This window comes from Tympanuchus pallidicinctus, unplaced genomic scaffold (genome assembly GCF_026119805.1).
Source record: "Tympanuchus pallidicinctus isolate F22 unplaced genomic scaffold, pur_lepc_1.0 scaffold5, whole genome shotgun sequence".
Lineage (NCBI taxonomy): Eukaryota > Metazoa > Chordata > Aves > Galliformes > Phasianidae > Tympanuchus > Tympanuchus pallidicinctus.
In genome coordinates this window covers 62,381,635-62,625,427 of record NW_026294769.1, presented here as the reverse complement: position 1 = coordinate 62,625,427, position 243,793 = coordinate 62,381,635, and the positions used below count along the sequence as shown (strand labels likewise).

General features: G+C 44.9%; 1 protein-coding gene across 1 annotated transcript; it reads left to right on the top strand.

Annotated features, from left to right (window-relative positions):
* Positions 1-15,299: 15,299 nt before the first annotated feature.
* Positions 15,300-176,498, top strand: EXT1 (exostosin glycosyltransferase 1). The gene is made up of 11 exons (XM_052703631.1): positions 15,300-16,470; positions 149,085-149,178; positions 153,208-153,315; positions 157,261-157,380; positions 162,220-162,352; positions 163,626-163,744; positions 164,437-164,532; positions 167,253-167,342; positions 172,401-172,561; positions 173,432-173,603; positions 176,023-176,498. Exons 1-11 carry the CDS (start codon positions 15,527-15,529, stop codon positions 176,206-176,208), a joined length of 2,223 nt encoding a protein of 740 aa, XP_052559591.1. The 5' UTR covers positions 15,300-15,526; the 3' UTR covers positions 176,209-176,498.
* The last annotated feature ends 67,295 nt before the right edge of the window (positions 176,499-243,793 follow it).

Sequence of the window (243,793 nt, the reverse complement as noted above, 5' to 3'; positions counted from 1 at the left end):
TGTTTCAATGCCTGTCCACTCTTTGAGAGAAGAAATTATTCCTAATATCCAACCTGAACCTCCTCTGGTGCAACCTGAGGCCATTCCCTCTCATCCTATTGTTGTTACCCAGAAAAGAGGCCGACTCCCACCTCACCACAATCTCTCTTCAGGTACTTGTAGAGTGCAATAAGGTCTCCCCTGAGTCTCCTCTTCTCCAGACTGAACAATCCCAGCCCCCTCAGCTGCTCCCAATACGGCTTGTGCTCCAGACCCCTCACAGCTTTGATGTCCTTCTCTGGACACGCTCCAGGGCCTCAGTGAAGAGCCCATAACTGAACAGAACATTGGAGGTGTGGATTCAACCACTGCCAGTACCAAACTCTTGGAACTAACAACATCATGGAAGCTCATTCTAGCATCACAGCGAGGATCATGCTTTGGAGCACCACCACGAGCAGGCTCTCCTTAGGTCTTTGCTGTGCACAAGCAGGGCATAAGGGCAAGCTGGAAGAGAGGTTTGAGACAGTGGGTGAATACAAATTAAAAAAAAAACAAACCAAACCAAAACCAACCAACCAACCAAACAAACAAAAAAAATGCAAGCAAAACAAACAAAACGTTTTGGGCCCTTACATAAGGCATTTCACTGCCAGCGATCCAAAGCCTCGAAAGCCTCAGCCCGCCCGGCAGAGGGGCAGGCTGGAGATGTGTGTGGCCATCTCCAGTGCCTGAAGACAGATCTGGAGAAACACTTTTCCTTCGCTGGGGAGTTTTAGCGCAGAGAAAGGAAGCGCCTCAGGGCACGCAGCAAGTCGCGGCTCGAGCTGCGCTCAGCGCTGCCAGGGAGCGCCCGGGGAGTGCGGTCCGTGCCCGACGCTCAGCCCTAGGGCTCCGCGGCTCTCCCCACTGCGGGATGGAAGGAGACAACGTGGGAGGCAGATTGTTTGGTGGAAAATGTTGGGAACCATTGTGCTAAGCTGATTAACTCATTTGAACAATTTCATTTAGCTGCAGAAGTTGCCCCGGATGAGAAGCGCAGCTGTAAGCGTTCACACAATGAAAATGCTCCCACACGCAGGAAGGCCAGATAAGCCTCTGCCTGTCATTGCTACAGCAAGAAATTGTAGCACTTGGGGGAAAACGCTGGGTTTTTCCACCTTTGTTTAAGCTGTAATGCAGAGCACGAAGGATAGAGCCGTGCTATGCGTGTTCATGCCCCTCAGCCCCAGCCTCAGGCCAGTGCTGGCAGGCTGTGGGAAGTACAACCTGGCCAGAGGGCTCAGCAGCTGGGACAGCCGGGGGCTCCTGATGCCCAGCTGCTGCTGGTGATAGCCACAGCTCCTCAGCGGCTCTGCTGCCCTCCCTCTGCTCCCCTGTGCGTTTGGTAGAGGAAATGAACATTTCTCCTCCTCTGCCATATTAGTCCATAACAGGCTGCCTCCTGCTCCCAAAATATGGAGTGTGCCGCCATTCACCAGCGGGATGAGACAGACAAGAGGAAAAACAAGATTACCCAAACGTGCTGGACCAAGGACCACCCTCAGCCTTCAGCATCTCTCGCGTCGCCACTCACAAAGCCATCCCCATCTGACTTAAATTAAAACCACCAGAAAAGCAGTATGGATTCAAGCAGTCAGCGGGGCGTTTCCATGGGATCTTTAGCCATGGTTTGGGACCCCCTGCGTATCGGATATTGTCACAAAATACTCTCTGAAAGCCATAGAGAGGCTGGTTATCCAACCACAAGAATAGTTGCTCTCTGCTCTGCTGTTGCTGTCAGCTATCTTTACCTTCTTTGTTTGCTCCAGAGCTCATGGCTCTGCTCCAGCTCTCCTTGCTTCCCATAGCAGGCTTCAGGAGGCAGCAGACCCCCATTGCAAAGTGGCACCCACCTGTGTCCCCTGCCCTGGGTACCACCCTGTGAAGAAGAACGTGCTCTTCCATCTCCACGGGAATAGAGCCTGGGGAGCGCCCAGGAGATCCCAGGGGCAACGCGCTGCTGCTGCTGGCTTTGTTTTGAGCAGTAGCACTGTGAAAAAATCAATGAGGCAGATTTTAAATGGATTAGAGGCAGTTAAACGACAGGTCTCAGAAGAGGTGTTGCAAATGAAGAGTGATCCCATGGGAGGTTTCATGAAGGGGATATTCAGGAAGCTCACACCAGCTGTTTGCTGTAGAGGTTCTGGTGGATAAGCAACTCAATGTGAGTTCCCCAAGTGCTGCTCTTGCTAAAGGGGTTAATATGACCCTAGGATGTGTAAATGGGAGTTTCAAGTGGTAAGGAAAATGTATCAGTGCTGTGTCTGACATTAATGAGACCAAAACAGTCCAGTTCAGCTGTCAACGCTTAAAAATCATGTTGAAAAACTCAGAAAGGTTGGGAGAAGGGCTATAAGGCTGATTGAAAGTGTATTTTCCGATGACCCAAAGGAGTGCAATCCATTTATGTTATCAAAGAGGAGCATAAGAGATGAATTGACCATGATCTGTAAGAATCTACATATGAAGGAGCAATGCAGTATCAGAGGATTACTTACTCCAGACAAAAGCATAGGAGCCAGGAAGACAGAAGCTAAAAAAAAAAAAAATCAGGTTGAAAATGAGGCATATTTTTCTCCTTAATAGCCTCGTAATTAACTGCTGGAGGAGCTGACATGGGATATGGCAGATTCTCCATCACCAAAAAAGGTCTTTAAATTAAGCGTGGATGTCTTTCTACATGATGTAGCTCATGTACTGGTGTGGGAATTGCTGGGCGAAGCTCCATGGTCTGCATTATGCAGGAGGGCAGAGGAAAGCTCTGCAGGGAGCCTGCTGGCCCTGGGATTTGTGGAGCCATCAAACGGCGATGCCCGCATCGCACCGAGCAGCACGTTGCCTGTTTATGCAGCACATGAGATGAAAAGACTCTTTTAGGGATATTTAAAGGGCTTTAAATGTTTTATTAGAGTTTTTTGATAGCCTCTGCCTGCAAAACCAGGTAGTTGAAGTAAACATTATTAAAAAAAAAATCTCCTGAAATAGATTTCCTACACCCCTAAATCCCAATATTAAAGGTCAGTGTCTCAAGATACTCAGAGCTTTCCAAGTGGTGCTCTAAGGACTCAGCCCTTCATCGTGGTTTAAAGCTCCTCTTTCATAGATTTATTGATGCTAAACTCAGAAGGGACTGCTGCGGTCTCCTAATCTGACCCTTTGCATGGGGCAGCCCTCAAGTACTCATAGGCTCAGTACACTCTGTACACCTACAACAGCTCCTGCAATGTGACTGCTTCGAGTCACTGCTTTGTGGCTCAGGGCTTAAAGGCAGGAAAAATATGGTGTAAAAGCCACTTGTTGGGAGGAGAGAGGGGAGCTAGGAGGGAAGCTTGAGGCAGATTGTCTTCCTGACACCTTGGTTTGGTTTTCTGACTGTCACAGAACTTATGAGAAATATGGTAATTCCTAAGGAAACCAAGCCATAGACGTGGTGATTGATCTGGTGGCCTTCTATGGAGTGATGACATCAACAAAGGACGAGCAACAGACATCATCTACCTCGTCTTCTGCAAGGCCTTTGACGTGGTTCCACACCACATTCTTATATATAAACTGGAAAGATATGGATATGAAGGGTAGACTATTCAGTGGACAAAGAATTGGTTGGATGGTTGTAGCCAGAAGGTTGTGGTCAATGGCTCCATGTCCAGGAAGGGGCTGGTGACCAGCAGTGTTCTCCAGAGGTCTGTCTTAGGATCAGTGCTCTTCAGAATCCTTATCAGTGATCTGAACAGTGGGATTGAGTTTGCAGAGGACACTGACCTGAGTGCAGTTGATACGACAGAAGGAGGGGATGGGATCTAGAGGGACCTGAACAAGCTTGAAAGATGGACAAATGTGAATATAACGATGTTCAACAAAGCCACATGAAAGGTGTTGCACCTGGGTTGGGGCAATCTCAGATATGTGTATGGACTGGGAGAAGAATCCACTGAGAGCAGCCCTGAGGAGAAGGACTTAGGGGTTCTGGTAGGTGAAAAGCTGGACACAAGCCACCAGCTCGTGCTTGCAGCCATCTGCCAAAGCTGCTGGAGCTGGTCCCTCACAGGGCAAAACAGAGCATTACAGGATGTCACAGCAGCCCTTGTCTCTGGGACAGCGCAGTTCACAGGACTGCAAGCACTTTTTTTAGCAATGAGCTGTAGCCCCCATGAACAACACCCCGTCACTTGTAGCTCATCCTGGTGCTGCATCATTTCTGCAGGAAGCCCCGGGGCAGCTTCGGCCTCACTGCTGCTGGTGGCCCCGAGTGCAGTGCAGTGACTGCCTGTGCTTGTGAGCCGTGAGCTGAAGCATGAGGAGGGGAAAACGGGAGAGAGGGGAACCAGTGATGTGCAGAGATAAATTCCTTTTAATTAACTGGTTATTTACATCTCACCATACAGATCAGAGCTAAGTATATCCATCCAAGCCGATATCTATGATTCACAAATTGTCAAATGGATATTCTGAAAGTGAGAAGTTACAGGAATAAAAGTCACGAATCATCAGCTGTTTTTTTTAATGATCATGGACAGCATATTTTATTAAATATAAATTCAATTTTTAACTGTTCCAAACAGGAAAAAAAAATAGCTGAAGCCAAGTTTGCATGGATAGAAAAGTGACATGGCTTTGAGAATAAGAGATTGCAAGCTGAAGGATGGGCTCTGCTGAGATGTGGTGGTGGATTCACCTGGACAGCAGTAACGTCTGCCCACGTCTCTGCTGGGGCAGCCTCCACCCCAGCCACACACAGCCAGCCCCAGTGCTCCCCTCCGCTGATGGTCACAGGAGGCCTGGGACTCCTCAAGTGCAGCCTGAGGCTGGCTGAAATGAGGTGTGGTGACTCTGCTTGCTGATGCTATTTGAAGCCCACGTGCTGTCAGAAGGCACACTGCAGGATTCCAAGCCAAAAGGAAGCAGGAGCCTGCTGCCATGCCAGGTCCCTGTGGGGACGACTCCATCCATACCAAGTTATCGAGTTTTCAGGAACCAGCTGTTCCCTGGAGCATGGCTGCAGAGGCACCCGACAAGTGACTGCAAAGTTGGCTGTGTGTAAATGTAAAGAAACAAATGGAAATACCAGTAGGTATCTGGGAACTCGTGTTTTCTCTTTTTATCTGAGACAGCACAATGAATGGAAAGCAACATTCAAGCACCAAAAGTTAGCAGACTAAAGATAAAAATATACCAGTTGCTAGGAGATGGCATTTAATCTAGAACTTCAGGCACTAAACAAAAATGAAGTTATAAGAAGAAATACTGCTTAGGATTCAGAGCAGCACCAAGCAAGTGGCCGTTTGTGAGAGGGACCAAAGCTGCCATGGGCTGGGGCAATAAGGAAGGCTGTCGGCAGGTGTGAAGCAGAACTCATGCCAGTGATGGGCACTGCAGGCAGAAGGCCGCCCTGGCTGCGGCCAGGAACGAATTCCATTCCTTTCACACCTCCCCAGGGTAACTTCCATCTCAGAGGTCCCGTTGACCAAGGCTGGTAAGCACCTCTGTAATATTTGGTCATATCGTATTAATTGGAAGGACTGAACTGTACTGGTCCCAAGGCCACGTGGAAATTCAAACCTTTCACAGATTTGATATTTCCAGAAATCCTGAACATGGACACATGATTTGTTTAAACTTGCTCAGGATGGTGCTTGTTGGAGTGATAAATAATTTCTTTGGGAAAGAGCCAAAGTGCAGAGTCCATGCTGACGCCAGCAATCTGCCAGAAGGCCTGGATATAGTCAACAGTTGATATAGTCAAGCTTGAATGACCACTGGTAGAGAGGATACTCAGAAGATCCAAAGGACCATCTCTGCTGGCCCAGCTTCTCTTCTGAAGGATAACTGCTGATTTCTACGGCCTCAGCAGACCCATGTGTGCTGGCAGCAGGCTGTAATGTGGGTACCATGTGCTGTTTATGCTGACGGCAGCACCTGGCATTTCCTCACTGTGCAGTGTGGCCAGCACAGACGTTCCCTCATACCTGGAACTGCTGTGCGCCAGATCTCCTGCAGGGATGGGGATCTGGTTGGGCTTCGTTCGGTTCATTTGCTCAATCCTGACGGCTGCGTGGGAGAACATCAGCTGGGAGTGCTGGTTGGCGTTTTTGTCCTTAGGTCTGGTTTAGAGCCCAGCCACCAAGGTACTGCCCACAGCTCTCATTTTGTTTGGGAGCAGTGGGCTGGGACCAGATGACCTCCCATCTCAGCCTCGCTGTGAGTTTTGCACCAGCAACAATTCCAAAAGGGCCTGGAGAAATCGGGACAGAAATGGGCTTCTCAAAGTCCTCCAGCAGCTGTTCCATGTTCAATTGATTTTTAAGTTCTATTCCGATCTGGGGGCAGGCTGAGTACCTTTGTCAGCAATACATCTCCTAAGAGGCCTGGAAATAAATGCCGCTTGTTCTGGTATCTGGGGCTAAAAATAAAGACCAGCTTGGTATGATAAGCACCCTCAAATTTTAGGGACCACAGATGTGGGCAGCAGAGCTTTCAAACATTAACAGCAATGTCATCTGCCATCTGGGCAGCTCATGTCCCACACACACAGGCTGCCAGTGCCCTCATCTCTGGTGCAATCTCTAGAACAATCAATGGTCAACAAAAGGCAGCCGAAGTTGGGTGCCTCACATAAGCTCCATAAAGCCAGAGGAAGCACTGCTAATTCAGCATTAATTGAAGAAGGAAAGACAACAGCAGGGGACTCACAGGGGACCGATGCCAGCCTGATGTGAGTTGCAAGGAATAGGAAAGGGAAGTAGAACCCATTTGTCTGTTAAGATTCAAGATAGGTGAGATGCACCCGCTGTGCCCAAAACTAAACAGGGGGGAGAAGGGGGGAACAGAGAACACCAAGTCTGCTCCTCACGTGAGGGAGAGGCAAAGGAATGATGCAAAACATTTCTGAGATCAGCCAACAGCAGTGGTGAAGGGGATTCTAAACACTGAGACACTCAGAGGTGCTGGCACCCACCACCATCTCTCCTACTACATGGGAGCTACAGGAGCCAGATATTCCCTGCCAGGTCTTCCCACCTGGCCAAGCCCAGCAATACAGTGGCAGTTCCAGGTGCAGCAGCACTGCTCGCACCTTGGGCAGCCCCAATTCCTGCCTGAGCTAGTGCTCCTCTTGCTCCCCTGAAGCAGGAGAGGGATGCAGCACAGCAGCAGCAGCCACTCAGGGCTGGTGATGTCCCCCTGCTCTTGCAGGTGGGAATGGGACTGGAGCCTGCTTGCCCCATGCAGCAGCAAGCTGGCACAGAGGAGCCAGGGCACTTTTATCTCTGTGATTGCATTTTACCTTTTGATGCCCTGGATGTTTATTCCTTTATCACATATTAATTATTGGCATTCTCTAGGCTTCCTTCTGTCTTAATCTGATTTAAGACAGACATTTGCATTTGAAAAGTAGCTAGCATGTATAGCAAATCCTTTCCCTTGGTTTCCTATTAAGGTGCCCAGCTTTGATGTATTATATTAATGCTGTTTGCCAGGGGTGAAATCAGCACACCGCCTATGGAGAGGCACTTTCTTGGCAACCTACTGCCTTCACCCAAGGGCAAAGCATCCACCTCCCCTGGCACTAATGCCAGTTCCTGGCCACAGCTGCTCCTCTTACCGTGGCCTCTGGAGACCGTGTCCTCTTCACAGCACAGGCTTAGGGGTAGGGTTAGGTCACCTAATAGTCTTCTCAAGGGTGTGAGCACAGAGGTTGGCATGCACCTGTCATGAGAGCCTCAAAGCTATAACCTTCCTCTTGCAGTTGGTCAGTTTGGGAATAAATGTGGCACTGAGGGATGTAGCTTGATAGATAGTTGTTCTTAGGGGTCTTTTCCCTTTAATGATGTTATGATTCTGTTCTATCACTCTAAATAAACCATTCCTTTGGTGACTTCAGCACCAGCATTCCTTCTCCCCCACTTCCATTTTTTTCTTGCACTGCATTGTTTACATAAGTTAGGTCTTTTATGAACTTGCCCTGAGCTCAATCGATCTGTTTAAAGGGGTACAAAGGGCCCACTGGGCCACGGGGGCAACTCACTGATGTTGACTTAACAGAGAGGATGAGCAGCGGCGCGGGGCTGGAGGACCAAAGGTGGGCTCACAGTTGCTGATCTCAGCACAACTGAGTGCAGGCAACCAGCTCCAAACCACCTGGGGTGCTCACTGCTTTTGGGCAGCTTTGCCAGGCTCGGCCGTGTCCCCAGGGCTGGTGAGGTGCCAATGTCCCTGAATGGCAGTGTTGGGGAAGTGACAGCCTTTGGAAGGAGCAGTGCTGGGGCAGAAGACCCAGCCCTCCTAAAACAGCACATCTGACCTCAGCCTTGGTCAAGGAGAATCAGCTCCAGGTGAACTCACTTCCTCTTAAATGCCCACATGGAGTTTTGCATCAGGCTGAGCTGTTGGCAGTGAAGTTAAATTGTTACAACCTCCACCCGTGGACCAGAGTTAGAGCAATTTCCAGAGCTCATTTACACAAGGGGATGGAAAAGTTATTTCGAGTCAACAGCCTACACTACTGTAGTAGTTATCTGAACAGGTGGGGACTGGGGGAAGGAGGGACATTAGCCAGATGGTGAATCATAAGCTAATCAGATTGCCACCCATGTTTGCACCAAAGGGAAAAAAAGTGGTGCACGAACACACCACACATTGCCAGCGTCAGAACTGACTCGGCAGTGGCCCAAACTTTTGTTGGGCTTTGTTGGGTTGCCTGGCTGTGCTCCTGTTGGGTACAGGGCTCTTTGAGAGCCACCAGAGATTCGCTGTGCTCTGATGACCCACCACTGTGCTGTGCTTCCTCTGCATTTCTGCTCTGTATGAGGAGTGGATGAGCCACAGCCCCCAACTCCTGTGAGACACTGGCAGCCCCCAGCTGGAGCCCTGGGCTGGAGGAAAGGAGGAAGCTTTGGTCACTGGGAATAGGTGGATCATGGAGCTGGTCCCTGCCTCTTCCAAATGCTGGGCAAAGAAAAGGAGATGGACTCTTTAGCGGGATCTTTGCAATAGGATGAGGGGAAATGGTTTCAATCCAAAAAAGAGGAGATTTAGATTGGATATAAGGAGAAGGTTTTTAACAGTAAGGGTGGTGAAGCTCTGGAGCAGGTTGTTCAGAGAAGTGGTGGACACTCCATCCCTGGAAATATGCAAGGTCAGGCTGGATGGGCTCTGTGCATTCTGCTCTAACTGCAGGTGTCCCTTCTTATTGCAGGGGAGTTGGACTTGATGGCCTTTAGGGATCCCTTCCAACTTACCAGATTCTGGATTCTATGAAGAACCATGCTGTAGCCCAGGGTTGGGCTGCACCACCCAGGCACCTCCTCACAGAATGCTGCCACTGGGCACTCCTTGGAAAAAACAAACAAACAAACAAATATAGAGACTTAAGTGGATTAAAAATAAAACCAAATTGCAGTGACACTGTTGAGACTCCGTTGATGTCGGTGGAATTCCTCACGCCTTACAGCAGCGAGAAGAAAATCAGACCTAACGTGCTGAGGCTGCTGGCAGCTGCTTGCCTGTTTGTGTGTGCAGTGGAGAAAAGTGCTTGTTTGGTGCTGATTGCAGACTACAGAATAAGAGCAATTTCTCATCCCACCTCCACAGAAGCTATTTAAATAGTTCTACACCCACTTCAAAAGATGCTCAGTTAGAAAGGGAGTAAATCTGGAAGTTATCACTCCTTGAAGGAAGGAGAACCAACAAACGGGCTCTGTGCAGGCTGCCAGCACTCTCGGAGAGCTCTTCCAATGAAGCCAGGCAGCTGCAGAGACAGTGCGTGCTCTTGCAAAGAGCTCTGAATGCCACTGCTGAGATGTTTGGTGCTGCTGGCTGACCTGAGGAGCTGTTGGCTGAGCCTGGCTGCATGCAGGAGGTCAGACATGGCTGGCACAACATATACTCTGGTGGTGCATGGGGTCAGGAACGAGTGGCACAACCCTAGGACAGCACAGGCAGACCTACCTGACTACACCAAGTTACATAGAATCACGGAATTGTTTGAGTTGGAAGGAACTCTTAAAGGCTGTCTAGTCCACCTCCCCTGCAATAGGCAGGGACACCTACAGATAGTGCAGGGTGCTCAGAGCCCCTACAGCCTGATCTGTTGTCAGCAAGAGGCAATGCAACACTGATCTTGCACGTCTCCAGGGATGGAGCGTCCAGCACCCCTCTGGGCAATATGTTCCAGTGCCTCACCACCCTTAATGTAAAATCTTCTCCCTTACATCTAGGCTAAATTTCCCCTCTTTTAGTTTGAAACCACTTCCTCTTGTCCAAACCCACATGTTGGTGGGCTCGAGGTGTTGCCAAATTTGGCTGCACCCAGAGACCTAACGCTGAAGGACGTATGCACTAAAACCACAGAACCTGCCCTGAGGAACCCCTGAAACGTTACCATCATGGCTAGCACAGCTACTTCACACAGCCATCCTGCTCCATCCCGAATCCTGCCTGACCCCACAGCGAGCTCAGGAAAGCTGGCTTTCCTCCAGCACAGCTCTGCTGTGAGATTAGTAACTCAGTGTCACAAAGCCTCTGGTTTTACTGTCTGCTTCATGTCACGGTAAGTCAGTGCCTGAATCTGTCCTCCCTCCACCCCACCTAAAATCCTCACCTCCTTAACAAAGGGCAGTTATGTTTTTCCTTAAAAATAAACTAATTATAAAACCAAAGTCAGTTTCTTACACTTAAATAGCCTCTGTAACAACCAATTATTTCTGAGGACATGAGAAACAGCTGTTGCAGTGCTGAAGCTCAAACAGTTACATCTCGGCTATTTATACGAGTAAGAGTTGATATTTTTATTCCCATGTGATATTACCAAGACATGATAAACAACCATAATGCTAGTATTAATTTGTGGAGCAAAGATCACTGTAATTTGCTCCAAGCTGAGAAATTATTTTAATGCATTATTATCACTGCACAAATTACTATTGCAAAGTGTGCCTTTTTTCCCTCATTTCCACTTCCCCCACTTTGTTCTCTTTTGATGAAGCAATACAACCCCAGGAAAAAGGCTGAGTTGAGGCAGAGTAAACCAACCTTCAACCTGCACAGAGCAGGGAGTGGGCATCAGAAAGGCCTTCCAAAGTTGAACCCGGCGCTACCAAGCACTGAGTGAGGCTACTTCCATTAGAAGGTAGGGAAATGTCAGCAAGGAGTCAGCACCTCTCCCACAGCTCTCAGGGGAGGTGTTTTCTACAGCTCCTGTGTGTACATCTAGAATCATAGAACATCCCAAATTGGAAGGGCCCCACGAGGATCACAGAGTCCAGTTCCTGGTTCCACATAGGACCACCCAAAATTCAAACCCTATGTCTGAGAGCGTTGCCCAAACATCTCTTGAACTCAGACAGCTGGGGGGCCATGCCCACCGGGCAGCCTATTCCAGCGCCCAGCTCACCTCACCCGAGGTGGGACCTGTGGGTGCTGAGCACCCATGAGAACCATGCTGCTTTCCTTCAAGCTCCTCATGCCATGACTCCAGGTCCTTGTAAGGTTTTCTCAGCTTTCTGGGAATCCTGGCTGCACTTGGTCATGACAAGCGCATCCATGCCACAAAGGCTGGCAGTCGGAGCTAATTAAGCCATGGGTGACACAATTTAACAGCATGCATGCCTATCACTGAGACTTTCCAAGTATCTCAGCTGCTCTGTGCTCTGAAGCTGCTTTTTCTTCCAAGGATCACAACACACTCGGCAGTAGCGATAAATCACTCACGGTGTCCTGTCAGCCGGGGAAGCACCATCAGCCCCTCTCAGAGGGAAACCCAAGGCCCACAGACGGCCTAATGGCACCATTAGCCCAGATGAGGCTCTGCACAGCCTCACCAAGCCAGAGATAGAGCTCAGCACTTCTCCAGGTGGAAAAAAAGAAGACAAAAAAAGGGGGTCAGACTGGTGAGAGCGGGGTACTTGAGCAAGTCTACAACCCCACAGAGAGTTAGATTTACTAAGAGGTGTAGGAACCAGGTGCTTCTCGTGGGGCAATAAGGCATGGAGGAGTAACGTGTAGATGCTCAGCTTGCCATGGCCAGGGGGAAGCATTGAAGCATCCTCCCTGAGGTGTGGGAGGATTTTCCTACCAGAGGCTCACTGTGGTGCCAACTGAATTAAGACCCCAGGCACATCCGTGGCACTGCGGGGAGCGTAACGGGTCCTGAAGCCAGGGCGTCAGCCTGAAGTGGCTCCTCCCATGTCAGCTTGGTGAAAAATGATGCATGCATTGATATGTGAACAAAAACGCAGGAAACAAGCAAATGTTCAAGTGATGAAGGTGCTTGAATCCTGCTTACAAGGAGCCAGAGCAAAGCAGTTTCAGTAAGGTGAACACACGGGGGTCACTTTTGGTGTCCTATGTAGGCAAACACTTTAAGCACAATTACTGGATTAAAAACTAAGGGGCTTAGTTAAAGATGGGAGCGTTCCAGCACTTCTTCTTACGTTTTATGTGGATTTCAAAGTATTTTCCAAGACCCAAGATTGAACCCTAGAGGCAAAGGAGATGGAGGAATGTCCATTGGGTGAGTCAGGGACATTACTCAGCAGGTACGAAGAAGGTGTATCCAAGTGTGCAAAGCAGTAAGGAATTTTTATGTAGGCAAGTTGGAAGATACTGTGGACTTCATAGTCAACAAGTCATGTGGTGGCTGAGCAGGAAACTCCGTGCAATTACAACTTGGAGGCATCAAAGCCTGCACCTGGTCACCAGAAGGAAGGCCCCCCAAAAAAGCCCTCTCTGATTAACCTCTTTAAATCTGGCTTGGGGTGACTAATGCAGATTGGACAGGTGGAAGGGCACAAAAGGTGAAGGACTGGGGTCAGAAGGGCCTGTAGCCCTTGTCAGGCCACAGCCAGGCCTCCTGGTTCTGTCAGCACCTGTGATGCCCACAACAATAACAAACAGCAGCTAATGGTAGGCTTGTAAAGGCAGTCTTCAGAAAGCAGTGATTACCACAGCTTAACAGCCCCATTAGGGGCACACACACACCTCCCCAGGTGCACCCAGTGCCATGCCATCCAGGCCCACTCACAGCAATCATATGGCACAGGTGGAGCAGCAGTGATCTGGAGAGTTTTATTTCACTGTGTTGTAAAACGATGTCATTTCAGCCTGTGTCCAGATCCAGACATTTTAAAACTTAAGTCTATATTATGAAGCTGGTAATGGCTTCAGCACCTCCAGTGTGGCACAACTCTGCAGCAAGTATCCTTCCTGTGGCAGTGCAGAGATCCTCCATGCCACGAAATCACCTGCACCCGATCCTCAAAATCAGATTGCAACAGTTCTTGGCACAGACAGCACAGCTTGCAGGCTGCTTTCTGTTTGAAACCGGTCCCCAGAGGCTTAATTTGCAGACAGTAATGGGATTCCATCTTCCTGCACTTGACAGAAGGTGCCTCTGCAAGCAGCCTGAGTTCACCTTTCAAGAAGCTGACCTCTTTTTCTTCAGCAGCATCCCACTTTTGGCATGTGTGCTGTGACAAATGTTGCAAGGAAGGCTTACAGGGTTAATACGCACATTAATATTTAATCCTGCTTCCTCACCATCACGTCTCAGGCCAAAACTTCTGCCCCCCAGACCCAAATCTCTGCTAGCTATCAATAACACTCCACTCCATGAACATGACATTTTCTTACCATTCTCACTCCTTTCTTCTGCTTCAAACCCTGGCCTCCTTCCTTCAGCAGTCCTTTCTACAGACGAATTACTGCAGAAGGGAACACTCTCCTCTCAGCTCCAGTTGCAGATCCAACCCCATTCACTGCCAGCAATGTGCCCTCCACAGCAGGCTGTCCCTCTCCTCACTGAAGAGGCACAGTGCCTCCACACACATAATTTCTTCTCAGCTCCACAGAAGCGGAGGGGGACAAGAAAACACAACAGAAGCCCCGGGGACATGAAAGAAAATGGGGTCCCCAGCACACTCCATCATGCTCGGTGGCTAAGCTCATATGACTGAGGCACTTACACCCACCGGGGGTGCAATTGCCCCTCACAGAGCAGCTCACGCATGGGTAAAGCTGCAGCAAGCTGGGCTGCTCACTATGCTCCTGTCCCATCCTACAGCCCTGCTCTGAGGTTTGTCACAGACGGATTTGCCCCCGTGAGCACAAGGCTTTCCCAGCGCACCGGGCTGCCAGTCACAGAACCAGGTGCCAAGGAGCAGAAGAGACAATGCACAACAACATCGCTAGAAGTCCGTTCAAGCATTTGGGTGATTACTTCCACTAAGCGGCGGCGGTAGCAGAGGGCAGGGCGGGCACTGAGTACAGCCCAGCACCGCTCACCCAACAGCCCTGGGACAGCCGCCCCCCAGCCACACTCGTTCTTCTTGGATTTATTGTTCTTTATTTTTTCGGGGTTTTTCGGTCTGCCCCGAGCGCCTGCTCCCAGCCCCGAGGCGACGCAGCACGACTGTGCCGGCTCGGCAGGGGGCGACAGCAACAGCGGGCCGGGCGGGGCTGAGTCAACCCCAGCCAGGCCCGAGCCGACCCCCGGAGCAACGCGAACCGCGCGGGGCTGCTGAAATCCCCCAGCCACAGGTACAGACGGGCCCAATCCCGCAGGACTCTCAGCCCGCAGGAGCGCAGCCAACCCCACCGCGGTACCCGGATGGGGACACCCGCTCCCGCCACCCCTCCACCCGTCCCCGCGGCGGCGGCACGGCGGCGCCCCCCGCCCGGCGGCGGCTTATGAATGGGTGCAGCGGAAGCCCCGCCCCCCCGGACGTGACGCCCCGCCAATGGGGGCGCGGGGCTGCGTGGCTGGATGAGGTCAGCGCGGCGGGGCCGGGGTGGGGGCGGCGCGCGGGGGGCCGGCTGAGGCGGGGGTCGCGGCCCGCGGGCGGGCGGGCGTGCAGGCAGGGCGCGGGGCTCGGCAGCCTCGGCAGCCTCGGCCCGGGGGAGGCGGGAGAAGGCGGGAGGGGCGGGGAAGAAAGAGGAGGAGGAGAAGGAGGCGGCAAGGATCGGGAGCCGCCGCCGCCGCATCCCGGGGGCCGCGCGGCGAGGAGCGAGCGGCGCCGGGGCCGGGCGGGGGGCGCTGGGCGATGCAGGGCTTCGTCAGGCTGCGGCGCGGCGCCCGCCGGCTGTGAGCGCTGGGGCCGCCCCGCCGGGCCGGCAGCCGGCGGCGGAGAGGGGAGGGAGGGCGGGCGGGAGGGAGGAGGGAGGGAGGCGGGAGCGTGGCGGAGGAGAGGGCCGGGAAGGCGGGAGCGGGGCTGCCCCGGTGCCCGCCCCGCGCGGGGGGCCGGCCCCTGAGTGCATGCGGGGCGCCCCGCCGGGCCGCCGCCGGCCCGCCGCCGCCCGCCGCCCCTGAGAGAGCGGCGGCGAAAAGTTCCGGCGGTCGCCCACATGCGCAGCCCCAGCCCGCGGCTTGGGGAAAGGCGCCGAGCGGAGGTGGGCGAAGAGAGTTTGAAGTGTTTGCCGGCGGGAAGATGGCGGACCGGAGCTGAGAGCGGCGCCCGGCGAACTCGGGCCGCCCCCGCCTTCCTCCGCAGCCCCCCGGACCCCCGCCGGACACATGCAGGCCAAAAAACGCTACTTGACGCTGCTCTCCGCCGGCACCTGTCTCGCCCTGCTGCTCTACCTCGGAGGCGTGCAGCTGCGGGCAGCCCGCGCCCCGCGCCGCGCTGCGCCGCCCGGTAGCAGCCGGCATGGCCCCGGCGCCGAGCGGCCCTGGCCCCGCTTCCCCGACGCGCTGCGGCCCTTCGCGCCCGGCCCCGAGGGCGGCGGCGCCCGCGTCTCCCCCCGGCAGCGGCGGGACGCCAGCGCCGGCCTCTACCGCGGGCGCCGCTGCCGCATGGAGTCCTGCTTCGACTTCGCCCTTTGCCAGAAAAACGGCTTCAAGGTCTACGTGTACCCGCAGCAGAAGGGGGAGAAGATCGCCGAGAGCTACCAGAACGTCCTGGCGGCCATCGAGGGCTCCCGCTTCTACACCTCCGACCCTAGCCAGGCGTGTCTCTTCGTGCTCAGCCTGGACACGCTGGACCGGGACCAGCTCTCCCCGCAGTACGTGCACAACCTCCGCTCCAAAGTGCAGAGCCTCCACTTGTGGAACAACGGGAGAAATCACTTGATTTTTAATTTATATTCCGGCACCTGGCCCGACTACACCGAGGACGTGGGCTTCGACATCGGGCAGGCCATGCTGGCCAAAGCCAGCATCAGCACCGAGAACTTCAGACCCAATTTTGATGTTTCTATTCCGCTCTTTTCTAAGGATCACCCTAGGACAGGAGGGGAGAAGGGATTTTTGAGGTTTAACACCATCCCTCCTCTCAGGAAGTACATGTTGGTATTCAAGGGGAAAAGGTACCTGACAGGGATAGGGTCAGACACCAGGAATGCCTTATATCACGTCCACAACGGGGAGGACGTTGTCCTCCTGACCACCTGCAAGCACGGCAAAGACTGGCAAAAGCACAAGGATTCGCGCTGCGATAGAGACAACACCGAATACGAGAAGTAAGTGAGCGCTGAAGCCGGGGTCCCGCGGGTGGGTTGGTGTGTCTGTGGCTGCTCCGCGCGGTGACGGCCAGCAGACCGTGCCCAGCAGAGTGTTCGTGGCCCTTGGGCGGCAGAGGTGCTGCTGGGGATGCCGTGCACCTGGCGCTCCCCGAGCAGTGCCCTCTCGCAGCCCTGCCTCGGAGCTGAAAGAGTTGGAGGCCAAGGGCTGGTGCTGCCACACCGGTCGCTGCCGGGTGTCACAGCCTCGCGGCTCTTGGCCGGAGCTGACATCGCCGGACAGAAAGGAGGGAAGGGAAACGCTGTGCTGATGCCCTGCGTGCGAGTGCCTACATCTGTGTGTGAGGATGTGTGAGCGCCGTGAGCGCGGTTTGTGTTTAGCGCTCCGTGTCCCGGCTGTCTCCTGTGCTGTGCCTGCAGTACCGTATCGCCGTGCCGTTACCTTCCTGAATGCTTTTCAGGTTTGTGTGTAGAGCTGCTGGGAAAATCGCTTCTGAGGGACTACCTCCAGCGCTGCCGTGCTGATTAAGCTGCGTGCAGTCGATCTAAATGCTGACCAGCACCACTGCCTGCAGAGTGAAGTTTTCCGTGAGAACGGTTTCCACGTTGAAGGAGGCAGACGCTGAATCGAGCGGAGCGGCGTTGTGCCGTGCAGCCAGCGGCGCGTGGTGGGGCTGCGGGAAGGGCTTTGCAACGCTCTGTGAGCGTGGGTGGAAACGCTCTTGGGGAGGAGTGGTGGAGGAGCTCCCATGGCATCGGCGCTGAGCAGAACTTCCCGTCGGCCGCTCGCTTCCCACCGAAAGCGGCCACGGGGGCTGGGAGGGTTTGGTTTGAGAACACCAAAATGTGGGTCCATCCTGGTAAATCTGCCCCGGAGTGGGGAGGCAGCAGCAAAATGCTGGGCGTTTAGTGCCACTTGCTGTTAGAAAGCTTTTAGTGGTTGGGGATGCAATGATGCATGCGTGGAAAAAACCCAGTGGGGATACAGAATGAAAAGCAGAAGCAGCGTGGAGATACTGAGCTGAATTTGCGCTGTTGGTGACAGGGGTCCCGTGGGTCTCCCTGCGGGCACTGGGACAGCAGAGCTGTGACCGTGGCCTTCAGGGCGTGCTGTTGTTTGGCAGAGGAGGAGCAATCTGAGCCAACTGTGAGATACGAAAGGTCTGCATTATTTACTGTGCTCCACGTTGTCTGGTTGTCACAAAAACAAACACCGGCCGTTGTTTGACATGAGTAAGAACTTTTTTTCCCCCCCAGCCGTAGCATTTAGTCGTAATACAAGATACAGCACTCCTCCTAAGCTTTGTGCTTTGCTGCCTATTTCTCAGGGCTGAGTGCACACACAGCCCCCAGAGGTGTGCCATGCTGCCTGCTGGCACACAGCCGTGCCGTGCTGGTGGTGGCTTCTGCATTCCCTCGCAGCGCCGCCGGGTAAGACAGGAAGTGAAAAAAGATTATTACCAGAAAATGAGATGATACAAAGAGCTGAGGCACACTGAGCTCCTGGCACTCAGACACCGTGCTGAGCGGTTACTGAAGCCCTTTGGCCTCGTGTCTGGTAAGAGCATCCCTCTGTGGTGCTGCTGCCCTGTGCTGCTCAGTGCCAGCCAGCAGCCACGTGTGCCATCTGCTGATGCTCCATTCTGCTTCACCATTAGGGCACTGACCCCACCTGGAGTTCTGTTGGCTCCATAAACCTAACAAGGTCACATCCCAAGGGCATGTAACTGCTCTGCTGGGCAAAAGGCTCAGGGACTCCGCTCAGACTATTCTGGCAGCTGACCATCAGTAGGACTGTGGTGCTTTAAAGTGTCTCTAAACTGGACCTTTGCTGGCCTGAGAAAACTCTGTGGGCCTTGAGAACAACACACACAATGCTTTTGTAGGGCTTGTTCAGCTCAGGTCCAACAATCTGTCTTTGAGGTTTTAATCGGGGAAAGGGTAAGCGCGTTCTCCAAGATGCACATAATTGCATGTCCATGTAGGACTGGGAGGGCCACACAGCATTCTACTGCTCCTATGCTGCAGCACTTTGCAGGGCTGAGGTGAGCATCGATGCCCTCTCCATGGAGAGCTGGCCTTGATGTGTTGGCTCGATGCGAGGGGCAGAGCTGACTGAGCTGGGTTGACCAGGTGGTCAGATTGTAAAACACAGTGATCTCATGTCAGTGAGGTGGGGCGTGTTCTGTTACCCTCAGCGCAGCACACCCTGTAAGTTACTCATTGTGGAGATCTATCTACTGCACAGTAGATTGAACAAGGTTTGTGTGTCTGCAGGTTGTATTCCTTCCTCTCTGGGAATATGACAGAGCTAAGAAAGGTGCCCTCCTTACCCATGGGAAATGTAAAAGCATCTTCTTTCACTGGGGGGAAGGTGAGGATAGCATGTGTGTGTTAGACTCCCTGAATTGTGCTGAAAGATCTGTCTGTATGTTACAGTTAATTAATCTGCATCCCAGTTACGCATCTCAGCAGATAAAGCAGACCAAAATGAATTGCATTGTTACGATTAGACTACTAGCAAGCAGAACTTAGAGGAAAACAAAGAAAACCTGGTTTCTCCACAGTGCCTTTGGCTCTGGCAGTCAGACTTTGCCACCAGTTCCCAAACTTGCTCAGAAGGACTTTAGCTTTGAACTTTCCCTTTCACAAAGGGTTAAGCAAGCAAGCAATGCTGCTGAAGTTTGAAGACAGCCTCTTATTTAATATTTAATGACAGTCTAAATATATACATATGTACAATGTGTTTTAAACAAAGGCAGAATTCATGTACAGGCTTAACTGGTTCCAAACAATTATTTTTTGGAAGGTAATATAAATAGCTATGGATACTGAAAGAAATCGTAGAATGTGATAATTTAATCAAGGCAGATGCATAGATTCACACAAGAATAGGGATTTTTCTAGGAGAGTAAATAGTGCTGTCTGTGGTGGTGTTGGCTGTGCAGCCCTGCCTTCAGAAAATGGGTGCGTAGTGCAGAGATACACAGAAATGTGAGGGCTCATTGTTCAGCACCTTTATTCTCGAATCTGTGCAGGATAGCTGTAGTTAATATCAGTAATGAAATGATGAGGGAAATAAAACAGAGCACATAATGAACAGAATCAAAGAGGGAAGGCAGGAGAAGAGAAGGTAAGCAAAATTTTTGGACAACCGTAAACTTCTTTGTGGTGGCGGAGACCTAGTGTAGCTAGGCATTCTTCATAGACTTAGTGCTTTTCAAGCAGTCAGCGCTCAAGAAGTGTGAATAGCACGAGACCAAGCAGAAAACTGTGGGACAGCGTGGCATGGGACTGGACTGGCAAGAGGAAGCTGAGGGCTTTTGGTAAGAAGTGGCTGCCCTTAGACCTGCTTGAGGCTGCCTAGATGCAGGCAGAAAGCGTGCTTAAATCTGGGACAGCCCTGCAGGGTGCACGGGGACCTTCAGCATGCTTGTGTGAGGTGTTACGGGGAAAACACCCAGCCAGATGCATGTGTGTTGCTTTCTGTAATCCCTAGTGCGCTGCAGGCTTACCTGGTGTGCACTCTACTGGTGGAACGTGTGTCAATCACCACTGCACCTCCTGCCATAAAAGCACCGTCCCGAGCAAAGGTTACAGGGATGTGCAGTGAGCACACAGTGGGAAGAAAAGCAATTTCAGTTTTGTTTCCTCCCCACCGGGGCTTATGTACACATGTGAAAATAAAGAAGTGCCGGGCACTAGGGCTGAGTGTGCTGCTCACAAGACTGGCATGGAAACATGCAGGAAGGCTCAGGCGTGCCTGCTGAGCGTGTGATGAGAATCTCGATGTTGTGCATGTATGTGCGTGTTTTGAACAAGTGCAGAATTCCTTTTTCAACACCTTGAGCTTCAGTGCATTGTTATTAGAATATGAAGGTACGTTACTGATGTGTTAGAGATCAGCTTTTATACAGCTGTTCAGGACAGGGCTGAGAAATATCCGTGCAGTCTGTCTGGAACGGGTCTGACCCTGAGAGCAGTGAGCTGAGCTGGGACAGAATGGGCCCAAGGATCCCAAATATCACCCGTATGTTTCTCGGGCTTGGGTGAAACTCAAGAACTGCTAAGAGACCTTGGGCGTTTTCCCAGAGTGTCTTGGCTCCTGCAGAGGCCTGTCCCCACCAGACCGCTTTTTTATTTTCATATCAATTTTCAAGAAACTGGAAGTTTGCCTGTTCTACAATGTATTTATTCCAAAGAGAAGTAAGCAGGTAAATAACAAAGTTCCCCTGCCTCAGCACATCTTGGTAAGGCACAACATTTGTTGCAACATGTTCCTCCCCCTGCTCAGTGCATGTCAGGGTGTCCTAACGTGTCTGTTAGAGCAGGTGGGAAAAGCTGTGAGTTCTTGAGAAAGGTGCAGTGCACGTGCCCCCAAAGACACCAAGGTAGGGATGGTAATTGTCACTGATGCATGCCATAAGGGGACATTGTGCTGGCACCCCACAGGTGTGTGCTGTTCATCCATCCCACATGCTCCAGTGTCTGATCATCCGTCCCACTTGCACAGGGTCACGCACTCTGCCTGTAGGTGCATCCAGCCTCCCTCCTAACTGAGTGATTAAACGTCCTTGTGGGGTGAGTTATTGTTATAATTGCTCGCTCCAGGCTTTTCTACATCACTCCTGTCAAGCGTCTAACCCAAGGCTGTGTGGTGACAAACCGTTACAGCAGGTGGCTGCTCTGGTCCTTTTTCTGTAGGCAGAAATGGAGGTGTTGCAGGATAATTTACTGATAAACAATTATCACTGTGTGGCAGTAGAACAGAACTCAAAAAAAAAAAAAGAAAGGTCCAAGCCATTGTTTCCACATTATGCAGAATTAAACCTGAAATGGGTCGTTGGCATTTTGTTGAACCCAAACCAACACTGAGCTGAAAGTCACGATTCTAGCCTGGATGAGACCAGCTGTGCCCTAGCAAGATGGCTGTAGCAAGGTTGCATATTAGAATCACAGAATCACAGAATCGCAAGGTTGGAAACGACCTGCAAGATCATCTAGTCCAACCACCCTCCCATTCCTGTTAGTACCACAAGCTACTAAACCATATCTTGTAGTTGGCTATTAGGAAAAATTTGCTCTCAGGAAGAGGGATGAGGTACTGAAACAAGATGCTGGGGGTTGTGGAGTCACTGTCCCTGAAGATGTTCAAGAACAGAGTAGATGTTGCATTGAGTGATGTGATTTAGTGGCATGGAAGTGATGAGTTGATGGCTGGACTAGATGATACTAGTGGTCTGTCCAGCCATAATGATTCTTTGATTTTAAGGATATGCTGCCCATGCCCTGCATCTGCCTCAAGAGAAGGATAAGTGCACATACAATATTGGGAAAGTTATTGCATCCAACTTAGTGTTGGAAGATCAAACTGAAACTTGGGTTTCAGTTTGACTCTGCTGGAAATAATCCAGCAATTTGGCCCATATACAGCCTTGGAACAGTCCACTGAAGAGGAAAACGGCAGCTGACTGTGAGAGGGAAGTAAATGAGACTGGTGGGCACAAAACACTTATTTACTCAACAGATGTGAGTCAAGAGAATGTGCTGTAATCTGATGATTTCTGGAGTATTATCTGTGATTGCTTTCCCTTTCTCACTGTGAGGTTTCTTTCAGCAAATCCACAGAGTTCCGTGGTCTTTGGTAAACACACTGCTGTAATACCCAGAGGAGAGCAGTTGGTGGGCATACAGATAACTGGAAGTGAAGCAATGGCCACATCCTGCTCTGGTGGCTTTCTTTTTCAAGGACTTGGCTGTAGCTGGCGGATGATGCAAGATGCGTATTCCTGTTCCGTGTTGTAGGGAGATGAGTTCAGCACACAGGAATGTGTAACTTTAGGTTATATTTAAGGCTCTGCAGCTTTCCAGGATGCTTAGTTTTTTGGGGCATATGGGTGTCCTGGCCAGCCTACGCTCACTGTTATGCTGGGGGGCTGCGAGTCCAAGGCAGAGCATGCTGGCGGTGGTACTTTCTTCTGGAGCAGATGCTGTTTGTGACAGCTTGAACTCCTGCACTGGGAGAGGCTGAGGAGGATGCTCCAAGCAGTCCTTGTCCTGGAATTGCAGTGGGAGGTGGCTTGCACACAGCTGGATGAGAGATGGGCATGCTGGGGCTGTAGAGGAACCTAGCTGGAGGAATGAATTCAAGATGAGAACAAAAGAGAGGAGATTTGTTTCACATGAGGAAAGAGAAGTAATGCTTTAAGAAATCCAGGCACTTGCTCAGCAGAATTTTGTGCCTAGCTGCTCTGCTGAGAAAGAACCTAAGCGAGCATATGCAGTTAGATGACTTTCAAATGTGATGTGACTTTCTAAAATAGTACTGTGAATGGGAATAAGGAAACATAACTTTGAGCCAGTTGTGGAGGTTGGGACTCCTCAGTCGTGAGAGGAAGGAGGTGCCATTTTCTCTAGACATCACACAAAAACTAATTTGTTGGTTTTTTTCAGGTTTCGTAGATCACGGTGCATGGTCAGTTTCAATATACGAACTCTTTGGTTCCCACTGCTTCTTTTGGACAGATCTAAGTGTCGTGCTCACCCAGGTGCTGAGGCACTGCCAGTCCTGGTGCCGTACAGAGAGCTGCACGGTGCTGCGAAGGAGTGCAGAGCTGCCTGTGCCGAAGTGGGCTTCCTTCCCCCTGGTTTCTATTGCAGAGATAGATGAAAACAAAATAATTCCTATGTTCCTAAGTGAATTTCCCGTTTGTTCACTTTTTTTTCTCTAATATACTCTTTGTGTCTGTGAATGAAGCAGAATTAGGGCTAATTTAGTTGATTGGCTGCAAAACAAAAGTATTCAGTGCTAAGAATGGGAAATGAGAAGGCCTTTCTGAAATGTTACTTTTTTGCATAATTGTAATAGGTTATAATTATACAGTTAGGCATTCGACGGCGTGTTGGCTGTAAACACGGTCAGGAGAAGCGTCTGGCTGCTCCCGTGTGATCCCGGCACGGTCCCATTGCTGCAGCACAGCACTTCGGCAGGACGCTGGGCTGCAGGCAGCGCAGCTCTGTTCCCCTCCCACCAGATTAGCGCTGCTCGATGCGGCTGTGTCAGCCCATGGACACAAATCAATGAGATCAATCGCTGCTCGGCTCCTGCTGGAGCGCGGCGCTGATGGCTGCACCCTGCCGGTGGGTCCTAAATGGAAAATGTGTGCTGGAATGTTTTAAAGTAGGTGTGGGGGACCTTGTCCTGTTAACGATCAGTTCTTTGATGCTGCAGAAGAGCGTGGATGTCCATCCATCCTGGATGTCCAGCCTTTTGTCTCGCTTGGGCTGCACTGAGAGAAGAGAAATTGTCCAGAGCTGCATCTGCGAAGGTTGGTCTGAAAGTAATGCCTTTTAATTATTTCCGTGGAAACTGCAACAGATACAAAGAGCACAGTAACACTATTTAATGGAGCAAAGTCTCAGCTACAAAACACTTTTTCAACACAGTCACCTCTATTAGCTATGCATTTTCATAGAGCCTGTGGAGGTGACTTGCTGTTGCCACTGCAGAAACGCAGCGCCTTGCTGTGCTCACATCCACCGTCTGGGCTCCATGAACAATCAGCAAATATTGATGAATGTCAATAGGTGCAAATTTTTCTGCATGGAGGAATTTGGTAACGCACCTTTGCTTCCTGTGTCAGACACTCTTCTGTCAGATTGCCCCTCTGCTGCCATCTGTTGCATGACAGCAGCAAGTCACGGGATATTGGTGGGAAGGGTCAGCCTCTGCTGCTGTACCAAAACCATCTGCCCCTGATGTCACAGGCCAACATAATGGAATAGGAGGCATTACTTTCAGAGCAGCCCTCATTAAATACGTAATAAAGTTAATGTATATAAGTAACAGAACTTATCATTATTTGGATTCCATTAAGATACACATTAAGAAGAGGGCAGTAAAACTAGTGGGCTATCTGTCCATGTTTTTGTGAAACTACAGTATCAGGCTGATGCATTGGCAGTGGCAATTGCAATTTACAGTGAGTTCTCAAGGTGTTCACCAGAGATTCTTGATGAGATATTACTCTTCTGCATTCATCCTTGGAAACAATTGATCACAAATGCATGTACAACCAAAAGCGATGCCATGATGGTTGTGACTGGGCCAGGCCCCTCTATGGGGCAGATGCAGAGCTGCTGCCATGATGGCATGGGGCATGACACAACCACAGTGCTGTCAGTGGGTCTCAAGTTGGATGTGTCGAGTGTACATGATTCCCTAAAACGTCACAGCTGTAGGACACAGAGGCTCCCAGCCTGGTGAGAGCGCTGCAGGATGAGTGTGGCCGCATCATGCTGGGTACAGGAATGTGGATGGGAGTGTGACTGCAAACCTGAAGAAGAAGAAGAAGCTGTGGAAATCCCTTGCTGCTGCAGAATGCCTCTCCTTGTGGGTTCCTGCGTTTACAGCTGGAAGTGTGCACAGGAAGCAGGTTAGCAGGGTTCCTCTGGCTGTAGTGCTGGGGCAGATGTGACCTGCTGGCCACAGGCTAAGCCAGCACCAAGCGCTTCCTTCATGCAGCTGCAGGGAGTTTAGTTACAAATCTTGCTTTCCTTTTATTCTCTTTATAAAGTCTTGACTTCTGGGCAGATCTTTCCCTGCAAACAAAGGCAGATGCCCGTCACAGCACCGAACTGCTGGTGCAGTTGGGTAGTTCTGTGGGTGACTGCCCAAGGCCCATGGAACCTCCCCCTGCTGAGTCTGCAGGAATGAAATCAGGGGCAACCTCTGGAAGTCAGAACCTTTGTCTTGAGGGGACGAGTCTTTGTTTTAATGGCTGGTTCTGTGTCTGAGAAGGTTGGAATGGGTGTGCCTGCTCAGGGACTCAATCAGCTGGAGCAGGAAGATAAACACATAAATGTTTCATCTCCTCGATTTGTCACCGACCGTTGTGCTGGGTGCTAGCAGGTTTTTTTAATTAAATATAATTTACCTAATCCCAGTGAGAAACATAATTACAGGATTTATTTTGTATCCTGCGATTTCAGAATTACTTTATAAAGAAGAATAACGTTTCCCCCCGAAGGGCTGTTTGTAAACGAACAAACAAAATGGAAAAACAAACTATGCTTCTCTAAAAGTAATAAATCACAGGCAGGAAGCAACAGCAACAACAAAAAAAGGCATCTAATATGTTGGAGCTGCAGTAATGCTGAAAATTAATAATTGCTAAGTTGGTGCCGAAAGAGAGTGAATGCATTACGGGTTTGAGGAAACACCTGTAGCTTACTGGGTGTCAGCACATTTTTGCATAAGCAGTACAGAGCCCTGATCAGAAAAAGTACAAGTGTACAATCTGCAGCCTGAAAATCCAGGGCCACAAAGGATGTGGGAACCATGTGTTTGAGTGAAACCTAAGGAGGTGCTTTGCAAGAGCAGGGGCTGAAACTGCGCGCTAAACTTCTTCAGTTTCTGGTCAGAGGGGTTTAAGAAATTCAGTAAGTCACGACTGTAGTCTCAGAGAGAGATTGACTGTGCTGTAAAACCTTCTCACGAGGAGGTATGTGTGGCTGCTTAAGGCAGTTGAAAACAAATAGCAGCCCTTCACCCTCCTGTTCTCTCTCGCCCTTTTTGTTCCCCCTAAAACCGAAAGGTAAGGCTGCTGCTTGAATGGTAATGGAATAATATATCAAGTGAGTGATCGCATCAGGCATGGACACTTACCAAATCACAGTGAGATAACTGTGAATAACTCTCCAGTTTCAACAATTTGCATGGCCATTAACAATTGATGGGTTTCCCTTAGAACCGCATTATCTATGGCAGCAGGATCTATTCCCAGGTACCGCTCCTGCATGTTAAGTGCGCAGAATTTCTCGCGAGTAAGAGTAATAAAAATCTGATAGCAGCAAGGTGACTGGAGCAGGTAGGGATTTTAAGGGGGAATTTCTGAAGGTGGGAAGTATTTCAGGGAAGTATTTCAGGCAATTGTTCATTTTCATTTCTCTCTCCTCATTTCCCGCTTGTATTTTTAAATACAGTTCTACAGATCTTAACACGGGCTGGTGTTCTCCTTCCCTTTACTACTTGGCATGTTCTCAGGCTGCACGGCTGGCTTTGGCACGTGGATCCATTTAAGAAAGGTTTAAAAACCATTTTGTTTTAGTTTTGACTTGGCCACGTGTCTCAAGGCGTCGTCGTGTATGAAATCTGAGCTAAATTCCATAGCCCTAGGTTGTTATCTGGCTCTTTTATGGGAGTGATGCTCAGGAGGTGTTAGAGATGAGTTTTTCTGATGAGAATCATGCCACCATTGCTGTCCGTGCACCACAGGTCCCATACATAGTGCTTTCATCTCTGGCTCGCAGTGTCAGCCAGATTCCTCTGTCAAATTGACTTTTTCAGTCCCAAATAATCCTTTTTTTGCTTCATTTTAGCACATTCTTCCCACTCCCCCCTTTCCTTTCATGGCACTGCTGTTGTGGCAAGATGAAAGTGACTGAATGAAGTGATGGAGGGAAGAGGTGAGCCATTGGAACACTTGAGCCTCTGGAGGAGATTGGTGATGCAGCAACACCCACGGGCTCAGTAGCCCAGCATACTCCCCTTGCATTGCTGGCAAACCAGCTGCCACAGGCACTGCAAGCTGAAATAGCAAATGTGGTGATTAGAATGCGTGTCCTTTGGCTTTGTGTGTAGAAACATCCCTGAATTTCCAACGAAAACAGCTTTTCTGCTTTTGTTCGGGTAGCTGCTTCTAGCAGCCTATAATAAACCTTTCTAGCAAAAAGGATTTTTAATGTTGTTTCATTTTAATGAAAAACCCTTCTGCCACAGGTCATAGTAAAATAATTAGCAGTGAAATCCATGTTGTGTCTGAAATGAGAACTACGGGCTTGGGGGTGGTGATATGGCCTCAGGTTGCCCTGGTAGTGCAGTTACTGCTTAGAACGTTGCTTCTTGTTGACTTCACCTTTATCCTCAGGATAACTGTGTTTCACAATAATCAATGCACTGATTGCTATAATTGTATTGAGTAGTACTGGGGTCTTACAGTTAGCTGACTGGACTAATAAAGTGTAGAATGCAGTGAATGTTTGTAAACAAATATAATGAGAAGACAGTTAAGGTTGAGGATAGGCACTGGTGGAGGGTGGGACAGGAGACCCTCTCAACAATTACAGTGTAGGGAAACCTGGAATTGAACAGCTAAACATGGAAACCATTCCACTGTTACGTGTTTGGCATTTGCTACTGCACTGTCTGTAAAATCTCTCTTTCACAAAGTCTTTCTAGAAGAAGATTCCCACTGGAGCACGATCCTGCCAACACAATTCCGGACTCTTTTGCAGAATGTTAGCCTTAAAGCAGTATCAGGCATGATGCTGAAAACTGGATTGACAATGCACAGCTAGTATTGGCCTTGAGAAAGAAGCATCTATTGTCCCTCTATGATTGGATCTTGATGCAATTAAAATGAAAAAGGAAACCACCAGTGCAAATAGGAAATGAATTTCCTAGTGATTCTTCTGTGGGGGTGGACCGCTGACATCTGGCTGTTGCTGAGAAGTTGGGCATGTTCTATTTTCCTTGAGGAGCTGTGTCCAATCCTTGCTTTTGTGCTTCTGTGTGCTTTGTGTGCCTCCCTCCAGTTGTCTTCTCCATGTTTCTAGTGCGTGTCCCTGGTCTCTGTTGTGGGGTTGGGTCCTGCATGCTTCTGGAGGACTGTTGTGTCAGCCTAGCAAGTGAAAGAATCCAGCTCATATTCAGATGTCAGTGCTGCTGCTTTGGTTGATTGCTTTATTTTAAAGTTGCTGGAAATCCTTTTGCATTTCTTTGCCTTCACCCTCATCTTCCATCATTTGAACCCATAGCTTCCTGTTTAAGCTGCGTGGCTGGCTTATTTATAACTCACAGGTTTTCCTTGTTAAGTCTGTGTGTCATTTCAGTAGCAGTAACGTTTGAGTTCCTCACCTCCTTTTTTTTTTAAGCTTTTGGTTATCTGCAGTGTTGGATATTAATTTTTAAGAAAAAATCACATCTCAGGAGCCTTACTCCCAGAGAACCAACTGGAGGCCCCAGGCACTTGCCATGGGAGCTTAGGGACAAGAGGCTCTTTTAGTGGCTACAATTTTACATTTGCTTCCTACCTGCTGGTTCCAAACAGCATTAATTTTTATGCATTTATTGTGTTTAATTAAAAGCAGTGCTGCTTACGGCAGTGCTTGAAGAGATTCATTCCCCACCCCCCTTCCCAATATGAAACAAATAGGCATCTGGTATTTGTTTTGTATAACACAATTCTCATAAAATGAAGAGTAATAAAACATAATTATCTGTAAAGGCCTGTTTTATAAGCCTGAGAATGAGTTCGTTTCTGCTTCGTTTTGTTCTGTTTGTAAGATAAAGGGTCTCTTTGTATGGCTCCAGCCCCTCTCCAAATTGGTAGAGCATCAATTACACAGGGTTTTAAGCTTCCTCTGGGAAGGGTGTGAGTCAATGTGAGCGCACACACAGAGGCACTGGGGCATCTTCAGGGATGGGGAGGATGTGTTTTATTTTTCTTTTAAAAAATTTCCCTCAAAACAATGGGTTTTTACTTGAAAGCTTTGGTAAAGTCTTAAGTGGGGAATCTGTAGACCATTCCGAAGAAGGTCAGTGTTTCTGTATGCCCTTTTGCTTTGCTCTGCCTGCCTGTAATCCCCCCTTTGCCACCAAATGTGAGCTGGCTCTGGGGAGCCAGCTTTCCTGAGCATCCTTCTGTGCGCCCTGGGGAGAAGGAGACGCCTGCAAGCGATGGCATCCTCCTTCAGGCCTGGGTGCAGGGAGAGGAGCAGCAGGTGGGCAGTGCTTCCTCATTCTCTGTTAGTGTGCTCCAGTGGTACTGCAGAACCCACTGTGCGATAGTGACCCGTTCCCAGGCGTTCTCTCCCTGGGAAAAAGTGAAGCTGGATCAATTAACCAATTAGATATTAAAGTGAGACGTGCTAATGGCTTATGACTGTTCTAAAGGTAAATTGGGGGGGGGGGAAAAGCCTTTAGCCTTTCTCTTTAGGAGAACTCCCAGTCTGAGCCTGTTGTTTGTTTATTTTTCTTGAAAATAGCAGTGAGCAGAATTTTGAGTGTTTGCGCTGAAAGCTAAAAGCTGCAGGACTGCAAGGCGCCTTGGAGTCGCGCTCTGCAGTACATTCACTTAGGCCCTGTTCTCATTTGCACAATTAATTAGAGTGATAGGAGAGGAAACAGCTTTTCAGCTTTTATGTGAGTTGTAACCTTCTCAAAAGCCACCACGACTTCGGTGCTGCTCTCTCTGTGAGCTGAGCCCTGTAATTCTGAACCGCAGTGCGCAGCTGCTTTTGTTCTTCCCACTCTTGGAAACAGCGGGGCTGGGAGCCTGCCTCAAAGCGCTCAGTGATGTGAGAGGGATGTGGATGCTCCAGAGGCTCAGCACTGCCTGCTGCTCCTAGAGAATGGCCCAGCAGAGCAGCATGAGGCTCTCCTAGGTGACACCAGCCCCGGCCTTGACCAGCTCCTCTCTCGCTGCCCCGCTTTGGCATCAATCCCTCAAAATGAATTTTGCTTGAAATGTCTTGAACCTGTCTGGTGACCCGACCTGGGGATGCTGTGTAATAGGCAGCTTGGTTGTCTCTAACAGCACTGTTGTGGCTGCTCTGGGTCTTTGAGCAGCTGATTGCCATTAGCAGCATTCAGGTGTTAGGAGGTAAGCTGAAGGTGAGCTGCTTTGTCTTCTGTGGCCAGAAGTTTTTCATCTGTTTAGGAAGAAGCCTCTGAAGAAGCAAAGAATGAGTGCCAGATTGGAGGCTGATGCATAAAGATGTCATTTGGCAGCAAAGGCTTGTTTGCATGAGCTAAGTGTGTGCCAGAGACTGCAGAATGCATTTCTGTTCACGAGTCAAGTGGTCTGAGGTGCTTGACCCTCTCCTCTACTGCATAATGCTCCACTTAGTTTTTGTGAAAGGTCTGGAATGCATATTTCTTTGTTATTTTCTTTTCAGGGGCATTGCTTCTCTAGAGAGTACAGATCTTTGTGCAGAATGCTCTGAGATCAGCCTTGCTTTGCAACAGTACAGTTGTGTTTTAAAGTTGGGGTATCCTCTGATGTAACCTCTCTGTATCTCCAGAGTAAATGGGTATTAGTTTCCCAGCATAATTGTGGAGGGACGAAGTGTCCCCTAACCCAAGCTGTTAGCTTTTGTTGTGCTATATGCGTGATGTGGGTTCTTTCAGTTTATTCTGTATATTCTTTCTCATTGCCTACAGGGTGGTAGCTTTGGGTACATTTTCTTTTAGATGTGACATAAGTGAAACTGTGCTATTTGCACATATTCACTTATCTTCAAAGTATCTAGGTAATCTCTATATAGATGACACTTATTAAATTATTTTGTTATGAATGTGGACCTGTGAAGAGCAGTGGGGTGGAGAATAAAGGTTTAGCTTGGACTAAGGTCGGACAGCTTAGGTCTCTTGTGATACTTGCTATAGGAAGTTCAGACCATTAAAGAGCTGTGCTCCCATCTACATTAGCAGAAGAAACAAACCCAACAGTTTTATTTATTTGCTTTCTAGTTGTTTATGATGTTTATTATTATTTCCAGCCCTGCTGCAGCTTCCTCTGGCGCCCAGCTGTGCCGGGTCAGCAGCAGGCTGGGAAGCCCAGAAGCAGCCATGCCACGAGCGCTGTGTTTTGGGAAGCTGCAGCCGAGTCAGCTCACCTGGCTGCCCAGGAAGGCTGGGCAGCAAAGCTCACATTTCTCATGGAGTTGCCTTCCCTGCCTTTACGTTGCAATTCTCCTTTTTGTCAACAGCTGAGTTTGGATGTTTAGCAGCAGCAGAGTGGTGGTGGTAGCTGACTCTTACCAAGCAGTGAAAAGGAAAGGATACTTAGGCAAATATTTAAAATGTGGGGAGGAAAAAAACAATCTTTTCCAGTTAGCTGTGTGTGGATGCATTGTGGTGTAAAGGAAAGCATTCTATCATAAGGCAAGACAGCTGCGTTTATAGCCAAAGGTGTCTGGATATTTTTTTGCTGTGCTTAGCAGTATGATTCCTCGTGAGACTGGTGGGGGTAGTGGGGAGGAATTGCATGCACTGAAATGGAAAACACACTGTAATTTGATGCAGTGCATGGTGTTGCTAGTAATGTACATGTAAACAGAGACTCCAGCACTTGGCTCTTCAGTGGAAGACAGGTCTTCTATATTTATCTGTTTCTGCTATTTTTGCAACACGCCCTCTTACATTGTTGTTAAAGAAAATCCATATTGGTTCCAAAGTGTTATTGTTTCCTAGTTCTGGGATCAATTGTACCAGACCTTTCTCTTCTACTCTGTCCTCATTGCATTTAGGTAGCTGGAAATTACAAGTATTTCTTGTCTGTGGGAGTGATTCCATCTCTGGTTTTGCTCATCGTCTCCTGTTCTATAGGATCTCTTTCCTCAGCCTGGAGGAGGTTCTCCACTCCTGCTGAAGCCAATGGGAGCAGCTGCTGTTATGGATTCCCAATAGGGTCGGGCTGGAGCCCGCGGTGGCTTGTTAACAGGGACAGCTCGCGCCTGCCCTGTGCAGCTGGATTGATTCCCGTGAAGCTGGCAGGGTCAATTAGCACGATAAAGAAGTCTAAAGGAAAGGAGTATGTACTTTCCAAAATACAATCTTTTAAAATAGCATCTCTGGTAAAAATGTGGAAAGAGTTTTTGCTGTTTTTTTGACATAGCATACACACACAAAAAAAGAAAAACCTATACAGTGCCATGCAGAGCTGTGGCTTTTGTTTTCTGCAGCTCTGTTTGGATTGAGTAATTTTGCTGTTTCTTTGTCTGCAAAATAGGGATACTGAATTTTTAGAAGTGCTTTTTGAGCCTCAGGTAGCAGATGCCACATGTAGCTACCTGCCTTGCTTAGTGCAGGGTGCACATTAGGGTTTGGTGCTCTTTTCCTTGTGCGGAAATCTCCCTCCCTGTAGGGGCAGGCAGAGCACTGGGAGCAGATCAGTGCTTTGGGCTGGGGCACCAGGCTGTCCCTGCTGCCATGGGGCAGCATGAATCTCCAAGGGAATCTTCAGGGAACATTGTGTCTTTCTGTGGCTACATCCATAGCCATTCACAACTAGCTTTTGTGGTTATTTAGGATGGAAGTCTAGATTTCTTCTGGGCTTTACTTTTCTGGGCAGACTGGTTATATCAAGTGATGGAAGGTAAGTAACAGTAACAAAGAAGAGTGGTGAGAAAGAAGGGTGGTAACTTGATGATCCAGGGCTTGGATGAATAGGGCTCGGGGCAGTCTGACCTGGCAGGAAGTCCCTGCCCATGGCAGTGATTGGAAATGGACAAGGTTTAAGAGCTCCTTCCAACCCAGACTGCTCTATGGTTCTGCTGTGGGTTCCAAGTCCTGCTGTTGATAGGTCGGTCATATTGATAATGTTCATTTCTCTTCTACAAAAAGCTAAAAGCAAAACAAAACAGACCCAAACCCACCAGCTTGGACACCTCACCTCATGATTAATGACAGATTTGCCCATGATGAGGATGCTGCTGGTAAGTACTCCTGTGCAGTGGTATTTCTTTGAGTGCTTTGGTCATGAAAGCTGAGATGAATACTGACTACTCTAGCCTTGACTATATGCTTGATTACAGAACTGTGAGAGGCAAATGGATAAAATTTCGGGTAGTTGGTGTGAATGTAGTGCCATGGTAAACTGAGCCCTGGTAGTTCATTTGGGACAGTGCAGCGGATTGTTGCCACATTATAGTGAAGGAAGCTGCCGAGTAAATACTACTATACAATTAAATGGGGCTGTTAACAGCATGACTGAGCCAATTCATTAATGACAATAGCTTATTCTTATATCTGCTTTCCCTTACAACTCCTGGTTGAGGATACTCATTAGAAAAAAAGACAAATGGGAATGAGGGGGAGGGAAAGAGGCTTTCAAGACCTGGGCAGCTGCAGTGACTTTCTTTAAGCCCTTGTTTCTGCAATTACCTGAACAGTGGTCATCTCCTGAGTGGTTTGTGGGAATGGTAAGCCAAAGTGAAGAAGCTGTGGACGTAATATTTCCTTCACTATAGACACAGCTTTTGTGAGCCTTTTTTTTTTTTATGCCTATCAACTTCTTCATTAGGAGATAAAGTTTGTTGCTGGACCTTTTGATTTTTGAAGCTTTGGGAAGATAACAAAGAAGACTCTGAAAGTTATTAGAAAATATAAGTGGTTAAAAAAACATACACATTTTGTTTTAAACACTAAAATAAGCCCCTGTCGCTACAAGAAACCTGAGAGCTTGGCAGTGCTCTTTGGGTGCTGGGTCTGCAGGTGGACACCAGGAGCTGATCCCAGAGACCACCACGGTCCCGAGGAGGGCAGCACATTGAGACTAAATAAACTGCGGTGCTGCAGAACCGCCTGAACTTTGGTTGCTGGGTTTGCTTCCTTTGAAGGGCTTTAGGAGATTTAGGGCTACTCTGTGTCATATGTTGGCCCAGATCCTGGATTATGTTATAATGATGGTTCTTCCCTGTGTAAGGCTCCTGGATTAAAAGATAAACAATGTGTGTGAAAGCCTGAGGATGGAAGGAGGGAGAGAATTAAGAATTTGCAAAGCAGCACTCTCAGTGCAACTGCTTTTTGTTCCCTCTCGGCTCTGTTTCTTCCCATGTGTGTTTGGTAGAATTAGGGTTACACTGCTTGGGTTTGGGCAGTGAGGAGGCACCTCCAGCCAACAACGAGATGAGCTGAGTTCTGGAGCTTCTGTTGGTGGACAGTGCAGTATGGGTATGGGATGCAAAGATCAGCTCTCATGTGAGCTCATGTGAGCTCATTGATTCACGTTTCATTAAACAAACAAATATCAGAAGTGTGATGATGTGACAGTGTGAATACGTCTGGTAGTTTGTGCTCCACCAAGTGCCCATCATACCTGAGCATGCTGAGGTGCAGGGCTGCACACTGCTGTGTGAAGCAAACCCAATGGTGGTTGACAGTTCACCATAAATGATATCTTCAGTGGAAGGTTTAAAAGATGAGGCATTTCCTGCTTTGGATCTTTGTATAAGAGCAAATTAGGCGAGCAGCCTGACCTCTGAACTTCCTGAGCCAGGAACTTCAAAAGGGTTTTATCTCCTCTAGAATTAAGCAGCAATGCTTGAAAGTGTCTCACAACACCCATCTGTTAAATGCCTCACTGGAGGACACTGGGAAGTGCTGAGGTGACGCACGGATGTGTGTTTGTGTAATGGAGCACATATTGGATGAGATTAAAAATATATTTTTTTCTCCTATATGGGAACATTTTGTATGTTTAGATGATCAGTTTGACAAGGAGTGATTTCTTCTCTTCCTAATGACAAGTACTATCTGTGATCTTACTCCAGTTGTTGTTTTTTTTTTTGTTTTGTTTTTTGTTATCATAGAATCTTAGAATCATTAAAGTTGGAAAAGACCTCCACAATCAATTCTGTAGTCCAGCTATCCACCTACCACCAATATTACCCACTAAACCATGTTCCTCAGTGCCACGTCTACACATTTCTTGAACACCTCCCTGGGCAGCTACTGCTCCAGTAGCTCTCCACTCTTTCTGAGAAGAAATTATTCCTAAAATCCAACCTGAACCTCCCCTGGTGCAACCTGAGGCCATTCTTGTCCAATTGCTGTTACATGGGAGCAGAGGTGGACGCTGACCTCACCACAGCCTCCCTTCAGGTAGTTATAGAGAGCGATAAAGTGTCTTCTCCAGACTAAACAGTTCCAGCTTCCTTAGCTGCTCCCCTTAAGACTTATGCTTCAGACCCCTCACAGCTTTGCTGCTTTTCTCTGGACATGCTCCAGGGCCTCAATGTCTTTCTTGCAGTGAGGGGCCCAAAGCTGAACACAGCACTCAAGTTGCGGCCTCACCAGAGCTGAGTACAGGGGGATGATCGCCTCCCTAGTCCTGCTGAGTACCTTATCTCTGATACAAGTCAGGATGCCCTTAGCTTTGTTGGCCACCCGGGCATACTGCTGGCTCATGTTTAGCAGAGCATCGACCAGCACCCCCAGATCCTTTTCCTCCACAAAGCTTTCCAGCCAACCTGCCCCAAACCTTTAGCACCGCATGGGGTTGTTGTGACTGAAATGCAGCACCCAGCACTTGGTTTTGTTATCTTCATCCCACTGGCCTCAGCCTAGTGATCCAGCCTGCATCACTCTGTAGGGCCTTCATACTCCCAGGCAGATTGACAGTTTCTCCCAGCTTAGTGTCATCTGGAGATTTACCGAGGGTGCATTCAATCCCCTCAGCAAGGTCATCAGTAAAGATACTGAACAGGACAGGCTCTAGCACTGATGCCTGGGGAACACCGTCTGAGTCTGTCATCAGCAGGATTTAACTCCATTTACCACCACTCTCTGGGCCTGGCCCTCCAGCCAGTTCTCTACCCAGCAAGAAGTGTACCTGTTCAAGACACGGGCTGCCAGCTTCTCCAGGAGACCACTGTGGGAGACAGTGTCAAAAGCTTTGCTGAAGTCAAGACAGACTTCGTCAGCAGCCTTTCTCTCATCCACCAGGTGGGTCACTCAGTCATAGAAGGAAATGAGGTTGATTAGGCAGACCAGTCATGCTGACTGGGCCTTATCACCCGGTTGTCCCACACGTGCCATGTGATTGCACTCAAGACAATCTGCTCCATAACCTTCCCTGGCACTGAGGTCAAGCTGACAGGCCTGTAGTTCCCTGGATCCTCCTCATGATCCTTCTTGTAGATGTGAGTCACGCCGGCAAGCCTCCAGCTCTCTGGGACCTCTCTGGTTGACCAGTACTACTGATAGATGATGGAAAGTGGCTTGGCAGTCGCCTCCGCCAATTCCCTCAGCACCTTATGGGTGAATTTCTCTGGCTTCATGGAGCTGTGACAGTCCAGGTGGTGTAGCAGGCCTCTAACTGTTTCCATCTGAATCACAGGGGGTTATTCTGACCCCCCTGTCCTTGTTGCATGAGCTGATCTGATATGCAGTGCATATTTTCATTGTTAAATTATGCCCTGAAAGTTTTGACCTGTAGCATTTAATAGGAGTGTGTACATTATGTATGGACATATTCTGTATTGTTACAGTGTGGACTCCGTCGAGGAGGAGCATCTGAGTTGCTCTGCTTGTGGAGCCTGGGGAGGTTTCCTTGTTCCTCGGCAGCACCATGCTGTTTTGCACTTGCTTATTGCACTGAAGATGACTTTCATCTGTGTGTGCAGAAAACCTGGATTTGCTCTTAGCCAGATGAAAATAATGGCTCACTTGAAAGAATATTGCCAAGTATTTATTGCTGCTCACCAGAGGATAATTTCAGTAGGAATTTATCATATCTGTTCAGCAGAAGACTAATAAATTCAGATTCGTTTAAACAAAGACTTGAGGAAAAAAATGCTAAATGCTTATGGTTATTTTCATTGCAGGCATAAGCTAGTCCATTTCACTCAATGTACTTGTACCTGCTTATGTCACCAATTAATTTGGCTCTTAATATCTTATTTTGGGCACTTTACTATCTTTCCTTTGGGCACTGCAAGTTATGTTTATCCTTGATGTAAGTCTATTGAGGATAATGGCATCTCGGATGCTTTCTGGCTTTGTATGGATTTAATTTATTGTTGTGGCAAAGTCTAGATAAATAAAAACACTATTTTGAGAAAGTGTGATCTAATATGCTGAACTTCATCGGGAAATGTTTTGAATATGAATTCTGTGCTGTGCTTGGGGCCCTGGTCTGTCAGTTTTCCCCTTATTTAATGACAGATATAAAGCTTAAGACATTAAAGGTGTATCTTTAGTATCTACACTGAAGGTATTGTGTAGGGAAAGCCTGTGCAAGGACATTAGTTAATTAGTTTGAGATTTTTACTGTAAAATTACTCTAAAAACAAAGAAACAGGGAAGGAAATTGTTGGCCAAATGGGACCTCATGTGGAATGGGTAAGGGACTGTCTGTTTTTGCCTGATCTGCCTATCTGAAGGTAGGTATTGCAGCCTGAAGAACAGAGAGGGTTAATGATGTTGAGGATGGAAAAGGGATGGTGACCTTTTCTATGTAAAATAAGGTAGTGGAATGCCATGCATGTTAACCTGAAAAGGCCAGTTGTTGACTTTCTAGGAAACGTTTGCATGTGTTGGTGGGTGGTTTCTTTTTCCATTTTTCTATGTCCTGGGAGTGAATCACAAGTTTTCTCCATTCTGTTTTGTAATTAAAAAATGAAAGAGGGCAAACCTCTTTATACAAACGATTGGGAAGCTGAGCAAGCCATAGGGCATAAATAACCCAGTGCAGATGAACAGAAGCAGGCAACTGAAGTGACAGATCCCGGTGTCTTCAAATCTTTCACAAAAAAACTAACCACTAACGTGACTAATATATTGGTTAATGCCATCTCCTCTGTATGTGGGTGCTGAGCTTTCTGAGATCCCCAGCAGAACAAAGTAACAGGTGCCTTGATTTGATCTTTGCTTTGGCAAAGTGTGGTTTTGCCAGCCGGCTGCCCAGAGTGGTGTTAATGAGCATGTATAACCCTCCTTGGTGCCTTCAGCTGGCTTGGTCTCACTGCAGTAAATGCACAGCTTTTTAGTGCTGTTTCAAAAAGGGACAAACTATTTTTGTTCGATGGCTCCCAATTTGCTCTGAGCGTGCTGTGACCTCTGCCAGTCTCTGTGCATTAACAAAGTTTTTTAAGGCTTTACGGACACTTTCCATTAGCTGTGCTGTAGCTGCTGCCATGAATATTTAATGCCAAGAGCAGTACTTTGTATTGTTGTTATTATTTTCTTTGATAGCTCTCCTTTGATAAAAGCAACCCCTTTCACCCTGAGCAGGCAGCGGCCACGTGTGCTGCTCACATCTTCTGCACCCCCTCCCATTTTGAGCTGTAGTTGTGAAAATTTTACCCTAATGCTGTTACGGTCTTGATATGTTCTTTTTTTTTCTCCTCCTTTTTTTCTGCAGTTTGCAAGGCCTAACTGCCTTCTCCTTTCCTGCTCCTTCCTTCACAGCCCCGATGAGCTCTGCACGGTGCCATTTTCAGATAGAATTTGGGGTTGAACTCCTTTGAGTGCTGCAGCTGCTTGCAGTGGCCAAAAGCCCACTAGGATGGTGCACAGATCCCTTTTTCCATGCTGCAGATGCAGAAGGATGTTGGATTTTTCCCTATTTTTAAGTTGCCATCTGCCAACAGGAAGAAGAATATGTCCCCACAGGTGAAGTTGTTTTAGGAGATTTTTTAGGTGCAACCTCTGTAAATAATAAAGTGGGAACTTATCAATACATTATCCGTGCTGAACACACCTCTCAATTGTATCTTGTTTTGCTTGGGCTTGTTTTACTTGATTTGTAGACGCGGATACACCCCCCTATAAATCACAGGGCCTCATTGTTTAGCATCTGTGCTATCTCGCTTTTGCACAGTCTGTAGCAGGGAGCGCTGGAAACACATCCAGAAGGCGAATCGGTGAGGTTGGATGGCAAAGCTGCCACTGTTGGTTTTGGCTCTTGGTGTAGGTTTCCCTTAATACAAGTCTGGAGCTAAAGCTTGAGAGTTTTATGTGAACTATGGTCACCAATTGACATTTCTACATGTGTGCATCGTGGTCAATGTGTAGGTGCTAACCCTACTTGGCCTTCTGCAGAAGTGGTTTCCCACTGTTGTCATGTTGCGTTTCTGTGCTTAGGAGCATGTCACATTAGGGTTGCTGAGGTTTGAGAGAAACTGGACTGCATGCTACCATTATTTCAGCTGTCATCTGGGGTGAGAATACAGATCTGATGATGATCTGCTTGGAGAAGTGCTGTACTGGTTAGAAGCACCTTCCTGCTAAGGTCTTTTTAAAAATTACTAATCCAGTTACAATTTAGCCTCCAAAGGCCAGACCAGCCTGTGCTAGTTTGGTGGCAGAGCAGACTTGAATGATTTAAGCAGATTTTGCTGATAGTAGGAGAAAGGCTTGGAGGGAAGAGGCTTTTCCCTTCAGCGTATTCCCGGTGACTGGAGCATCCGGGAGGCTTTATTCTCCAAATCCCATGGCAAGCCTTCATCCTTTGTGTCTCTTGCTCCATTTGATCCACAGAGAGTTTGAAAACCCTTGTTTTGCAAATTGGTTCCTGAAGCCTTCGATGGCAGCCCTGACATTACGGGTTTCCTTAACACTCGGATCTGCCCCATCTGCCAAACATCTCGAGCACGCTGCTGTGCTGGGATGTGAAAATTGAAATGCTCACTTCTAGGCTTGGAAGCTTGCAAAGGTGGTGAGACTGTGCTCTGCAAAGCCTACTTAGAATTTCACAATTTGCCCCACAGGTAAGTGATAGCTCTGAGGCAGCAAATAAATTTCTTCTGCCTCCTTCAGCTCCAAATTAACTCTCGTCTGCACAAACGCAGCAGGCCAGCAGCTGCTCGTCCCCGTGAGTACAGCCATGCAGTGAGGGGTGGAGGGAGCACTGCTGGTGTCCCTGTCACCCTGTGCCTCTGTGGGGAGGGAGAGAAGGATGTTTCTCCTTTGCAGCTTCAGGAGAGGAGAGCTGTCTGTGTCCTGAGGGTGTGAAGTGCAGTGAAGTGCAGGCCTCTTTAAGCTGTATTGCAGGTGAATGTTTAACTGTGATTTCAGGCTTTTCTTTCCAAAAATAAAAGCAAGAATATTTCTTGGGTAGAAAATTGTTAAGGAGAGTAATGCATTACTAGAAAGCAGGTGGTGGTCCTATCATGGAGCTAAAGGTTGCTTGCTTTGCCATGCAAACAGCCTTTGTCTCCTTATAGGGATCCCCCATCACCCATGGTGTGCTTCTATTTCAGATTGAACTGATTGGAGTCATTTTATTTCCCTTGGAATTAGATACTGAGAGCCTGTACTTATCTCTGTCTGTGTCGAGGCAGGGACAAGGTCTGAGTGCAGCTCACCTGAGGGAGCTGGGCTGCGCCTTGCAGTATTGCACTTTTAACCTACCTCCTCTGAGGTAGGTTTTGTTATTCAAAATAACAAAATAACAAAATACACGCTAACAAGCTCCTCTCTTTTTAATTACATTGATAGGACATGCACTGGAAACAGCGAGGCTTTCCCACTCTTCCCTGGCCCGTCCCTGGGTGAGAATGTCTCTGATTGCTTAAAGTTGGTTTTCCCTAAACGAGAGTTTCCTGACAATTGGGACACTTCCATCATTGTTCTAGCCTTTTATTCGAGATAATATTAAGAGACATCATAACATCACAGTGTCAGAGCAAACAAAGCGCTATGTAATTTTATCCCATATTAATGCAGAGTGTCGCAGATGGTGCTATCATTAGACAGCAATCTATAAAAATGGCCCATGAGACAAAGCCCTGGCACAATTATTTATTCTTCAATTATTTATTCAGCCCTTTAGGATGTGTAATACTGACAGACAGCACAGAATGTGCTGCCTACCAATTTGCAGATCTTGACTGACTGAGCCCTCCATCATCTATGGAATAAAACACTTGTGGGGGAGGGGGACATCTCATAGCCTTGGATTTTATTTTCTGCTTGTTTTCTTGCTAGCCAATGAGTTTTGTGGTTATTTCTCCAAGCAACCTCTCCCACCCCCATTTTCATCTTTTTTTTGTGGTTAATTGTGAGGAAGATGTCATGAGTTCAGCTCAAGGTTCCCAGTCTCTGGTGGGTTTGGGACCAGGGTTGTCTCCCTCGGGCTCACATCAGCTCATCGGCTGGAGCAGATTAATGTGCCTGTCTGGCCGGGGAGCTCTGCCCTCCCTGCTGATGGGTTCTGCAATGGATTCTGCGTGGAACTGGTGGGAAGCAGGCTGTGACCTTCTGATTGCCAGTCAGATTAATGCACGGAGATGCAGGCTCTTTGGGTTTAGGCTGTAAAGCCTGAGACGTTGTGTGCTCCTGACAGCTATTACTGTTGCAGCGGCATTTAGGGAGAGGAGTTTATCGCCTGCCAAATTTTTACTGTCACTTTACTGTCAAAATGATGTCACTGCCATCAAAAGGAACGTGTCTGCCTCCGACTGTACCTTGGCCTCCTTGTGATAACACAAATATTGCTATGGTTGCCCAGTGAACCAGAACTGGGACTTGATCTTGTTTGATGCTAACGATGTTGTTACCGATTTAGTTTTAGGCTTCGAGTAGCTGTGAAACTGCTGAAGTGTAATAGTCTAAAATGGCTTAGTTTCATCTGGAAAAATCCTCCTAAGCAGCTCTATTATATTATACTGTTTTAACAGGAACTTCAGTTCTGCAGCATTTTAGAGTCTCCACGAAATGCAAATGTATCTGCCAACAGTATCTCCTTTCTCTTCCCTGCACAGCGTGGTTGGGTTCATCCCTTTGGTGTATGAACAGCACAGCTCCTGCCCCTGCACACCTGAAACTGCTGTCCTAAAGGCATCCTTCTGCTTTGTTTAGCTTCATTTTGCTTTTTTGTTTTTCTTAGATAAATCTGTAACATTCTCTTGCCTTCCCCATAGCGCTTCTCCCCACACCTGTAATGACAATGAACAATGGCCTTTTCACCCTGAGACACAGTTTCAATTATTTATAGATGATGCTGTGTGTCTTTCAAGCTGTAAAATCCAACCCAGCCCTTTCATTTGATGGCAGGTCCTTCTGGCAAGTCCATTGAACGAGGCTATATTGTGGGCCAAAGGAAGTCACCTCCCCTTTGTTCATTTGCTGGTAAATCTATAACAAGTGGCTTGTAACAGACAAGATAAAGTCTCTAATTAGATTAGCTTGTAATTTCTAAAGTGCCTGGTTTAGAGAGCTAAGTTAGCTCATTTTGTTCCCGGTGAGATAGGATCTCGTGGTAGTTCTCTGTAATTTAAGTCATTTCTCAACTCAGCAAACAGCCGGGGCCTCAGGAGCACACCGGGATCGCGTGGCTGTTTGGCGGGCCGTTTAACGGTGGGAAACGAGCCGTGCTGCACGCCCAGCGCTGCCGAGATGGCTCTGCCTTCCGCGCCCCTCAGCGCCGCACGGCCCCTTGTGTCCCCGCGCTGGGAAGGGCAGGGTCTGCGCTGCTTTGTGCCCCGTTCGTGGCTGCTGGGAGGATGAAGGGGAAAGCACGCCCCTAGCAAAGGCGTGAGTGTGTGCGCTCGGTCCTCGTTAGATGCTCGTCTGGTGTTAAGAGGAACATATCTGAGCAACACCAGCAGCTTGACTTAAGCAAAGAAACTCAGGCGGCAGGCTGAAAATCTCTGCTGACACGCAGGCTTAAATTGAGGCGGTTGTGCCAGAAGAGCCAAAAAGGCTTAATGGCAGGAGATAATGCTGCCGTGTCAGCACACATTTTCAGCCCTAGCTGTGAATTTCCTGGCTTTTGTGTGTTCGAGTTAAACCCTGATGTTAGTATCCCATCACCCCCCTCCAGATGAGTATCCTCACACAAAGGGAGGATCAGATCCCGGCGTTGCTGCTTGGCTGGGGAGGCGGCGGGTGCCGACGTGCCTGCGGGCAGGGACCGAAACGCACTGCGGTGTGGATCAGCCTGGGCGTCCCTGCCCAGCTCTTCCCAGAAAATGAGGTTTGCTTTGTGGGTCGATAGCTGGAGCTAATGAGTCCCTGGGACTCAGGCTGGTAATCTTTGTGCCCTTGCTGATAGCAAAATATACACACGAACTAAAAATCTCTCTTGAAACTTGTTTGGTTGCACTTTTGTTAAACAAATGCAGACTGCAACCAGCCACGCTGATATTCACAGTGGCTGCCCCATGTAATTACTGTAGCATGTACCTGTTTCTGTGTGTATCTCACTGTTTATCCTTGCACCTGCAGGTTCCTAGGCAGGAGGGTGTGCTCCAGCAGCCCCTGTTAGGTTCCAGGAGATGGAAGTGCCATATAATGCTCCTAGAGCACAGTAACAATGCCAGCCGGTGCATCCGTGTGCTAAGAGAACACCTTCATTTTGACAGCACCGAAACATGAGGTATTGGGCAGAATAACAAAGATACCTAGCAACATTTCAGTGATAGTGGGATTTGGCTTTGAGGCTCTGATTCTGTGCTGGAATCCGTTCGGTCTGATCCCCAGGTGTCCTGCTGACTCAATCTCCTGTAACAAGAAACATTCAAGAGGAGGGAAAGGGAAATCTTCCACTTGAACTCAGAGTTGCAACTGGTGTGTGAGTGAATCCATCTAATCCAGCAAAACAGGGGCAGAAGGAAGGGTTTATCTTCTACCCCAGCACTTTCAGTGTTTGCAGTGAGAAAACAGGCACAAGCACTGCATTCTTGGTACTCCTCCCCATGCCTGTGCCTGTGCCCTGGGGCACACACACATTGTTTGGCAGCACCCTGGGGGGCATGGGCCTGCCCCATATGAAATGTGGGATGATGCTGGTTGGGGCCCCCTGCCATGTATGTGCAGTGGCAGTGCTATGACTGACACCATTTGAGGAATGGGCTGGATATGGGCTACACAGCCTGAATAAAGTGAAGCCACTAGATCACAGCAGCCGTATGTTACACAAGGTGTGTGAGTGTTGTAGGAGAGAAGTGAGTGCCCCAGGATGCAGTTCTCATCCTGACATGGCATTTAAAGATTGGTTAGGTGGCTCAGGACTCAAAGCTTGACCATGAGCTCTGCAGAAATCCTGCCTGTCTGGCTGGGATTGCAGGTGCTCAGTGAGGATAGGAGCTGTACCTGGATTGTATGCATCTAAATATGGGTTTGGGATTGTGTTTAAAGCCAGACTAGGCACAGCTGGTGCTTTCATGGAAGAACTAATATTTCTGTTTCCACTGCCTGTGGAAAAGGCACATACTGAGTTTGCCTGGAAAATGAGTGTCTTTCCGTGTTGCTTGTTTTGGATGGTGTACTGGGGCAAGGTTCAGTTCAGAGCTGCCAGCACTGCAGATTTCCTTCTCCCAATGGCTTTGCTGTGGTCCCATCCTCACATGAAGTTGGAGCATGCCCATGTGCATGTAGGCCACTTGGCCTCTCCATGGAATTGCCACTGTGTCCTTGCTATTAGGTGGCCTTGTGGCTATTGGCCTGTGGGCGTGAGAGCGGGTTATGCATCTACTGCAAGTCTCAGGCTCTGTGAGCATGTTGATTTATGGATCCCATCTCTAGAAGCTGCTGACCACAGTGGTTGTGTACTGCTTTCCATTAGGAGTGATGCTTGCAGTCTGGAGTTGTGAATACAGGACAGTACCCACTGAAATTAGAGGGTAGGAAGTTAATTTTTTTTTTTTTTTTTTTTTCAGTGAGATTTGAAAGGTGTACAGACGATCTGTGGTGCTGTGGTGACTAGAAACATGAGGGAGAGATCCTTCCGAACACCAATTGTCCTTCAAATAGCCTTGGTCTCCAATATCTTGAATGAATGGAGCCTATGGCCCCATCTTCCCAAGGGAGGCAGGAGTTCCCCCGTGCACATGGCTGCTGCGCATATGTACAGATCATATTTTCAGTAAAAGCATGTTATGTGAGACCCAGACTTCCCTTAGATCTCACGTATCTGCCCAAATACTTCGTAGGTGGATTAAAGCAGCATCTCAGCTTTGTGCTGACCCTGTGTGCTGGTGAGGATTTCCTTCCAGGGAAGCAAAGCCTGAGGGACCAGAAATGTTAGGAGCCTTCATTTCGCTTGGCCAGTTGCTCGACTTTCTGCAGCATCTTTATCAGGAAAACTGGGGGAAAAAAATGTATCACCAGCTGGTGCCCTGGTGTCTGGCCCCATGCAGAGCCCTTCTCCCTGCTGCAGGTGCTAAACCCTGGGGCAGGATGATTGTGAGCAGCTGAAGGCAGCTGGAGTAGCTGGTATCAGCTCTGCACAACATGGAGCCTGCAGCTTGTTACGTGCGCGGGCTTCTGCTGAGGATGGGACAGTGCAGCAGGCAGCAGCCAGTGCTGATGTGTGAGCATGGAGCAGCAACCCCAGGAATGCATCCTCCCTAACCTGGTGTCAGGAGAAAAGGCTTGAGGTGTTTCTCGCTCAAACTGGGGTCTGCAGGAATGATTTGAAATAAGTAATATGAGCTTTGGTTTGGGGGAAAGTCAGGGAATGAGTGGAAGGGAAGATATCACTGCACACGTGGAGCGTGGGGGGAAAGGGAAGCAGCAGTGCGAGGTGGGGATTGAGTGGGCTGTGAGTGGTGGGCTGCTGAGAGAGGATTAGAGCACTAAGGGCTTCGGTATCTCTGAAACAAGAAAAAAATCTGGTGTATTGTGCTCGTGTTCCTGAATGAAAATATTTTACAGTGGTTCTGCTAAAAGGTTTTAGCACCAGAGAGAGAATGGGAATGTTTCAATTCTCTTTACAAGGGTAGTCTATTTGTATTAATTCTTTTGTGTTGCATTGAAGGGAATTTCCTGGCAAAATGTCATTTGAAAGGATTATTTTAGAGTTTAAATGTGTCTTGCCAATCCCTTCTTTCTTTTCTTCATCTCTGAGAAGAGGAAAGGAATGTATGCTGAAATAAATTTTTGCTTCCTATCTATTCAGGGGCATGTGATTCAAAATTAATTCAAAAAAAACGAAGACTTACAGAATGGAAAACATTTACTTCTGCAGTTCATTGCAGTTCATTGCAGCTCAAGCAATGTGTTGTTTTTCCATTGCCATTCGTCATGTATGGTTTGAGGTTCTGGGACATTACAGCCAGGAAAAGGTAGAAGCTTGGACTGGATGCTGTCTTCATTAGCTGGTCTCATCTACCATCCTTGTGATGTCATGTTTATTGAGATTTGGGTATTCTGCAAACCAGTGATGAATTGTAAGTGAATAATAATTCTCATTTTGATTTTGTACAGAACTTGGACACACTGAAATTAGACTTTTATTGCATTCTATTTTTAATATGTTTTAAAAAGAAAGGAAAATAATATGTTACTCATTGAATTTCATAAATGGTTTCATAACTGTTAGTGGTTGTACAATGAAATAAGCTTGAGTGAGGAATAACAGATTCCATTGTATCACTTCTGGCAGATGACAAGCAGTACTGCAAGATGTACTTTTCACAGATGCTGCAGTCTGGCAAAACTTTTGTCATAGACTATCCCTCATTTCTTACGTACTTGAGACCATACTGTGGTCTTCTAGTAATTGCTTACAGAGAGATGAAACATTCAGGAATATGGCTGGGGCCCAGAGCCACCTAACCTGCTGGCTTTGGAACCTGAGGCTGTGGACAGGGAGCTGCAGCTTCACACCCTTCTATATTGACATTCTCCTCTGATAACTTCTGGCCCTGGAGTTGGAGCAGGGGCCAGCAGCAGTTCTGTTGAGGGGCAGCAACAGAGTTCTTGCTCTACAAGGTCCCAGTGTCCTTCAGATGTAGGTACAGCTCCTGCTCTACCAAAATAAGGTCACCTGGTAAGTAAGCATGCTGTTCTCTGCCGGGAAGATGAATTCACTATTGTGCATGTCCATGATTTCCTTGTGGGAAGCTGCCTAAGCTTCACATCGGGTCCTGTCATTCAGGTAGGGTGTCCTATGTGGCATGTCCAGAGCCTTCATTTACCATAATTGGTGACATTGGGACTTCATAGAATCATAGCATATACTGAGATGGAAAGGACCAATAAGGTTCATCAAATCCAGCTTCTGGCTCAGCACAAGACCACCCAAAAATGAGACCATATGACTGAGAGTGTTGTCCAGATGTTTCTTGAACTCTGGCAAGCTCAGCCACAGCCACTGCCCTGGGGAGCCTGTTCCAGAGCCTGACCATCATCTGGTGAAGAATATGTTCCTAATATCCAACCTGACCCTCCCCTGAGGACTTAAAGCCTGCAGACAAAAAAGTTATTTTGGATATTTTCTTCAAAAGGCCAGTTTTCCCAATATATCATCATTTCTCCCCACAGTAGGGCTGCAGACACAAAGATATGTTCTTTACTGGCACAGACATGGGACTATTGACTGATGTCCAGGAGATAGGGCGCTACCCATTTTGCTTGCGATTTTTAGGGAGTAATTCCTCAGCACTGGGAGAAAGAGTGAAAATATAGCCTGGAAAGTCTGAAATAGCCCAAGGCTTTACTGGTCCAGCGGCCACCCAAAGCACAAGGCAACATTCTTCTGCTCCAGGGTCAAGTCTGTGCCTTGTGCTGGAGTCCATAGATGATGGTTGTTAATAACAGTGTGGCTGAGAAATTCTGTTGGGCTTTCATTCTGCATTTATCAGAAAGAGCCATATAGAGCTGCATAAACCAAAAAAATACTTAATTTTAGGAGCAATTATTCAGAAAAAGAAAGAAAAACAAACCAAAGGAAACTGGAAAATACTTTTTTGTTTCCAAGGGAAACAGTAATGAGAAAGAGCTAGGTCATTGTGGGGAAAAGAAAACAACACATGGATAACCCTGTTTTAGCAAGGACGCAGAAACAGCTTATCTTTTTGGGCAGCTTTGCCTAATAGATAAAGCCCTGGATTGGAAGCGGGTTCAAATCCCAGCTCTGCTGGAGAATTTTTGTCAACTTAGACCTATCAGTTTGTGCCCTTGCAATTTCTTATTGCAAAGGGAAGATAACGCGTTGTCCTCCAAGAAGTGTTTGCAGTTGAGGTGTAATTGCTCACCCCTGCAGAGGCTGAAGGTTTGAGGGCTGTGCCCATGTGTGGCAGGTTGTCCTGCTCACTGCTGGGTCCCTCCTGATGTGCCGTGATACTTCTCACCCTCCTCTAAGGAGACAGTCCTTACCTGTACATGGCAGCGCTCCTCAAGATGCCGTATGTTGCAAAATGTGTCCCCTCCTCACCCTTAGCTTCTGGGAAACCCGATGACTGTATCGGTAACATCAATACTTTCGAGCCAAGAAGCAGATGCTGATTAATTAAGCCTCGTGGCAGGCTTTTGAAATGGCTAATCAGCTTTTTGGTTGGTGAATTAAGCATGGCTCAGCATTATGCAGACAAATACAGTTCGGAGCAGAGCCCCAGACGCGGTCTCCAGTACTCCTCATTCTGTCTGAGGACTTGAGATGTTTCTCACGCTGCCAGCCGCACGGGGTGGGCTGGGTCAGGGTTACAGTAAGGATTATCAGAGAGCTGGGGAACCGAAAGCGATACGGAGGCTTCCCTTTCTGAATCAGCTGTCTTCAAGACCACAGAAGATGAAATCCTGTGTGCTTGGTGTTATGAAAGCTGAGCCAAAGCTGAAATGATGACTAGCAGTGCTTGCTTTTCAGCTTTCGATATGATGCCACCACAGTCTTTATTTCTCCTTTTTCTGGTGTGCGTTGTTTTCTGTAAGCTGTGGAACAGCTCTGGTGTTACGGCTCAGTGACAGCAGAAATCTGTGTACTGACCACATTGTGGGTACGTGGGGGCTCATTTTAAAATGCCTGAAGTTCATGTTGATGTCGGGGAGGTCATGGAGAGCATCTGTTAGAAGTAGGTCAGGCACCCGCTGATGGACCAGCCTTATTGTAACAGCCAGAGAGAGAAAACAATAGAATGAGAGCATCCGAGCTTGTTTAAAGCCCATTTAAATTCAGCATCTAAAGAATTTCCACTAGGAGTAAGCCCAAAGGAATGCAACACCTCAAAGCCTTCAGCTAAAATGAAGATGTCTGTAAGACTCGTGTTGTAGTGTCCCACTGGAGGAAAACAGATTTTCTTCAGAAAATTTCTTTGGAGTGCTAAGGTAAATATTGACTGACATTGCTAGAAAAATAAACTTCCTTTCTGGGCATTTTAGGATAGCTGCTGGGTCTGCCAGCGTTTGTAGCATCAGAAGCACTTGTGCAGAGCTGTCTCTGCCCCTATAGCCCCACAGTCAGTCACCTGCACATCTGCTTCATGAGTTGGACACCCTGACTGGGGGTCCAAGTTGCTCCTGGACTTCTCACTGGTAAACCAAAGCCAAGCAGAGGCTCTGTGACTTCATAAGCATATTTCTGTTTTCAAATGATGGCCGCTGATTGTTGATAGTGACCTTTTGCTGATAGCATTGTGTTTCTTTTTTTTTTTTTTTTTTTTTTTTTTTTAAGCTTAATTACTGTTTGATTAGTTTTTCAGTGAAAGTTGTGGTTGAAATCAACCTGTTCTGAAGAGAAGAGAGTTAATATTGCTGGTGCATCTGTCAGTGACAAGTGACCAGAATGGCTGTAGTTCCATTTCAGAGGCTGTTTAGGCCTTGGTTAAGCAGCCCACTCTGAAACAAAGGCTGACCAAGGCATCGCTGTTGTATTGGCTGCTGCTTTTGGTATCATCCAAGTATAAGAAAAAATATTTCGTGCTGACCCTTTGCACAGAAGCCGCTGGTTAAGTTGGAGGCGACTTCAAAATGCAGTTACTCCCTACATAAAAAATGTACAGTGGAAAATAGCAGGTCAACCATGTGGAGAAATAAAGCCAGAAGAGACAGTATATTTTCAGTAGCAATTTAGTGCATGATTGATCTTACTGATAGTGTTAGTGTAGTGTTCATAGCTGAGTAAGCCCACTAGCAACAACTTGCTTGTAATATGTGTGCTGGAAGAAATGCAAAGAAAGTAAATTAAGTTTTAAGTAAAATTTACATTTGTATTAGAAAATCAACATGTTAGAGTTTAGCATGCTTAACGTTTTATGAGAGTTAATTCCCTTTACAAAATTGCTCTGTTTATGAGTTTGTTTTGCCCTTTCCTCCATTTCTGTTGAAATCTTCAGTATATTGTTGTTGTGTTGTTTTATTTTTAAGGTTAATACCTGAAAGGCAAAAACAGTTTTTTCAGATGCAGTTCACTCTGCCTGTGTGTTTGTTTTCTCATAAAACTCCCCATAAGGCTTCCTCCCTTCCCACCTACCTCTCTGATAGGAGCAGATAGTCACATGTCCTTTTGGCCTGGGGATGCCCCAGAGCAGATGTCCCCCTTCTTCAGGGCATGCAGCAGCACCTGCCTGGGACACATGGCCAAGAAGGCATAGCGTGGAACACCAGCTGTAACTCCAAAGACAGAATGTGGCTGGGGCTGGCTCCAAAGCAAGGAGATAGGGCAGCAGCCGTGCAACACTGGGGTCTGGTTGTCTCATCATGGTTTGTGGTTGAGCTCTGGTTTAGGTGTTTGCAACCCAGCTCTTCCTCCTTGGTGATGTGATGCATGGAAATTAAGTATGAAAGCTGCCAAAACCACCTGGCAGTGGGTGAGATTTCCCTCCTCACCCTGTCCTTTCTTTGACAGCAGCTGTGCCGTCGCACACACTTCTGAACAGCAGCCGTAACCCTAAGGACCACATTCAGAAGGGCTGCAACAGAGGTGACAGCCTCAGCTGGCATCTTCCGTTCTCCAGCCCTTCCCTGAGTGCTGCCCTTTGTAGTGGAGGTGCTCAGAGTAACCACCAGCCTTGAGCTTTGTGAAGTCATCGTCCCCATATCCAACTGTCTCTTTTCTACACACAGCTTCTTTTATTGTCCAAACCAAAACAGTGGCTCTTACTTTCTTTCCCCTGTTAAGAGAAAATGTAAAAACAGTTCCTGTAACAGCACTGATTCCAATATTGAGGTAACAGTGGGCAGCAATAAGAGGTTCTGTTCTCTCTGCCTGCAGACCTTCACAATTCAGGCCACTGAGCAACATTTCAGTTCCCAGCTGTTGGTATTCGTGTTCAGAAAAAGAAGCCAGAAAAAGACTGAGGTTGGTAGAGACCTCTAAGTCCAACCCTTGTTCAAGCTGTGGCACCCAGAACAGGGTGCCCAGTGCCATGTCCAGATAGCACTTTACCGTAGTGCTGGCAGGTTCATTTCTGCAAAAACTGTGTTCTCTATTGGCATACCAGTGATCCCATTTGGCTGAAGATCTGTTGACAGTTATTTTTTCCTCCCTCTTTGGGCTTGTATGAACCACTGAGATTTGGTACCTCTTTGCTGCAGTCTGTTAAGTTACTGTTGCTAACTGCTGGAAGACTGACTTGTAGAGCAGTTGGTGAACTCTTTGTGTGCTTCTGGGTTATTGTCCTAAATATTTAACCTGCTAGTAAAAGTAGGTTTATCCATAAATCCATACGGTAAGTTGGAGAGGTTAAAGTACAGTGTCCCTTTGCTTCTGCACGGAGTGTGTGTGTGTGCGTGTGTTCAGGTTTGGAGTTTGGCACCACCCTGAAGCTTCTAGGAGAGGTCCTGGTGCCTCATGAATCTTCATGGGATCAGGCAGAAGCGAGGCTGAGCATGCTGAAGCCTGTGTGAGAGCCCACATGGGCTGAGCTCCTTGTCAGCAGTGTGACTGGTTCAAACCTGATCTCCAGTGGGGGTACAGAAGGCAACAAGAACATAAAGCGTTCAGGTCACTGGCTGGAGGATATACTTGAGCCTGATCCTTGTTTGTAGGTACAACAAAAATTCAAAGGCCAAAATACTGATGACAGTATCTTGGAGCACAGAATGGACCTGGTGTCTAGACTAGATATAGACAGCCTTAACTTTGACATAACCTTTTGTGTTTTCCCCAGTGGGTTATATCCAGATATTGTTTATTTTACCAAACTGTTCTATACCAAGGCTGTTTCTTTGAATCCCGACAGTAGCTGAACTAGGATCTCTAGATAACACTGCTCCAGTGTTTGCATACGGGCCTTATGTATTTCTGTCTTACTTGGGCAGGTATGTAGTGTTTGAGTATGCATTAAAATATCATTATGGGTCATAAATTGTTGTTACAGGCTGTTCACATGGTGCCTTGGATTTGCGTGCCCTGGTCTGATACATAAAATGAGTGATTATGCACTGAGTAAATTTATCCTGCTGCTGTTCTTCTGTGAAAGGACAGACCTGATACTGCTCGCTGAATTTTGCATGTGGTATGTGCACCTAGTCTTGTTTCAGAATAACTTACTGTAGAGCCTTTTTATGGCAAGGTGTTGCCTTGTGGCCTCGTAACAGCAAGTTGGTGCAGCTTACTTAGCCCAGTGGCAGTAGTTCTAGACAGCATTCTCAGGTTGAAATTGACTGTTTACACAATAGGCTCTAGGCTGTGTTCAATTCTTTTTGTGTTGTTTCCTCTCCCATTCACTCATCAATAACTGCTCTATCATTTTTTCTCAGTGCAGAAGAAAGTGAGTTATTTCCTTTGGGAAGCATCTTCCTGCACATAAAGAAGTGAGTTTGAGTAGTTCTGTTTCCTGCTACTATGCTTCCATCACCAGATCAGCTCCTATTTTGCTTCTGTAGTCTCCCTTTTCAGATGTGCCAAACCTGGCATTGTTGAGCTGCTGAGAGTATTATAGGACAAATTCATTTATGCCTGTTCTAAAAAAAGTGTAAAGAGTAGATATAAGCCTGTTGCATCTGGTAACAGACCCAGGTAAGTGGCAGTTAAGTGCCACTGACATGTCATGAGAGTAGGATGCCCTGGGGAGTGTTACTTCCATTGATAATTTATTTTGGTGTCAGTATACAAGATGTGTACATGAGCATGTATAGCATCTCTGTATGAAATGTTGGAAATACCTGTCTTAAAGAAGAGTCTGACGCGCTCAGAGTTAGTCTTGTGAAGCGTGAACGTCAGGATGGGCGCTGACACTCTTGTTTTAGGCGGTGAGAAGAGGGAGAAGCTGCAGAGGCAGTGATGCTCTCCTCAGGCTGGGGTCCGTGTGGTTTACCCTCAGGACACTGTGGCCACGGTTTGATGGAATTAATTGGCTTTGGGGGAAGAACTTCCTTTGTAGCTGGCTTTCAGGTGGTGCCTGGCTTTCACATGGCTGAAATTCAGTGGCAGGAGTTTTATGGGTAGTGTCTCACTCCAGCAACAGTCCCTAATAAAGTTCAGTAATTTTATTTAGCAACTTGAATCTCATCAGGTAATTTGTATGTATGAACTGTGGATATTGTGACTGTAATCGTGTCTTGCCTTTACAATTTATTATTCTGAGACAACTTTTAAGTACACTTCTCTTGCCCAGCCTCCCTGCATCTATGTATGCTTGCTGTGTTTACTGGAGCTTTTCTTAGAGGAGAACATCTCCAATGTGTGGGACAGAAAATGAACAGAAGGATATTCCTAAAACGTCTGTTGCATAGGGAAAGAGAAGTATTTTCTGTGAAGAATGCAGCAAAAATTAACAGACCTACAGCAAATGGCCACGTGAAATGTGCCGCTTTTAAGAGGTTTCAAAAGACCAAAGGAGATCATGGAAAACAAATCATTCTGCTAATGTAGGGCGCAGTTTAGTCTATGAAAGTTATTAGTTTTTGGAAACTTTTTGTAAGCATGTAAGACTCTTTCCTAAATCATCTGGGACTTTTTTTTTCCCCTTTCTTGGCTTGCTTTGCATGTGTAGCCTTTTATTTGGCGTGAATAGCAAGGTGGCTGAAAGAAAGGACGTGTTCTGGAGAAGCAAAGGAGACCTTTTCCAAAGTTAAATGTAATGAAGAGAAACGGAAGGTAGAGTTTTGCCACACTTTAGGAAATTGCATAACCTTAAGGAGCTGATGTGGCAAGTGGAGAAAGAACAAGAGACAATCATGCTAAATCAGATGCAGGTGCAAGGAGATAGTTGAACTTTGCCCAGAGTCATTCCAATGAGTCATATGTATGTGTCTGCCTCCTAGCAGCCTGAACTAACGAACTTTAAAAACTATTATCTAATTAAGATAACAAGGCATTTGAGGAAGGATCTTTCCCATCTGGATGATTTTATTGGATCTGCTAAACTGTATGACTTGGTTAGCTGTAGCCTGCCTCAACTGAAAGCTACAGCTGGTGGAAAAAGATGGAAGAGGTGGCCTGGAGTGAACTCCAAATTGCGAAATTTAAATCCAGATCTCTTTCTCTTCCACTCTGAAAGAAGAAGAGTGTGGGCACATGCCTGGCTGGGGTGTTATTTGTTCAGTAACCATCTTACTTTAATGGTCAGGTTCTCTTCTGCAGTTGTCAAATGTAAGGGTAAAAATAATGGATGGGAAATTGTTCATTGTGTCCTGAGTTTCTATGGATCAAAGACGTGTGCATATGTGAGTGTGTGTGAACTTCGTTTTCTCCTGAGGAGAAGTCAGATTTCATGTCAGGCCCCTTGGGGTGGGGAAGAAGTACTGCTGGGAGATGAGAAACAGCACGCATCAATATGTCCAATCTGTATTGACAAAAGCATTCAGTATGCCAGTCAAAATACAGTCTTCTCCCAGAGACAGAGGACAGCTGTCTGCTGCTGACTCGAGAGGTGTTTATGAGCAAATAAATCTTTATCTTCTATCTATCTGCTAACATGGATGCTCTACATCAGTGGAAAGATGTAGGAGGAAGTCGTGGGGGTGTGCTGTCAATGGTTGTGTTTTGCTGAAGAAGTTAACTTCTTGCTTCTTCAAGAAGTCAACTTCAGTACTCTTTTGCTTACTGCTTGTGTAATATTATTAAAATACTCAGAAAGGGAAGACTCAGATTTCTGGATATTGAATCAAACCATGACCTCTCTGGAACATTTTTTTTTAAGTAATAATCTTTGGATGGTCACCAGTGGAGAAGCAAATGCACCAGGGAGTCTTCTGCCTCATACGTCCTGTGGTTTGTGGTCTGCTAATTAGATCAGCTGGTTTATTTCAACTGAACAGAGATTTGCATGCTTACAAAAGAAGGTATGGCAATTCTGAGTTAGGTATTGCTCTTTCCTGATGGTATCTTCACATGGTGAAATGATGCATCCTGGTTACTTCTTAAACGCCTCTGTTAAGTCTGATAAATACCACAGGTCAGGTGTAAAAGACTGAAATTAAAATACATATTTGCAGCCATTTATGAGTGGAATACAGATGATTGCTTCCAGTCAGAGAGAGACTGGCTATTGAATTGAGAGGAGATTATTGCAATTTAAATACTGCTTGTTTTGCTTTTCCTTTTGTGTTAGAATATGTGGGAAAAGAGAGAAGTTCTGTGTGCTGACTTGAGCACAAATAAATCTATTTTTTTTTCTTCTTCATAACTCCTTGCTGCTAATTATTGCTGGATCACCAATGTCTGCCACTGCTTGCATTAAGAATGTACCTGCGTTGTTCTGGAATGTTGTTTTTTTCCCCCTCAAGGTCTAAATAGGCCGTGGTTTCATCAGTCTCAATGCAAAAAGAAAAATGACAGTCATTAGCTAGGCCTCTTTCTAAGCTGGGGGGCCACAGTCTGGCTACATTCCCTCACTCCTTTTTGTATCCTTCCATCTAAAACAAAAACTATGGCATTCGTATGACAGGCAAATTTAATTCCCTGGCATTCCATGGGGCTCCTTCCTCCCACTGCTGGCTCTTCAGAAAGCAGCTCAGCATTTAGGACGTTCATATTATATGGTCCTTGGCTGTGTTACTGATTTCCCATAATCTCTGCAAAGGAGCAGTATTGTCTGATTTGGGATGCATTGCTCAGAACGTTAAGTTGCCATTTCCTCCAGAGCTGCACAAGAGGGAAAATGCTGTGCCCTGTGGCTGGGGTTTTTAGGATTGGTACTTTGCTGTCAGTGTAAAGTTCTGTAAGTTCCTTTTCTGCATTTACTCCGCTAATTTATTTTACTCTTGAATCCATCCATTCTTAAAGATACATGGAGAATTTCTTTTACACTAATTAAAAACATATTACATGGGTTTAGACAGCCAACCGATGCAAGCTTTTTTAAACTAAATTGATTCTCAGCTGCTTGTCAGAAACAAAATGGGTAAAAAGGAGCTACTCATCTTTCGGTGCTCTCCTTCACACACACTGATAAATCTGACTACATTGTTTTTTTCTTTTTAAAGAAAAAAGGTTTGGTTTGTCATTTTGTAAAAGATTTGTCAATTATTGTTCCCAGCCAGAAGTTTGTTATGAGATAATCTGTTGGGAGAAGCTGGAAAAGAAGTTGTCTTGTTTTATAGAATGTAAAGGCACCAGTGAAGGTGGTTTGGGGCTGAAATAGGTAATGTATCTCTTAACTTGTTTTCATCACCATTAATTTAACCCTAATTCTTCTGTTAAAGGTTTAAGATGGATTTAAATGTAATGTATGGATACATTAAAAGAAAATCACAATTTTTTTCAGTAATAGCAGTAAATCCGTAATTTAGAATAGAAATTCATATTGAATTTTTTGTTCTGTTGTTGCTGTGTTTTGGGGTTTCTTTTTATGACAGTGCCACCGAGTGCCAAGATTGGTGGAAGTTTAAAGCTCTTGTCACCCCTTAGAACTTGGTTGATCTGGATTATTCTCAAACTGTGCCTTACATCCTTGTTTCAAGTGAATTTGTGGAACAGAGGTTTCTTCTTGTCTGTCCACTGGGCCTCTTCCTGAGAGTTCAACCCCGAGTAAAGTGAACGTGACAAAATCCATCCTCTGGGGCCGGGAGTGGTAAGGAAAGAGCCTGGACTACTTGTGCAATGAAAGGGGATTCAGTAAGAGGTTCTGGGTTCTCTCCAAAGAGTTCTTTGTGTTTCACTAGGAAAGGCCAGATACTTGTTCCTAAAAACTATTAATTGGGTTTAGTATGCTTGCAATCACGGAATTGGTAACAAAGAACTGATGGAGTGGATGGACAGTGCCTTGTTCTGAGCTTCAGGAGAGAGAAATGACTGTCCCGTGCTCATTATGAACTGCTGGGGTGTTTCTCCATAGTTAAGGTTGGTACTAGTTTCCCAATGTATTTTGTTTCATCAGGTTGTTTTGTTGTATGAGAAAACTTGGAGTGCTAATTGAGGTCCATCAGTGGCTATATGATTTAATGGTCTTAATAGGAATCTATGAGCGCAAACAAAACGGAGCACTATAAATCACAGCATGTGCAGGGAAATGTAATTCTCTCTCTGTGGAGAGGTAAACAGCAAAATTACTGAGCTCTGCTATATTGCGTTCTCTGCAGGTCATCCAAAGAGCTGGGATTTCAAATCTATCCACTTTTGTGAAATATCATCATACAAACTGAGTCGTGTATAAATATCAGTGATTTCGTTGCTTCCTTTGTGTGGCCATAGCCAGTGCTGCTGCTGTTGGAGACCTGCAGCTGCTTACAGTGTTGCTGCAAGCTTGCACACAGGTGATGCAGCTGGTAATGGAGCTGAGCACTTTTTGTGGCAAATACTGTTTTAAAATCATTGAAGATAAGTTGTTTTTAAACTATCCACCTGCCTGTGATTCTGGTAACCAAGGTAACTTGCACATGGTATTACATGCAGATACCTTACTTTTACTGGGACAACCTACTTTTTATTTCATTGTCAAGCAGGTGGCTGTGCAGAAATTTTTACATGAAGACATTAAGAACTGCTGCACAATTACTAGTCTTGCTGGGCGTGTGAAATAAAGTTCTATTAATCTGTTTTTAAACGTTCTGTATTTTATTTATGAACTTACAAAATTTAATTGTCATCTCCTTCTACCAGTAACACAAGTTCAAGATTTAAATAAAGATACACAGCAAACACATTCACAGATGTATACCAGTAAGGGTCACAGCTGGATAGGTGTTACTTCCCATCTTTTCTCTTCTGACCTTGTAAGCTAGAAAATCTAGGATGTCATCTCAGACTAATTGTACTGCTGGAGTATATGCATTGTACCTAGCTGAGGGATGTCTTTTCATGTACCGAGAGATTTAACTATCAATACATCTCTTGACAGCATTTCAAGAGTGGTAGAGAACAGAATAAGTGTGCTATTTTTAAAGCTGTCATTGATATCTTCAGAGTCCATGGGATGTTGACAAAGCGTAATCTTACATAAAGTTCCAGGGTATGAGACTGAGAGCTACTATGACTGAATAAGGCAAAAAATTATTTGCAGAAGCAAGAAAAGAAGCTGTGAATGGCAAGTTATTCCTTCTTGGGATAATGTGTCAAGAGGTATGTGTTCTATTGCTGCCCTTTGCATCTTCCTGTTACCTTATACTTAGAACAACCTTCTGCGTCTCCTGTGCCACCCCTTTCTGAAGGGAAACCCACGCCTTGTGTGAGTGTCAGTTTCTGGAGCTGGTCAGCTGCTAACCCATGTTAGTCCACGTGCTGCTCTTTTCTCCACACTTGGAGATTTATGGAAGAGGAAGGCAGTCAGTTGCTCTAACGGGAGTGATACATAGGGTGTCCTTTCTGGGCTGGGTGCAGCCCAGTGACTGAAGAGCAGTTCTTGTTCTGGCTGCAGTCAGCACCAGAGGATGTAGAGGTGAGTCAGAGCTTCGTTTTTGGAAGAAGAGTTGCAAGTTGTTTCTTTGTTGTACTGTTTTTTGTTGTTGTTGTTTGTTTGTTTTAATTTGTGTTAGGAAGAAGTGAAATTTCTTATTAATGATGTTATAAATTAGTGTCTGGAATAATACTGGGGGAAGCTCAGGGAGATACAAGTTTAAAAATGGCCAACAAAATAAACTAGGACATTTCCAGTTACGGATGCAAAACCAGAAGCTAATGCTTGAAATCAAAGAATCACAGCTGCTTTCACTGAAGTGTGCTTAACCTTTCATACATTGTAACATCACATGTACAGTCCTTGAAACAAAATGCAATAAACTTTCTGCCACATTTCTTTTGCTCCAGTAACGTAACAAACTATTTAGGATTAACATTTGTAATGTAGTGCTGCTTACAGGATTGAAGTGTCACTGCCTAAAATGTGCACGTGTGTTTGCTGTCATTCCTCACTGTTTATATGGAAGTGACAGCCTTGAGTTGTTGGCACGCAGCTCTGACCTGCTCATGCTGCCTTGGTGTGGACGTAAAATTCCTCTGCTTCATTTGCACATATTTTAGTTTTAAACCACAAAAGCATAACCAATTTTTTTCAGTAAGATGCTTTGATATGGTAATGATCAAAATATGCTGTGATTCTAAATGAGGTATACAAACTTTCTTGTTCTTGGCATGAAAATATTACTCTCTGGAAACACCTTCTGTGTCAAATGATGGATATGTTCCTGTGATTTATGTAAGTGATTGTCAGGAGGTTTTGTGGCTCATCCAGTTTTAGCAGTCAAGCACTCTTTCCTTGTCACTTATGACACACTTGATGAATTTCCGTGATTAGCTAACGTGCTTCATAATTGTCAAAACTTTGCAATGGTATTCCTTAGAAATATTGAGAAGGGCGAAGTCTGTACTGCCTCTCATTTTTTTCTGTACAGACACTTTTTTTTTCCTTCTCCAATTGTCTTTTCAATACCCGGTACGTTTACCCTGTCTAGTAATCTTTGCAGACCTCTCAGTTTGCTTTCCTTGACGCTCCCTCACATACACGTTTCGTCCGTTTCTCAGGGAACAATTGTGCCATTCTTTACTCAGGCGCAGTAATACCTGGGTGCTGGAATTCTCCAGTTGTGTTTAATGGGACTATTTTGGTAGTAAGACACTGCTACTAAAAGTGCGACACTGAGATTTTCTCTTTGTTGCTTTATAACTTGGATTTTCTAGAGAAATGCCCACACCCAACATTTTCGTGCACCCTCGGCCTCCATTTGATGTCAGTGTGCACCTCAGCGCCGTGCTGCACACGCTGTCAGTGGAGGAGATGGATGGAGTACGTCCTTGCTGTCTCCACAAAGGTGGAGTTGTTTGTGCTGCCTTTCATAAATCTTCACGTTTACAATTCAGTGATTTCGGGTTTTGTGGCTCACATGGCCGTAATGGCCAACCTCTGCCCCAAGCAATGCGGCTCTATGAAGGACCCTGCTGTTATGGGCGCGAGGCCGGCTCCTTGCTGACACTTTCTCCCCCTTGTCACTTATCTATCTGCCATAGCTGGCGTTAATTATAGTGCAGGAAACTGGAAATGAAGGGAAAATGCAAAGGAGCTTCCGAGCCCTGTTCTCAGAGGAGACAGAGGGGCTCATGTGCTGGTGCTGGGCGGGGGGCATGTCTAAGGGCTGTGCTGGCTGAGGGAGCAGCGAGCAGAGCAAACAATTAACTCTCCTTGTTTCTGTTTATGGGGGCTTGGAAGCACAGCCATGTTTGCCTGGGGGCTGGGGAAGTAATAGGGAGATGGGGAAGGCTGCTGCGAGAAGTCAGTAAAGGTTTCGAATTAAAGGCATGGGACCAAACTGCTGTAAATCGAGGGCCCAAAATACTAGGGGATTTTTACAAAAAAGAGGAAGGAAAAAGGGAGAGTTCTCCTCCTCACAAGGAAGGCAAAAAGCTGGGATTCTGCAGACAGCTGGGTCCAAGACATGTCTGGGAAGGCAGGGCTCAGCTGGGGCTGCTGCTATGAGGGAAGTGCTGCCTGGTGCCCCTTCTATTTCAAACCTTTCTGTGAACTTACCTTTAATTTGCCTGAAGGAAATGTGAGTCCACTCTTCCTGTGTCTCATTATTGCCTCAATGTAGCAGCAGGAGCATTTTATCTTCTGGAGGCAGTGGCTGCAGTGCTGGGGGGAGGCTGCCATGTGGCACGGGCAGTGCGGCGTCCATCAGGAGTTCTGCAAATGTGAGGCAAACAGAAAACACGGCCATTGTAACATGGTTGACCTCGGTCCTTGTTTATGCCAGGGATGCCAGGAAGTTGCTACAAGAGTAACTGGTGCAGTGCTTCTTGTTGCTGAAATAGCTTTATGGGATTTTCATGTTTTTCGCTTTTCTTTTCCTGGGTGTAGTTTTGGAATTGAAACCTTTGTCCTTGGAAAGTCTGCACAAAAAAATAAAATCCCTCTGAGATGAGAAACCAGTAATGTGCTTTCTGAATTGCTTACATAAATAACTAGAAAACTCATTTTCTTGTCTCTTCAGAGCATCGCATCTCAGTATATCAGGGGCTGTGTGGTGTTCCAGGCCAACCCCCATGGCCATCCAAAGGTCGGTGTAAATACACCATTGGTTTGCAGGAAGGCTGTGATGGTGAGACTCATCAAAACATGCTGTGAATGAGCAAAAATACTTCTGCCGGTCTCTCCACTACCTCCACTACTTCTCTCTTTCTGCAAAGTCTGGCTTCCCTGTATATTCAGCAGAAGAGCACTGTATGTTTTCACTGGGAGATTGGCACCTGTGGAAATTGGCCCAGGAGTCACACAGTGTAGAGGAGGACACCAAAATGTGTTTAAGACACTGAATATTCACAATAAAAATTGAAAGTGAGTATTCATACTAAAAATTACTCATAGTTGCTAATTCCTAGATGGCTGCTGATCAAAGCCTTGGAAGTATGGTATTTATGGCAGAATTTATGGCAGAGCCAGTCCCTTCTAAAAATTCAATCCAGTGGTGGGTACCACATTGCAGGATGCATAAATGTAAAAGTGAGAGGGAGGGAAAGTATTTTAAAGCATGTAGAACAAACACTGATGAACAAACAGAGACCTTCTAAAACCCAGTAAATGAGGTTTGTTTTTGATGCACCTGACTGCAGATGTTATTTTAGCAAAGGAAGGAAACAAAGTCCCTGTAGGTGATTTCATGATCAAAATTGGTTTTGCAGGAACTTGAAATAAATGTCAAAGAGAAGTTCTCATTTTTCTGTGTAAAGGCTTGGCTGCACTAAGAGCTGTCTGACAGCTCTGCAGTACTGGTATGCGCCCGCTGAAATGTATCCGGTGCAGTGCATGAAAGCCTGCCTGTTGTGCCCTGGCAGGAGTGGCCGGGCGCCTGGACGCAGGCATCTGTCACCTTGGCATTTAGGCAGGTCACTCACTGCCCTGAAACTTCAGAGAAAGCTTTCTGGTTGCCTCTGCATTCCTTGATAATTCCCCAAAAGCCCACTCCCCTGGGCGATTGATCACAGGGCTGCTATCAAGCGAATTCCTAGATGACACATGGTGTCAGCTTTCTGCATACGCTTCCTCTCCACGCCAGCACGGAGGCAGGAGGCCGTGCCTATGCATGCAGGCCGCTTGGTTCTGCAAGCCAGGGCAGAGGGTGACCTGTGGCCATCCCACACTGCACCACCGAGCTGCCGGCTGGATTGCTGGTACGTGCCACACTGGGCAGCTGAGAGCTTTATGGCTGTGTTGAGCCGCTCCCAGGAGGCTGCCTGCTTGGTGCATTGCCACCTACTGCAACGCATCCAGCAGCACCTTTCTCATGCGCTGGTGCCTGTGTGCACACATGCATCAATGCACCCATTAATCTCCAAAGCCATAATTTCCAGTGGGGTCATGATCTCCAGTTTCCTTCGGCTGGCTGGTGAGTAGTTTTGAGGTGTTCTTCCAGCAGGTCACCTGCAGGGCAGACAGCTAGCATGAATTTTCTTAGTCCTGCTCTGCAGGTGACCTAAATCTTTTCACCTGACTGGGTTTTCCTGTGCAGCAGTGACACATCTGAGATCTTTTCCTGCTCAAGCCTGGGTTTCTCTCTTGAGCAAACATTACCAAATGTGTGTGGAACACTGGAATCTGTTTGGTGACCACCGTAGCTCCCTGGGGTCTGAGCTGGGCCCGGCACCACTGCCTTCAGCTATTGGCCTCCATCCACTGAGCACCATGATGGTGTTCAATCTACAACTGTTAATCCTCTCAGACTTCCCCATTCTTCTCACATTCCATATTAATTCAGTCATGCATTACATAAATTGCAATGTGTATTAAAATATCCAAGTACTCTAGGCTGGCAAACATTGTGTTACAGGCTGTGGTCATTTGGGAAGTTAGAAGTTTCCCTCCGTGTTCGTAGTAGTGACATTGGCCCTGGAAGGTGTTTTTGCCCATCGTGGCCACTCTGGTTCTGTGACAGTAATAGATAGCATTGGGAAGAGTTGGATAAGAATAGCTTTTTCCAAATACATGATAGAAAGTGAGGCAAAAGCTAATGAAATTTCTGGCCAGCACAAGAGAAACGGTGATCACAAGAAAGTCAGTGATCGGCTTTTAAGAATGATGTTCACTGCTGGAAAATCTGGATAAGCAAACCGGTTAGTACTTACGATAGAAATGAATTAGATTTTTGTATATGAAATTAAATTGATTTTTGTAATGCTTACAGAGTTTGCCTCTTAACTGATATTAATTATCATTGTCTTGGAGAAGCACTCATTTTCTCTGATACTTAAAACAGTTGGGACATGGGCTACAGCATGGTAGTCTATGTGTAGAGGACATAAGAGGTGGGATGTGCAGAAAGGTTGATCAGTGCTGTGCTCCTTTAGGCGAGATGTTATGTTCTTTGCTGGGAGCTGAGCATAGAGGGAGGAGGCACCTTCTGCTGAGAACACCTGTAAATAATACTAGGGCTTTATTGATAATTACTGTTATGTTAAAGCTGTCTTTCTTCCGAAGACTTTTCCCTGCCTTCAGAAGTTTTGAATTCTGACATTCTGTGTGATTTTCAGCACCTCTGCCTTGACCCTCACTCGCAAAACTCCTCCAGGCGAACCGGAAAACTCACCTGGAGCTGGCCCCGGGGATCTGTGCATGTGAAAGGCGCCTTGCTGGGCATGTTAGTGCTTTAGGACTCCTTAGATGGAGCAGCCAGGAACCTGATGGCAAATCAACCTCAGTCGGTTAAATCAAAGTACATAAATTAAAATGTGAATGGTTTCATCCAGGTGTGAAGTGGCCTTTAGAAGTTCTGGCAGGGAAGGAAGTGGTGGGAATTAGTTTTCACATTCTGGAGTGCTGTCAGTTTGTGCCTTACAGAAATCTCTGTTAACTCTTGTTTTACCCATAAGCTTAGTAAGTACCTATTTACTTCACCAGGTTAAATATATGAGCTGAAGAACATGCCTAAGAGAAGAATCTGAATAATGGCCAAAGAAGTCTTGGGTCTCTCTGCCAGTTATATAGTTGAGTCAGCTTGGATTCTCTTGATCAGGTACAGAGATGCTGAATTTGGGGTCCCCCAAATGGGTCCAGGCAGAGCCGGATGGTTGGGGCAGCTGGGTGCCCACCCTGCCGCAAGTTTACGGCCATCTGCTACAAGAAAGGCTCGAGAGGTGGTATCCAGAGTGACAGTTTACATTCAGGAAGTTCTCACCAATTAAGGGCTTTCTTTTTAATGAAAGTTTGCTTTTGCACAGTGAATGATTTATGGTGGGGTTTTAAATGTATTGCTTTGACTATGCCTACACACTTTGAACACCCTAAATAAAATCAGAAACCTTTGAAACAAACTCATAAATATTGTCTGAACATTCGGAATATATTGCCTTCTGGAGGATGTGTAATGTAGTTTATCACCAAGCAGTTACAGGAAGATATTTGAACTATGTAGATGTTGTTACTTAAACCTCCAGTAATATAATTACTCCATTAGTTACTGAATCCTGAAGTAACCTTCAGCCCCCGAGATCTGAAGTAGTTCATGCCAGGGGGCATGTGTTGTATTTTAGACAAAGTAAGCTATTTTAGACGAGGATTAGTTACTTGTCTTTTGTCTAAAGCTTTGCGGTTGTATATTTGGAGGAAAAACCAGATTAATATTTCCTGCCTGCTCATATAACGCAGTGAAATTTTCTGACTGGATTTTTGGAAGCATAAATGAAACACAGATGATGAGAAACTTCCCCTACCTTCCTGATGTGGCAGGAGCAGAGCCATCGGCAGATGCTGTGGGGTAGCAGAGCAGCACGGCTCACGCAGCTGCTGCACCGTGCACAGCAAGTCCCCAGGAGCGCCCGCACGGAGCAGACTTGTGCAGTACAGCAGATCACTGGGTTAGCCCTGCACGCTGCCACGCTTAGTTTTCAGAATGGAGAGGGACGTGGCACGTGGGGCCAGCTGCCTGCCACTGGGCCTGTGCTGGCCTCACGGTGACTGCAGGGCCACCAACTGAGTTGCGGGTCTGTTGGGCTGTATCTGCACGTGCTGCAGACGTGGATGCTTCCCTTCGGACTGGGCGAGCCGTGCCGCAGGCGGCCTGGGAGCAGCAGCTGGGTAATCTCCTTGGTTGCTTTGTGCCATGCTGTTTCCGTGCCAGTCCTTTCTGAAATGGTTTAAGCCATAGAATAGAAGCGAGGGGATAAACGTACCGGAGGACTTCATCAAAAGCTTGGGGGATGAACTGTTTTTGGACTTTTGTGTAATAGATACTCCTTATAGTGGGTAGTGACAAAATGGTATTCCACGTGGGAGTCCTTACAGAGTTCTGTCCTTTATCCCAAATTAATTATTGATGTGAGAGAAGGGGCAAGAGTAAAAGAGGGCTTATTTCATAAAGAATTATCTTCTTAAATATTCTCATTGCAGACTCTAATTTTCTTTCACTTTGAGCACTGTCTAAGTAACTTTATATCATTCATTGATCCTATTTTCTTGAAGCATTTGCATGGCCCATTGCTTTTGATTTGTTAAATAGCATATTTGAAGTCCTGTCAAGCACACCCATTCAGGAAAGCTGTGCCAGCCATTCATAATTTTACTTGATATTAAATTGTACAAGTTGCCTTTGAAAAAAGCAGCTTGTAGGGCTGCGTTCTCCATGATTCTTTTGAATCTCTTCCAGAATTGTAGTTGTAACACATTTCTGGTTCTACCTGAAATTTTATTTCTGTGACATTTGCATTCCTTTTTGAGAGGAGAGGGTCCATGTGCTGCTGGACATCCTGAGAGCAAGAGGTTAATAGTACAGCTCTGCTTCCCTCTCAAGAAATGCATCTTATGGTTTTTGGATGCATAGTGGGCATGGTGGGAGGTGGATGGTTGGGCTAGCTGGTCTTAGAGGTCTTTTCCAACCTTAGAGATTCTGATTCTAACCAGTTCTGACAAGAGATGGAAAAATTCCCAGTAGTCTTTGAGTTCTCTTCAGTAACTCAAATTTCTGGGTTACTGATCTTTTTTTTAACTTTTAAAGGCAAACAATCTGATAAGCAGAGTATAAACAAGTGCCCAGGTGGAAGACAGCTGTTTTCTTGTGTTCTTGCATTCTTCTTGGAGATTGAAAGCAAAATTCACGTGCCTTCTGTGTCAGGTATTGGAACATGTATGCACAAGATGCGTTGGAGGAGACAAACCAAATCAAGAGTGGGAACTGCTGCACTGCCAATTAATTCTTCCTTTGATTCTTTGCTGTCTCTCACTACGTAGACCGAGACATCGCTGAATTAAGATCCTGGAGATAAATGTTTCTTTGGCAAGTTTAGAGAAATTAATTTTAAACTTAGAACTGAAAACATTCCTATTAAACAAATTTCTCTTTCTTCTTATTCCATGCTGTGCTCTATGCCCATCTTTTGAACGCTACAATTTTTGTTTTTTAGTTAGTGCAGTTACTGCAGTGCAGTTTTGCATACAGCCATAATCTGACCCAGTGTTTCACACTGCGTGGCACTGATTTCCTTTCTACTGATCCAAACTCTGTAAGCACAAAGTTGCCACATTTTCAGTGCAGCTGGAATCCTTTTCTAAACTTCAAGCACTTGCGGGTGGAGGTTGTCTTTTATTCTAGACTTGTCTGGAGTTGTGGGGTTGTTGTTAAACACTTTCATTTCCTTTAGCTGTAGAGGACTAAACCAAGGCAGCACCACAGTCCAACAGGAATTCACAGACATTTTCCCAAAGAGCTTCTTATCTTAGTGTCAAAATTTAAAGCCTTTTTATTTCTTCTTTTTTTTTTTTTCAGTGAGAGGAATCGTTCCTTCCTTCCCCACCCCCCTCTATGCAGTGTCAACCTTGGCAAACTGTAGTTACAGTACACTCTCCTATCCTTGGTAATGTAGTTTTTTCTTTCTTTAGTGACATATTTCTGCCTCTTACAACAAAGCACAGCCTTTGTTGGTGCCAAGGAATCTGCGGTTGGTTTCTGCTGGGAAACTTCCATAGCCGAGAGTGAGCATATCATGTCTATTTTTTTTCTCCTTAAAATGGGATGGGAATTCTGATTCTGAGGCTTCGGAGCATCTGCCTGCGCGAGGGCACGGCTGCCTGTGCGGCTGACACGCTGTGTGTTAAGAATGAAGTGCTCCACTGAATGAGAACGCGGCATTTGGGATTGCTGGCTACCTGTTCCACTTTGTGCATTGTGTGGCTGTACTCAGCGTGGACTCTTAATCCTTGGTTTGAGAGGCAGTAATTATTGAGCAGATGCAGCATACGATGATAGTGAGGATTTTAAGCAGCTTAGTGATAGAGCAGTTTAAAGAATGTTTACTGGCTATAGTAACATTACTTCTGGTTGCCTGTCTTAATTCATTTCAGATTAATCTGTCTTATAGCGGGAAGGAAAATGAATCGAGTCAGTAACTTCAAGAGTTATGTAAAACTGTACAGCGCTAAATAATTGTGCGGTTTTATGTATGCTGCTGAAATTGGAATGTCATTTTGACACAAATTCGCCGAAACAGAATGCTAGATGATCTGATCTTTTCCTCAAATAAAAGCCTTGAAACTATTATTTATGTACTGCTCCAGAATTTAGCATCTCATTGTCTTCTTTCACAGCTTATTTTGGTCATGTTTGCTTTTCCATGTGGTAGTCATCTACATCTGTCCTCGTTCTTGTGTGTGAGTATGAGGGAGACATGGGGGTGCATTGTGGAGGTGTTGGTTGGAGGGGTTTGGGAGTGGGCACTTGCACGGTGAACCCCATTCGGTACGTTGAACAAATAGCAGAATGAATCAGATAAGGCTATGACAAAACAGAAACATAATTGTATCAAAAGCAAACGGACTGAAAGTGACTAAATATTTTGGCAAGGAGCCCTGCTGAGGAAACTAGATTAAGTCTATCTGTTACATTATGTGGGAAAGAAGAAGAGGTCTGGATACTCCTCAGCTCAAAAACTCTTAAGCCTAAAATATGATTCTCTTTGAATGTTTAGAGCTATGGAAAAATTGGGAAAAGGCAAGCCAAAATGGGATGAAGGATGCCAGTGCCAGCTGCTAGAATTTGGAGTCTGGAACCCCTGGCTAAATCCGTTTGCTTGTCAAGCTTTCTGTAGCTTGTGACTATTAGTTAATTGTTACTATTTATTTTAGAAATAGGCCAGTGGGAAAAGTCTGGGCTTCCCGCCCTCAACAAAATAAATTATGATTTCATCATGCTTTGGCCTTATCTCTCTTGTTCTGTATTCATCTTGGGAATTCAGATCTGTCCTGAGTTGATTCTGCTTTTTCACTACATCCAAGTTGAGCTTTGAAAACGTGGCAGAGAGCTTTTTTCAATGTATGTTATCAGCTGCTCTAGCAGACTTCAGTTTCCTTAGTCGCTTGGTTCCTCTTAAATGTCTGACTTCTTAAGTAACTTAAGAAATAATCCTTCTTTTTTGTTTTGTTTTGTTTTTTGGCCCTTTGATTTTTTCCCCACTTAGTGGTTGGTGTGAGAGGCCCAGAGCAATAAATGCAGACAATCTCAGCTCAGAGGTGTGGCAGTCCTTTGGGCCATCTGCAGACTTCGGGCTTTGTGCCTCTCACCACTCTGCTGAGTTTCCAGAGCTGTGGCCACTCAGAAGACAAAGGTTTGTGCTGAAAGTAAGGAAAGTTCCTGGATAAATTAATTCAGGTTTTGATATGCATGGCATTATGTTGGATGCAACTATGACCTCTTTTTTTTTTATTTGCACATTAGTTTCTTTAATGCTTTTTTGGAGGAGAATATATTTAGGCCTACATATCAGTCAGTCTTCACTGCTACAGCAAGCAAAAAGGCAATATTTGGTGCAGTACTTCCAATGCATTAAATAGCATCATCATCAAAGAGCAGAGGAGTGCTTTGTTGTTCATCTATTACCGGTGACACTTCACAAGAAAAATTCCTTTACCTCAAAGGCTAAGTATGTGACTTCATTCTGTCTGCCTGAGGATAGCATTTTTCTCTGGGTAACTGGATGCACAGACACTACTTCTGTCTCAAGGGCTGAATAATTCTGGTAAATGACGCCTATCATTGTGTTGCTCCGTTGTCTGGCGTGTCGCTGCTGCCTTGACCTTAGTTTGTAGCCTGAGATGGATGGCATGAGACACACAGTTGTCTCAGTCCCCAGAGGAGAGCGCTGCACCCGTCGCAACAGAGCCCACAGCAATGCAGAGCGGCTGCAGGAGACTCAGTCATCAGGTTTAGGGGTACGGAGAGAAAGGGGGGCAGCGGCAGGAAGAGAAAGGAGCTGATTGTAACACCGACCTTGGGTTGGGGAGGCCAGGGAGCGCAAAGAGGAAGCCTGCTCCTTTGGGAATCACAGCAAATGGTGCTGGCGTGTGAGCCTGCCGCACCAGCCGGCTCGGCCCCTCCTTGGTTTCTGATGCAATTTGCCGCTTGCACAGCTCCTGCTTCATGACCTTGACCTCCGCAGAGGTCTTTGTGGAGCAAAAGGAAATAGCCCTTGTGCCGGTTCGTGCCATAGCTGTGTATTTACTTGCAAAAGAAAATGCGACGAGTAACATGTGCCACCTGGAAAAGTCTCTCTGTAAATATGTGCTCGTGAACACAAATAACGTGTATTGCGATAATAATGCGTCACCCAGAAAGCAGCACTTCAGTACTTCTCAGTGTCTGCTAGGACATGAATCGAAATGAAGCGAAGATTGGGGGAAGCATCCTGTGGGAGGAGGATACACTGCTTTCTGCCTTTTCAACGGAGAACTGAGATTTACATTTGAAAACACCCGGTTCATCAGCTTTTGTGTCTCCATTTTGCCATTGAAAAAGTAGGTGAAATGGGATAGGTTGGCCGTGGAAAAGCAGAAATACAGAAACTGAGCCCAGCCAACATTTGTTTTTGGTTTGTTAAAACAGGCCACGCAGATGTACGCGCAAGAATGCCAGAAAAGTAACTCTCAGCAAAGTTGAAGGCTTTCAGACTTTCTGACAAACCCTAGCACTGATCTGATATTACCTTAGGACAGAAAATCCACTTTAATGAAGTACCAGAGCGATTTCCTGTAGCAGTTTGTAACTTTTTAAGAAGCCTTCAGTCTGGATGCATGACCTACCCCGAACTTGCAGAGCTTGAGACCTGATGAGGTTGGGTGCATGTGGGATGGGTGAGTGGGAGTGAGCAGTGCGGCGGGGACAGGGAGTGAGCCTTGGGCTTCTCTCATTTTTCAGCGATTAGGTCATGAAATAACTGTTATTGCTAATGGGAATTTGTGTGGATTAGTCTTCATCAACAGCATTAACGTGCACCTCACGATACTTGTTAATATATATGAACACTGGCTTTTAGCTAGCGTATCTGAGAGAGGAAAGATGGGGTTTTGGAGGTCATTATTACCACACATTCACATAAAATTTGTGTTGCACAACTCAAAACTCTCAAACAGATGGAGTTGGAATGGCTCCCAGCATCTGGTCAGGGCTCGCTTGGGAAAGGGGAGAAGTGCTGGAATCGTTCACACTAGCCCTCTGCTTCTGAGCAGCCCCGCCATGCCTCCTGTGTTAAGTGAGGGCTCTCTGTGTTACCTGGCACATTGAGTTTTGTCCTTCCTGGGGGATTTCAGGTGCACAGGACCATCTCTGAGCTGCTTGCGGGCTGGTGTTTGTGGCAAACCTGAGGTTTGGGGCAGTGGGGTGAACCGTCCAAGCTCTGTGCTTGTAGTCTTTCGTCATCTCCATCTGCCAGGGAGTGATGCTGGAGCGTAAAGAAACACAGGACTGAGTTCTGTGAATAGCAGAAAAGCAATGTGTTGGGCAGAGTTAGGGGTGGGAGAGTGTGGAAAGAATACAGTTTCAGTTGTGAATCTCAAATGCTGTCATTCCTTGCCTGACCCCCAGAGGAAAAGGGCTTTGAGGTAAGATGCTTGCACAGGAGCTCTTCAGCCTTTTTTCCTGACTTGAAAGATGTGCTAAGCACTGCAAGTGATGTGTAAACCACTGCTAGCCTGGGAAGTTGAGAGTTTCTGCCACAAGTTGATACCCAAGGAGCCAGGCTGATTTGGCTTCCCGCAAAGGACAGCAAGTTACATTTCTATGCAGCTCTTGCTTCTGCACTTTCTCCCTCGTGATACCCAGGCAGAGCTTTCATGTGGGAAACCCACAGTGTGAAAATAAAAACACTGGGAGGACTGTGCCCCTGGCATTTCTTAACTTTGTAACCTTTGTTTTACCTTACTTAAAATGTCTCTCTTGATCCCTGGAGATGCTCAAGGCCAGGTTGGATGGGGCCCTGGGTGGGGGGGCAGCCCTGCCCATGGCAGGGACTTAGAGCTCTATGGTCTTTGAGGTACCTTCCAACCTAAGCTGTTCTGTGATTCTATAATCTTGTGCTTTGACATACTTTTTAACTCCATCGTTGTCCCCTCTCACAGTGAAGGGCCACGGGCATTATCTGCTAAACCAGGAATTTTTGTAGTTCATTAACTACACGGTAAATTGTAACTTGACCATGTAAATAGAAAAAGGCCTGCTACCCATAATTAGCACTGTGTTTGAAGCCTGGGCTGCTTGCATATTGTTTAGGGAATTCAAGAGAAATGAATTTCATCTGCAAAGCTTCCTCTGTAAGTAAGGGGTAAACCAAAAGGAATTTCCTGGGATTCTTGCATGTGATAAATCTGAAGAGCATTTGGGTTGGTAACCTGTTTAAAATATTGTGAAAACTGAACTTGAGACACAAGAATTGAGGTCACTCAGATTTCTTTGTACAGGGAAATGACCACATATGTACCAAAGAACTGAATTTGTCTGGATATCTGCCACTGCCTCCTACATCACTCTTCATAGGAAGCATTTTCTTCCAAACATAGCATAATGGGAACTCATAGCTTAATAGAGCCTCGTGGTTTAGATTCCTTTGAAATCACCATGCAGACACAGGGAAAAAGATGTTTAAAATTCTTTGTTTTTGACCAAGATCCTGTTACATAACTTGGGGGCTCCTACAGAAAATGTGAAACAGTGCTTAAAAAAACCAGCAGCTGCTGTGTTATAATTTAGGAAGGAATGATGCTGTATTTGTGAGGGTGGGGGCTAGGGAAGGAACTTCAGGATTAAAACACATTTAATCATAATTTCTGACTGAATCTTTTTTCTTGGTAAGAGGAAGTCTCTCAGTTATGTGGAAGAGGATCCTGAACTAACCGTGTACTGCTCTTTGTGAACAAGGCTTGCTACACTGACAGAAATGAGACAGAAACTTCTCTTGTTGGAATGGCCCAGTGATCTTCTCACTTGTACGGTTTTAATGACATGAGAGAAACTGTGCAGTAGTAGCCTTGGGCTCTTGTTAGTTCTGATCTTTGGTATACCATAAAGTACACTTGCATGGGTTACAATTAGTGGAAAAATACTCACATGGCCTCTGCTTATAATCAGATCTATTGCTCAGCTAACCCCAGAGCTGTTGGTCTCTGCAACTCCTGGACTCCCAGGATGTGAGGACAGGACTACACAAATTGCTTGCTGTAGCCCATCCATGCCCAAGAAGATTAAGGGAAGTAAAAAGTCCTGAGTTGGCCAGTTTGGCAGTATAGATGTGGAAAGTGCCATCTGCAGAGCAGCTGCTGGTTCTCCTGCTTAGATAAATTTATCTCATACTGCGTAAGAGGCAGCATTTTTCCCCTTTGTGCAGGAAGGCAACCTTCTGGGTCCATCATTTTTCTCTGGCACATGAGGGTGTTTTTCCCCTCGTCTCCTCTCTAACAATCCCCATTTCACAGCATGCTTTAGGGTCCTTTTGCATCATTTTGCCAGCTCGACAGGTTCCTGCAGAATTGTCGTGAGCTCCTGCATATGCACTTATGGCTCTCTTCAGTGTTCTGATCACAGAATCATAGAGTGGCTTGGGTTGGAATGGACCTGAAGGATCATCAAGCTCCATCCCCCCCGCCACAGTCAGGGCCACCAACCTCCATAATCTCCATATCTAATACCAGACCAGGCTGCCTGGGGTTCCATCTAGTCTGGCCTTCAACACCCCCAGGGATGGGGCATCCACAACCTCTCTGGGCAGCCTATTCCAGCACCTCACCACTCTCATAAAGAACTTATCCAACCTAAATCTTTGCTCCTTCAAGTTAAAACCATTTCCCCTTGTCCTGCAGTTATCTACCCTTTCAAAGAGTTGATTCCCCTCCTGTTTGTAGGCTCCCTTTAGGTACTGAAAGGCTGCAATGAGGTCACCCCGCAGCCTTCTCTTATCCAAGCTGTTCAAGCCCAGCTCTCTCAGCCTGTCTTCATAGGGGAGGTGCATCCTCTCTAGCACTCCCTATCTTTCTTGTATTGGGGCCCCCTGTAGCCACTCTCCTTTCTCACCTCAGTCTCTGAGAGTTTGTTAAAGCCCTTTGATGTGTGAGAAGAGAGGGTCTGCCTGAGGCTGGTGTGAGAGATTTGTGACTGGGGGGGGAGCTACTGCTAGGTCTGGCCTGCAAGTACAGCTGGGCAGTCTCACTGCTTTCAGGCAGTCTTGTAGGCCAGTTCATCAGAACCCCACAGATTTTGTTCCCTAATCAGAAGAAAAGCCAAAAAAATCTCATTTGGACAGAATTACAGTGCAACATCTGTCTGAAAAGCAAACAGGGTTTGCAAACGCTGCTTATTGGTTATGAAACAGTTGCTTCTAAAAAAATACCAAACTCAGAACCAAACAAAAAACCCCACGATTTCTGTGAGCTTTCTCCATAGGTATAGTGTAGGGAAGAAGCTGGTCAACCTAGATGGTAAAGAATGCAGCTTGAAAGTAACCCACTTCTTCAGTTGAAGAATTCCTTCTCATTACTGTTGCCTAGCTGGAAATAGCTTTGAGGATTACGTTCACATGATCTACGCCAGCTTCATTCAAACTGCTTTTTCCTACCAGGTACTTCTTTTCCCTGGAAATGAAGTTTATCTTGCTGCCTTCTTGCAGCAGACAACCATTTTACACAGGCAGTATTTAACGAGTTTAAGGAAGAATGCTTTTGGCTTTCTTCCCTCCGGATATGAATGTCCCGTTTTCCTCCATCTTCCATTTTCCTGACAAGGGGAGGTATTACTTAAATTGCTTAAACTTTTATTGCACCTCAGAGCAGATTCTCCTTCACAGCCTGCTCCAAGGCTGCTTGGAAGGCAGAGACCCATGTTCCGAGTATGAGAAGCAGAAGGAAGATTAAGGATTAATTTTTTGGATCCTCCTGTATTTGCCAAATAATCATCACCATTTTTATCACATCCGAGCCCTCTGTCAGTCCTGATGAGTCGCATGGAAAAGCTGCATACTGTGTAGGGAGGTTATATTTCTGTTTTCTAGGGGCTTGCATTCATATGTTACAGGTATTTTTAGCTAGCTTTGAGAAGTGAAAAAACTTTGCTTTGGATCAGAAGAAAGATATGTATGCTGTCGTTTTGAATTCACACGGGAAATTACATTAAAGTAACATTTCCACGCAGAAAAAATAATCCATCAAAGTATTGATGGATTTTTCAAATGTGCTGAGTACTTGTAGATGCTGCTGCTGACTTGGATACTGCTCAAATACTCTGCAGTTTTGGAAATTAATCCCCTTCGTATTTTGCATTCAGCACTGATTGTGGGGGTTTTTCACTCATTTGCATAACTAACCTCATAGCAAATAGCCCTGCTCTCCTGCAGGGCACACCTCTGGGCCTGTGTGGTGGGGAGCCAGAACAGCAGGGGTGCATCTGAGCTGTGGCTCTAGGGTGCTTGTGCTGTGCCAGCAAACAGGGCAAGGGGAGCCTACAGAGGGATAAGGTCTTAGTGGGGCTGGAGACGGTGACTTGGTGCCAAAATGCACGGTGAGGAGTGGCTCTGATTGAATGCTAAATGCCCACATAACACATCTTGTTAGAGCAGGCTGACAGGCAGGCACCTTTTGTTGAGCCCCAGGATGAAGGTGACACTGGTTTGCTTTTTTTTCCTCTCGGAGGCTTCGGGAAGGGGCTGCATGTTTCTAATGGCCCAGCACAGGAGTCACAGTGCTCCTTTTCTCCCATCAGGGCAAGGGACAGGAGTCATGGAGCTTCTTTCATTGAGCTATTACTTTTGGGGGGAAAAACACAATCCGAAACTATTGTTTTGTAAAGGATAACAGTGATGGAGCTGAGCCCCAGATATTGACTCTCCCTCTGTAGCTCCAGTGAGCTGGCACTCTGTGGCTCACCTTCTGACACCAGGTAAAAGTAACCATAAAATGGGACAAAACTTCTTGGGACAAAACTTCTTGGATCCATACAGTGGTGTGGTGGGGAAACAATTACCGTGCCCGAGGCAAGTCTCATCCACTGGCCTGCAGCAAAGCAGTTGCGATGGCCGCATTAGCCCTAGAGAAGATGGAAGGTCCTCCCACCTGCAGCCTTCAGTTTAATCTGGGTATTTTAACCCACCTTATGCTCAGCAGTTTTGAGTTTAGAGCTTTTGATAGGGGAGTGAGGGAATAAAAATATCTTTGCATGCAGGTTGTGCTTGCAAAATCAGACACTTCATCTCCCACTCATTCTTGAACCAAACAGATCCCTCCCACAAAAACTGGTGGATCCTAGATCTGGTCCCAACCCTGATAAACTGTCAAACCAAAATAAAGGCTGCCAACGTGAGGGGTGACATGAAGGAGAGAAATGGATGTCAGCTTCCATTGGAGACCCAGTTTCTTGCCCCTGCTTTGATTATAGGTATCTGTGCCCTTGATTAAGGAAATTAATTTTCTAGCTGTTTTTTTTTTCTTTTCTTTCTTTCTTTTTTTTTTCTAATGCTGTTCTTAATATGAACTTAAATGCTTTGTTATTAAACAAAGATTTTATTGTCATGGAAAAAGACAACTAACAAAGAAACAAAGGGGATTTTTTGTCATTTTGTATGCTGTTCTAGAAAACAGAAGAGAAGGTAATTACTTCTTCATATAAACTGAGTCCAATTAGTCAACTGGTATGAAAGAATATTTCTGAATTGATATATTCAGTAAATGATTCTGGAAGTGTAGTTTTTAGGCGTAAAGTCATTGTTTCCTCTTTTCCTTTGACCAAGAAACCTATTGGAGAACATTTTAAGGAAAATTTAAGATACAATGTAATTGTGACTGTTTATTTTTCCCCAAGGTTTTGTATTTTGGGGGTCAAGGGAAGAGAGAAGCAAAGAGGAGAGGGGAAAACAAATGATGCCAAGAGGGATGAGTCAGGCATTACACGATTGCTGGGAGTTTGGGCTTTCCACATCAGCAGTCAGCTCTGTTCTGTTGGGAGAACAAGTCTGTTTTGAAGCCATCTCAGATGCCTGTTAGTCATGTTTTCCAGCAGTGGAGGAGAACTATCCCAGTCTCTACGTGCCTTTCTTCCCATCCTGGGACGATAGAAATCTGTGTGTATGGAGAGAGGAGGTGGGGAAGGTTCTGGCAGCGGCTTCAGCACCTATGAGGACGATGCTCCTTTCTGAGCCGGGCTGGAAGGAAATCGCATGTTTACAAAATGTTATCCAAAAGCAAAACAAATACTGGGGATTTGATCTAATGTGGGCCAGACAGCTTTAATATGCTTCAGATGGGAACAAGTTAATTAATGTAGAACTTAATTACTTGTATTGGGCAGCTGGCAAAAAAAAAACACAACACATGAATTTTTAAGAAATAAACAGGCTTTCTGAGTATCTGAGTGGTGGGGGGGGGGAAATGTGATTTGCAAGAAGAGATCTTCTCTGCAGTGCTACTGGCACAGTCCTGAGCTTTGTGTAGGTGCTTTTATTTGTTTTTTCCTTTCTGTATCTTCTGCCATGTAGCATATCTCTAGACAGCCTCTTTGTCTCACTGAGCCCTGCACAGAAACATTTAATTGAAAATGAATGTAGAAACATCTGATATTCAGTGGTGTTCAGATTTTGGATTCAGCCCGTCTGCTGAGCTCTGCGTTATGCCAGTGAAAAAATGCTGGCTGTGTTTCATCACATCTGACTGTTGACTAAGTTAGATGAATTCTGGCCGTTGCCAGATGCACAAGATACAGTGAAATGAGCATTTCCTGTAGCAAATTAAGACTTGTTGGCTCTGTGACGGTATTGGCTAAAACTGCTTGTTTGCACTGGGGATTTGGCCAGATTGTGCTGGTCAATACAGGCAATAAAGTGAGTTAGCAAAGGAGCTCTCATGATCCAGCTTGAATTCTTCTTATTTGTCTAATTAGTTAAGTTTGGGAGCTGTGGGCTTCACTTGTCACTACTGTCTGTGATATGGGTTCCAGATACACCCACCATCAAGCAAAGCCAAATGACTTAAGGCATTTCTCAGTCAGGCTGAACCTGAAGATAAGCCTCTCTGGTAGGGGGAGATGCTGGGGCGGTGGGGACCCTCCCCAGTGGTGCTGGCTGAAATGGCTGAAGGAGCCAAATCCCAAGCTGCGTGAACTGAGGGCCTGCAGAGTCAAGATGACATCCTATTACTTTGGCTCCTTGACCAGAGGCTCCTTGGTTTGCAGACAAACTGCCGGCATCAGTAGGCAGGCAGGAGATGGGTTCCCAGTTGCATCCTGTCCTAAGCTAGGGGTGCCTGCCAGGCTGCGTTGCCAGATCTTATGTCTGTCTGCTCACTGATTCCCAGAGCAGGAGCCTTGGTGCGTTGTTCTGCAGCTGCTGCCCAGTGTGCAGGGCAGCACAGGATCCTGCAGGGAGTTGGGGTTCGTTTTCCTATGTCCCTGCAAGTGCTCATCCAGGAGATGGTGCCTGTCCCAGCTGGCAGAGGAGCGGCTGCAGCAAAGATGAGAAATAAACAGGGAAAATTGCCAAAACCACTGATGGGAACAGCAAGCAATGATCATAGGGAGAGGAGTTGGGTAAAGGCAATTCTGTCCTTCCTTTTGGAGCTGACTGAGAATTTTCTGTTTTAAAAGCTTTTGATTGCTTTGATGAGCAGGCAAAACAACAACAACAATAACAATACAGCATTTACTGTGTGCAAGCTCAGGTTGTGGTTGAGTGTCTGTATTAGAGAGACCTTAGAAACTTGAGAGCAGTGATGCCATTGTAAATACCTGACATTTACTGAGTGTGAGGGGAGGGTGATCTGCGTTCAGCCTTACTTTCTGGAGCCACCCAGCTCCAAGAGCTGGAGCAACGGGACTTTTTTTTTGAGCTGGAGCTGCAGTTCAAACATCACAAAATGTTGCCGGCCCGGAAATGGTTTTAAAAGCACCCTGACCAGAGTGACAGCGAGTTTGGGCCAATCTCACTGCTATTTAGACATCCAGATGAAAATTATCCAAGGTAATGTCCATGAATCCAGTAACAGCAGTGCAGAAATACAGTGGTCTTTGAGCAGACTGTTAACCGTGCGGTTCGGACACCTGTTTTGAGATGGAGGAGCCCATAGGGCTGGACCTGTGAAACCCTGTGTGCTGGAAGATCTGACCAAGGATGAAGATTTTGCCATATATAAGAAAACAGCAAGGCTCCAGAGAGGTTTCTGTGTTAAGCATGAACCATAGTTAGCGCCTCAACTGAAACTCTGTTGTCCAAATCCTCTGTGCTTGCTGCTCTCCCTTGCTGAGGAACTGTGCAATTTCTCCCCTTCTTGTTCAGCTAACATTGTGTGCAGAAAAATAGCTGTATTGCTAAACTAAGTGCAATCCTAAATTGGATTTGTACCCATGAAGTTAACAGGGACTGATTCTGCCACTCCAATACAGCACTTGATGAAAGGTGGAGGTGCTGTAGATGTGAAATTTTCAGCTTTGTAGCATGACAGGAGAGACACCAAATCCTCCTTTTTCTCCCTGACAGTGTTGGCACTGTCTTGTGAAACGGGGGAATACCAGAAAGCTGAAATTCAGAGACTGGAGGTCTACAGCTGTCCCTCCTTGTGTCACTGGGCACCACATGGTAATGGCACTGCAGAAGCCAACAGCCCTGTGCCTTAGCCATCAGGCAGGAGGCACTATCTGCCCCGCACTGATTATCTTGTCATAAGACAAAGGGGGTACAAAGTAGGTGCGTGTGAAGTGCCTACAGTAGCTCTGCAGGGAACAGAGAGCTTGGAAAGCCTGGGGAGAAAATGCTGCACTAATAATGCATGAGGCACGTAAGCTGTGCCTTGTTTAAAAGAGATGCATGGGTCCCTGGGGAGTGGAGTAAGTGGGGCACAGGGAGGGCTCAGGCCAAGTTGTGGTAGTGCTGTATGTGCCTCGTTCAGAAGTGTTAACTGGTCTGAAGAAGGCAGCCCTTAGGGAACACCTTAAAAAAAAGAAAAATGTCTGCAGTTGTTTGCCATAATCGGATCTCTTCGCTATTCAAACCGAAGCTTAAGTTTTACAATAGTAAAACTAACCGTCTTACTTAAAAACAAAAAAAAATTTAAAAAAGAAAAAGTTGCGTGATGTAGGGCTGTTGGAGGGAGGGTATCTCTCACATTTGGTGAGCTGTGTTAACACAGTGTCAGGTAACACATTATCAGGAGCACTCAAAATTCACCCAAAGGGGACTTCTATCGACGTCTCACCCCAAAGCCCCAAATCCTCAGGACCAGCCTCGATCCCTTTTACCCCTGGAAATAATCCCATGCAAATCAATTTACTTTCATGAGTAGACTAAACAGGATTTGTCTGTAATTAGCATGAAGTGGAACAGATTGCAGGCATGCTTATCTCCTGATGTGGAGGTGCAGCCGGTGCGGGCCGTGCCGCTCCTGCAGCCCGAGCCCACCGGGCCGGCACGGCCCCACGGCACCGCACACAGCCTGCGGGTTTGGGCTGGGAGGGCACGCGCACACACACAGTAAAGTTCTTCTGACTGAAATACTAAAGCATGTTTCATCTTTATTATTTCTAATACGTTCTTCTTTAGCATTTGATTCCCCCTATTGGCTTCAAGTAGCTCCTTTCTAATACTTGAATGCCCCACGTGGTAACAGTTTACTTATTGGATAATTCTTCATCTGTGTTTCTTATACTGTCAGGATGAAGACAATTTCATTTTGCAGTTTGTGAAGGCAAGCCCTCTCTCAAAGTTATCTTTAGATGGAGCTGATCTGCCTGTTGGCAAACACGAGGCGATGCTGGCCCCACACATGTATCGTCACACCAAGTGGGTTTTATTTAACGTGCCGGCATATGCCAGCACAGGATGGTGCCCAGATAGGTTTCTGTTGTGTGTTGTACATGAAGTATATTTGGTTACACTACCTTGACATGGACAGGAGTTTCTGGTTCGTTAAGCATCTCCTAGTTTCAGGCTTGCTTTGGCAGGGATGGCAGCTGCTGTGTACAAAGAGGGATTTCTCTCTAACCTGATCCAGGTTAAAGGTGGGTTGTGGCCCTTTACACTGAAGGTAGTAAGAGTCTTTCATCATCTTCATTTACTTCAATTATAATGTTCTAATAAAGCCTGTTACGTGATGGATTCCAGCAGCTATTCTGGTGAGGATGTGCTGCTCTTGTCCACACAACTCATAGCTGTCAGAGCTGAGGTCACCTCTCAGGTATGGAATTCAGGAGAATTCCGGACAGTAGAACAGCATTAAATTTGCTCATAAAAGAAACAAAAGGAAAATGTAGCCTTTACAAAGGTTGGGTTTTGCTAGCAAATGCACAGGGAATAGATGGATAACAACAACATTTTATGGTGCTTTTCATTTTCAGTATTTGCTGAGAGCTGAAGTTTCAATATTTAAGTCTGGACATAAAAAGCCTTGGTCTTTTTCTTTCTCTGCATGAAATTAGTAGCAAAATAACACTGAATTTAGCAGAGTTAATTTTGGTCAGGGATGAATAAACATATATTTCCATTTCTAGTTTGGGAGCTTCTCTGAAGCTGAGGTTTTAAACAAATGGAATGGCAATGTTGTGAGATTTATTTAGGCTGTAATGCAGTGAGCTGTTAACTGAGTTGGTTGAAACCAAGAAAACAAAATTGGGTATGTTTGATATATTGGTATAAATAGAGGAAAACAAATCTGTTTGGTAAGCTGAGTATTGGTGTTTGCATCAACCACATGCATGCATATAGGGTCTGACAGCCTACAGCCTGTCTCTGAAAGGCTGAAGTACCCTTCTTGTTATAACATCAGTGCCCTCTGATAGTGAAAGAAAACCCAAACAGAGCTGATGTGATAACTTGTGTTTGGAGGAAGAGTTGTTAGAGAGGCAGGAAATGACCCAGCACTTAGTATCTGGGTCTGGCCTTGGGATTGGTTGCTGGTTTTTCAATTTTGGTGCTAATGAGCACTCAATATTCACAGCCAAACCTTCAAATAACAGAAAGGAAATTACGGACAGATTTCAAATCTGCGTGCAGAAATGAGCAAAACAAAATTTTCATGCCTCATACTGGATAACATAAATATTTTATTTAGCTGTAAGGACTAACCTTTGAAGTAAAAAGTGGCAGCTAGCTGAGAAATGGCCTGGAGCATGGAGCTGAAAGACTTCTATTTCAAGTAGATTTTTAGAGATTTTTTTCACGTGGGTCACTTCACATTTTCAAATACAAACACTGCTGGTTGTGTCTGTGGGCTCCCAGATATCCGTACATCTATCTATACAGTGCTGTGAGCAGCGCCTGCCAGCAGCGCAGCATTCAGCTCCTTTCAATAGTTCGGAAGTATCCAAGCAACAGGACAGGCATTGCCTCGCTTACGCCTTTCTCACCCCAAATCCCAAAGCATCCAGGAGGAGCTTTTCAGACTGGGGCTGGTGCAGCCCCTGCCTCCTCCTGCATCCATTACTCCTGGGGCTGCGCGGCCTCACAAAAGCTGATAAGAGCAGCGATAAAAGCGGTTTAAAGAAAAGCCCAGGACCACAATGGAGCCGTTTTGAAATGAATGCAAAACAGATGCCTCCCAATAGCGAGGAGGTTGTGCCACAGCCAGAAGCCAAGCAGCCTAGGCTGCAGACAATGCGGCTGATTCAGCCGGCATCCCTCTAGCCCTAAATTCATTGCGTTGCTGATGAAAAAGGGGGAAGCAGAGGAGTGCGAACTGAGTGGCCTCTCTGGCTTCTCTGGCCTGGCTCTTGGCTTTTTGTTAATAATAAATGAAGAGGAGGTTTGTGGAGAGTCATCGATGCGCCCAACTTTGCGCAAATGTTCTGCCATCGCTCAGGTGGGAAGAGCAGCCAGTGGGTAAGATGGGGCAGTGCAGAGTTCTGCTGTTCAGACGCCCATGGCTTTTGCCAGAGTCCCCTGCTCATGTGCTGGGATGGTTTTTAGGCAGATGGCGCCTTCCGAAGGGGCCTGCCACGTGAGAGGCACCCGGGAGCTGTGTCCATGAGGGGATTATAACCTGCCCCATCCTACATGAGCCACATGAGCACAGGGACATCAGCAAAACCTGCCGTTGTGGTCAGAGCCTCTCTGTTTGTAAGTAACAGCAATCTGTGCTGTTATCCCAATTATCCAAGTCTTCACTGCCATAAAAACCTCGGGATTGTTTCCCTTGTCAGTGGCTGGCAGACCTGCTGTAACGTTTGATCCGTGGATCGAGAAATGATGTTTGTGCTGATGCATGGTCTGGCACATCTGTCAGATCCAGATTAATTTTGTGAACGCTACTGCAGAGTTCAAAGCTGTTTCCTCTCTAATTACATTGGGACAGCCATAAACTTTGTGAAGACAGTCATAAAATTCTAAGACCAGCACCACTTAGCACAGGAATGAGTTAATTTATGTACTGATTTTATTTGTTTATAGACCGCTTGCGAAGCATTTGCCAAATTTCTCATGTTTTGCCCAAATCCAAAAGCAAGGACCAAATGGGAAGATGCTCACATCCACCATTCCGTCTCAGCCAGAGTCGGTGCAGCTGTACCACATGCTGGTGCTCCCCACAGCAAATTTTGGCATCGGGTTTACAAACCCTTGTACTGGGACATGAAAATGGAATTCCCAAACAGCCCCAGCCACGTCTGGGGCGGCTCTGCTGGAATAGGAAACTCGCAGACAACTGCTCCCGCTGCTGCTGTGCGGCGCCCTGCATGGGGCTGCCCTCACAGCAGGACCATGTGTCTGTGCAGGCTGTAATGAGACCGAGCTCTGCCTGGTTTTGTTTATGAGCGAAGGGCAGGGCTTGGAAAAAAAAGCCCACTTGCTAGCGGTGAGTAAAGCTGTGTTGTTTGACCAAAAAGGGAGATTAAGATTAAGGCATAAATTCACTCTGCTTTTCTTCTTTTTCTTTAAAAAAAAAAAAAAAAAGTTTTAATTAAAAAGAGGAAGGTCTGGCCTTTCAGTGCCAAGACAGCCTTTCAAATTAATTTAAAAAGCATTAGTGAGTTCTGCTGAGGTCTACAAGTAGATGACTCTTCTGTCACCACTGCTACTCATTCAGTTCCTGAGAAGCAAGAACGCCAAACTGATAAAATGCTGCCATCTGATACAGCTTTGCGACCCAGAATTTAACAGGACGTTTATTAGAGGGGCAAAAAAAAGGAAAAAAAATCACCTTCTTAAAACTGTAGGCTTAACAATTCGGAGTGTGGGTGCAGCTGTGGGTGGAGCAGAGGGACTGCAGTACAGGATAGGCTTCCACAGTGGTCCTCCAGCAATCCCTCTATAGAAGTGGAGGACCAGGAGCGTAATTCTGCCTGTGGTTTGTCTCATGTCCAGAAAGTGCATCTTGCCTGAGTGAAGGGTGAAGCAATTTTCATGCCGTGGGAGCAGCCCCAGCTCGCTCCTTCCTTCCAGCAGCTGGATAAAAATCATTTTATAGAGAGACCTTTTCTCTAATAAACAGTAAAGCAATCTCATAAAGAAAGTAGCATGCTTTTTAGACTCGGTAACCATATTGAATTAAATGTTAGGCACACCATAATTACATTTCCCTGTCAGTTGTATTAATGTGAATTTCTTTGATTAATTTTTCAAGTTAGTTGGCATTAAGTGGACAGGAAGCTGAAGATCCCCTCTGGACCTCCTGTGCCAGGCCATGCAAGGAGAGCAGCGGGCTCGGTATTGTGCCATTCACTCAGCCACGTCGATGTGAGACTCAGATCCCAGCCTTTGGGACATCTGCAGTCGCTGCATGCAGCTGAGGTCGGTCACTGCTTCACCAGCTTTCCCATTCCTTATGCTAACACCATCGAGGCCAAGTCCACCTTCTGAGGGGCAGAAATCCTATCTTGGCCACATGCAGGGTGCTGCTCAGACTGCAAGACAGCAGCTGCTGCACTGGCGATCTCACACTGCTGAGCATCGAACAGTGAAACCAGGTGATGTTGATATGGGAGCCTGACCTCCCTTCCTGTGTGAATCCAATGCTTAACAGCTCTTTTAGAAAGGAAGCCGCAGCAGCCCTCAGCATGAGAAGCTGTGCATTACAGCTGGGCTACCCTGTGCTCAGTGCCTGCAGACTGTGCTAAGTCTCCCTTCCCAGTTCATCCCTCAGACATCTGCGTTAGCTCGTGGAGCTCAGGGAGTCCTGTCCTGGAGCAAGTGTGAGGTAGGGACGGACTGAAGCAAGATCACTTACATAGAGACCCTTCTTCTTGTGTAAATCAGCCTGGATTACAGGGATCCAAATAAACAATTGTAGATGCATACATCCTGCAGCACTCTGTTTCTATTACACAGCTCTGGGGAGATGAAAAGAGTCTGCTTAGTATCTACTCAGAAGGAAGAAAAGGGAGCAGGGCTGTGGAAGAATTTTTCAAGATTGGAAGCCTGTTTCATGTTAGAGTGGCCTGCCAAATTTTGTACAAAATTTCTTAGATACCAGTTCCTGCATACAACCCACGAGCAGTTAACACCAGTGAAGCCATGGGATGCACTGAGCTTCTGTTCCTAACGCATGCAGCTTTTGCTCTCCCTTCCTAAAGATCAGCTTTTTAGGGCAGTATCAAAAAAGGTCAAAACCACAAACAAGAGCGAGCTGAGACGAATGGGCAGCACTGTGTAGGAAGTTGGAACATATACAAGCTTATCTGCCTTCTCTACTCTTGCCATCTTGCCCCCCTCCTGAATGCAGCAGGCTATGAAGCATGCACAGTGGCAAAGCAGATGTTGCAGGGGAAGCTCCAAGTACTCAGCTTGAGGACAGCATCAGTCCCTCTGTGCTTTTTGTCCTTCTTACATTGCTCAGTAGTGCAAGAAGGACATTGCACTGCTCATGGCCCAATGTTTAGTTCATTCTTAATTATATATATATATATATGAAACAAAAACTAACTGTGCATCTCTTTCACACTTCTAAACAGCCTAAATCTTCTTTGAATCAAATTCTGCCTTCTTAGGGAAGTAGAGAAATTGGCTCTGTTCCACTTTGAAGGGAAAGAAAGTTTTTGGGGGAAATCCACTTGCCTTAGGGGTCTAATGAGTTGAAACTACGTTGAAATACTTGTGATTTAGATCATAATGAATGCTAATGCTTGTAGTTAAAAGGTTCTCCAGTGTATCCAGCAGGTCTGGAGGCTGCTGGGTGGTGCAGGCAGCAGCAGGCTGTGCCTGGCTGACCCACGGAGCTGGAACACATTGCGTGAGAAGTGGCACTGGGAAATTTCTGGCATTTGTCAGCAGCCGTGCAGGGCTGGGTGCTCTTGCAGTCTGTGTTTTTCTATAGGTATCAGCTGGATAACATTCGTAACCTTCAGGTCAGATCCAGACCATATCCCTTGTATTTTCTCACAGTAAACAGAGACATGCTGCTAGAGGCAGCCCACTGTAGGAAAAGCTGAGTTATTTAGGCAGCAGTGTGCCTTAGGAAAAGAGCTGCAGCGTTTTCTTGGGGAAAGTCTGATTCATCACTTGTCTGCATGCCTGGACAAGAAGAGGGTCATATTTCTGCTAGGCACCAGTGCGGGGGGAGGGTGCTCTGAACTTGATTTATCAACTAGTGGAGATGAATTAGAACCCTCAGGGGAGGGAAAACTTCACAGAAACCGAAATATTTTTACATTGCAGATGATTGTGGCCTCCAGACTTTTTCTTGTATGGCATTTATGCAAGCACACATTCCAAAACAAAATTAAACAAACAGTCCCTTGAAGACTCCTAATTAGCCACTTTGCTCAATACTCAATTAGAATAACTGGGTAGGTAAAATATGACTGCAGTGCAGAGATTTTCATTTGAAGTTGCAGTCCGTCAGTAATGTTTAAGAACAAGTTAGAGTTCATCAATGAATGCGTTTCGCTCGGAGCAAACAGTCTGCAGAAGGGGAGGGCGAGGTGCTGCAAACCTGACGAGGGCTGGTAATTTAAAGCAGAGCCCAGAGTTCAGAAGATCTGGAAGGATCGTGCCTCTGCCAGAAACCTCGATGTGACCCCAGGCAAATCGCTTCACCTCTCTGTGCCTTATCTCAATAAATATCTCTGTTTCCTACCTGTGAAATGAAGATAATGCTCGTACGTGTCCTGAATCTTGAATGTTAATAAAGTACATAGAAATTACCAGGCTAGAAGTCCTCTAGAAGAACAGATCATGAGTCATGTATGTTTGTACAGCTTAGTAACTACTCAGTAACTACACGTTTCTTTTTTATTAGGCCACTTGCAAATACTTACGATGTTTAGACTTAATTTGCTTACCCTGCTGGTGACAAGGACACACCTGGACCAAGCGTTTGGATTCAGATCCTCTCAGTACTCATAGGAGGGAGAGCAGCTGGTTTCTCCATGCAGCTGGAGCTCTCTAAAGGGCTTGTGGTTGTCATCTGCACGGTGAAGATGCATCAGAGCCCAGCTCTGATGTGAGATTCTGTGGCCAAAACCCATTCCTATCAAAGCACGATAAAGAAGGACATTAAACAAATTCCACTACTTGGCAATTACCAGCTCTGTACGTCTGCTTTAGTTTTGTTTCCACGAAAGGGCACAACTCTCACAACTAGTAAATTGTGTAGTTTCTACTGATACCATCTGTACTCTGCTAGTAGCTGGTGGTTTTAGCTGACTGTTCAGTTTCTCACAGCACACAGAGAATTACCTAGAAGTGTTAACGAGTTAGGTTTGTCTTCTCCGCACCCCACAGCTCCAGCCCCTCCTGTGGTTACATTGAAGCATCTGCTTTGTGCTTCCTCCTGTTGTACTGTTAGGAAAACTGAAGCCTTCACCCAGGGATTCCTCCTGTTGTGTCCCAGGTGAGGTAAAGTGCCAAACTTTAAGAAAAGATTAGAGAGAAAGCCTGCACTCTTCTTGGAAATAGGTAGGCAAAGTTGGATGCGCTTCTAATAAGAAGTGTTAAAGCCCTGGCTTAGCTTTATATTAAAGAATTAATACCATCACATTAAAAGAACTAACACTGAAAGAAAGGTTTTGCCAAAAATAAATACAGAGTGTTGTCTTGATTTATTATAAAATCCAAAGTTTTAAAATGGCTTTTTTAAAAGCCTTGAGAAATTTTAAATCTAGCTCAGGTGCACACTTCAGCTGGGGGCAGTATCTTCTATCTGTATTCCACAGCAATAGTAATTAACAGGGCACCTTGAAGACTAAGATCTTCTTGAAAATAACTTGCAGTAAGGCTTCTGACTTCAGTGATGCATTTCTGCATGTGAACTGACCAACAGCTGAAGCCAGCAGATGCAGAAGGAATGAAGCCACAAAGACTGGAAATGCAGGTTTGCATGGGCTGCTTGTGCACTCGCGGATTTTTGCATTGTTTGCAGTGTAAGAACATTTGACAGGCCCTGCAGATGTTTTGCTTTCATTCAAAAGCAATATAATGAGTCTTGAAGGCTGCTCTGGAGCACTCTAAAAAGGTTGGGTGGACAGGAGTTGGGAAACTGTGTCACAGGGTCCTGGATTTGGGACAACCAAAAATAAATAAATAAATAAATGAAAAGTAATAATGAAGAAAGTGAAAATGTAGAATGGGAAAGGAGAAAATGCAGGATGCACTCTGTCCGTACTTCTCCTAGTCCTAAAACCTAAATCAGGTACTGTACCTGCAGAGAACTTCAAAGAGGTCATTAGGAACAACCCAGCAATTATGAATCCCTTTATTGTAAATTTTAATTTAAAATGCAATTGCATAACTTTTCAAATGTGTTGGAGCCTTTGTAAAACTTGCTTCAATCACTTTTTTTTTTTCCAAAAGAAGTCAGATGATGTGTCTTTTGTTATCTTCCTGATTAAATCTCTCCATGCTGGGGAGAATTATCATTTCCTTCCCAACCTCTCCTTGTCTTTTTAAAAGACCAGTAGGTAATTTTACTAACTTAGATAAGGAATTTCATTATTACTGAGAAGCCAATTATCTGTCAAGACATTACTGCAATGTTATTAAAAAACTGGATACTTAAGCAGCAGGTAGGGTTTTTTTTTTGTATTTTCTTCATAACTATCATACACTATGTTTTGATTAGTTCCTAATGATACCAAGAATGTTTTAAACAAGTACTCAGCCTGTGCAAATGGAAAACATTTTGCTTCTTCAGTTGCGCTTGTGCAGCAATGGTAATTAATACACCCTGGAATATTCAAACTATACCTGGTTAAATCAAAGTGCACCAAAGAGGGCTTTATAAGTGATCTTTCCAAGAACCCTGCTACGAGGCAACTAGGGAGGAAAAAGAAATGCGTGTTGGACAGCATCATTGTGACTGAAGATGTACGGGCAGTGAAGTTGCACCTTTTGATTCCCATGCCCATAACCCTGGTCCTACCTTGGACCATTCCTGGAGAGTGGCAGCAACTCAATTGTCCACAATTTCTGTGACTGAAACAGGCTTTGCAGCTGCAGGCCCAGCAAACTGGCCGAATCCTATTGAATGATCGTTTGCTTCTTTTACCCCACAGCCACGTCTTTTGTCCTGCAGTCTGTCTCAAAAACCAGCCCAACCACCAATGTGCCCATATCTCAGCTGTTTGTTCCTGGTATGACCCTCACAGGCAGGTACAGGTCCTGATCTCTGATACGTGTTTCTCTTACAGCCTTTGGCATAAAGGATGTACCAGTTGGCTTGGATTGAGCTGCTGTGAGGTGTTGTCTCTTGAGGACCATCATCCAAGCTTACTTGCAAGTAGCCTCTAGGATTAAAAAACATCACCTGGTCTCCACTACTTAGTATCGCCAATCTCAGTGATGTAATAATATTTGCAAGCCAGAAACAGAAGTTTAACTCAGTACCTAAACAAACATATTTTAACTTGGCCTGTGCCCCTTCTGGAGGCTGAGGTTAAGGTGCAGGTAAAGGAAGAGATGCAGCAGCAGAGCGGTGCCAACTCCGCAGCAGATGATGTTGTATGCGGACTGGTTTGTTCCTATTTTACAGGAATTTATTGCAACTGCATGAGTTCAGAGGAAAGAGATGGCTGTTTTTCAGCTGATGTCTTTCACGTTTGTCAGCCAGCTTCACTCTTCCCCCAGTGTCGTCAGCTTCCCCTCGTTGTTTGCATAGATCTTTCCTATACCTACAGGAAGCAGGTTCTTAAAAGTAGGAAAATGCGAAGTCAAAACAGAGAAAAGCTTGGCAAGGTAGCTAAGGGGCAGGAGATGGGGCAGGTTTCAGAGCAGCCCTTGTCTGTGTTTCTGTAGGGCTGTCCTTTGCTGCTCTCCATGTTGGCTGGCTGTTAGCAGGCATTAGCCTTGAACGCTTTGCAATTGCAAAATCTCATTTTCTGTGTGTGTTTGGGCATGTCAGCAGGCCTTTGAAGATTTATTAATAGCAGATTATACTCTTTTTAAGAGGTGCTTTCGGTTCCTGGATTGGGTGGGGAGCAGCCCGTTTGCACCACCCATACCTCACTGTCTCAACCAAATCACTCCAGCTCCTCTTATAACAAAACCACACCAGGCTGGCACCGTGTCCCCCCTCTGCGAGCAGTCATTGAGCAGAGCACATCTTGTGCTCCTCATGGGGCCAGGTTTCACGCGAGCTGCTGCTCACCACAGGACCTGCACACCTGCCTCGTGCTGCAGAGCTGCAGCTCTGCCGTGGGGAACAGCTTCGGGGTTTGGGAGGTCAACGCCCTGCTGTTTTGGTTTGCTGGTCTCCTGGTGTTCGGGCAGATTTCTTTCTGCTTTGAAAACCGAAGGGCAGGTTAGAGTAGGTCACCATCAGTCGGACCAGTACATCTGCCTGCAGATGGGAAAAGAAGGGCTTCCTTCAACTTAGTAGACTCAGTTGAGGTACAGTTTGCTGATTCATTGCTAATCAAATGCAATCAGCGCTCCTGCTATCTCCTCCTGCATGAAAAAAAGAAACGGCAGAGTGAAGGAAGGGTGCTCAAATACCAGCAAGTGCTGGGGAGCCAGACTGCCTTCTTCTCCTCCCAAGGTCTGCCTTCTCAAATCTGCTGCCACAGAACACACACACCTTGGCTCTTTCTGTGAAGTACTTGGGACCTCAGACTGATTTATTTTTTTTTTAATGCTATGGCCTGTGGCAATCTCAGCTTCATAGAAGGAATTTCACGGGGAGGTTTGGCCACAACTGGCATTTCTGTCCATCAGTGTAGTTCATTTACATTTCTCAGTATATTTTGATTGTGGTTAAATAGCTGGTAATCATGTGCAGGTGGTAGATTTTGAGTGTGATCTTCATTACTTCTGGCAGTGAAGGAAAAAGCTATCTTCATGAATAAATGCTCTTTCCCAAACTTACAAAGTGAGGTTCCATCTTTGTGGGAAAGAGAGTTTCTTTTCTCAGCCCGTGGCTCATATCTAAGACTTGTCCTTTTTAGGACACACATACTAAATACACTTCTAATCTCACAATATGCCCAGGTGTTCATTTTCTTCTTTTTTTTCCTCTCAGTTCTGAAGCTGTAAGTAATTCTGGACTCATTCCATCCACCTGGTTGAGTGCTTTTTTTTTTTTATTATTCTTGATTTCTATTTTTCTCCTCTTTCCCCATCTCCCCTGTGTTTCATTTCCTAAGCTTTCCTGCCAGAGCAGCTTTTTATTTCAATCACCTCCGGGAGCGGAGTGGACATAATGAGATGGGTTTTTTATTGGGCCCCAAGGGGGAATCAGGTGTGGCAGGCAGTGAGATGGGGGCAGTTTGGGCCCGGTGCCCGCGGGCACAAGGCAGCCAGAAGGTGGGAGCCTGGGACTTCTGCAGTCACGGCCTGCTAAGCAGGCAGGGACCCTCAGTGCCATTTCCCTGCAGTTTGGCTGGGGAGTTTTGTCAGGAACAGATAGATGTCTGCACCGCAGGCCTGCACTCTGCCATCCTGGCTAATCGAGATCACTGATGAAACATTTATTTGTCAGATTGGGATGTTTTGCTAAATATAGGAATGCATGTCTGCAGTGTAAAGACAAACATCAAGGATCTTGGCGTGGGATAATGTCAGCAATTGCCACGCAATAAAAGTCTTGTCAGACACAAACCATTACCCTGCCCGGATCCCAGGAGCTGCTGCTCAGGGTGATGTGGCTTTGTTTGTTGCTTTCTTTGTTCCGCCCTGGGATGTTGCTACCTGTATTGCCACTCTCGCCTTGGCTTCTCTGAAGAAGCAGGACTTCATTTCCATAAGAATCCCAAAGCAGCAGCACACATGTGCTAGAAATTATCTGGTTTCTGGCCCTGGGACAAGAAGAAGTCTTGCCTTGATCTCGTTTGTCTCAGCTGCTGTTGAAAACTTCCATGTAGTTCATATCGCTGCAGGTTCAGGAGGCCTGGTTCCTGTGTTTCTCAACCCTTAATATTGAGTTATTTTTCCCTCGGATCCCAAATAAAATGTGTTTTGTTGCAACTGGAGATGATTTTGTCCATCCCCCATTGGATATAGAAATCTTCAACTTAGAAATTTAGATTCAATTTCTATTTAAATCCTTTTCCATTTTGCAGTCCTCTCTTATTTTGGACGTTGTACATCTAATTCTATTATCCTTTCATCATCGGGTGAATTTACTGAATCTCTTGTGACTTCCATTCTTCCACTCAGGGGCTGGTCTGTTTTAGATCTGCCTGCTGTTGTACGTGTCTGCAAATGCCTTGCGTTAGCCCAACAGAGGAATGTGTCTGAGGAATTATCTCCCAGTTTTTAAGCACGCCGCTCCTTTTCCTAAAAATCAAGATTTTGTTTCATGGAACGGCGTTTCTTTGTTGACTCGTGTTTGTGTTGTGATTTGCCATGACCTCCAGATTCTCATTCCTTGTTTTGTGTTTGTGCGTCAGCGTTTGCTTCCAGAGTATGTTATTTAGTTTGTTAATTAGCTCTTCTGAGTGTACCAAGTTCTTTGGATTCAAGAGTAGCTCATATTTTCCCGTGTGAAGCTTTTTTTCCCTCTTTATCCCTGCTCTTTCTTCTGTTGCTATGTGAAAGACAACACGCAGAAAACAAAGAAACTGCCAGATATTCAGAAGAAACAGGGAAGCAGAGTATATACAAAATAAACAGGCTGAGCAAAGAGACAATTATTTGTCCTTTTTCAGCTCTGGTAATTTTATCTTCATTCTTCAGAATTGCAGGGGAAGCAGATATCAAACATTCCATTTTTAAAGAAATCAAGTGTAAATTGAGTGAGCACATTAAAAAAAAAAAAAAAAAGTCAAAAATGAGCCAGAAAAAGCTGGAAGGCGCTGTTAGATACATCGCTTGTATTTCTAGGGATGCTGGTGTGATTTAGGCAGCAAGAAATGGCCAGAGCTGCTTTTGTAAATGTGATGGATAGTAGAATAATTCATGGTTGACTTTCATTTTTCAATTCAAATATGTTTTCAGATGAATTACCGTTTGGCCTGGGTATATTAAAACATCATCTTCCTGGATAAATAGATCAATGCATTCAACGTTAATCATGTCTTCAAATTTATTTTAACTGGGAATCATGAAGCTGAAGCCTTCTAAACACACGTATTTCTCGTCAATTTTGGTTTTAAATTCTACCAGGAAATGCGGAGTTAAAGTCGATGGCTTATACAGTGTTATCAGAGAGAAACATTGGGATGGGATGAACTGATTCCAGTCCAAACATTCTGAAATTCCAGCCCGAGTGGACGGCAGCCTCAGCAAGCGCTGTGTGATACCGCAGCATCGCTGCTATCGGCCAATGTAAGCTCTTAAATGTCTCGCGAAGCAAATAAATTTTACTGGGAAAATTTTAGGAAAGAATAGCTTGGGCTTTCATGCCAAGGTAAATGTTTCACTTTGAGCTGAAATTTGTAACCGGGGTGTTTTTGCTTTCTCATGTGTCTGAGAGCTGCTCACAGAGCGCTGAGCTCACCTCTCAAAATGGAGCCCTTGTCTGGGAGTCGAACGCCAGCGCTGCATTTCAGGAAATCACCCCCAGAAAGGACAGGGCTTCACAGACCAGCACCCGGCCGCTGGAACTTTATCGAGTTTGGGCTTTTCCTTTTCTCAGCTCCGTTTTCGTTACCCGCCTGCTGTGGGGTGAGCCCCCGCGGAGGGATCAGCCGCGGGGTGTGCGTCCCTCGGTCCCGCTGTCCTCAGCCGGCCCACCCCTATTCCCACTGCTGGCCAGGAGCTTCCATGCAGAGCTGCTGGCGCTGTGACCCTGAGCTAGCATTGCCATTTACCCTTTTGTTCCTCTTCCTCCTTCAAACTGAGACAAGAATTTATGGATGCTCATGGGCTCCTACAGCAAGCATCAGGAGGAGAGGTCATTCAAAGTTTGGAGGGTTGCTAATTAGCTTTTTTCTTCATGAATTAGTCAAAGCTAATTAGTGCCTGTCTTTGCAGAAGTTCTGAAGCAAAAACAACGTGGGAGCAGTTAAGCCTGGGATGTTAAAGCACCCTTGAGAAATAGTGCCCCAAAAAAGCTCCGTATGTACGATAGCTTGTGCACTGAGAACGTGAAGAATATCTTGGGAACCACCAGCTGAGGAGAAGAGGGTGGAGAGGCACTGCACAGGCAGTGCATGCCCCATCCAGGCTGGACGGGGCTTTGAACAACCTGCCCTAGTGGGAGGCGTCCCTGCCTATAGCAAAGGGCTGGAACTAGGTGATCTTAAAGGTCCCTTCTAACGTAAACTACTCTGTGATTCTATCCCTGGAGGCCTTCAAAACCTGGCTGGATGGGGTCCTGGGCAGCCTGACCTACTGGGTGGCAACCAGTCCAGGGCAGTGGGTTGGAACCAGATGGTTTTTAAGGTCCCTTCAAACCCAAACCATTCTATGGTTCTGTGACCATAAGTAGGGCAAAGGACGGAGCTCACGCCCAGCTCCAATGTCTGCTTGGGCTTACCAGCCTGCTGCCAAGGCCATCCTCCTCCTTTGTTAGCACTGGGGTGTTGCGGCCCTTCCCCCTCTCCCAGCATTAGTTACTGATCACAAAAAGCTTTTTTACATGGGGAGCATTGTATAATCCATTACTCTCCTACAACATTCTCTTCTGTCTTACTCTTTGATTCTGGACTGCTGCTGTCACAGAGGTTGTCACATTGGGAAGACGGCCATCTACAGCTGTCAGCTGAGAAAGACCATTTTAATTGCATTCTTTCATTCCAGATCAAGTCACACTTTTCAACACGCTGAGATTTGCTGCTCTGTGTGTGGACTTTGAGGTTGCTTTGCTGAGTGCACTGGGAGCACTAACCTGGCGGTATGGGGCTGGCATGTTTGGGTCCCCACTAGGACTCAGTCATGTGAGAAATCTATATTATCGTTTGGGTACTAAAAATTATCTTTGAGTATTAAATACCTGATGCACCTGAAACATTCTAATATACTCTTTACTGTCTGCCGTTTATGATGCTTAAATTGTACTTATCTATGCAAGTTATTTTTGTTGAGGAAAGCTGATTTCTAATGAGCAGTAAATTTAAGAATTTTAACCACATAATCAGATTATCAAGAATACTGGCCTTTAAAGTTCCTCCACTGCTCTCACTGAGTACGTATGACAGTCCCTCAGAAACTTCCTTGAGGTCATTTAATTAATCAAATGGTGTAGTTTCATGTTGGACATCCAACCAAAAGGAGGGTTGAACTGGATTTGAAATATTCCTTGTGCTTAAAACTTATCAGAGATAGAAACGGCTCAGATAGATTCAGATGCAGCAGAGAGCAGACCTTGTGCAGAAAGATGGAGGGAAGCAGGAGTAGGGAGCTCTTTGTGGTACAGCGTGCGTGCACAGTCATGGGTCTGAGCCAGTTGGAGCGAGCTGTTCTTACAGACCAATACAGTTCTCCTTGACCTGTGTGCATCCCCTAGCACTGGGTCTTTCCAATTTCTGTTGTGTGTGTGTCTTTCACATACTCAGCTGGAGGTGAAAGGCCAGATGCTATTCTCTGAGCCTGCTGTCAGCCTGGAGCTCTGCTCCCTTTGAAGTCAGTAGTGTTTCCTCTGCATTTGTGTCTGTGCAACCGAGACCCAAATCCAGTACAAGGTGGCGGGAGCTTTTTTTTGCCCCTTTTTTGTGGTTTTAGTTACTGGAGTGCTGCTACTTGCAGAACACACTCGGTTTTGCTGGTACCTAAATCAACACAGATGTTCTGCTTGCGCAGAGTTTTCCATTATATGCAAAAGTTGACACAATTCCATAAGTCAGGTTTCTCTGAGTCATTTTGAGTTTTTGTCTTTACAAGGGACTCTTGTAAATTCATAAACACTCTCCAGCCACCCCTCCGAAAGGCTTTAATACGAATGCTTTGTAATGTGCTGCTGAGTTCCCTCTGCCCTCCTCCTCACCCACCACTTCCTACATCTTAAAAGAGCTCGAGAGCTCTTGATACCTATTGAAAAAGTTCCTGGTGAGATTTTATAGCAAGAGCTGCATTGTTTTGTTGTTTTTTTTTTTAATGTGTGTGCTTTTCCTCTATTTGCCCTGATGTCTTCTGGCTGCTCAGCCTGCTGTGCTGAACAGGGACAGGCATCTGGAGGAGAGCAGCTCTGGGCTGGCAGAGCCAGCAGTGCTGGGCTGCTTCCTGGCCACGGGTTTCACAAAGCTCATGCTAATAGCTGGTTAACTGGATGAGATCACTTCAGTACCTAATCCCAATAGCCTTATCTTACTGAGATCAGTTTGCAATTAGAACGAAACATGTTCCAATGCAGACGCAGTTAAGCACGTTAAACCACTCCTGCCCTCAGTGGGAATCCTGGTGGTGGCTGCAGGCCCTGCCCTCTGTTTGGGTGCTGGTGTCCCCCTGCCCCGACCTGCCCTGCCCTTTCACCAGGGAGAGCTGGTGGCTCGGGAGATTGCTGGGAGCATTTTGACCTCATGTAAATGAGCTGCTTCTGCACTCTGCTCAGCATTGGTGAGGCCGCACCTGGTGTGCCAGGTCCAGCTCTGGGGCTCCCAGTACAAGAGAAACCTCGACGTACTGGAGAGAGACCAGTGGAGGGCCATCAAGATGGTGAAGGGCCTGGAGCCCTCTGCTGTGAAGAGAAGCTGAGAGAGCTGGGACTGCTTAACCAGGAGAAGAGGCTCGGGAGGATCCCATCACCGTGCATAAATACTCAAAGGGAGATTGCAGAGCGGTGCCCAGTGCCAGGAAAAAGAGGCAGTGGGCACAAACTGGAACATAGGAGGCTCCCTCTGAACATCTGTTGTGCACATGGCCGAGCGCTGGCAAAGACTGCCCAGAGACCGCAGAGTGCCCTCCTTGGAGATCTCCAAAAGCTGTCTGGATGTGGCCCGGGGTCCCCTGCTGCGGGTGCCCTGCTGGAGCAGGAGCTGGGCCTGATGGACCCAGAGGTCTCTCCCTGCCTCTGCCATTCAGTGCTTCTGTGCGGTTCTATGTGGCACCCAGCTGCACGCACGGACTGCCTCCTTCCTGCTCTCAGTGCTCCGTTTGCCTTTCCCTGCACCCAGGAAGCCCTGCTGTGATTCCATCCCAAGTAAGCAGATCCAAGCACGGGAAAGGTTCCTGGGCCCCTCCCAGGGGTCTGTCTATGGGGCTTGTGGCCCTGTCAAGGTGCAGCACATCCCTTTCCCACCGGGAGTGTTTTGCTGCAGTGTGTGGCTTGGGCAGGAGAAGCTGATTAATCCCTCTGGATGCCTAAGTCTAGACAGAAGCAGAAACATTTTAGGCATGTTCTGTTTCGTTGTTGTTTTCTTTTAATCCCGAGGATTGCAAGATGAGACTGCATCCTGTGGTAGCACATTCCTGCTGTTGAAGTGGAGCAGCAGAGGATGCCCCCCACTCCTGGGTTTTGCAGAGACCTGGCAGAGCCTGGAATGGCCTTGCGGGCCTTGTGGCTGCCTGCCTGCGCACCTGACACCTCTCAGCTGTCCCCATACCATGGGTCCTGGGTCCATGGAAGTCCTTTGTGCCTTTTAGATTACCCCTCTTAACTGTTTCCTGTGCAGATCTCCTTTTTAAAACACTTTGTGTGTTTATTCGAAAGGCAAGTAAGGACCCAATAATGGAGGGCTGTTAGGAGAAAAAAAGAAAAAAAAAAAGGCTGATCATGTGTGCGTGAAAGAACTCCCATTGCAGCCTGCCTCACGCTGTTTATACAACCTGGTGTGAGAGCCAGATGCTAACCACGCAGTGCCAGTGCCCATACATGGGGAGGGCCAACGCACAGCTGTTTTATATGGGGAGGCTACAGCAGAGATCACTGAAGCGAGCCTCATAATCCTCGAAGATCTGAATGACTGACAGCTGTTTAAAGTGTTATTCCTATTCAGAATGCCCATGGTAGTGTGCTTGAAGTCGGTTGCTTTGTTTGGAGATAGCAGAAAATGTGTAAACAACCATGGGAGAAAACTGAGGAGCTGGTAGCTGGTCTGCTGGTGCCTCAGCACTGGACAGGTGTGCATTTCCTTCGTGGGGATGTCCATCCCTTGCATGGAGCTGGCAGTTGATTGACAGTGTTCTTAGTGCAGAGAGCATGCCATAAATGTCTTCAATCAGCCTTTTTCTTTCTCCGTAATAAAAAAGTCTTCATATTAGCCTCCTTCATCTCAGTTTCTAATGGGGAAACTGTGCTGAGCACAAGTTAGCCGAATTAAAAAATAAGCTTTCTTAAGAATGAGGAACTGATGGAGGACTCTATGCTTTTTTTGCTGGAGGTGATGTAAATCATGAGTAAGTTTATTGGAGTGGATTAAGTTATGGCAGCGTAAGGAAGCTACATAATGAGCTGTGAGTCAGGCCCAGAAAGTCCCATGCAGAGATGCCAAATGGCAGCAAGGGATCATCAGAATACCCCACTGAGCTACTTGAAAGTTAATTATTAGGGACATTTTCTCTTCTGGAGCAAACTCTGTTGTTTATTAAAACAGGTTATGAACCTGTGCAAATCCCGCCATGCTTGTTTGGCCAAGATCACACCATGCCATGGAAAGAGTGTTTTTCTTTATCCTGTTTGTCTTGTGTGCTATGCTGTATGCACTGTGTGTTTCCCTTGTGTTTCCCCATCTGGCAGCTTGTGCTCTGCATGTCTTCACATCTGAGGAAGGGGGAGGGGAAGAACGGCTGTCCGGGGGGCACAAGGCATGTCCTCAGGCACAGGGCATCGCCTGCATGCCCTGGGCTTGCGTGTGGATTGCGGCTTTGTCCTAGGCATCCTCAGAGCATGTAGTGCATTTGTGTGCTGCATGTGGGAAGAGGCTCTTTTGCATGCATGGGCACAGCAGTTCCCAGTAAGCGAAGAAGCTGATACTGTCTTATCTGGCTCCAGCAACAGCTTCAGCCCCGCATCAGAGAAAGATTTCCCATTATGGGACAGAGCAGGGAGGGATGTTACAGTTGAGCTTCACTGATACTGTTTCTATGCCTAAACTAATTACTAAGCAAAATTATACCCTAGAGCAACATTTGGGGCCGTTCTTCATAAATTCACACTTGTGAGTAAGAAATCATTGTGGTTAAAATTGATCAGAGGAAACTGTTACAAGTGCTGCAGGATGCTTGTGTGGTAGCATTTGTAGGTGTCCCTGGGTGTGTGAGTAATGCCAGGAAAACAGGAGGGGTAGAGAAAAGCCCACGAGGTCCAATGCTGTCCCAAGAGGGAGGCAGTGAAATCTGGAGCACCAACTGCTGTATGCAGGAGCGTGTTCAGGGCTTCCTGCAGAAGGCGTGTGGTCAGTGGCTGCTCCAAGGGTCACACTCACCGATGCTGGATGCTCTGCTTGCAGAACGTTGCCATGGAAATGCTCTGAGGCAGAGAAAACAAAAAGTTTGTTCAGGGTGGTGATGATCCAGTCCCAGATGTCTGGCCAGCTGGCCAGTCTGGGGGGCTTGGGATTTGGGGTGAGGATGTGAACCCGAGGGCAGGGAGGGTGGCGGTGCTGGGTGTCTCAGAGACCCAAAGAACAGGGAATGATGGATGGGGAAGGGGCCGCCTGGTAGAGCTGACCCCATTAGGATGAAGCAGAAGGGCACAGCCCCTGGGAGCCTGCTGGCGTCAGCTGAGCTGGCGTGGAACTGCTCTGCCCCATCTGCAGACTTTGGTGGCCGGAGGAGTGTGCTCCTTCCCCACACCACTGATGTCATTAGAAAACTTGTGAAGTTTTTTTTAAATCCTACTTGCTCCAGTGAAAATGCAGAATGTGAGCACCGTGTGGATGCAGGTGCCCAGCAGGACACTGAGCACCGCAGCTGTGGTACCCATGGAGCTGGCTGCAGGAGATGGCCGACCTCCAGAGCAGGGAAGGAGGTCACCATCTGAGTCACATTTAATGTTCCTCACCATAAAAAAGCCACCCGGTTCCCACAAACTTGCAAACGAGCTGCTCATAGTTTTGGCATTAGCTCTTTAGAAGCAGTCCCAGGGAGCTCTGGCCGAGGCTGCTGCCGTCCTTGAGTGCCTTCAGAGCTGTGAGTCAGAGCACGGCAGAGGCTTCCTGCGTGCTGAGCCATCCGCCAGCACGCGACCGGCGGGGTGTGCTGCACAGCCAGCCCTGCCTGATTTGAGGGGTTTCTTCACTTTGGTGCTTTCTTTTTCTGTTTACAAATTGCTTGGCTGGGCGCTTCGCCGCAGTGCACACCAAAGTGCATTGCATCTCAAGGTGCAGTCCTTTTTTCTGTTGTCTCAGCCGCTGCTACAGCAGGGGGAGGGCACGAGTTCCCCCAGCGCAGTGGGCAGACAAGGATGGAAGCTGAGGAGGGGACAAGGGGGGAGCGAGGGGTCGGGCGCCTTCAATCAGGGCCTCCTACTGAATCAGTCCCTGCCAGCTGAGTGCCATACATCATGCGTTGGGGCTGAGCTGATGTTTTAATGGCTCGATGAGTTTGGGAAGAATACTTTTATTGTGTGTCTTCAATTAACAGGAGTTAATGCATGAAGCTGTTAGGTTACAGGGAGCTTACATTGCCTTCCTGTGTGCGGTGCAGGCTGCGCTTCCCGGGCAGGATCCTACCAGTAAGCTGGTGGAATCCTCTTAAGTGAGGAGCTGTTAAATTAATAAAGCTGTTAATCACATGAAAAAAAGAGAGATAGAGCGGAGGAGAAAATCTTATGTAGAGAAGCCAAATTGTAGCAGGAAGGTTTTCCACTGGGAGGGTCCTGCAGGGCCGTGTGGAGCAGCTCCTCTGTTGCAGGCTGGCTTTTCTTACGGTGATCTTTACACATCCCCATTTTCCTACATATCCTACGTGTTGGAGTTTGAGCTGGCTCCTAATCAGACGTAACACTGAGCTCGCGCTGTGCTTCTTAAGCACTAATCCCAACAGAACCCCTTTATACTTGATAAAACCCTGTTATTATTATCCTCTGCATACAGGCAAAAATTGCAGGCAGAGAAGAGAAGGAAATTGGTGAAGCCTTTCTGCAGGGTTCCGTTGGAGGCATTTTGGGACTGACAGGCAGCCTGTGCGCAGAGTGTGGGACCTGCTGCCATGTTGAGCTTTGTTTTCGGACTGTTGTATTTATGTGGTACTACATTTAGGACTTTATTTTTGGTATATTTAGATAGAGCATGATTTGCAGAAGGGTCTTAAAAAGTCAATGGAATTGAAGTGGCACCTCAGACACAGAAATACTTCTGAATTTTTGTTTCCCATCCATTGCCCTTCAAAGTTGTGTGGAAGAAAAGGCACTGGAGTGAAGTATGATAGATAATTTCCATGCAAAATAATTGAAAATTGACTTTTTCTGTATGATTAGCTATACAGGGCCATTAGCCATGCCGATAATGAGCTGGTTCTGATTGCTCTTTATTTGCCAAGTGTGGCTGAAGCAGGGTTTGCAGCTGCAGTAAACGCGGGCACACATGTGTCTGATTGTTGGTATGCCTGAACAAACAGCGTCCTTGTCAGGCAGCTCCATGTAAGAGTGGTTTGCATCTTTGCTGCTTTTTTTCAGGGAGGAAGCGATTGCAATGCCTCAGCCTTTCAGCACAGGATGCCTGCCTCAAGTGCATATTTTGTTTTCAATGAGCTTGCTCATATCAGGAAGCAGACGTGATGGTTTGTGGTCTAGAAAGGTTCGTGCACATCAGATATCCAGCGGTCTAGGAAGGTTCTTGTACACCGTATGTCCAGCATATGCCGGTAAATGCAATGAGAATCATTTTAAAAGTATATCTTTTTTTTCATGGAGCACTGAAAGAATGGAACTGGTGAGCTGCAGTGTGGCGATGCAATGCTGACAGGCTGCCGGGGCCCTGGGAAAGGAGCAGTGCCTGTAGCAGGGAAACCTCCAGGCAGTTTGCCCAAACCTGCCAAGGTTTTTGCCTTTCTCTTTGAAGCTGATGGAGCTGTGCTCCCCTAACGTGACCTTTGCATCCTCCTCTAGATCTTATTGTATTGACTGGAGGCCAGCAGGCCACTTAACAAAGCTGCTGAAAAACAGTGCTATCTGTGGGTTGGGTTTTTTTATTGTTTTAAGACCCTTTCTGTGGCAAACATAGAGTGCCTGAAATTGCGGCGAGGGAAATGGAAACAACACTGCTGGAGTCCCACAGCAAGGGATGAACGTGGAGCTGGGGCTGACTGCCCATGTATGGGCTTTGTTGAGAGTTTACGTACTGCTCTGGGTGCGCTGTGCCACCAGCATGCTCCTGCAGGTTTCTGGGCGCTCACATCTGCTGATGTGGGCTGATGAACCTCGGCACTTGTCCTGCAGAAGGCTGGCAGCCCGATGTCGGGAGCTGGAGGGCTTTGGCATGAAGGGTGGAGGATTTGGCCTCATCTCCTTGGCTTTATTTCAGAGGGAGGCACTCAGAGCAGATCCGGTTGACTGAGAGAGTTGATTCTTGTTCAGACTGATCTGTGACAACGGGATGAGGTTTTTTGAGGAATGGAGACTCTCAGGACTGACTTCAGCTGTGTGTTTCGGTCCATTCCAATTTGTGTAAAATGCACCAGGATTAGGAAGGTCAGTGGAAGCACTGCCTTGGCAGGTGTGGGACCTGACAGTGACTTAAGGCTGTTGCCTCCTATTGGCTACTGGATGGGACCAGGCCATTTTCAGGTGTCTCCCTTTGCATGGAGCTGGCTCGCGTGCTGGCAGCCTCACAGTGTTTGCAAGCAGCCCGGAGCAAGCACTACATGCGCTCTTAAGTTGAGAGTCCCATCAACACTGAGACCCTGAAGCCATGTTGTGGGGGTGCCAAGGCAGAGGACTGTCAAGGCAAAGGACTGTGTCACTCTATGCTGGGCACAGCTGCAGACTCCCACACAGACAGTGAGATGCAGGGCCCTGTCTTCCAGGGGGTCTTCCTGACATTGCGTTTTCCAGCACGGGAGCACTTGAGCATCTCATCACCATCTGATGTTTGGCTTGTTTTGGATCCCAGCCAAAAGAAACCCAACCCTGCCACCGTCGATGCCAGGGACTTGTGTTATCTCCTGGTGCTGAAGGGGCCAAAAAGCCCTGAAGAGCCCTTAGCACGCCGCCGAAGGACACACTTTTACCACATGTAGTGAACTAAGGTAGAACAAGTGATGTTGACCTTGGCCCCCAGGCAGAAGCCATATCTGTAATCTCATGTTGTACAGGATCTGTAATCTCCCTTACATTACTATATCTCATTTGCACATATTTCCCTGTGTATGTACAGATAGGGGTTTTATTCAAATATTAATCAGCCTGACTGATGGTGGAGATTTGTGCATCTGACAGCTTGACATCCCTGCTGTGCGAGGCCTGCTGTGTGCGGGGTGGTGCGGATCGCCCTGAGCTGAGCCCCTCCTGCAAGTGCTGGGCTGTAGGACAGGTTGGGTTTTTTAGGTGTTTGCTTTCTAACATCTGTATACTAAAGAAAAGGAGAAGCGATGTGATTCTTTGATACACTGATACCTCTCTATGTTGACATCTCAAAATTCATTAGGTGCTCGTTGCGGTTTTATTTTACAATTTGTGTCAGATTGCCAAAAGCTGCTGAGATTGCCTTGGGGATAAGTGGCATTGCAGTCTGGACTCCTCTCCCTCTCCTTTCCTCTCTTCCCCTCTCTCTCATACAGGGCGTTATCTGCAGCAGTAAATTTATGAGCAGCCAAAACGGCCTGATTGATCATCCTGCAGGATGGGCGATAAATGACACCCTGTGCTGTTGTTGAGGAGATGCTGCCTTGCTGTTTCCGCTGGCGTGCAGATAATCTGCTTTCAGTTACGGAGCGAGGAAGATGACGTTGGGGTTGGTTGTTTGTTGAGATACCACTTCTTTCATTTATTTCTAAATCTGGAGCAGTGCCTGTAGTGGGATGAGCAGAGGGCCTCCAACTCAGCCCAGCGTCTGGAGGGCACAAGAGTGCTCGCAGCACAGTCTTTGTGGTTCTTGTTCTCCTTCCAGCCCCTTCTCCTCTACAGCTCTCACATCCTGGCCGTCAGCTGAAGAATTCCTTAAACTGTTCCCAGTATGTTCCGAGGAGTCTGCTCCAAGTGTAATCTACACTGTGCACCCGGGACCCCTCCGCTCCTCCCCTCTGTAGCAGAAAAATAAGCGTAATAGAGCTAAAAGCTGAACTACAATATCCACTGAACTATGAGAACTGACTGCGTAAGCCTTCTGTGTAAACAGAAAGCACCGATTTGTACAGCTCTGCAGTTAAATACTGCAGATTAATTTTTTCCAAATGTCAAATGTCTGTATTTAAATTTAATATACATGTTAAGCCTTTTCCCTCCTTCCACAGCCTTTCATTTCTAGTAGGAATCACTCCCATAGAGTCAGATAGAATTACTCCTTTCCAAAAAGGAAAAAAAAAAAAAGCAAACAACTATTTCTGAGAACTGCACTACGAATGAAAAAAGGTTTATTCCCCAAAATGGCATTTGTCCCCCCACCCTCCCACTGGTTGTCCTTGTGTCCAGGGGCTGTGGCCAGCATCAGCCCCCACCAAGAATGCTTCTTTCCTCCTTCCTGCCCTTCAGTTCCCCAGCTCTTTCGTCCACGTTACTTTTGAAGCAAGGAAAACCTTTTCCCCATCTCACTTTGCAAGGTCTGCTTGCACCAGTGCATAAGTATGCTTTCAAAACACAGTAAGTATGCTTTCTTAGCTGTAGATGCTGGCGTGTAACTATTTGAGATGCTGACACACGTGTCTGGCAATGCGGGCGGTTGCAGCACAGGTCACCAGCTTCGTCTTGCTGGACATGGCAGGGATGGGACCCAGCCACAGTGACTGCTCCAGTGGTGCCCTGGACAGTCTCAGCCCCCTTCCCTCCACTTCTCCCTATGTTTTTCTCTTTCATTCTCATCATATTTTGAATTAACGTGCCCTCTTAACTGAGTCAGATAATAACAATAAGAAATAAAAGATCATGTAGCATCGTGCTTTGTTAACAGTCTCAACAGTGCTTCTGCCACTGTATCTTTTATCATGTGTTTATTTTTTAAAGAGTATTGAACAGGATACATCATTTGCTATTTGCTCTTATCCTGTTTGCTGATACCTTTGTTCCTGTCTTTACATACTTGAATAATTGCCTTGAATCAGCATGATTGGCACGCACAAATATTTATGTGCACAGCCATCTGAGAGATCAGGTAATGGGTGGGAATTAACGCTGAAATTATGGCGATGTAGTTCAGGGAAAAGGTGGCAAGTTAGCAATGACCCTTTCACAAAAGCTCTGAAATGTAAAAATGGCCTGAGTTGCAGCATCTGAGTAACAGGGCTGTGCCAAAGAGAAATAAGACAGTGACATTGAACCCAGTTGTAAACACTTCACAGCTTTCCTTTGACATCGCAAACCCTCTGAGCACCCTTCTGGTTTATGTGCTGCCAGCTGGGCCCCACGATGTGTTTTACAGCCTTGTAATTCTCCCCAGCATATATTCATGGTATTACGTTGGTGTGCCATGACCCTGGTCCCCGGCTTGCTGAAGACAAATGCCCAATCAAAATCCAACCCGTCATCCATGCCCTGCTGTGTAGCAGTCTTGGGAAGGGTTCCCTCGTTTTTCTTGTTGGCTGTATTGCTGTAGCTCAGGAGAGCCAAGCCTGTGCATGGAGGTGCTTTGTTCTCATGAATGAACAACCAGAACAAAAGGTAGCATCTTGCCAGCACTCATTATTTATTTACTTGTGTGTTTGTCCTTGTCTTTTATGGAACAAGCAGAAGTGAGCTGGGTGATGTCTGAGAAAAGCCAGGCTTGGCTCTCCTGATGATCTCCTCAGTGTCTTCAGAGCTTCTCTTCCTCTTCAGTGCATCAGGCCCAGCAACACTGGCCTATCAAGAGAAGAGATTGTCCTCTGCTCTGTACTGGGCATGGGGATGGAAGCAGCAGCCATGTCCACGGGAAGACAGCTGGAGAGAGAGCATGGAGACAGCGCACCCTGAGCTGGGCTCCGTGGGCAACGCAGGAGGTCAGAAGGTGACCTTGGGAGATGCTGGTGTAGCTGTTGTCCTCCAAACCTGTGGCAATTTTGGTCAGCTAACAGGCATTGGCTTCTCAGACCTTAAGGTCTGACTCCAAGCGCAAGCATGCAGCTGAATGTGACAACTTGGAGTGCCATCAACTTTCAAGGCAGCAAGGTCGCAAATAGGGGCAGGCAATTTTTAGTAGGTCGTGAGAGGTGGTTATTGTTCTGTTGCTGAGTTATAACATCTTCATACAAGATATGCTTGTGGCAGCGGAGATTCAATTTAGGGGTGACTGATTTACGATGCATACCGGTGATGTATGCAGCAATCTGCGCACAGGCAGCTCAAAATGGATGCATGGGGAGCGCTTCTCTGGGTATAAATGCACTATATATTATAAATACGTAATGCCTATATAGACCGGTTTATGTCTTCCAGTCGTATGTGGAAGGAGCAGGAAGCAGAGAGATACCTGCCTGCACTCCAACATGGAGCATATTACTGGAGGTGGCAATATCTCAAGGATCAGAAGGGGCTTCTTAAGTGCATCCATTATGCATAAATCTTGCATGTGTGTACAAAGATATATATGTAAATGAGCGCCAGGAGATTGAGTTTTGTATTCTGTGTATGTAAATGCCTACTCATGCACTTAAAAGTGTGGCGTTAGCTGTAGGTTGCAAGTATAGCAAAACCATATGGCTTAAAAAATAGCTTCGGCTCTGTGCTGTGAAATGGATGAGAAATACAGTGTAATGTGCTTAGCTGCAGTCACTTCTTTTACCCCTGGGATTTTGACACATCCATTAACAAGGAGACCTTGGCAGGGCAGTTGTTTTCAATCACTGAGCCTTATGGAAAATTAAGGGAAAAAAATCCACAAATAACTGGTAAAAATTTTTAAGTGTAATACTGAAACACATTCATTTCATTTGAGATACGTATGCCCGCATACAAAATGTCTTTGTACGTGTATTATTGTCGTGCGTGTGACTAAACGTTCACATAGTGATTTTCATTCTGAGGTGTTAGGTTCTGTTTCCTAACATAAAACAACTTAAAATTTGGTTAAACTCTCATACAGTGTATTTGTATGCATTTTTTGTTTCTCTTCTCTTGTTACTACAACGACAGCACCTTCTAAGATGAAATTTGGGTAATGTAGTGTCCCACCTAACTGGTGACTTGAAGAGCGAGTAGGCATTACACTGAGAGCAGGGCTGGAGGTAACTGGAGACAAGAATTCGATGGAAAAGGCTTTTATTGGCTGTGAGAGTGTCTGGGAACATGAGTACACGTAATGACATATGCATAAGGAAAACTCGATCACAGATATGCAAAAATAATAAAAAGCTCGAAATAAGTAAGATAGAGATAAGTCTCAGCAGCAAAATCCAGATGTGGACTTTATACCAGATACTTTTTTAATGAAAAATTTTGGGAAATGTTTTCCCATCTTCCTTCCAGCTGGCTCTTGCTTGGGCCCCTCTCTAATATAAGCCACATAGGAGAAATGCCAGTCATAATCTAATATTGCACTTGGTGAATATGAAGTATTAAGAAACAATGGGGAAATGAGAAAAAAAGAGACTGCAGGAGAACTGGTCTCCAGCCCTGGCCTCTTTTTCATGGGTTTATCTGTTCTAGGAAAGAGAATATATAATATTTTTCAGTAACATTTTCCAGAGTGATTCATTTGCAGTTTAGCGTTTGCCTGGCTCTTGGATGTCTGATTTTTTTCTTCCTTCATATTTGCAATGTGAGTGTGATATCCACCATCATGGCCAATAACCCGATAACAAATTACCTTCATAAACCGGGTGAGTTACAGCCGTGCCTGTCCCTGGCCTCTGCTGCCATTAATGGCCTTTTTGTTCATGTCCCCAGACACTGCTCTTAAAAAATCCTTATGCCTAGACATGACTCACAGGATAGATGTTCAAGCATGAATGACAAATCGGTTTATCGCAACTATACGAAAGAGAAATGAGGTGCGGCGATCTCGAGGCTAGATGGGCTTCTGAAAAGCCAGCGCGGCCTTGTGCGCGTGTGCCGAGTCGCTAAATTTAACTGGTCGCAGCCTTGTTAAGAAACTGCTAATGCTTCTTGTCCAGGAGGAAATGGGCTTTTTGGTTCCCTGGGCACCTGACCTCTTTCGGTGCAAATATTGAATAGCTGGCGTGTCCTGACCCGCTTCTATTTACAACTGCTGCAGCTGATGCTGAGGAAATACCTGAGGGAGCAGGGGAGGGAGGAGGCTGCAGCCCAGACCGAGCTGCAGGAGCTGGGTAGAGAGGGCAGGAGGAAGCAGGGGAAAATGTGTTTTATCAACAGTGCTTCAGCCAACGGGTTTCCTAGAATTGGAGGAAAATGTTTTTACCCAGAGTGTTAATCCTGAAGAACGGTGAAGGCCGTTCTGGTAACCTGACTGAGGTGGAACCTGTTGTTGCCTGAGCAGTACACTCTGCTTCTCTTCCAGAGCACTGGGGCTGTCTTTGGTGGACCTTCATGTGTTGCTCTCAGCTGCAGGGCAGCCAAATGTAGTCCCCACTGGGCCAGCTGATCTCCATCTCATTCTCTTTGCCACTTTGGCACCACAAACCACCTCCTTCTTCACAGTTCTCTCATTCAAGGACTTTTCCAGCTCCCCCTGCATACAGTGTGGCCTCTCCTGGCCTTCTGCTGGGAGCTCGGTTGCCCTGCGTTTTTCCTGCACTGTATCACACTGTGCTCCATCAGCTGGGGCCATATGAGCTGTTGACACCAGTGGAAAGATGACTTAATGTGTCTTGCAGGCTGTGCTCCTGTGTGTGCCTTCCAGACTGCGGGGGAATTTGGGGATTTTCTCTCTCTCTTTTTTTTTGTTTGTTTGTTTCCCCAACAGTAGGGTATGTTTTGGCTTATGCTCAGTATATGATTCACTGCAGTCACCACGTCCTTTTTTCTGAAAATCTGTACTCTAATTAGTGGCTCTCCAGCCTTCATTGAGTGCAGTTACAACAGGGATCGCTCTCTTCAGAATCTTCCATAAACTGTGCTTTTGTCACATATGCATATCATAGAAAAATCTTGAAGAATGCTTTTTAGTTGTAAATCTCAGAGCTTTACGGAGGAGATCGGTGCCACTGTTACAGATGTGAAAACCAGTGTGTGAGAAGACAACTGACACAGCACCGTGCAGTTAGCCACAAAGGCAGGGCTAGAAAGGACCAGAGCAACCTGCAGCTCCTGCCTGTCCCATGCCTACACTGCTTCTGTGACATGCATGTCTTTATCTGACCCACTTCATGGTGTGATTTCCCTGTTAATTCTTGTCTCAAGCCTTTCAGTACTTTGGAATGGCAGTTCTGGTGTCTGCTACCATATGTGTATCTGAAGGATAAGCGTGAAGTCCCGCTATTCTCAAAGGCTTCCGTCAGTCAGTTACAATTTTCACTTTGGAGAGCCAGGGCTTTCAAGTAGTCACTGTCACGACAGCCACGGCAGGGTGTGAGTGAACAAAATAGGAAGATGTGTTGTTTACAGTTAGGCTACTGGTTAGAGGCGCTTGGTTCTTGAACAGCTAATCATCCATCTGCTTTGCATACACGATGTCCTGTGTTACATTACCTTCACGCATTTTTGTCCTCTTTGTATCTGCTCTAAAGCTATGGTGGTACCAATTATTGTGTTTCCATAAAATCGCTGGACAGCGCTGCAGCCACTCGGTCAGCTCTCCTGTTTATTCTACTTGTTTAGGCTTGCAGTGATAATTATTTTTTCTCTGAAGCATATGATATAACCCAGGAGGCCAACGTGAGGTTGCCATGAGCCATGCAACATAGCGATCACTGGCAAATGCTGATTACCTTTGTGCTTAGATGATTGGAGAGGATGTTACATGGAGGTGTAAATAGATAATTTTCTCTTAGCTTCTTGTTAGCAATGCAGCCAAAGGGATTCCCACTCATTTAGCGTGATTTCAGTTTGCTTTGCAGCAGCTTGCAAGCCAAGAAATGCCCCAGTGAACTCCTGGTCAGGTGTGGCTTTCTGAGTACTGCCAGGCTGGCTGTGGAAAATTACTCTTTTTTTTCTGATAAGCTTGCCTTGTAGGTAGCTGGCTTTACCATTTACACCATCACACAATTACAGCTCCAAGAAACAAAAAGGTGTAAAGTTATTTGCCAGATTTATTTTACGTTCATTCACACAAAATCAAAATTTATATGTCTTCCAATAGAGGGTTTTTTCTTTTTACTTCTCAGTTTCCCTGTCCTTTTTCTTTAAGGCAAGACTCCTGAATCTTGCAAGGAGGACGATAGCAGTATTGCTGCTGAAGCTTAGGAGTTCGGTGAGTGGCGACAAAATCTACTGCAGGTTTCTGTTTGCAAATGTAGTTGCAGACATTTATAAACACAGTATCTCCTTCAGCAGGACAGTCCTGCTGAGAATGAGGGAGCATTCTCATTTCTTAAGTGGATGTAAGGGACCTTATTAGTTGTCAGGGCAGCAGCAGAACATTTTTTGTTCTACCTGACTCTCTGTCTAAGAACACTGTGTAGATGCAGAGTGTTAGCAAGCCCAGGCTGGGTGCATGAAGCTGGTCTTTTGACTTCAAATGCACAACTGTGTTGCTGTTGTTCTTCAGCCAAGTTATTCTCTATGCTGAAGTCCAGCTGGAGAAGACTCAGCTCTTCAACTTACTGCTGGTGCTTGGTCCCAGTGCTTACCCATCAGGTATTTTAATTAAGGAAGTTTGAATTCCAGCTTAGCATAAATACAGGCTTTACACCGACTCCCATAACTTCAGCCGAGTTTGTAACCTTCACTGGGGGGTCAGTTCTCTGCCACGTTGGAAATTTTAGGCTCACAGAAATGTGTGCTGCTTTGAAAGTGAGATAAATATCTTTTTACTACCTCATAAACAGAAAGAAAAAAATCTGAAGGGCCAAGGTCACATTCTTAAAATCTCACGTTTGGATTGGAACCCAGTGTGGAAAGGAAAGCTGAAGCCTTTCGGCAAGAATGCTAGGAATGGTTTCTGCTGGAGCAGCATGCCACAGACCCTGCAAGACCCCAGGCTGCTGCTGCTTTGTTCAGTGCTGCCTGTGAGGCCCTTGGGAGGTTCCCCCTGAACAGCAGGAAGCACTTTTGTGCTGTGCAGGTGACAGAGCACTGGTGCAGGTTGCCCAGAGGCTGTGGAGATCTGCAGAAGCCTCCTGGATGTAACCCTGGGCCTCCTGCTCTGGATGTCACTGCTGGAGCAGATGGATCCAGAGGTCCCTGCCAACCTCAGCCATTCTGATCGCTTTTCTTGCCCCATGGTGCTTCCTTCCACCATGCATAGCTGCTACTCCTGTGGGGGGTCTCAGCTCTTCCAGTGGGAATGTGGGGATCATGACAGACCTAAAGCACATATTAAAAAAGTGCTTTGTTTTTCAAATGAAATGCAGAGTAGTGCTAACAAGGCCAGTGCTTGACGCATGTGTCAAGAAAGACCTCACTTCAGCATCATTTTAATTTCCACTTGAAGCTTGCAGCCTGTAGCCGAACCTCCTGTGGTTTAATTACTCCTGCAGTGGTGGTGTTTCCTCAAAGCCGTTGCCAGGCGAGGGCAGGCGCCCGCTGGTTGCTCTCAGGGCAGCAGCAGTGACCGGCTGGTGCACCCAGCCTGCTTGGCACCTATGGCAGGCTGCGAGGAATTATCACCCCCATTACCGCACAGGTGTCAAGGAAATGAAGCTTTTCCATTACAGGATCACAGTAAATCACAGGGCGGGGATGACAGCCTTGTTAGCAGGGGCGACGTTACTGTAATTTACGTATAAATTCCTTCTTTGTGTCAAGATAACTTGGCTTTCTTGAAGTGCCTTCTCTCAGCACAGAAGATACAATGCGTGCACTGTAGTTATCCATATGCTTGCAACAATTTCATAGTTATATATTAATTTTTTAACAGGTTTTGTGTGCACTTTTGTGTTTGCCTGTGCAGACCTTGCTGGTGACCTCATTGTGTGTGAGCTCCAGGAGGGCAGTGGGTGCCTTCGTTCCTTTCTCCTGGGTTTTTCCAGTCACACTCAGCTCACAGAGCCATCATTTCCCCTTTGCTGGGGCTTTGTTTGGTGAGCTCACCAGATACAGGGCAGATAATTCTCTGCTGCATTTTCTGTCCCGCAAGTAAATGTTCACACACAGCTCTTCCACTATCAGGTGCCTCACACTGTTGAAGGCAGCTGAAAGGAGCGGGCACAGGCCAGGGTCTGCCTTCAAATTCTGGCTGAGTCGGACCCCGTGCTTTGCCTGCTGTAGTCTCTCATGATTACAGGCTGTGCCATCATTTCCCATAGGTTCCCAAATAACTTCCTTTGGAAAGTTTTTTTTGCTTACAATCAAACTCGGCCTGAAGACTGGGAGCCATTCCACTGTTTCCCTTTGGCGATATTGTCCTCCTGCTGAGCAGTGGCACGGCTGTCAGGTTGCATTTTGGATCCACAGGAACTTGGGTAGATTTGCCTGCCTCCTGGTGGCTAATGCCAAATATCTGAAGGCACTTTGTGAGGGCAGCTCTGCTGTTTCCTGGGAATTTCTCTCTTCCCATGTGGTCTTTTCTCTTTTAGCAACAATTTTTTCACTCACTTCCCAAGCGTTTTGCAGGGAACTAAAAGCTTGGAGGTGGTGACTGTTTGGTCACATGAAAAGGAGAGAGTGGTGGTTTGGTTCAAGCACTGTGAGCATGTGAACACTGAGAGCAGAAAGAAAGGAGCCCAGGCCTTCTTTGCGCGCACTCAAACCAGGACAGTACTAAAACAGCTGAGCCAGCAGCCTGGGCCAGTCTGAAGCTTTTGTCTTGATGGACAAAAGGAGCTTTTTTCATTTTTGTTAAACTAATAGGGTTGAACTAACAGGATGGAAAACGCTGCCTTTGTTGCTGTCAAGACACGCTCCCGGCTGTGGCTGCCGTGATAGTGCTGGAACCCCTGGAGGACTGCAGGCAGCGTGTCCCTCACTGTGCCAGTAGGACTGAGCCAACAGCATGGGCTGCCATCCCTGGCTGAGGAGCAGTGACACTTTGATGATAATGTCTACTGTGCAAATTGGGCTGTTTTTCCAATTAAAATCACAGAATATCCTGAGCTGGGAGGGACCCACGATGAGTCTGGGTCACTGAGTCTGACTCCTGGCTCCATACAGGGTGACCGAAGAGTTGAAGCATCTATCTCAGAACACGGCCCAGATTCTTCCTTGGACTCTGGCAGCAGCTCCACAGCATGACCACTGCCCCGCACAGCCTGTTCGAGCGCCTGACCACCCTCTCTATGAAGAAACTCTTCCTAATGTCTGTTCAAAACTTCCTGTCACAAGTGGAAACCATTCCCTCCCCGTCAGCTTACTTTATGGGGGCAAGAAGCAGACCCTAAAGCAAAACGGCGGAGCAGGAGTGCATGGCGGGGCGCGAGGGTGCTGTGTGATGGGTGGCTGCAAGTGGCCTTGCACCAGGCAGTTTTAAGACCAGGACTCTGAACATGTGGGCTGGGAGCACTGGGATTTCATGCTCTCTCTTCGTGGCAGAGCACGATTCTCACCTTGTGAGAGGCTCTCCTCTTTCTTACTTTCAGAAACAGGATTTCTGCCTTAGATGTGAAACTCAGCAGAAATAATGATTCATCTGCTGTTCTCACACCTGAGAACGGTTGTTCACCAAGTGGTTTAATGTCTGAACCTTTTTAAAAAAATGGAATAATGGAGGCACTTTGTAGGCTCTTTCAGTGAACTGGAGACGGGACTTGAAGAGAAAAACATGTATGCAGTTAGTTTCAAGCCATGCTTGGCCTTCATGGGCCCAGATGCTGTGGGGTCACTGGGCCCTATGGACACCAGGAAGACATTGGTGTTGTCCTTCAGAAAATGCAGCTTTGCCCGGGCCTGAAATAACAGCGTTGTGCCCAAGCTGTAGAGTCTGTGAGGAGAATTCTCTGAATCACAGAATCAAAGAGCGGCTTGGGTTGGAATGGACCTTAAAGATCATCAAGCTCCAATCCTCTGCCACAGGAGTGCCACCCACCAGCTCAGGCTGCCCAGAGACGCATCCAGCCTGGCCTTGAGCACCTCCACCTCCAGTGGGGCGCCCACAGCCCTTCTGGGCAGCCTGTGCATTCAGGGCAGCCTTCCCCGGGCAGGCCTGAGACCCTCAGCAGAGCCCAGCCGCAGTCAGGGAGGCGTCAGGGCTGAAGAAAGCCTTCCTGAAGAAGAGCAATGGGAACAGTTTGGTTAATTTCCTTTTCTCCCCCCACATTCCTCCTTTTTTAATGGTAGGGACGCGTGGCCAAGATTCTTTTGTGAGCCTCACTGGAGCTGCTCTGGAAATGATGAAGCAAATGCAAAAAGTGAGTGTGGAGAGAATCACTTTGGTAGGAATGAATTAGTTAGAAGCTGTAGTGCTGCCGTGGGGAAAGAGGCGTGCTTGTAGGGGGTTAAAATACTCAGAGGGTCTTGAACAGCCCTGGAGATAGGGAGGAAAAATGAGTTTAAAATTGCCAGCTCACTGCCACGCTGCGTGAAGGCTGCTGCAGCAAGGCGTTGTTTAAAGGCTGTGCTTTCAGCGTCCTCCTGAAAATGTGTTCTCGAAAACAGGGATTTGTGTCTAAATTGGAATCCAGACATACAAAACACTTCATTTATTCATGTAAATGTCTGCATAAAAATGCAAATGTGGTACCTATGGCTATTGCCTCTGTATCAGGCTACAGTATACCATATAAAAGGCATACTAATGAGTTTTCAGCAAATTTTCTGAAAGTACTTGAACAGTCATGGGCTCTGATGTATAAAGTTACCTTTTAAAGTAATTTAAAGAAATAGATACTTGTTTTTGCATCCCAGTGGCTTGGCTTCTTCACGACTTTAAAAATACCTCCAATTTAAAAGAAATTTGAATCTAGAGATCAGCTTTATTTCTAATTCTGTTGCTCGTTAACTTCACTCTCGGATGTACTTCCAAGATACTTCCACCCTCAACTTATGCATTTATTTACTTAATTTGGAGTTTTGTAATTTTTTGAGAAGCATGTTTTGATCTTCAGGCAGGCTCAGCACAGCCAAATCCCAGACAGATTCTTTGCAGGGACGGCTGAGTGCCTGGTAGAACCGTGGTGGGCAGAAGTGCTGTGCTTTCCAAGGAGTCAGTTCACAGTCAGCAGTTCATTTTATTTTTAAGCTTTTCTTAATTTGATGGGACTCTGTTGGAACTGCACATAGAAATAAGCTGATGCTTAAATACTGGTGGTCCGGAATGATCTGGATATCGGTTAGTTTTGTGCAACCTCTGCTAGTGCTAACGCTGTGCTGCCAATACTTTAATCTGTTTTTAAGAGCAAGAGTTAAAATACTGCTCCCTCTGTGCTGTCATTCACACAGCACTGCTTTTGACAAGAACATGGAGGTTTATCTCAGGGTAAGGCCAGACCCTGTCTGAGCTGTCTTCCCAGGAGGACAAGAAATGAAAAATGAGAATTCAGGAACCTCAGCACAGCAGTGTGAGCGTGCTGCAGTGGCCGGCCTTGCACCGACCTGCAGCTTCCCCACTGCCAAGCAGCCCCCTTATCTGGGTGCTTCATTAGGAGTGCATGCATAGTTCATGAGCAGTTCTTGTGAAGAAGCCGTTTGATTTTTCTCAGTCAGGTCTGGAGATGCTCAGGTGACTTCCCAGGATTTCTGTGTAATGAGAATGGTTGAGTTTTCAGTGTTGAAGCTTTGTTTTGCAATAGAAAAAAAAAAGTTTAGTGACTCCCATCACTATGTATTTCAAGACTTGCCCATCCTATAGGGTTTGTTTTTGCAGTCTTAGATATTTTTAATCTTTAAATTGAAACTCTTTGCTCTGACATATCAGAGATAGTAGGGCTACATTTAAATATCTTGATCTGTAACATCCACTGCCATTTTCTTTTCTTCTCCCTCTGCTTGCTTCCCTAATGGCTCTCCAGTCTGCCTGCCCTCGCACCCTGCCAGCTGTGTTGAAGCCAGCCAGGCTGAAGCGAAAGGGCTTTGTGACAGGCTGGGATTGCAGGAGCAGTGTGAGACAATCCCAGCCATCGCCTTCATCCTATTTGTGAAACCCCTGCTGCTCAAACTTGCCTTGTACTTGCTCCTTGCTGGGAGAAGCTTCCCAGCCCTGCTGTAGCATCCCAGTCCTCCAGTGGCTGCCTGACTAGACAAGCCAAACCTCCCAAAGACACCCTAATGAGGGACAAGCCAGAGTCCTTTGTACTCTAATTAATAGAAAGTTAACCTCTCTTATCTCCATGTTTTCAGTGCTCTGAGCAGCACTTGTTTGGAGGGAGGCAGCTATCATTTTCTCTCTTCTAAACAGGTACGAGGGGAACACCCTTTGCCAAGAGGTTTTGGGAGGTTTCTTTGGAAAGTACATGTGTACACCCATATATGTCTCAGATTATCCCGGGGTCAGCATCAATATTTAATACAGGTTTTGAGGAGGACTTTTGTCTTTCCACTTTTTCTGTAGTCACACTGAGCTTGTAGGGAGGAGCTTTTTCTCATCAATAATGGTTCAATTGGGTGTTTTTTTTTTTGGAGGAGGATGCAACATGGCTGGGTGTCTATGAGAGAAGAAGCCTTCCCAGCCCTGTGTGCTCACCACAGCATGTGAACCAGTTGCTGCCTCAGCGTGGGAAGTCAGGTATCTGCTATAGATGCTCAGCCAGTGCCAATGCTTTGCCACCTTGGAGGAGTTCCCTGACCTGCCTACTTTGGTTTTTATGGCAATAAATCAACCGTTACTTCCATAACAGGGAAGGAATTCTTGTTCTGAATTTGTGGCAAAGGTTTAGGGTCTGACTGCTCAGCTCACTGCAGCGTTGCAGACAGTACAGCAATTAAATTGGTTGGGTTTGGAGTTCAGATCTCTGTTGTTCCACATTTATGGATATTAAAGGAGATAATTATTCAGGATCATGCAGGATACTGGGAGTCTGAATTTATGCAGTAGCAAGATAATATTGATACAGTATAGACCATTCTTTGGGAAGTTATGTCACCAGTGTTTCAGTGGTTAATGGATCTGTGCTAGCCAGGATTTGGCACCAAACTCCATCTTGGTCTGTTTTTGAATCATTTCCATGGTGTGTAGTTAGAATTCTGGAGGAAGGATACTGCATTGTGCCACAAGTGCTGGTTTTTTTGCTCTGTGTGTGCATGTGTGCATTACCTGATTAACACATTTTATAAAAATACCCCTTCTGTCCTTTCTCAATTTCGTTTCACTTTGACTGCTGATAGAGGTTTTATTTGACAAACAGCAAAATAACCTGGGGCCTTGGTCAGCCTTGATTTCTTGGCATGCTGGAGAAGGGCAGAGGAAAGGTTCAATTTATCATTTTGAGATGTCAGACCACCATGGGAAGAAGCAGGTGTGACCTTCTTCGCACAGAATTCCTCTCCCAGATTTCTGCTCACTAAATGGCTGATGGCGGCACAGCAGCACAGTTATCTTAAATTCCTTCTACCTGTGTTAGCTCACACAGCCTGGCCAAAGGGCGATGCTGCAGTGGTGCTGTGTCGGGGCCAAGAAACAGCCCCAGTGGTAGCATTGAGCACATCATACCTTCAGAATTGGGCCACCGCCACCAGGCACAACAGATTTCATCTCATCCCATAGCACTGCTGTCTTTTACTTTCCTGCCGCTTCCAAGTGGTGCAATACATCACATATCACCAGAAGTCAGCGTTTGTTCCTTGCTGAAGACAAGGGCAGAATTTCACACAGGCTGAAAAGAAAGGCTTGCTGTTCTGAAGTAACGAAGTTGGTGAGAGCGATCAGCCTTTTTTGCTAGTCAGGAGGAGGCTGTTCTTGTTCTTTAATTACTTTGATTTTTTTCCGCCTTGTGAGGAAAGGAGGAAAGAGCTTTATGGAATATTCATCAAGGTAAATCAAATCTGGCCAAGAAAGAGAGTTCGGGGAATCACTTTTTTAGAGCTGCAGGGAGCTCTTGGATGAGACGACTGCTGTAATCTTGCCTGATGTATATTTACACACACGTGCACAGAAGCAGATATCCTAGCTTTGTCTTTTTGTTTATTATTGTTGGTTTTGGCAGTGAAGTTACGTAGCTCTTAAAGCGACACAGGAGAATATCCTCAGTGCATTCAGAAATGAGAGGAATGGAGTAAAGCTATCTCACTGAACTGTGATGTTGACAGTGCAGCACACCACATTTCTACACTTCTGAAATCATTTCTAGCAAAAATAAAACAAGCAATTTAAAATGAAGCTGCTGTTTGCTTACTGGGCCTCTTCACTGTGATAGTAATCTCCCCAAATTATTCACGTCTGAATGTTTAATGCCTACAAGTGGCAAAAAATTATTCAAAATGAGAATGCTTTTAAGCAATGACTCTTAGCTTTTCATTTTCAGCAATGCATAATTAATGACATTTCTAGGAAAGGGTTGTAGCCTTAGCACAGGTAGCAGTGACACAGCAAACTCTGCACGTTTTACTTGCCTGAAGTTGCTCTTCTTGAACAAAGCCAAGGCTTGGGTCTGTCAGCGGAGCAGCAGTGCTCCCTGTCACTGCAAATAGGCTCTTCCCAGTGGTTAGTGACTGCTGGTTTGAGGCATGTTCAGTCTTTGAGGTCTCTGCTGATTGCTGCCAGCCAGGATAACAAGAACCGAGGCTGTCATGTTTGCGGTGCAGCAACATTCGGTCTCTGGAAGCCGGACTGAGCATACCAGACTCATTTCTCACAGGACACCGGAAAAGGTTCAGTGCAGACTGCAACCCAGCCAACGTGTTGACGTTTCAGAGCACAGACTAGGAAGGATTAATTTGTCCAATAACTCTCTTCCTGCGGTCAGGAATTTTGAGCTATAACAACCCATTTGGCAAATGACTTTGCTAACATCATCTGAAGAACCCAACTCAACTTGCTAAACATTTTTTATTGATGGGCACTGCTCTAACTATACCTCCCTTCATCTGAAATGTGGATGTGAGCTTTCACCTTGGAGGTGTGTGAGAAGGAGAAAGGAGCAGCTGCTCTGAGTTTGATTCTGCTTTGGAGCTCAGATTGTTGGAAGAGCAGAGATTGCTGTAATCATTTGATTTTGTTGCATTTGTTTGTTTGGTGGTTTGTTAGTGGATTTTTTTTCTTTGCCTTCTGTGTTAAGAGAAAACTGTGTTGTAGTGGATGTAAATCTTGGGAGCTCCTTTTCCTGCAACCTCATTAATTTCTTGCATGTGTGTTCCTAAGAACATGCACGCATTTCTAACGCAAAAGGGCAAGCCCACTCGTAAGAAACGTATTTTCTCCTGGGCTGAGACCTGCATAAATGAAAAAAGGGTGTTTTGTACATGCTGGTGTGCATATACATGCCTCTGGGTCAGAGACAAAGCTGAGTGCATGGTTCAGTGTATGAACCTCTCACTTTTAGGTTAAGTTCTGGATTGATACTTCTTTAATCTCACAGCCATCAACACCTTTCTTTAAAAATGGTAAGTCAAGCCCTTCGTGGATTTTCTAGCACAGTCAGTTCCAGGAGTAGCAAAGGCTATTTCAGAAAAGGCTTTCTGCAGTGTTTCTGAATGTGAACGTGGCTTCTGCAGTTGTTCTCCACAAAAAGCACTTTTTGACAATCTCAGAAAATGTAAATTTAATCTTGGTAAGTTGATAAGTGCTTTCCCTGAATGCAGCCTTTCCTCCGTAGTGGGAGAGTGCATATTACATCAACATAAATGTATTCAGATAGATCTGTGTACAGGCACGTGACCTTTTGTTGAAGAGATGTTTTAGGATTATTTTGAAGACCCTATTATCCATCACAAAGTTTTGTGCAGATTAGGGAAAACATAATAGAGTTGTAAGTTTGGGTGGCTTTTTTCCTTGTGTAACAAAGCAAATCAGGGCTTCTCCTGGAAATCATTTCCCACAGTGTCTTCTGAGCTGTCATTATCTTAGGGTCTACTAAGTGCTATTCATTCATTTCTTCTGCTCTCTTCTAACTCAGAGTTAGCAGGTAAATCAGAGCTTCCTGTTGTAAATAATCAGCTCGGTGAAATGGAGAAGCTGGAATCTTTATTTTCACTTGTTGCTTCTTTTTGCAGTGCCAAAGGAAATTAGAAGTTTTTGAACAGCATTTTCAAGAATCTTCACATTCTCCATTATCAGAGGAGTTACAGTGAAACATCAGTCAGATTGCAGTCGTTTCTCAGAGATGGTGTTGTGTAGAGGTACTACCTGGCTTTTAAACATGGAACAGTGGTGAGGTGTTAGACCCTAACCCTAACCCTAATCCCAAACAGATTTTTTTCTTCAAACATTGCATCCCAACATTAGTTTCCACAAATCTAACTGAAAGCAAAGATTTCTTGGAACCAGTGCTGTGTGAGTTGAGGGTAATGTGTGAGTCACAGCTGAGTTGTTTCCCTCCAGAAAGTCATGTCACAGGGTAAGCTGAGTTTCCCTGTTTCTGGAAGGTACTTTGTAGGCTCATCCAGCTGGTCTTGTTGTTGAGTGGAATGCACGGTGATGATAGTTCCCCTGAGTTCTCCCTTTGGGAGAAGCAGATGGAAGCCAGGCAGAAGGCCCCGGGGCATCTAAAGACAGGAGACAATACATTTGTGCATGTGAATTGCTTGGGTCAGCATCTGTCCTATAGCAAAGAAGTCATCTCGTCCACCTTTTCACAGTGCAGTGCCAGGATACGCTAGAATTGTCCTTCATAAGGGACGTGGGGTGGAAGGGCTGATGACTTCTGAACACTCCATTCACATCGGAGTGCCAGGCAGTCCTGTCAGATTGGGAGCAACCAGATCACCCAACAGGACTCATTTCTTCCAGGTCTGGCAGCTTCAGCTGATTGCATTTCTGTTCAATTAGCCAGAGCACAGGATATGGAGTATAAGCTGTGTTTCTGGTTTCATGCCGGCTTCTTACAGGACAACAGATGGCACCTGGTTTGACGTAAAGCCTCCTGGTATAAAGTTGGCCTCTTAGAAATTTTTTGAGCAAATTTGTATTGCCAAGGTGAGTCTGCAGTGGATGAGCCCTTAGTGGTGCATGGGCGTCGTGCACGGGGTGCTTGGAGGGAACATGAAAAACCTAGGTTTGGTCATACAGTATGGTTTTGCATTTTGCCCTCCAACTAACCTCAGTTTTCACTTGTATGTTATCTGAAAGGGCTTTCCCTCAAATTTCTTGTGCTAGCATCTAACAGTATGCTTGGACTATTTTAGTGACCCTAAATATCTTTCGTATTATTATTCAAATTGTTCTACATTCCTGTTGACTTCTTGGCAAATACTTGTCTTCCTTTTGAAGCTTCCTTCATGATTCTTTATTCTGTCCAGGCAGTGTCAGTGCCTCCATAGAAGGCACCCTTACTTTCTAATCTGGCTCTGAAAGAAGCTCCATTTCAAAATTTGAGGAAACCAACCCTTTAATCTGATGACTGCATGAGCATAAAGATCAGAACGTGGCAGAAGACAGAAAAATAAGAGGATTCTTCTTCTTTAGCTCAACACTTGGGAGATTTCAGCCCTGGCTGTGAATTCTATGGTGATTCATGCATCTGGATGTGTGGAGGAATTCCTGGGTAGAGTATGTGTGGGCATATAGATGTGCTGTAGTGAATGCTGTGGTTGACAGGGATTTGGGTGAATTGCAGGCTTCTATAGACAATAAGAACAAGAGGGTGAACTATGGCAAACGGGAGCACAATTAGCATTTCCAGCATGAAACCCCTCGGTCAGCAGGAAAGAGGAAAAGCAAAGCAGTTTGACACATGAGAACAAGACCATTTCTTATTGCCAGGGCTGTTCCCCGAGACTTTGAAATGCCCCTCTTTGTTGAGGAAGCATGCAAATGTTCTCATTATTTTTGGTAATTTGCATTATTAAAGAAAAGTTATTACCCAGACTCAAGCTTTCTTAGAGCCTTGAGTCAAAGATACTGTTTCACTTGCTGACACTGCATGCACAAATGAATCTAATAGCAAACTGTTGAGGAGCATTTTATTGTCAAGAACCTGTGCTGTGCTGTAAACAGTCTGAATTGTGGACAAACAGTCCTTTCCAGCTTTCTCATTAGATGAGGTTAAAGGCGCCGGCTCAGATTAGGAGTTAATTCTTAGTCTTAAACCAAGGTCCTTAATAAAAAAGCCCCTTTAGTAGTTTCTAATCCCAACTCTTAGCCCTGGGTGCTGCCAGAGCAGTCCCATCTTTGATTCTGAAATCCTGTCTCTGACTTTTCTGTAAGTCGGGCCTTGATTCCTCCTTGCTGCCCATGAAGGTGCTGGGGCTGTGTCTGGGTGCCACAGCCTTGACTGTGGGGCAGGACCCTGCACAGCCCAGCTGTGTTGGGGACCTCAGCTGCAGGGCTCCCCTCTGCTCGGGGGATGCTGGAAGATCCTCTCCTCTGGGGCAATCCTGGAGGAGCCATGTGTCCAGCAGGGCAGCAATGCTCCTGCTGCAGGAGGGAGCCCAGCCCTGCAGTGAGGGATTGAGTGATTGAAGCTGATGCCCAGAACTGCCAGCGTGGCCTTGGGCTTCAAAGATAACTCACTGAGAAGCTGCCGAGGGTTTTCCTATATGGTGCTCTTTCACAGGCTAAGCACAGTAAGAACAGTGTTGGTTCAGGGTGAGATGCAGTGGCAGCCCTCCAAAAGACTGTGCTGGTGCATAGTATGCTATCAGTTGGTCATGCCCTGTGGTCATATCTCAGTGGGTCTGGGCACTAGATGGGAGCTTTCTCAAGCTTTATCTCCTGCACATGGGCAGCAAATGCATGAATGCAGCGTGTGGTCTGTGGGCGTGCTCAAACTTGCTATGAGATGAGATGGGCTATCAGGTCTCTCTCTTGTGAGACTCAACCTGTGGTACTGTGTTCAGCTCTTGGGGCCCCCAGCACAAGCAGGACACGGAGCTGTTGGGGTGGATATAGTGGAGGCCAGGAGGATGGGCTGAAGCACCTTTCACTGGGCTGAAGCACCTTTCCTATGAGGACAGGCTGAGGGATTTGGGCTTGTTCAGCGTGGAGAAGAGAAGGCTCTGGACTTCCAGTACCTACAGGGCTTACAACAAGGAGGTGAAGGGACTTTATCAGGGAACGCAGTGATAGTAGGAGGGGGAATGGCTTTAAAGTAAAGCAAATTAAATTAGACGTGAGGAAGAAGTTTTCTACTCAGAGGGTTATGAGGCTCCAGAACAGATTGCCCAGAGGGTCTGTGGATTCCTCACCCCTGGAGGTGCTCAGGGCCAGACTGGATGGGATCCTGGGCAGCCTGGTCTAGTGCAAGGTGTGTCCCTGGTCATGGCAGAGTGATTGGAACGATCTTCAAGATCCTTTCCCTCTTGAACCATTCTGTGATTCAGTGAATAGGAAGACGGTGATTTCTCTAAGCTAGATTGGCCTCTGCTCTGCCTGCAGAATGCCTTGTTCACTCGTAAGCCCTCGCTCTTCTGTAAGCAGCACTGAAGAGCGAATCCATCAGCCTCCCTACCCAGCAGACATGACCTCTCATGCCCAGGCCCCTCAATAACGCAGGGACTAAGGGCTCCCCCCACAGCAGCCAGGCCAGGCTGCAGGGCTATGGGGCTGGATTCTCCCTGCTGCCGTGGTTGCATGAGCAGGAACCAGGACCAGTGTTCTCATTAGTAAGGGCAGCATGGCAACACGGAGCTATTAAAAGTTAGACACCAGCACATTTGTCACCTTGTGGAACGGGCAGGGATGGTGGTGCCTTTTACACTGAGTGATCCAGGAGTCCGTAGGAGTGTTTGAATATGTTGAATCAAGGGAGATGATTGCAATAGGGCCACTTCGTCTTCTTGACTTGGAGTATTTTCTTCTCAAGGGCATTTAAAACAATGGAGTACAGTCTTCAGCTTTGTAAGCTGCCACCTTATTATCCTATTAGTCAATTATGGCTGCTGAGGAGCAGGAGTAAGTGACAGCATGGCAGATTACAGCAATTTATTTGCAGTTCTCATAGTCTTGTACCGCATATCATCAGCCTGTTTAAATTTAATGATAGGGTTTTTGCATGTGTTTTAATGCAGTTAAAGTTGTAATCAAAATGTTTTAGGAAAACCCCCACTGACCTGCATAAATACTTCCATCTTCAGCATTGCTTTAATGCCCTGTTGTAATCTTTATTAGCAGTGCTGACTCACTAATTAGGGGAAGCAACCTGCCTTGGAAAAAATAGATGCAGGTTTTTTTTTTACTTCTTTACAAAGCTTTGTGAAACAGAAGTTGCTGTTATTCCGTGTCGTGGCTCTTGTTTCTGAGCTGTTCTCTCACCACCCACCCGAGTGAAATTAAAGCCTAGAAGCAGGTATGCACTCACTTATTTTCCATAAGCCTGGCACCATTTGTTCTAAGGGGGGAAAACTCACTGATGGAGCTGGAGAGATCAGGCATTGCTCTTGGGCAGGTGGCTGTGGGCCTTCAGCACAGCGTATTTGGTGTGCAGGCATTTCCCTTTAAAGAAATGGAGAAAATACCAGGACTGGTTTGTCTCGGGTGTTTCATTTGTAGCTGCTGCTGCTGGTTACAAGGTCTGAGAGCAGGCAGGAGTTGCTCAGCAGGCTCAGGTGCTTAAGCACCCAGCTTCTGGAACGTTTAGGAGATTTCTCTTCGGGATTTTGGGTTCTAACTGGAATATTCAATAGCGTCATTCCGCACTGACATGAATGGGTAATTGGCAAACCATGAGCACGTCAGTCGTGTTCAAACCCCGGGCAGGGAAGATGGATGAGGCTGCGGCTGACTGCCGCTGTGTGCTTTGATGTAAAACAGCGACCTAAATGAAACCGGAATACGTAGGATGAAATTTAGGCTGAAGTGTTTCATGACATAAAGGGAGCTGTAAGAATAGCGGCAGAGCACCCAGTCTGTAAGCTGTGTTGCTTATACAAAGTGGAAGGGTTGGGTGGCTGAGAGGCGGCCTGCTCTGAAATAGACATAAAAGAACGCATTTCTGCAGTAGTGCCCTAACGTAGTGCCTGGATCTCATCACAGCCCTTAAGCAGCAGAGACGTGAGTTTTCTGTCTCATTGTACCAAACCACCACCCACCTCCACCTAAAGGAGAATCTCCTCATCCCGCTGCCCTCAGTCAGTCCCTGTGCTGCACACGTCGGTCATCGCCTGCCCCCGTGCACTTGGAGAGGGGTCAGGGTAATCCGGCTTTGCTTTCCAGAGGGAACTTTATCCTCTGTGCAGAGGTGTGTCATCAGGTTGGGATTTAGACATTGCTAATTAGTGAGTGACGGCATGCCACGCTGAGCTACATTTCCAGGAATGTATGCTCGGGTTTATGATACAAGGGATGGCTTACAAAGGGTGTTACTGTCTGTGAGGGCAGGAACAATTAAATGGATTTTCTGTGAGCTGTTAACCAAGAGGCACAATACCATTTATTATCTTCATATTGGGAATATGTCACATAAAAATATAATTGATGAAAGTATTATCTTGCTTAATTGCGAAATCGAAAAAGCCACTTTCCCTTTATTTACAGATTATTAGCAGCAGTATCTCTCCTGTTTGGTCCATGGCGGTTTGCACACAAGTCACACTCTTTGCCCATTTATTCTGCATATAATTCTCTTACAGGACTCTGGCTTCTCCATTTCAGAAATCACAACTTGTTAAGGACACGTTCCATTGAACTCTTAGGATATTTTACGAAGAACGTGATGCAATTAACATCCTACATAACTGATGGATTAGAAAGATATAAAAAATATTTTTTCTGTTCATTTAGTTTTCTATCAGACCTCTTGAAAGGGAGGGAATTTCACCTTAAAAATGTGTGAGGATGCTTTGTGTAGTCAGGATAATCATTTCTCCAGGACTGTTGGCAGTAAGTTACTCTCATGATACTGAGTGTGTTCTTTCAACAAAAGAAACTCACTTCTACTGGAAAATATGATTGTGAAATATAGGAAGACTCTGAGGCAGAAATGAAATTCAAGTTGAAGAAAACAGGAAATAAAAGAAAGCCAATTGACCCCATTTTGGTTCTAAGCTCTTGCTTCTTTTTTTTAACTTCATTTTTTAAAAGTCTTTTTAAACAGAAATCCAGACTTTTTCCACCACTTAAAATACTAAAACCAAAGGCAACAAGAGTTTGACTTCTCACCAAAAGATGGTCAATTCAGTACTTTCACTAAAAACATTGATTTCAGTGCATCATCAGTGCCTGCTGAAAGTAAATAATCATTGAAGCTTTTCATAACCAACTTTAAGGAAGGCATTCTCAATTTAAGCAATTTTTCTTTGAACCATGGATTGTATTTTTAGAGGATGTGCAAGAACGCAGTTGGCACATCCAGACCTCTGATTTCAGACATGTGGGCCTCATCTTCATGTGATGAGTTCCATTCAGGATGTGTGTGCTGATTTTGAGATCGCAGCCACTCCTGTCCCCATCAACCTGGAGATTGTGGGTTCTGCAGACAAGTCCTGAGCACCTGGGAAGGCTGTGCAGGAGGATAGGAATAAGCTCTTGGACAGCTTTGTCCCATTAGTGAGCGTATCATGGGGACACCCACAGCGCCTGGCTGTGCTGCTGGCTGGAACTTTCCAGTCTCAGGGAGCCTGAGCACATGGATGCTGCGAAATGGAGGCTCTGGGGAAGGAGGCCAGGGAGGGCACGTTCTCAGGGTGCTTTGGCCTGTGACTAATTGTGTCACTGCTTGTGCTTGCCATGGATGGGTTTGGGTGCTTCTATGGTGTCTTAGGAGGTACTGCCAGGAGAAAGAAAAAAAGCTGAAAAAGCAGTTGGTTTTATTCCGTCAGTGTGAAAACAGATTTTAAAAGAACTTTCAAGCAGAAGCTCACTGTCTGAAACATATGGACATTTTTCAAGCAGAGTAATTTATTAACCTCTATTCGAGTAAGCAGAAGCCTACTGAGATGCTGTTTTCAAGCTTGATATAAAATGAGAGAGAAGCATATTTTTGAAAGAAAAATGGCTCATCTGAAGTCTCTGTTCTCTGTTTCACACTTTTGCCCATCTGAGCTGAGTGGTTCAGGTACAGCCATCACAAAAACAACCAGAAGGTCAGCAGGCCAGCTGGTCACTGACATCTGCTGGGGAGCTCCAGGCTGGCCTGAGGCACTGGTTGATGCTCAGGCCTTGCAGCGGTGTTTCATTGCACCTCAGTCATGTTCAGCTCCTGCCCCCTGCACTGCAAGAAGCGACTCCCAACATTGGTGCCACAGAGGAGCTTTGTAGCCTCAGTGCTGTGGATAACTTGGAGCTCAGCTGCTTCCCAGCAGGACCAGATGTGCAGCAGATACTCACCCCATAGGTACATGTCCCTGCTGTCCATTTCAGGACTTGGCAGAAAAGCCTGGCTTCTGTCAGCCCTTGCTCTTGGTGTTTTGCAGCACCTTGCTTGAAATGTAGGTTTATTTTCTAGCAGCATTTCTGAATCTGTGGCGTTATAAGTGGTAATGGGCAATGGGCTTGAAACACAGAAGATTTAAAAGATTAGTTCATCAATGTGACGAAGTAAAGCCAGGTCTCTGAATACACAGCAAACTGCCAAATAGCTTTTCAGAACATGGACAGCTTAAAAGATAGCTTCAGCCCATCAGACGTTTGTTATTCCCCTTCTTGAGCTGCAGGAGCCGCTGGTCCCCAGCGCGCCTGCAGTAAGCAGCAGAATGTGAGGCCCTCCTGCATGGTGACAGAGCAATAGCGCACCGGTGGTGAGCTGTGCACATGGGGTTTCCTCACATGCCCACAAACCCGCGCCTCGCCACAGCTGAGGTTAGAGAGGAAGGAGCCTCTGCTGAGTGGGAATTGAGCCGTGAGAGCATGAGCCAGATTTTTCAGCCACTGACCAAACCAGTTATCTCCAAAGTCCAAATAAAGCCTGTTACTTGCAGCGAACCATTTAAGTGTGAAATAAATTGCTGCTTTGGTGCATTTATCTGAACTACTTTGCTTGCACCCTTCTTTCTAACTCATGCAATCACATACTCTGGGCTCAGTGACCAATAGGGGAAAGCGGGAGGGCTGAGGCTGTACCACAAGCACACACTGTGACAGCTCAGCCTGGCTGAGTTCACAGAACCATAGAATGGCCTGGGTTGAAAAGGACCTCAGTGATCATCTAGTTTCAATCCCCCTGCTGTGTGCAGAATCACCAGCCACCAGACCAGGCTGCCTAGAGCCACATCCAGCCTGGCCTTGAATGCCTTCAGAGATGGGGCATCCACAGCCTCCTTGGGCAACCTGTTCCAGTGCGTCATCACCCTCTGTGTGAAAAACTTCCTCCTAATATCTAACCTAAACCTTACCTGTGTTTGTTGAAAACCATTCATCCTTGTCCTATCACTATCCACCCTTGTAAACAGCCGTTCCCCCCTCCTATTCATATACTTCCTTCAAGTATTGGAAAGCCACAATGAAGTCTTCCCAGAGCCTTCTCTTCTCCAAGCTAAACAATCCCGGTTCCCTCAACCTTTCCTCACAGGAGAGGTACTCCTCAGATCATCTTAGTGGCCCTCCTCTGGACCCGCTCCAAGAGCTCCACGTCCTTCCTGCACTGGATGCCCCAAGCCTGTACCCAGTACTGCAGATGGGGCCTCACAAGAGCTGAGCAGAGAGGAACAATCACCTCCCTCTCCCTGCTGGCCACCCCTTTTTTAATGCAGCCCAGAACACAGTTGGCCTTCTGGGCTGATGGTTGGCCTTTCGGGCTGAAGTTCTCGCTGGGAGAAGGGATCAAATGCCTTTAATGCTTTCTGTAGCACCAGGCTGGTATTCCAGAGCATGAACATGGGCAAACACTTGTTGCCAGGTCTGCAGGAGCATTGAGGTGCTGAATATTGGGCAGTATTCATGCTGTCCTTGGAGGGGAGACTGCGTGCGAGCCAGGCCCTCTCACAGCCAGGTTTTCATGGTGTTTCACAGCACCATTTCCAGGTAATCCCGGGGACTGGCCATCCCCAAGCTCTCACGCTCGGCACAAGGTGATGCCGTAGGGCTGAGCAGCAGAGCTACCTGTGGTGCCTCTCCTTGTGGCTAAATCTTTTCTCTCCAACCTTTTTAATTCTTCTTAATCAGTGCAGAGCGAAAAGTCAAGTTGTTGGTGTTGAGCCTTTCTGTGGCATTTTTTTTTTCTCTGAGAGCATGAAATGTCACAGGTCTCTGAACAGTCTCCCAGTTGAAATATGAGGTGCCATCATCTAGACACCAGTAAGCAGATCTTTATGAGGTGCTCCAGTCCCCAGCACAAGGCATGCTGCTGGGCAACAACCTGCCTCAGCTGCATTGGGCAAGCATAAGGGGAACCGAACTGAAGCCGTGCAAGGGCTGCTGGGCAGAAGTGTGTCCTTTGAGCCATGCTCCTGCATTGTAAGGTTGAACGTTAGGAAAAACTTCTCCAAAAGAGTAGTGGGGCAATGGCACGGGCTGCCAAGGGAGGTGGTGGAGTCACCATCCCTGGATATTTTAGGAACTGTGTAGGAACTTTAGGATATTGTAGGAACTGAGTGACATGTTTTAGTGGGCATGGTGGTGATGGGTTGATAGGTGACAGAGGCCTTTTCCAGCCTTTATGATTCTGTGTTTTTTCTTGCGGTCTTCTTACATCACTGTCATTTGTCACTTGGCATTTTCCAGCCAGTGACCAGGTGAAAGCTGATGGCAGAGTTGGGAGGATGGAGCTCCTAAAATTCCTGACCATGGGGAGTGCTGAAACATTCTGTACATTTTTCTGAAGGGGGTGGAAGGAGTTAGGACAAGATTTTCCCTGCGTGAAAGAAGAAGCATGTGGCAGATGATTCAGAAGCTGTTTCTGGTACAGACAGATCATTTCCTTCCCGAAATCGTGCGATGGGAGCGTAAGGGCAGATTCTCAAGGGATTCTCAAAACATTCCAGTGAAAACCAAAACCCCTGAGTTTTGGGCTTCAGCCTGAGAACGAAACCCAGTTTGCAGGGACTCCACTGGAAGATGATCCTGAAGTCTATTAAAAAATAAACAAAACAACAAACCAAAACAAAAAAGCAAACAAAACAAAAAACAATAGAGAAAGAAATCAAGCAGCTCCTACCAAGGGACTGATGTAGACATTCCTGGCTTCACAAAGTGATGGAGTGATTCCTACCCTGATGATAATCCCAAGGGCAAAAAGAACGGTCCTCATCTCTTTCTCTTCTAGAGAGCCAAAAGCTGTGAGACTCTATGTGAATTAAAATGGCCAGCAGTCCTGTAGGTAGTTTATTGTCCCCAAATACGGAGTCGCTATGCTGTGAGGATGGAGGAGTCATGCGTAGTTTCAGCCATGTCGTAGAGTTTCAGCCCCAGTGGTGTTCCTGAGTTTCTTCTGCTCTGTCACCACTCCTTTCAAGTGCGGTTCCTGTAAAAACTTCCCACTGAGAAATTTCAACACGAAGACTTCTGATCTCTTTGAAGGAAAATCTCAGAAATAGACGTAGGAGCAGTTTCCCGCTTCAAGAGCAAAATCCTGCAAAAATCTTCTCATGCAGATTTGAGACCTAGTTATTTTTTCTCATTTGTAGTTTTGCCACAGTGTGAACAACAAGTCCCTAAAACTCTGGCTTCATCCACTTGGTATTTTCTCCCTTGTTGGAGTTTTCCTGGAGCACCAGCTGTGGGACTGGGTGAGCCCCAGGGCCCCCAAGCAGAGCCCCTCGTTCATGTCCCAGCCTTTATCTGGCTGGGCAAGGACTTATTAGGGCAGTTTTGTATACAAGTACCATAGAAATACCCAAAGCATTAGACTGTGTGCTTGCTGGGAAAAGTGTTGTAAACATAATGTTTCTTTTATTCTGCAATGTCTGAAAAGCAGAGCCCTTTGCTGGCTTGTATGGCTACTGACATATTGTGGTGGTTCAGATGAACAGACTGTGTTAGCTCCTCTGTGATAAATGCGTTGGTGGCCTCAGCTTCCCTTCATACTTCTGTACAGACAGATGTCCCCGTCATTCCATGTGTGTTCATTCATCTGTCTGGGCTTGGGGGCTGCAGCAGACTCAGTGGTGTCCTCTGAGCCTAGGCTGCCATGCAGCCTCTTACATCCTCTATCTCAAGAGTGGAGATGGGTTTTGTCTTGTCAGCTTAGAACTTGGATCCACCCTTAGTGATGCTTTGTCACTGCTGTTTGCAGCCCAGCGATCCCTGTAAACATGAAAAGCTTTGTGCAAGTTCAAGTAGAAGCTGTGTTGGCTTACAGGAGGATGTTTAACTTTACCCGCAGCCCCAGGAGAAGGTGGGCATGGCAATGAAGGCTTGGGAAATGGCTCAGCTGAAGCTCTCATCTAGGGAGATTTCATAGAATCATGGCTTGCATTGGAAGGGACTTAAAAAACAAGACAGTTTCAACCCCCATCCCTTGAGCAGGGCTGTCACCCACCAGCTCAGGCTGCCCGGGGCCTCATACAATGTGGCCTTGAACAGGGATGGGGCACCCAGAGCTTCTGAGGGCATTCTTTGCCACTGCCTCACAACCCTCTGAGTAAAGAATTTCCCTCTAACAGCTAACCTTAATCTCTTCTTCATTCTTTTGCCTCCAGCTCAGGAGTCTCATGCAGGTGGGCCTGTCTTTCCCGCATCTTGCCAAGGCAATGACTTGCTTCCACTCTGCTGAAGCTGATGTAGGAGGCAGGACACATGCAGAAAGTTCCTCGATACCAGAGGTACACAGAGCATTAATGCCCCCCTCTTTGCTTGAATAAATGAAGACTTGCACTCTTTTGACACCCTTCTGCAGTATGTTTGAATTCAGTAAATAAACTGTAGGCAGTCCCAGACAATTCAATTATAGACTGTCGCTTAGCTTTAAATCATGGCTGCATGATTATAGGCAATGCCCTTTGGTGTTGTGACAATTTCAGACTTTTCCCCACCTTATTTTCCTCTCCCAGCAGCTGAAATGAAAATATTGAGCGAGTATTAAATAAGCTAAAGCTTGTCACGGAGATCTGAGAGCGCATACTGCCATTTGAGAGGCAAGCTAAAAACACTACGCATATGAAATGTAGTGTCAGTGGTAGACCCTGCTCGAGCAAGGTAGAAAGTGTCATCTGCTTTGTATGAAAAATGTAGAAGAAATTCTGCTCTCCTTCTGGGATCATCTGTATCAGGACGGTAATTTACTGTGGCTGACATTAAGGCAGATGATGCTGAATATATTTTCATAGCTTAAGCTATCGCTAAAACAGGGGCTGCCTTGGATCAACCTTTTTTAAGGTCCACAGTTTTTGCACATTCAGCCAGTGGTGGACACTTCAGCAGCACGCTAATGAGTAAACCAGAGAAGAGTCTAATTTTACAGTTTTAAAGTGGTACATTGTATGCAAATGCATAAATATGTGCAACTTACAGGACAAAAAGCCTCTAAGTAGGGAAAAACCCAACAATCTCTTGTTATTTGAGGGTTCGAAGGTCTTCAACCACAGAGGTTCAAGGCAAAGGCTAGAAATAACTGAGATCCTTTATGAGGACATTTCAGTGGTTTGTTTGTGAAGTCACGAGAGTTTCATTTTCAGTCCTGAGCGATTTGAGGCAGCTCTGCCTGTGACCAGCACAGAGAGCAAATAAACAGCTGCACAGCTTAATTCTTTGGTTTGGATATGAACAAAGATAAATAAATTTAAAAGCTTTTGGGAAGAGTAATTGGTCGTGTGGGACTGTGTGGACAGGTTCTGCTGACGTAACAAGCCATGATCAGAAACTCAAACAGTTCAGCTCTCTGCCAAAGCCAGCCCGTGTGCTGCTGACCTCAGAGCTGAGCATGTGCTTGCATGTTCCACATACAGCTCTACAGGAAAAAAAAAACTAAACAACTGGCAAAACATTAAATCTAGTTTCAGGTCCTGTGTCTGCTCTGCAGTCCTCTGACAACTTCTTTCATTCTCTTTGGAGTTGCTCTTCTCCTGGGTTTTATCTGTAAGGGAAGACCTGGGGAAAAAGGAGGCAGCAGTATCCAGTGTGGACAGCTGGAGAGCGTTCCCTTACCCACTGACATGCATTTGGATGTTAATATCCACAAGGAGTGACTACATAATTGTTCTCCACAGGGCTGGCTTCTTCTTTTCCTCTGGGTTCAGGTGCACCCTGGAAACACGGAGTTTGTGCATCCCTGGCTCTCTGTGTGTTGAATATAACAGAGCTGTGATACTCTCATTATCTACTGCTCATTCTTTCTCTGATCTCACAGAAGTTCCTGGCCTCAATTATATTTAGAGACAATTAGTTCCACAGCTTAATTATAAGCTGCAGCTTAAGAAAAATTAAAAAAGTTTTAGCACTTTAAATCCATCTTCTTTTTGTTGGCTGTTCTTATTGTTGCATTTTTTGCCTTTTTTGCATTGCTGGTTACTGTGCACTCCCCATCGGACTGGCTCTGGTGTTCTTGCCGAGCTTCAGCACTTACTGTGACACTGTTTTGATCGCTCTCCTTAGCTGCCGTTGGACCCAGATCAAATTCTGGTTGGGTGCATTTGAGGCTGCATGAGCACTGTCACTTGTTGCACTGCTAAGCTCTCATGGTCCTTCCCTACTCATTTATCTCACTCCTTTCATGTTATTCTTGCCTTCTTAATGCTGCTAGAGAAGCTTCTGTTGAGGCGAGTTAATGACTGGTCGTGGCTAATTACAAACATCATGCTGGGTTGGGGATGGTGTTGGGCATATCCCTTTGGGTGCATCTTGACAGCTGAGGGCTTGCAGTGTTGAGAGCCCAGACTGCTTTTAGCTCAGCCACTGACCTGTTCTGTGATGTGAGAGAAGTCCCTCATTTTCTGTCATGTTACAGATTTAACTCATCTCCCAGTATTGCACTGGCCTTACTTATGTATGTGTATGCCTGAACAGCAGTAACTTGGTCTTAATTGACTGTGGTGGAACTGTAGAGTAATAAACTGTAATAAAATACTAAGTTGCTCGTCAAGCAAAGAAAACAGCTGTTAGGTATTAATGTCTTCAAGAGGTAATTCTGGGCCCAGTGTTTTCAGAGTGTTTTTGTTTGTTCTGTATACTCAGATAGTTAGTAACTCAGGAGGGTGTTTGTGTTGTTGTTGGCTCTTTTTGCCAAGCACAGCAGCACATCCCCTGTACTTGCAAGAAGGTTGAGCGTGGCTGTGACTGATGCCATGCCACGGTGAGTGATACAATCACTCCAGTAGCCGGCAGAATTGGAACCAGCTGTTGTATTTGTACTCACACAACTGGAGTTGGGGGGGAAAAAAGCATTTCAGTGCAGCAATCCAGAACAATGTATTCGCTTTTCTTTTTTTCCCTTCAGACACATTCTGCACAAGTGTTGTCAATGATGACTTGAGATTTCCCAGCAAAGAGCTTCCTGCTGCAGGAGGCCAATCCACGCGGTGGCTCTACCCTCTCTGCAGGGAAGGAACCGGGGCATCCTTTGGGATGAGATGAGTTGTGCCAGCCCTGACTGTGGTTTATTTATGTACCGAAAGCCTCTCACAAGTTCAGCAGACATGGGGGCCTCCTGCAATATTCACGTTTCAGCACAAGGTGTGGTAGCTTGGTATCGCTAATGCATTAACCACAGGTTTACACCAAACATGCAAAAACAAATTAGAAATAGGGAAATACAAACACATTTTCTCATTAGAAGATATAAGTATGTGCTGACTGTAGTACAAATATAATTTTTATTCCATTTGTGTAACCTTTGGTATTTTAATGAAGTCCTGTTCCTGTGTGCAGCGTATGGTTCACTGTCAGATAATTTAACACTAAGAAAATCTGCCTTGAATAAATTAGAATATATTTGCAAATTAATTGGTTAATTAGATTTTAGACATCTCTTGAGGACAGGAGAGAAACAGATGTGTGCAAAAGCCACACAGATAGTTTGGGGATGAGTGTTTCTTGTAGAGTTTTATCACTCAGTTTTGTGAAAAACAGCCTTTCACTGGTGCCAAAGATTAAAACCCCTCTGCTTTAAATGCAGAACATTACCCTGTAATTTCTGTAGTGCTGCTGACCTTTTTTCTGGGACCCAGGCAGGGCCGTTAGGACCTGTTAGCTGAGTGGCTGTGCTCACAACAGGCATTGTGCCTCTTGAGTTTCTCTTTGCTTGCAACTGAAAGCATCTGCAAAGCCATGTGGAAACCCTCAGAGCCTGGCACTTGCCAAGCCAGCTGCTCAGGGAAGGCAGGAGCTCATGGGGAGAAGTGGATCCCAGGATTTAGAAGAGTGATCACTAAAGAAGGAAAACTGGGACAGGACAGGTTGTTTTCTCAGCTACATTGATGTAAATCCAGATCAACTCTGCTGAGATTCACACCAGAGTAACTGGGAGCAGCATCTGGCCACCACTGTCCACCTGACTTCAAAGCAGGGAATCAGCCCACTGGCCTTTCTCTCATAAGCTCTTCTCACCTCATTACCAGATATATGAACTCAGTTGCGCTCAACTTGGCGACTTGGAGCGATTGCATTGTAACAGCCAACAGACGATTAGTAAAAGTAATTAGAGATTCTGCAAGTGAAACTGGCACTTATGTATTGTTATTAACTTTGACCCCTGCAGAAGCTCTGATTAGATTTTGTTTGGAAATTGAGAGAATTCCAACTGTAATAACCAGGATTGCTCCAGAGACTGAGTGGAAAAGGATTTTCAGCTTATACATGGTGTTGAGCTTCAGGGCAGCAGCAGAGGGTAGGTGACATTCATTGCATCTGTTCTTCAACCGTGCTGAAATAGCCCCGCACGCTCAGCCCAAGGCAGCAGGCTGACCACTCAGTCCCTCTTGGAAGGTGGACTGGGATCTTGTCACTTCCCATTTGCAGTTTTATCTTGGGCATTCCAGTTTGGGTGCGTTCAGAACTGCTCAGCAAAATCTCATTGTTAAAAGCAATATTTGCAGTGTGCAGCAAGGCAAGCAAGAGCCCATCTGCGTGCGTCATTGATCATTTTGCAAACAATCCTCGGGCTAAGCACAAACTCACCCTGTGCTGGCTGTTCGGGGTCATCATACAGACGTCAGAGGCAGAAGCGTTTTTCCTGCTGGTGTAACCTCTGTTTGGCACCCAAACCCAGATGCTGCTGGGAAGAGCCTCCGAGTAATGTTCTTTGTTTGACCTTGGTGTGTTTTTCTAAGCAGCAGATAGAACAAAGTAACAGCCTCTCTGCTGCAGTGAATGAAAACAGCAACCAGATCTTTCAAGCTGTGCAGCCGGCAGGGTGAGGTGGCAGGGGATGCTCTCTGCTGTGCTGTCTCCCCTGGCAGAGAGCATCACAACAACCCACGAGGCTCATGTGCTGTCTTTTGGGCGCTTGAAGACCAACATCGCATGTGCTGGGGCTGCTGCAAGAAGCTGCATGCTTTCAGGGTTTGCAGGTGGCTTTTAGCTAGGCTCTCACAAACGAGCAGTAAAGTGTAAAAACTAACTTTGATGTGTGGCTTAGCAGTGTGGAAATGAGAGCCAGGCTGTAGGCTGCCTTCATGGCCTTTGTGACCCAAAGGGACCTGGCCACTACTGGACACCTGCCAGCCCAAGAGGATATCCCTGCGTGGTTCTTGGCCTTGCAATCCTGCTCAACCAAAACACCCAGCTTGGCCTTTGCAGGCAGCTGCAGCCTTCAGCTCGAGGCTCCTACTCCCACGCAGCATCTGGCCATACCCTAACCCCACTCTGTCTTGACCTCAGCATTACCTCCTTATCTGCAAATTGGGGATTATGGGGCTCTGCGCTGCTTGGAGGTTAAATTGGACGAGGCAGGTGCCAGCTTGCGGCAGGATCTGGCTGTATGGCCAGGGAAGCAGCGTGGCACTGCCATGCCCAGGCTCTGTGTGCCATCACATCCACCTCTGTCCTGGGCTGCCTGCAGCCTGTCCTGAACATGGGTGGAGCAGAGGTGCAGTAAGAATAGTTAAAGTTGGAGAAGACCACTAAGGTCATCTTGTTCAATGTACAGATTTCTTGAAAACCTCCAGGGAGTGAATCCACCCCATCCCTGCGCAGACCCCAGGCAAAGGGGAACGCTCTTCTTCAGCTGTGATAAATGCAAGCAGAGGACTCGTGGGTAGTTCCCCATAGCACTCGTCTGCATGAGTAGTGGTTTGATGACCATATGCTGGTGTCCTTGTGCAGGAATGAGTCTGCACATTTGTCAGGGGTCCGGGGGTTGATAAGATCAGAAAATACTGGCTGTAATAAAATGCGCAGAAGAAAGGGTTAATGTCATCACTACTCTGCCATAGCGCCTCTGTGGAGCTTTTGTCACATCTCTCATTCAGGCACTGTTTGCTGAGGCTTTGACATCTGTGGCAGTGCTGGGACACACAGCAAAGTCATGTGTTACTGCAAAAGCTTCATTTTTTCCAAATTCCTTCTGAGCTCTCCCATAACTACCTGGGAGAATCTGCTGAGGCAGCAGTTGCGCTCTCCTTCCCCACACGGTGTGTCGGCCACAGCGGGGCTTGCAAGGGGTGATGGGCTGAGCGAGGCAAGGAGGCCCTGTAAACCACAGCCAGCTCCACACAGTGCCTTGGGCAGGGTGCAGGCTGCCCGCCTCTTCCCCTGGTCAGCTTTCTGCCCGAGACAGGGCTCCGAGACAGGGCGAGAGGAAGGCACAGCTCGACAGAAGGGTGCTGAGGCCCAATGCATGGGGCGGCTGAAGCCGCTCTTCCACTGCTCTTCCACTCTTCTCTACAGTCCTCCTCTGCTGGAGCCTTACTGTGTGAGGAGAAAATACTTTTAAATAGAACTGCTTGCTGCAAAGGATAATAAATGCCAATATTTCCAAGTAAATTATAGAGGGCTTGGTGCATTTCAGTGGAAAAGCTGGCTGTTACCAGACAGAGATCATAAACCTTTGAAAGATGCAGGGAGGAGAAAGCAAAATATTCCGCATAAGGAAAATGTGATTGTCGTAATGACTTTGCTAATCCCTGGGCTTCTAGGTTTATCCATTCTTGTTTCCAGTATCTGCAGATGAGCTCCGGAGGGTTTCAGTAATCCATTAAAAAGAGCATTTTAAAATTTCCACCTAGCTGTCAGATTTTCTTGTTTCTTTTTTCTTCCTTCTTCCCTGTAAACGCATGAATGGTGCAGTTAATTTTAGCAAAACGGTCACTGAAGAGTGAATCTTCTCATTTGGTACTATGGTCCCGATGATCATCCATGTGGAGCAGTCCTCTGGATTGTTCTATCAAAATGGCACAAACTTTAGACTTACAGACACGTAACACTACTCTCCAAACAATGATGGGTGCTTTTTAGACTGTACTTTCATCAGTGAAACCGTTCTTGAGTAACTTGAATGCATTGGTCTGAAGGAACAGAGCTTGTAGAGGTTTTTTTGTTACTGAATTCAATCTACTAATGTTTAGTAGAGTGAGCTAACACCATCCAGGAGTTGCTTATCAGAAGCTGCTGTCCCTTTTTATGTCCCCACACATTTCAGTAGTAATCTCATTTGATGAAGTTTGCATGCTAAAATATTGGAAGTAGCAGTTTGGTGCTATGGACGGTCAGAAGGCAAAAGATATTAGAAGCTTTTACAGAAAATGGAAGGCCAGATGGACCATGAGATTACTTTGTCTGATCTCCTGTACATCACTGCCATTCTGGGTCACCCGGTTTACCCCTGGTACAGAATGCAGAATGGGGTTGAGTTGTGCGTGTCCTCCAGGAAAGCAGTGTCTGCCCATCCGAGGAGCTTTCTCCGTAGAAAAGCCACCAGGAGCTGGGATGTGAGGACAGATTTCTATTGATGTTTGTTTCGTGGTTAGCTTCCACCTTCTGATTGGTGTTGTGCCCTTTCCCGGCAGGTTGAAGAACTCTCGTCTCCTCTCTCTCCCTGTAAAGACACTCAGCGCCGAAATCAAGCTGCTTCTTACTCTTCTCTCTGATAAGCTGAACAAGCATAGGTCTTTAAGCCTCTCTTAGCAAGACATGTACTGCAGTCCCTTAAATAATCTTTCTGTACCTGTTCTCTGTCTTCATTTTTTCATCATCCTTTAAGGTGCAGGGTATTAGCACTGAATGTTTTCTGGTGTTTCTGTCTCACCAGCTCTGGTTATGCAGGGAATATGTCATCCCTGTACTTGGTGGTTGATGTGTATAAGGCTTTGTTCACTCCTGTCTAACAGCCTTGAGTTGCTTGTGACCCTGTAATCCTTTTCAGAATTGCTGCTTTCTGAAGTAGAATGCCTTGCTTCAGATGCCAAGCACTACAGAGCATTTTGGTTTACTGCATTTTATTGTCCCTTTAACTATATACAAGATGTCTGCCCGCACTTCATGAGGATGCCTAAAAACTGCTGCTCCAGATCAGCACATTTTTAGCCTCTGATGTTGGCATAAATTCCTGACTTGCCCAGCACTGCTGGAGGAAGGCTCCTGTATCAAAAACCATCTGGAGTCTGCGAGAGGGAGCTGAGGGAGAGCAGCTGCCAGGAAGTTTGCAGAGCGAGCTGGCAGGCTCCCCTGTCCCCTTGGGGACACGGCACACAGCGCCCAGACTCAGCAGGGAATTGGCAGCCTGCTCAGCAGCCAGAGTGGGGTGCCACAGGTACTGCTTACAAGAGGTAGTAAGCCAACATTACCCAGTGTAAAAGCCTCCTTCATGCTTATCTTTGTTCCTACTCTGTGCTTATCTCTGGAAGGTTCAAAAAAAAGGAAATATGTTCATATTACAGATCTTAAAATTAATATCAGAATTAACACACCTGTATAAAAAAGAAGTTGCGTGACATCGCTTGGCCTCTGCTATAGTCAGCATCGTGAGGGCAAGTATTTCCTTCCATCTGCTAGCTGTTAGCTCTTGGCCGAAGAAATGTCATTCCTTGGACTAATCTGATCACTGCTGGCATCCCATCCTAAGCCTTTTTGTCTGGACTATCATGTTTTCCTTGGCAAGCCACAAAGCGCACCAGAGCACAGGTCCCTCTGACTTGTGTGCTTCCACACCGATGCCTTTCTGCTTCCATTTGTCCTTGTGACTGGTGTGCTTGAGGAGGAATAAAGAGGCAGTGTGGTGCAGGGAGCATACAGAGAGCTAAGGAGTTTGGCCAGGCGGTGCTGGGCCTGCACCGCATGCATCCCAGCAGGGCTGGTGTAGGTGCCTGGCTGTATCCCAGCTTCAATTAAAGCTTTATTTGGGGTAGAGACTCCTCCCTTTGAAAAGGAGTCCTTTCATGTCTGTGCGATCTAATAAATAATTCTGGGGCAACTGAATTTGTTGCTTTCTTTAAAGAAGCATAATTATTTTAAAATGACAAACTAGTCCCTTTGTTGATAAATGTTTCATATCTTTGCAGGTATGCCTGAATAGTTTGTATAAATAATGTATTAGCTTGCAAACAGACATAGCATGTTCAGGCATACACTGCCCAGTGCGGCAGGAATGCTAAAACCTTAAGCAGATGATCCGGCACAGTTCTGGGGGCTGAGCACAGTAACAGGCATCAGTGTGGAGTTAGAAACATGGGCTGCGTCTAGGCAAATTCAGCTGGCTCACACTGCACTGATGCACTAGGGATGCAGATGTCAGCATCCAGGTATTCACTGTAGGCAGGTATGTGGCCTCCCAGGGGCTCTACAAGGCAAATGGAAAGCAGTACACAGAACTGGGCAGTCATCCAGTTTAGATAGTGCTCGGCACATGCTTCTGTGGACTGCTTTTTGAAAAAGACATCCCTCTCTCTCCTTCAAAGCGAGTTTTCCAGGATTTTTAGTTGGTTATCCTCCTAACTCTACCTGTGGTATCTGTGTTTCGAAAAAGAAATTTTGAAAAGTAATAGTTGGGGTAATAAGAGATTTTTGTGTCAGGTCAGGGTTAGGTGAGAGAAGAAGGATAAGCATGTACATTGCTGGTTTCCAGCTGAAAATCCACCGTAGAAGTATGCACCTGTAAGTGTGCTTGCATGTGCATGCGGCATTTTCAGACAGTGATCTTGAGTGCCCAAGCTGGGGCCCTAAAGTCCCATGTGTCACCATTACGAGTGTGAGTGAGACCCTCTTCAACTGTGCTAATTGGAATAAAGTTGCCCTGATCTGGTATAATGTCAATTGAGGACCACTGAGGTTGCATAAACAGCCCAATGAGAAGTCAAAACAGCCTAACAGAAGCCATCTGCAGTTCTCCAGGTGCACTGAATTGGGTGCAGATTGCACTTGACTCTGGCTCAGGAGGGAGAGAAGAGTCCTTCTCCAAAGGGGACCTGATGATACAGAGATGCAAAGCGATTGTGTTCTTCTCCTAGATGCCTTTTTTGCCAAGTAGAGCAAATAGTAGAAAACTTACCTTTTGATCGACTAAGTCAGCAGAAATGAGAGCACAGGGGAGGAATGAGTCTGCTGAGCAACAGATCAGATTGTGGCTCCGCTGAGGAGCACGGCCCTGGTTCTTAGCATGGCCCAATTTAGCTCTGTGTTAATGGTGCTAGGGACAGGAATGGAAGGCATCACTGAAAAACAACTGCCAGTGCATTTGTATTTCTCTTCCTGCTTTCTCTCTGCTAGAAAATGAAAATTATTTTAGTAGTCACTGTTGACTGCAGTAAAAAATAAATCTGCTGACTTTACTGCCCTTCTGCGGTTTGCTCTCCTGTACGGATTTATTGCAGAAGTTGTTGATCACTAAGTTCAGGAGATCAGGGCCTGCTGTCCATTGCTGGAAACCCCCCTGGGCTATAACAGAGCTGGGATTTTATCCTAAATTTCAGTATTGCAAAATTTAAATGCATGGAATTAGAGTTTCCTTTTTGTTCCTAGTTAAAGACCTAATCCGATTTTTGAGGTATTTTTGCCTCATTTATAAAAATCTGAGACCTTGAGGTAAAGGCAAGAATGAGAACTAATAAACCTAAATGATGATGAATCTGGACATGTTGTGGTGTTACCCCTCATGGAGACTAAGCTGCAGCTGACTGAGTAAAAATAACTTCACTTCAAAGCTGTTCCATGGATTTGCTGAACTAATTTTTCTTCTTCCAAGCATGGTCACATTTTGGGTCAGTGTTCCTAGACAACGTGGGGCTCTGCCAGCAGTTCCTGTGTAGAGTTCCTCTCTTTTTTTTTTTTTTTTTTTTGGAAATAAATCTGGTCATTCATAGAAATGAAATCCTGCATAATTAGAGCCAGTATTACACATCATCTTTGCTTTCCATTTTTAGATGCTGCATCTAGAGGACTGTAACTTTTAAAGATGCCAACAAGCCACTTAGGAGCTCGATAGCCATAATGGGAAAATCTGTGGAGCTGAATAGGAAATGATAAGCTTCATACAGACTATTTTAAATCGTTTGGTAAAGGGTTCAGTCAGACATTCAAAGCAAGAATAGAAACGGTAGCCCCTTCTAGTTCAGTCCTCAGCAGTTTGTACTCTGCTATCCTGCTGGTCCTGTCCAAATCCTACAGGAGCTGGACAGAGGTGCTCTTCATGCCAGAGTCAGGAGACTGCTGGGTCCGGTTGTTGGACTGTGGTGTAAATGGGTGCTGAGCACTGATTTTATCCATGTTTATCTATGCAGGGCTTTTCAGTCTGGTCAGCCATTTCTAAGTTAGTTAAAACGCTCAGTAACCCAAGATACTCAAGCATGAAACTCTAGAAAACTGATCCTCTTTAGCGTTTTTTTACTGCAAGTTTTCAATAAAGAGCTATTTAAAAATAATTAAGAAAGATTTGGAGCCTTTCCTTTGACAGGCAGCGGGGAATGGTTGGCTGTGGAACCTGCAGGTGTTGGCGGGTAGAGGTCTCACAATGCGCCTTTCTTTTCTCTGTGCCTGGAAGCTCGCAGGTATGTCCACTAATCTCAAAATTACACTGAGTGGCAGATGAGCGAAAATTTGTTCCTTTGTTCCGAAAATGCGGGATGAATTTTTCTTTGTTTGGGTCTTTAATCCAAACCGATGCTTTCATAAATACAATTCCAGTAGTAGGCTTTTTTTCTTCTTCCTTTTTTTTTTTTTTTTTTTTCTTTTTAAGTTAGAGGAGAAATCAATTAGAAAACTGGCTTTGCAGTGCCAAGTGACTGGAATGCCAGAGCATTTGAGGTCAGGTATTGGCCCAGCTGGGACTATTTAGGGTGAGTGTTTGATGCCCATTTCACTGGTAGAAGGCTGAAGCCTAATAAATTCACTGTGGAGGAGAATGTGATATCCCTAATTTTAAAAATGAGCTCTCTGTTCAAAGCATTGTCAGGAGTTACGTATTACTTTCAACTCAATTCTGCATTTTTCTGCACTAAATGCTGGGGATGGCTTAGCAGAAGCCTCACCTGAAGCCAAGGTTAAGAGATGTCTGATCTCTTCCCACACTGCATATGCCTGTGCCACTGCTCTTTGCCAGGTTCCCTGTCAGTGGGATGGAAGCGTGGCTTTGTTCTCCCACCAACATGATGACGTGCTTTATATTCAAATATTCAAAAAGGGCTTTGTGATCTCCAGAGAAACGGCAAGGTAGAGGCACATAATGAAACGAAGTGTAGTTTAATGTTAAAGGAGTTCTGTCAAAAGGAATCTTCCTGATGTCGCCTGAAGAGACAGAGGATATGGGCAGGTTGGACTTGTCTTCACCTCGTCCAGCAGTTTAGAGTCGTAGAATGGTTTGGGTTGGAAGGAACCTCCTAAATGCCATAGTTCTGAGCTGCTGCTGTGGGGCAGGGCACTTCCCACTAGATCAAGCTGCCCAGGATCGAGGTCTGAGAGGCTATGGACACAATTGGGCCATTTGTTAAGTAAGTGATTATCCTTAAACACAAAGTGATGTTGGTGAGAAAACATGTACCCCTACATAAAACTGCTTTGACTCAGGTGGTGTAAGCCCTGCACTGCCAGCGAGTGGGCCAGCTTTGGCAGGCTGAACCTTGTGCATGCTTTGCACGAGCTATAGAGATTTACAGTGCCTTCTGCATGTATATTTAGATGAAGTGTCTCATGGTAAAAAATCGTTAAAATGCTTTGTGTTTGTTAGGTTGTACATCGATGTTAACACCTTGTGGATCTGAGTGTTTCTGTGCAGAACATGAAAGTGAGCTGAATACAACTGTGATGCTATTGAAGACTTTAAAGATGATTTAGATTTCAATGGCTACTGTCCATCCTAACTGCAACAAAGCTCCCTTGTCATTACCTTAAGCTATGCTTGCCTGTTCTTGGTTAATCCAGCCTTCTGAACTAAAGGAGATGCTGGCACAGTTCCTTGCATAGAAAGGAGAAAATATTTGTGCCTTGACACAGGTTGCTGGGTGTTTGCAAAGTTATGTGTCTGTTCCTATGTGTAGCAGAGTTCTGCAGCAGTTTTGTGAATATTGCAGCATTTTCAGTCTCAGTGCTCATAATTGGACTCAGCCATTACCTGTGCATCGAGAGCACTGCTCGTGCACACTGTCACTATTCTTTGACTGTAGCATCCCTTCAGCAGCCAGGGCAACATGGCTGGCTGCATCTGCGGTAATGAGCCAGGCTGAAAGAAGTACTCCAATGGCTGCCTGTCAGCACTTGGCAAGAAAATCCTTTTTATGTTAGTTTCAAGGTCGTCAGATATCATTATAGCCAAGTATTAAAAATTTCAAAGAAAGGAGGCAGTGTGTTTGATTTATAGAATAATTATCTAGCTTTAGCTCTAACTTGGCTTTGGCAATGGTTTTGCAAGCACTCGAAAATTAAATCCATTTTTTATGGCACTACAAGGTATTATCTCACAGCAAATGATAATTAAACACCTGTGAAATCAATTAGCCCTTTAAGCAGGAAAAAAAAAAAAAAAGTTTTCCAATTATGTTTTTGCGCCTCCAAACTTTCTGATTCCAGAACCAGTCCTTGCAGAGAGGGAAATGAACTGTCAGCCAGTAGCCTGTTAACCAGCAGCAAGATCACCTGAAAGCATCGTGCGGCTGTAAATCCCAAAGCAAGCAGATCATGGCGACGGCACCCTTCCAGGCAGGGTGTGCGAGGCTCTGGAGCTCCAAGTCAGGCAGCTATCTGTCTGACACACAGCTGAGTTGTCAAGTTTCCTACAAAGACAGTTACTCACTTGTTGTTTCCAATGCCAAGTTTTACTTGACAGTTTATTTTAAAGCCAACATGCCTTAATGGAAACCAAGCAACGAGACTCCCCGTGTGACAGAGTGGGTTTCTTTTCAGCCTCTCCAGCCAATAGTTCAGAACCATCTGCATTAAGAATTCACCCACGGAAAACTGGCCAATTGGTTAATGGCTGAAACTTAATATATTGGAAAACTAGAGAATGCTCTGCCATTTAGCCTTGTGTTAAAAGTGTTTCGTATCTGGCTTTGTCATAGCACTTGTGCTGGTCTAGATTCTTTTGGAAGATGCACTGTGTGTCTGTGGGTTCACAGATTTGGGGAGGGAGCCCTGAACATACTTGGTGAAGTGCCATAGCAATTTTTGGCTCGGGAAGGAAAAGAAGAATCTCTAGTCCTATCTGACATCTATAGTGGTATGCACTGATACTCTTTGCCAAGATGAGCTCCAGCATCTTCCAAAAGATGGATTACATGTGGCACTGTTAAAATAGGTGCTGCTGGGCTGAGGCCATTGTATTTGTTTCTGTTTCTGCTGCTGTATTCTCCTCCCTCTGACTTCTGATGGAGGTACCACAGGGTTGGCTTGCAGCACGTGCTCTTGTCACAAGAGGGGCGGGAGGCAGCAGGGATGCTGGTGGTGGCATTCCAGGGCCTGGCCTGGCTGCAGGAAGAGCCAACACACATCTGTCCTTCAGGTTTTCCTGCCGGTGGTGTCCCATATTAGCATTCAGAGGATTGAGTCAGGAAAGTTTGTGGAGTACGATGGATAATAGCTGTTATGTCTGAGCAGCCGGGCACGTGTGCTGGTCTTAACGGCCTGCTGCCTTTTTAGCCCTCTTTTCACTCAGTGGTGATGACGATGTTTCTTTGAGAAAGAAAAAGCTGTTTCTATTAAAACTGGTCGTGCGAATGTTTCCCAGGGTAGCTTGTGGGAGCTCAGTGACATGGGGAAATGCTTAAGCTGCGCGGAGGAATGCGTGGCATGGCTGAGTCACCGCGGAGCCGCCGGCTGCGCTCCTCGGCATGGTGGGAAGCGGGAATCCCAGGCAGCCTGACCGCATGCTGATGGATGGGGTCGGCCCATCCGAAAGGAAAAGCAGCGGGTCGAGGAGCGAGCATTGCAGGAGGCTTTGCTGGGCGGCATTTCGCCTGTCTGCTAACGGCCCACGTGGCATTGCAGTGTTCACACCTGCGTGATAGATGGGGCCGTCCGCGTTTTCCCAGCTATGGGTGGGAGCAGGGAGGGGATTTTCAATTAAAGTGTGAATACATTAGGATTGATTACAAATAGAGCTATTTGTTTATGCTGCCTAAAAAAGTACTAGCTGTGAGCATGGTGCGCTTAATCATTTTGGAAGGAAGCCTGAAAGTTAATAAAGCACAGTGCTGATCCTTACAGAGGGATGTGAGCTTTGGGTTACTTCTGCAGCTATTTTAGTTTTAAAATCATAACTCTTATTTTAAAAGCAAGTATGTTTTGGATTGTAACGTGTTTGAATGGTGCAGCTAGGGCCCCGTGTGAGCCATCCCCCACATGGGCACAGAACGCCACCGCAGCTCAGACATGGGTGGTGCTGGAGCAGTAAGTGTGGCCACTGCCAGCACTGTCCTCAAGGCAAGAGACCGGGAGATTTCTGGAAATAAATGCCCTGTTGGTGATCCCATTTCTCAGGTGTGCGTGGGCCCCAGACCCATTGCCAGGTGCCATGGTAGTGCAGTCAAACCTCCCTGTGGCCCTCAAGTGTTGCCAGCTGATGGGAGTGAGTGGTTCTGGGAGCAGAACTGGAGAGAAGAAAACAAGGCTCTGGAAGAGTCTCCTTAAACCTTGGATGTTTTCTCTGCTTCTTAAGCCCCCCTGCCAGCTGTGAAGGAGTGGTAGGAGCTCATTGCCTCCCAGAGGTCTCGCTGGGTCAGTCACTGAAATGGAGGTGAAAGCAAGCCCATAGCAGGTGTGATGCTATCAACAGTGGGACCAGAGCAGCCCCGAAGGAAGGAGCATCGTGCTGCCCTGCGGTAGCACGTAGACATGTCAGCCCCGTCTGTCCTCGATCCTTTATACTTCCTGCTACTGCTGATTTTATTTCCATCGGCCTTCTGTGCCAGATGCCTCCAGCTCTGCTTTGCAGTTGCCCTGGAGCTGCATGTCTGCCACATGGTCTGTAGGATCCTTCCCCGCGTGATGCTTTTGTAGGCAGGATCTTCTCTGAGTCTGTACTTAAGCATGCAGGGCTATCCGCTGCCAGTCAGTTAGGTCAGCTTTGCATGCTGCCCACGAATCAGCAGCAGTAAAATTAGCATGCTCATTTTAAGAATTTCAAAGAAATAGCTGTTTGCCAAGGGGGATCAGAAATGAGTCCTTCTGTACTGCACTTTGAGGTGGTGTTGAGTGACCTTAAAACACTTAGGTTGAAACTGCGGAGAAATTTGTCCATGAGGAAGATGCCTGGTGCAGTGCATGAGCTGCAGCATCTTATGATGGATATTGCTTTACTCTGGGTCTGCTTGTGTTATATTTGCAGGTTCTCCCCGAAGTGAGTGGAAATTTTGTGCCCATACATCAAGGTTAGGATGAGGTGCTCTCTCTCTGTATGCATGATGTAGATAAATTGCTTGATGACCATGAACCATGCTATTCCAGAGCTAGGCAATAAATCACAGGTTCAGCTTTAAAAAGCACAAACGAGAGCAAGATGCTAACTGGTTTTCGGGTGGGAAATGGTCAACAAAATCCTTTTATTTTCTTTCAAAAATCTGTCCTAACATCAGCAAATCAGATATGAAAGGAAGAGGGCCCAGTACAAAACGTCACTGACATATGGAGGTCCCTCTTCCACTGGCCTCTTTCTCTGCTTTCCTTTGTGCTCTGATTCTGCCACCGACGTTGTGTGGACATTATCGCATTCCGGGATATTATCAGGATTTTACATTTTTAGCTTGCTAATGATAGCTATCATTAGAATACACCAAGAATAAGCCCTGTGACTGGTGTATTCCTGCCCCGGGGGTATTCTATTTTAGGTGTTTATTAAAATTTACTGTCATACAATATACAGTGAAAGCAATGAGCCTCAGACCTACGATGTGAAAATGAATTCTTTAAGATGGCATTTCTTTTTTTTCCCCTATGTGCTTTGTAACTGCTGACTGTAGAGCTGGGACGTGGGTGATTGTCAATGTGGCACACTGAGAAATGATTCCATGCCACTCGCATGGGATGTGTATATATGTGTTTTAACCAAAGTTGAGATACGATTTTAAAGAATGTACTTTGAAGTCTGTTTTGTAGTTTTAATTAATGCAGCGAGGGTTTTTATTTTACTCTCAGTGGAGATAATCTTAATCCATTCACAGTGACCTTTTCTTGTGCAAATTAGCCGTACACGCTTGTTTAAGCAAATGGGCCTTTGCAAGATGTCTCTTCTTAAAGACGGAGCTTATAATTGAAAATTGGCTTACTCCCATCTGTCTGGCCTGGGTGAGAATACTAACATAGATCTGGGGTTTTTTATATATCAGTATAATCATATAGAGATACATACATACATATATATATATATATAAACACACATACACACAAATCCAAAAAAACTTGCTGTGCCTGCAGACTATGATTAAATTAGATTATTACTGTTAGGAAATGTCAGTGCCACAAGTTAGTGCCAAAATCACATCTGTCTCCGGAGTCTAGGAAACCCTTTAGGAGGAAAGGTTATTTAGTCCTGATCCTTTTGTCTCGAACTGAGCATTCCAGCAAGGTCAATGCCATTTGCAGTTCTTCAGGTTTGCCAGAAGTACAATTAGCTAATAACTGGATGGAAACTGTTAGGATTTGATGGGTGTTTTTGGTAAATGGTTTTGAAGTGATTGATGGAGTCGGGAAAATAAACAGAAGAATCTTAAAGTTCTAGTTCAGAGGAGCAGGGGTCATTGCAGCCATGGTTAATTGCCAAAATTTGGCTGCTGAAGCAGTTTATCCCTCCTCCTCCCACCACCCTTCACAATAACCACCAAGAGAGTCATTGTAACACTCCCCCTCTTTTAGTGCCTGGTTGATAAGGAAGATTTGTATGGCAGAGTTTGAGTATTTTTTGCTTTGCACAAACTTATTATGCAGGAACGAACACAGTTGTGCTTGACTTTGACTAAGTCTGGATAGAAATCAGGTTCACAGGGGTGCTGTGACAACGTCTTTGGTGTTAATGCTTTTAATCCAAGTTTATTGTTAGAATTCATGCACACCTACGTACATAGATACTGCGTAATTTTTCCAGAAGCAAGATTGTTTCCTTGGTTCTGTGTCCCTACTGCTCTGCAGTGTTCTCCCATGGTGGCTGCTCCTTGAGGCTGAGAAGAGTGGGTGAGAAGGTCACATGTGTGTGCACGCATGCACGCAGGGAGCTAGTTAACCTGGAGGTGGGCTCCTGGGGCAGAGATGATTTTATCCAGATGTGCCTCAACAGCTGTTTGCATTTTCATGCCCAGTTACTCTAGGACTCACCGCTAATTCAATTTTCTCTTTTCTCTCCTGTTCTTGTTAGGTATGATTACCGTGAAATGCTGCACAATGCCACTTTCTGTTTGGTTCCCCGCGGCCGCAGGCTTGGCTCTTTCAGGTTTCTAGAAGCCTTGCAGGTAAGAGCTACAGCATAAAGCATTGGTTTCGCTGGCTGCAATTCGACATGCAATCGCAGGGGGTGGGGAGGAGGGAAATGTCTTTCATTTCCCTCATGGACAGTAATCCACTTTGCGAAAGACTCTATTCATACTTCTGGAGCAACTGGCAGCTTCTTCCCAGGAGGGGCTGAGCACAGCGTTCATCTGAAGGTTGAATTGCATTACCTCCAGGAAAAAGGTTTCCCTGAATATGGCGAAGCTGAAAGGTTGGACCAGCTTAGAGCCGTATTTTATAAAGCTGTGAGACTTCCCATGGGGACGGTGACCTCTGCAAATAAGCCTTGGGGTAGTAAAATAGCTCTTCTTTGTCACTTAGCCAAAACAGACTTGCTCCTGCATCGGCTTTCATTGCTGCTTGCTGAGCATTCTGAAGGTGGTCTGGAGGTTGTAGAGCTCCAGATGGAATCATCATGGAGAGATGGATGTAGACTGATCTTGGGGAGTTTGCAGCATGTTTTGGACAGCACCCAAATCCTTTTCACCTTCTAAAAGCATTTTTGGTTCATAGTCTTCCTTTATTACTGTTGACCAGCAGAAGAGGGCAATGCAGTGAGGCTCTTTGAGTCTCTGTGGCAACCAGGTTCAGCAGTGTGATGATCAGGTTTCTGTCTCCAGGCTGACTGACACTGACCTACGTTGGATGCAGACAGTGTCTTTTTTTTTTTGCAAGCATCAGCTCATCCCTGGGGTCCTAAGCTTCGTCAATTGTACAGATGCTGCAGCTCCCCTCTGGGATTTGCATCTGTATTTCCTGCTTGTAGGAGCCAGAGTGAAAGGCACTTTTTCCCAGCGGAAGGCTGGGGCATTTCTTGATGTCAGAGAGGAGGCAGATGAGGACACTGTAGAGGGTCCTGGCTTTAGGCACTGTTTTGCCATTTGAGAAGTGTCTTGGAGTTGGCAATAGAGCTATTAGTGAATAGCATCACAACAGTTCTCTTAGAATCATAGACTCCTAGAATCATTTGAGTTGGAAGGCACGCTAAGAGGCCATCTAGTCCACTTCCCCTGCAATGAACAGGGGCATCTACAGCTAGAGCAGGGTGCTCAGAGCCCCATCCTGCCTGACCTTGAATGTCTGCAGGGATGGGGCATCTGCCACATCTCCGGGCAAGCTGTTCCAGTGCTTCACCACTATTACTGTAAAAAACATTGTCCTTATATCCAGCTTAATCACCCTTCTTTTAGTTTAAAACCATCTCCCCTTGTCCTATCACAACAGACCTGTTCATTAACCACAAAGCATTCCAGTTGCTATCACAGAGTACTGTTTATCGTAATGAAGAGCAGCATTCAGGTACCTAAGTCTAGGTGTATGATGTTGTATTTGAAGCCCAGCAGCACCCTTTTGACTTTCTGCTGCTTCTCCTGAAGGATTCAAGATCTCCCATTAGGTGTTTTCATGTCTGCCAACCTTGGGTGAGTGCCTTGGATATCCTAGAGCATCTTGGAAGCACTGAACACTTACATTTAGCCTACAAATCAACACGTGCTAACCTACAAGAGATCCAGGACTGTCATTTTCCTCTTTGCTCTACTCAGGTGAAGTTAAATAGCCCTCAAAGAGTCATAGGATCATAGAATGGCATGGGTTGGAGGGGACCTCAAAGATTACCTCTGCCACAGGCAGGGCCATCAACCTCCAGATCTGGTACTAGACTAGGTTGCCCTAGGCCCCATCCAACCTGGTCTTGAACACCTCCAGGGACAGGGCATCCAAAGCTTGTCTGGGCAGCCTGTTCCAGCACCTTACAGCTCTCTCTGTGAATAATTTCCCCCTGATATCAAATCTAAACCTTCCTCCTTCGGTTTAAAACCATTCTCCCTTATCCTATCACTGTCTACCCAAGTAAAAAGTTGACTACCTTGTTTGTAGGCTCTCTTTAGGTACTGGAAGGCTGCAGTGGGGTTACCCCACAGCTTTCTCTTCTCCAGTTTGAACAAGCCCAGCTCCCTCAGCCTGTCTTCATAGGGGAGGTAGGGAGCTCTCAAAGTGCTGTTCTGTCTCCAGCCTCTTTGGTGAGAGCAGTCAGATTGGTTTCTTTGGGATGACAAGTGGCTTCAGAAACTTCTGAAAAACGCTGCTTAGCGTTTTTCTTGAGTGGGCCACAAGTCATGCAGCTCTTGTTAGATAAATCTTCTCAGGAGAAGAAAGCCGAGAGCGTACCTCGCTGTTCAGAACTTGGAGGCTTCAGATCGGCCAAGATAAAATGCAGGCACTGAGGATTTTCCTGCCAGAGTAGCAGCAGTATACACTGATTATGATGAATTCCCAATTTCTGTCTGGCTCCAGGGCATGTTAAAAAACATAATCCACATTAGTGAAATGTTTTAAACATGAAAACACATTGCTAAGTGTTTTCTGGTTGGCTTTTTTTCATGCACTAATGTCGTTTCCTCACAGAAGATAACAGTTCTTTACACATTGTAAGCACTGCTGTAATGCAGATATGCGGCTAGTCTTAAGATCCTCTATGTATGTTAAAAAGGAAGGTACAGCAGCCTGTGAAGTTGCCCTTTATGCCATTCTTCAGAAGGTACAGGGGGACAGACCTCAGTATGGACCATATTCAGAGCTCACAATCTTGGCTTTATCCAAAGAAAATGAACTAAAGCACAGGCTAATGCAGATCCTCCAGTAACAGGTTGTTCCATCACTTCAGCAGGCTTTTGGCTGGGATCTTACATTGTCATCCAGCTATAGGGAATGTCGTAGTGATCATTTATTTATGGACACATGGCGCTATTTACCAAATATTTGCAAACTTGCTCTCAGTGTAGAGGACTTTACACAACTCATAAAAGATAAAGTAATTTAGATAAACCATACTGATTAGAAATAAATACTAAACTTACATGCTTTTTGTTTGTTTTAAGACCAAAAGCAATTATTGTTTTTATAGGCAGATAATGAAAGATGAGCTGTGTTTGTGCAGTCACTTCTGCTCAGAGAGCTGTTATCAAGCAGGATGGGGAATTCGCTCCTCCTAGATGGAAGAAGTGCTCAGGAATTACATACAAGGGCTGCTCCAAAAGCAATGCCTCCTATCCTATGATGTTGGCCCCCGACGTCAGAGGCAAATGGTGGTGGTATAGCAGTAGAGTCCGAACCTTCCTGCCTGTACTCAGTTACATGTTGTTGCCGTGTGACAGATGACAGCTGAGGGGCAGTTTGACAAAATGGCATCTGACGTGGAAATGCATATGAAGCGAAGGGGTGGAATTGAATTCTTCCATGTGGAAAAAATGGCACCCAGTGACATTCGTCGACACTTGCTGAACATTTATGGAGACCAAACAGTGGATGTGAGCACAGGGGGGCAGTGGCTGGTGCATTCCAGCAGTGCTGACAGTGACAGTAGGTCACTTCCACTGGTGTAGATTTCTAGAAGCGTGGCATGCAGGCTCTTGTTCATCGCTAGCAAAAATGCATAGCTAATGGTGGTGACCTTGTTGAAAAATAGTGTCTTGTAGCTGAGAATTTGTTCTATCAAGTAGTGTTACTGTGTTCTCTGTATCTGCTGTAGTTTTCATGGAAATATACAGGAGGCATTACTTTAGGAGTGACCTGCGTATTATGTGTACTTTCTGTAGGGTTGTCTCACAAGGTATTATGAAACTTGAGGGAGCTAGGTCCCTGCTGAATTCTTCACAAAGCCATTGAAGGCCGTTGGTTTGTATTAAATCCTCTGGGGTTATGTTTGCAGAATTTTAACAGCTTTGCCCTCAGCTGTTAGTATAAAGCACCGCATTTCAAAATCACACTCTACATGCCAACTCCACTTTTGCTTAATTTGAATAATCCCAAAAAGGAAAAACATGGGAATGTGGGATATGATCTGATTTCTTCACCTTGTTGCTTTGTCTTCTGACAACCTTGCATGAGTGTTGGGAAGAACCCATGAAGAAAACAGTAGTTGCACTTGGGCTTGTGCTAATTGTTGGCTGGGCTGGGTTACACCTGCTAACAAGTGCAGTGGTTCTGTGCAGGCTGCCTGTGTGCCCGTGATGCTCAGCAATGGATGGGAACTGCCATTCTCAGAAGTGATTGATTGGAAGCAGGCTGCCGTCATCGGGGATGAGAGGTTGCTATTACAGGTAAGAAAAAGACGGCGACCATCAGCAGATGAGTTGATTGTTGTCTGCTGCCGCCTAAACGGACAAGGAAGATGAATCCAAAAGGTCAGAGCTGTAAAAGAATTTTTATCATGAAGGGATTGTCTGTGTCACGCCAGCGATGAACTCATTTAATATGACATCATTCGTATTCTGACCTGAAGGTCATGCAGCCAGTAGGCCACATGCTTGAACGCAGGAGGCTTTTTTATTTTGCCTAAGAGCTTGACATTTTCTCTGGTGGATGCCTCTCCCAAGCAGGGCTGTCTGGAACTGGAACTGTGGGGAAGGAGAAGAAGCTGAAGGCAGTTCCTGCTCTCCTTTAGAAAGAGCTGGACCTCGGGGCTCCGCCAGTGCTGCTGGAATGGCTGGCTCCTGAGCAAAGCTATCTCTCAGGCCAGAGTTAATACCTGACAGTTTTGTGGGAAGGAGATCCTGAGTCTTTTTGACGTCCAGAACATGCAGCACTTCTTTCTGAAGCATTGCTCACATCCTTCATTGTTAATCTCCCCAAGATCATGGAATAGAAGTGAGCTGAGAAACTAGAAATGCCCTGTTACCTTCAGCATCTGCTTTTGTCTTTAAATCTACTAAGTGTTTTTTTCTGTTTCCCTGGTGGACACTGTAGTCTTTCAAAATTCTTTATAGATTTTTAAAGAATGTTGAGAAGTTGATATTTGGAAAAGTTCTTGAAAAAATGCTTTCCTCAAAGCAGCGTTTGTTGGAACACCGTTGCTCAGCCCAAAGCTGAGACCTACGAGATCTGCAGTGGCCACTGTGCGTCTCGTATGTAGTCATTCTGCATCAGTAGCACTGATGTTCTTCCTGACCTCTTGAAAATGTATTAATGAGGACAAGACAACATTTAGAACTCTTTTTCCAAAATGTGGATTTTGCAGCTTTGGGACAGAGTGTGCTGTTTGCGGAGCACATAGCGCACTAGCGCATGCTGGCTTGTCCCATGGGAAGAAGGGTTCTGTTATTATCTATTCATTTCCAGAGTGGTGAGCTGTTTCCATCTGTGGAGAGGAGTGTTCAGAGGTGCAGGGGGGTTGTCACCCAGAAATTGAAGTACCTTTAAAAATCTCATTAGATGCCTACTTACTTGTCTGAAGATGTAAATATTTGTAAAGAGCTGGCCTAGCAAGCCTTGTGAAGGACTGCCTGTTGTCGATAATGAGACACAAGCTGCAACCCAGAGAAAGATGTTTGGATTTTGCTTCAGTGGACAGTGTTTTTTTTTTCTGAGCAAAATTATTTCTCTCTTTAAATGATAATAATTTGCTGATCTTCATGCTTTCCGGTAACATGCCGTTCGCTCTCCTCACAGCTGCTTCCATATTGAACAGCTACTGCACCATTATTAACACTGTTTTTAAAGAGCTGGCAGAGGGCCTGAATGTCTGCTCTGGGAAATGTTTTTGTTATGTTACAGTTTTTCATTTCCTGTTTTAGAGCAGCTCGGATGTTTTTATTTGCATATTCTCCTCATCACAGCACTAGGAGAATTTAATCCAGCCTTTCTGCATTTATTTTTGCAAGGTGGTTGTTCCCTTCCCCCGACTTACTACTGAAATGACCTTTTATTAAGACGTCATCCAGTTCTAGTAATTCCAGTGTAATCCTGCCAGATTAGTATTAATACATCATTTTCCCCACCTGTCTATCTGGACAAGTAGATTAATAACTAATAAGCAAATGCAGTTAAAATGGGAGCTCAGATTTTCCTTTCCAGCTGTTGCAAGAAAGTGGGCACCAAGGCTTTTTTTTAACCTTGGCACTGGCATTGCCTGACTGCAAGCATAGGCTGGTCTGTGAAACCCTGACTTCTTGCAGTGCCCTTCTTAGGCACAGCGGCCTTCACATTCAGGGGTATGGTGGTGAATGGATATTGATTTCTTCTCTTGCTCTCACCTGTATTTACACACATGTGAGGCTATGAATAATGCGATTGAATGTTTTAAGTTTTTAGAAAGAAGTGCTATATTGCACCTGTGAAGTGGCTTTAATTGTATGATTGTTTTTGGTAATGATCATGGGTGTGATTAATATGTTTGTGTGGGTAGCCAGTATAGACTCACAGACTCGTAGAATCATAGAATGGCCTGGGTTGGAAAGGACCCCAAAGATCATCTCGTTTCAACCCCTCTGCCACGGGCAGGGTTGCCAACCACTAGACCAGGCTGCCCAGAGCCACTGTGTTCATTAACCCAGTACTTACTGGAATTTACTGAAAAAGTAATGAAGACAAAGAATATTCCCCTCCCTGAATAAAATTAGGTGCAGTTAAACACCATTCTGCAACAGCAGCATGGTTGGTTAAAAAAACATGTACGAAAGCCTGGGTTTAGCTTCTGTTTTTCATACTTTTTTGAAGGGAATGTTTTACCTGAAGACATACAGGGAATATGGTGAATGAACCGGCCTTAACGTTCTGAATATTTCCTCTTGACTACAGTCATTACTTTCTTGGAAGCTCAAATTTCTTACTATATATAACTGTGTCTTTAGCAGAGTCAAGATTATTGCATCTGACACTGCACTGTGGACCCACTCTCTTTTGGGATGCTCTGTGTAGAACTGAATGCAAGCAATGCAGTAAAAAACATACTGATTCTTGTGGAAAATGCATTACATGCAAATTCTTAACAACTCCAATTAAATGTGTAATAGGAAATTGTTTGATTGAAGAGCACATGAAACCAAATAACAATCATTTCCACCTCTCAGAATGTTTTAGGAATAAGCGAAGTGTTTTTGGCCAGGGAAGAGTGGATGTGTTGGGATGCAGTTAAATTTCAGAGTGAGCTGGGATGTGCAAAGAGCATCACACAGCTGAGGCATATACTTCTGCAGCTCACGACTGAGCTGAAAGCTCTGTGAAAAATGGCTGTCTGAAAGTGACCTAATTCGAAATCACAAAGAGAGTAGGTGCAAAGGCACAGCTCCTCATTCCTGAAAGAAATGAGCACAGATGTGCAAAATATCTTAGAGGCCTTTCCAGTGCTGTGAGTAGCCCTTGTAATTGAAGCAAATTGCAGTTAAATTCCCTTGATAATGTCAATTTGCGTTGTCAAAGTAGTGTAGTGGAGGCCGTGGTCAAGGTCCTAAGAAGTTAACCAGCGGCATGTATGCTCGTTAGCTTCCCTCCAGTGTGGAAGAGGGATGTGGGGATGGAGGTAGAAGGGAAGCCCTTTTGTGATCCAGCCAGCAGTCCCGATTTTCAATCACAAGTCACTGCAGCAGGACAAAGGGGGTTTTCTTTGTAAGGCAACTTAAAATGTTGCTTTAATGGAGAAGGGGAAAAGAAAGCAGTGTTTTCCCTTGTGAATACCAGGTGTTGTGAGAGACATTACTCTTTCCTCCCACAATAATGAGTAAAATGCAATTTGATCCACAGGTTCCCAAAAAGTGGAGTCTTGCTTCAGATGTCGCTGTGTTTTCCTCAGGGCACTTAGTATTGCCATGCTGTGTAAATGCAATTCCAGATCCCTTTAATATACTCTGAGAGTGGGGATTATCGTTGGACCCAGAGTCCTGCAGGTTCCAGTCTGCTGAACTGCCAGTCCATGAAAAGCTGTGTGTGAGGGATTTATGGAGGAGCTGCTCACTGTGACACAGCGCAGTGCTGCGGAGTGACGGGGAGAGGAAATTTTTGCTTCCATAGAAACAACCAAAAACTGAGAGAAGGCAAATTAAAAAAAGAAAATCATATATTCTAGTGTGCCAATAGCAAAGGTTGTAAAGGGCTGTGTCTCATCTGTATCTCCATCAGGGCTCTAACTGTTGGCACACACATCCTGTTGGATAGGAGCACTGAAGCTGTGCAGATTGCTAATAGAGGAGAGGGCTTGTCAGCAGCATATTAATTTGATGAGACTGCGTTGTTTTCTGAAGCTTCTGACTATATTACATCTTGTATTACAGATTCCTTCTACAATCAGGTCTATCCATCAGGATAAAATCCTAGCACTTAGACAGCAGACACAGTTCTTGTGGGAGGCTTATTTTTCTTCAGTTGAGAAGATTGTATTGACTACACTAGAGGTGAGTAAAAGCCATCTGGGATCGTGCAGAGCAGCGAGGTTTCCTTAGCCATCCGGCTGCTCCAGTGCTCAGCCAGCATCAGACCTTGGGTTTCATGACATGCAGTTGGTCACTGGGGGAAACACTCAGTGTCTTGCTAAGTTTTCTTCCCTAAGGAAATACTTCCTTCGTTGTTGGTATCCACATTAGAGAGCTGACATGGTGAAGAATGGGAGCTGTCTAACACAACGAAAAGTTGTCATGTGTGATCTTGCCTTCACAAGGCTTTATGGCTTACGAATCACTGTCCTTGTCATTGGTAGTAGATATGTTTTTTAAAGAAAACTTTCTAGAATTCATTTCAGAAAAAAATAGGCTGTGAAGCTTCTTGACCATTTCATAGACCACTGATGTCTTGTGATGGGGCTGTCAGTCTGGCTGAAGGAAAATAGGGGCTGGTAAGTTACTGTGTTTTATCTTCACACACAGAATAAGGGAAAAGTTTCTATAAAATATTAATAAATAATCATAATTAGACTGCTATTAAACAGGGAGACAGATGATCTAGAATGTGGAGAGAATCCTTTCTGAATTCAAGGGACGCAGGAAAGATAAAAGGCTCTTTAGAAGTAGGACCCAGGCTACAATTTCAAAAGCAGTTTTCTCTTCTAATTGTTTTGCAATTTTGCACTAAATTTTTTTACACACAGTTAACACTGAAAGGGGCTTGCTTTGTAGGTGCCAGCGTATTCATCTTAGGCTAATTCTTCTTCATTTGCAGCCCTCTTTGTGCAGGGTTGTAAAGTCCCCCTTTTCCTTGCAGAGTGTGAAGGAGGGCTGCTGCCCATGCTTTGTCAGTGGAGGTTGCCCATGGCAGACTCACTTCCAGCTGCTTCAAGACAGTCATTTAGATTTTCCTGTGCTGGTGGAGAAAATCAGCCAGAGAACATTTATGGAGCCCATGGCATAGGTGTTCTTCTCCCCCCATGGCTTCATCCATGCTGCCTAATGAAAACAGCTCTTCACCTTTAGTCTCTCCACGAGTGCTGATGAAGTAGTGGTAATGATCACAGCCCACAAGAAGGTCAGATTAGCAAAGCTGGAAGACCACATGACAGCTCTTGGGGTCTAATTCACTCTTAAAGGAGTACCCCTAGAGACAACCAGGTGTCCGTCATCTGTCCCTTCCCTTTGTACGCCCCACTAAGGATTGCTAAAAGGAGAAGGCTGCACAGCTCTCCTCACTGCCCCTCTCCTTGTGCTGGGCTGATCCCAAGAGACAGCCCCCATGGCCTTGGTATCCATCACATCACGCTCCAGTACACACAGATGTGATTTTAAGTCTGCCTGGACCAGCTACAACACTGACCCACATAGGTGCTCAGGGGACAGGAACACCTGTAATAAAGCTCTGGCAGCTAGATATGCAACAAGCTGGAGTTCCTGCTCGGAGGCAAAAAAAGAGGAAAAGAAAAACAGAAATCTTCCTGCAAGGTTGAATTTAATGGAACCAAATAAGGTACACTTGGTGTTGAAGTTGTTTTCTGGGATTTTCCATTTGTTTGCAAGGGTGGTTTTGCCTTTAGAACCTTAGGTTCTTGTTTTGTTTTATTCAAGATTCTTAAAATTTGTAAAGAAAGCTACAAGGAATTTTGTTCGTATGAACAGACACTCATTTCACATTGTCCAGAGTTAATTTTCTTTAGAAAAGGGGTATAACAGCTAAGAGAGTGATTTTTGCTGTCCGAAATCTGCAAGCAATATATGCCTTTTTTAAAACCTAAGTCTTAAATTCCTGGCAAGAATATTTTTTTCGGGCTTATGTTATCCATCTTCTCTTGCAATATTGTGGTGTTAGAGTGCTCTGATGATACCTGCAGCTTGCTTCAATGCTGTGCCGATATCCAGATATGTGGTTATCAGTGTAGCAAAAGATCAGGTGTCCACAAGGATATCTGCCTTGTATCCTGGATACCTGTGGAAACATGAGATCACATCTTCAGGTCCTTGACCTTTTCACAGCATTTAGTAACCTGAGCCAAACAGCTCATAGCCCAAAATGGGAGGTTAGAAGTGTTTGGCCAGTAAGCCCTCCTGCAGGTCCAGAGGAGCTGCCTGGTGCCATCCACATGGTGTGAGTTATGAGATGGGCATTCATGTGGGTCTGTTCTAGCAGCAGCATCATCCATACACATGTGCCAATGAATCTGCACTTTTTCAGCTTGGTCTTCCGTGAAAACAAGCCCCAGATACACACACCTAAGTACCTGTGCAGCATGCTCAGTGCTCTGCTCAGGAAGAGAGAGGAGGGGAGAGGACAGCACAAAGGGCATGCAAGAAGTGTGTGGTGCTTGGCTGAGGCATATTAGGAAGAGGCAATGATTAAGGTGGTATATGAACTTTTGGAAATATGAAGGTGAGGGAGACAAAAATACTGGATTATTAATGAATTAAAAAGGGAGCTCTCTATGGAGTTCATAACACCTTCCTTCTCTTATTAAACTTCCTGTCATGCCTCACCGCTGGAGACACTGTATAGCTGCTGTCTGTCCCTGCAATGTGGGTAATACTGTGCACTCTGAATTCTAATTGATTGATCCCCCATGTGATCTTTTTTTTATACACTTCTGCTCTCTTTCTGCCGAGTTGCCTTTTCTCCCCTCTATCACTGCAGACAGCTAGATTTCTTACGTAGACCAGGAGTGTGATAAATTAATCCCCGTCGGTGAGCCGTGATGTATGGTGCAGGTCAGCTCCCGTGGCCGGGAGATTTGTATGCGTGCTGTGCACCGAGGGCCGCGTTCCGTGCGTGGCAGCAGGGTCTGCTCAGTGTTAGAGCTGCTCACGCTCCGGCTGCGCTGAGGCAGGGCTGAATGCGAGCCATGTGTTTCCCCTGCAGCCTTGTTGGCTACCAGCTCAGTGGAAATCTCCGCCGTCTGTGAAAACCTCCTGACCGTGTAAATTCGCAGACTTCCCTTATCTGATTATGCTCCTGTTCTGAGAAAAGAGGAGGAAGGAGCTGCAGTATTTAGGCTTCGTGGTAAACACTCGAAAATAAGTGCTTTCTAGGTTCTGTCTTTGTTCAGGGGTATAACTTGCAGATGGGGAAACAGCAGTCAATTTCTTTTCTCCCTCACTGCTCCCACCACATAGGAGGTCTGACAACTGATACACCTCACTTTCCAAATAGCCAGATCCGCTCCTGTCAGTGATGGAAATATGGTCATTAAGACTGTTATTCCCACACAAAAATAAGTTAAATTAACTTAGACATGTCAGCAAATTGCTGCATGTTAGTAATGCTAGTTGACTGTAGGCAAAATCAAGACAAGCATACAAACGCCTGACATTTGCCCCAAGTTAACTGTGCTTACATGGCCACCAGCAGTGGATTGTCTAGCACAAGATAATTAATGCTTGAATTTATTTTATTTTATTTTTGTTATGGCAATCAAGAATTCCAGGGAAATGCCTGATCATGTTCTGTACTCACCAAATGTCCTTGAACTCAATTGCTTGCAGAGATTTCTAGATTGCTTAGACTGGAGCAGCTGCTTTTCTTTGGCTTTTGTTATTTGAGGTCTTTTTGCTTGCTTTTTTTTTTCCTATGCTGTAGATATAGACCTTCTTTAGTGTCATAGACTATAAGGCCAGAATGGACCTAGGGATCGGATTTGCTCCAGAGCCACAGGGTTTCACCCAGATAAGCCCAGGTAAAGGCCAAAGAGAACCAACATGTTGCTGGCATTTGAGCCCTGTGCAGTGCATAAACCACCAATTCCATGAAATCTCCTTAGGAGATCCCAGAAGATGAGCTGCAGAAGGAGGCAAGGAAATCTCGCTTAGCTGTCTTAGCAGAGGATTCTCCCTTCAGCATCCCCCAGCCCCTTCCAATATCCTGTTGCCAGACATGCCAATCTCTCGTGTTTCCAAGGAAGACAAATCTGTAAGAACCCAACAGCAGTGTGGCCCAACAGCAGATTGTACTTAGAAGATTGTGTCGTCTTGGGCTGCTGAATTTGTCTAGTTTTAACTTCTCACTGCTGAATGTTGTTATGCCTTTGCAGCAAGTTTGGGAAAGCTCTTGTTGGTGTAAGAACCAGACTGGTTCTTACATAGTGGCAACTGATCTGAAGTAGCTGCAATTAGTTTTACAAATACAAATTAATTCTATGGCTGTGTATCTTTCTTGTGGCCTGTTGTATTCCAGATGATAAAGTAGATGACCTATCAAATTGGTCTGCCCTTAAAAGTCTGGGAATCTGTGTTTGTGGCCCTCCACAAAGATAGACAGCAGAGTTGCTGAAAGATCTTCTTTTTCAGCCAAGGAGCTGTTGCTGAACTGAGACGTAGAATCAGTGATGTATCTGAATACTAATAACCCTTTATAATAAGCAAAAATGAATAATTAGTGCAGCTTGATTTGCTGAAAGTCTTTGTGGTTTTGAATGCTCTTGTTATCTCAAAATAATACCTCGCTTTGTAATGCCATCCTAAAATAATTATCTTGTGTGAGTTCTGGATAGTAAAACTGACAATGCACTAATCAGGCATACTACCACTAACTCACTCTAATAGATGAAACGATTGACTTTAAATACAGAAGGCAGTGAATTGCAAGGTCCCCACATCCACAGAGAGTAATGAGGTGCTCTGAAGCCTACTGCACAAAGCCTGAGCTGCTGGAGTGGCGTTGCAGTATACTGGTCATTTTGAGAGAGATGAAGCAGGAATGTCTCAGAATTTGTGTGACTCAGCTTTCTGCAAACTGAATGATGATTCCAGTCATTTGGTGTCCCTGAAGCTTCTACCAGTGGCTATTAGAGTCTGTTAATAGTCATTGCCTCTCTTGTTTTCCAGATTATTCAGGACAGAATATTTAAGCACATATCACGTAACAGCTTAATATGGAACAAACATCCTGGAGGGTTATTTGTACTGCCACAGTATTCCTCATATCTGGGAGATTTTCCTTACTACTATGCTAATCTCGGTGAGTGAACTCTTCCTACACTGCAGTGGTATCGGGAATATCGTTGATTATTGAATAGGATGTGCCAGGTGACTTACCATTCATATCTAGTTACTGATGCTTCCTCTTTCCATTCCCTGCTCACTGCAGACTGGAATGTCTCTGACTCATCAACATGCATCATGTGCCTCTCGCTTGCAAATATTGTTTTGAAAAAAAATTGGGTCCCTTCATACTTTCCAGTTGCCGGTAATTAATGCCTGAATTACTGACCCGTTCGTGGCCCAAGGGGACATAAGAAGGATAGGGTTTTTTTGCTTACTTTGTTTATTTGTGTTTGGCAAATTGGAAAAGTGGTAATTTACCCATGACACTTATAATTGGAGTGCATAGTGGGTATGGATTTATTCTCCATACTCTGTGTCCTCTTACAGATTCCAGTAGAGGGAATGAATAGAAGTTAGGTCCGTGGCTTTTTCTGAAACAGATTCAGTGATGAATTCTGTGGGGGGTGTGTCTGCAGTCTGAAGTGATCCTGCTTATGAGACTGCTTCCACTTTTGGCACAGGCTGTGCCATCCCACTTGTGTGATCTGTGCTGCCCACCTGCTAAAAATTCACAGTTACCATCATAAAGAAGGAGGAGAAGGTTTCTGTGGGAATTTTAATGAAAAAGGACTATGACCCCACACAGATGAGTGTAGATAAGACTGAGAGCAGTAATGAAGGGCAGAAGCCAGTACGACCTGTTATTTCGGGCAGGAAAGTAAATCACAGCAAGACAAAAATACCAGAATTGAAAGGCAAGGATGTAAATAGAATTGTCAGCTCAGGAGGTAACTGAAGATGCACGTGGGTGGGGATTGATCCAGAAAGAGCAAAAGCCTTACAGCAGCTTAATAGAACTAAGGAAACAGAACATAGTTCCGGAAATGAGGGATGTACCTGTAGAAAATGTCATGCATTCAGAGCCGGGCAGCAAAACCAGACAGCCAATGTCAAGAAATTTCATTGAGCAAACTAGGTATTACCTGTGGGGCAAAATGGATGAAGGAAAGAAATCACAGGACATCTGTGGAAATAACAAGAGAAGGCAGTAACTGTATTGCAGTCAGGTATTTCAGAGGAGGTGGGAGTGAAGTGAAGTGTCATCTCTGATCCATGACTTAAAGAGATGACCTAAAAGATTGGGAAGGCTTGCGTTAAGCACGGGTTGCTTTACCATCTCCAAGTCCTTTAATCTCTACTAAATGGGGCAATTTTGTCTTTACTGAATGCATATCTGTTTGCTTCAGGTCTGAAGCCTCTCCCCACATTCACTGCCGTTATCCATGCAGTAACTCCTCTGGTTTCCCAATCTCAGCCTGTGCTGAAACTCCTGGTTGCTGTAGCCAAGTCCCAGTACTGTGCACAGGTAAGCAGCACTGTTTGTCAGTCACATTGGAGACAGAACTACTGTCCCAGGAGTGAAGAGCCTATTGATTTCAGGTCTTCTCAGTCTACATTCAAACCCTTGTTTCTGTTCTCATGTTTCCTTTCTCTGAGATGTCTAGTGTCTGTGACCTGCATGCATGGGAAACAAAAGTTCTGAGTATGATGTGGTTGGAACAGAGACAATAATGAAACCCCTTTGTTTCAGGAGACAGGTAGAACAATGATTGCACTTTGAAGATCAGGTTTGTGTATGCTGCAAACTGCAAAAGGATGTCTGTGTCTCAAGAGTCTCTACATGATTACCTTTCCTCCTACTGTGGCTCTTAGACTCAGCAGTGCCAAGATTTTAGCTCCTCTAAAAGAAACCTCAAGGAGTTCAGTGGGAGCACCCTCTTACAATGGAGAATCACAAGTATTTTAGCCAAAGTAAATCAGTGACATCCATGTGACCTGGCTTAAACTGAGACTTCCTGAGTTCTTGTTCAGCTTACATTTACTTGAGAGGATGTATATAATTAGGATGAATGAAATTACTGTAGGAAATGTTGTTTTTATACAGATTTGTATCATTCTTGTTAGTCTTGACATTCAAAATCTGGAGATCTGAATCTGTACGGCTTGGGCTGCATTGCCAAAAGCAGTGTGTGATCGTGGTCCAATATTCTCTTTCAGATTATTGTTTTATGGAATTGTGATAAACCCCTCCCAGCCAAACACCGCTGGCCTGCCACTTCTGTGCCTGTCATAGTCATTGAAGGAGAGAGCAAGGTAAGTGGACAGAAGCATCATAAAAGATTGCATATTTTCTCTGATGGGACCCAAATTTATTTTTCCAGCTGCTTTGATGAAAGCTTTCCCAACTCCACGTCAGTCCTTTTCTGTTCCTTGGCCTCTTGTGTCAGCTTGGTCACAGAGTCATATTTCATGCACTTGGCCGTGCTCTCAGAAATCCTCAGCCTGGCAATCAATGCCAGCAGCCTGAGACTCATAGGTGGGGTCCTATTTTGAAATGTGGTTCTGAGAGTGGGTAGTTCTGACCTTATCTTTGGAGATTACTCCCTGCAGATGCATGGAAGTGGTGATGCAGCTGGATTCACTGAGTTGTAGCAGTCAGAGGCAAGGCTTTGGGATCAGCTACAGACTCAAAAACAGAGGAAAAGATGAGAGTGAATAGCACTAACCCACCTTTGAAAAGTACCTTCTTTCATGGCCGTGTAGGATACTTCTGTCAGCAAGGGGATCCCACCATGAAACAAAGGAAGGGACAAGGGCTGCTTTCTTGGAAATGAAACCACTGTGTCATCTCCTGTTGTGCAACAGACTTGTTTGTTTGCAATTCCACAGAGCTGAAACAGACAGCACTCAAACTAAAAAAATTTTTTTAAAATCCGCAGTGAAGTGGATGATTCCTCTCCAAAGTCAGGCCTGAGAAAAGCAGGGCTGCTTCTGTGGGCTCCTGGGCTCTGAGTGACACACACGTGGGCTGGTCCCCTTTCCGTCTCTATTATCTGGCTCTCAAGCTCTGCATTTGCAAACAGAACTTTCAGCTGCTTTGGCTGTACAGTCCTGTTTAGAATTCATGTTTGTATCTTCGATCTTTTGCCCCAATCACCTTAATAAGGGGAGAAACAAGGGCCCTGCAAAGTTTTCATCTAATGGCATGTGCCTTTAGCTAGCCTTATATATGTATCAGGAGAGTTGCTGCAGGACTGAGAAAGGCTGTAGTGGTTTTTGAGCCTTTGCACGTTTTTTTTTCCTTTCTGGAAAGCTTGCAGAGGTGAGATAGAGGAGAAGACCTTTGACCGGTTCCTCTGCGTTTGTCAAAATGGGCCCGGGCACTGTTTAGATTACAAATGAGTCTCCTGAGTACACAAAGGTGTGTTTGTAGTGGACAGTCTCATCTCTTTTAATATCCCAGTGTACGCCAATGGCTTCTTGTGCAGAAAAGCTGCTTGTTTGGACAAAGTGTGCAGAGCCAGAGCTGTCCAGTGCAGAGGTTGTACAAAGGAACTGCTTTTTTCATCTTCAGGCTTGACGGAAGCATACTGGCAGGCACAGTCACTATGTGCAGGGGATTGCAGAGGTCTGCCTTTACCTAACCTGCACTCCTGTCCTTAAAATCAAGATATATTATCGCATGCATTTTACAACAGAGAGCTTTAACTACTAAAAAAACAGCTGGGTAATTCTGTCTGTTTTCCATGGTCTATAAATGAATAGGATGAGAGTCTTGGTCTCCCGATGACCTCTTGTTCTGCTTTGCCTCTGCATAAGCAAAGCAAAACTGCCAGAACCTGCCAACTCACCTCTCCCTCACAGCCATGGCCTTCCAGGAGTGAGGCCCATCACAGTGGCGAAGAGATGCTCTCCAGACAGACACTGTGAACCTCCTGACATGGAAGGCAGAGCCCTCTCTGAATCGAGGCATAGATTTAGGGTACTGCTTCTGAACAGGCTGCAAGGGACACAGTACTGACCACGACCATAATGTACTACATGCAAAACTCCACTGTGTCCTTGATTCCAGAAAACGATCTCTCCCAAGAAGGCCTGCTTTTTGTAGTTATTTCTTGGCATAATAAGCTTGAAAGGAAGTCTATTACATACCCAGGCTATTTTTCTTAGCAAATGAGGGAAACAAATAGCATCGTGTCCTTATTACCACTCATCAGTTCTCAGAAGGTGCTGATTAGTCTTGTAAAGAAACCGTATGGATTCTCATCTCTTGCTGTTACCTTTTTGATTTCACTTTCCCATCCATTTCCTATTTCAGTGAGAACTATCCTGCCATGCTTTAAAAAAAAACATTCTGCATATAGATTTTATATGTATATAGCTGTGTCACTTAAAAAAGTGACTTTTAGACATGCTACACGGTCAACATAATTCTTGTTGCAAACAAAGCCCGACAGATAATCAAGTTCCTTAATGTATTCTCCTTTTTTGATGAATAACAATGCATCACATGGCAGCAGCTCCCTATTGATTCAGCAGTAATGACCAGAGATGGAGCTGTGCCACTTACAGAGGTAGAGTCCTGGCAGCATAATTTCCTCCACACACATGTACTTCTTGGCTTCCTAGCCGTAACCTTACGAGCACTACAGAGTTCTTGTCAGCACTTCGTTGTCTCTAAGCCTCACACCCCATGGAAGAGCAGAGGTACAGAACTAGCTTCCAGGGAAGCTCTGGTACATCTAATTCTCAGTGTGGACCATGACAGTTTGTCACATAAGGAAAGCAGCCTACTCAAAAGAGAGAGATCTGTTCAGAAATTATTCCTCAGCTAGGAGGTATAAACTGACTGCTGGGGTGACAAAAATGTCATTCTTTCCCTCATGAGCTGAGTGGTCCTTTCTGTCAGACAGACATGCAGTGTGCCTCAGATGAAAGGACATAGGAGTGAGGAATGAAATAGAGTATTTCCCAGGGAAATTAGTCCTTTAAGTGATTTTTTTTCTTCCCTTTCCTGCCTTGGATACCCACAGGTTATGAGCAGTCGCTTCCTACCCTACGACAACATAGTGACAGATGCAGTGCTAAGCCTGGACGAGGACACCGTGCTTTCAACCACTGAGGTAAGCGCCTCTGACATCTGGAGAGCCTGCCCGGCTCCTTGGCCAATCCTTGGCACAGCAGATAGGCTCTTCTCTTGCTGGTGGCCAAATGTTAAGAGGTTTCCTGTGATACTCCTCAGATTTTCTGTTTTTCACTTGTTTCAGAAACCCTGCCACTGACTGCCATCAGAAGAGCTTTTCACCTCGGTTAATTGGCTCATCATTAGCATATGGTTCTTCCGCTCTTTATTATTTTAGTAACATAGCTGCGGGCGGGTGTAGGCAGCCAGGAGCAGTCGACTTTAACTCTGTTCTCACTTTTCTGATTAGGATAGGTTTTTTTTCCCCCTGTGCTACCAGTAGGATGTAGGTGGGGAAAGAAGGGGTGTCAGCAGCAGGGGATTGCTGTTGCTCCAAAAGAGAGCATTGCCATCTAATACAGCATTTGCTGGGGAATGTTTTCTTGCTGGCTGTTGTGTCTTCCCATAAAGTTGGAGATCTTGGCTAGTTGGGGTGTTGGAGTGTTTGTGCTAAGAGGAAGATAGCGCTAAGGAAGAAAAATACTGTAGAAAAGCAATTTTTACAACTGGGATGAGTATTGATTTCTGGAACCTCTTTCCAAGAACCACAGGGGAAACTGTTGACAGTTTATATAGAGTGCAATATTTGGGAAATACATTATTAATGACGGCCAGGGAATAGCTTGAAAAAATTGATTTTCTTTTGTTTTCCCTTTTTTTTTACCCCCCATGTTCATGGTTATTCTTTTCCTCCTCATTTCACCTTTATAAAAGCGCTTTCTTTGTCAGTGATGTGGACTTTTCACTGATATAATTGCTGCTAGTGAGGAAATGCCTAACATTAGCCACCAGTCACTGCTGTATATCCTAAGATGTCACTGAATTTGTTCTAAATGGATGAGATTGTAGGTGTTGTTCTCCCCGGTATGGTCTTCTTGTGCTGTGGTTAAGCTGCTCCAGATGGAGCCATGGTAGCCCTCTTCTGCTTCTCAAATGGCATTGAACCTATGCGATACCAAGGTTACATCCTGGTTGCTCCTGCAAGATGAGAAAGAATACAGCTGCTCCCAAATCATTTATGTGTGCAGCCTGAGAAATCCTAAACACTGAAATGAAGACATTTGTCCTGGGGCTGGAGATCCTAAGCAGCTTTTTGTTCAGGATGAAGAGAGCTATCTCAGCTCCTCGTGGTAAAAACTGCCAGGTTCATTGTACTGAGGTAGTAGGTACAGCAGTCCAGCCTGTGGATTGCAGGAGGATTTGGGGCTTTTGTTTTCTTTTTGCCTAGTATTTATCATTATCCTTATTTTGTAGTCATTCGGACTTCTGGAATGCATGTGAGACAAGGTTTTTCTCATTTGGCTTGGCTGTATTTTACACTGAACATTTTGAAATGCAAGTGTTTGTTGTTGTGTGACATAATGTATGCGTTTTTTTGTGGATTCCTCCCTCCTGTAAGCACGATGCTGCGTGTTTGCATGGTAGGTTTTGGCTCTGAGCCTCCTGTCCCTGTGCTTTTGGTGGCTCTCTGAGAAGAACTGAGTTCTTTCTTCTCCTTCACTTCTCATCACGCAGCTTACACAAAGAAACAGCCTGTTTGAAATGCTGAGTGTGCATAGTGTGCACTATGAAACTTGCCTCAGAACTGACTGCTCATGGGTGGTCATTGTGGCAAAGCTTCAGGGACCAGAAGAAGCAGTTTAGCAGCATGGTCAAACATGATCACATTCCTGCTGGGAGGAGCAGTTGCCAGACACATCTTCTGCCCTGTCCAGATCTTGTGGACTATCAGTCTCCCCTTTGCAGCAGAACGGCGTGTGGTTGCTCTCTTGAGAAGAGCTCTGTCATGTGCACAGAGGGATGTTTGTGTGGGAAGTAATTAGAAATCAGTGTGAGTTAGGAATAGTATGAGGATTTAAGGGACTGGCAGCCGGATTGGCTTTTCCTGCTGATCATCTGAGTGGCAATGCTGCAAAATTACACAGGATAAGGACCAGTTTGGGGTTTTTTCTGTTAGGATGGTTGGTTTAGTGGGTACAAGGGCAGATACTTGAATACACAAGTGAAGACACTGGGTGTTGCTGCTTTGTTATTTATTTAAGTTTGAGATTCTCAAACGTCTCTAAAGAAAACAGATGTCAGGCTTTATAGGACAGGGAAAAAACCTTTAGCTCTTTCATGTGGTACTGATTTGGATGCGATCAGAACTATCAAAAAGATAACTGGTTTGTGCACATTGACTTTCTAGTTGGCCTCAGATTCCTTGAAACAACTTGAAAGAAAGTAACCAGTCCTTAGTGTTGTGTTCCAGTACATGTGTGACTCTTCTGTTTCATAAAAGTGCTTGTAAATGAGGGAAGTCTGACAACAATCACACAAAATGTGACTATTCTCATAGCAGCTGTTCTTTGTCTAACCTCTACACCCTTGACTTTGGCTGTATTCTTGAAAGGTTTTCCAAGCATTTTTGAGCAAGGTTTTGGTCCCTCTGGTACAGAGGGAACTATGCAATGCAGAAACAAGACCCCCTTTCTCTTGGATTTGAATGGAACAATCAGAGTTGTCTTTCTTTTTAAAATTTTAATCTAGCTTGAGCCAAGTTGAATTGAAGGGACTGCCAACCAACTTTCACAGAAAATAAAACATAAATAAAAAATTTTCCATATGTGTTTTTACCAAACACCTTTCAAATCAAATGCTGGTGAGCCTTCTGCAAACTACCCCAACCATCCCTTTCCTCTTATTTGTTTGGTGGGATTCCAGGGCAGCAATCCCGTATCAACCTTTCAGTTCCCTAAGGTTTGAATTATTAAGCTAGTTTCAGTGAGATAAATAAATAAATGAAAGAATCTTTATGTCAGCATTTAATATCTTCTTGTGATTTATACAGTAAAATCCATTTTTTTTAAAGCACAGACTCCTATGGAATCTACCTCTGTTTTTATTAAGCTATCATTTTAACCCTTGTGGTCATACATACAGTCTTAAAGGTGTCACCTCAGCACATTAAGGGCTCAGAACAGATGGATAATATAAAAGAAATCCACACTGATTGCTTGTTTTAATCTCACCAAGCCACCCCTATAATTTAAGGTGTTTGATTCCTGATTTTCCAAGCTTTCTGTTGACAGTACTGAAATGGTAGGTAAGTGAAATGCATGAATATGTGCAAAAGGTTCAGTTATCCACATGGCTTTTAGCACTCTATATTGCATGTAAGTACGCAGGCCACTCTGAAAGTAATGCCTCCTATTTATTTTCATGGAAACTACAATAGATATAAAGAGCATGGTATCACTATTTGATAGAGCAAATTCTACGTAACAGCTTCATGATAATATTTTTCACATAGTCACCACCTGTAACTGTGTATTTTTGCCAGTGATGAACAAGAGACTGCATGCCACACATAAAAATTGACCAGTAGAAGTGACCCTCTTTTTGACAGCTGCTATGACAGTGTTACTGATAAGAAAATGTTGCCCATTCAATCCACCTTTTGTCAAGCTGAACAGATGAAAGTTAGGAGGCACCAAATCTTGACTATATGCTGGGTGTGGTAGGACAGTCCAGCCCAGATTGGTGCTCCATGATTTTCAAATGGGTCTGGGGCTTGGTGTTCTTATGTTGCAAGAGAAGGATTGTTTTCTTCTCTGGCCTGGCACTGGAAGTTCAAGCCTTCAGCTTAGTGTTGTGATGGTCAGAGTCGATGGTTTGTCCTGGTTACAGGAAATCCAGAAGGATCACCCCCTTCCTAACCCAAAGGACAGTGCACATCACTTTACCCACTGACAGCTGCATCTTGAACCTTTTCTTCAATGAGGAATTCAAATGTCACCACTCCATGGAGTGCTGTTTTGACTATGGTTGTTAATGATGACACCACATCTCGCCACCAGTGATGTTGTGATCCAGGAAACTGTCCCCTTCAGCCTCATGTTGGTTCAATAGGTCCTGACAAACTTGCACATGCTGTTCTTTCTGTTCCTGTGTGAGCATTTCAGAGACTCATCTGGCACAAACTTTGTGACATTCCAACATTGTCACCATTGTGTCCAACACTGAAGCCAGTATTTAGCCCTGTACATAGTTCCCTGGTTGTGATCTATCAGTTCATGTGGACGAGCTGATCAAGACGCTCTTCATTTCATCCAGAATGTGGCTTGTCTTTCACATCATTGTTGCCACTTCTGAATTTCACCACCCACCACCTCACTGTGCTGACATCCACCTTTTGATATTCATAAGTGTTCAGCAAGCATTGGTGAATGTCACTGGGCACCATTTTTTCCACTTGGAGGAATTCAGTTCCATATCTTTGCTTCATACACACTTCCATATCAAACACTGTTTTCATAGAATCGCCAAGGTTGGAAAAGACATCCAAGATCACTCCAGCTGTCCACCTACCACCAATATTTCCCTGAAGACACTGAACTGTGTCTTCTAGTACATCTAAATGTTTTGTGAACAGTTCCAGGGTCAGTGATTCAACCACTGCCCTGGGCAGCCTGCTCCAGTGCCTAACCACACTTTTGGAGAAGGAATTTTTCCTGACATTGAATCTGACAGTTCATATTCCTGTCATTTTGTCAGTCTGCCCCTCTGCTGCCATCTACAGCATGATAACAATGGGGAATGGAATATTGGTGGGAAGGTTCAGCCTCTACTGCCATACCACCAATATCCACCTCTGATTTCGTAGGCCAACATCATAAAATAGGAGGCATTACTTTTGGAGCAGCCCTCGTACAAATGCATGCACCTACAACAGTTCTTTCTGTAACTTGAAAAGGTTTGATATGTAAAGGGCAAGCTTGAAAATGTTAATGTAATGCTGTGATGCTCTAGACTCCCTTTAATAGAAACCATTAAAATGTGCATAATTATAGGGCAAAATGTCAAGCAGTCAGTTTAATTTACTGATGAATACACAGAATTAATGTTTTGCAACAGTTCCAAGATTTTGAATTATGAATTAGTGGCAAGGTAATATTTTGTTTGTCGACATTTATTGAAACAGTTTTGGTATTCATTTGGTCTGTGCCTTTGTCTGCAGGTGGATTTTGCCTTTACAGTTTGGCAGAGTTTCCCGGAGAGGATTGTGGGGTACCCTGCTCGCAGTCACTTCTGGGACAACACTAAAGAGAGGTGGGGCTATACCTCCAAGTGGACTAATGACTATTCCATGGTATTGACAGGAGCTGCTATTTACCACAAGTAAGAACCCAAAGCATCAGCTGTTCTCCTTCTGTATGAAACAAAGTGGTAGTGGGAAATGAAAGACATTCTTCCGGGGAGGGGAAAAAATGGAAAGATAATAAATGGGTCTACTTTTTATGGGGTAATAATTTAAGTTCTCAGTTTAGCTCTGGGGATCTGGTAATCATTATTGCGCTTGTTGGGTCCCTTTGAAGTCACTTGTATTTTGAGGCGGTCGGACCACTCTTTTTAACATCAGGAATTACGCACTTCAAAGAGTTCCCGAATTCATTAAGCTGCTCAACTGAATGGCCTGTAGCATAGCAGAAAGGAGTTTACTTCCAGACCAGCACTGGATATGTGCTGGCTGACAGCTGCAGTCTGCAAAGTCTTCTGGCTACTCTAAAAACGTAGTGCAATGGGCACATTGTAGGCCAGCATATTGCAGCATACTGGAGAAAACCCCTGTTGTTAGAACTTCCGCAGACCAAAGGCATCTCTAGATGTTAGGAAAAAGTCAACATATTCTTCAGTACCTAATCCAGATCTTAGCAGAGGAGAGGACAGACTGTAGGGGATGATAGAGGTCCGAAGGAGAATAGTTTGAACAATGAGGACAGTAGCAGGCTGATATAATGGAGTTCCTCTGACTGAACAGTTTTGAAAAGAAAGATGGGGGATGAATCAGTATTGGCAATTACAGTATAACAGTGGAAGTGCTCTAAGTCCTACTTCTTGATACATAGGTCTGCATTATTTCTTTTAACCGAGGTTTTTTTTTTTAAAGCTATATATTTTGTTTCTTAATATTAATAATATTCTTATATTTTGTTTCTTAATTAATGCTGAATTATTAATTCTCTTAATAACCCTACTGTTACTTTCCAGATATTATCACTACCTGTACACTCATTACCTGCCTGCCAGCCTAAAGAATATGGTGGACCAACTGGCCAATTGTGAGGACATTCTAATGAATTTTTTGGTGTCAGCTGTGACAAAATTGCCTCCAATCAAAGTAACGCAGAAAAAACAGTACAAGGAGACCATGATGGGACAGGTATGTATCCATGGATTATTTTAGCTGTCGGGATGTATTAATATTTAACATTTTGAATTCCATATTAGGCTTACAGAATGAATAACATTCTGGCTGTTTTTTGCAGTTTTTAGCTTGACAGAGCTATAAGTTACAGTATAGATTTTGTTACTATAGTGAAAGAAAATCCAGAAGGAGTACTGGCAGGCACCTACTTCTTAATTTCTTACACTGTGTTACTTACAGTGATCCCAAACTCATGGAACGTTTATTTTAGTGACTGAATTTTAGTTAAACTCCCAGTTTTCTAATTAAATATTCTGGAGAGAAGACCTCATGGAATGCTAGAAGCAGAAGTAAATTCTGAAAAGATTTTATATTTTTAATTATTTTTAATGAATATTATATACTAGTAGACATATAATGGGATTATATATATTCCTTATGTACTGGGGATATATAATGCGTATCGTACCTCCGTGCTGTTTTGAAGTATATTGTGTGTTGCAAGTGCTGATTGTCACAACAGAGGTATGTTTTGTTGCATGGTGTCATTATAACTCACTAGCAGCCATGAAGTGGGTACTGTGGGGCCTCTTCCATCTATTAAGTATTCTGTAATTGCAGAAATGGATATTCTAGCAACAAGGACACAGGTTAACTTGAAGGGTATCTGCTCTTCCCTTGTGTGACTGAGCAATGGGAACAGGGACAAGTCCTAAGTAATCTATCTGTGCTGCCACAATGTCTATTATCAATACTTCCAGGTTTGCTATGGGAAGGGGGGTCAGGCAGAATGAAGAGGCTTTCTTTTTCCCCTCACATTTTCTCCTACTAGCGTTGTCCATGTCTTTGGCAGGAGAGTGACTGTGCCACTTTGTAGACTCCATTATCTGTATGCCACTGCACAGGAATGTTCTTTGGCTGTTTGGCAATGGCTGAACAATCATTTTTCTTTTTTCAGCGTGGGTAGCTTGAGTCATCTATGAACTATAACTCTCTCCTAAAGACAAGTTGTTTGTGCAGCTTTGGGAAATGTAATGGACTATGTTCATAATTCCTTGAAAGACAAATAAAAAAACATAACCTCAGTGTTGTGACAGAGATTAACAGTCATATGGAAATTCATTGCTAATGGTCAGAATATTTGCTTTAATCCTCCAGCAACAAGCTTTAGTGACTCTGTATAATCAAGAGTCCATAATCAATGCACATAATAAGCTACCACTTGTGCTGAACTGGACAGGCCTTGGATAAAGATCAAGTCTGATACAACAATCCTTTGGCAATTCCCTGACTTCATCAGCTTCTTCACATTTTAATTAACGCACTTTGAGCTTATGATATTTGTTTTTAAAGTGTAGTAGAAACATAAGTGCTATAGAGATGCATGAGAAGTGGCACAAAACAAAATGGAGCAGCTTCACAGCATTTATAGCTTCCCTTAAATAATAGCTCTATTGTTTTCATACACGTACTCTAAGTACAGATATAGAACAATAATTGCATTCAGGCTGTTAGGTCTTATTTTTTCAGAGATGCTGATTTTCAATAGACTTTCATTGGAATTATAGCTGTCCTCAGCTTTAGAAAATTAGTCCATAGAATTTTACATATATGCAACCTGTGGTGTTTTCCTCACATCAGAGTTTATCATGATGTAATGTGGAACTTCAGTTTATTTTCTCTAAGACACTACTGTCTTCTGCACTGGTCTGGACAGATGCGCTTTGTGGAAGCAATCTGTTTTTCCCTGCTGGACATTTGCAAACAAGTAATGTTAGGCATGTATGGACTTCAATTGAGCTTAGTTACAAGCCACTTGAAATACATATCGATTTCTGGAGGTCTGGACTTTTTTCCTTTCCTTTTTCTTTTCCTTTTTCCTCACCTCCTTCCTTTCCTCTCCTGTTCCCTTTCCGTTTCTCTCCTTCCCTTTCCTCCCATTTTTCCTCCCTTCTCCTCCCCCCTTTTCTCCCCCTTCCTTTCCCCTCCCCTCTCCCTTCCTCCCTCCTTCCCCTCCCTTCCCCTCCCCTCCTCCCTGTGATTTTTAATGTCTTGCTCTCTCCCAAAATAGAGAGAGATGAGGTGAGGCAATGTGCTGGCAGGTGATGGGAGGCCTGCCCAGGATTGTCATGATGTGGGTGACACTAGACACAGTGAGACTCTGCTCACCATGCTGTGTGGCCCTTAGCATGGTTTTGGAGGCCAGGGAGGCCAGCCTGCCATCAGCAGCTGCCATTACACATGGGGTGTCCATCCTCTGACTTGATGCCCCTCACAGAGCAGATTTCTGTAGACAGTGCTGCAGGGCAGGCTTCTACCAAGCCCTGTTGCAGCTGCACGGCTCTGTGTCTCCCAGGCTGAGGCACCCACCCTCTGCTGCCATTTCGTTGCCTTCTTTCCAGTCACTGCTTAACTTCTGCTCCTCTCCACACAGACATCCCGGGCCTCACGCTGGGCTGACCCCGACCACTTCGCCCAACGGCAGAGCTGCATGAACACTTTCGCCAGCTGGTTTGGCTATATGCCGCTGATCCACTCTCAGATGAGGCTCGACCCCGTCCTCTTTAAAGACCAGGTCTCCATCCTGAGGAAGAAATACCGAGACATTGAACGACTCTGAGGAGCGCTGCCCATGGGGCCCAGCTGCCCCAGCCCCACACGGCCGCCGTTGCCTGGAGCCGGACTGTGCCGGGCCCGGCCGCACCCGGACATGGCGAGCGGCACCCGGCGGTGCGCGGCTCCGCACTGCTTCCCTGCCCGGCAGGCCTCTGTCGCTCACGACTAGGTTGTGTACAGTTTCATTATGGAACATTAAATAATTATTTTTGAAATGATTGCTATGCAGGTTTAAACTTTTTTAATGATAAAAAAAAAAAACTATTAAAAACAGAGTTCTTTCTTTAATCAAAATTGTGTTGGTTGTGAATATTTCAAAGCTGCCATTTCTTTCTTTCATGCGTTTGATTGTCATAGCAATTTTCATTCATTTTTCCCCTGCAATGTTAAATGCTTGAATCTCACGGGGAGAAAATGCAGCAGGTTCAGGAACAAATTGAGCACAAGCAGGACAGAAATGAAGTATTATGTTTCTCCTTAACTGCTGATTTTTGTGATATTTCTTCTCTTCATTTTCCACAAGCCGGTTGTGGCCGCTATGGCAGAGCTCCTTTGGACGGGCAGAAAACCAGAGAGCCCACAGCGTGTGCAGTTCCTGCTGGCTGATGCCTGGCTTTGGGCAGGGAGAGGAGCAGCCGTGCCAGGAGCAGGATGGCAGCGGGGCCTTCATGCACGCAGGAACAGGGGCTGCTCGCAGCAAGGCCTTGTCCCCATGGCCCTGCTGCTGGGCCAGAGCAGTATGGCTGGGGGCAGCGCTGCTGCCAGGCCACAGCCACTGAGTCTCCAGAAATAGCTTTGTTTGGAGAGCAGAAGGGGTGTTGGTGCAAAAAGGGAGCATGTTAGTTCTTGCAGAGCAGGAATTGGGCGTGTAACAAAGTGTTTTATATGGAATCAAACTGTGGGCTTCTCGCTCTCTCTCTCTTCTTTTTTTTTTTTTCGTTTTTTCTTTTCATTTTTTGGACATGCAAATAGTTGGAGAAATTCCCTTCTGGATTTCTGCACCTGAAGCAAAATATGTTGTCAGAGATCAGTACTGGCAGCAGCAGGTTCTCTTGGGTTTGCATGAGGCAGGGTAACTTGGGCTGAAGCCTGCCTTGAAAGTACCGGTGTAGCTCACTCCCAAAATGATTTTATCATTTCAGATGGAAGCATTTTTTAAGTTGGAATATCCCAATTGTTCACTTTTCTGTAATGCTTTGCTTATTTATGCGTTTTCTCAAGTGAAGAGTGAAAACAAAGGGTCAGGAAGGTGCTGTGATGGTTTGCTAAAACAACAAGCACTTTAAAAACATTTCACAGTCTCACATCTCTGTGAGGTGCATTGGAGTGTTCTACAGTGATAACCACCTCAACAGCAAGAGCATATAGTGACGGTGCCCAGCAAGGACCAGTGAACCTTCCTATACCTCATTCCTTGGCATCCAGGCTGTTCTGTAGCAGGGGTGAAGAGTAGCTGGAGAATGTTGTTACGCTACGGATGGCTAGGCGCTGGAACGAGTTGCCCAGAGATGTAGCATATGTTCCATCCCTGGAGACCTGCAAGGTCAGGCTGGACGGGGGTCTAAGCACCCTGCTCTAGCTGTAGGTGTCCCTGTTCACTGCAGGGGAGTTGGACTAGATGGCCTTAAGGGTCCCTTCCAAATGAAATGGTTCTGGATTTCTGTGATATAAATAGAGACAGTGCAACAGGGCTAACGTTTTGTTTAGGCTCAAACGCTGATGTACTGCACAGCTTTTATCAACTTCCTTAACCATGGTGTGCACAGGTCCTCATTTGAGCAGTAGCTACTGGTATTAGAGGGAATGCCATAAAGCTTAAACAATTTCTCTTGTGATGGCAAGATCAAAATCCCTAACTGAAAGTTGCTTTAGAACTGTAAAGTAGATATTACTAGATGTTTGTTTGCAGTGTGGCATGTAAAGACTTGCAAGGTGTGGTTGGCTTTGCATTTGTACAGCAGTATTTGAACAGAGCACAGCGAGTTAGGGCGGGAACATCAGGTTCTTGACATTTTGCATTGAGTCTGAACCAAATCCTTACAGGAATTGATCGCAGCACGCATGGGGCTGCAGCCAGTAGCTGAGTGCTGCTGGAAGGAAGAGGTACCTCCTCAGCTCCATCCATTTCTGCCCTGGCCATAGTCTCACCTTGTGCCTGCTGCCAGCCAGGGGCAAAAAAGTGGTTGGTGATTTTGTAATGCCATTTTAGAGAGTTAAATCAGCATATGGAAAGTTCCATGGAGAGACAGGAGTAGGTAGACAGGATCAGGGAGGAAGGCGAGCAGTCTGTCCTCCCATCTCTGTATGGTGAGCTGAAATTTCAGCTCTCCACATCCCATAAAGTGGTACCCATGCTACTTAGTGCTGTTGAAAATCAGGCAGCTCCTCCAGGGACAGGAATATATCTTCTCAGATCTGCTGCAGCACACATCAGACACTGGATGAGGCAGGCAGGGTGTGTGGATGTGTCCTCAGCATTGCTGGGGATAGAGAGTGGGAAAGAGGAGCCCTACATAAAATGAGAATTGCAATTCTTCCTGTCTTTCAGTTAGTGCCATTTTGGCTGTTTAGCAATGGGAGCGGCTCATCAGTGTTGGAGTGCAGCAAGTAAGGCCAGGCTTTTAAGCTGTTTGATGTTGTGTCACCCTCACTTTTCAGGGTGGCTGAGGGAGACTGCTAAAGCTCTGAATGAGTTTTGAGGTTCTTTCTGTTTACAGATCACTAATTAAGCAAGAAACAATAATGGGCTTAGCTGCAGAAGGCTCAGAATAGATGCGCACATTCCCCTCTGCAGCAGGTTACCAGGCAGACCCATCACCCTAGGAAGGAATGTATCTCGTTTGTATGTATGCCCCAGCACCCATTTGAAGAACTGGATGCAGATTCAATGCAGGTGTTCAGCTTGGTATGCCTGATGTGGGTGCTGTCAGACAGTGCTCCTGCAGACACCGGGTGTACTTCCAGGCCTTTTCATGGCTGTGTCAGGTAGAGCCCTGTTGTTCCACAATCACCCTTTTATTACATCCTACATGCGAGTTAATGGTTCTTTATCCTTTTTTTCCACACTTAATTCAGATGGTGCTGAAACAAGGTTCATTCCTTGTTGCTCCTTTTGTAGTTTTTTAAATTATTTTTTTATTTTTCATGAACAGCAGGCTATGTTAGCCTTTACTTTACAGGTACTTGAATGCCTGATGACTTGACTGAGTGTTTCTCATGTGGCCTTTTGTAAAGGTTACTGACCTTAATTTAATCAGGGGTGAGATGGATGGATGAATGTGAACAGATCCATACCATCAAAGCAGAGCAAAAGTAGGGAGTAGAGTTTGGAAGAGCTGATGATTTTTTAATTGAATTTATTTAAATAAAAAAAAAAAAAGAAGAAAAAAAAAAAAAAGAGAAACCCTTCCCAGTTATGATTTGAATGAGATCTGTTGCTGGAGGAGGGTTTTGTAATGAGAAAAACGAGACACAAAAACAGGGGCAAACTTCCAAGATAGAAAGTGCCTGGCTCTCTGTGCAGTCCCTCGGGCCTGTGTGAGATTCCTCTGCCCTCTTTCTATTTTGTGAAAAACTCTAGCTATTACCATAGCTTTTTTCCAAATGTGAATGTTTAAGCTATGTAACAATTCCATTATGAACACAGTGGTGTGCTAATGCACAGCTATCGAGCGCTTTGATCTTTTCCACTTGAAAACACTGTGGATTTGATCACCTTCAGATTCCAATTTCTTCCTCAGAGCCAACCTTGACGAAGGAATTAATCTTTCACCAATGAACGCCTTTTAGAATAGCTCGTTTACCAAAAGGTGTCGTTTCAAGAATGGAAGCAATCATTTGATGCTGAGACAATGACAGAAGCAGCTTGAAGTACAGTTTTATTCGTTAAACCTTTACGTTCCCTGTGTAAAGTGCAGCATCTTCCTCTTTCTCCCCTTATTTCAAAAATAAAAGTGGAAACTCGCTCTTCGTAGCTCCTGAATGAATGGACAGCCCTCCTGTTAACTCCACCAGTTAAACATACAGCACCAGAGGATCGCACCATGGGATCCTGGGCTCCATCAGGAGAGGGGTGGTCAGCAGGGACAGGGAGGTGATTGTCCCTCTCTACTCGGCTCTTGTGAGGCCCCATCTGGAGTACTGTGTCCAGGTGTGGAGCCCTCAGTACAAGAAAGACGTAGAGATCTTGGAAAGGGTCCAGAGGAGGGCGACTAAGATGATCAGGGGGCTGGAGCACCTCCCCTATGAGGACAGGCTGAGGGAGTTGGGCTTGTTCAGCCTGGAGAAGAGAAGGCTGCGGGGTGACCTCATTGCAGCCTATCAATACCTGAAGGGAACCTACACCCAGGAGGGGAGTAAACTCTTCAGAAGGGCTGACAACAGCAGGACTAGGGGAAATGGATCCAAGTTGAAGGAGGAAAGATTTAGGTTGGATGTTAGGGGGAAGTTCTTCACAAGGAGAGTGGTTAGGCCCTGGAACGGGCTGCCCAGGGAGGTTGTGGATGCCCCGTCCTTGGATGTGTTCAAGGCCAGGTTGGACGGGGTCCTGGGCAACCTGATCTGAATGTGTACGTTTGGTGGCCCTGCTAGGCAGGGGGGTTGGAACTACATGATCCTTGAGGTCCCTTCCAACGCGGGTGATTCTGTGATTCTGTGATCGCTGCCTGCTCGTGCTCTGGGCTGACACGGAAGCGTGGCCTGTTGTGGGGTCATCCCAATGGGCATCGCTGGGGTTTGGCAGGGACGGGCCTGGGGCCTTCCTGGTGTCTGCTGGAACATCTCCCCGGGTCTTGTGCCTCTCACTCTTGTTTAAAGCTAAGTCAAGTTGGCCTTTGTTCCACTGGTCTGTCTTCACACACATTTAGAGTTCAAATAGGGGGATTTATGGGACTCATCAGAGGCCTCTGGATGCCCCCTCCCACCCTTTTTGTGATTTTTTAAGTGGGTTAGCGATGATCCAATGGGCCTTGTGACCTTGTACATAATCCTGTATATTTATTTTGAGAGACAATATGTATAGTGTTCGGAGGATGAGAATGGAAACCTGAAACGGGAATTCAGAGGTGGACAAATGTAAAGAAACAAAGAAACAAATACAATCTTATTTTGTACAAAATGTACATTTTGGAGAATTTTTTTCTAATGCATTACCGATGTTTTCATAGTGCTGCCACATCTTTTTTAAAGTGTTTCTCCCTCTTTGTTTGACTATTGAAACATGGTGCAATTAAACCTAAAGCAACTGTGTGAGTGAGAGAAAAAGAGAGAGTGAGAAATTAAAAAGCCATATAATTTGGTTTACTTCATTAACCTGTATAACAACATAGGTTTGCCATCTAAAATAGGTTGTTTTTATAGATAGTGTCACCAAAGACTTTTTTTCTTCAGATTTATTTTGAAAAGTTGTTAATAAAGGACATACATTTCTGTTGCGGTGTGGTTTTATTGTTAAGGTAAAATAACAGTTGTTCCTTGTAATGTTGAAATTGTAATGTTGAAAATGCACACTGGGAGCATGATTGCCGTGTTCCTTGAGTTCAGGATAATGAAATGGATGACACTTTGCTGTATCTGCTCTCTCCTCGGCTTGAACTGAGTGATGTTGGTATGTATCTATCTGCTGTATAGATGGTATACGTGGTAGAGCATCTATACGGTAACACTGACAGGTGTTTACTGTCTTACCTGAGGGCAGGAAAAGCTCAGTCTGTGCCACTTGTAGGTCAGACAGTATCTCTGCATGGTGACACAGTAATTGGTAGGTAACACTGATTTGTAATAGGAGTCGCTATAGTTGTGTAGAGGGAAAAAAAAGTGCTGCACCAACCGGAGGCCTTGGAAGGCTGATCCCTAGTGGCTGAGAACGTATTACAATATTGGCCCATGTTTTTTGTTACAGAGTTGTCAGAAGCCCATCACAGACACTGGGAATTGCAGTTATCCCACCTAACTTCTGGTACCTACAAAGCATTCCGGTCTATCAGAGCCAGACCTCGCCATCTCCCAGCATGGTCAAGGGGCAGAGGAAAGCATTTCAAGGGGTTGTCCTCTTCACATACTTTGGACATGGACTATAGCAGGAAATTGCACCTTACATGGCTGGCTTCTCTCTGCTGTCCTGCTGCACAGGTACCAGCATCTGCTCTGATGAATCCCACAGTGGGAAAGGCCCTGATAACATCACTGCCGGCAGTGTGTGGGATTTGTCAGTGGCTTGTTTCCATCAGAGATGTCCTGGGCTGGTCTTATCCTTTCTGGGGTTCAGATTGTCAGAACATGGAGAAATCCTTAAACTGTCCTCCTGTCCGTCATGCTTCTGGCTTTCTGGGTCAGGACAGGTACCTCCAAATCCAAGCATCCCAACAGACAGTGGTTTCGGGATTGGCCATGGGTTCTTCCCTGCCAAAAAACAAGAGCAAAGACCATCACCCTCTAAACAATCCCAGAACAGCACTCTCACTCCTTCAACACTTCAGTTCTTGGCTTGTAGCCATGTTATTTATGCAAAACAACTTGGGATGGAATTCATTTGTCTAGATACTGAGCGTTACAACTCAGGAGCTACCAGAAGGATGCTGTCTATGTTAGCAAGTTGCTAACTTGGTGTGAAGCTATAGTCTGAAACCTGATTTCATGCTATATGCATCTTAGGGCGAGACTTAGAAGTGAAGGTGGACATCAGTGAATATTCCAGCATTGTGTAGTTTTGTTTCACGTGGAAAGGATCCAGTTTGTGTGCTCCACGGTGTGAACCAAAATGAAGTAAGGGGAGAAAGTCAAGGTAGTTGCATCAGAAGTGCAAACCCGAGCTGAATCAAATCTCTGCTATAGCTGTGCATCTTTGGCAGACCATGTAGTCAGTGGACATCAAATTCCAAATAAATCACATGAATTGGGCCTCAGGGAATTGTGCCTACTTCATCTTTCTAGAGGCATATAGAAAAGCAGCCTGTCAAAGAAGGATGGGCTTCACTGGAGACTGGATGAGGGACGTCCTACACTGAGTGTCAGTTTTGTAATCTAAGCCACCACACTGAGAATGAAAACAGGTCACTGGAATGAATCAAAGTCAGACCAGGAAGTCCCTGTGACTTCACTTACTCATACTTAAGGATCCGGCCCAAAATATTTAGTGCATAATCATTTCAACACTAAATGCACTTCTGACTGTAGGGCTACTTTGAAAAATCTCATTGAGTCTCGCTGTACTGTCCTCTGAATGAAGGTAGATAAGAGAGTTGGCACTGATCAACGTCTTGTTTTATTTTCTCTTTTAAATGTATAGCAGAAGGAAAAGAAACAGGTCTGTGCTTTCCCTTTCTAAAGCTACAAGCTAATTATATCCACACTGCTATTGGAGAGAGACGGATTTTGCTCAGGATTTGGAGCGGTGTGACGGTGACATTACAGTCGTTGCATGATGTGCTTTATTCTGCACATTTGTTTCCCAGCATCGCACTCGGGGATGTACACGAGCTTTATGAGCTGCCTGCTCCAGGTAGTGCAGCTCGCTTTGCACATTACCTGCATTTCTATTACACATTAAGAACGGATGGGTGTTTGTCTGCTGCAGAGGCTTCTCTGTCAGCCCCAGCTCCTCCTGCCTCCTGTCTGTAATCAACCATTGTTCTGCCGGTGGTGGTGAAGTGCAGTGATGGCCAGATATCTTTCTAGAAAAGTAAGATATGAGATTTCCTGAAATTTCACAAGGAGGTATTTCAGGAACAAAACATTAAGAGCTGCTGAGGTAGTGATGGAAAAAAACAACAAAACGCTCCTTTGAAGTTGCAGCAGGAAGGAGAATTTTGACCCTGTCCGTACTTTTCCTCAAATCTCTACCATTCTCTCTGCTTAAAACCAGACACACTGGTGATGACAAACCATACATGAGGCAAAACAGTGGCTGGTGACTGAGGGCACATTTCAGGATTTGTTCCTTTTTGAAGGAGGTCCACACTCAGTTCCTGTATTTACTAAGCATGCTGAGGTTCATGGCATCACCAGTGGGTTTTCTTTTGTTGAAGACAGATAAGGTCCTGAAGGAAGAAAGCAGGACCTCTCATGGCATCTTGATTTGGAGAAGTGAAAACAGAAGAATCTGCAGCAACCCTGCTCTTTTTTGAAGATACAAACTTGGAACAGTGTGATCAGATACTCAAATACTCTGTTTTTACTTCTACCACAATTTGTTCTTCTTCTGTGTGGGGACGAGGGTTTCTGCCTCATTTTACCATTTCATCGCCTAGGGCTGCTGTGTTGCCACACAGGGCAGGAGGTGAAGTAGTGACCATCACACCCACACTGAGACTATCACTGATGGAGAAGCAGGGAATTGGGAAGAAAGAAGGAAAATGGACTAGGGAGGGGTATCTAAGATGGATTTGAAATCCAAGAATTTAAATCACAGTAATGAAGGGCTGATACAGCTAAGAGAAACAGAATTCTGCTTCAAAAGGTGTAAATCCCTCTTATTTGTACTGAAGATGGTGGATGGTTTTCATCCTGAAAATGACCAGGATTAGACTTTCAGAGGATGAAATTACAATATATTTTATTCAGTTATGTCTTGATCTTGCTAGATAACAAAATCGTCTTTACAATGTGAGCAGCACCTTGTGAGAGGCTGACAAGGAAACACACAATCCCCTGCTTCTCCTGAAACAGCAGCTAAAGCACTATGCTAATGCCAGCCAGTGACTACATTAAGATTACTTTTAATACCCAGCAAATCCTCAAGAGAAGCTGAAATAAAACATTCCACCCAAGCCATTCTATGATTTGTCACTTTATAATTTTTAAGGAAAATGTATACCAGTTCATTGCAATTCCGTCTGCTTCGCAGCAGTAATAGAATTGTTGCCATTAGAACTGAAACTGAATCTAGCTCAAGAAGATCTAAAAATTGGGAATTGCTTGTGATACCAAGCAATAATGTTGTTTTCAAAATCCACAGATGATTTAAATGCAATCCCCTTAAGTATTGAAATCTGTCTAGTTCGTTCCAAAGGCAAACATATCCAATATATGTTTTTCTCTCCTTCTCTTATAGCAGGGCCAAATTCTGCTCCCAGCAACACTGGAATGGATCCAGAAGAGCTGTAGTCATCCTTATGTGAGCCCTGAGCCCCAGGCTGTATCCCACAAAAGACCGTAGACCTTTCCCAGCTGTGTGGTTTTGGGGTAATATTGGCTCAAGGTTGCTTTGGGACTGGATCTTTCCCCAAGCCACTTAATTTTAGAGTAAATTTGTGTTACATCACACTGAAGGAACTCTAGAACGGATACCAGTAAGGGAGAGCAATCCTAAATCCCATCTTGGTGCACATGCCATGCATTGCCATCTCCACTCATTTATTCTATTTAACCTCTAAATGAAAGAGAGGCTTGGAAAAGCATAATGATTTATGGTGACACGCGGCAATAACAACATCACAGTCACAACCACTTACCAAAATGTTTCAAAATCATTATCCCTGTATAACAGAGGGGCAGACTTTCAAAGTCTGGTCTTGTAAGGCAAAGGCACTCCATCCCGCTGAGTCCCAGTTGATTACAATTATGGATACACACTGTCTGCAGCTCCAGCTGTGCTGGAGTTTGCCTGCGTCCTTAGCACGTGGCTCCAGTGTGGGATTTTGCCATTCACCAGCAGCTTCTAAGCATGCTGCCCTGAAAGGGAGTCATAGAACCATAGAACTATTTGGAAGAGACCCTTAAAGGTCATCAAGTTCAACTCCATCCTGCAATGAACAGAGACATCTATGTCACCCTGGGGATGTAGGTGGCAGTGGGTGTACAGAGATGCTGGACCCTGTGGGCTCCCTGCCCAAACCACCTTACAATCAGAATCGTAGAATCCTAGAATCATAAAATTGCTCAGGTTGGAAAAGACCTTAAAGGTCATCGAGTCCAACCACAAACTAACCATGCTAACCTAACAGCCCTCTGCTAAATGATGTCCCTGAGCACCACATCCAAATGGTTTTTAAACAGCCAGGGATGGTGATTCAACCACCTCCCTGGGGAGCCTATTCCAGTGCTTAACAACCCTTTCTGTAAAGTTTTTCCTGATATCCAACCTGAACTTACCTTGGTGCAACTTGAGGCCATTTCCCCTCATCCTGTCACTTGTCACCAGTGAGAAGAGACCAACTTGCAATTTGACCCGCTGTAAGCACGTTTCAGATATTGGAAAAGGTCAGTGAGGTCTCCCCTCAGCCTCCTTTTCCGCAGAATAAACAGCCCCTATTCCTTCAGTCACTCTTCATAGGGCATATTCTCCTAGCCCTTCACAAGCCTTGTTGCCCTTCTTTGGACCTGCTTGAGCACTTCAATGTCCTTTCTGTACTGAGGTGCCCAAAATTGAACACAGTACTCGAGGTGAGGCCTCACCAACGCTGACTACAGAGGCAGGATGACTTCCCTAGTCCTACTCACCACACCATTCCTGATACAAGCCAGGATGCCATTGGCCTTCTTGGCCACCTGGGCACACTGCTGGCTCATATTTGGCCGACTGTCCATCAGAACACCAAGGTTCCTTTCTATCAGGCAACTTTCCAGCCACTCCTTCCCAGGCCTGTAGGATGGCTTTGAGTTGTGACCAAAATGCAGGACCCGGCACTTGGCCCTATTGAAACTCATACAGTTTGCCTTGGCCCATCGATCCAGTCTATACTGGTCCCTCTGTAGCGCCTTTCTCCCCTCAGGCAGATCAACACTCCCTCCCAACTTGGTGTTATCTGCAAGCTTACTGAGGTTGCACTCAATCCCTTCATCAAGATTATTTATAAAGCTGTTAAATAGAAGTGGCCCCAGCACTGAGCCCTGGGGGACACCGCCCGTGACCAGCAGCCAACTGGATTTAACTCCACTGACCACAACTCTTTGGGCCTGGCCATGCAGCCAGTGTTTCACCCAGCGAAGTGTATGCCCATCCAAACCATGGGCAGCCAGCTTCTCCACGAGAATTTTGTGGGTAGAGTGTCAAAGGCTTTGCTGAAGTCCAGGTAGATTGCATCGACAGCCTTACCTTCATCCACTAAGCAGGGCACCTTTTCATAGAATGAAATCATGCTTGCCAAACAGGATCTACCATTCGTAAATCCATGCTGACTGGGTCTGGTCCCCTGGTTGACCTTTAAGTGGTCTGTGGGATATCCCCAGCACAGCCCACTCGGAGTGAGCTGGGTTAGAAATCCTCACTACTTCAGATCTTGGGTGGAAAAAAAATTAAGCAAGCAAATAAAGTTATGCCAGAACAAGGAGAAGAACTCAGCTTTCCCAACCACCAATATCTTTCTAGGACTGTGCTGCCTTTCGTACACCCCCGTTGCTCTGGCGCTGGCTATTCCCCAGGGTGTCATGCAGATGAAGAAATCCATGCTTACACGTAGCTCTGAGGGCTGAGCTTTCTGAGGACAGCCTGCCTGGTTGTATATGGACTGATGCCATGTGAGTGAGTGAAGTCTCACTTTATTCTGCAGCTGACACATTTCTCAATGCTTACTTAATTTTCTAAGATTGTACCAAGTCGTCTTGGATTTTGATCTGGGAAAAAAAAAAAAAAAAAGCAGCTTTGCTGTTTTAGTCAAATCAAACAAACCAAGGAAACTGTCAGAATTCGTGCAAGGCTGGAGCCCTGACTGCTGATCACAGAAAGGAAAACTCAGCTGGAATGTTAAATCAGTGCCAATGTGGCCTCTGAAAGGTACTACTGAGTCTTGTGTGCCATGCAAGAAAGTTGTATGTGCGTGTGAACTCAGAAACAGTGAAAAACTGAGGTACCCAGAGAACTTGGTTTGCATCCCAAGACTTTCCAGACATGGCCTCTGGTGCTTTTCGTGTATTACGCATCAAATGCAATCAGCCACACCACACACAGGATGATGAAGTAAATACACTGGGTCACTAAAGAGCATTAAGCGCCATTTACTGCATCGATTTAATTGTGTCCCTAGTCAAACTTATAATAACTGTCTCTTTCCCTTTTCCTCTTTCTGCCAGGCAGGCAGCAGCATCCATTCTCCTACCTGACAGCATAACTCAGCCCCACTGATAGCTCAGGCCCACGGCCATCAGTCCTGCCTGGTGCAGTGCAGTAGATCAGAGGGCTGTGGATATTTCTAATAGGGCTCGGTGTGGGCTGGATGAGCTGCAAAGCCAAAGGATTTCTCATTGCCAAAGCATGGCAGCTCGGGCACTTGAGAAATTCAAACCTGCGCCCATTGATTTTGTGCTCCTGTGAGCTACGCTTTGCACGGGAGTTTTCCATTAACAGAGCAGGAGCTGTGAGCTGTGCAAAGGGAAAGTGTATAAGCAGGGTGGGTTTGGTCTGCAGAATGGATGTCTCCATCAGAACTGTTTCCTCCGCAGGAATTTGTTTGTGTCGTTTGCACTGCAGCCGCATTTCCCTTTGTATTGCTGCGTGATTGCCAGAGCGGGCAGAAGGTCAGCATGCAGATTAATTCTCCGTGCACAAAAATGGTTTTCCTTTCTTTTATTTTCTTCTCAAGTGCTTGCACAACCTTCTTTACTGGAGTGCTGAGATTTTCTTTTTCACTTCGTGTTTCTAAAACACAGATGGAAGGAAGCGTGCCCCACTGTGTACTCTTTTGTGACTGCCCCTCTTCATCAGGTTTCCAATTTACACTGCTTCAAATTTAAGTCATATCACATTAGGAGGTTTTGCAAATCATATGTGAGCAACGATCCTTCCACATTTAACTCTAGGCTGCAAGAAACCCTTTGACAGGTTGTACTTCCTTTGCTAGGAAGTACGCAAGTACTCAGAAGTAGGCAGCACATCCATTTCTTTCACCCCATAATTAACGTCAGTGTTCAAACACGGTTTGGGCTGAGGAGGTATTGCTGGATATGATCATTGCAGCACTGAGGATCCTCAGTTCTCTCCTCTGTGCTCCAAAGCAGCCAACTTCAGAGGGTTTCCCATAAAATACTCGCTACTGTGCAATATTACATTGAGAGTTCATCATCGTCTTTAAACTGATTTCATTGTATTTCTGTTTGTGATGGACATTTTCCACCCTTTCCATCTTAAGTGTGCTCATAAAATGAGGTCTGACGAGGCCTCAAGAACATTGTAGGGGCCGCTGTACTGGCACTCTCCAGCTGCTCTGTGCCAGCCTCATAACACAGAGCAGCTGTAAACCCACTCTGTCTGGGTTTATGTGTACTCTGCTACATCAGGGCAGCTCTCAGCAGCTGAAAAATGGGATTTTCTGTGCTTAATGGCTAGTATGTTTCTTGTGTCTAGGGTATACATCTTGCCCTCTGAAGGAAATATTCTCCTAGCAAAAGTCTTTCATCTATAGCCATTGTGATCATACACTGAATGAAAGCATCCAGCATTCCGACGGGCCTGCAGTGTACTGTTGCTGTGCTATAGGCAGAGGCTCTCCCTATTGCCATAAGTAGCTCAGATGCTCCAAAGCTGACAGAAAGGAGCTCCCTGAGCCTTGGTCTGCCACAACCACCTTCCCCACCCTACCACCAATCCCATTTCTTTGCTTTCAAACAGAAGAAAGCGCCTTGCATAGCCCCTGCATATCTCCCACCAGAACACAGAACATGTTTTGCAGGCAGCCCACTGCAGTTTTTTGACTTTTTTTTTTTTTTTTTTTCTTGGTGTGTGTGAGTCTCTTTTTGCTCTGCATGTGTTTGGTGTTGGCCAAATTCGTGCCCATGGAAGGAGGAGTGCTGCCCATATACTGTGGCTGTGGGTTCTGGTCCTTCCTTCTTCCCTCCTGGACTGCAGGGTGCACCACGAGGCTCCTGCCGTGGCCCAGGGTGGATCACATCCCTGATCTCTTGACATGGGCTCCCTGCCATCCCACCATTCCTCACTATGCAGAAGTGTGATTCTTCCCCAAGGCTCTGCTCCCATTTAAACACCTGTGGATAAGGACTGAATTTCTTGAAGTGCTTATCAGACAGCTGCCTCCACTGGGACACTCCACAGCACATTTTAAAAAAAAAAAATCATGAAAGAAAAGAGCCATCAGGAGCTCGAGCTGTTTGAGAGCCCTTGGGAGCAATGTCTGTTGTTTATTTTATGTCCATGCCTCATACCATGAGGCTTAGTGCTGGGCACATGTCCAGATAATTTATATGAAATTAACCCTTTTGTCTCCACCATGGAGAAGCTGATAGTAGTGCGCTCAGTGTTTTCTGGCAATGCTGATGGAGGATGAGAACAGCTCTGTTCAAGCATCTGAAGCAGGTTTTTGCTCAGTTGACATGATCAGGTAAAAATGAATTTCCCATTGTTTTTAACAGAGAGATGCTGGAAGAAGAAACGTCAATATTTAAAGGCATCTGAGGATGTTACAAGTCTACACGGACAGAACCATTCATGTTTTAAAGGCAGGATGAAAGTTTCTCCTGGGCAGTTTCCTACTGGGATGATCCAGGCAGGGCTGCTGAGAGCAGATTCTTGTCTTTAACTGTCTGGTGGCAGCAAGGACATCTCCTGGAGGGAGGGCAGTCCTGCTGCAAGCCTCTCTGTGTACTCTGCCCTGAGACCTGCTGATGGCTGGGCACCTCGTGGTTCCTTAGTGATCCAGTTCTTTAAAGCTCCTCTTTCTGATGGTTATGACTCCAGTTCTGAAGTCCTGGCTTGCAAGCTGAGGGTTTTAATTCCTTCCCCGTCCCTGGAGGTGTTCAGGGCCAGATTGGATGGGGTCCTGGACAGCCTGGTCTAGTATTAAATGGGGAGGTTGGTAGCCCTGCATGTGGCAGGGGTTGGAGATTCATGATCCTTGTGGTCCCTTCCAACCCGGGCCATTCTGTGATTCTGTGATTCAGTGATTCCCTTCCTTTGCTTGTTAGTGGGGGAAGTGTAGCTACTGGAAGCAGTATTCCTTTGGTCTGAGCAGGGTGGTGGGCAGGAGGGTCTGAAAGCATTCATCCTCCTGCCCTGTTCTCCAACACAAGATGACGAGTCTTGCTGTCCTAGAAAGTAACACTGGTGACTAAAGCTATGACTCAATAACCAAAAGCAGCTGTGTCCTATTGTTTGTCTCAGGGATCACATAACCTAACACAGAGGTACTTGAGCTCTACATATCTTCTTATAACATGATTACATTAGTCTACAATTCATGGAAAGGGGGCTGAGGAGAGACCTTACTGTTCTTTTCCAATATCTGAAATGTGCTTACAGTGAGTGCGGGATTGGTCTCTTCTCAGGATGAGGGGAAATGGCCTCAAGTTGCATCAGGGTAAGTTTAGGTTGGATATCAGGAAACTCTTCTATACAGAAAGGGTTGTTAAGCACTGGAATAGGCTCCCCAGAGAGGTGGTTGAATCACCATCCCTGGCTGTTTAAAAACCATTTGGATGTGGTGCTCAGACACATCATTTAGCAGAGGGCTGTTAGGTTAGCATAGTTAGTTTGTGGTTGGACTCGATGACCTTTAAGGTCTTTTCCAACCCGAGCAGTTTTATGATTCTATGATTCTATGAACGAAATATTGATCCTTTGATCATCTCATCTAGTGCCTGATTTAGTGGGTGGTAATCCTGCCTGCAGCAGGAGGTTTGAACCAGATGATCTTTAAGGAGCCTTCCAACCCAAACCATCTATGATTCAATGATGATTTTGTCACATGCTGGGGAAGGCTGTTGCAGTCTTCACAGATGTAGGCAAGGAGTTGGCTATGGTCAAAAAGCATTGCTCAGTCTGACTGTACCTGGTTTGTGGTAGTAGATTCATAGCAGGCTGTCAGGGATTTTCTCCTACTGGGCGCTGCATGACAGAACGCAAGGATGCAGCACGGCCACGTTCCCTTCTTTGATCAATTACTGGACTCTTACAGGTATTTGGGCAAACCACTTCAATTTCCCAGCATCGGTTTCTCTGCCAGTAAAAGAGAAATGATGCCATCAGTTCTGCAAAGCACTCTGAGATGGAGGTTACGAAGCACTAATGAAGAGATGACTATAATTACATCCAAATTTAGAAAGAAAAAGGGCTCTTGTTCCCTTGGACTTAATGTAATAAATAAATAGATGTAGCAGCCCTGGCTTTATTGCCAGTTTCATCTGATTAGATGGAACTTAATTTCCGACATCTTTCCTGCTGGTGACCATATTATAAAGGCACCCCACAGAAGCAGCTTGATCTCTGGGTGCCTTGTAATTTTCCTGGGTCTGAAGATACTCTCCTGAAGGACTCATTTCCTCAGCATGCCTTGGTGGGGCTGGTGCTTTAAATCAGGCAGACCCAAGCAGCTGTAGCCCTAACACAGTCATTTTCCAGCTGGCTGCTGTTTGTCGCATCTCCCTCTTTCCCAGCTGGTGTGTACTGCTGTACCTTTCTTACTGCTGAGGAGATGGTGTTATCTCTCATTGGAGAATTTCCCTGCCATACCGTTGCTCTGGATAATGTCTGTGTACAGATGATGTTTATGAAAGCCAGGGGGCAATTTACTTACTGCACTGGGCACTGTTTCAAAGTGTAAAATCATCCTACACAAATACCATTGATTAAACTGCTCCCCTTATTCTCATAATTCATTATCAGAACAGGTTACTTGGGGTGGGAGGAAGTCTCCATCACTTTGGGCCTGTAAATCAGGGCTGGCTGTCTTGCCAAGGAAAGTGCTCTTGCCAAACTGCATGGCATTGGGCTGGATGGGGCATCAACAGGGAAACAAACAGGGTTCCCTCATACAGATGGACAGATGAGACAACCACAGTGATCCCAATGGCTTTAACACATGCAGATCTGGTGCTGTGATTGTGACAATGCCGAAAGCAGAGCACTGATTGATAAAACACACTCCCCCTTCCGAAATCTCTCCAAAGGCCAGGCCTGTGGTACACGTTGTCTGTTCCAGAAATGGTACATCCGTGTTGCACAGAAATCTTTGTTACTTTTGTTCCTTGGGCCCCTTCTGTGAAGCCTATCAGGAGATATATTCAAGGGCTTCACAGATAGGCTTCACAGATAGGCTTCACAGAAGCCCTTGACTTGCTGCCATCTGTGGAAACTTGAGTCAAGACTTCCGTGATCCATGAAAAAGGCTCTCTCTTCACCCAAAGGGAAAGGCTGCGCTGAGCCAAATCTCTTGCTCTGGATTCTCTGCTCTTCTAGATCCATCTGCTTATTTCAGCCTAAGGAGGGGAAGATGTACCTTACTGCTTGCCCCAAGAAGGCTCTGCAATGGCTCCTTGCTTTGAGACATTTTCCCCAGCTCCTTTGCCAGGTTCCCAGTGGGGTTTGTCTACCTCAGCCACCAGCTCTGACTGTCTGAGATTGTCCTGCTTTTGCTCATTAACAGAGTGCAAAGAACAGGTTAAAACTATCTTATTAATGTACTAAGAGCATGAAAAAAGTTATTATCTATGGCTGGGGATATTAATTCATGCTCTCCATGACATCGGCAGTCTCTCTATCCTCTTTGGAGCTGCCTGGTCTGTACATTCACCAGGGCAGGGGAATTCCCTGCTGGCACCTGCCAGAGTGAAACTCCGACCTCCTGGCTCCCAATGATGGAAATTGTCCTTATCACAGGTATGAAGTTTCTTAAGCACCAGACAGTGATAATGAGGGTGTGTAAGGACTGAAATAAGCAAATCTCTGCTGAGTCTAGATTCAGGTTTTGCTGACAGCAATTGCAGGCTACTATTGCACGTGGCACAGACAGTTGGCAGCTGGGGGTCTGCCTCAGCTCCAGTGCCTGAGGACAGCAGAGCCGCTGCTGGTGCCATCAGTGCCACCATGGTGGGTGCCAGTGACACTCCTGTCACCTGTCCCATGGGATGGATCACCTAAAGCCCTACTCTCCAGAATGCTGAACAAGGAACTATCTATCTGCCCTCCTCATGTGCTATTTTGCTACAGTCTCTCTGAAATACTCCTTCTCATTTGTTTCAAACATATCAGCCAGCAGCAGAACAGAAGTATCTCCCACCACAGCCAAGAAGTTCTGCACCTGAGGCTGCTAAGAACTCAGCATACATCAGCCCCTTGCTGCCAAGGGGTCCTATTTTACATACAGGAGTCAAGAATTTGCTTGGCCCACATGTGAAGCCTGTGCACAGCTGGGAGCTGAAGCCACATGTCTGTAAGACCAGCTCCATCATGTTTTTGGATATCCCATTGTTCAGTCATTAATGGCTGTACTATTGCCTTCCTATGCATCTCATATAAAGCAGCATAATCCATTTACATCTAAAACTAAATAATCATCACACGGTTGGAATTTGCTGTTTGCTTATGTCTCTCGTGAGATGAGGATGAGAGGGAGAAGTTGTTCTTTTATCAGACTAATTAAAATATCTAGAAGAAAGCAGGCAAGTTCTCAAGCTTTCAAGCCCTCTGCCTGGTCTTAAAAAGAAGCAACCTTTCTACTAAGTTCCAGCTGCTACAGGTACTCATAACCACACTCTTTCTCACTGGCATCACCATCCAGCAGCCCTGCTGACCTCTGGCCCAGGTAGATGTGGGGCCACTAAGGCAGTGCAGGCTGCTGGGGGGCTGAGGAATGGACCTTGCCAGGAGTGGTGCTGGCCACACTTCCCCCAGCCTGGCACACACCTGTGAGAAGGATGGTACTGACAGAAGGCAGGTGTATAGGGGGGAGTAAATAAGAGGTGGCAGGCAGCCAGGACTGTTGGTCCGAGGTTGTTCCTAGGCTTTCTGGCAGTCGCTAATCAATGTAATTTTGAAGGTTAGCAATTAATTAGTTGTAATATCAGTGTCACAGAGGCTATTTCAAGCAATCAGCTCCCAAATGCCTTCATCCTCACTGTAAATCACATTTCCTGATGCCTGGAGGTCTGGCCTGTGGTGCTGACGAGGTGTGCTGAACCACAGGCACTGCTGAATGCATTCCAGTAGTGCTTACTTTTCAAATGTGATTTTTGGCCCTGCTAGCTAGGAGGGAGCAGCAGTGCTTTCAGCCCTAACACTGTCAAGTCTGAGTTTACTATCTTTTGTCCTCCTCTTCATTTAGCAAGATTGTTAGCACCTGAGCTATCCTTTTGAAGAGCTGAAAGAGAACATGAACGTTGCATTTCTTGCACACAGGCCATGGTAGGAGCAAAAAAAAACCGCATTCCTTTCAGAAAAATAGAGCAGCTTTCATTGTTTGAAATGAAATTTAATTTCAATAATTTTTTTCCTCAGAAGGAATGGAGATTTCAACAGTAATCTCTGTTATCCTCCATTAGAAAAAAAAATGGCAAAATCAAGCTGGGGGATTAATCTATCTAAGTGAAAAAATGAGCCCTCTGGTTTTTGGTACTTGTATTGATCACAACGTGAGGATCAGCTCATCGTGCAGCTCTGGGATCACCAGCTGCTTCCCAGAAAGTGCTCCTGTTCTTTTGACCTGTGTGATTACATCATTAGTTTTCCTGTAGGATAGAAAAAAATAACCTTGTATTTAGCAATGTGTGGACTAGTTTGCATACCCTTTTTTTTTCCTTTTGATGGTCCAAGCATAATACCATCCATAGCAATGTGCTCTAAATGAAATGGTTAGTGGTCTCAAGCAGAATGGTACATGTTGGACAAGCAGCCCCTCTTAACTGCTGATGAAGACACTTTCCAAGTGACATTGGGCTGAGGCAATATATTGTTATAATAACTGGCTGCATCTCATGAATTTGGCCATGTGCTTGCATGATACTATCCCTTTTTAAACTTTCTTGACTACCTACCTTTGTAATCCTAACTTTCAGACCAGCTGTAAGTAATTCAGTAATTTTCCTTCTTGGCTGCTGCAAACCAGAAAGAAATGAACAAAACACAAAGCCTTAAGCACTAATCCCAGGGTTACAGGAAAGGTCGCTTTCACTACATAGGTCACTCTGAAAGAAATGCCTCCTACTTAATTCCACAGAAACTACAACAGATATAAAGAGCACACAATCACTATTTCACAGAGCAAATTTTCAACTACGAAACACTACTTTTGAACAGTCACCACCAGTAGCTATGTACTTTACCGGTGATGAACAAGAGCCTGCATGCTACACTCACAAAAATCTGCACTGTCATAAGGGAGCCACAGTTTCACAGCTGATATAACAGCATCACTGATAGGAAAATGTTGCCCATGCAATCTATCTTTTATCAGCCTGAACGGACGGAAATCAGGAAATACCAAATTCTAACCATTTGGTGGATGTGGTAGGACTCAAGAGCACCCAAGATTGGCACTGTGGTCCATAGCCTTCAAACTGGTACTGGGTCTGATGTTCTCACGTTGCAAGAGGAAGATTGTCTTCTCTGGTCTGACTCTGGAAGTTCAAGTCTTCAGCTTAGTGTTGATATGGTCAGAGTCGATGGTTTGTCCTGGTTACAGGAAATCCAGAAGGAATCCGGAAAGAATCCCTTTCCTAACCCAAAGGACAGCACACATCACTTTACTTGCTGATGGCTGCATCTTGAACCTTTTCTTCAATGAGGAATTCAAATGTCACCACTCCATGGAGTGCTGTCTTGACTCTGGCTCTTAATGATGACACCACGTCTCGCCACCAGTGGTGTTGTGATCCAGGAAACTGTCCCCTTCAGCCTCATGTTGGTTCAATAGGTCCTGACAAACTTGCACATGCTGTTCTTTCTGTTCTTGTGTGAGCATTTCAGAGACTCATCTGGCACAAACTTTGTGACATTCCAACATTGTCACCATTGTGTCCAACACACTGAAGCCAATATACAGCTCCATACACAATTCCCTGGTCATAATCCACTGATTTGTGCAGATTAACTGACTGAATCATAAAATTATAGAATCACAGAATGGTTTGGGTTCAAAAGGACCTTTAAGATCACCTAGTTCCAACACCCTTCTATAGGCAGGGATACCTTCCTCTAGACCAGGTTGCTCAAAGCCCCATCCAGCCTGGCATTGAACAACTCCAGGGAGAAAGCACCCACAACTTCTCTGGGCAACCTGTTCCAGTGTCTCACCACCCTTACAGTAAAGAATTTCTTCCTAATACCCAGTCTAAATCTTTTCCAGTTTAACTCCATTTTCCTTCATTCTATCACTACATACCCTTATAAAAAGTCCCTCCTCAGCTTTCCTGTAGGCCCCCTTCAGGTACTGGAAGGCTGCTGTAAGATCTCCTCAGAGATTTGTCTCCTCCAGGCTGAAGAGCCCCAGCTCCCTCAGCTTGTTCCTGTAGGGGCTTCAGTGCTCTGATCATCATCATGTCTCTCCTCTGGACTTGTTCCAGTAACTCCACATCCTGCTTCAACAGCTCCATGTCCTTGAGATGCTCTTCATTTTGTGATGGCTGTGCATGACCATCCAGAGTATTGTTTGTCTTACACTGCTGTTGCCACTGCTGAAATGCAATGCCCACCTCACTTTGCCTCCACGGCATTCCAGCACTCTGCTCATCCAGAATCTGGGAGAGGTGTGGGGTGTGCTTTTAGCAAGTTCAGCACAGATTAGTAAACCATTCTGTACTTGCTGACATCTCTTGAGTTGTACTGTGTAGCAGGAAACCCATCCTTGCTGCTGGAAGCATCTGCCCAATAAACAACGCATGTGCTTTGTCAGGGCCTCATTTTACTTCATCTACTCCTCTGTCATGAGCAATATTGCCTTAATATTTACAGTGTTTTACTGGTGCTAGCGTTCATATCCCCTCAGAAGAAGAGCTGTCTTTACCAATGTACTGCACTAACATTCCTATACTGAATCCTTCAAAAATATTGACTTTTCAGAATAAAGTGGCAGAGGTCCAGAATTGCGTGAATCAATGATCGAGGTGTATTTACTGAAATTCTCTTGGGCAAGAACTGACATGCCTAAAGATTCACTTAAAATGTTCTGACTGTACAAGGCACGTTATGATCTTGTTGAATAAAAATAAGTCTATCCAGGAAAACAGTACAATTCTGTTAAGTACTTTCAGATCCTATGGGACAAAGGTGTTCTACAAATATGAGATGATGTTTATTACAGCTGAGCTAGATAGGATCATATAGTGTGAATAAATCACTAAACAGTTGCACATGTTAAAAAAGACAGAAAAATAGCAACCACAACTTAGGATCTATTATATCAACCTGTAAGAGGAAATACCTGGGCTGGTTTAATATTGCATGGGCAATAAGCAGTCCCTTGGTAGGGACTGACTCTCTGAGGGTTGTGTTTATGAGACACAGTGATTATCAACTGCCTTCAGTCCTTCCACCATTTCAGAGATTCTTTTCCCTATAGGGCTGTAGTGCTCAGTGTGCGCAAGGTGCTGTGCAGCAACTTTCAGTTTTCTGAAAGCACTCAGGAAGTGTCTTATTTATAAGACCTATTTCATAAGGGGATTATGAAGGGGAAGGACTTCTGGAAATGCCTTCAGAAGCTGACGTAATATGAGGGTGAGGAAGAAAGAGGAAAACGTTAATAAACATACAGAACAGCAGGACTATTCGGCACCATGTCGTGGCTGGAGGAAGATCCCCCAGTCAAGTGGCCACTGCTGGCAGCAGTAGGCAGCCCTGCTCTGTGCGTGCTGTCTTTGCAGCTGGCTGGATCATAGAAATCCCAATGGTATGTTGGCAGCTGTGAACTTTTCAGAGAGCACAGGGAGCAGAACTTGTCAGTGCAGAGGTCGGAAAACATTTTTCTCCTCCTTTCCATTCTGTTTCATGCATACTGGCTCTGGAACTCACTGCTTGCTCACAGGTGTGGGGAATGTGATGCCTGGATGTCCTAAGCACAAAGGTGTACCCAGGTTCACGGGAAAGCACTTGGCCCTCAAGGAAGCAGGTGCCATTTTAGCAGGTATTTTTTGCCTTCTCTGCCCCGTGTAAAATTTATCTCGACTGTGAGGAGGAAATTCTGATGGCTCTGGTGAGGCTCCTCCTGGCTGTGCAGACCTCACTGAGCAGAGACTCAGCTAATACTTTCTTTTCATCCCTTAAACCTACACACTGAAATTTACTGTATTCCTGACTCAAAAGCAATATCCACGATGCAAATTGTTGGCAGAAGGAGAGTATTTTAGATCCAAGGTCAGCACAAATTTACACTGAATTCATTATACTGCAATTGGCTTGGAAAGGTTTTTGAATGCTAGAATTGTTTATACAGTTTCTATTTCTTTATCTTATGCAGAGTTGGTCTTACTCCTAGACAGATATTTTGATGCTTTAATGGAAATCTTTAGTCATTTTGAGAATGAGAATTGGAAAGAAATAGGAGTGCTGAAAAGGACTCTGTTTCTTGCTATTGTTCTTTCTGAATCTGCCAAGAAACTACAGCTAACTTGCAGCACATGCAGCTGCAGGGTTTGTATACATACAGTAGGCAGGTGTGAATTAAAGCAGTGTTTTAGTAACTCTACTGTGCTAATGGCTGCTAGTCACATGCCCTTAGTGGCTCTGAGTCACTGTGTCAGCATTCATCATGGCAAATAATAGGAATGATGCTGGCTGACATGTTGTGTCATCCAAAGAATTTGGAAAATGAAGAATGTGAAAAAAAATCCTTCTTTTTATGTTATTTTCTCTTTTAAGGAGATCGTCCTGGGTTATGCCACCTGAGCAACTTCTCACTCTTTCTCTTTTAGAGGAAAAACTTAAGTGTCAGCAACATGAAGAATCTTAGAAACAATCCACTGTAAATTTCACCACCCCAAGAAAAAATTCTGAAAATAATGTAATTTGAGTGTATGGAATTTTTTTTACCACATTAAACTTAGCTGAGAAAAAGTTTTTTGAGGCTGAAGGAATTACATCCCAGAAGAAAAATGCTTTCCTGATCACACTTCTACGCTCATTGCATGGAGCATGGCATGGCTGCCCTGTAGCAGTCTATCTTTAGAAGAGTCATTATGAGCTATTGGATATTGAATTAACAAAATGCCTGCTGGATTCCAAAAGTAGAAGAGTGTAAATCAATAGTAGATGGAAATAAAAACTGTTGTCTAATAGCTAGATGACGAAAATCAGAGCTCACATGTTTGGATGCTTCACTCAACCTGAGATACTGATTCATGTTGTGACCTTGGGCAATCTTTCAGTCTCCCTGTTCAGTTTTACTGCATAATTAAGAAGCAGCAAGACTTTTCCAAACCCAAACACAATCTTGTATATTTAAGGAAATTGATTTACAGAAACTTTTTTTCTTTACTCCAGTTGTCCTAAGCAATTGATTCTTTGGAATGTTATTCACATTCTGAAATGAGAGTGGAGTTGAAAAGAAAGAATCTAGCAGGACTAAGATGAGAGAAAAGGAGAAGAGGAGGAAATGAGTACCAGGAATGCTGACTGTAAGCTGCCATTCTTTCCTGGAAAGATGTCTTCTTGATCAGGTGTAGAGCTGAGTTAGCTCCATCTAGTCTGGAATCTGCTTAATGAATTAACCACTGATTATCCTTATTCTTTACTTGAATTCCTGCACTATAAAGTATACTAATGCAGGCCTGGACATGGTGGGTTCTTAAACTGGAGGTCCTGCCTGCACAGGCCTACTCTGAGAACAGGTGGATCTCCAGCTGCTGTAGGAAAGTACCATCTCCTCCGATAATCTCCTGATGGGATCTTTCCTGCAGCAAGTTGCAACTGAACGAGTGCTGGAGTGGTATAAATGCAGAACAGGAGATCTCCAGTGAAAAGCAACAGAGCAAGGAGGGGGACAGAAAAGTAATGTGTTCTCCTGACTATAGTATGCAGAAATTCTGGAAAACAGCACCAGGAAACCATAGGATGTACATTCCCAGGTTTATGCACTAATTATATTTCTGGATTCCGAGAATATTCTTGTACAGTGTTGCACAGACTCCAGGTCCCTTGCTCAATTGAGTAACAAGGTTAATAATTTACTTGTGTATTTTTTAGGGTTTTTTGTTGTTGCTATTTGCTTGTTTTTTAGCAAGTAATGTGTTACAGCTGAAATTAATTACATTTAGAGAGGAGTTGGTACCAGATGTGACAGCATCTAAAGGAGTTGCACCAATACAATCACCTGAACAATCTTCTATAAAAGGAGTCAAGGAGCTGGGTCTGGGTGTGATTCACTTCTCCGAATGTTCAAGGGGGCAGGTTAGATGGGACAAGGGAAATAAAAAACAAAACAAAACAAAAAACCTCGTATCAGATGTTGCTAATAATAGGATGGTGCCTTCAGACTGTAGAGAAAAACACTGGAGTTTGCAGAGGAGAGCTTTTCAGCTTTGATATAGCAAACAAGAAAGAGACATTTAGTATCAGCAGTGCAAGCAAAAGGCCTTTAATTGCTCAAGAAGTCAAACTGGCTTGCAAATATGTGGAGACCATGAGTGATCAAGTCCCACTCTATCCACTAACACCTGGCAGTGGTGTTCACTCCAAATAGCTGCATGTGGAAAAAAAGGGCTCTGAAATATTTTAGATTTTAAGCTAATGTTTTATTACAATCCAGATTCATTGATCTCCCCAAAGGTCCATCAGGACAGTCAACAAGAAGAACTTAGCACCTTGAGTATAATGCAAGTTTCATAGCTGGATGACAGTTTCAGGTTAAATTAATCTGGTTAGTGGTGTTGCTATGAGAAGAGCTAAGAGATGGAAGCACTGGGATGGAAGGTATGGCAGCACTGAAAGCAGGGAACAAGATTTAAACATGGAAGCAGAAGATTTGATGGGGAAGATGTGGTTTCCCATTCAGCTATGTAAGGGTTTTTTAACATCTATCTCTTTTTTTTGTACAAACGGGACTTTTTTCTTTAGGAAAAGGATTATCTGTATCTTTCCTCGAACCTCGTCCCAAACAGTCACCTGGATGGCTGTGACCAAGTTGATACTTCCCCTTTGATTAAATAGGATCTCCTTAAATAATTTTATACTGTGTTTAAAAATTATTTAAATGTTGCTTTTTTTTTTTTTTTTTTTCCTTCCTTAAGTTCCTGTCCTCTCCCTTTTCCCTTACTGACAAGGAGTCATGTGGAAGTAAACAATATTAGGAGTTTATTTAAAGAGGACTCCTTTTGATTTTGACTTTTGATTTTCACTTGTCCTCTTTAAAAGATGTAAGGTCAGCTCTTTGTTATGCAAAGTTAATTTAGACCAAGGCTTCTTTCTTTAAGAGACAGTGCAGCCTTTCTCAACATTTTTTTTTCCCCTCTTTATTTCCTCTCTATAAATGGGAAGATTTACCAAGAAAAAAATATGGAGAGCTTCGTTTTCCAGTTTTCAACTGAAATATTTTTTCCTCAGTAAGGAGATTTCTTTTTTTTTTTTTTCCGCAGTTATTTCAGTCTGAAATTCTTTTCTTAAAAGATGTTCCTAGTGTATTTAAATTTACTTTGCATGTAATAATGAAATATGCACCCACTATATTAATTTCACACTTAAATAGTGGACCTGAGTGTGTACTTTGAGAGATTGACAGCAAATACTTGACCTCAAGGGTAGAACGTGTAGGGAAAGGGTGAGTGAGATTTTCATTGCCATAGACTGAAGTTGCTCTCACCATATTACAGCTCCATTTCTCCTTCCCGCACTATCCAGCTTCCCTCTTGCATTGACTTTTTTGCCCTTTCTTGGGGTTACAACCCAAAAGTTCAGCAGTGTCCATTCAATCTACTTATTCTTTCCTGATCAGTTCTGTTTCTACGGCACCTTTTCTGAAATGAGGTGACCCAACTTAATGCCATTTTCAAGACAGTGGTTTTTTTTTTCTTATTCACCTTTTTATTCTTTATATCTCACCTTCGATTTGAAATGTTTGGAACACAGTTATAGTATAAGAATGGTCAATAGTAGAACATTTTAGTGACTGTTCTGCAGTATAGCCTGTTGGTAGGTCACTACAAGCTGAGTTTGATTCTCTCATATTAACATCTGACTCAAAGATTTTTGTGGATGATATCTACCTCCTCTCTTCTTATTTTCATCATTTGTCTACTGCAAATAGTGATCATCTTCTACCTTTAAAACAATGAATGCAAATTATTCCACAAGGATTCAGTGTGATTATTTCCCTCTGCGTTTGGCTTCATTGACCTGAAGTTTAACTATTTTTAGCCAAATTTCAGAATTAGAATCACAGAATCACGGAATTGTAGGGGTTGGAAGGGACCTCCAGAGATCATCGAGTCCAACAAATTTATTGAAGTCTGAGTGGGAAAGCATTAAAATACTCTCTCCTTCACTCAAGCTTTCCATTATGATTTGTTTGTTACCTCCGTAGTACTCTTGCACTGTTTTCCTTCTTCTGAGTTCGCAAATCCGCCTTATCACTATCTGTGAAACTGCATATATATGCCAAGGCCTTTCCAGATTAGATATTGAGCTATCTTGCTCCAAGCCTGTCAGCACTGTTCTGCTTATTTGTTTAACCATTTCTCCCATTCTGTACAAACATACAGAAAGCATAAAGAAATAGCCTACGACTCCCAGAGCACACAGACAAAGCGAAAAACCTAGATAAAAGTTAGGATGTGAAAAATTGTCACAGGAATTTGAAACTGCTGACTCTGAACCCTAGCTGCTGTGCTTGAGGTCAGGCCTGCAAACACTGGAGCAGTGACTGTGATTCCCCTGGAGCTATGCTCTGGTAATTCATTATTTATAGATTTTCCTCTGTGTGCGAATGCCTACTCACAAACAAACTCCGCCATCTAACCTAGCAGTAACAGAGTCACTGAGAAGGAGAAGTTACCGAATGCCTCTTTGCTTCATCTTTACTGATGAGACTGCCCCTTGGGAGTCCTAGACCCTGGTGTTGAGAGAGTCTAGGGAAAGAAAGACTTCTCCTTGGTCAAGGAGAATCTGGTCAGAGACTGTCTAGGCAACTCTGTGTGCACAAGTCTATGGACCCTGGATGTTCTGGGTGCCATCTCCAAAAAAGTGGAAGATAAGGTTAACAAGAGAAGTCAACATGATTTCAGCAAGGGAAAGTCATTCTTGAGCAATATGGTGGCCTTCTATGATGTCATGAATGGCTGGGTAGATGAGGGGACAGTAGTGGATGCTGTGTACCTTGGCTTTCACCAAGCTTTTGACACTGTCTCCCATAATATCCTCGTAGGTAAATTTAGGAAGCGTGGGACAGACAAGTGGACAGTGAGGTGGATTGAGAACTAGCTAACTGGCAGAGCTCAGAGGTCTACGATCAGCAGCACAGAGTCTAGTTGGATGCCTGTAACTAGTGGTGCTCCCCAGAGGACTGTACTGGTTCCACTCTTGTTCAACATTTTGCCATGAGCTAGCAGTGTGTTCTTGTGGCCAAGAAAGATGATTATATACTGGAGTGCATTAAAAAGAACATGGCTGACAAGGGGGAGAACCTCCTTTTTCTGCTCTGCCCTGGTGAAACCACATCTGCAGTACTGAGTCCAGTTCTGGGCTCCTCAGTTCAGGAGAGATTGGGAACTTCTAAAGGGAGTCCAGCAAAGGGCTACAAAGATGATGAGGGGCCTGGAGCATCTCCTTTATGAGGAAAGGCTGAGAGACCAAAAACTGTTCAGCCTGGAAAAAAGGAAACAGAGAGGGAATTTTATCAGTGCTTATAGATATGTAAAGAGTGATAGCAAAGTGATGGAAACAGGCTTTTTTCAATGGTGGCCAGTGGCAGAACAAGAAGCAATGGACACAAATGGTAACATAGGAAGTTTCATATGAACATGAAGAAAAAATTCTTTACACTGAGGGTTATAGAGCATTGGAACAAGAGAGGTTGTGGAGTCTCCTTCTCTGGAGATATTCAAACCCCACGTGGAGATGATTTTCTATGTAACCTGCCATAGGGAGCCTTTTTTGGCAGGGGGTTGGACTGGATGATCTCTAGAGGATCCTCCCAACCTCTACAGTTCTGTGATGCTGTGATCTACGACTGCACGTTTAGCAGTACAAGCAGTGATTATCTTTCTTTACTTGATAGCTCTTCTGTCTCTGATCTTCTCTTGGTAGGAATTCTCCATCTGTGGTGATAGACTGCACCTCTCACCCAGGCTTTATTTCAGCCCTTTGCTCTTTACTCAGTTTGTAACCAGAGGATCAAATCTATCTCCTCTTGCTATTCTTTAATTCCGCAATTATTTTGCTTTTATTTGCAAAGACATTTCGAGCTGTGGATTTCAGGAGATGTGGTATGCAAAATAAATGCCTATTGATCTAGCAAGGCTGAGGGTGTCTCATTGATTCCAATGTTCTTGGTACTATTCTTTGTCTGTTTCATGCTCAATATCCCTTAGCATTTAATTCATTCGTTTGTTCCATTCATTCATTGCTGCTCCATACTGAATATGTCTTCAATGAGCTGTCCAGAATATTTCCCTTCTATTTTTCTTTGGATGTTACAACTAATTCAGAGCCTATAAATGCATCCGAGAAGTTTTAAACTATTTTCCACAAACTGCAACTGCACAGAATCACAGAACCATGGAGTGGCTTAAGTTGGAAGGGACCCTGAAGACCATTTAGTTCCCCTACCCCAACCCTGCCATGTACAGCTGAGTTTCACTTAGAATGCTGCTGTCCAATTTTCTAGATTGGTTAAGTCCATTTGGAGCACCTTGTCCTATCAGCTAGACTACTTGTTTTTGTTTCATCAGCATATTTTATCTTTTCCTGTTTCCTTTCTTTGGGTTAATGAATGGATATTTTTTATTACACTTTCTTGATGACTTGCAGCATGATAAGTTGTTGGTTTCTATAAGGTAAATGGGACCACTATGTATTGAGAATGACCTCACACCTAAATGGTAATCTTTGGACAATACTGCTTGCTGATCTGCTGGGAATGGGCATATTGAATTCTTATGCTGCTTTGAATTGTAATTACTCACGCACACGTTTTTTTGTGGGCTGCATTTACCTGAAGATCTAACAGAATATTTTTCTTGTGAATACAGTCAGATAAAAAGTCCTTAAACTACCAGAATTGAGGTGTTGTTTTTTTTGTTTTTTTTTTTTTTTTTGTTTTCCCCCTCTATTTTATGGCTAGAAATCAAAATCATTCGTTAAATGATTATGAAAGATAACAGGATAAAGTTCTCTTAAGCCTGAAGTCCTGCCCCTTATGGGAATAAGGCAGGAAAGTTGTGATATTTTCAAAATAAGTTGCCAGCATTCAGCAACTTGGGTTGTCTTGGAGATTTCCACAAAGTTGATGTGTTTGCATTTAGTAGCTCTCCATGGCAAGCAGATAATCGACCAAGGATAAAGAAAAATCTGGCAGAAATGATAGAAGTTGTCTAAGTGTTTTATAGTCTGGTATCTGCTCTTGATGAGGTTCTGGTGGATTCTCCAGAGGTGGGAAAATAATTCTCAGACGGTTTCAGACTTGGATCACAGGTCTCCATTGGAGGGAACGTGCCCATGGACATACCTATGTATCTCCAAAACAGTTGTCATCATCAGGCCCTTGGGCCCAGGAAAACTGCTCCTGTTTCAGGAGATGCTCCTTTGGCTGGGTTGTTGCCTGTCCCTATTTTTTGTTGTTGTTGTTGTTGTTGCTCGGAGGAACTTTCTCTGACACTTCCCTAAGTCTGCATAGCAAGTTGTGGACATTCCTAATGGAATCATCTTTTTCATCTTAAATGGTAGGCCTTACCCTTGCTCCTATATGACAGATCTCCTCTTTCATCTCTTGCTTTCTAAGCTACAAATCTCTGTTCCTAATCTTGACTTTGTCATTGCTTCTATCTCTTTTGCCAGGTACGTCAAGTGGTTTATTCTTTAGCATACCTAAGCTTCCAAACTAGAATGAGGTTTTCCATTTCTGATAGTCTTCTCAGCTGGCTCCCTTTTGAATCCCACAGATCATAGGATTGTAGGATAGTTCAGGCTGAAAGGGACCTCAGGATATCTCTGGTCCAACGCTTTTCCCAAAGCAGGGTCAGTTGTAAGTTCAGATTTCTCAGGGTTTTGTTCAGCATAGTCTTGAAAATTTCTCTGGATGGAGAGTACACAAGATCTCTAGGTAACCTGCTCCAATGCCTGACTGTTTTCGAGGGAAAAAATAGATTTTCATCATTCCCAATTTGAAATTTTCTTATGTCTCATTCTCCTACAATGCATCACTATGAGATTTTGGCCCCATCTTCTTGTTGACTTTGTCATAAGTCATGGGAGGCAGTTGTCAGGTCAACCCCAAAGCCATCCTTCAGGCTGATCAAGTCTGGTTCCTGACATAGTAGTGCTGCAACTCCTACCAACATTTCTCCAATTTTTCAAGTCTTTCCTGTATTATTTTAACTGTATTGACAGTTAAAACTGTCTAGGTGTGTTCTAACAAGTGCTGACTAGGCAGATTATCCTTTCCTCTGTCTTTTGGTAGTGCCTGCCTAGCACAGCCCAGAGGACTGTGTGTTTTCTCTGCTGCCAGGCCACACTCTGTCTTGTGGACAGTACTTTCTGTTAGATTTCCCAAGGGCCTTCAATAAAGCAAGTCAGCACCAGCCTTTATCAGTGTAGGGCTCTGAGTTTCCAGCTGAAAAAAAATGCATTTGTACTTGCTGAGTTTCATAAGGTTCCTGTCAGTCCAGCCCTCCAGCAAGCCTTTATGTCATCTCTGCTAACCTGATGAAAGTGGACTTGAATACTTTCTCCAGGTAGCAGATAAACTTGAAATATATATAGAATTCAGGAGAAAAGATCCCAGAGCACAGACCTTTGCTGCAGTCCACTCATCTCCTGTGCAGAGTACAACTCATTAACCACTGTTTTCTGAGCCCAACCACCTAAACAAGGAGAGACATAGATCTGCTGGAACGTGTCTAGAAGAAGGCCACAGAAATGATCTGTGGAATGGATCACCTCTCCTACAAGGACAGGCTGAGAGAGCTGGGGCTGTTCAGCTTGAAGAGAAAGCTACAGGAAAGAAGGGGACAGACTGCTTAGCAGGGTCTGTGGTGATAGAACAAGGGGAAATGGCTTCAAGATCAAGAGGAGTAGGTTTAGGCTATATATAAGGAAAAATCTTTTACAGTGAGGGTGGTGAGGCACTGGAACAGATCGCACAGTGATGTGGTTGGTACCCTGTCTCTGGAGACTTTCAAGGTGAAGCTGGATCAGGCCCTGGGCAACCTAGCTGTGGTATCCCTGTTCATTGCAAGGGAGTTGTGCTAGATGGCCCCAGAGTTTCCTTCCAACTCTAAGGATTGTCTGATTCTATGATTCTATGGTAAGTTTTAGCTGTGTGATTGTCCATCCATTCAGACTATGACATCTTCACTAGAATGCAAGAACATTGTTGGAGACAGTGTCAAAACCTTTGTTAATGTTGAGATAAATGACATTCAAAGCTTCCCCTTTGTTCGCAAATCTGTTCCACAGAAACATTTTCAGGATGTATTTATCACTTTCAATTCTTTGACCTTCAGTTCTTTTTATGTTCAATTTTTCTTACTCATTTCTCTTTTTGGCAGCATTTCATCCTCCTTCATAAACAGTAAAGCAAAAAGTTCATTTAATTTGTTCCTAATGCTTACCTTTTCCAGAATCTAGTATCTGCTCCTCTACCACTAGAAGGCTGTAATTATTCCTTTATTGATTGACCTCTTCTTTATACAGTTGAAAAAAGAATTTCTATTATTTATCTGAATTTTGAGTGTGATCTTCATCCTTTTCTTATCTATTTCTTTTTGTTCGGTTGTGGGGTTTTCATTTGTTTTTTCTTCTTTTTTTTTTCTTTTGTTACATACGTGTTGCAGGTTCTCCATGTCATCCTCAGTACAGTATCTGCTGCTTTTTAAAGAATCTAAAGTAGATTCTTATCTTTAATTTTTTTTTCTAAAGTAGGCTGATGTAATTAGACTCCATACCCCTGCAGACAATTATTTGACAGGTTTTCTGGATGTGCCAAATGGCAGTAGCTGCTTCCTTCGCTGCCTGGCAGAGCTGATCACTGGAAAGAAACGCGGTTACTTTCTTTCTGTAATCCACCACATTGTCCATCCTCACCAGGGAAGGAAATTTGAGGATTTATTCAATTGCTGGAGGCACCCGTGTAACATAGTGGCAGCCCCTACGTCTGGTCATGGAGCTTGTGTTTAGGGTTTGGCTATGCTTGGCTTTCTGATTTCATAAAGGAAGCCGTTAATAATCCCCATTGGGAGATAAACATTTTCCCCTCCAGCTCTTTACCACCCAGGAAGATCACAAAATAAAGCCTCCTGTGAAGAACACTGTCTGACATTCAAGCAGGGAAGATTTTTGTCTGTGGCTCTACAGCAGTCAATGGGCAGCTGAGAGGAGATGCCCAGGCCTGGCACTTCTCATGGCTGCCCACATATGACTCTGCTTGTCTCACTGTCCGTTGCTCTCAGAGTCATCTTGGTGGCTGTATAAGGTGACTCAATATCTGACGGATCCTGCTGCCAGAACAGCTGGTACACAGGCCACACAGCCCATGAGTTCAGTCTCCTAGGTGGGTGGCCATTCCAGCAGCATGCTGTAGGCAGGACAGATGTCCCCTTCCTCATCCCAGCCACAGGCAATTTGCTTCTGAACTCATAAACTCATGCCTGTCTGGGACTTCTCTGCTTCTAACCTGGTTCCCACTTGTGCACCGAGCAAGTAAAATGGATGCTGAAGGATTTCAGGAAGGAAGGTGTCCCATTCCACTCAGCATACACCAGGCAGAGATGTCCCTTGCAAGTACCTGGAATGTTCATTACGAGAAGTTGAAAAAAACTCAGAACTTACTCTTATCCTCCTACTGAACACGTTGTCTCAGCTGACCTTTGGCCTAAAGCTTCAGATGACCAACTGAACACCATTACTGCGTTGTGACTACCTGTTATTCTGTCCTGTACTTCTCCTTATAAACCCTAACTCTTTCTATAATTGTGGCTACCTTCTCAGTCAACATTGTTTCTGTTTGTGAACAAAAAAAAAGAAGGGGTGAATAGTGAGCTTGAAACGAATCACTGAAGTTTCCAATGTGAAGCAGAAATCCCAAGTGCTCGTGATCTTGGATCTGCCTGTGGGGAAAGAAAAATACGTATGTTTTGTTATTCATTGATTCAAAATAAAGATGTTACTTTCCAGCACAATAGGAAAGTCATCATGCAAGTCTTTCAAAATTGTTTGGTGACCTTTCTAGCCTGTCACAAGTTAATGAAGACTTTTTAAAATAAAACAAAAAAAAAAATATCAACTGTTATTAGTATGAAAACTAGAAATACTTATTTTTATTGTCATTGGGATGAATTTGTTGGTATGAGAAAACAAGAAGTACAATTAATTTAGCTCATCCAATGTGATGCATGCACTTAGGATGACAGCAGAGAGAAAGATTGACTCCCACAAGTCACATTGTTTTCATCTTGCAGGAGATGTTCCATAAGTATATCCAGGCTACAGCAATTTCCTCCACGGTCAATGCTCTATTCATGAAATTATATTTATTATTTTGGTTTATGTACGAATATTTTATTGCAACAGAAACACTGACCCACTAAGTAGTCACAGTTTCCCTCTGTGAAAGTTTAGATCATTAGGTTCAACATTAGAGATCTTCTGGCACGGCTCTGCAGCAATGCCCAATGTGAGCTACCCATCATAGTTAAACATGTAACACTGCTTTAAAAACGTGTTATTTGTGAGAAATAAAGCAGCCATTCAAATCTGCTGGGAAAATTTACCAGCATAGCTACAGTATCTTCTCATCTGCTTTTATTTGCTCTCTGCTTCTGTTACTGATCACGATAGAGAAAATGCATTCAATGGAAATTACTCACCCTGGGTGACTAATTTTCTAAGGGAAGGTCACAGAATAAATGATTTTTCTATATAATAAAAAAGGTAATAAAAACACTCAAGAATACTTCTAGATTATTTTTCTCTATAATTTGAGACAGATCCTCAACTGGCACAGGATGGTAATTTTTTTTTTAGATCAAAAGTTGTAAATAAATATACTCTGAGCAGCTCTGAAGCATGAGACTCAAACACAAGTTATGTGGCCTGAAATTTGCTGTTGATCAGATTTATCCAGTTTTTTTTTTTTTCTTTTTTTTCCCCCTCAAGATCAGTTATTTCATGGATGAAGTCCCATCTTTACTGAAGCAAATGGAGAAAAACAAATCCCTCTGTCTCCACTGGGGCGTATGCAGAATTAGCGCCTACATGCGCTGCTAGCAAAAATGACGGGAATTAAGGAATAAAAACAGTCAAGTGCCTAAACTGTAGTCCTTAACTCAGAAAATAACTGTGCTGTACTTACCATTTGTGCTCACATGAGGTGTAGGTGTCCTGGTCTCATTCACTCTGAGTACCCAATGCCCACAGAATACCAAAGTAGGTTATAATAACCTCAGAAAGAAAGGGCTTACACTTTGGCGGTATATCATAAGACTGCAGGCAAAAGCAAAGAACTACTGCTGAGGATGTGGTATTTTTAAAAGAAGAATGGAGAAGTGGACACAAAGATACAAAGAAATACTGCATCCAAGTATAACTGCTGACGGTCTGGAGACCTGAAGCAGCCAGGAGATAACCAGCAGTCAAGTCAGTCTATGTTAAACAGCAGTGAATGAAGTTATTGCAAGGTCTTGTGCATTACAATGCACTACAAACTTCTTTTAATGAGATAAATTTTAATTTGTTAGAAGTGTTATTGCCCTTCTAATTTTTTTTTTTTCTTTTTTGTGTGCAGCACATGCATTAGATTGCTTTTTGGAGAAGTAATTTCTAGAATCACTTGTTCTGTTTCCTAATACAGCCTTGCAGATGGAGTCGTCCATAAATCTAGGCACAGGGTGTACAACGATGTAATGCAAACCTCACAGCCTGGCAAGCTGTGGTTATTCCACAGAGAGCAACTGCAGTTGCTGTTATCCATGAGTCACACAAACCTCTGTTTTATTATCACATCCCTATTTAAAAATATGGAACAAACATCTCTCTTCAAATAATAACAGAAGAGATGACGGTTCCATGCCCTGGAGGCATGAGTTTCTGAGGTCAGTAGGAACAGCAACAAAATATCAAAACAAAATGAAAATGTTGGAGGTTTGTGGATATCTCTGAAAAGTAATTCAGTTGCAGTTTCATTCCAGTGGAACTCCGAGATCTGGAAAATAGTCTGGATGCATCAGAAATTTGCAGACCTCATGCTCTTAAAAAAGTTTTCTTATGATTCTTAATTATATTCTTTTTTTCCAACGAACGGAGACAGTTTCAGATGATTTGTGGCAGGAGATAGACAGAAATGATGAAAAGTCAAATGAGAACAATGTACACTGATGACTTTCTTTGAATGTCTGTATGATGATTATTATTGCCTTTTGCTAGTCATAGTGAGGAAAGCATATCAGTGAATAGGTAAAAGGTTGATCTACATTTCTTCCCCATTTCCCTAAGAATGCAAAGGTTTATCTTTATTTAGTTTCTTTCACTCTAATGTAGATCCATTAGAAAGTCAAGAATCAGGCTATTGTGATAGACATCCTTAGTGCTGTCACACACTGATGACTTTCTTTCCCTCCATCCATGGGTTGTGGAGAGCTGGTGGCATACAGCTCTGGCCCTTATTCCACTCTGAGAGCCTAGGACCTATTCAAATGACTTTCCCTTTGGTAAGTCATATTTTCTTTCTTTCTTCCAGGGTCTCAAAGGGCAAGTCTCATTAATATTAGTGATGTTGATATTTAATCTGGCTCTGGTAAAGTACATATAGTGGTAGGACGCATATGACTGGAGGGACCACCCACTCAAAGCAGGACTAACCTAATCCAGGTTGCTCAGAGCCTTACCCAGGCTCATTTCGAATACGTCCTCCAAAGATGGAGACAGTGAGGCATCCCTGGGACCTTGCTTCCTCTGTGAAATCTTCTTTACTCATACTAGGCTGAAATTTGCCTTGCAGCACACAGCCAGTGACAGTGTCCTTATTCTTTTGTCGTCACTGTGAGGAAAGGACCTTGGAGACCAGCCTGGTGGGGCTGGCAAGGAGCACAGTAGGCAGTGCAATAGGTCAGAAGGTGCTAGACACCCTCCACTGATGACGGCTCCTGCTTTAGGCATGCTCTTCATGTTAATTATTATAGATTGGCTCCAGCAATGGAATAAGACTTCAAAGTAAGAGCGACGCTATTACTTTTTTAATTAAGAGTCAACTTACATCACCTTTAGCAAAGCAACATTCATACCCAATTCTTTTTGCCTTCTTAGTTTCAACAGTGCCCTGTGGCACCAAAGACATCCACAGCATAATTCAGGAAGGAATTTTCTCTTGTATTTGAGTTGATTCAGTTTAATTTCATCACTATTCTCTTTCTACCACCTCCAGCTCCAGCTTGTGCTTGAGAGAGGAAGAGCATGAATGTCCCTACTGCCTTCTCTGACTAAGGTCTCATTTTTCATCCCAGCTGGTAGCTGGCTGTAGGTTCCTACTCCAGATGACCTGTACCATAGGGCTCAGCTGCTCTACAATCAACTCTGGTAGCACTGTTGCACAAATGTGATCTTACAAGAGGGGCAGAGCCAACATCTGAAGGACAGAAACCACTGCAGCCATTCTAAGCTAATTGGTTCCTGTGCGTGAAATGGGACTTCAGGTAAATGACCTCAATCATTGCCATTTTTCTACTAGGAGAATGTTTCCAAGACTTTTATTGTACCTATTGACCTGCCTTGCTTTCCCAAAGCCTGTGGCTCTGAAATATTCCGTCTGAAATAAGGGAGCCCGTAATTCACACAGTGTTTATTTGACAGCCTTTGTGGAGGCAGGGTAAGGGCAGACAATGCTAGGGAGGCACGTTTTCCCCATTTCACTTGCTGCCAGCCCAGATTGTTTTGTCTCTTCTGCCTAAGTTGATGGGGTCGTGTTGTAGGCACAGACTGAAAATGTCCTGCAGTTGCAACGTTCAGCATTCTGACTGCTTTCTGAGCCTGATTCACAAACAAGTTTAACAATCAAGTGTGGGTGAATATTTTTTCAATGCAAAAATTTTTAGAAGAATAAGTAAACCAGTGATTTATTGAAGAGATGTTCTTATTTCATAAATATTTCCACAAAAGCTTGAGGAATCTTAATTATACAGCAGTTCTTCATCCTGTTGTGAAGGAGCAGAATTATAACTATCTTCCCTTTCCCTGCTCAGCTTCTCTGTGATTTCTGATCATACCTCTAATTGCTCAGAACAGAACCTGTTATCCTTAAAATGAATGTTAAATGATTCAGGAATCATATTTTTCTGGAGCAATTGTTCCTCTGATCTCGAAACAAAAACCCACAAAGGGAGAGGCATCACTCATTTTGTAAATGGCAGTTCTGAAATCTGTTGTATTTCATCCCTTCATAAAATGTACACATTTTGCAATGTATTATTGGGTCGTTTTTAATTTTCCTCTAAAGAAAACCATGCTAATTAAAGCCTGATTAGATGAGTAGTTAGTGAAAGATACAGCTGCCTGCAGAGTCTGGAAGATCTGTTAGAGAAGGTTTAGCAATTGAAGCTCATGGGAATATACAGCTTAAACTTTCCAGAATGAGACTGGCCATCCAATCAATATTTAAACCTTTTTCACGACCTTTTCTCCCTGTGATTTTCACTTGTTGCTCTGCTAACCAAGAGCCTGTGCTATGACCCTTTCTATTTTAGTATGCCTCTTCTGCAAAGACTGAGAAGGGAATGCTTCTTAATGCTGAAAATCATTAGAATTATTACACTTCCCAGTTTCTTTGTTCGACTACAAACAGAATTATAGATGAATACAGGAGTCTGGAGTCTGAATATTTCATATCGACAATACGCCAGACTCCACTCTCATGTACATCAGTGCAAATCAGGATCCTTTTTTTAAGAAATAGTGAAACTACTTTAATTTTTTAAAATTATTTTGATAAAGTACAAAGTCAAACTAGTACAAGCATAAATAATATTCTTTTTATTTGTCAGTTTACAATCTTGTTTGCTATTGAATAACCCTTTGCTGGTAGGTCAGCAAGGGGAAAATGTAAAATGCGCAGAATATTTCCTCTAATTTCCATTAATCTCATGCTGAGTTACTACCAGTATGACTCTGACAGAAGCAGTACTTCCTGAATATGGACTCTTGATGAACAATGATATTTTTTTTTCATGACAGCTTTATTTGTTTGTTGAGAAATTGCTTGAGAGCAATTGTATATCACAAAGGTATAATTGGGCTACAGCAAGCTTATTCCTTTAATAGGTTAGGCAATAACTTCACATCACCCTTTAGTACACAGGGCTTTCATTCCGTTAAACTGATTGATTACATTATCAGGATTCATTTGCTGGCATTTGTGTTAAGCAGTGTCTTGCAGAAGGAAGAACACAACTTGAATCTTTCCTCATACAGAATCAGTAGGAGATGACGGTGAAGAAGCAGACAGTGCTGCACAGAGAGATCTGCAGAGTTCGAGCCAAGAGTTTGTTCCATCTCCCTCCATCCAAAACAGAACCACTTAGACCTATGCTTGCCTTCCCTGTCAGACTTTTGTGTAGGTAGTTAAATTCCTGCTCCTCATTTGCAGCCTAAAGCTGCAGATATGCAAAACTCTTTCCACTAAAACTGATGAATGAAACAAACATTGATGCCAACAAAAGCAAAAGATGTGTTTTTGGAAATTCCACCCTGTCAGGACCTGAGTTGCATCCTAACCTATGACAAAGAAATTGTCCCATGGTTCTGAAAAATATCTGTGTTTGGAAAAATGATGTTCTGACAAGCACCTAAATTGGATTGTGCTGAGGAAAAGCTGACCTTCTCCTTTCTCCAGTAAACGTGTCCTTCTATTGGAAGTCGATAAATAAAATCAGTCAAAAACCACTTAAAATTCCGCTTAGAATATTTTCCTAGATAGGAGCCAGAGGGAGAGGAATATTAGCCTAAATTCTGTCTTGACATAAATCCGTTGAATCTAAATTAATCTATCTCTTGGAGTAACGTGATCATGGCATTGAGTGAAGCATCATTTTGGCATGGTACCCAGGGCCTAAGCTAAGTTGCATCAGCGCAGAATTTGTTTTGCTACCACTGCAGTCAGAACACCAGCTTCAATCTTAGTATCACGTTAACAAATCTTCCTCGTGAAGTTGGATAATGATGATTCAGCAATAAAAGCTCATTTTGATTTTCTTATAATTTTAATTTACAAAATTGATCCAGAATAGAAATCGTAAGGGTTTTCTTCCAGAACCAAGAAGGATGTTTCTGTGAAGTTTAAAGAAAATTTATTAGGTTCTGTTAGAACGGCAACTTGTAAAACAGTTAAGCTGACTTACTGTTTCGATATTCCTTACAATATCTTTTGCGTCTTGTTTAATGTGTTATCACATTACTGTCCTCAGAGAATTTCCAGAGAGCCACAACTTTTTGCAAAGCAGAGTGCTAGCTATGCGTGAAGAACTAGTCATCAGCTGAAAATATGCTATGACAAACCCAAAGCTCAGCCTGCAGAAGTGAGGTTACCCAGCCATTACCAAACCTAAATTCCCTGGGACGAAGCAAGACAGTTTCTTATCATAGAATCATAGAATTGCTCAGGTTGGAAAAGACCTTAAAGATCATCTAGTCCAACTGCAACCTACCATACTGCCCTAACAACCCTCCGCTAAAGCATGTCCCTGAGCCATCTCTACATTGTCTTTCTTGTCTCTATATTCGGCCGTGTAACTGTTCCTCTTCCTCCTGAGGTACAGTTTTCATGCACATTAGTCACACGGAGCAGTCTGTGCAAAGTTGATCCTCATCTACTCTGTGTTGTGGCTTGCCAGAAGGCTTCACTTCTCATCTGTCATGAAGGATACCTCATGTGCTGCCAGGTGGGTTGCACAGAGGGGCTATGTCATCCCACTTTTCTTGCCCCTGTCCAGAAAATTGCCATCAGTTTTTAAAATGGGCAAGTGGATAAAGACAGCCTCACATCCCGTGCACACACTCTGCCTCATTTAGCACCTACATGAAGTAAAAAAGAAAGTTAATAGAGCTGCCAAACCAATTACATTAGATTAAATTAGATTAGTGAGCCAAAAAATTAAGACATCATGGCAGACAGGTCTAGGAATGCTGTGGCAAAAAGGGATATGGGACATCCAGATCTAGAAGAAATAAATTTACTCAGTGATCTACCATTGAAATAAAAATACTTTTAAAATGTCATATGGAACTAAAATATTTTAGACATATGGTGCATTAACCAAATGTTTAAACATTTGCCTTTAGCTGCATAAATGTAAAACTGATGGAATGTGTTTAGCAAGTGATACAGATTATCTTTAACAGCATTAAACTGCACATGTTCATTGTAATGAAAGCCAGTTATAAGTGCATACAACGCAGACTACATATCTAATCTCATCTATTGATGATATCTACATTTTTCAATTGTTTCTAAAATTGTTTGTCATCTATAGCTTAGAGTATTTTTGCTGACTGAGAAGATGAAAATCAAACATTGGTAGCCAACACTCAGAGAAATGCTTTGGTTTCTCTAATTAAGGCACAGGGCTCCAGAAAGAGCTTTGTATGCACATGCTATAAATGATCTTGGGAAATCACAGCAACTCTCTGGGCTTAGGTAGTTTGCCAGATTGCAGAGATAGCCAGCTGATAAATCAGAGAAGCCTCCTGTGTCAGCCTCCACCTGATTTATACAGATGCACTGGGAGTTTGTAGGGAGCTTGGACAATAACTGCAGAAAATATATGCTCAGCAGGGATTCTCGGATGAATAATCATCCTTCCTACAATGTATAAGAACTTCTGGGATTTTCATGAATATCCACTGATTGTCTGAGCAGGAAATAATATGACTTGTGGACCTACAGAAAACCAAGCTCCCTATTGTTAAGAGTAATTCTGCAATATAAGACTCGGTCAACTTTTTCTGTTGTACAACTATTATGTTCTTTCTAAAAATGGTGTTCTTTAAAAAGTGCAAACCCAAACAATCTTATGGAGTTTGAAAATAGACATCTTGACAATCCTTACTTTAACTGTCCATGAAACCTTCTCAGTCAAGCAACTGAGACCTCTGCAAATTGTATGGCTTGAGATAATATTTAGGGCTGGTTAGGATTCCTATATCCTATTACTGAAACTCTGGACAGGCAGACAGATCTATTAGGTAGGAAAGGACAGGGACCGATAAGTGAAAGGGGAAGAAATGTAGTTGCCATGATACCAGGTAGTAAGCAAGTGACCCGACTGCAAAGAAGGAAGGAGAGCTCCTGGGTTAACCTGTGTTAAACAGTAGCTACACTATATCAAAACTATCTGCAGGTGCTGCAGAAATGCTTGAGGAAGGCTGCTGAACAGAGCATGGTAATAACTAATGGTCCAGGTCAGAAAAGCTTTAAGTCTTGCTTTGAAATCAGGCAACAACAGAAAGCCAGTGATACCTCATGGCAGTGATGGATTAACCCGTTTGCTTGCCTCGTGACAAGACTGAATATAATGCTTCCTCAGCTTCTGCACCAAAGGACAAGAAGCTGAAAGCTGATGTGCTGGCATAGCTGCACTGGGTGGCAGCTCTATGCAGGACTGCTGGGCAAAGCACAGCCTCACATCTGCCAGGAGTGCTGGGCCTCCAGGGGCTCCCCAGGATGTAGGTCTACAGGCCTCTTTCCTCTCCAGTGTTTAAATACAGATGGCTGTTTCTGTTGCCAGATACACAAGAGGGAAGTTTTGGAAGTCATCACTTTCCAGCTGCACTCCCCAGGCATGCTGAGGCCAGGGAGCTATAGGCTGGCTGGCTGGTGGAGACGTCTGCTCTGCATGTGTCCTGCAGCTCAATGCAGTTGCTGGCCAGCGCTGCTTCTTGGGCTGAGCCAGTGTCTCTCCCTGAGGCACCTGGAGGTCCATGCTCCTCCAGGTGCCCATGGTGAGGAAAGGAAGGCTGGGACATGAGGCTGAGGCCAGGCCCGGCAAGCTGCCGGCTGCTCAGCACGGGGCTCTTTCCAGTGACAGAAAGATGCCCAAAGCCATTACTCAACTGCCTACAGCAGAAGAGGACCATATGTAATAGGACAATTTGGCCTCCAGTTGGTTCAGCAAGTTTCCGTATCACACCAAGAAGTGTTCAACAGTATCAAAACTGACATTTTTCTGCATTTCTATTTGTTTCAGTCAAGGACAACAGCAAGTAAATGCAAAAGCAAGCTGGCAGTACTGGAATTAGTTACCTTCAGGAGAGCTGGGAATGAGGGTTTGTAAGTGGCTTTTTTAGCTACTTGTGAGCATTTTAAGCCACTTGTTTGAGCTCCTGATATGAATCAAGGGGGGAAATGGGAATTTGTAGAGCCTGTGTGTCAAACTGCTGAGCTTTGTCTGCGACTCTTCACATGGGCCGTGTCACGATGATTCTGGACCCACAAGACATGTCTGCTTGCACCTTGAGAGAATGTGTCTGGCTGAAAAGGGTCACTATCTAAATCCTGCACTACTAGAAGACAGCTCATGCTCTCAAGGAGCTTTTCAGTCTTTTGCCCCGTTTCCTCCTTTTTAAGTAATTTTTCAGGCATAGGGACCAAAGCAGACATGGACAATACCCACAAATCTGCAGTTTTGTCTGCCAGAAGAGGCTGCTGCCTGTAGGAATGTAGCCAACTGTTTACCATGGCAATTAATTGCCATTTTGGTTTTCTTCCTTCTCTAATGATCAGTTTTGTACGTTAAGATCCCAAAGCAGGTGCAAAGATGGATAAATGCTGTTTGCTGATAAGGACATAACAAAGAGCAATGGCAGTGGAGGGGCAATAGCCTGCCTTTATATAGCTATTGAACTTTCCATACAAGCAGGCATTTGTTGAGCTCTTGAGAGCAAATCTCTCCAGTGATATTCAGAATCTCCCAGACAAAGGAATGCTGAGCACAAGGCTTATTACCATCTTAATACTGAATTTCTGTGAGAAATACTTCTATGTGAGTTAGCCTTGTTACTCCAGATGATTTCAGTGAAACCGTGCTATAGAATCCCATATAATTTAGAAAGAGGTGACTTGAAACCGGTTCCATGAAAGGAATGAGTTTTATGTGAAAATAATACATTTGGCTGTGACAGACGTACTGAAGGAAAAGTGCTTTAAAATAATACATGTGCCTCAGAATTAGTGGCTATCTGCCCATCCTTCCCTCCTTGCACCAACTTACCCAGATGTATGTGTTCCTCCTCACTTGGAAGATACTCTCTACCTCCCCTGCCTTTACGACTGACTGGCCTCAGTCCAATGTCTCGGTACTATCATATTTCTGTCTGCATGCCTTAGTGTTCACAGCTAAACTAATCATGGCAACTAGAGTTGGTTAAGTACCTGAATGTCTAGATGAATGGAGGAATGCTACTGGGGATGAATTTCTCTCCTTTAATGCTGACATGCACATAAACAGGCTAGGTCAAATCATCCCCAACTTTTACAGCAGCTGCTATGCTGATGGGCGTTATCATGCCCCTTACACAGAGCGCTTTGAGGGGTCTGATTTTTACTCTCTTTTGCTCAAACTGTGTGCACAGCAGCTGCTATGTGATAGCGAGTAATGGAGCAGATGGCACTTACTGGACAGAAGTGGCTGCTGTCCAACGAATACAATTTTCCACCAAATAAGGTAAGGGCAGCATTTTTTTTTCTTTTTTCTTTTTTTTAATATATGTGGACTTTGCTTTAATGATCTTCTGGCTGCCTCACAACTGTACCTCTCCCATGGTTATATGCCATTATCCTGGAAATGTTCCAGAGATTGAAGCAAGTCCATCATTCAGAACAGACTACTATCGTGATGGCTATTCTTGCAAAAAGGACAAAAGATGTTCTGCAACCTATGACCTACCAGACTGAATTCAAAACCTTGGATGCAAGAACCAGAGAGGTGACTTCTGTTCTTCAAACACAGAAGCCATTTTTGATAATGCATAACTACAATTTTGGGATCTTCTTTTTCACCTGTTGGCAGCTACAAACAGCTTCCTGCATAACAATAGAACAATAAACATAATTTGATTTCTCATCTGAAACCTGAGGAAATCCATGGCCCTCACAAGTCTTCGTGTCTGTTGCAGGTGGATTCCGTTCCTACCAAAATCTCTTTGGGTTTAGAAGCATATAGCCACTGTAGTGGCTGTCTTTGCTTGATGCCACTCCTTCATTAAAAATAGAAAATATTTTTTTGAGAGTTAAAAATTGAGAAGTATTTGTTTTGTGTCATTTCTTATGTGAAGCTAGTGGATGATGGTAGAACCACTAATTTAGGCCAAAATTTGGAAATAAAAATAAAAAGAGAAATGAACTCATATCAGTGAGGGATGTTGGCAAGCAGTGATCTGCAGTGATCTCTTTGAAAATGCTGGTATTATCTCCATGAAGATGATGGTATTTCTGCTTCTAGAACTGAAAAGCCAAGATAAAATGGTGTGACTGTCTTTGTAGGTATAGTACTACATTTGTGTGCAGAATAATAATAGTAAATAATAATAGTAATAATAATAATCTGATTACTTATTATGACAAGAAGTACACTATGCCAAACAAAACTAGGAGAAGGATTATAGAATCATGGGACTATTTAATCTGGAAAAGACCTTCAAGATCATCAAGTTCAGTCATCAATTAAATCTACTAAGTCTACCAATAAGCCATATCCCTAAGTTCCCTAATTGTCAAGTCCACATATCTCTTACATACCTCCAGAGATAGAGATTCATAGATTCTATGATTCTATGATAGAGATTCCACAACTTCCCTGGGCAACCTCTTCTAATGCTTGACCACTCCATGACGAAATTCTTCCTGATATCCAGTCGAAACTGCAACTGCTGCAACTCTGGACCACTTCCTTGCATCCTTGAGAAATGAGGCAGACACCCACCTCACTGCAACCTCCTTTCAGGCAGTTGTAGAGCGATGAGGTCTCCTTTCAGAACTTTTTTGTACCAGAAAAACAACATCAGCACTGTTTTCTAGTTACTTCGCTGGCTTTGTTACTCTTCTCTGGATGTCTTCCAGCTACTGAACATCCTTCTGGTACTGATGTGCCCACAACTGAACACAGTACTCAAGGTGTGGTGTCATCAGTGTCACATAAAAGAGGACAATCACTACCCTAGTCCTGCTTCCACATTACTTCCTATGCAAGCCAAGATGCCATTGGTCTTCTTGGCTCCTTGAGCACACAGCTGGCTCATGTGCAGCTGGCTGCTGACCATCACCTCTAGTTCCTTTTCTGCCAGACAGCTTTCCTGTCGCTCTTCCCCAGGACTATAGTGCTACATGGAGTTGTTGAGACCCAAGTGCAGCACCTGGCATTTAGCCTTGTTGAATGCTATATAATTTAATGCAGCCCATCAATCCATCCTAACCAGGCCGCTCCAGAGAGCCTTTCTGCTCATGGGTAGAGACTCTCAGGTAGAACACTCCTGCCAATTTGGTGTTGTCTTCAAACTTGCCAAGGGTGCTTTTGATCCCTTTGTCAAGATCGTTGAAAGAATATGAAAAGAAAACTGGCCCCGGTACTGAGCCCTGGGGAACACCACCTATGTTTGGTGGACAGCTGAATTTAACTACATTCACTACAGACATCTTTGGGCCCAGACATCTAGGCAGTATTTACCAAAAGAACTGTACATCTGTGCCAGCCACGAGCAGCCATTTTCTATGGGAGAATGCTGCTGGAAAACGTATCAAATGCTTTGCTAAAGTGAAGTAATCAACCTGGACAGCCTTTTCCTCATCCACTAAGAAGGTCACTTCTTCATAGAGGGTCAGGTTAGCCAAACAGGACTTGACTTTCATCAGTAAGCCCATACTGAATGATTTCTATCACCTGGTTGTCCTGTATGTGCATTATGATGGCAGTCAAGGTGATTTGCTCCATGACCTTCTCTGGAACTGAGGTTAGACTGACAGGCCTGCAACTCCCTGAATCCTCCTTCAGGCCTTTCTTGTAGATGAGTGTCAGATTTGCTAAACTTCCTGTCAACTGAGATGTTCCTGACTATCCAGGACTGCTGGTAAATTATTGAAAGTGGCTTGGCAAGCACTTTCGCCAGCTCCTTCAGTATCCTTGAGTGGATCCCGTCTGGCCCCAAAGATTTGTGTGCATTCGAATGGTGTAGTAAATTGCTAACCATCTCCCCTTGAATTACAAGGGAGTGGTATCACTAAAGTAAAAAGGTCCAAAGGAAAAAGAACACTTGGACTACCTGCAAAGCATGTACGTTTCTTAGTAGGGGAAATCTTCTATAAAGTGAGGCCTTCTCTTCATAAGGTATGATTTTTGGAGACACTGCCTGTGAAATAAAAATAACTTACTGAAATGGATCATAGAATCTTATTTGTATCATAGTGCATAATTGTAGTGTTTGCTTCAGTCTTTGGGGCTTTTGACATGTAAGCCTTTATATGCATAAGTTTATTGCTTCTTTTGTTATGTTGATGGCTGTGAATCCCTTACTCTTTGAACTAGATTTTTGAAAAGACAGAGTGGAAAAAGTGCCCTCAGTAAACATCTGTTAAGAGTCTGAGACACAAGAAAGGAAACTTTGCTGTCAGCACAGCTTTCTTTGTTCCCAGTAATCTAACCAGTCATCTCCTGTACTTGGAGCTATCTTGTCAGCTAGGTATCGTTTCTCTTCTGTGGACTGAAATCAAACTGACTTTTGTGTTATTAATTCCCTGAAGAAACCAGAACCTTCACGCTTCTGAACTATTTCCCAAAGTGTTTCTGTTTGGGGGTTTGATTTCACATTCCATGCCAGGATTGGAATTACTCAGCTCCTGGGTGCACAGCTCCACACTCTTTTTCCCATCTCCCTCCACATCATGTGGGCAGTGTTACAATTTCCTCCCCATGCAGAGCGCACACAAGGTCCTTTCCTCCACAGTGGCCTCTCCCTTAGCTCTCCAGTCAGCATTGCCAAGTAGTAGAGGAGGGAGTTGAAAGAGATTCTCTGAAATGAAATCTCAAGTCACCTCAAGCTTTCTTCAATATTTTCTTTTGGACCACACTGCAAACCAAGTGCATTTCAACCAGATTTCAGGTTGCAGACCCATGTTCTGAGGTTTTTCACCCCTTCACCATTTCCTTAATATACCATGGTTTTCAGGTGACAATTCTTGGATGGACTGGAAGTTAATTTGAGGTCTATAGCTCATGCTCTGCATGTTGATGCAGAAGTAAGGCATACTGGTGGACTCCTTTTATATCGTTCTCTGATAAAATCATTTATATCCTTTATGAGCAAGTATTTGAACCATTAACTTTAATCTGACTGCCATTCTCTTTTCTTTGTTTTAACTGTATTTACAACTTCCAGGAATATCCCAACCTCTCTCTTTTTACCATGAGCTTTTCTCAGAGGTCCCCAGCTTCACTTCAGGCTCCCCTAGATGCGCTTAGCAACCTTTCTCATGGCCACAAAATTTGACTTATAGGAAGTAATTTTAAAAATAGGACCATAAATACATATTTATATTTCCAGAGCACTTATCTACTAGCGATTTTCTGAAGCCTTTAGATTAAAACACAATAAATCAGGTAAAAATAGGAAAAAAAAAGCCAATCAGTGCTGAAGGCCATCCAACAGAAATGGCTCTTGCACTGCTTGCAGTTTGTCGTTGATTCTCCTTTGGTTTCTGAAACCTGCTCCTTGAAATGCAGCTGCATTGCGCAGTCACTAGTAGCCCAAAGGAGTAGTATGTATATTGTTATTTTTTCACATAGACACTGGACCTGATATAAAAGGCATCTGGTCTACAGTGTAGAAAAGTAGCTCAGAGCACTCTTTTGAAACAAAACAGAAATAGAGCTGAAGAGCCTTGTTGGCAGGCAATGATTTGCAGCTATGAAGAGAGCTTTCCTGTCACTGCAGAGGCCAAAGGTCTCATTCATGCTGACCAGTGGGGCAGGCCTCCACAGTCAGTCTGGTCCTCAGAAATAAACTCAGATTAACTTGAAACACCCAATGGCTGTAAAAAAACCCAGTGCAGTTCACCATGACATTGCAGGTATGCTCGATACCTGCCCCTCCAAAAATTCCCCTGGAAAGACAGAGCCTCATCTGGCATCCTCACATGCTTGTCCTGGGTACCCAAAAGCATCTCAAGAGATCAAAGATGCTTATTTGTGGCTAAATGAATTGAAGCGGTTCTTCTCTGCTTTACATTGCTCAAGAAAATTGTTTAATCTCTGCTAACAAAGTTAGACCTTAAGCTACAGCTGAGTTTGCATGGATACTGCTTCACTGTGGCTCTCTCTTAAACAACTTCTGAAGGGTTCTTTGTTCTCCCTTCCAGGCTGCTAATGCCAGTAGTGGCATGATGGAAGCCATATCAAGTCATGACTGGATTTCTCTGAAAGCCTGGAAATTGTAATCTAGGGCTTTCCTCCATTACTAATGGCTCACAAGAAAATGGCTCACAGAGCTGTGTCAGCAGAATCACAGGTGATCATATTAAAAGAGATTCATTGTCAGTGTGTTATTGCACACTGCTATGCTTCCAGGTAGCAAGCACTTCTTTAGTTTGCTCTCAACATGGGAGTCATTAAAGCATTCTGCTGAAGTAAATTCTGTTCTTTCTCTCTTGTAAAACCAGGAACAGAGCATCTCAGTATGCCTACAACATATTTTCCTGCCCTTTCTGTAAATGGGCTGTCTGCTGTCCCTCATTACTGCAGTCATTGCCTCACATCAGTGAGGCAGGAAAGCTGCCATTAATGGTGAAGTCCGATGGAAGAAAAACTGGGAAAAGGAGACTCAGACTCTTTCTTCAATTTGTTTCTTACACTGATGATGATCCCTTATTGCCAATTAATGAAATGTGATGAAGTGATCAACAGCTAGATAAGAATAAAGAGAATCAGACTGAAGGTTTACTTAATATTTTTCTTCTTGTGTGTGTAAGGAAGAGTGAATATATTTACATAACAAAGACTGTGAGAACAAGCCAAACTTACGCAAATACTGAGAGCAGCTTTTAGCCATTCTCAAGTCAGGGATTTTCAGTGCAAGGAGCAATTGCTACTTCTCCCATTAACTTATCAGGTGTCCAGTGAAACAATGCGAAATAATAATAATAATAATAATAATATATATATATAAATAAATAAAAGAAAAATATTTGGCAAAGAAGTCAGTATTAACAGGATCCCCTTTACTCTCATGTTGCTTCAAAGACCAATCAGGGATTTCTAAGGCAGCACTTAACTTTATAAAATCTCTGCTGATTTCCAAAAATACATCACATGCATTCAATAATTCATTATTTCTATTTTTACTACAATTCCTACTTATTTATCTGGTATATGTGTCCATCTTAGAAGTCAATAGCTCCCTAGATTTCCCCAGGACAATGGAAGTGCATCGCAGCTTTCCAGTTCCAAAGTGGTTTTAAGAGAGGAGTTGAAGTGTCACAACCAACCATTCAATAAGTTAGCAGAGTAGCTCAGTAGTCAGATTTTTAATCTGCTTATGTTTGTTTCAAAAGTATCAGAAAGCTTCATAATGGTGCCTTAAGTGATTGCTTAGTATCTGTCATGTGATGTTTACTCTGGTGAGAAGTGAGTGCCGTGGAATGTCTTATTTTGGTATGATTTTATCAGTTTTGGTTTTATTTGGCTTCATTTTCTCTGAAAAATATAAATGGTGCTCCATATTTATTTTAAAGACAGCAAGGTTAGGGAAACAAAGGTCTCGAGAGAGCTCATCCCAGGCTGACCAGTTCCTGCACAGATAACTTTATCCCAGTTTTTTCAGTGAGCTCCATTTCTAACAGAAGGACAAAGTTACAGACTTCAGCAGATGGTTTCAAACTCAATGAAAACGGATTGGCTGAGAAGCTAATGCTGAAGTTTGTCAGAAGGATCTTTGTTATTAACATATTTATCTGTATTCTGGTGCACTGTGGGATGCCTAAACCACCACTCTTAGTGTTCAGGAGCCAAACACACATTCCTTCTCGTTCTGTCTGTGCTGCTCCAAGCAGCTGCCAAAAGGGACATTTCAGAAAGGTTTGAAGACTCTCTGTGTCTGAGAGGTTGAGACTGATGCTTTCTAGTTCCAGTAGCTAAAGTGCTGCTGCTGTTACCATTTTAAATGCTCTCAGGTGGAAGCTAAGCAACAGAAAATGATAAAAAGCAACCAAGTACTCAGTAGGAATTTGATATGGAGGGAGGGCATCTAAGCTTGTTGGTGCACTCATAGATTTTTTCAGACATGCAACCAGTATTAGACTCTAATTTCCTTTAGGCTATGATTTTCATGGGGCTCAATTTATTCATAGGCACCCAAAGAGTTTAAAAGTCTCAAACAATCCAGAGAATTCTTAATGACTCCAGACAGGTCCATAAAGCAAGCATGCTCTGGAAAAGTAATAGCGGTCATAGTAGCTGCATAGATTATTTCCTAGAGCTTTAAATCCTCCCTCCAGAGCTCACAACCAGACGGGCTTACCTGGGTCATCCGGTGCGTTGGATACATCCCAGTAGCAGCTACAAGCTGTTGTGGTGACTCCCAGGTCTCTGCACAGATGACTCTTTATTCCCACCCCATCCAGTTGTAAGAGGGCTGTGCAGTTTAGTATGAGGCGTCAGAGACAGACCAGATTTCGGTTCCTTCAAAACACTGCAAAAATGCAGTCACTGCCGACAAGTTCTCCCTGGTTCCTTGGCCCGCTTACAATTCGGGTAGTTACAATCTGCCTACTTACAGTCTCTCTGGAGTTCCCACTGGCAGCATTATTCTTTTTCCACTTCTTATCCTAATTTAGTTATCTTGCTGCGTACTGTTAAATGCTACCACAATTTGTATCAGAGGAGGCTGCACGTCAGGTTTGGGTGCAGTGATCTGTCATTAGGGGACCCTGATCTTTCAGGCTTCACTCCTGTGAATAATCTGATGCCATGTAATTAGGCTTCCAAAAGGTTGGCTCTATTACTGGGCAGTGCACTCAGAAGAATGGCTTTGCCTGAGTGCTATAGAATTTTATATGCACATCTATACAACATTCTTAACACATAAATGAAGTCTTTGTTTAAAATTGCAGTTTCATTTTTTTTTTTCAACATGAACATAACTGCTGGGGAAAAAAAAAAAAAGTGAGAAAATGAAGAGATTTACCTTGTTTGTTCTGCAACTACCAAAAGCTCAGTGTTTGGAATGCTGTTATAAACTGAACAAAGACTTCTACTGTCTTTCAGCTCAGATTGAGTCCAGAGGAATCCAGAATTAAAAATGCAGCCTGCTAGATTTGAGTATAAAAATGAATTAAACTAGACTTAGACTAGATGATCTTAGTGATCCTTCCAACCTTAGTGATTCTATGTTTCTAAAACCAAAGCAATGACTGTTCTCGTGAGTTTTGCCCAGGTCTTTATGTATATACTTAGGTCCTTTCCAGAGATGGGACAAACTGTCCTCTAGAGGGGTCCACGTCTGTTGGTGTATCACAGATGAGTTGCTTGGCACAGAGACCATGGAAAGGAAGAAAAATCGACATCTACTGGTAAAAGAAGTTACTTAAGAAGATGCCTGGCTTTCAGAGACAAGGTGAGGTGCTCCCTCCCCACTGCCTTCTACCCAGCAAAGGCTCAGCCCCTTTGTACTGATCAGAGGAAGGAATGAAACACAAATGTTTTCTCCCTTCTGCACACAGTAGAGATGGTAGCAAGAGTTCCTTTATAAAGAATTTTGCCATAGCAAATAGTCCTGGTGCTGAGGTTACTGATTCTAAATTCTGTAGAGCACTAGTAGGACTAGCAGACCTTTGCTGGGCATTATTTACTTACTGTTAAAACAATGTTTTCATTTAGAGATACAGACACCAAGGCAAAGAGGTTTTAGATGCCTTGCCCTGTCTCAATACCTTTGTCTTTTTTCATGTGTCTGTATCTGTTCCCTCAATCTCTCACAGATTGGCCCCTCTATCCCAAGATTAGTAGAAAGGAGTAGCTTTCATTCTTCAGTTGGCAGGATGGAGTACAACCCTCTTGACTAAGTAAAGAATGGGAAAGACAAACAAATTTTCTGTGCGCAGTGCAAATTAGAACCTTGATTTTTCTTTCTTTTGCAACAACAACAACAAAAAAACCACATCAGTTTATCTCAATAGGAAATAGATTCAATATGTATGCACATATTTAAAAAACACACAACTTGAAGGTAAATTATATGTAGTGAGTTACACATGCATTTGTTTTCAGATGCAGTTGATATCCATACTAACAGGAGATTTTTAGGTTGATATACTGTTCTGATGATTGCCTCTGTAGGGTGAAATGCATCCTTAAGCACTGCACTGTCAGAGTAATATCCACAAATCATTCAGGGCCCATCACTGGCAGACAGTAAATATTTTATACCATATTGAAAAATAATATTTCTCCTTCTTAAGTTTTGCACATGTGTATCCTTTGAGCAACTCTAGGAATAGCCTATTGGGATTCATAAAAACAAATAGCTCCCTTTATGCTTTTAAAGCTTTCGTCACATGGACTCCCCAAAGCCCTTCCATGGCAGCAATGCTAGTCACTTAGTTTGAAAGATGAATATATTAGGGGGCACACAGAGAGAGTAAAGCTTTTCTTCTCAGTCCCAGCATGAAGATGTCACCTGTGCCATATGCAGGGTACTGTCACTAGCACGGATGGCGGCTCTGCAGGGAGGAACGGCCCAGCTCTGCAGAGATGCTTTGAAGTAACATACAAAGAAAATGAACTGTGTGCCTGGGTAAGGCCATGAGGCTCGGGAGGGAGATTATTAAAGTGTTATCTTTCCCTGTTTTTTCCCTATGCTGTTGTTATTTTCCACATCCTGATCCATCTTTGTACTGTTGTGGTTGCAGCTGAAGTGAAATTACTGGTTTTGCTGGTACTTTTTCCTGTAGATGTCTCTTACGTCACACGAGATAAGAGTGGCACTGAGTGGGATTTTTGTGGTGGCCTTCATGCTGTTCCCCGGACACTTCTGTCTTGTCTGTATTTGGGAATGATGTTTAGAACCGCATTGCTGAGTTTGAGACTGCTCACTGTGGCAGGCAATGTGTGTGTCTTGTCAACCCCAAACCAGACAGCAAATTCAATTCTGCCCCTCCTCATGACCTGTTAAAACAGAAGGTAGCATGGCTTCAAGTTATTGCATCATTGGTAGGTCCTAAAGCCTGAGCTGAGGATACCTGCAGGAGAGCAGATGTTGGCTGTGTCTGGTCTGGCTGGACATCACACAGTAGTGGGTTTGCACAAAGGAATCTCACTTTGTGAGAATCTCCTTCACCACCTCACAAATGATTTCTCCTGACTCTGAAAAACTTCCCCTCCAGCAGAGCAGGCTGATGCTGCCTGGGCAGTCCTTGTGCCTCATGGGCTGGAGAGGAGGGAGGCAGCTCAGACGTCTATGTGCTGCAGCCCTCAGAAAGCTAAAAAATGATGCTGGAGCTGTGTGCTTTTAGCTGCTGCTGTTGATGAGAATGGCCCAGGTTTCACTTGTCGTGCCTGTGGTATTGAGAAACAGCAGTGTGTCATTATGTCCTTGGAAGCTGCAGATTATAAAGAGGAGAACAGAAATAATGATAACAATAATAATAATAATGTGGCTTCCCAAACCTTGTTTGGTAAAGCAGTCCAAAGCAGCCCTTGGGCTATTCCTCCAAACAAACTCTCCAGCATGTATTCTTCCCTTTCAAATATTTAATGGAGTGTTGAGCCAGCAAGACAGCTGGGAAGTTTGAGTTTCTGACTGCACAATGGCAGCAGTGTCTATGCTGTCAAAATTAACTCTGCATTTTTTCCTTCTTGTGCTGGAAAAAAGATCTTCCTAGCCATTGAAAAATGTGCAGTGTGCTCAGAGTTCTCCTGTTTTTCCTCTAGTTCAGCTCAAACGAATACGGTTCAAAAACTAAATTGTAATGCTGTTCGGGTAACTAGTGATGTTCCAGTATTGACCACATGAAAGTATACTTTCACATACCGTACTGGGTGCATGGAAGGATGAGCACTGTGGATCACAGCCTGACTAATGAAGGGATGGGCACTGCTTAATAGCTTGGAAAGAAGCACCAACCCAGTCCTACAGACATTTCCAAACCACACAATATCTGCTATTTCTGACTTGTTCCAGGTTAATTCTGTGCTGGGTTGCACTGACCTGAGGAATTTCATTGTGCTGTCATGGCTTTTGCAGCTGATTTTTTCTTACTGATTTTTCACACATCTAATTGCAGTTGAATGGTGGATTTTGTGATTCATCTATCAGCCAATGCATAAACTGCATTAAAATATCTGACACATTAATTGGCACCTTTTTGCTTGAGCTGCTGGACAAAGAAGGCTGTACAGAGTCTTCTTAATATCCATTTTAACCTCTTTGTCTTTGATGGTAAAAGCACATGTTCAGTTTGTAATATACGTGACCCCCTTGAGGCTGCTTTTTAAAAGTCCCAGGTTTTCTGTGGTGGAAAGCAGTGTTTTTCTCTTTAAGGGAAGGAGGGAGGCAGGTAAGGAGGGAGCGAGATCGGTGCTGGATATGGAAGGCACATGTAGATGCAAGATGCCATTTATCATTATTTGATATATAGCAAAATACAGTAATTTCGTTTAGCAGCAGGTTTTAAGAAGATTAAACATGCTAGGAAAATTGTTTTAAAATAACAATGTAACAGGATATTGTAAATTATTTTGCAGCAGTCTGTCATGCCACGTCACCGTAATTCTTCAATATTTAATTAAAAACCAAAACAACTTAATATTTAAATCCTGTCAAGAAAACTAATTGGATACAGGGACCAGCTGCTGGAGAAGTTTGGATGTCAACTTCAAATGGTAATGTGAGTGGTTTGCACTGGCTTCTGGGTACACATTCGAAATACTCCATCACTGCAGTCTTACAGAAAAGGCTGGGTTGTGTATTATAAAATCTGAGCGTTTCAGCCAGAGAGATTCATCTTTAATGTCAAGATACACTAATCCTGTTTAATTTAAGACTGATTTTTTTAAAAGCAGTTCTCACTGTAGAACTCCGTGTGATGATGTTCCCCTTTGGGAAAGATGATGCTCATTGGTATCTGTGAAACCAGGTGCTCCTGCATGCTGCAGACCTGCAGTTTCTCCCTGTCTCTGAGATTAAGCTATTTTAAAGCAGGGATGGATATTGTAAATCATTAGTCCCCTTGTTAGCATTTTAATCATGGCACTGGGCTGAGCAATCCGCCTTCGTGAGTCCAGGGAGATGAGTTTGGAACAGAGGTACCCATAGCAGAAACATTCCTGCTGTTGTCCCTGTTGGAGTGGGGCCAGCCCCACCGGCCAGGCTGTATGCTAAACAGTGGAAGTCCTGACATTAAATGCATTACAGTGAATCACACGCCTATTCAGGGTGATATGTTGTAGCTCCACGGTCTCAGAGCTATGTACGTATTTTAAAAGATAAGTTTTAAATTACAAGTGCTCTGTACAGCTAATTTGTAAACTCCACAGCACTGACTACTGCAAGGTACCCATATTTCAGTGTTTATCAGAAAACAGAACGCTGTTTGCAAATTGCTCAGGAATAGGAAAAAAAAGTGTAAAATGATGGAAACTGGCATAATAGGGATTTATAACCATTGCGTTAGTGGAACAAGTAGGTTTTGTATTTCTCCTACCTTTAGAGCATTGTAAAATACTCACAGTAAAAGACACTCCTTTCTAGTAAATTGTTATGGCTTTTTTTTTTAATCATTGATTTATATTGAAGTGCTGAACCCCAGCTCTTTCAGTGCTAGCTGGCAATTAAGATGAAAGCACTGTCCTTTCTGAGAACAGCATTCACCCAGGTAGTGTGGAGATCTGATGCTGTGTTTCAGTCTCTTTCTCAACACTTGCTTGCAGAACAATAGAAGGAACTGTACTTGATTTCATTGCCTGAGAATTAATGAAGGGAGAAAAAAGGAAAAAAAAGGCTTAAAAATTTATCTTATGGAGAGATGAGAAATGGGCTTTACAGGGAGCCAATGCCACACAGTATGGAAGCTAATAAAACAAATTCAGAGTATATGCAAATTCTGTGCATTGGGCAAATTAGTGGCAGTTGAATTAATCCTGAATAAGTGTCCAGCACTTGTGCCGTTCTGTCTAGTTCTCCAGCTGGTGCTAATTTCTGGTTATGCTCTTGTTGCTGCTTTATGGCTTTATCCCGTGATAACCTGAAGTGATTGCAGGCATAAAGGCCTGCTCTCAGCTCATCTGAGACAGCTCAGAACCTCAGCGTGTACTCCTGGTAGCCTGGATCTGGCCCCAGGGAATGCTTTTTGCCCTACCAAGCCTTGTGCTCAGGCTTCAGCCACCATCCAACGAGTGGGAGATGCGGGAACCCACATGATGGAAGAGTGCAAGGCAGCAGAAGCAGCCTGGCGTGGCTGGCTGAGCACTTCTTGAGCATCATTGAGAGTGATGCAGGGAAGGATATGCTGGGAGTTAGCCCTGCTAGGAGAATCAGGAGAGATGTGGACCTGTTGGAGTGCGTCCAGAGAGGGCCACAAAAATGATCCAAGGGATGGAACAAGTGATAGGATAAGGGGAAATGGTTCCAAATGAAAAGGGGAGATTTAGACTGGATATAAATAAGATATTTCTTACAATAAGGGTGGTGAGGCACTGGAACAGAGAGGCAGTGGACGCCCCATCCCTGGAGACATGCACGGTCAGGCTGGATGGGACTCTGAGCACTCTTTTTGAGCTGTAGGTGTCCCCTCTTACTCTAAGGGAGTTGGACTAGATGGACTTTAAGGGTCCCTTCGAAATCAAACGATTCTATGATTCCATGACCTTGGTGGTGTTTGGGCAGGCTCTGTCTGCAGTGCGGTGAAATGTCTCTGAGGATATTCCCATCTGAAAGCCTCCCTGTGCCATCATTGTCCTTCACCATGCAGGATGAGCACCCAGGAGGCTGGACAACAAGCCTCCTCTGAGCTTTTATCCCAAATTAAATTCACTAGGGAAAGAATAGATCCTTCCATGCTTTGGTTTGGCATCAGGTGGTGAACACCTCGTTGTAACACTTGTTCTGCCATAGAGAACAGTGTTCCTCTGCGTTAGATTAGTGTACATCTTCCACATGTAACTTCTGCTAATTTAATGAATTATTTAGCGGCGCCACGCTCACAGGCTTGTGCCAACGCGATAATAGAATTTTGTACCGGCTATGGGCACAGCCAGATGTTCACAATTTTTCTCCCTCTTTCTGCACAGATTTTATGCAAATTACAGAAAGAACAGCACTGCCATCACCACCTCCCCCGTTAATAAATCCCATCATGGACTCTGCGCCTCTGCCACCCAGCCCACAGGGACAAGCTGCCACATGCGAGCCCTGCTCTGTGCAAGTCAGGGCTGCCTGCTGCTGGGATGGAAGGGGCCACCAGGAGTCATTTCATCACTTGCCCGCTCGCACTGCTGTAAACTGTGTGTAACTGCAGGCTGCACATTGACACGGAGGTGGTGCTGGGGAGCTTGGCAACCTCAGGAAGAATTAGATAAGCTGCAAAGCAGAGGGGCGATCAGGAGGTGATGAAAGAAGCACAGTAGGAAATTCTGAGCTGCAGAGTCTGACAGTTTTACAGAAGCGTTTTTCCTTTCCTTTTCTTTTTTTTTTCTTTTTTTTTTTTTTCTTTTTTTTTTTTTTATTTCTTTTTTTTTTTTCCAGAGATTGTATTTCCAGCACTGGTGTGGTTTTATGGAATAGCTACAAAGAGAAGAGCTGGCCCGGCTTCCCCTGTTTCCACTGCGTGGCCCCCTCCTTGGAGGACTTACTTGTGAATTACACTTACAGAAGTGAGAAGAGATTCAAGCTGTGCCTTTACAGCTACACTGAGCGGGGAACAGGGGCCGGCAGCACCAGTTGGTGGTTTTGGCACTGGGGCTGCTCCTGCAAAGCTGTATTCCCCACTTCACTGTTGCATGGCTGCAGAGCAGGACCCAGCTCGTAATGGCTTCCCTGCTTCACAGAGTACTTAAATATGATCTTTGCTTGCAACAACTTCATCACTGCACTCAAAGCTAAGCAGATGCTCCAGCGTTTTTCTGATCCAGGTCCTTGGTTTGATAGCATTTTGTACATGAGGTCAAAGTTAATAAGCACCAAGCCCACTACATGACAAAGTGAGAATTACCCATTTGCAGAGATGTAGAAATGTCATTTATAATTCAGGTCTTTCAAGGAAAGGATAATTGTCCAATTTTGCTCTGCTGTATGAGAGAGAACAAAAATAGGTTATGTGTTTGTGTGCTCTGCGCTTTTTGGCTTTATGTATTGCCTTATAAATTGTTCCACGTTTTCAGAGGATTGAAATCCACCTGATACCATAAAACACTGCCTATAAAGTAATGCTGCAATAGCCATTGGCTTTTGTGGAAGTGCTATTCTTGCTCCAGACTTTATCCATGGTCCTTGTCACGCTGAGTGCTCATTAATTACATGCTAACTTCATATCAAGTGTAGAGGCTGATGATAGATAATTCCATGCCAGCAGAATCTGTGCTTGCTGGTCACTTGAATGCCTTGCCAATGAGGTTCCATTTCTGTTTACTCAGTTAATGAGGATCAGTATTATGAAACGCATGGCAAGGATTCAGTATGCATTACCAGTTAATAGAGACAATTGAGTGGAAGGAAAACTAGTTTCTGATGTCACAAAATGTCTCTTGCGATAAAGCATTTGGAATACAATGCTTAACATTTCATTTAGCGCTTACAGAGATTTGTTTACCAATTAATACATATTGTTTGTGAAATTACAATAACATAATAATTGCTCACAGATACTGCCCGATTACACTGGGTGAAGCCTTCTACTTCATTTTTCTTGTCCATCCAGTCTTGCAAATTCTCCAAACAGATCATCAGATATCTGGTGCCAGGATTTGAGTATGTCTTTTTCTGTCTCTACATCTAGACTCCTGAAAAGATAATAAAGTCCCTTCCTTTTTATTTATTTATTTTATTTCCCCTCCCATAAACCTAAGCTCTGAAATCAGTGGAAGCTGAACAGTGAGCAATATTACAAGTTAGTCTACTTAAATATGCTATGGCACTTATATGTATAGCAGATCAATAGAGACGTGACAAGAGATTATGCAGTCTGCATAATTTCTGGACTTAGTAGGACTAGTATAATTCCTGTTGTGCATTGTACAGGCTTTTGTTTGTCATCCATCTGCACTCCTCTTTGTCACCTTTAACAGGCTGGATATGGGAAAACAGCTGGCAAACTAAGACTGTTCACCTGGTTGCTTGACCATCCATCTTCTGATTTAATAACTTTCATCAATACCTATTTTTATTTTGAAAAAAAGAAACAATAGACTCAACTGAGACAGCATTTTACCACATTTTTTCAGCAAGTCCTCATATCAGTTTAAACAGAAAAGATTTGTTCACTCACAGGTGTATTTATTTTCTGGCATGGAGAACCTTGAGAATAAGAGGAAAATAAGAATACGTTGGGGGAAATAAACAGTACTTTTATATATAGAAATAAATAATGTCTAAGAATCCTCTTGCCTCCTACCTGAGTAGACTAAAATCCTAGAAGCTTCTTATATGCACTGACTGACTAAAAACAGAGAGCATATATCACATTATCATTCATACAAAAACTGCCTGCACAGGCTATGTATTCCCTGAGCTGCTGCAGGCAGGGAGAGTGTTCTGTGGCAGTAACAGTGTGTGTGAGTGTGCTCTTCCCTTGCTTTGGCTCAGAAGTAGGGTATTGGACAACACACACCTTCGGGCTGGTGTGTTGCAATCAATGGTAGCTTTGTAAGCTTGAAAACTGAAGTTGCTAGTCAAGATGCTGGCAATTATTTCAGTAGTAGTAGTACTTTTGAAGTATGAATCAAAGCTATGGAGAAAGAAAAAGTGCAAGAAAGAAAAGCAGTTATCTTCTGGTTTTGTATGCTTCATACGGTGTACTTTGCGTCATTTTGAGCACTAGCAGATGAGTGCATGTCGTGGAGTTGTTCTATAGCCAAAGAGATGCTCCTGAGAGCATCTGGGAGCCTCCAGACTGCTGGCACAAATCGCTTGGGCAGTGGGGAGACTACATGGGCCTGTGGGTGAAGAGAGGGGTGTGATTAGTTTCACTGGGTAGAAAAGTCATGAGGAAGCAGTCTTGTGGTGAGGAAGGATCCAGAGGATAGCTTAGAGTACCCACCGGGAATGAGCCTTGGTGTAATACAATATGAAAAGATGATGAGACTGGGCCTCCTGCTGTTATGTTTGACATTTTTACTGCAGGAAGACCCTGCAAGTTCTGAGCTGATGCTGGCTGTGCCTTGCCCCACATGGGTTGGCAATTGCTCACACTGGTATGCTGTGGCAGGTGACTTCTCCAAGATCACATGGATGGAAATGTGACCCAGTGAAGGGAACATTCACTGTAACAACAGCTCTGAGACCACAGACATTAGTCAGTGTGGAATAATCTACAAAATATTCACGGGGAAATATCTGTTGCAAGGACAGTGAAGGCTGGCATGGGGTTCTGAAGCATCCAGCATGGCTTTCTGCAGTTCATCCAGTCTTTGCTGATACTGCCTGCGAGGAACTTGCAAAGATGTAGAAGATGTAAAGGAGGTCACCACAAGGAGCTGACAGTAGAAAACCTCCATTATCCTAACATTTATGGATCCAAGTTGAGGGAGGGAAGATTTAGGTTGGATGTTAGGGGGAAGTTCTTCACAAGGAGAGTAGTTAGGCCCTGGAACGGGCTGCCCAGGGAGGTTGTGGATGCCCTGTCCTTGGACGTGTTTAAGGCCAGGTTGGACGGGGTCCTGGGCAACCTGATCTGAATGTGTACGTTTGGTGGCCCTGCTAGGCAGGGGGGTTGGAACTACATGATCCTTGAGGTCCCTTCCAACCTGGGTGATTCTGTGATTCTGTGATTTCCATTGGATGTCCATTCATTTAAGGAGATCTCACTGGTTTACTCTGGTAACTGAGTACAGCCTCAGCTCTCGTGGTATATTTTTAGTCTGAATGAAGATGAGTAACACCTCAGAACTAGGACATGTGACCAGTCTTCTCTTCCTGTGATCTACAAAAGCTTCTGCTCACTTTATATATGAAAATTATTCTATAACATCAGCCCATGCTGCTACAGACAAGCCTGCAATACCTTTAGAACATGAACCCAAGTATATCTTCTGAAATAACAGAGACTGGTTCAGAGGAAATATGTGTATCTTCAGATCAACTTCCAGAAAGGGTTTTCCTTCATTTCAGCTTGCAAGTTTTGTCAGACCTGGGGCCTGCATATGTTCATGGTTCAGGGATGAGGGAGGTGACCAGAGTGGAGTGTGAAAAAAAAAAAAAGATTAAAATCCAGTAAGTAGGAAGGAAGCTATCGGTTGTGCAATCTGATCCATATTATAGCTCATTATTATTATTTGCAACAGCAAATGTTGATGTAAGTACTGCAGAGAGCCAGTAATTAGTAGGCATGCCTTTCCAACTGCTGCAGCATGTGGTCAGTGAGTTCCTGCCTCCAAGAGATGTTCTGTACTGTAAGACAAAAGATTTATGCGACTGATAAACATAAAGAGAGATTGAAATACAGCAGGCTCTACTGCCTGTATGCCACATTGGGAATGAGATTTCTTCTACACCTACACATTGGGATAAACAATCTTAGGCTGGAGTCCTGGTTGAAGGTGAGGCTCAGCATCTTGGATGCAAGTCAGAATATAATTCTCTCTGGTTTCTTCCCCTCAGGCTCCCACCAATCTGTTCAGATGCATCCAGAAAAAAGAAATCAAACCCACGTAACTTGGAATGCTGTTGGGTGGCTCAGTGACATTCAGTTATGTGTGCTCAATACCACTGTCTATACGGCTAATGTCCTCCACAGATTCTGCTTCTCTCTTGCAGAGAGTTCTGTTATTTACATTTTCAGTCAAGCTCTTTCTGCTACTTGAGGTTATGCACATTTCACAAGGCCAGTAAAGAGGGCATGAACAAAGAAAATGACAAAGTAATGGAATGAGATGGAGTGCGGTACCTCTTGCTAGTGGGGTAGCCTCTAAGCAGGGGGTGACATGGTGCCACACTGGGGCAGGGATGGGGCTGTGACACATCACTTGGACGCTTACATCCTGTACAACCTGATATAGTATACAGGTGAAAGGGCCTAAATTCCCCTTCATTACTCGGTAGGTCCCCATTTGCCTTCAGTGAAGAATGTGGTTTTGTACTGCAGATCTACCGTATGGCACATAGCTTGTCCAACATCCTATAAAGCTCAATCCCAAATTACAGATTCTTCACCGCAGAATGAAGTCCCTTAGAACATCATGAGGATGAAGGACACCTTGTAGAGTTCAAGTTCTGCTAGTCACATAGCACAGCATCAGACACCTTCCTGCTGGTATTTCATTAAGCTACATCTTAAAATAAGCTTGTTATTTTCTTCTACTTCTGTTAAAATGCAGATCTAGAAATTAACTCCTCAGCTTCTTTCAACTTTTGGTCTAATTTTAGACAGACATGAATTTTTATGCCAGCAATGGTCTCCACATTTAGCTAGCACTACTCCCATGCTCATGCTTGCCTCTCTGATATTTTTATAGAGAACAACTGTATTCTTTCTCTGTCTCCATTCTGCTAAGCTAAACAAGCCGACTTGTTCTAGTCTTTGGTTCAAAATACGAATGCTAAAAATCCTTAACATCCTAGTAGGCCTGCTCAGCTCCATACTGACTCCAGGTACATCTCATCAAAGTCTTATCTGATGGCACGGATTTTGTCTTTTGCATGTGGGAACTACCCTGCCTGTATATAGTTTAGCATGAGCAATAAAGGACATGGGCTACAGGCACATGACTGTCCTCCGACTATGAATAATTACGCATTTGCCTCTTGTTCAACTCTTGACAGGGGCACATTTTTGTCTCTCATAGAAAGAATTTGATTTTAAATTAATAGCATACTGACAAAAATTTTAATAAATTACATTCTGCTGTTTTGCTTTATACTGGGAATGCACAACTTAGAGATCAGAGAGATTTTTGTGTATTCTTCGTTTGGCTTCCTGTGAGCCCATGCTTATGAAAGCATATGCTGCACATGTGTGCATGTATATTTGTATATGTGTTACTAATAAATTTTGAACCTCTTGACTAATTTCAACCATATTTGACATGGGGATGGCAATCTCGGAGGTACTGAATCCCTACAGTTCTAATAAAAATATGCAGCCAAGTAGAAGAAAGAGATGTGCTGTCATTTCTACTGAAAGAAAGCTGCTCCAGCTTTGTCTAACTCTTTCTTGGATGCTAGAAAACCATTATGAAAGAGGGACACTATGGTAAATCATTATTTGAAGCTCACACATTTTTATGTGCTCTGTAGTCAAGCCAGGACACAAATTCGTAGGAAAACAGACTCCATTAGTTCTGCTGCTCTAAGCTATTTGCTATATTTACATATTTGCTCTCTCTCAGAGAACTGGTTATCTCTGTAAATTCATATCCACCCTCCTCTTCCTGCTGCCTTGTGATGTGTCTGGAAATGGTGTATACAACATATATTTGAATACATGACATGAAGGCAGTTTCGTCTTTCTCACACACACACCCGTCTGCATCTCTGTATATTTCTGCTGTAGGAATGCTCCTACAGCATCTTTTTATCCTATTTTACATCTTTTTATCAATCTACAGATTTTATTGACAACCATACAGACAGCTACATTACCACCATTCATTTCTTCTCCCTCATCACTACCAGGGAGCAGACCTATAGATGGGTAGCCACAGCCATACACAGGGCACAGAAAGAATGTTATAATTAGGAGGTTATATGCACTTTGGGGAAGCAGATGATTTTGTCTCAGGGGTCACAGCTACAGCACTGCACTGTTTGTAGCTACCACAGAGGTTCTGACTAGAGTCAAAAGTTGACCACAAGTCGTATATGCTGTTAGTGATACACACCAGTTAACAGAGTGTCATGCCAAGTGACTTAGTACAATAGATCTCTAACCACAGTACTGCATATGGTACTGGGAATCTGTTCCAAAAGCTTTAAAAAAGAAAATAACAATCTTTCTTGGTTATTCAGTGTTTGCACAATAAAAGGTCATAAATAAAGTGCTGCTAGTAGGCTCCATTTTCCCTGATTACACAGCTACCTGCCCATCAGTCTATCAATCATACAGTAAATCTCTCTTTCCATGAAGTGTTTTACGTTGTGCAAAATCAATACGCTGTCAGAACACTTTGCTGCCTTACTGGTGACACCAGCATGGCATTTCCCCAAGCGAGTGCAACTTCACGTGGGAGATAAAGATTCGCTCTGACTGAGGCTGTGTTTGGTGGAGGTCTGGGAGGTCACATCCCTGTGGGGACTTTGTCACTTTTTCTTTCTCTGGGTAGTATTTAGGCACCTAGCTTTGAGTAAAAACAAAATACCTTGTGTAGCTGCGAGTGTAAAAATCACCATTTTAGTTCTTGCACAAAATGGAGGGTTAGGTAAGCTTTTCTGGTGAGTGCAGATTAAACTGAGACTTTTGAGTAGCTGTGTTGAATTTTTCTCTAAGACTTTGACACTTCCGACTATTCAAACTGTGGGGCAGACAGAATTCAGTCAGGCTGAATTTACTCCTCAGATTCCACTCATCCGTACACCCCAAATTTCCCCCTGCTCATTGCACAACATCATCAGGGACTGTGAGCTGACTGTGAATTGGTTTTTAGCTCCAACTGCCTTCTTGCTCAGGGTCCCATCAGCCCTTTGGCTAACAGACCCCAGGGCCACCACAATCCCATGTCTCAGCAAACTCATCCAGACTACAGTGACGGCAGCAGCAGCAGTGAATGAATCCCCGTGAGCTCCCAGCTCAGCACTCTCAGCGTTAAAACATTTACTGCATGTGCAATTCTCAACAGCTCTTAACTCTGGCAAATCAAAACCAATTTTAACCGGAATACTCCAAGACACTTCTCTGCAATGAGGGTTATCTGTCTGACAAATTCAGACTTGCTTCCCCCAGCTGTTTTGGCATTAAAGCTATTGAAAATGGAAAAGGAAAAGGAGAAGGAGAAGGAGAAGGAGAAGGAGAAGGAGAAGGAAAAGGAAAAGGAAAAGGAAAAGGAAAAGGAAAAGGAAAAGGAAAAGGAAAAGGAAAAGGAAAAGGAAAAGGAAAAGGAAAAGGAAAAGGAAAAATAAAAGGAAAAGGAAAAGGAAAAAGAAAAAGAAAAGGAAAAGGATTGCAAAAATTTTCTTCTTTATAGACACGGAAAGGAAAAATCATTCTCTTCATATCAAAACCTGCTGATGGCCTCACACCAGCAAGTCAAATGAGATTTCAATTGCAGGACCAACTAGAAAAATTTCTCCCTGATCAATACACTTTCACAGTGTTATCAGGAGTTAGCAAGAAGAAACTGGAATACAAAGACCTGGCTGAGCTTATCCACCGCTCCTATTGCTCTGTCCCAGGGCAGTCCAAACTTCTCAGGGCTGTGGGTGGATGTGGGTTTTGGGGCACAGAATTGTAAGCTGCTGAGGTCTGTCACATCAGTCCCACATGCCACGTGAGGCATATAACCCAAACACTCTCACAATTTGTGGCCAGGGTGTCCAGCAAGTTTTTGAGGATTGCAATAAGCCTAAGATCTGAACAATTAAGCTATTGTTTTGTTTAGCTTCACTGGCACATCTGTGGGTTCGATCTGTGTATGATCAGGCTGTGAAAACAGAAACCAAACAGGAATACTCTGAGATCTTATCAGCAGCGGACTGGGACTTACTTCGGTCAATCTATCACCCTCAGTTTTAAACAGAAACAGGGAGCGTAGCGTGATCATTTTATTGATTGGATTAGAGGAAGCTAGAGCTGGCTGATCTGTGTGATGACAAAGATTTTTTTTATTGGATTATTGCAGGCACAAGGAGAAGAGGGGAAAGAAGAATTAACATAGAGGTGAGCAGATATTATGCTTGGTGCTTTGGTGCTTGGACTCTCCAGCAAGAGCTCACTGCTTTGTCTGCTGTGTTGCTTCGTACTGCCTTTCTAAATACCACCAAATACATAGCCAAATATACCCATAATTAGCTGCACTTTCTCAGGAGTGGATGCTCACATTACACTTTGTCAGCATCCAAACGAGACTATTGTGGCCTAAAAAATAAAGCAAAAAACCCAAATAATCAAAACCATTTGAAGATGAACACACTGTTTAAGGGGCATTTTATTTTCACGAAAGCCAGGTGTTTAAAAACTATGGTGTTGCATGACACCTACTGACAACCAGGGCATATCACAGTCCATGGAACACGGGCAACTGAGTCACTTGATTTATTTTTACTGGTGATCTATTTTTACATTTCTTAAAAGTGTATGATTGAAAATGAAGAAACTGATGCTTCGTACCAAGTGAATATGTGACAGTGAGTGAGTAACTGACATATATATATGCATATATATATGTACTCTACCTTACGTTTTATATACCTCTTTTACATGCTAAGTTTATAGACTGGTTTTAAAACCACTATGTCCAGCAGCTTCACTGATTCATGGCATTTATGGCTGAGGAAGAATAGGAGTAGCAAATGTTGTAGTCAGCACAAGAGAGCAATCTACAGGTTATGCTTTTGAAATGATAATATATTTTATTTATATGGTACTTGTCAGTCATAGAAGCCTCCTATGAAATACTACTGAAGTGCAACA

Excerpts from the sequence above, each read along its gene's own strand:
- EXT1 (XM_052703631.1), top strand. The coding sequence starts at position 15,527 with ATGCAGGCCAAAAAACGCTACTTGACGCTGCTCTCCGCCGGCACCTGT. Across the intron at positions 16,471-149,084 it reads GACAACACCGAATACGAGAA|GTATGATTACCGTGAAATGC; the intron begins GTAAGTGAGCGC and ends TGTTCTTGTTAG. Across the intron at positions 163,745-164,436 it reads AGTCCCAGTACTGTGCACAG|ATTATTGTTTTATGGAATTG; the intron begins GTAAGCAGCACT and ends ATTCTCTTTCAG.